The 288,358-nt window shown below is 44.0% G+C and overlaps 3 protein-coding genes across 3 annotated transcripts; 1 reads left to right on the forward strand and 2 right to left on the reverse strand.

Annotated features, from left to right (window-relative positions):
- The first annotated feature begins 29,138 nt into the window (after window positions 1–29,138).
- On the forward strand, window positions 29,139–173,162 carry ATXN1 (ataxin 1). The gene is made up of 4 exons (XM_060244249.1): window positions 29,139–29,203; window positions 69,771–69,867; window positions 154,404–156,434; window positions 171,108–173,162. The coding sequence occupies exons 3-4, from the start codon at window positions 154,560–154,562 to the stop codon at window positions 171,636–171,638; spliced, it is 2,406 nt and encodes an 801-aa protein (XP_060100232.1). The 5' UTR covers window positions 29,139–29,203; window positions 69,771–69,867; window positions 154,404–154,559; the 3' UTR covers window positions 171,639–173,162.
- Window positions 173,163–185,827: 12,665 nt separating this feature from the next.
- GMPR (guanosine monophosphate reductase) lies at window positions 185,828–212,900 on the reverse strand. The gene is made up of 9 exons (XM_060244250.1): window positions 212,767–212,900; window positions 208,100–208,219; window positions 206,166–206,249; window positions 200,977–201,150; window positions 197,657–197,738; window positions 194,442–194,548; window positions 191,978–192,020; window positions 189,571–189,730; window positions 185,828–186,614 (listed from the first exon to the last, which is right to left on the reverse strand). Exons 1-9 carry the CDS (start codon window positions 212,851–212,853, stop codon window positions 186,434–186,436), a joined length of 1,038 nt encoding a protein of 345 aa, XP_060100233.1. The 5' UTR covers window positions 212,854–212,900; the 3' UTR covers window positions 185,828–186,433.
- A 48,113-nt stretch (window positions 212,901–261,013) lies between these two features.
- MYLIP (myosin regulatory light chain interacting protein) lies at window positions 261,014–274,756 on the reverse strand. Its single transcript, XM_060244251.1, has 7 exons — window positions 274,502–274,756; window positions 272,418–272,608; window positions 266,119–266,304; window positions 265,164–265,361; window positions 263,943–264,107; window positions 262,957–263,377; window positions 261,014–262,368 (listed from the first exon to the last, which is right to left on the reverse strand). The coding sequence occupies exons 1-7, from the start codon at window positions 274,586–274,588 to the stop codon at window positions 262,279–262,281; spliced, it is 1,338 nt and encodes a 445-aa protein (XP_060100234.1). The 5' UTR covers window positions 274,589–274,756; the 3' UTR covers window positions 261,014–262,278.
- Window positions 274,757–288,358: the final 13,602 nt, after the last annotated feature.

A 288,358-nucleotide genomic window follows, 5' to 3' on the forward strand; every position in this document is an offset into this window, starting at 1 on the left:
TGACCATCAAGGTTTCTGCAACTAGGAAACTTATTAAACATATCCCAGCCCACAATCATTGCATATTAGAAGGAGTCAACAGAGTACTCAAAGCCATGTCATTCACAGCAGATGCAAAATTAGATGCCTTAAATTTTTATCCCAGGCTATGGCATCTGTGGCAGCCACTAGCAGAACCTACTGGCTCCAAGCCTAGGAAACCGATATCTATGCCAAGTCTATGGCTTACCCATTTCAAGGAGACAAACTATCCAGGGATGCTCTTGACAAAATGTAACAAAAAGAGATCATTTGGGAACTACTCCTCCCATTCCCAGTGCATACTACGGAGATTCAACAAGGGCACAACAGTAGACCAAATTGGGGATCTTCTAGACCAGGGGTGTCAGACATGCGGCCCTGGGGCTCAATCAGGCCCCCAGAGGGCTCTTATCAGGCCCCTCTCTCTTGCTTCCATCTCAGCTTGCTTTGCAAGGCTTGCTCAGTCACACAGGAACTACAGAGCAAAACCTCTGTTTTCTCCATTGGCTGAGGTTCCTTCCCCTCCTGGTCCCCTAGGGAAGGAGGGAAAGAGCTAAAGCTTCCTTTGCCCAGTTCCCTGGATCCATGGGAGAAATACAAAGAAAGCACCTTTAAGACCCAAGAAGTGCTAATGTTTTAAGCATGATTTATTTAAAGTTTTTTAAAAAAAATCTTTAGTCATGTTTGTGTCCTTTAAAAAGTTTATATATCTGCTGCCTAATCTTAAATAGGTACACACGTGGCCCAGCCAAGCATGGGCCAGCAAGGTCTTGTTTATGTCAGATCCGGCCCTCATAACAAATGAGTTTGACACCCTTGTTCTAGAAAGAAGAGGCTCATTCTGCAGTCATTTCAGTAAACAATTCCCAAACAGATCTGAAAGACCAGCTCATGACAATAAATCAGCCAGTGCATGACTGCAGACCGGTTCCAGTGTGTGTGGGGGGGGACCTTCTACACTTTCAAGGCATTAAAGGACCAAGGCATTCACACACACCCCTATTTAGATGACTTGTGGATCAGGTCCAGCTCCGTGTCCAGGTAACAACAGACACAGAAACACTATCCGTAGTTTATAGTCTTACGAATTTCTGATCAACTTACAGAAAAGTTCTTTACGTTTCACACAGAAATTAGAGTATCTGGGCATCGTATTGGACACATCATGCACCTGTTTGTTTCTTATGGAAACAAAGGCAAGGAGAATGATGATGTCTCAAGCAATCACTTAGAGCGGCTCTACGTAAGCGATGACACTCTTAAAGCTGACGGGCTTACTGATTTTGAGCATCGACATCATCCAGTTAGGTTGACTACACATAGGACCCATAAACAGGGCTTTTTTGTAGCAGGAACTCCTTTGCATATTCAGCTACATACCCCTGTAAGCTCTTGGAGGATTGGCCACATCAGGTGGGTGTAGCCTAATATGCAGAGAAGTTCCTGCTACAAAGAAAGCCCTGTCCTTACCACAGTCTCTTTTTTCCAATCCCAAACCATGAACAAGAGGATCTCTCCGTCAAAGTTCTGTTGATAGTTAAAACCATTCTTATCTGGTGAACAAGAAATACTGTGTTCCAGAAGTGAATGTGTTTGGCTGTCCCACACTGGTGAGCTGATCAAACAGCTCCTGGTTAACAATTTCAACAGCTGCAGAATAGAAGCGACCTCTTAAATTTCTTGCTGAGCCTTTCAGAGACCTAGTGAGAACTGTGGAGGTGGAGATAAAAAGCTGACTCCCAGCTGATAGCAGCTGAACTTTTCTTGTCTGTTCTCTACTCAAACACCCAGGATCCCTGCAATCGGCTGAGAGTTGGCTGTTGATTCTCCAAATCCTCCCAAGCGGTGGTGGGAAAAATTCCTCAGTGGGAGATGAGAAGCTGATTCACGAACGATCCCTTATCAGCTGCAGTCAGGTTCTGACGGGTGCAAGTAGCGTGTTCCTGCAGGCAGATGGAAACAGATTGCAGACAGCTAAACCGTTTGTTGACCAGTTGGCTGCCTGATTGCTACTGGCGAACAGAGTGTGCTGTGAACCAGCAGGCATTCAAGCATCCCTAATGATCCATCTTAGCTTCCTTCATCCACCCTGGATGATGTTTCTTCAGTGAAGGCCCTGTAGCATACCTAATCTAAGGGTTTGTGACTGCTGCTTCTTGGCTCTGGCTCAGTTGTGTAGCAGCCACTTCAGAATCTAGCACACTTATCAAAGCTGGCCAACTAGACAGAGAGAGAACTATGGCCCTCTGGAAGGGGAAGAGGTGCTGACTCAAAAAAGTACTACAAAATGTTGTAAGAAAGTATAAACAGTCTTAGAAAGGTAGAACCATTTCACTACTCCCCCACCCAAGTCATAAATGAATGAGGGTTCAGTTCTATGCATTTTCTAATTTAGTATGTTCAGCAGTGGATGAAACAGCTTTAATTTTTAGCAACACTGTGGAACATTTTGCCAAAATACCCTAGTGTAGACAAGGCCATGCATATTTGCAATATGTACTGTTCACAGAAGACAGATTGATGTTAATTAGCCGTGGGTGGTATGCGAGTATAAAAATAAAATCCCATTCTATGGTGCTTTACTATTAGAAATAGAGTACATGATGTGTCTGGTGTGTATGTGTGAAGATCTGTGTGTGCCTTTTCATTTTATAAGGATATCAGTACTTCTGCTTATCTTTTAAAATATTGCAAATATGTAAAAATGTACAAACAAAACATCATATGGCAGTTGAATTCATATCGACATTTATATTATACATCTTATATTAGTCATATTTGTATTTTAATTTTATAATGGTAATTTTAAAAGTTATATGAATGTTCCTATCTTTTCTCTGAGATTAATATTCTCTGTCATTTTGTTAATTTCTGTGATCTTTCATCATTTAGCTATCTCGTAGCAGGGGTGGCCAAAGTTGCTTTGAGTGAGCCACAAGTAATCTAAGTGAGCCACAAGACGTGAATTTCAGTTGCTTGAGAGCTGCAAGGAAGGAAGGAAGGAAGGAAAAGAGATGGGAGGGAGAGGTGGAAAGAAAGCAACTTGGAGAAGTGATTTAAAGAGACAAATGCCTTCTCCAGGCTGGCCAATGGGGCAGTGGGGGCTTTGAGAGCCATGCAATATGTGTGAAAGAGCCACAGTTTGGCCACCCTGGTCCAGTTGATAGGGGAGGAGATTACTGCACCCAGTATTTTGGCTGCAATTAGCAAGTTCCAAATTATTTCTGTATTATCATTCTAGATATACAAGAAGAATGTTCCATTGCTGATTAGAAGAGAATAACCCAAGAGTTAACTGATTACATAAATAACCTTTAAACACAATTTTTGAATTATGGTATATTCCCAGCAAATGTGTATTTGGGGTTTGGAGGGGGAAAAAATGCCCAGTACCTTTAATAGAAGTTTAAATAGGATATTATTTAAAAGGTGATGATCTTTACCTTTGGGCCATGGAATGCTCCAATTACCTATTTCCCGGCATTAAGCCTCTATTAAAGGGACATGGCAATTTTTCTTCTGAACTTGTGGCAATTTTGTATGTATGAAACTTTCCTCATCTTTGGAATTTCTCCATAGTTTTTAACACATTATTATATTATTTACTTGTTAACTTGTTAGTTTGCAACAATAAAGGTAGTTACAATAAGATAACGAAAGCTCTTGAGAAGAATTTTTGACCATACAGTTTTAGATACAATAATTTTAAAACATATTTTCCCATATAGCATTAAAATTGGTACCCCAAAGATCCTCTTTTGTGCCAAAATTATTTTCTGTAATTTGGATGCATCCTTCCAATCTTTTAATTAGCATCTCAAATGGTCCCCTTCCTGTCTTCGTTTCCTACTTCTAAAGCAGACAATTATATAGCTGTTTAATAAGAAATATTGAAACCAATGTTGATCGCTGCCTAATTTATAGCCAGTACCCGTCCTAGTTAAACAATAGCCATTCTGAATTAAAACAGAACAGTTTATTCAAAATTCTGTTTGTTGAAGAAGCAGTTCTGTCTTTCGTTTGGAGCCAGATGTAAAAGAGGACTTTATGTTTAATAATATGTGTATAAAAATGCAAGATTTTTTAAACAGCTCACAATAGCAGATTTGTGGTTCATTTCTGTTAATTTGGAGCACAAACATTGTTTGGTTAAAAGAAACAATGATGTCAGGAATAGGGATGGGTACGAATCAAATTATGAACTGAATTTTGTGACGAAAAAGTCCGGGGTTGGTTGGATAATGAACCGTGATTTGGGCAATTGCATTGTGAACCACCAATGAACTGGCCTGGTTTTTGGTTCATTTGGTTCAGGTTTGTGGGCCAGACATGGCACCTATGGCAGTGGTGGGCTTTTCTGGTGAGCTCAGAAGGCATTTACTAAATGCCTTCTGAGTTCACTTGCGAGAGCCATGGTGACTTCCATTGTGTGTACGTGGGAGGGAATGGGGGTTTGATGCAGGGGGGAAGGGGGTACAGTGATTTGATGATAAGGGCAACTAGAATGAAAAAGGCAACTAGAATGCGTAAAGGATTGGAACACTTTCTGTATGAAGAAAGGTTAAAACGCTTGGGGCTCTTTAGCTTGGAGAAATGTCGACTGAGGGGTGACATGATAGAGGTTTACAAGATTATGCATGGGATGGAGAAAGTAGAGAAAGAAGTACTTTTCTCTCTTTCTCACAGTACGAGAACTCGCGGGCACTCAATGAAATTGTTGAGCAGTTGGGTTAGAATGAATAAAAGGAAGCACTTCTTCACCCAAAGGGTGATTAACGTGTGGAATTCACTGCCACAGGAAGTGGTGGCAGCTACAAGCATAGCCAGCTTCAAGAGGGGATTGGATAAACATATGGAGCAGAGGTCCATCAGTGGCTATTAGCCACAGCGTATTGTTAGAACACTCTGTCTGGTGTGGTGATGCTCTGTATTCTTGGTACTTGGAGGGGGCACAGTGGTAGGGCTTCTAGTGTCCTGCCTCCCCAGTGGACCTCCTGATGGCACCTGGGTTTTTTTGGCCACTGTGTGAAACAGAGTGTTGGACTGGATGGGCCATTGGCCTGATCCAACATGGCTTCTCTTATGTTCTTATGATGGTGGTTGTGGGGATCGTGCTGGTTGGTGGTAGAGGAAGACTTGGAGGTGGTAGAGGAAGACCAGGAGGTGCAAGCAATGAAAGAATGGGGTGCTTTCCCAGAACCATGGGAAAGTTCTTTTGCAGGGAGGAGAAGGCAAGGGGGGGGGCTTGTTCATGGCGGCAGTGAAGGGGGGGTGGGTTGGGAAGCAGACCCCTGCATATAGGAGAGAGTGCCCAGGAGCATCTTTTGGGTACTCAGTCAAAACTCCAGCGCCTGGAAAAGTACGGTTTGACACAGGGAAAGAAAACAAGAAAAGGAGGTACAGTGGATTTGATGGTGGTTGTGCCAGAGGCCAATCCTTGGAAGTGATAAAGGAAGGCCAGGAGAGTGCGAGCTAAAAGCAGTGCATTATGGCGATGCAAGTCGCAATAATGCAGGTAGGAAATGTCCAATGCATGGTTGTAGAATGGGGGAGACTTGTCTTAGCAGTAGTATGTGCGAAAAGGTTCTAGGGGTCTTAGCGGCTCATACGCTGAACATGAGTCAACAGTGTGATACAGTGGCTAAAATGGCAAATGCAATTTTGGGCTGTATCAACAGAAGTATAGTGTCCAGATCATGTGATGTGATGGTATTGCTTTACTCTGCTTTGGTAAGACCTCACCTAGAGTACTGTGTTCAGTTTTGGGCATCACATTTTAAGAAGGATATAGATAAGCTGGAACGGGTCCAGAGGAGGGCGACGAAGATGATGAGGAGTCTGGAGACCAAGTCCTATGAGGAAAGGTTGAAGGAGCTGGGGATATTTAGCCTGGAGAGAAAGCAGCTGAGAGGTGATATGATCACCATATTCAAGTACTTGAAGGGCTATCTTATAGACGATGGTGTGGAATTGTTTTCTGTGGCCCCAGAAGGTAGGGCCAGAACCAACGGGTTGAAATTAAATAAGAGTTTCCAGCTCAACATTAGGAAGAACTTCCTGACAGTTAGAGTGGTTCCTCAGTGAAACAGGCTTCCTCGGGAGATGGGGGCTCTCCTTCCTTGGAGGTTTTTAAACAGAGGCTGGATGGCCATCTGACAGCAATGAAGATCCTGTGAATTTAGGGGGAGGTGTTTGTGAGTTTCCTGCATTATGCAGGGGGTAGGATTAGATGACCCTGGAGGTCCCTTTCAGCTCTATGATTCTATGATTTTAAGTCATATCTGTTGATGAAATATATTTTGTGCTGGTAAAACTCACCGCCTGTAGCTGCACACAGAGGTGGGATACAACCCTGTACTCTACCAATTTCAGTCTTTCCTCTTTGTGTCTCCACATCGTTCTACAGATCACTTATGGCTGTATCTTATGCAGAGTTATATTGGTCTAAGCCTGCTACTTTCAGTTGACTTAGACTGGAACAATTCTGCAAAGGACCGTACTGTTTCTTTGCTGAGTTTTCACAGTAAAAATATTCCCTGTAAATTATTTTTTCCTCTAGAAAGAAAAAAAAAATATTGTTAGGAAATGGATTTGTTGTGGATTTTTTAAAAATTGAAATACTCCAGTGACCCGAAAGAGACTGATACACTTCAGTTTTATATTGCATCTGAAGATTAATACAACTACAACTAAGGAAGGTTTTAGTGTGGTGAGAGGGGATTGTTTTTCTTGGGATAATAAAACAGTAGTATATGCTGCATATGTTTGTTTTACAGTTCTTGGAACTAATATGGGCTGGCTATAACAAATGCCTTGAAATTTCTTTTGCCTATATCCTTTGCTTAGATGGCAAATGCTTTCTAAACTGATATAATACAAAATAATTGTATTTCCTTTGCTTTTGAATGATGCTTGGGGCAAAAAAATATATTCTACAGTTTATGCTGAAAAAATATGTATCCTAAAATTAATTGCTAAAACAAAACAAACAAACAAAAAAGAACTGATAAAACTGCAATTTTAAACTGGGTCAACCAGTTTTTAAATTGTGCAAAAACACTTCTGTTCTGGAAGCTGCTAGTAATTAATGCCTCACAGGACATAACTGTGCTGCAGACAAACTGGTTTAATACTCATTCCTTCACTCCACAAAAGCCCAGAAGCATAGATCTTCTTCGTGGTCTCTGTGCATCACACTGATGGGATATAGGCGCCCGCGCCGATCTCGATCGGTATTCTTGAAAGCTGCGGATTTCCGCGCCCCAGGCCCAGTGCGCATGCGCAGAAGCCCCACCGCGCATGCTCACAGGGACCGGAGCGGACATCCCGCCAGTTCTCTTCTGACCGCCGCTTGGATCAGTCGATCTCTCGCCACGGTCGGTGGAATCCTTTCTTGGAAGTTGCTTTTCTTGGATTTTGACAAAATTTGTTTTGGCTTGGACCACACAACAGTCTTTGTAAAGACTAGGGAGCGGGAAGACTAAATCTTTTCGGGACTTTCTCCTCAAATCTCTCTTCCCGCCCTTTCCCCCCCCCCCCGCATGGAACAACGGTGGGGGTTTTTCAAACGGTGCAAGAACTGCGGCAGCAAAATCGCTCCCACAGACGGGCACGTTCTTTGCCTTTTTTGCCTAGGAGAAGCACACATCCCTGACGCGTGTGCTCACTGCGCGAAGTTTTCCCGCCAGACGAAGAAAAACCGCGCGGGCCGTTTGGCGGCGGCACTGATGGAGAAGGCTCTGTCGCCTAAGAAAATGTCGGCGCCGTCGCACAAGCCGTCGACATCGGAATCGCTTGGCACCGACAAGAGTGCCCCCGACGCCGACCGCCCCACAAAAACGGGCTCGGCATCTAAGTCCGCCTCCTCCACTCCTGCAAAACGGCTAAGGGAGGAGAAGGGACTCCAGTCGGAAGCGAAGAAGAGGAAAAAGTCGGACAAACATCGATCGTCCGCAACTTCACTCCCGACATCGCCGTCGGAATCGGCAGCGAGAGTACCGCCGTTGAAGCTGTTCGCTTCCCCTCGCCGCCGTCCAAGCCCCCCGGCATTGGCATCGATGTCGACGCAAATCGCCATCTCTTCGGATTCGGACCGCGACTTCGATCTGTCGCAACGGTCGGGAGCGGAGGGCAGTCCACTAGAAATACATACTGTAGAGGACACTGCTCAGCCCCGAACACCGGCCCGAGACCCGTCGGTCAGCCCTGACGATCGGCGAACCCGAAGCCCCAAGAAGGATCGATCCGCCACGCCTAGGAAAGATCCCAGGCGCGACGACTCAAGCAGCCCTCGGCGTAGCCCTCGGGGCCGACATCGATCCCGAGATTCAGAGGAAAGCTCTCGCAACAGAGATCGCTCTCCTCGGAAACCACCACCCCCAATGTCGTGGGATCAAAGGCAATGGCAATACCTATATGGGTCCTGCCCCATGCCCTCCATGTCCCCCTGGTTCCCACCTAGACACCTAGATTGGGACCAGCAGTCCGAAGCCTCGGTCAGATCCCGGACATCTTACCGACCAAGACACACAGCGTCGGCGTCGGTGTCCAAACCACCTGACACACCGCCAAAGACACAGAAAACTTCCCCTCGACGGCGGAGTTCGGAGAGCCGGCAGACCCCTGAGTCGCCGAGAGCGTCGGAGACGCCCAAACACTCTTCGGAGCACTCGGAATCCATAGAAGGCTCCCCCGGATCGGAGGAAGGCTCCCCGCGGGAAAACCAAGACATTTCCTCCCCAGAGGAACCGGCACCATCGAGTAAGGTGGGCGAGGAGCTCCCCATATCCCCATCCGAGGACCTAAAATCGTATGGGGACCTAATTAGAAGGATGGCACACACCCTGTCGCTACCGACGGTCCAGCCGGAGCCGGTGGTCACCGACAACGTGTTCGATGTCGTCCAGCTAGACACCTCGACGGCAGTCGCTTTACCGCTTACAACGGTCATGCTCCACACCACAAAATCGTCGTGGGACAAACCAGCTTCAACACCGATAAGCTCCCGAAGGCTGGACCATATGTACCGAGTCCAGGAGTCCACAGCAGAGTTTTTATTTACACACCCGAAACCAAACTCGATAGTAGTAGCGTCATCCTCTAAGGCCAGAAAGACACACGCCGCTCCCCCAGACAAAGAGGGAAAAAAGCTAGACAACCTGGGCAGAAGGTTCTACACAGCAGGTTCGTTAGGAATAAAAGTTGCAAATTATGGAGCGTGTATGGGCCGTTACCAATACGCCCTATGGGACCAATTATCGGCTCTACCAGACCTGTCCGAACAAACTAAACAGGCAATGAAGAAGATACAAAGGGAAGGCATTGCATTAGCGAAACAACAAATCAATTCGGCAAAACACGCAGGTGACATTGCAGCAAAGACACTTACCTCAGCGATCACCTTAAGACGTCATTCTTGGCTGAGATCTACAGCGCTCCAGCCGGATACTCAATCCTGCATCGAAGATCTCCCATTCGATGGAAGTGGATTATTCAGCTCCACTACAGATGCCACACTACAGGAGATGGATAAAAGCATTAAAACATCTCGCAATTTGGGGGTTCCCATCTCATCTAGGACCCAAAGCAGACGTTCCTGGAACAAACCGTGGAGCAAGAAGCCGTTCTCCAAGCAACCCGCAGAACAACAATGGAGGCCCAAAGGCTCCACATCTTACTCCAAACCTCCGTACAACCCCAAGACGAAGTACTCACCTACTCCGTCACAGCAATCCAGACAAAAGGGGAATAGACCGTCTAAACAGGGTCTTTGACTGCCCTTCCCCCCCTTTTACCCCCTCCCCTTTGGACCCGTACCGTACCAGACTTTTCCCATATTACCAGGCATGGTCCACAATCACTACGGACAAATGGGTGTTGTCGATAATCCGGATGGGTTATCAAATAGAATTCAGAGAAAACCCGACAGTTCCCACAGTCATCCACACCAGGGTATCCCCCACACTAAGGACAGAGGTTCAATCCCTTCTCCAAAAAGATGCAATAGAACGGGTACCAACCAACCAGATTGGACAAGGCTTCTACTCCCGATATTTTACCATCCCCAAAAAGGATGGAGGCCTTCGACCCATTATGGACCTACGAGGCCTGAACCAGTTCATTCCAAACCAAAAGTTCAGAATGGTCTCTCTGCAAAACATCCTACCCCTCCTGAACCAAGGCGATTGGATGGCCACGCTAGACCTGCAAGACGCCTACTTTCATGTAACGATACATCAGGACTGCAGGAAGTTTCTCAGGTTTGCAATTGGAGACTCCCACTACCAATACAAAGCTTTGCCCTTTGGCCTCTCCACGGCACCGAGAGTGTTTACAAAAACCATGGTGGTGGTGGCAGCCCATCTACGTCTACAAGGAATCACTATCTTTCCTTACATAGACGATTGGCTACTGGTGGCGAGCTCAGAACCTCTATTACTACAGCATATAGAGGTCACCTTAACCCTTCTGCGAAACTTAGGCTTACAGGTCAACCTAAAGAAATCGGCTCTGCAGCCCTCTCAGAGGGTACGGTTCATAGGGGCCATTCTGGACTCACAAACCTGCAAGGCATTCCTCCCGACACAAAGGGCGGAGGACATCAGGTCTCTGATTCATGTATTTCTAACCAACCCTACAGTCACAGCGTTCCAAGTCCAACGCCTCCTGGGACTGATGGCAGCGACAACGGCAGTGTTGAAGTTCGCCAGGTTCCACATGCGATTACTACAGTTGTGGTTCCTGCGCGTGTTCAACTGTCAGACAGATCTCCCCTCGCGCCAACTGACTGTCCCTACGACGGTAGTCTGGACCCTATCCTGGTGGCAGGAGGAGCACAACCTCCTCCAAGGGGCCCCGTTCCACAGACAGACCCCTACGTTGACCATAACGACGGATGCATCCTTATGGGGCTGGGGAGCACACGCAGAAGGCATGTGTGTGGGGGGCAGATGGCCTCAGAATCTTCTGCACTGCCACATCAATTTCCTGGAGCTGCTGGCCATACATCATGCCATTCTCTCATTCAGACACCTGATTGTGGGGAAAACAGTAGCGATCTTGACAGACAACACTACAGCCCTATCTTACGTGAACAGGCAGGGCGGTACAGTCTCACGAAAGTTATGCCTTCTAGCACTAAAGATTTGGGAAATCTGCAGAGAATCGGACACTACCCTAGTAGCCACGCACTTACCGGGCAATCTGAATGCCTGTGCAGATTACCTCAGTCGAGGAGGGGCCTCACTCCACGAGTGGGAACTCAATTGGGAGTTCCTCCAACCGGTATTCCAGAAGTGGGGCACACCGGAAGTGGATGTCTTCGCCACACGCAACACCTCGAAATGCGCCAAATTTTGCTGCAGAGGGGGTGCGGACCCCCTATCGTTAGGAGACGGGTTACTGATCCCATGGGCTCGCTTACATGTGTACCTCTTCCCACCGATCCCACTAATCACAAGGGTGGTTCACAAGATTCAATTCGAACGCCCCAAGGGGATTCTCATCACACCATGGTGGCCCAGACAACAATGGTTCTCCCCGATACTGAAGCTGTCCTGCGGAACGTTCCACCACTTTCCAACGAACTCAGACCTTCTGCTATCACACGAGGGACGAGTGCTTCACCACGACGTGCCTCACTTGAAACTCACGGCGTGGAGACTGGTGTGACAAGGTTATCTGATAGAGCCCTGGATGTCATGCTAAACAGTAGAAAATCATCCACTAGGAAGTCGTATGGATATAAATGGGCGAGGTTTAGCCGATTTGTGGTCAGAACTAATAGGGAACCCAAGACTGCAGGTCTCCCACTAATACTAGACTTTCTACTCTCACTCCTCGACAAGGGACTGACAGTGTCATCTGTGAGAGTGTACTTAGCCGCCATATCGGCTAATCATGAGCAACTTGAAGGCCACTCGGTGTTCTCACACCCTGATACGAAACGGTTCTTAAAGGGCCTGGCAAGATTGTACCCCGCGGTACGAGCCCCTGCTCCCGCTTGGGACCTCCCAGCAGTGTTGCGGGCTTTAACAGGGAAACCCTTCGAGCCTATGGCGACGTGTTCCTTGCAATTACTATCCTGGAAGACAGCCTTCTTAGTGGCCGTTACCTCTGCTCGCAGGGTCGGTGAACTGGCAGCGTTGCGCTGCGACGACCCATACTTGAGATTCAGCGCGGAGGGAGTGGGGCTACGCCCTGATATAACTTTTCTCCCGAAAGTAACATCCGCCTTTCACCTGAACGCGGAAATTTACCTACCCACGTACTTTCCTAATCCAAGCACGGAATCGGAAAGGAGACTCCACACACTAGATGTGAAGAGGGCACTCTCGTTTTACTTGCATAGAGTAAGGCCTGAACGTAAGGACCCTAGACTCTTTGTCTCATATTCCACAACGTCGCAAGGCGTGAGAGTTTCGTCACAGCGGATCTCGAAGTGGATAACTGAGACTATAAAACTGTGCTACCTGTTGAACAAACAACCCCTGCCAAGACAGGTTAGAGCTCATTCCACTAGAGCCCTAGCGACCTCGGCAGCCTTTATGAGAGGAGTACCACTGAAAGACATTTGTGATGCTGCCACTTGGTCCTCCTCGCATACGTTTGTGAGCCATTATGCGTTGGACCTGGACTGGCGTAGACGTGTATCAGTGGGCCGTGCGGTGCTTCAAGAGGTTTCTCGCTGATGGACCGTTGCACCCTCCTCCAGGTAGGACTCTGGCTTGCTAATCTCCCATCAGTGTGATGCACAGAGACCACGAAGAAGATAAACAGGTTTCCTACCTGTAACTGATGATCTTCGAGTGGTCATCTGTGCAGTCACACTACCCGCCCTCCTTCCCCTCCGCTGCCGGTCCATCTCTAGGGCTTACGCAGCGGTCAGAAGGAACTGGCGGGATGTCCGCTCCGGTCCCTGTGAGCATGCGCGGTGGGGCTTCTGCGCATGCGCACTGGGCCTGGGGCGCGGAAATCCGCAGCTTTCAAGAATACCGATCGAGATCGGCGCGGGCGCCTATATCCCATCAGTGTGACTGCACAGATGACCACTCGAAGATCATCAGTTACAGGTAGGAAACCTGTTTTTCTGTAAAGGATCTCCCATTTTGCACCTTACTAAGCTATAATTTAGGAGCCCCGTGGCGCAGAATGGTAAAGCTGCAGTACTGCAGTCCGCGCTCTCTGTTCACGACCTGAATTCGATCCCGGCAGAAGCTGGGTTCAGGTAGCCAGCTCAAGGTTGACTCAGCCTTCCATCCTTCCGAGGTAGGTAAAATGAGTACCCAGCTTGCTGGGGCGGGGGGAAGTGTAGATGATTGGGGAAGGCAATGGCAAAGCACCCCGTAAAAAAGTCTGCCATGAAAATGTCACCCCAGAGTCAGAAATGACTGATGCTTGCACAGGGGGACCACCTTTACCTTTTCAAGCTATAACTTTAAGGATGCTTTTGGAGAAACAATGATGGAAAAACTGTTACAAACACATTATGGGTTGTATCCAACAAAACCATGAACAGAGTGTTATGAAGTTGATGGAAGAGCACTTTACAGCTCCTCCCTCTCCTGCTGTAGCCTTCTGACCCCTCCCCCCCCCCAGTTCTGTTCCTGGCATTACAGACATAATGGTGAATGAATGAATTGGGAGTCTGCAGTTGGTTCGTCTACGGGTCTAAAAGAGCAGTTGGGTACAATTCATTAAGTCTGCCGGGATACCACATGTATCATAGTTTGGCAACGGCATTCTGGCCCGTGCGCGTAACCCTGGTGCCTGTATGTCACAGTATTGCCGGGCAAGTATGTTTTTCTTCAGGGCAGAAGTGTTGTAGTATCTGATTACTCTTGTTGCAATAGGGAGGCAGTGGTTGCGATGGGGAGACGGTGGTTGCCATATTGAACTGAATCTCCCAGTATACTCCTATGCATCGGTCATGATCCTTAGACTGTTCTCAGAGCAGAGACTGCTTTGGTAGCCTTGGCTGATAATCTCTGTCAAGAACTAGACAAGGGGAACATGAACATACTAGAATCTGCTGAATCTCTCAGTGGCCTTCGATACTATTGACCAGGGCTTTTTTTTGTAGCACGGGCTCCTTTGCATATTAGGCCCTGTAAGCTCCAGGAGGATTGGCTGCATCAGGGTGTGTGGCCTAATATGCAAAGGAGTTCCTGCTACAGCAAAAGCTCTGCTGTTGACTACAGTATCCTACTAAGCTGCCTCTCAGCCCTTACACGTCTTGGGACCAGGGTATCTGAATGACTGTCTCCTCCTATAGGTTCCTGCCTGGGATTTAAGATTACAAGGAGAGGCCCTCAGACTGTTTCACGTATCAGTGAAGCTCAGAAGAGAGGGCCTTGACTGTGGAAGCCCCATGATTATGGAACAATCTCTCTCTTGGTATTAGCCCCACTGAACAATGAGCCTCCTGCTACAGTTGTCTTCTGGTGCTCTCACTTTCTGTGACTAAGCAACTGGCAGCTTGAGAGACAGCCTTCTCAGGCATTGCACCAAGATTATAGAATTCCGTCCCCAGGGACATTTGTCTGTTCCCTTGTATTGCTGTTTTACACAAGCTGGTAAAGACTTTTTTTTTTTGTTAGGCTTGGTGTTCCTCAATGACTCCTCCCCTGCCTTACATTGTAATTTTGTTATTCTGGGTTTTATATGTGTTATTTCAGCTCTGATTTTTTTTTTTGTATTTTATGTCTGCGCGTATTTGTGCGTAAGTGCATGTGCACCTGGAAGTCATGTCGACCTCTGGTGACTTACCCCTACTGGGGGCATGGAGGATATCCAAGAGAGGTGGCTGAATAAAGCCTGCCTCTGCCTCCTACCTCTGGTATTCCAAGGAGGTCTCCCATCCAAGTACTTGCCAGAGTCGACCCTGCTTAGCTTCTGAGATCTGACAAGATTGGGCTTGCCTAGGCTATCCAGGTCAGGGCTACAGCTCTGGTTTGAATTGTTTTTAGGATGTGTTTTTATTATGCTTCCTCTTAACTGTTAGCCACCTTGTTGTTCCTGATCAGGCAGAAATGTAGTGTTATAAATATTGAAAAATAAATAAACGCATCACAGTTTAAACTGACTCATCATTCTAAGGACTACCGTAATTGCTAAATAATTCCAAATATTGTTAACTGCATGTAAAAAGGGGAAGAAGGAACAGTGTGCTTTCCTAAACATAGTTTTTCTTCCTGTGATAGAACATGTACAGGTACCTACTTACCTTGTAAAATGCTGGCAGATGGGTAAGTGGAGCAAGGGAGAAAGACATATTTGCAAGGCTAATATATAACCTGTCGGTTTATAGGAAAGAACTGTTTAAACACACGTTTTTCGTAGCGCCGAAAGGCATCCAATTTCATGCTTTTTATTCCTCTTGTATCTATAATGTACTATTTTATTAGTGCAGAAAGCTATTTGATATGTACCTACATTCCATTCTTGCTAGTGATTGTTGTTTCCCCTACAGGGGATCCTTGGCGTAATTTATGAATCCTTTTTTTTTATTGCCAGGTTTTTTAATGAGAACTTGAACATCCTTGGGAAAGCTCTTGTAGTTACTTCCTCGTTGGCTTCCTCCCACTTTTATACATCAGGATAGCTTTTTGCCCTGTCTTCCTGAGCATTCATATACCAAGTTGGATCCCAGCAAACTCTCTGTAGTCTGGGGGGTGGCCAAATTTGCTTAATGTAAGAGCCACATAGAATAAACACCAGATGTTTGAGAGCTGTAAGACATGAACATCATATGTTTGAGAGCTGCAAGACAGGAAGGCAGGCATATAGATGGAGGAGGGAGAGGTGGAAAGAAAGCAACTTCAACTTTAACATTCTCCAAACTGCTGGCCGGCTTAGCTTGGAGAAGTGATTTAAAGAGAGAAATGCCTTCACCAAACCAGCCGATGGGGCAATGGAGGCTTCAAGAGCCACACAGCAGGTGTGAAAGAGCCACGTGGCTCCTGAACTGCAATTTGGCCACCTCTGCTCTAGTCCATCCTTATTCAGCACCTAATTCCTTCACATAATCAATCTGGTAGCTTAGGCTTCTGCTGAAGGCTGGCGATTTAATTAACTTATCCAAATGTAATTGTTTTGAACTAGCAGTTGAACTAGGAGCGTGGTTTGGCTTTACATTAAAACAGTTGGATCCAACTCCTATTCATAAAAATCAATCATCATTGTACTTTACTCAGTTCGTTCCAGGCTGGTAAAAATTTTCATTGTGTGCAAGTATCTCTACAGCTGTAATTGTTTTATTTAAATTGGATTGGGGCTGATCCCACCCGTCAGCTTCCATCTCTTTTAGTGTCATGACAATTCTTTCCCTCTTGTTGTCTCTGCTGTGCCAATAGGTCCCCCCCCACACTTTTTGTAGTCCCATTCCTGTTCCATGCTGGGTCCATGATATTCTTCTGTCCCCCCCCCCCCCCCTTAACCTCACAGGGTGTCCTCACTGACTTAGTCTGTCATAACCTGGTTTGTGAGGCTCTATGGGAAACTTAGAGCAGACAAGTCCTAACTTGATCTTATCACTGATACATTTAATGGAAACAGAGAAACATAGACCTGGAAGGGACTTTAAGGGTCGTCTAGTCCAACCCCACACACAAATGCAAGAAATTCACAGCTACTCCCTCCTCCATTCCCCCAGTGACCCCCCACTCTATGCCCAGAGGAAGGCTAAACACTTCCAGGGACTCTGGGCCAGTCTGACCTGGAGGAAAATTCCTTCCTCACCCCAAAGTGGCAATCAGCATTACCCTAGGCATATAAGAAAGGACCATGAGAACTGAGTGCTCATCCATTCCTACTTTTGCTCTTGCCATCTGCCTGAATTCACAGTCATCATTGCTGTCAGATAGTCACCTAGACTCTGCTCAGAAACCTCCAAAGAAGGAGGAAGCCTGTTCCACTGAGAAACAACTCTGCCATGACGTTTTTCCTAATGTTCAGCCAGATACTGTGTATGCTGCAGCACCAAAGCCACGCATCCCTTACTTTTTCACACACACACTGTTACATGTGACCCAAGTGGGAGCATGATTATGTCCATCTGATTTGTATGATTCTTCTCAAAATGCAGACGATCCAAGTGAATCTAGTATGTGCAGCTACCACCAGCATCTCAAGTTGTATGGTGAGAAATATGTCTGCGTGTAGAAAACTTGTGGTTAATGAATGTGTGTGCACAAGTCCCTTAGTGAAAGGCCTTTCAAATTATGTCTAGTTTAAGAAAAAGGTAAAGGTAGTCCTGTGTGCAAGCACCAGTCGTTTTTGACTCTGGGGTGACATTGCTTTCACAATGTTTTCTTGGCAGACTTTTTACGGGGTGGTTTGCCATTGCCTTCCCCAGTCATCTACACTTTCCCCGCAGCAAGCTGGGTACTCATTTTACTGACCTCGGAAGGATGGAAGGCTGAATCAACCTGGAGCCGGCTACCTGAACCAGCTTCCGCTGTGATCGAACTCAGGTCGTGAGCAGAGGGCTCCGACTGCAGTACTGCAGCTTTACCACTCTGCGCCACGGGGCTCTTCTAGTTTAAGAAATAGTTGTGCAAAAGATGTTGTGGTTGTCTTCTCATCAGTGGAGAAGTCAGCTGCTTTGTTTTACTCAAAATATATTCTTAGTACTCCTTCAGACAAAGAATTACCATAGTATAAATTAATCTGTAATTCCCCCTGAGCTTGATCCAGCACAAGGAACTTGCAACACCTGGGCAAGGACCCAGATATTCTTGATTCTTTTCTCCTCATGCAACCATTTCTGATGCCATAAAAATTTGTTCCTGGGTTGCAGGACCCATGTAAAATAATGATGGCTACACAGGTTGAGAGTGTGTGGTGGTGGTGGTGGTGCGATTGCTTTGCTCACACAAGAGGCAGAAGGGAGTGATTCCCACACTTTTTCTCTCCCCATTCCAGACTGCCTGACTGGCAAGACTGTTACTCCATGTGGACTAATGGTAAACTTTCCCAGGGCTGGAAATGACTGCTGGAACAAGGGGAGAGCTGGGGAAATCTGGGTTGTATTACAGGAGACAGCTCTCTCTCTTTGGTTAATATCATGTATTAAAGAACCGAAGTTATTTTATGAAATATATGGGTTTTTATTTTATGTGCAAAGGTGGAACTAAAGTACTTGTGCGGCTTTATTTGTACAGCTGTATTTGTACAACTTAAAAGAATGCTTCAATTTACCTTTTTTTTAGTATTTTAAAGTGTGTACATAGGTCTAATATAATTTCAGGTTGGTAAGGTAAAAATGAGAAGGCCTGGGAAATTTTTCTCCTTTTACAAATCATTACATATATGCTGTGGCGATAACTAATCCTCAATTAATAATTCGCAGATTGAGTACTATAAATTCTGAAAGTCTATTTGTAAAATCACAGCTAAGTTGAAGTAAATGCTGCATGAAGTGATTCTGACTAATGTTCCTGTTCTTTGCAAGAGAAAACATTTTGGATTTGCCGCTGGTGAAATGGAGTTTAATTTGTTTGCTGTGCAATCCTATGCAGAGTTACTCCAGTCTAAGCAGTTGATTTCATAGGGTATAGACTGGAGTAACTATGCATAGGAATGTTTTACTAGTGTCGTTTTGATTGTCTTTATGCTTACAGCTTGTTTGTGGGCAAATTATGTCACTTTATAATCCATGAGAATGTATTTGCCACAATGATGAGTTCCATAAAGGGGTGGGCGAAAATAAAGTCCTGCATGATTCTGTACATTAATATTTCTAGTAGGTTAATCTGAATTTCTGTAAGCCTGAATCCACTTGTTTTCATTTCAGGGATGAGTGCAGGAGAGATTGTTTTCATCTTCCAGTTTTAGGTCATAGCTAAAGCATGGCATACATGCAGTTCAACTTTTGCAAGTGCTCTTCATCATAGAAGCCTCAATTGGCCCTTAAAACACTGTTTTTAAAAAAGCAGATTGGGGATTTGAGTGAAAGCTGACTTGTAAGTCCTTTATCTGCCAAAACTAACTGTTTCTACAGTTTTGTTAAATGCTAGAGGGGCGCTTCAAAGTTGGGTATTTGCTTAAACTGTAATCAGTGCGTGGAGCTGTAGCTGCTGCTTGATATGATAGATAGCATGATATGCAAGTACGGGATCAAAGAATGTTCCAGGATTAGTAAACATGAAAGAAGTTGGAGAAAATAGTGAACTCAGCTGCTTAGAGTATGAAAAGAGAGCGCTTTCCTTGTTCCAGAAATTTTACCCTTAGGCAGTCTTTGTAGAATGGCACTGTCAAGACAAGAAAGGCACTGTACTCTTTCCCCAAAGGAGTTTAGAAATGATTGCTCATGGTGAGGTAGTGTTTGAACTGTACATGCCCAGAGACAGGGCTTTTGCATGTGTGTGTGTGTGTGTGCGTGTGCATGTGGTGCATGTGACAGCACTAAGTAAAAAGGTAAAGGTGGTCCCCTGTGCAAGCACCAGTCGTTTCCGTCTCTGGGGTGACGTCGCATCACGTTTTCTCAGCATACTTTTTTTACGGGGTGGTTTGCCATTGCCTTCCCCAGTCATCTACACTTTCCCCCCAGCAAGCTGGGTACTCATTTTACTGACCTTGGAAGGATGAAAGGCTGAGTCAACCTTGAGCTGGCTACCTGAACCCAGCTTCCACCGGGATTGAACTCAGATCATGAGCAGAGAGCTTGGACTGCAGTACTGCAGCTTTACCACTCTGTGCCATGGGGCTCCATTATGTTAAGTACCAGCTCCTATTTTCAGGGCTTGCCCAAGTCCAGATCTTCATGCATTGATCTGCCTAGTTCAGCAGAAAAAGATCCTCAGGAACAGTGTAGATGACATGTTCCAGAGCCCTGGAAACCACTCCAGGGCTATCTAAAATAACTTAGAACTATTGCTGATGTATGGGTGACTGCTGTATTTAAGGATCTGGAAGAAGGAGTCTTGGAGCACCTTACAGAATCACCTTGCCTTCCTCTCCCAACAGGCACCTTCTGAGTTAGGTGGGGCTGAGAGAATTCTGAGAAAGCTGTGACTGACCCAAGGTTACCCAGATGACTTAATGTGGAGGAGTAGGGAATTTAATTCTCCGGGTTAGAGGCTCCCACTCTTAACTACCAGGACAATCTTGCTCTGTAGCCCTGTTCACATGACATATTAGTGTGTAGAGCCAACAGATCAGAAGGGGAAAGTGACACCCCCCCCACACACGTTTGTTACATAACACAGCTGCTGCGTGTGTACGAATTTGTTGTCAAAAGGCTTTCACGGCCAGAGTTCATTAGTTGTTGTAGATTTTCTGGGCTGTATGGCCGTGGCCTTGGCCATACCTGATGTTTTGCCAGCTGCTGTGACTGGCATCCTCACAGGTATAACACAGAAGGCTCTGTGTCAAAGTGAGAAGAAGATGGTAGGCAGGTAATTTATATCTACTCAGGAAGGTGGGGTAGGACTGAGTCATTATCTTGTAGGAGTTTCCCAGGCTGTGACGTGCTAATGGAGGAGCTTTCCTGAGGAGGTTCTTTTGCATATGGATTGACTGTTGAAATTCTAATCTTATCTATCCTTGTCTGTGGCAGCAAGTTCTCTCTTGGTAGTATGGATTCTCTCATGTAAGAGAGCCTGTTCTAGACAGTCATAGATGTGGTTAGCCTGTGGAGTTTTGAAGATTCTTTTTGTTAGAAAAGATGGAACAGTTCTTGTGTCCCTGCAGCGTAGCAAAAAAGTTAAAGAGCAAAGTAGATGTGCTTAGTTGTTATAGATTTTTCAGGCTGTATGGCCATGGTCTTGGCATTGTAGAACATGATGTTTCACCAACAGCTGTGACTATGCAAGTGCAGAATATAGTGCAGGGGGGCCAAACTGCATCCCAGGTTCTTGAAGCCCCCATCACTGTTGGCCAGCTGGAAGAAAGCATTTGTCTCTTGAAATCATTTTTGCCAAGCCAAGCCAGCCTGCAGTTTGGAGAATGCATTTAAAGTTAAAGTTGTTTTCTTTCTACCATTCTCTCCCTCCCCATCTATTTTCCTTCCTTCCTTCCTTCCTTCCTTCCTTCCTTCCTTCCTTCCTTCCTTCCTTCCTTCCTTCCTTCCTTCCTTCCTTCCTTCCTTCCTTCCTTCCTTCCTTCCTTCCTTCCTTCCTTCCTTCCTTCCTTCCTCCCTCCCTCCCTCCCTCCCTCCCTTCCTTCCTTCCTTCCTTCCCTCCCTCCCTCCCTCCCTCCCCTCCCCTCCCCTTCCACATCTGGCATTCATATCTTGCAACTCTCAAACATCTGATGTTTATTTTATGTGGCTTTAAGTAAGTTTGATACAGTGTTTGCAGCATCCCATGTATTAGTTTTCTGGAGTCACTGTGCAACTACAATCCATTTTACCAGCAACTGATCTGCTTTGGAAATCTATATATGTGCTTTCAATTTTTTTCTGCATATACCTTTCTTGCACTGCTTTGAGAAGGAAGTGTTTTGGCATTGTCATCTGAAACCCTTCAGTAGAAACTCTGAGGCATATGTAGCAGGAAAAAAAACCCATAATTGTGCTTAAAATGCCCAATGTAATTCCATTTTTGTTTATTGTGGATGCATTGTATTGGTGGAGTTAATTTGCCTCTGACAATCTCAGAACTTCCTTCGCCCATTTGAATTAACACAGAAACTGATCTGGGTAGCAGGGATGCCTACATGATTTATTGTGCCTTTTAGTTCAGTTCAGTTCAGACCTTTATTGGCATAAAAGCAATCATGATTCACAATCAAAAGTAGGTACAAAGGCCTGAAGTATAGTAAGAATAATACATAAAGCAATCAATTAAAATGGCAGCCAATAATACTAATCAAAAGTAGACACCAAGCAATTAAAATACAGAAGTATGCCTAGATATAGAATCAAAGACTCCTAATTCACATGGACATAATCTATTTTGGAGAGGTATCTGCCTAAACTTACCAAAGAGAACTGTTGATGGGAAGGCATTTAAACGTGCCAGAGTAAAAGTCCGATGATGGAATGGGGAGTCCAAAGTAAAAAAATAATGGGGGTATCTTCCCATGTCTTTGGAGTATACCTAGGTTGGCTGCAGAGCAAACAGGGGGATGTGAGGGGAACACTTTTTGGTATTTGTGATCCATAAACCTTTTAATAAGTTTACACATAACACATTCATCACTCATTGAATGCAGTATGGAGTGATGGTTTGAACCACATCTCTAAGGGTTTCCGCACAAATCCTGACATAGAGCTAGAAAGAGAGAAATCCTATATATGCTGTCAACTATTTGGAGGATGTGTACTGATTTTATTGATTTTATTTGTTATTTATAATTAACAAATATTGATTAGTTATTTATGATTTAGTTTAACCTTGTATGTCTTGGAACATGAATCATACTACCCAGAACTCTTTGCAGGAGGGTGGTTTATAATGTTAATAAAATACGACTACTACTACTGCAATAATATAATCTGAGGCAACAATACATAGTTTTCATACTGTAAGAACTGAATTTTTTAAAGTATTCTTGAGATTGAGCAATTCCTTGAGAGACCTTAAAAGGATGGATATTGATTTTGAAACAATGGAAGTGGACATTTTTTACCGATTTAATAAAGGGAAATGGCAAGCAGGATTTAAAAGAACTTTGGCAACCATTTTGCAACTTGATGACATGAAATGATTTAATTCAGGATCAGATTGGAATATGAACTTGATACAGAAGATATAATATAGAAGATTTTTAGGTTAGAATTGTGAAACTGAGGCATGCAAATTTATGTGTAAGAATGTAAGTTAATGTAGTTCATAGAAATAAGATACGATGAAATAATGAAGTAGCTATGTATATATGGTATTACTTCTCCCTACCTTTCCCATTTCCCCTTCCCATATCCTTTCGAATTTAATAAAAATTGTTATTATCACAAAGGATGAATAATGATGAGCTAGGAAAAAGGCCAGAAATAAAGCCCTTTCCAAAGGAAGATAGCAACACTGCTACTGATTGTGAGAATAGCCCCCCTTCCCTTTTTGGCATGGAATAGCCAAAAAAATCTACTTTCTTCTTACTTTCAAATGACTGCCTGTCTTGCTTCATCCAAAATATTTTATCAGTTTATCTTTGATTTTGTTACAAGTTTGTTACAAGTTTTTTCCCTTTGTTTATCCTTTTGCTTAAAATGCAACTACACCTTGTAAGGCATGGCTTCTAGAGGATGATATCAATTTACTTTTACAAGGCAGGCACAATAAATTACTTCTCATCAGAGTTAAAATTTGCTACACTGACATGTTTCCTCCTCCACAGACTACTGCTGGGTTCGGAGGCAGTGAGAAAGAGCTAATAGTCATGAAATGGAGGTAGCACTTAACTTATTGAGAGTCATTTTGGTTGCTTTTGAGCAGACAGGTTATTTGTGGGCAAATTATGCTATTTTATAATCTGTGAGGAGTTTGCTTTTTACCTTGACATGTGCCACAAGGGAAAAAAACATATTGGGCAAAAAAGATAGTCATAAAAGATTCTTGGCACATTAATTTTTCTGTCATGGAAGTTATGCATTTCTAAAACTCTAAGTTCACTTGTAAACAAATTCGGAAGAAAATGTTCCATCTTTTTGGGGTTTGGTCACTTGAATTTTTGTGAGAGTTAAATCCATCACAGAAGTTCCAACCAGCTCTTAGAACACTGGAAACTGAAAAGGCAGTTTAGGGAACTTGTGTGAATTCCCCCACTCCATTAGTGTTTATTTTCATCAATACACTTGTTCTGTTTTACCAACTTTTAAAAAAACGTTATTGCGTTAACAAAAGTATACAGTCTGTTTTACAATTGGTGGCTAGCATGATCTTGGAAAAGGTGTGAGTGAATAAGTAGATAATCAGAACATTGGTCATGGCATCAGCAAGGTCTAATTTAATGTAATGTACAGAAATAGTGGTAAGCTGCATTACTGCAGTCCAAGCTCTGCTCACGACCTGAGTTCAATCCCGGCGGAAACTGGGTTCAGGTAGCCGGATCAAGGTTGACTCAGCCTTCTATCCTTCCGAGGTCGGTAAAATGAGTAGATGACTGGGGAAGGCAATGGCAAGGAAAGGAAAGGTCCCCTGTGCAAGCACCAGTCGTTTCTGACTCTGGGATGACGTTGCTTTCACAACGTTTTCACAGCAAACTTTGCAGTGGCAAATCACCCTGTAAAAAGTCTGCCGTGAAAATTTTGTGACGCGACATCACCCCAGGGTCGGAAACTACTGGTGCTTGCACAGGGGACTACCTTTTCTTCTTTTTTTCTTTTTACGGAAATAGCATGTAGGTACAATCTTCTCTGTACTCTGTACATCAAACTTCAGCAGAGCATCATATGTTTGAATGTTCATCCATTTAAAAGTTTTTTATATGTGGAAAACGATTATGTTGGGACAAGTGGTTTTATTATTATTATTATTATTATTAATTATTATTAGTAGTAATAGTTTATATTCCACCCATTCCCCTGTGGGGGGCTCAGGGCGGAGCACAACATAAATAAAATCACATTAAAATCACATATTAATAAAAGCAATTACAATTATTCCATAAACAAATAGCTTGGCAGAACAAGTTTGATGAGATGGTGCAGCTGGACAGTGCAGCAAGTCAGTGCAGTAGGATATTTAGTAGGGGAGGCCGACCATTCTAGTGGGCAGATGCTCGCCACCTCACCCAAAGACCTGGCAGAACAGCTCCGTTTTACGGGCCCTTCAAAAGGCTAATAAGCCATGTAGGGCCCAGATCTCTATAGGGAGCCAGGACCGAAAACCTGACCTTGCTCCTGACATGGAAAACTTTCATCTTTTATCAGGGGGAGATCACCAAAGCAACCACTTTGAGGCTGAGAGTCAGCAGTAAAATGTTTGCAGAAAGGACCCGATTCGGTCACCAGCACCTGCAGTTAAAAGAATAGAGTAGTAGGTGATATGAATGACGTCTCTACCTTAGACCCTAGAGAGCCACTGTCATCTAGAGCAGACAACACTGACCTTGATAGAGCAATAGTCTGACTCAGTATAGTTTCACATGTTTATGTGTTCGGTTCTGCTCTTGAAGTGACATAATCCAGGAAAAACTAGTGTATGCAAGTGCTGTCATGTGTCAGAGAGGATAAACGCATGAAACTGCCTTACACTGAGTTAGAACACCGGTCCATGAAAGTCATTGTTGTCTAAGGTCTACTTCGACTGGCAGCAGCTCTCCAAGGTCTCAGGCAAAAGTCTTTAACATCATGTATGCCCTGGTCCTCTTTTCTGGAGACGCCAGGGATTGAACCTGGTACCTTCTGCAACCAAAGCAGATACTCTAACACAGAGGTGGCCAAACTTGCTTAACGTAAGAGCCACATAGAAGAAGATGATGATGATGATATTGGATTTATATCCCACCCTCCACTCCAAAGAGTCTCAGAGCAGCTCACAATCTCCTTTACCTTCCTCCCCCACAACAGACACCCTGTGAGGTGGGTGGGGCTGGAGAGGGCTCTCACAGCAGCTTCCCTTTCAAGGACAACCTCTGCCAGAGCTGTGGTTGACCCAAGGCCATGCTAGCAGGTGAAAGTGGAGGAGTGGGGAATCAAACCCGGTTCCCCCAGATAAGAGTTCGCACACTTAACCACTACACCAAACTGGCTCTCAGATCAGATGTTTGAGAGAGGGAGGGAGGGAAGGAAGGAAGGAAGGAAGGAAGGAAGGAAGGAAGGAAGGAAGGAAGGAAGGAAGGAAGGAAGGAAGGAAGGAAGGAAGGAAGGAAGGAAGGAAAATAGATGGGGATGGAGGGTGGAGAGAGAGGTGGAAAGAAAGCAACTTTAACTTTAAATGCATTCTCCAGCTGCCAGCTGTGGCTTGGTTTGACAAAGTGATTTAAAAAGACAGATGCCTTCTCCAAGCCAGCCAATGGGGAAGTGGGAATTTCGAGAGCCACACAATATGTGTGAAAGCCACAGTTTGGCCACCCCTGCTCTAATACATTAGCAACTGTAAGGGGCGGGGGAAGTAGGTTTAAAGGAATCTTTGGTTGAGCTTTGGCAGCTGCAGGTTTTATTGTGGAATGTGAGAGAGACCTTCTGATATTTTCCTTGGATGCTTGAAGAGCCCGAGGCCAAACCTTTCTGTATAAGGTCAGTATATGGTCAATGAGAACACTGGCTGTGTTAAATAAAAGAGATATAAAACAATAACCCAAATTTTGGGGAACTAGAGCTTAACCCCCAAGGTCACAATTCTCAAGCTGTTTACTTCAAGCTGGAAACTGGGGCTACTAAGTGGCTTGAAATTGCTTCAGTGTCTGGTAAGGCACTGAACAACACTATTAAGAAGCCCAGTAATCAAGCCTGCTAATTTTGGATGTCCATCACAGTCATGGAAGGTGGATTTACACACCAACCCAGCATATGTACAATCAGTAGATGGGGACAAATTTCAAATGAACAGGGTGAGGCCAGTTTTGCACTTGAGCTTTAATCCTGGGGGCCCAGGGGTTGTTTGGTAGAAAAAATAGGTGGTGGAGCTCATTAGCATATGCCGCCCCCCACCAGCCAAAAGCAACCCGACAGAAGAAAGGAGAGCCCCAGTCCAAGCAGGCCTCACTCACCTGGGGCTCTCCTTGTCCACCCCTCCCCCACAGTCAAAAGGCCAGCAAGCCACCCACTGCCCAAAATCACATAAGAAGTGGGAAAAGGGTGGTGCGGGCTTCTCCAGGGGTTAATGAGGGCTGCTGGGGGTGTGGCAAGTCCCTGGTGGCTGGCTGGCTGCCTAATCCAGGGATTGTTATGCAGCTGCACCTACTATTCAATGGACAAGGTAGGTGGGGAGGAGAGGGAACCCTCAGAAAGGTTCAGGAGCTGTGCTCCTGTGAGCGCCTGCTGAATTTAAGACCTGCTCAGCCCTGTCCCCAAACTGACATTCTGCACTTGAATAACGGAATCACAGAAACCAACTCTTATGGGTTTATGATTCTGTGCTTCTAGTTTAGAAAATCAATGAGAGATTGTCACAGTTTTCTATAAACTTGTCAATGCAAGGCACTGATAAGAGGGGATGTGTGACTTCAGGTTGGTGGGATATCCACATCCACCTGAATAAATGTGATGTAAAGGTGGGGATGTTTGGTGTAGTGGTTAAGTGTGTGGACTCTTATCTGGGAGAACTGGGTTTGATTCCCAACTCCTCTACATGCTGATGTGACCTTGGGTTAGCCACAAGCTCTCTCAGAGCTGTTCTGCTCAAGAGCGCAGATGTGAGAGAGCTCTCTCAGCTCCATCTACCGCACAGGGTGTCTGTTGTGGGGAGGGGAAGGGAAAGGAGATTGTAAGCCGCTCTGAGACTCCTTCAGGTAGCAAAGGGCAGGGTATAAATCCAATCTCCTCCACCTCCTCCTCCTCCTCCTCTTCTTCTTCTTCTTCTTCTTCTTCTTCTTCTGCTTCTGCTTCTGCTTCTGCTTCTGCTTTTGCTTTCATTATCCCTGGAGTAATTTAAGTAAAGTCTTAGAGTAAATTTTAATCTCTTTTGTATGAATATCACACCTGCTAAGCTAAATCTTATCATGCAGTGAAATAAATCTATAAAAGAAAGAAAAAAAACATCTTCAGTTGTGAATCTCATGAGCTGCTTTTAGTGGATGATGTATTTGGCTTTTATACTGATGTTAATATATGAATATGCTAATAGTAAGCACAGACCACTATTATTGATCAATGATGTAATTGTCCTGCAAATGGGATAGAGGAGAATGATGTAATCCTTATCAAGTTACTGAAGACGTTGACCTTGAGATAGATCAGATGACTGAACATCATGGCTGATACCTAGGAACAAAACATTCTTTTTCAAAGCTAAAATTTCCTCAGAGTGATAACAAATAAGAATGAATGTGAGACAATGTGAACATCATTCCAAAGATATAGCATTTTCTAAACAAGAGAGCCCTTGGATTTTGAGAGAGATTTCCAGAACTGCCTTGTATTTCTGGCATTTTAATGTCTTTATTTTTATTTTCAACATCCCATGCCCCATGGATCATGAAGTTATTTATACAGAATTGTTACAAATGCCATAAGTACAAGTTTTGAATCCCTGTTCTACCCATAAATGTAGTCAAAGACTGTATATGAATGTGAGGGGTGGGGGAGAGATATAAAGAGATCTAGGATGGGATCTCCCTGCAGTATTTTAAGAAGGTAAAAGCAACTCTTGGGGGCCAGGAAGATCGGGGGGGGGGGGGTAGGAGGGAAGAGCTGAAGCATTTCTCCCTCAGCACAAATATCCTGCTTCAAATTGATACCAGTGGATGTTTTTACCCAGGGGTGGAATTCTAGCAAGAGCTCCTTTGCATATTATGCCGCACAACTTTGATGTAGCCAGTCCTCCAAGAGCTTACAAAACAGAGCCTTGTAAGCTCTTGGAGGATTGGCTACATCAGGGGTGTGTGGCTTAATATGCAAAGGAGTTCCTGCTAGAATTCCACCCCTGTTTTTAACCATCTTTTTTTGGGCCAAGTTGCAACCAGTTCCTTGTGATCCTGTAGGGTTTTGACGGCAAGAGATGTACAGAGGTGGTTTGCAATTGCCTACCTCTGCATCACAGCTCTTGCATTCCTTGGAGATCTCCCATACAAATACTAGCCAGAACCGATCCTGCTTAGCTTTTGAGATCTGATCAGATCAGGCTCCTCCTCCTTCTTGTTCTTCTTCTTCCTCTTCCTCCTCCTGTTGGACTTTTTCTACAGAAAAAAAGCCCTGGTTACAGTTATAGCTATCTCTTGTAGGAGTTGGCCACATATATGGTCCTGTCTGGGATTAGCAATACTGATAAAACAGTGTTATAATTAGTAGCACCTTAGAGACCAGTAAGAGTTTCAGGATTTAAAAACGGAAGAATCCCAATAAAAAAGATATTTCTGAGTTTGCTGTTCTGAAGAAATGGAAACAATCTCCCAGCACATCATAGTATTGCTGCTGAAGGAGTCAACAGCAGTGCTGGGGAATCACAAATGCCAAATTTGGTTGTGTATATAAAGACTACGAAAGTCTGTAAATGAAAGTGGACCACCACAATATTTATTTGTTCTTAAAATGTTCTTATAAAAATCCTGGAAAAAAATGGTTGCCTCTGTCCTGCAGGTTAGAAGACCAGATGTTGCACAGATATATTTGAAATCCAGGTAGAACATTCAGTCTGACATGGTGAGTAAATAGATATTTTTTTTTCTTAATGACAAGTGTGCAGACCTCTAAGAGAACTGTAGAAGATATTGGATTTATATCCTGCCCTATACTCTGACTCTCAGAGTCTCAGAGCAGCTCACAATCTCCTTTACCCTCCTCACCCACAACAGACACCCTGTGTGGTAGGTAGGTGGGGCTGAGAGAGCTCTCCCAGAAGCGGCCCTTTCAAGGACAAGTCCTACGAGAGCTGTGGCTGACCCAAGACCATCCCAGCAGCTGCTAGTGGAGGAGTGGGGAATCAAACCCTTTTCTCCAGATAAGAGTCCATACACTTAACCACTACACCACACTGGCTTTTTTTGCATGTTGGGCCACACCCTGGTTCTCCCAGATAAGAGTCCATACACTTAACCACTACACCAGACTTTTAAAAAAGTCACTGGACTGGTTTCAGAATGTCATCAGTGAGATTATAGGGATGCAGTATTTTGTATAATTTTTGTAAGAAAAGATCTATCCAGTGCATTGGAATAGCATGCACTGCTACTAGGAGAAAACTTACGTTTGTATTCAGCACATAATCTTTTAAAAGTTCTTTTCCCCCCATACTCTTTCCCCCTGTGCTATTTCTAAAGGGGGGAAAAAATAGCATTTTAACAACATTCCCCCATGTCATATTCTGAACAGGTTGACATGCAGATCTGAAAAAAGTGTCACAACCTATCAGTTTATTTCTTTGAGATCCATTAGCAATCATGTACTTTTTTTGTGAAGATGGGTAATGCCATTCAGCTGAAACAGAAAAAAAAATTAGTCATAGTTATAGTAATTTAGAAAAAGCTGCCAGACTGCTACAGTAGAACATTTTTGCCTCTAATTTCTCTGCATGGGTTTATTGTGGGGTGTATGCACATGCAAAGTTATGTGAATCAGTGATGTACTAGGGCTCCTATGTAGTGGTAAGCTGGCAATCATGAGGGTATGACTGGTTTACATAGTACATATCATCAATATGATTTTGTACTTTGAGGAGGTGCTTGCACTGGGGACAACCTTTACCTTTTTTATAGCAGTAAGTTTATCTTACAGAGCCCCATGGCACAGAGTGGTAAAGCTGCAGTACTGCAGTCGGAGCCCTCTGCTCATGACCTGAGTTCGATCCCAGTGGAACCTGGTTCAGGTAGCCGGCTCCAGGTTTACTCAGCCTTCCATCCTTCCGAGGTTGGTAAAATGAGTATCCAGCTTGCTGGGTGGGAAGTGTAGATGACTGGGGAAGGCAATGGCAAACCACCCCATAAAAAGACTGCCGTGAAAACGTTGTGAAAGCAACGTCACACCAGAGTCGGAAACGACTGGAGCTTGCACAGGGGACTACCTTTACCTTTTTTATAGCAGTAAGTTTATCTCATGCCTGAAAGTCTGTGCTGCATTCTCAGGAAATACGCCTGTGCTGTTCCCCAGCATCAGTAGGCCAAGGCTTTCATTGTCTACCGACCTCCTTGGTTGTTCTTTTCCCTCTTGTATATTTTTTTCTTAGTCTCTTGGATTCATGAGAGCAATTACAGAAACACAGTGTGTAGATTTTCATATATGGGCAAGAAACAACAGACACAAAATCTACCAATAAGGTTGCTTACCTTTCAGTCACATTTTTTTGCACCCTGAAAAATGGACCAAGGTAGCAGACAAAGAGAGATAACAAAGACAATCAAGCTTAGCCCATTCATGACTGAATTCCAAGATGGCTCAGCCGGAACTTAATTTGGACACTTCTTGTCGCCTTCTGTTTTCTTGGGGCCATTTATTGTTCCAAATGAGGTTATAACTGAAGCTTCACATATGCATTGCCTGTTAATCACGCCATCAGTTCACAGTTTTTAATATATTGTCCGCTGTGCTGCTGCTATAAGCCATTGGTGCAGACAAGGTCAAAGAGCATAATAACCTTGTTTGCTGCTTCTACCTACCGCTCTGCAAAATTATCAGCTTGCTGAGTTATATTGATCAAATAGACCAGAGCTTGCATTCAGGACCCTGATGGAAATCAGCCATCTGATCATAACATGATATGTTTATTTGTGTTTGCAGAAAGCAATCAACACGTCTTTTTCTTTTCTCCTTACATGAGGCATGATTGATTTTTCAACATACTCTTTATTTTCCGAATAATGTAATCGCTAAACAATTGATGTTTGTTCTGCATTAAAAAGTTCTGCCAGTGCTGTATTAATGGGTATAATTTTTACTGTCATGTTCTTGTCAGAATAATTTAAAACTGTGTGAGTCTTCATTTCTGTTAGGTATAGAATTTGTTTTATTTTGGAGTTATAAACATAAGAACAGGGCTTTTTTTTTTTAAACAGGAACACACAGGAATGCAGTTCTGGCTGGCTTGGCATCAGGGGGTGTAACCTAATATGCCAATGAGTTCCTGCTGAATCAGACTAAGAATATTAGTCTGATTCAGCAGAAGCCATGTTCTACCCCTAATTTTCTTACCAACATCCAACCAAAAGCCTCTGGAACACTTGACAACCAAACTTGTGGGTGAAATTAGAGAATTCATCAGCTGTCCTCTGCTGTTTGTTGTTTGTACACAATACTTGTTGTTGTGAGCAATGTTCCCTCTAAGCTGCAGAGTCTTGTGACTGCAGGGGTAGAATTATAGCAGGAACTCCTTTGCATATTAGGCTATACACCCCTGATGTAGCCAATCTTCCAAGAGCTTACAAGGCTCTTTTTTTGTAGGCTCTTGGAGGATTGGCAACATCAGGGGTGTGTGGCCTAAGATGCAAAGGAGCTCCTGCTAGAATTCCACCCCTGCTTGTGAGCAAAAAAATCTACTTTGTGTGCTATTGGCATTAAAGTTGCGAGCTACTTGCATTAAAGTTGTGAGCTGCTGCATAAATGAGTGTGCTCTGGGATCATCCTTCCTGAGCTAAGACAAAAATGTTTGAGCTGGAGGCTAAAAATCTTTGAGCTAGCTCATGCTAACTCAGTTTAGAGGGAATACTGGTTGTGAGGTATAGTGCTTCAACTAGGTGACTCCATTTATCCATCATGGCTTGCAGCATGGAATAATCTAAGATAGTGGCTATCGTCAGATCTGTGGCATTAAAGTCCACACGTTAATTAGGTATTGTGTAAAAAAAAAAGTGCCTCCCTTTGACTGTCCTGAACCTACTGCTAATGATCTTAATTGGATGACCCAAGCGTCTTGCATTTAGCACTTAATTACATGTATAGTACATATGCAGGAAAATATCTATGTATTTAATTTTCAGGGTACATTAAACATAAACCAAGAAGGACTATGTGTAGATAGAGATGTTTGCATAAATTTTGCATCTTGGTTTCGACTTTTTCATTAATAATCAAAGCTAAAGTGGCTAAATTGTATTCTCAGAAGGGACAGCATGACCAAATTTGCATATATCTGCTTTCCAAGATTGATTTATGATTTAGCAGCTGACTTGGCCATGATTTTAAAATAACATCTTCCCTCCATGTCAAAAACCTTCCATATTGTAAGAAGAAGACGACTGCAGATTTATACCCTGCCCTTCTTTCTGAATCAGAGTCTCAGAGTGGCTTATAATCTCCTTTATCTCCTTCCCCCGTGACAGATACCTTGTGAGGTGGGCGGGGCTGAGAGAGCTTTTACAGCAGCTGCCCTTTCAAGGACAATTCCTGTGAGAGCTCTGGCTGACCTGAGACCATTCCAGCAGCTGCAAGTGGGGGGGGGGGGGAATCAAACCCGGTTCTCCCAGATAAGAGTCTGGGATTGGCCCCTTTTAAGTGATTTTTATTTAGAGACATACAAACACATTATTTTACCTTCTTTGTCCACCCTCTCTTCGTTTGCATTCATTGTTTTGTGGTTGCCTCATTGCATGTTTTTTTTTTGCTTTTTTTTCTTTGCTGGTTCTCAGAGCTGATCTTGTATCAAAACAAAATTTTTATTTATATACTGGCCCCTATATGAGGAGAGAAAAATTGTGTCCTGGGTTTTTTTGGACTCTATTGCTACTGACATATTATCAGAGAACAAAAGGGAATATTAGTTTCTTGGACATATTTTGGGTTTTCTTACATCCCCTGTGATATACTCTTCCTGCACCCCTTCAGTCTTATAGTTATGATATAAGCTCTTGAGTTTTTGTGGTTTGTAACTGGTAGAGGGGTGCAGTGAGTCTTGATTGTTTACTTATCCTACAAGGGCAAAGTAAATGAAGTGGGTGAGATGGTTGTTTGTTCTTAAGAACAACTTTCTTTCCATTCATGAGTCATTTTCTCAGATGATAAGTTGTGTTCCCGATAGGAACAATAACTAGACGAGCCATTCTGGAATGCCTAGTTCATCACTTAAGTATTGGACATTAAGCTGTGCCTTGAGCTACTCAGTTCTGTACTGTTTGCTTAGTAAATCGTCGTTTCATTTATAAAATTCTTGCTTGATGCCTGGCTTTCTACATGCACCTATAAAAAAAACAGCGGAAGCTAGCTTGCTACTCAATTTTAAGTTCACTGTAATGTTGCCTCCTGTGATGGCAGTTAATTTGGTTTCTTGCTTGCATTTGGTTTATCTCCCTAAAACCCTTTCCCTCCTGTATTCACCTGCCAGGCATTGCTCCGTCCTCTCTGTCTCGCCTACCTTCCTATTGCCACAATAGGCTGATGTCATAGTGCCCATGTTGATGTGGAAATCAAAGTGCTTCTGGCACTACGTGAGGCTTTTGGAAGATCATTTTCAGATTGATGACACCCTGTGTTGGCTTTCACATTCATATCGTTAGTGATACCTGTCTCTATTTTTACTCTGAAAGTTCAGTAAGGTTTTTAAAATGGCTTTAAAAACCACGAACTAAAGATTTCGCTGACTAGTTAGCTAAGACTGGATTTAAAGAGCTAGTAAATGGCCACTTGGTCTTTCGTTATGGAAGCTTATGGAAACACTGAACGTGTACAAACCCCATTTATTTTCAGCACTGTAGTTACAAGTTAGATCTTTTAAAGCTGTCTGCCTGTAATAGACCTAGATCTTTGACAGATATTAGATTTTGTCGTGTACTTAAATCTAATGTCCAAATGGAAATGTGTTAAGTGCCACTGAGTAAGAAAGATGGGCATTAGTTTCGTTTGTAGGCATTTCCTGCATTTTTTTGTTTGTTTGTTTCTTACCAAGAAAAAATTCTAATTTGAGTTTATTTGACCTGCTAGGGAACCCTTCCAACAGCAGGCTAATAATTTCCATTTGGCTCAGCGTATGAAAAGAACAATTGAAGAATATATGCTCCAGAGAATCTATTTCAGGTCAGGAACAGGAACAGAGCCTAAGTGCATCAGGGTCCCTTTATACCTCCCCTCTACAACTGCAGATGGCAGGGACATACTCCTAGCTAGTCCTTCTAGTGTTGTGAGATTCAAGGAAGTATAGATAGGCAGTGGGGGTAACTATATCTCTACTGTTTGCTGAAGAGAAATAGTCTGAGGAACTGAGAAGTTCTGTTTGTCTTTCTATATCTAGCACTCTCTGCTTAATGAGTGATTTTGCCTGCTCTATGCCAAGGTTTAGGAGGGCTTGGGGGGAAAACCCCAACTTCCTGATGGCTGTTTGGACTGCTTGGAGTCAATTACATTAAAATTGGTCATGCAAGGTAAGAGGGATAGCCCCTTAGGATTCATGTTACCAGTGACCCATTTATATATAGAGAGAACACAGATTCTGGCCTGTTTCCAAGCAGATCTAGGAGTTTGATACACACTTGGGTACTTGGATTAACATACAGCCTGTTTTCTCCCTATTGCCTGTCAATCACATGGGAGAGATAAAAAGCCCAGCCTCCCTTGGTGAGGAAAGGAGGGGGAAGGAGAGTCCAAGAAGAGCACCTGTGTGCAATCAAAGCCTCCTAATGGCACCCTTAAAACCAACAAAGTTTTATTTGCGGTATAAGCTTTCTTGTCGTCTTTTCTACAGTTTCACTAAATGAGCCTCGTTCTCAATTTATTTTAATTATATGTAACACTGTACCCCATTTTATTGTCTGATGAAGTGTGCCATGCACACAAAAGCTTACATTCTGAACAAAACTTTGTTCATCTTAAAGGTGCTACTGGACTCCAACTTTGTTTAGCTGATCTCAACTTCCCTTAGGGAGAGGTGGAGATCTGTTGGGGTGGGGGATGGGGTTTAAAAGTTTTTTTTGTCCTAAAGTGATCAAGTTTGATGCTGCCTTTTGAGGGAGGCTTCTATTGTTAAAAGAGCCCCGTGGTGCAGAGTGGTAAAGCTGCAGTACTGCAGTCCTAAGCTCTGCTCATGACCTGAGTTCGATCCTGGTGGAAGCCGGCTTGAGGTTGACTCAGCCTTTCATCCTTCCGAGGTCAGCTTGCTGGGGAGAAGTCTAGATGACTGGGGAAGGCAATGCCAAACTACCCTGTTAAAAAGTCTGCTGTGAAAATGTTGTGAAAGCAATGTCACCCCAGAGTTGGAAACGACTGGTGCTTGCACAGGGGTTAAGTGTGTGGACTCTTATCTGGGAGAACCGGGTTTGATTCCCCACTCCTCCACTTGCACCTGCTGGAATGGCCTTGGGTTAGCCATAGCCCTGGCAGAGGTTGTCCTTGAAAGGGCAGCTGCTGTAAGAGCTCTCTTAGCCCCACCCACCTCACAGGGTGTTTGTTGTGGGGGAGGAAGGTAAAGGAGATTGTGAGCCGCTCTGAGACTCTTCGGAGTGGAGGGCGGGATATAAATCCAATATCATCATCATCACCTGTTGTTAAACCACCTCTCCCAAATCCTTCCTGATGCATTTTGCAAAAAGGGGAGGAGAGCTCTAAGTGAATGGGCTAGGAAGTTTTCAGCGGCTGTTCTTTATATTTTGTATTGGATCCAGGCTTGTTCCAGATTCTACAGTTGTCCTACCTTTCCATTCCTGTGTGTTTTTCTTGTTCTGTGTATGCACTCATTCAAATGATTTGCACCATTTTTCTTTTTTTCTGTTTGTCTTCTTTGAGGCATTTGAGTGCACCTGTGGATCACTGGCTCACTTCACTCCAGATACAAAAGCAAATTTTCCCTCTGTATTGTGCTAACCTGAGTGGGCTGGGTGAGGTGGGAGTGCGTATCCCCTTCTTGGGTCATATATTCAAAACACACAGGAATGGAAAGGTAGGATAACTGTAGAATCTGGAACAAGCCTGGATCCAAATCTTTTAAAAGTCCCTGGACCAAGAAAGGTTAGATTGAAAACAACGAGGGAGCAAGCCTTCTCAACAATGGCTCCCCAATGGTGGAATCAACTACCAGAGGAGGTGCGAGCCCTGCGAGGCCTAAATCAGTTTCGCAGGGCTTGCAAAATTGCCCTCTTTCAGCTCGCTTTAAGATGAAACCCGGGAAATGACACCCAGCCATCCTACACATAGTCTGAACTGTAGCACCGAAATGTATGACTTATAATGGTTTAACTGTCTATTTAATTTTAACTTAATTTATGAATGTAATTTTATCTATTTTAATTGTTTTATAGAAATGATTGTATTTTACTGTAATCATGGTGCATACCATGTCTTGTTAGCCGCCCTGAGCCTGCCTTTGGCGGGGGAGGGTGGGATATAAAAATAAATTTATTATTATTATTATTATTAAAGTAGTTGCTAATGTGTGCTCATGAGAATAAACACATTGTTTTAGTGTGCAAAACTGCATGTATGCATGCATAACTTGAAAATAAATACTGCATGCAAATAAATGGTTTCAAACTGCATAATTATAGAATGGGGAGACTCATCTTGACAGTAGTCTGCGTGAAAAGGATCTAGGGGGTCTTAGTAGACTGTACGCTGAACAGGAGTTAGCAGTGTGATGCAGTGGCTAAAAAGGCAAATTCAATTTTGGGCTGTATTAACAGAAGTATAGTGTCTATATCACGTGAAGTGTTGGTATCACTTTGCTCTGCTCTGGTTAGATCTTACCTAGAGTATTGTGTTCAGTTTTGGGTGCCACAATTTAGGAACGATACAGACAAGCTGGAACATGTCCAGAGAAGGGCAATGAAGATGATCAAGGGTCTGGAGACCCAAGTCCTACAAGGAAAGGTTGAAGGTGCTGAGTGTGTTTAACCTGGAGAGGAGACTATTGAGAGGTGATATGATCATCATCTTCAAGTACTTGAAAGGCTGTCATATAGACGATAGTACAGAATTTATTTTTTTTGCCCCAGAACCAACAGGTTAAAATTAAGTCAAAAGAGTTTCTGGCTAAACATCAGGAAGAACTTCCTGACAGTTAGAGTGGTTCTTTAGTGGAATAGGCTTCCTCGGGAGGTGGTAGGCTCTCCTTCTTTGGAGGTTTTTAAGCAGAGGCTAGGTGGCTCTCTGACAGCAATGCTGATTTTGTGAATTAGGCAGATCATGAGAAGGAGGGCAGGAAGGGCTGCATCAATGTTTAGTTATTGTGGCCCCTTCTTACACGCTCAGGGAAATGCTGATTGACACTTTGGTGTCAGTCAGCAGTTTTTCTCCAGGCCAGTTTGGCAAGGGATCCTTGAGGTTTTTTGCCATCTTCTAGGCATGGAGCAGAGGTCACTGGGAATGTATGTGTATGGGGGAGGTATTTGTGAAATTCCTGCATCGTGCAGGGGGTTAGACTAGATGGCCCTGGAGGTCTCTTCCAACTCTGTGATTCTATAATTCTATGTGCAAATCTCCAAGCTGGGTGACAGATACTGTGAATGGCGAATCTGTTAATGAATATTTAAGTCCCTTTTAGCAGTAGCATTTTCCCTTAGTGTTCCCATGCAACTATCTTGGTAACCATTAACAATTACCTTGTAAGGTAGGGCAGCAAAATTATCTACATGTTACAGATGCAATCCGAAAGATAATGGGGTTGCCTAGTGATTTAAAATGCAGTCCTAAACAGAGTTGCACCCTTCTGAGTCTATTGACTATGCTAGATTTAGAAAGGTTTAGGACTGCAGTGATTGTAGCTCAGGTAAGATTTTAACATGGTGTGCATGCCCCCCCTCCCCCAGTTTGCATTCTTAACCACAGAGCTGCAGTCAGATTTGTAAGAGCTGTTGGGGTTCTTAAAAGGTGACACTCAGATACAGAAACATGAGTGAGTTCTGGGAGGACCACTTTGTATCTTAATGAGAAGAAGCTGAAAAGAGCAGTACACAACAGTGAGAGTTGTGTGTGTGTGGGTCTCTGGGTGCATGCTGGGAAAGCAGCTAGTACAGTGAACATACTACAGCCAGGCTGTTTAGTGAGTCAGAGTCCAAAACACAACAAGGGTTTACTGAGTGCAGCTGTGATGACTCATTTTACTAATCTGCTGAATTGACTTAACAGAGCACAAACTCTGTTTCTTAAGAACTTTTCTAACATTTTTGCTCTGCTGAGAATGCAGTTGGAACTGGCTCTCTTGCGCACGTTGTTGGTCAGCCCCCCCCCCCCCCGAGCAAGAGTAGGAAAATTGTGAATGTTAAGTATTTTAATGTACAAGTAAAACTCACATTTAAAATTATAAAGAGTTTGCTATGTCAATATATCTTTGTGTTTATTATAGCAGTGGGGGAAATGAACTGCTCAGGGTAGTATTTACTTTGATACCTGGCCAATTGACTTTACTCTTGCACAAAGCCAGGTTACAGAGGATTTCTTGCTTGTTAACTCTTCAATACTTGCTACCAAGAATACCATGTGTTGGATGAGAATTGATAATGCAGACACTGGAAACCATTCCAGGAGTTGTTTTCCTTTAATTAGGGAGTCCTAAGTCAACTGGTTGTTAAAAGGCAAAATAAAAAAAGGTAAAGGTAGTCCCTTGTGCAAGCATCAGTTGTTTCCACTTCTGGGGTGACGTCAACAAGATACTTAAAGATGGCCTTTTTGTTTTAGAAAAGTATATGTTATCTTGCCCTTTAACATCCAGTTGACTTAGGACTTCTCAATTTGCGTCTCATTGTTATTTAGGATTACCATCAGATGTCCTCTTTTTGGAAGACATGTCCTCTTTTTTGTGTCTCTTAGGGGCTCTTTAAAAAAAAAAAACACTGATGAAAATGTCCTCTTGGGCTGGAAGGTCAGGAATATTTCTAGTTAGTAGCAGTTAGGTATTTGAAATGAGACTGGTCATAGTGATCAGTTGTCTGAAGTAGTCAGCCAGGAAATACGTCCTTCTCTTTGCTTTTGAAAACAGGGTAACCTTAACAACCTGGTGGGGGACTTACCAGGAGGCTGCAGAGGAGGGGAGGGAAGATGCGCAATTGAACTCTGAAGCAAGGTGGCCTTTTAAGGGATTGCATTTCTTTTAAATGCCTCCATTATTTCCAGTGGAGGATGGGGGCACCTTCTTTTGAAGCTCATAGAATTGGACCCCCTGGTCCAGTTTTTTAAAAACTTGGGCAGCTTTTTGAGGAGAGGCACTAGCACCTATGCTGACAATTTGGTGCATCTAACTCAAAACACAGCCCTCATAGAGCCCCAGATACAGATTGATTCTCCATTATACCCTATGGGGACTGGTCTCTATAGGGTATAATGGAGTGCCCAGCAGCCATTTCCTGCTGTCTGATAGTCCTGAAGAGATGGAGGGGCACCAATCCGGAGAAATCCCCCCACCCCTGACTGGGGATTGGCAACCCTAGGTAACCCTATGTTAGTGAAAGTATTATTTCTGTCTATCTGCTCTATTTTTATTATTTATTATTATTTGTTATCTATATTTCCATGGAGCCCAGTTAAGCATAAATGTTTAATGGGCCCTCATGGATATTTGGACCCAGGTCCCTACAGTCCTAATCCAGCTCTCTAATCATTGCAGCACATTGGCAAGTTCTCCTAAGCTGTGGCAGCCATCTTGAGTGCTCAACAAGTGCATCTTGGTGCAGTGGGATGGTATTCAGCAAAGCAGGTGGAAGTAGCAGCAGTTAGGAACTCCCAATACAGGCAGATGTCATTCTTCCCTTCTCTCTTTCTTTTCACCCCTTTCCCCTTATAGAAGAGACTGAGGAGACAAGTTGTAATGAGGCAGGCTGTCAACCTGGATGAGGTAAAAGGAGATAGCACAGATGATTCCAGGACAGCTCTCCTAGATGCTGTCATTTTTTGTGATTATGTTAGGGGTTAATCACAGAAGAGAAACAGGGACTTGTCCTGTAAGGGCAAGGCGTCCTTTGATCTTTAATTTTTTCCTGATGTCTCCTCCTCATTTTATACCAGTTTTTCAGTGTTACCAGGTCTTATTTTGGGCAGGAGCTCACAGGAATGGAGCTCCGGATCCTCTAAATTTTATTGTACTTTCTTTTTTATCCTTCCCCCCCAAAAAAAACTTGCTTCTGGGCTCCATTGTTTAAACCCCCTGTGAGAATTTTGCTGAACGCTAAGATTTGACAAACTTTCTAATATTTCCCCCCACAAAAAAATGGGGAAGTAACCAAAACATCTAAAGCAGACATCATGCCACTGGGGCCACATAGGAGAAAGTAATGGGAGTAAGGTTTTATTATAACAATTATAATTCAAGAAGCATTTTAAGGTAGATGCTGAGGTGATACAATTTAGTACACCTTTTGCTGATGCCAAGGGTGGGTGGAATATGCAAATGAGTTGTGCTAATGAGCTCTGACACCTCTTTTTCTACAAAATAACCTCTGGTTGTTACCTTTGACTTTTCTTTCTGTCTGCCTACCACAGTTTGTTTCTAAGCCTCTGTACAGTGTTTTGTACAGCACCTGGCACACCATTGGGTTTGCATAACTGTTAAACAGTAACACCAGATATTTCACAGCACTTGACCAAATTCTGTAGGAATATGGCCTCCTTAACAAACAGCAGAGCTGAAAACCTTTTTCTCTCACACTGTTTTCTTTTTTTATTGGGGGGGGGGGTTGTCACAAGTACCTCAGAACATGATGGGGCAAGTCATGAAACAGACAATCCTATTTTCTCAGCAGTCTGCATAATTAACAAGAATTCAGATGAATCACTCCAAGGAAAGGAAATATCATCATGTCTGAGACTTGCGGTAAAACCTATAACAAAGGTCATGGCAGTGTCCAACATAGTCTGGGAATATGCTGAATACCAGACTATGGGATAAAAGTGAGGTTCGGTTAAAAGCCGCACAGTTAGTGATCATTGATTTGTTTTCAATATTGCTTGTGGTTTGCTTTTAAATTAAATTATTAAATTGAAATAAAGGGCTACGATTTGTCGCTTACAAGAAAGGAAAACACATTTTCCCATAGCTGTCTGGTTATAAAGTAATTTGAACTAAATTTCTGCACAAATCATTGTCAGGAGCTTGTCAAGTATGAGAGAGAGAGAGAGCACACTTTTGCAAAGACCAAGGAGACTTTGTAGAGCTGAATTTTCTTTTCCCCCCAAGCTTGAAATGTGGCTGGGGATGTCAGTTTTGAAGCCTGCTTTTGAGAAGTAGTTAGCTTTTAAAGTGCACCAATTCACAGCACAGAGGATGATTTTGAAGCGTAGTCTTAAAAAGGAATTTGACAGATTCCCTTATTGCTAAGCAAGGCAAGCACCCCATGGCTTGACTCTTTCCTACAGAACACCTTTTGCGCAGCCTGGTGTTGGAAGAACGAAAGATATTGAAGAACTTTTGAATGGATTTACAGGGCAACTTAACGTAATTGCAAAGTACTGTATTGAGGAGGCATCGCTAGAAATGTGGTCAAAGTCTGCCTCTTTCAGGGTAGTCCTGAAAAGATTCATAGGAATCTTTAAAAGCTCCCCCCCCCCAAAAAAAGTGAGCTTTCTGTTTACCAAGAATGTTGCCTTTTTGCAGGAGGGAGGGAAATGTGGTTGTCTTTTTTCTCCCTTCTCACAAGGCCTGTTTTGTTAGGAAACCACTCCCTTCTGCCTGTGCTGTTCAGACTGACTGCTAATTGCCTCCCGGTTGATGACATTTTCCATGCATCGCCGCATTGAGCTGGGATTGTTACAACTCCACGCTGTTTATTGTTTGCAGAGCCTTGGCCTGCAGCTCATGCCAGCCGTGGCAGAATGGTAAGTGGAGAGCACACTCCACATTTAGAAAGGCCTTTATTGTTTGCTAATGAAAAATGGCCTGAAATCTCTGGATCTCTTTTTTTTTAACGTGGCTGGAAATTAATTTATATTTGCATATGATTCCTGATAGACTACCTTTTGTCAACTGTAAATTGATGTGGTTTTGAACATACACATTAGCATGGTAATTAAAACATCAAGGCCTGGAAAAGAGAGCAAGAGTCCAGTATTACTTTAAAGACCAACAGAATTTGTGGCAAGAGATGAGCTTTCATGAGTCTGTGTCAGAACGGGCCAGGCTGGCCTGCAGGTCCATTTCCACCCTGCCAATGTCAAGGTTTTCCCAACACCAAGAGAGGCTTTTCTTTCTCTTCAGTAGCCCACCGCACCATCTGACCTATGTATGGAATTGCCTGCTAAGAGGGTCAGGGCTCCCAGCTTCCCTTCCAGGTTCTGAGGCCTAGCCTCTGTATCTCCTGCTGCCTGGTTACCATGGGGTCCGTTTACTCCCTTGCCCGCCTTTGGAGGAATAGCACCTGGCCAACTGTCTGCCTTCCCCCAGTGGCGCTCCTGTTAAAATAGCATGTCTGAGACAGTGGAGATCTATGTGGTACAGAGAACCACTGTCAGCATCTTAAGTTACAAAGCATTTATTTTTTTTTGAAAAAAGTTCACAAGCATACTTTTAGCAAATCCTCTGTCCCACTCTCTATGCATGTCTTATCAGATGTTAAAATAGGACAGGCTTTTATCAGGAGAGCCAGTTTGGTGTAGAGGTATCTGGGAGAACTGGGTTTGATTCCCCATTCCTCTACTTGCACCTGCTGGAATGGCCTTGGGACAGCCATAGCTTTCCTAGGAGTTGTCCTTGAAAGGGCAGTTGCTGTAAGAGCTCTCTCAGCCTCACCTACTTCACAGGGTGTCTGTTGTGTGTGTGTGTGTATGCGGGGGGAGGGGGGAAAGGTAAAGGAGATTATGACCATTCTGAGATTCAGAGTATAGGGCAGGATATAAATCCAGTTTCTTCTTCTTCTTCCTCTTCTTTTTCTTGCAAAACTATGATTTTGAGCCCAAATTTACCATAGAATTTTGCCCAAAACCTACAGTGTGATGGCATCACTTCTGGGTGGCATTAAGATGCCACAGTTCAGGGCATTTGTGGAAGGAGCCCACAAAAGTGGAGGAGCCCCCACTTAGACCGGGATGGGTGGGGGCTAACAACCCTAGCCCAGAGGGGAAAATGCATTTCTTTGCAAAGTCACTGCTTGCTTCTTCAGATAAATTGTGGACTCTCCCATTTTTCTGCTGCTACAGACTAAGAGAGCTACTTATCTTGGATTTAAAACATGAAGTGTTCTTACCTCTCTCCATGGATTCATAGCCCCTCCTGAGTCTAGAAGATAATACTTGTGGAGGATTAAAAGCAGGGGAATGCTGCAGGGTGGATACAGTTGCCAACTCTGGCTTGGGAACGGTCTTGGCATTTCGTGGCAGTGCCTTGGGAAGGTAGAGGTTAGGGAGCAGAGGGAGAAAATGGAGTATTGCATGTCAGAACAGAGTTGGTGTCATGGGTCAGTCAGAGCTCTGTGAGGACTTCTTGGGAGAAGAGGAGCCAATTATAGCCAGCTTTGAGTCAGCAGAAGACAGCAAGCAGGAAGAGGGACTGCAGACATGTCAAGATTCACAGTCAACAGCTGGTGCAGAGCCACCAACAGGTTCCAGCCCTGAGTCAACGGGTGAAACTAAGTTAATCATTCCAGCCCTCCAGTATCACTCACACCCTGTGAGCGCTGTGGACAGAGGCTACGAGGAGAACTATGGGAGGGCAAAACTACAGGAGAGATGACAAAGTGCTCAACTCCTGGCCTGAAACCAGCTGCTTTAGTAATTGCAGAATTACTCCTGAGCAGCTGGCTGCAAGTTTGACCATTGGGCACCTGCTTATAAGCAGGGCTTTTTTTTTTTAGCAGGAACTTCTTTGCATATTAGGCCACATACCCCCTGATGCAGCCAATCCTCCAGGAGTTTACAGTGCTCTTAGTACAGGGCGTACTGTAAGCTCTTGGAGGATTGGCTATATCAGGGGTGTGTGGCCTAATATGCAAAGGAGTTCCTGCTAACAAAAAAGCCCTGCTTATAAAAACCAGCCAAGGGAAGCTGTTAGGCTTGAAAGCAACAAGTTTTTCTACCTCTGACTTTGTGACTACTGGACCCTGACTTGATTGTGTAACTCTGGACCAACTCCTGACCTTGTTTCTTGGACATTTCATTTAGAAATCCAACCTATAGGAACTGCATGTCAACTGAACATGAATCACATAACAGAATATCTCTTTAAAAGCCACCAGACCAGATGTATTTCAGCTCTGAGAACCTTTTTCAGTGGCCTAAAACCAAGCATATACTTAAAAACAAATTGTAAAAATTAAGGACCAGGCAGGTTTTTGTAGTATTTCTTGAAAATAACGAGAGGTAAATCATTATTACATTATCATTAATCAAAAAATTGAAAAGACTTAAAGGGAGTAATAATAATTTATAATATGAGGGTAGGCTCCAAGTGAAAATCGGGCCTGTATGTAATTCTGAGCCAACCACAGACAGGCTTGTATTTATAAATATAATTTTCTTTTATTTCCCCCTTAAATTAATTAAGATGAGACAAAATTGTTAAGGGGCATGAAAGATATTTCAGGCTACATGCTTTCTTTCCCACAGAATAATTGGGGAGAGGCATTGTTCTCTTCGTGGGTTCGCTCAGAATGTACTTGTATATGGAGAAAGCATTTAACCATTGGATCTTACATCAGGTTTGTGTGGGAGGCATGTTGTGAGGCTGCCAATTGTGCTTGAGCTCTTAGTTTTAGGTCTTGTGGTCTAAACTGTGAGCCCTGTAACCAACATCCCCTTTGTAGCTCTCTGCCAATCTATTGTATATCACTCTTTGTTCAACTAATATGATTACCTTTAAATTCTCTCATTCAGATCTGTTTCAGCACAATCTGGGTAGTTATGAGGAATTTGTAATATGTACTGAAGAGTGTAAGAAATGCAGATCAGTGTAATTAAATTGTGGCAACGTGCCAGTTTATGTACTTGCTGGCGGTTGCTTAGGAAATTAGCCAGCGTGATGTAGCGATGCAGTGACTGGATTTTGACCAGGGAGACCCAGATGCTTGTTGCACGCTATCATATTAGGGAAACCACTTCCCTGTCCCATTTTCCTGATTTAAAAAAAAAATGTGCCGGGACATCACTTTTTGCCTCATGGATTTGAATGTGATAACTGTCAGTGCAGGATTTCACATCAGAGCAAGATGGTATCTGAAGAATTGAGCAGTGACTCACGAGAGCTCCTACCCTGCCGCAGTTTTTTTTATTCTTTAAGGTGCTACTGGACTCTTCATTCTTTTCTACATCAAAGCAAACAGCATTCCTCTGATGCTATGTTAAATCTGGAAATCTAGAAATCTTTTCTTTTAATATGCTAAACTAATTTAATACCTGTAGTGTGTGAGAGAGAAACTTATAATCCGCCATCAGCATCAACTAGAAGAGCGTCAAGGATAGCGTTATAATATGTTTTAGTTAATTGTTTTAATCAGGTTTTTAAGGTTAATTAATGTTTAATTTAATGTTTCTAATGTAACTGTTTTATTGTTGGTGCACCATTGGTCACCGTATTGTTAGCCGCCCTGAGCCTGCTTCGGCAGGGGAGGGCGGGGTACAAATAAAATTTATTATTATATTATTATTATTATTATAATTGTGACTGAGCCCTCGTTGGACTTCCTTATTTAAGTTCACCGGTTTCACACTGGATTCAGTCACTATGAGTATAAAGTAACAGCTTGGAGCTACTCTACCAGCAGAGTACGCATGAACAGATGAAGCTGACTTACACTGAATCAAATAAGGATCAATTAAAGTCAGTATTGTCTACTCAGACAGGCTGAGGCTCTCCAGGGTCTCAGGCAGAGGTCTCTCATATCGCCTAATACCTGGTCATTTTAACTGGAGATGCCAAGGTTTGAACCTGGGACCTTCTGCATGTCAAACAAATGCTCTGCCACAGAGCCACAGCTCCTCCCAAGTACCTGGCCTTGTCTTCCTTTTCTCTGTGTATCATTTTTCTAGCTGCTCCAAACCTGGCAGCTTCTATAGGCCTTTTGGGAGTGCTCTTTGCATGTATGGTTACAAAACCCTGATAAATTCAGGGCAGAAGCATCAGAAGTGTCCAACATACGGCCTATGGGCTGGAAGTAGCCCATCCAGGGCTCTTATCCAGCCCATCGGCACTGGTCATTATCTTTATTGCCAGATGACAGAGGCTGTGCATTTCACACTGGATTCAGTCACCCTTTGAAGTTGTATTTATTTTATCTTTATTTATTATTGGATTTCTCACCCGCCCTTCTCTGCACACTCAAGGCTCAGAGAGGGGCACAAGTTAAAACAATATTATAATTATAAAAACAAATCAACATTATGAGAAGGGAAACTACCAAAATCTTTTTTTGAGTTGGTTAAACAAGAAAGTTTGGAAGGTATTTGGAGAAAATTTAACCCTGAAGTAAAAGACTATACCTTTTTTTCAGCAAGACATAATACTTTTTCTAGAATTGATATGTTATGGGGTTCTAAAAATTTGGGCCTCATAACTAGAAAAGTAGAGATTCTACCAAAGATATGTGCAGATCATAATCCAATATTTTGGGCCACAAAATTGCAAAGGAAAACAAGAAGATGGAGAATAAATGAGGATTTGTTACAAGATAAAGAAACTGACATTTATAGAAAAGGAAACCACAGCTTTTTTCCAAATAAATGATACTGATGATATAGAATTTCAGACAGTTTGGGATACTTACAAAGCGGTAATGAGAGGAATATTGATTACATTGAATAATAAAGATAAGAGGGCAAAAGAAAAACAGATGTTGGACATTCAAAATGAAATAAAGAAAAAAGAAGGGGAACTGAGAAAAAGACCAGGGAAAAAGAAAATAATAAGGGAAATTACTATATTACATACTCAAATGAGACATTTGTTGAATAAAGAATTGGAATGGAATTTAAAAATTTTGCAACAGAAATCGTTTGAAGGTGCGAACAAACCTGGAAAGTATTTAGCCTGGCAATTGAAGAGAAAGAAAGAAAATAAAATTATTAATAAAATTGTGGCTAATGGAAAAGAGATAGTAGACCAAGAAGGAATAAAAAGGGAATTTTTCAAATATTATGCAAATCTATTCAAAGGTGTGAAAATAAAAAAAGAAAAAATGGAGGAGTATTTACGAAATATTAAAATAGTACCCTTGACTGAATATATGAAAAAGATTTTGAATGATCCAATAGAAAAAATCGAAATTGAAGCAGCAATCAATGTAATGAAAGTGGGTAAGGCTCCTGGGCCAGATGGATATACAGCTAAATTTTATAAAACCTTTAAAGAAGAGATAATACCAAAATTGCAAAAATTGATGAATACGATAAAAACAAAAGGAAAAATTCCAAATACAGCTTGGAAAGAAGCTGTAATCTTGTTGATTCCTAAGGAAGATAGAGATGTCACAAATGTAAAGAATTACAGATCAATTTCACTATTAAACAATGACTATAAGATATATACAAGAATCTTGGCAGAACGACTCAAACAATATTTGATTAATTTTATAAAGGAAGATCAAGCTGGATTTCTCCCTAAAAGGCAAATAAGAGACAATATAAGAACAGTTGTAAATATTGTAGAATAATAATAATAATAATAATAATAATATAATAATAAATTTTATTTCTATCCCGCCCTCCCCACCTCAGCAGGCTCAGGGCGGCTAACAACATTTTATAAAAACATACAATAATAATAATAAAACCTTTAAATTTAACAATATAAAACATCAACAATAAACTTAATAACATTAAAACCAGTTCAATAAATAGAGTTATTCTGCGGTATAGTTCTTCAACCGCGTTGGCGGCTCCTTAATTTCTGATCTTCCTAACAGTCCGGGTGTGCAAATTTGAAGAGGACGGTCTTGCAGGCCCTGCGGAACTGCTCAAGGTTCCGCAGGGCCCGCACCTCCTCGGGGAGTCGGTTCCACAGAGTAGGAGCCGCAATCGAGAATGCCCGTGCTCTGGTGCTCTGATATTTTATCTCCTTCGGCCCGGGGATGGTCATTAGATTTTTCCCGACTGACCTCAGTGCTCTCTGGGGTTCGTATGGGGAAAGACGGTCCCTCAGGTAGGCAGGTCCTCGGCCATATAAGGCTTTAAAGGTAACGACCAACACTTTGTACTGGACTCGGTATACAATCGGCAGCCAGTGCAGTTCACGCAGCTCCGGCTGTATATGCTCCCGTTTTGGGAGTCCCAGCAACAGCCTGGCTGCCGCGTTCTGCACTAGCTGCAGTCTCCGAGTCCGGCACAGAGGTAGCCCCAAGTAGAGGGCATTACAGTAGTCTAATCTTGAGGTGACCGTTGCGTGGATCACTGTTGCGAGGTCCCGACGCTCGAGGAAAGGGGCCAACTGCCTTGCCCGCTTCAGATGGAAGAATGCTGACTTGGCAGTGGCTGCTATCTGGGCCTCCATTGATAGTGAAGGCTCCAGTAAAACACCCAGGCTCTTTACCTGGCGCGCTGCTTTCAATAGCGCACCATCGAAGGCCGGGAGAGCTATTTCCCTTCCAGAGCGCCGCGACCCACGCAAAGGACCTCTGTCTTCGCTGGGTTCAGTTTCAGCCCACTCAGCCTGAGCCATGTCGCAACAGCTGTAAAGCCCGGTCGAGATTCCCTGGTGCGGAGTCGGGCCAGCCGTCCATTAGTAGATAGAGCTGGGTGTCATCTGCATATTGATGGCAACCCAGCCCAAACCGCCGGGCAATCTGGGCGAGGGGGCGCATATAGATGTTGAACAACATCGGGGAGAGAACTGCTCCCTGAGGCACCCCGCAATCCCAGTGTGCGCCTCCGGGGACCGTTCCCCCCCAATAGCCACCCTCTGTCCCCGACCTAGGAGAAAGGAGGAAAGCCATTGCAAGGCCGACCCCTCAACCCCAATGTCGGCGAGGCGGCGCGTCAGTAGCCGATGGTCGACTGTATCGAATGCAGCCGAATACTATGAGAAACATCCAGAAAAAGAGGTGGCATTGTTTTTTGTGGATGCAGAGAAAGCCTTTGATAATTTGAACTGGGACTTTATGTTTGCAGTAATGGAAAAGATAAATCTTGGAGAACGTTTTATAAGAATGACAAAAGCAATATATATGGAACAACATGCAAAGTTGTGTATAAATACAGATCTTACAAATGATATCAAGGTGAGCAAAGGTACAACACAAGGATGTCCGCTTTCACCATTGTTGTTTATAATGACAATTGAAATTTTGCTAAGGCAAATACAAGATGATAAAGAAATAGAAGGACTGAAAATCAGAGGATTTTCTTTTAAATATAGAGCATTTGCAGATGACATTATGTTTATAACTGAAAATCCAATACAAGTGATACCTTTGTTGTTAGCTAAGATAAAAGAATATGGAGAAATGGCAGGACTACATAAATAAAGAAAAATTGAAATTTCTTTGTAAAAATATGCAACTAAATAAACAGAAAGAACTGCAGAGTCTGACGGGGTGCGAAGTTACCTCTAAAGTTAAATATTGGGGTTTAGAGATAACAATGAAGAATATTGATTTGTACAAAAACAATTATGAAAAGTTATGGCATAAGATGGATGAAGATATGGTGAAATGGAATAAACTTAATTTGTCTTTGTTGGGTAGGATTGCTGCAATTAAGATGAACATTTTGCCAAGAATAATGTATTTGTTTCAAATTATTCTGATTGTGAAAAACAGTAAACAATTTAATAAACGGCAAAGGAAGATTTCAGAATTTGTATGGGCTGGGAAAAAACCAAGGATCAAGATGAAAATTTTAACAGATGCTAAAGAGAGGGGAGGATTTCAGCTTCCAGATTTAAGATTATATCATGATGCAGTTTGTTTGGCATGGATAAAGGATTGGGTGATGTTGTTAAATAAAAAACGTTTAATGCTGGAAGCTCATGGAAACAAATTAGGCTGGCATGCTTATATGTACTATGGGGGAAAAAAGATGGATGGTTTTTTTTCTCACCATTATATCAGAAATAATTTGTTAAATACATGGATAAAGTACAAGAAATATGGTGATGAAAGAAAACCATTATGGATAGTACCAGCAGAAGTAATAAAAACGATTAAATCTGATGAAGAGGGAGGGTTGTCATATAATCCGTTACTAAAGATGCAAGGTGGCAAAAACGAACTGAAATCTGCTGAAGAGCTGAACAATAAGTATGATTGGTTTCAAATGCAACAAAAAGCTTGATGGAAAATGATATTAAATCTGAAGGAATTAGAAGCGAACAAACAGAACTGGAAAAGGTTCTGCTTGGAGATAATGAAAAATTAATAACAAAAATATTTAAATTATTGTTGAAATGGTCTATAGAAGAAGAAGTGGCAAAATTTCAAATGATTAAATGGGCAATTAATGTAAATAAGGAAATACAGATGGATATATGGGAATAATCGTCACCTCTGTCAGCTCCACCAATTGTTAATGCCTCGAACACTTTAAAAAATTTATTTAATTTTTAGCCTCCTAGCAATGGCTGCTGATGTTTTTCTATGATATTATAGTCCTAGAGTAGGCTGGCTGCTTCAGTGATTTCCCTTTTCCATCCGATACTTCCTGCTTTGCTTGCCACCAAATCCCATTTTCGCTGATAGAGAGATCTCGCAATGCATGACGTATCTCCTGTGTTGGCTGTGGGAGCTGCAAGTCTATGACGATGGGGCTTTTTCTCCAAAACAATAAATTCCTTTCCACTTTTTAGGACTGTCCTTTAAATTTACAAAGTCCAAATTTCGCCCCTTCTCCCCTTCTTCTTCCAAGCTTTTTAGATTTCAGTTTCCCACCTTCTGATTTTATTTTGTTTAACTTTAATTAGTCCCGGAATGAAAGATAGCAATCTGTACCTTTTCTGTAGTTATCCAGATCAACACCAGTCTTGTATAGCTTTAGATGTTTAACAGTATCAAAGAAGATTAGGATCCTGTTGAGCTTATGTCAAATAAATGACTCTGGAAACTTCTGCAGATGATGAAAATGCAACTCGTCTCTGGAGATCCCTCAAAGCCTCAAAGGAGCCCCCCCCCCCCCCAGGACTCCCTTTTAGCCAAGGTAAATCTCCTCAAAGTTTCCTGTGCATATCTTGGACTGATCTCTGACTGAGAAAAGTAGGCAGTAGGCATTAGATTGCCTTCCATTACCCCGAACAGAAGTTCCAGCCTGCTCCCCTCTGAGAAGCAGTTCGCTCAGCATTTTCCAACCCCGGAAGTCCGAAACCAAAAGTTTTTTGAAAGGGCTGTTTAATTTGTTTCCCCCAAAGTCCATGACCATCCCTAGACTGTCTGGCATTCTAGGCAAAGCTAAAATCTAGTTCCTCCCCCCCCCCCCGCAAGTCACATGGGGGACCCAATTTGATGCCCCAGAAGGCTGGCACCCTAGGAAATAACCTAGTTTGCCTAGTGGCAGAGTTGGCCCTGCCACAGTCACCTATCGTTCCGCAGTGATCTCTGTCAGCAGTAACTCTTCCAACACAAGTTAGCCCCATTTGAACCCTTAGGTTCTTGTAGGTTATGGCTCTTGTTGTTTCAAGTTGCATTTTTTGTGATCACATCAGCCAGGAGTCTGGGGGAGTTAGCCACCTTGAGGGCTGATTACCCATTTATTGAATTTCAAGCTAGTCATGTAGTTATGAGGCCCAGTTTACTTTTTTGCCTAAGGCTGCCTGCACAGAAGACACCTCAGTGAAAAACAGTTACAGGTAAGCACAATACTGTTCAATCTTAAACAGAGCTATTGCTATCTTAGCCCACTGACTTGAAGGCTATATCTTTTTAGGATTGCACCATATATCATCTTTTATGTCCACATACAGTGCTCTTTTTTCTTTTTTTTACTAGAGTAATGTGTGACACCACTGTGTTTAAATTTTGTTGCACATTAGTTTGTAAGAGAGAAGTATCATTGACTAGTATCTGCTGTACTGGTGAAACTGAATTTGCCTTCAGCGATGTTTCCAGTGGTTTGAACACTAAAAATTATGAATCAGGAACAGCACTTGGCAGTAAGTCTGAAGATTACCTGTAGAAGCACTTCAACAAACTCTTTTTGATGTGGGCAAGTGCAGAAGCCAGCTATGCAGTTAAGGCTTCCCCCTCCCTTGACTCTGGTGTTTAAACTTGAGACATTGACTGTTGGGTGGAGTATTTAGCAGGAAATATCCTTACACAAATAATCATAATTCTTCTCCTGTTGATGCATGTAATCAATCAGCCAACAGGTCTTTTAATTATAGTTTCCAGTTTGCTTTAAAACTTAGCTGAAACACTTGATTTTTATGTTTTGTTTTACAGTTCTGTATGCAAGCACCATTGTTCTTAATGCTGCATTCCAGATTTACATCCGCTGCTGCCGCCACCACCACTGTTGTTACTACTACTTCATCTCTTTCTCACACACATAGTGCAAAACCTGCCAAGCTATAAAATGGGATGACTGTTCTGTTTTAAGCTCAAAGGAAGGGGTGGTGCTGAGACTTGGCTCACTAGGGTTACACCAGGTCCCTTTAAGACCTCCTAACTCGCCTCTCAGCTGAGTGACAGCATGGGTGGGGGAGCCCTATCAAGTTAAACCTTCATAAGATTGAGGTTAGCTAGCTAACTAGCTATTCATTCATTCATTCATTTATTTTTGTGAATTTATATTCCGCCCTTTCCCATAATGGGCTCAGGGCAGATTCCAACATGTCAAACAATTAAAACCAACAATTACATTACAACAATCAATAAATAAACAGTAAAACAGTAAAACAATCAAACAATTAGGACATATTAAGAAGTTAAAACAGTTAAGGCGGTAGCTTGGATGTTGGTCAGTAAAGCTAACGTTCCAGAGGGCTTGTAAAATGGGGTGCCATGCAACTATAAGTATAAAGTAACAGCTTGGAGCTACTCTACCAGCAGAGTACACATGAACAGATGAAGCTGCCATATACTGAATCAAACAAGGATCCATTAAAGTCAGTATTGTCTACTCAGACAGGCGGAGGCTCTCTAGGGTCTCAGGCAGAGGTCTTTCATATCACCTAATACCTGGTCATTTTAACTAGAGATGCCAAGGATTGAACCTGGGACCTTATGTATGCCAAATAAATGCTCTACCACTGAGACACAGTTCCTCCCAAGTACCTGGCCTTGTCTTCCTTTTCTGTGTTTGTATCATTTTTCTAGCTGCTCCAAACTTGGCAGCTTCTATAGGCATTTTGGGAATGCTCTCTGCATGTGTGGTTATAAAGTCCTGATAAATTCATGGCAGAAGCATCAGGGGTGTCAAACATATGGCCTGCAGGATGGAAGTGGCCCATCCAGGGCTCTTACGCAGCCCACGGACAACAGGCCATTATCTTTATTGCCAGATGACAAAGGCTGTGCATTGTATCTTTGTATTCTGTGCCAGTGCTAATGAGCAAGGATGGAATTCTAACAGGAGCTCCTTTGCATATTAGGCCACACACCCCTGATGTAGCCAATCCTCGAGGAGCTTACAAAAAAGAGCCTTGTAAGTTCTCGGAGCTTTGGCTACACCAAGTGTGGGTGGCCTAATATGCAAAGGAGTTCCTGCTAGAATTCCACCCCTGCTAGTGAGTAATGGGTGGTAGAAGTGGGATGTACTGTAAGGGTGCGGTCACACACACTATATAATGCACTTTCAATCCACTTTCAATATATTTTCCAACTTTTTTTTGCAAGTTCACACAGTAGTAAAGATCTTTAAAGTGTATTGAAAGTGGACTTGAAAGTACTTTTTAGTGTTGGTGAGTGTCAGTATAAGATGTTTGTATCTTTGGTAATTTAATTCAGGTTTATAATCTACCAGGTTTACTATCGCAGTACAGACTTATTTTATGGCAACATGGCCTGGCTGACAAATGACATTTATGTCTGATCAGCCTTGCAACAAATGATTTCAGTACCTCTGGGCTAGATGCTACCTGTATGCCATCATTGGGTCATTGTCAAGTTCAGTGCAGTTCTCATTAACTCCACCTCTTTAACTCAAATAAAGCTTTTATTAAATGAGCATCATGTTCACAACAAAGACGTCTTTTGTTAGAACTGATCCATTCAGGTCAGGCAATACATTTATGCCTTACTGTGACTGTTAGCCACGCAAGCAATTGGGCGTGAAGAAAAAAGTCATGAGCATTTGGGCGCAGATTTAATTCAAGAATTATTCCCAGACAGGTATCCCCCCCCCCCCCCAGTTCAGAGTTGCTTTCTACAGAATTGAAAGTTAAAGTCTCTGACTAGAGAGATAACAGATCACCTTTACAGCTGCTCTGAGAAATGTGTCTCAGAGGGGCCTTTCTCTAGCCAGGGCAGAGTTTGTACTTATAACATTATTTCAAAGACATAAGAGTGCAATAGCAAAGTAATACAAACGCACGCATCATTGGCAAGAACCGATTCTTGACAGCCATCTCTGCTATCCAGAAAGCAATATGGCAATGTTACTGATTTCAGAACGGAGCGTGTGTTTTCCCTCCTCTTCTTTCTTTGAAGAATTTGCATTTAAAAGTTCATTTTTTGTTACATATTTACACAATGAGAGGTATTTTAAAAATTATATTGCTAAAACAGTGGAACACCCCTGGGAACAAATGTGCCCAAGTGACAATTCCTGTTATCTATTCCAGTAGATAGGGAGGGACGGTGGCTCAGTGGTAGAGCATCTGCTTGGGAAGCAGAAGGTCCCAGGTTCAATCCCTGGCATCTCCAAAAAAGGGTCCAGGCAAATAGGTGTGAAAAACCTCAGCTTGATACCCTAGAGAGCCACTGCCAGTCTGAGAAGACAATACTGACTTTGATGGACCAAGGGTCTGATTCAGTATAAGGCAGCTTCATATGTTCAACGTCTGTATTTATAAAAGGGTACTAAGTAGAGTGAGTAGGTACAAATGACCTATTTTTACTTTAGATTTTGGAATGCTTCTCACATGGGACTTCTGATAGTATAACAACAATTAATTTCTTCAACAAAACAGCTGGCCGGAGCACTCAAAAGAAGGAGAGAAAGGCTTAATTAAGCTGCAGTCCTGCATGGAACCTTTTATTACATCCCACAGATGTCAAAGGGAACGATCCAGTCACCTTTTCCAGCTTCCTGTTCTCTCATGCACGCAGTTCCATGTTCAGAAGAGTTTTACTGCTCACCCCATTTTTGCCCTGAGTAGAATAGCAACAAGTGTGCCTAAAGGACCGAATGAATGGGGAAGTACTTTGCCATAAAATTAAAAGCCTATAATCCAGGGGTGGCCAACGGTAGCTCTCCAGATGTTTTTTTGCCTGCAACTCCCATCAGCCCCAGCCATTGGCCATGCTGGCTGGGGCTGATGGGAGTTGTAGGCAAATAAAACATCTGGAGAGCTACCATTGGCCACCCTTGCTGTAACCTATATTAAAACATATGAGTTAGATCACTGTGTAATCAAATTGCGCCCCTGTTGCTGTGGTGCCCAAAGCAGCTGTTTATTTTGCTTGTGCAGAGAATCAGTCCCTGAGCTATCAAAAAAAAAAAAAAAGGCATAGCAAAGCTAGTGGTGATTTCCCTGGGGACACAAGAGGGATTTGGTGTGAACTCTCATTCCCTCCTCCCTTGCAAAATTATTGCCGTTTTAGGACTAATGCTTGTTTGTTGTTGAATCAAAATGAATGGGTTTTTTTAAAAAAAATAGTATAGTTTCTTAAAGGAAAAGTCAGGAAATTCCCTATTTCCGTTCCATCCTTCTATAAACCTGTTGAAAACTGTTTGAGGTGATACATAACAATATGCACATTCAGTAACTGAATGGCATGTACTTGGAAAAAGCCTGGCTTCATTTCGTCTTAGCCAAACATGAGTGAACCTGCTCAGGACTAGTTCATATGGCGGAGGAGAGGAAGTAAGCTACAGTAACTGTTGAAAGGGATGAAGGATTAGTGATGGAGTAGTATGACAAATGAAATGAGAACATTATTGCTGGCTTTTTTATTAGCATTTGTTGATCTGTGAATTAGCCCAGATGACGTACAGAGCAATTCACAACACAGTAAGAAGAGACGTTGTACAATACCAAGGCACTGAAGCAGTATTACGCACAAACAGCTTGACTTTTGGATCTGATGTAGGAGTGAGTTCCCGTCTTTGCAGGGAGCGTTGATTCTAAAGTATATTGCTTGCAAAATAGCTGCCGCCTTTTTAAAATGTATGTTCATCTGTCTTGTACTATATGTTCTGCTAGCTGTTGTTTATTCTTGATTAAAATAGAATTGCAGTCCCATTACTATTGTTGTTCCATTTGTAACCGTTAACAGTATGTCAAAATAGGGGAAAGTCGTCTCACTTCTAGCGACATTTTCTAAGAGGGCCAATTTGAGAAGTGAGTTTAGATGGGAAGGAGAGAGGAGGCAGGAAACAGAGCGAGGCTTTGGGGGCTTTCAGAGAACAAGGGGAGAGGAATTCACTTCACAAGTCCTTGTAGCTTCCTGCTTGTAAGTATCTAAAAGCATAGAGTAGGGCTATATGACTTACTAGGCTGTGATTGTCAGTGGTTCATGTGCAGAGTGCAAAACAGAGAACTACCACAAGGTTGACGCTAGGAAGTAAATTGAGCCTCACACCAGCACCTAGTATAAAAGTAGTGTATTTACAACTATATACAAAACAACTAGTGCGGTGAATAACATATATTAATGTAATGTACCAGTCTGAGAGACGCGAGTAGGGCAACATAGTTTATTGCATGGTACAAAACACGAGGTAAGAGAGAGAACACGCGGGCCGGGCCCCGCATATATACAACACCGGAACTATTCTTCCTGCTGGCCAGTCCAATGCTGGCCAGCCATATTTCCCGCCACTCGCTGTGATTGGCTGATGTTCCGCGCCCATCGCGGAGGCACCTGGCTGTCACAGTTGCCTCCGCGGCTTTCGCGGACTAACGCTCTTTCGATGGTGCGATATAACGAAATGGTTGTGAGCGCCATACATTACACCCCTCCCCCTTTAGTTAGTAACATAATCTTGGAGGTAGGTGGGAGGCCGGCGCTCTCGAGTTGAACGCCGTGGGGTGGCTTGCGGAGTCGTGGTAGCTTCGGCCCCCGGAGTCTCCTCGGGAGCCGGAACATCCGGGGGTTGCGGGTCGATGTGCCGGCGTAGGATCTGGCCACCCTCCGTGGATACTTCGTAGTGGCGGGAACCCACGACCCGTAGCACCCGCCCTGCCAACCACTCGGGTCCCGACGCATAGTTGCGGGCGAACACTGGGTCCCCGGCAAAGAACCCCCTAGCTGCCTCGCGGACCTCCGGGGACCCTCGCATGTCAGAGGCTCGGTCGGGGTGTAGCCTGTCCAGCCTTGTGGTGAGCTTGCGCCCCATGAGGAGTTCTGCTGGACTGACCCCCGTGACAGGGTTTGGAATGACCCTGTTGTCAAAGAGGAAGGCGGCTAGCCTATGGTCCCAATCGCCCTGCACGATCCTGCCCAGGGCCTCTTTGGTGGTGCGGACCATCCGCTCTGCCTGGCCGTTGGTGGCTGGGTGAAAGGGGGCCGACCTGATGTGCCTTATGAGGTACCTCTGGAGAAATGCCTGGAACTCTCCCGAGGTGAAGGCGGCCCCGTTGTCAGAGACCAGGGTGTCAGGGATGCCGTGGGTGCACGGGACCCGGCGCAGGGCTCGGATGGCGGCTGCTGAGGAGGTGGACGCCACAGGGAGGACCTCTAGCCATTTTGTGTAGGCGTCCACAATTATTAGGAATATCTGCCCCTGGAACGGCCCCGCGAAGTCTATGTGGAGCCTGGACCATGGTTTCCTTGTGGTTTCCCACCGTGTGGCCGGGGCGCTGGGTGGGTCTGGCCGCGATTCCTGGCACGCTCTGCACCTCCGGACCCAGTCCTCTATTTTCCCGTCCATTCCCGGCCACCACACATAGCTCCTGGCTAGGGCCTTCATCCTCACTATGCCCGGGTGTGTTTCATGTAGCAATTCCAGGACCCTTTTCTGAAGGGGGGAGGGACCACCACCCGGCTTCCCCATAGCAGGCACCCCTTGTGGGCCGCAAGTTCCTCCCGCCTCATTTTGTACGGCTTGAACTCTCCCCCCATGTCCCTTTCTGGCCACCCCCTCACCACCCAGTCGAGCACCCTTGCTAGGGTTTTGTCTTTCCCTGTGGCCTTTGCCACTTCGGCAGCATGGATGGGCTGGTCCGGGAGTGACTCTACTGACATCACCTGGTGTGCGGGGGCCGGGTCGGGTCCCGTGTCTGGGAGCGGTAAGCGACTGAGTGCATCAGCGTGGCCCATCGCCTTGCCCGCCCTGTGTACCAATGTGTAGGTGTATGAATTTAGGAATTGGTTCCATCTCAGCACCCTTTGGGACAAGATTTGGGGGGTTTGGCGGTCTGGGGCCAGCAGACCCAACAGCGGCTTGTGGTCGGTTGCTATAGTGAACTTGCGCCCGTACAAATAATCGTTAAATTTGTGAACCCCCGCTACAATCGCCAGGGCTTCCTTGTCAATTTGAGCGTAATTACGCTCCGCCGACGTTAGGGTGCGGGAATAGTAAGCGACCGGTACCTCCCGGCCGTCCGATAGTTGGTGCCCCAGGACAGCTCCCACCCCGTACGGCGATGCATCGCGTGCCAAGATGACCGGGAGGCGCTCGTCGAAGTGGTGGAGCACCGCGTTGGAGACCAGGACGTCCTTCACCGCCTGGAACGCAGCGGCTTGCTTCTTCCCCCACACCCAAGGAGCTTTTTTGTCCAGTAACCGGTGTAGGGGTTCCGCAATGGCCGCTTTGTGAGGTATGAAAGTGTGGTAAAAGTTGAGCACCCCCAAGAAGCTCTGTAGCTCCGCTTTACACGTGGGGGCCGGGGCTTGGACGATGGCCCTGGTTTTCTCCTCGGTCGGGTGGATTCCCTCTGCGTCCACGGCGAATCCTAGGAACTCCACCCGGGGCACCCCCAGCAAACACTTCTCCCTCTTCACCTTTAGTCCAGCGGTTTGAAAACGACGGAGCACCTCCCTGAGACGGTTGCTGAACTCCTCAGGGTCCGGGGCGGCGATTAAAACGTCGTCGAAAAATGGCTGGACTCCTGGGATCCCTTTGAGGAGAGCGTCCATTGTACTCTGGAAGATCCCCGGCGCCACGCTGACCCCAAACTGTAGCCGGTTCACCCTAAACGCCCCCCTATGGGTCACAATCGTCTGTGCCTCAGCTGTTTTGGTGTCCACTGGGAGCTGCTGGTAGGCTTGTGCCAAGTCCAGCTTCCCAAAAATCTTGGACCCCGCAAGAGCGGCCAGGACATGGCTGACTACCGGCACTGGGTAGGGGTTATCCTGGAGCGCCTTGTTGATTGTGCACTTGTAGTCGGCACATATCCGCACGTCCCCATTCGGTTTGACCGAAGTCACTATGGGGGTTTCCCACATGGCGTAATCGACCGGCTCTAGGACCCCTTGTGCTACCAGGCGGTCCAACTCAGCCTCGATTTTGGGTTTTAGGGCGAAGGGGACCCTCCTTGCCTTCAGCTGGATCGGTCTGACCGTTGGGTCCAGCGGTAGGGAGATGGCCGGGCCCTTGTAACTTCCCAGCGACCCGTCGAAAACCTCGGGGAACTCTCTGCACACCTCCCCGAACCCGCCGGCTGTGGCCGTTTGTGCCACCTCTACTCTGATTCCTAAGGGATCGAACCATGTGAGGCCCAACAGGGTGGCCAGCGGTCGCTTGACTACCAGAATATCTAGCGGGCCCTTGAAGGACCCTCGCTCCACATGTACCCTCGCCCACCCCGCGATTTGAACTGGGTTTTTCTGAAAGTCCCGCAGTACAAAATCGGCCGGCCGCAGCTGTCCCCTGTAGCCGGGGTATAACTTCCTCAGGGTCTCCTCCGCAATTATGGAGATGGAGGAGCCCGAGTCCACCTCCATGAGGCAGGGGGCCCCCTCTATGTGGACCGACACCTTAATCTTGTTGGGGGTGGCTAGGGGTAGGTTCAGTACCTGTAGCGTGGTGGAGGCCGTGGAGTGGGACTCGGCGGCCTCGTGGTGCGTGGTTGGCCGCGGGTGGTGGGACTTGGCTCGGCAAGCCCGCGCTATGTGACCGGTCTTCCCGCAGCTCCTGCAGTCCCAGGTCCTATACTGGCAGTCCCGACGGTCGTGGGGGTCGCCGCAACTGGCGCATTTCGCTCTTTCGTTGTTGCGTTGGTTCGATCTTTCATTCGTTCGGGGCCGCTGTGGGGCTCGGGAGGCTGGTCCTGAAGAGCGGTGCAGCTGGAGTGCTTCTCCCTCGTCCTGGTGGTGGGGGTCCAGCTCCTCGTGGTGGACGGCTTCCGACTTGGCCCTGGGGAACGTCCGGGTGGTGCGCTCGAAGGCCACGGCCTCGCTGAAGGCGCCCTGAAGGGTGAGCTCTTCCTTTGCGAAGAGCTTTTGCTGGAGCCTCTCGTCGCGGAGGCCCCAGGCGAACCGATCGGCCAGGGTCTCTTCCAAATTCGGGAAGTTGCAGCTTCCGGCGATCTGGCGCAGGGCGGCCAGGTAGTCCGCGGCTGATTCTCCCTGGGCCTGGTCCCTCTTGTGGAAGAGGAACCGGCGGGCCACCTGCGACGGCTGCGGCAGGAAGTGGCCCGTGAGGAGGCGGACGACCTCCGCGTACGTTTTCTCCGTGAGGCGAGCGGGTGCCGAGAGACCCTTTGCGATCTCGAAGGTGGCGGCCCCGCAGACGCTCAGGAGAACGTCCTGCTTCATGCTGTCCTCGGTTACTCGATTCGCCCTCAGGTAGCAATCGACTCTTTCCGAATAGGACTCCCATCCTTCGGGATTCGTGTGGTCGAAAGCTTCAATGTGACTGGTGTTCCCGCTGGGGCTGGCCATGGCGGCGGTCGTTGCGAAGTAGCGATTCAGCGATGAAGCGATGGGACGACGAGTTGCCCGTGAGTCTCCTTCGTAGCCCGTTTGTCCGAAGGGCTAGGATCCCATCCTCGTCGCCACTGTAATGTACCAGTCTGAGAGACGCGAGTAGGGCAACATAGTTTATTGCATGGTACAAAACACGAGGTAAGAGAGAGAACACGCGGGCCAGGCCCCGCATATATACAACACCGGAATTATTCTTCCTGCTGGCCAGTCCAATGCTGGCCAGCCATATTTCCCGCCACTCGCTGTGATTGGCTGATGTTCCGCGCCCATCGCGGAGGCACCTGGCTGTCACAGTTGCCTCCGCGGCTTTCGCGGACTAACGCTCTTTCGATGGTGCGATATAACGAAATGGTTGCGAGCGCCATACATTACAATTAAACTGAGTGACAAAGTGCTACACCAGGAGCCAACTCTCAACAGAGAGAAATGCTGTCTGGCACTGTAGACCATATATATACAGCTCAGCCAATCACGGCAGTCCACAGAATTGCTGACTCCAGCAGGTGCTTTCCCCTGGATACAGTCCAGCCTGAACCGGCTCTCCTTCAAGGTTGATCTGACCTGACCTGTCAGATGCTATCATTGTAGATGCACCTGCTGCTCCATGCTTCGTTCATGCTGTGGACGGAGGACTCACACACTGACATTGATGTTGTGGTCCAGAGAGGGCATCAACTAAAACTTGTATCAGATCTTCTCTGGTTCCTGATGAGAAGTTACTGACACTTTTTCATTTTTGTTCGTTCTGTCCTTGAGGATTTAAGACTCAAAGGAAGGGTGAAACATTTGCTTTAGAGGTCATAGTCATACTCCACGGAATAGTCATGTTGCTCTGACTTTTTTTTTTCTAGTTTTAATAGTATTTTTTGGTTTTGGTCAATAAAGGGGGAAAAGGGAAGGAAGGAAAGGTAAAGCGAGAAACATATTCAAAGTTTTACATAGTTCCACTATAACGTATTTTTCTCTTAGATTCTATTGTTTCCATTTCATTATAACTTTTCTGCAAGTCTGTTATCAATTCCACAATTGGGTTCTTCATGATCCGGCATCCTTGCCTCTCTCTTCCGGTAGAGAGGTTTGTTTTATATGTGCATACATACTTCTCTGATAAACACCTTCCCTCTCTGCTTTCTTCTGTGAAAGGAGCATCTCTCAGGATTTTCTCTGAGCTCTATCAATTATCTCTTTCTTTACCTGTGTAGTGAGAGATTCTTCTGTCAATTTTAGTTCATCTGGCCATTACTTTTTTTTTAATGGGATTTTGTTTGTTTGCGTGAGCCTCCTTTCTTACTATTTCCTGCTTTTACGACTACAGTATTATGGGTTATTTAAAAACTGTAGTTGTTGTGGAGATAAAGTTCCTGTATGCGATAGACACAATTGTTGCTGTATTTGCTTGGTGGAAGAATATAATATAGGTGGTTGTCCCGGCTGCTAGAAAAAAATCATGAAGCAAGTTTATAGGAATTACGTGTATTGCTTTGGGAACGAGCCTTGGCTGTTAACTTCCTCTGACTTCCTTCCAAGCTCTATGCTGGAGCAGTTTTCATGGCTTGTCCCCAACCTTTAAATCTGTCTCCAAATTGGCTGTTAAGCACTGTTAAGGTGGAAATATTGCATTTGCGAACAAGAGTCTTCCGATCTGGGGGACCAGCTTCTCTGCCAGACCAAAAAAGTATCACGGTGCAGAAGCCACAAATATCTTTTGATTTGATTTGACTCCTCTTTTTGGGATCTGCCACTTGCTCCAAGTGTAGCACTGACCCTGAATTCCACTTCTGAATCCTTCAGATCTTCATATTATCAGTCTACATAAGAACATAAGAGAAGCCATGTTGGATCAGGCCAATGGCCCATCCAGTCCAACACTCTGTGTCACACAGTGGCCAAAGAAAAAATTATACGCACACACACACACACTGTGGCTAATAGCCACTGATGGACCTCTGCTCCATATTTTTATCCAATCCCCTCTTGAAGCTGGCTATGCTTGTAGCCGCTGCCGCCACCTCCTGCGGCAGTGAATTCCACATGTTTATCACCTTTGGGTGAAGAAGTATTTCCTTTTATCCATTTTAACCTGACTGTTCAGCAATTTCATCGAATGCCCATGAGTTCTTGTATTGTGAGAAAGGGAGAAAAGTACTTCTTTCTTTACTTTCTCCATCCCATGCATTATCTTGTAAACCTCTATCATGTCACCCCGCAGACGACGTTTCTCCAAGCTAAAGAGCCCCAAGCGTTTCAACCTTTCTTCATAGGGAAAGTGTTCCAACCCTTTAATCATTCTAGTTGCCCTTTTCTGGACTTTCTCCAATGCTATAATATTCTTTTTGAGGTGCGGCGACCAGAACTGCACACAGTACTCCAAATGAGACCGCACCATCGATTTATACAGGGGCATTATGATACTGGCTGATTTGTTATCAGTTCCCTTCATAATAATTCCCAGCATGGTGTTGGCCTTCTTTATTGCAATCGCACACTGTCTTGACATTTTCAGTGAGTTATCTACCACGACCCCAAGATCTCTCTCTTGGTCAGTCTCTGCCAGTTCACACCCCATCAACTTGTATTTGTAGCTGGGATTCTTGGCCCCAATGTGCATTACTTTGCACTTGGCCACATTGAACCTCATCTGCCATGTTGACGCCCACTCACCCAGCCTCAACAGATCCCTTTGGAGTGCCTCACAATCCTCTCTGGTTCTCACCATCCTGAACAATTTAGTGTCATCTGCAAACTTGGCCACTTCACTGCTTACTCCCAACTCCAATAGTCTACTATTACACAAGTTTTTGGTTAGGTTATGGAAGATCTGACTCAAACTCAGCATGTGCTACAGTGAGTGGAAGACCTTATGTGTCTGTCTAATGATAGGTGATCCAGAATAGGTGTTACCTTAAATCCCAGGCCAGACCTTCTGTTTTAACATCAGTACTTCCATCTTTTGGGGACTAAGCTTCAGTTTGTTAGACTGCAAAACTGCCTCCAGACACCAGTTCAGGCTCCCTGGGTGTCTTCCTGTTATGTCTGTTCAGTAATGCCTCCAAGAGATCCCAAAATCAGTGTATTAAGGTCTCAGCCAAATAGCAGTTAAAACATATTCCTACAGTGCATTCACTCTTCTTGCAATAGTTGCGTTGTGATCCTTTTGGAGGACATTTAGGATAATTTCCAAGATGCTGTGTAGAACCACAATGAAAATACATTTCTGTTGATGTTCTGCTTCACTGGCTTGTAACTTTTCAGTATGTTCCTTTAATTCCTTTGCGGCATCTTGAGTCTGTACTGGAGCTTTCTGCAACAAGTTCACATTTTGTGCTCTAGCTCCAGTGCCCAAACTTATCATCTTAAGACTGATTCTACAGTAGCAGTTGCTCCACCCTGAGCTTCTGCTTTCCCTGGATCAACCAAACTATTCCCCATCGGTTGCTGCACAGCCGCATTTTGACCCACAGCGCCATCCAATTTCCCCAGCATCTTCCTGATCTTGTTTTTTAGAGATCAGGAATACGCGGGGGGAATTGGAGGGAATCATGGGTCAAAATGTGACCAACAACAACTGGTGGGGAATTGATTGCTTGAGCCAGGCAAAGCAACTGCTACTTTGGGATGAGTATTAGTTTCATTCAAAGCTGCCTCAGTTTGAATTGCTATTGCCATAGCTTTCTCCAAGAGAATCCTGGAATTAAAAGCAACTTATGCGAGGTATAGTTGTCTTTTCAACCAATTTGTCTCTAATCATCTCATCAGCCAATGCTCCAAACTTGCAGGGGCAAATTAAGTCTCTCAAAACAGAAATATATTGTAATGGTTATTTCCCCTGCTTCTGTTCACACTGATGAAATTTATGACAATTAGCTACCACATTAACTCTGGGCACAAAAAAATCCTCCAGTGCAGAAAGGACAGTCTCCTATTAACCATCAGCAAGAGGAAATATATAAAATGTATTAAAAAAAATACATCGGCCGTCTACTCCCAAAGAGTGAATAAGCAACACGTTTTCTCTCTTCAGACACATCTGTATCACTAACTGCAAGCAGGCAATTATCAGAAATATGAATTAATATGGAATTATTGGAGTGACATAAAAATCCCTTTAATACATAAGGAATTGATGTTCATCTGCACAGGCAGTTTTAGCATGCTCCTGGAAATCTGAAAATATACCTACCGTTGCAGAACGGCTGAAAAAAGACTTGTGACTTTTGTATTATGGACAAAATAGCTTCTGGTATTCATAAAAAATGAAACGGATTAATTGCTGAATTTTGAAATGGCCTTGAAAAGGGCTGGCTGCACTGCAGTCCATATTGAACATGGAATTCCATATATTTCTTTTAAAAAAATACAGATTATATGAATCCACTGAAATGTTTTTTATTTGAATCGAAGTATTTGTCAATCAAACTGAGTTCTACTTGAGACGAATTTATCTGCAGTACGTTGAGAGAGGGTTTTTAAATTATTACTGTTGGATCATGAAACTCTGATTAATCAGTAAAGCAGAAAAAATCCCCCAACAACTTGTCATTCTAAAAAGCGAGTGGCCCTAAAATGATTGCTAGGGCACTTTTGGAATTCTGCTACCAGAGTGCAGGTGTGTTTCATATAAAGAAGATAATATTGGATTTAAATCCTGCCCTTCACTCTGAGTCTCAGAGCGGTTTACAATCTCTTTTACCAGTATTTTTCATCTGTTGTCAGTTCCTTTTGCAACCAGGCAGAAGGCACTGAGCGGGAAGGTATTTATCTTGCCCTTAAGGTTTGTGCACCTAGAACAAATCTGTCTAGTCACAGGGAGGGTTAGCGGTTCCAGCTCCTTAAGTAGAGATTTGGGACAAAGCAGGAATCAAGTTGCACCTTTAAGACCAACAAACTTTTTTTTCAGAACGTAAGCTTTTGTGTGCATGCACACTTCTTCAGACGAGGAATGAGGTACAGTAAGCAGAGCTACATATAGCTTGTGGGGTTAGAATGCAAAGTGGTACAAAGTTAGAATCCAATAGCAGAATAGTAAAATTAACAAATTCAGAAAACCTTTGATCTCGGTTGCATTAGCGTGGGAAACCAATAAAACAGTAACCTGTCAGAATGTGAGAATGTCTGTTAATTACTGCTAATAAGCCTGGGTCAAAATGAGGGCATTTCTTTCCCAGAAGTTTTTCCTGTCCAACTAATTTACCTTTTAACATGTAACATAAATATATACATCATTCTAGTTTGCCATTAGAAAAAAAATACATTAAAACATAATGGAAGATTTGGGAAGCTTCACAGACTCCATGCACAGGACAAAACACCCAGTGTTGCAGAACTACAGAAATGGCTTCTTGAAGCATACCAATTAAGGATGTTTGTTTTTCTAGATAACTCTGCAGCTGATTTCGGTGGACTTAGATGTGTGTAACTCTATTTAGGATTGCATTATAATTGTTTCAAAAGCTACATGTTATGATATAACCATTGAAGGACAGCCTGATTGATCCTGCCTTGTGCACTTACATAGACAGTTCAAGTTTCCTTGAGTAGTTTTAATGCCTTTTGTAGTTTTGAAGAAACCATAGCTCATAATTTTTCATGTTGAGAACCCCAGGGCATTTCTTCTAGTTATAACCATTTTCAGGTAGAAGACTAGAGAAGACCTTTGCTTAAGGCTGTAGAAAGCCACTGCCAGTCGGCGTTGATGATACAAGAGTCAGTGCTGTCATTTGATGTAAATGTCATGGCTGTAAAGCTCTATGGAAAATAGACGCCTCTGATTTTAATTACAATTTTTGCTTACTGTGGAAATCATGGATCTGTGTCCAGATCATTAGCAAATACACTTCTTTCTTTTATACTTTTCTGCATGCTTGAATCATACCTACTGGGGTACGTGTGTGATGAAATTTGGTTTGACTGAACAGTCAGATGTTAGTTTGGTGTTTAGAACTGTATCGTTTTATATGTGCACATTCCTCAACGTCAGATTATGTGTCTCAGAGGTATTGGAGGCGACAACAAAGAGACATTGGCTGGTATATCTGTGCCTAATATCAACCTGTATACCAAATGACTGGAGAATGGCCCCTTTTACACCCATGTTTAAAAAACAATCCAAGGGGATCTGGGAAATTACAGGTTGGTGAGCTTGATGTCTGTTCCAACTAAATTGATGGAAAGTATTAAAGATAAAATTGTCAAGCATATAGAAGGGCAAGCCCTGCTTTGTAAAATATAACATGGCTTTTGCGGTGGTAAGTCCTGTCTCGCTAACTTTTAGCATTCTTTGAAAGTATCAATAAAAATGGGGACAGGGATGAGCTGGTTCACATTATTTATTCAGATTTCCACAAGGCTTTGAACAGTCCCTCACCAGACTTCAGAGTCATGGGAAAAGAGAACAGATCCTCTTATGGATTGGAAATTGTCTAAAAACAGGACGCAGAGAGAAAGAATAAATGGACGATTTTCACAATGGAGGGAGGTGAGCAGTGGAGTCCCTCAGAGATCTGTGTTGGGACTGGTGCTTTTCACGTTGTTCATAAAAAACCTGGAGTGAGTAGTGATATGAACAAGTTTTTGGATGACTCTAAGTTATATAGAGCAGCTTAACACAAAAATTGATCATGAAGAGCTCCAAAAGGATCTATTCACACTGGTGGAATGAATATTAAGAAGGCAAATGAGATTCAGAGTGAATCAGAGTAAAATGTTGTATATTGGAGCAACTAATCCAAACTTCACATATACAACTGAAAGCCAGTTTGGTGTAGTGGTTAAGTGTGCAGACTCTTACCTGGGAGAACCGGGTTTGATTCCCCACTCCTCCACTTATAGCTGCTGGAATGGCCTTGGGTTAGCCATAGCTATCGCAGGAGTTGTCCTTGAAAGGGCAGTTGTTATGAGAGCCCTCTCAGCCCCACCCACCTCACAGGGTGTCTGTTGTGAGGGGAGAAGATATAGGAGATTGTAAGCCACTCTGAGTCTATGATTCAGAGAGAAGGGTGGGGTATAAATCTGCAGTCGTCGTCTTCTACACTGAGGGGATCCGAGCTGGCAGCAGTGAACCACAAAAAGAGCTTGAAAAGGTGCAGAAAACAGCAACTGAAATAATCAGGGCCCTTGAGCGGCTGCCTTATGAGAATCACTTGCCACTCTTAGGACTGTTCAACTTAGGAAAAAAAAGGCAAGAAAAGGGAGACATGATAGAGGTCTGTACAATTCTGCACTGTGTGGAGAGAGCAGACAGGGAGACATTTTTCTCTCACCCCCATAACACTAGAACCCAGGATCGTCCGTTGAAGGTGAATGGTAGTAAGTTCAGAACAGACAAAAGAAAGTACTTCTTCGCACAATGCATAATCAAATTCTGGAACTTACTGTCAAAGGTTGTGGTGATGGCCGCCAACTTGAAAGGCTTTAAAAGGGGAGTGAACAGATTCATGGAGGACAGGGCTGTCAATGGCTACCAATCATGATGGATAGCTACTTCTTCCAGTACCATACACCTCTGTTGCAGGGGAGCACAGAGGGGAGGGTGCTGGTACAGTCGTCCTACTTGTGGGTTTCCTAGAGGCACCTGGGTGTCTACTGTATGAATAGATTTGTGGACTTGATGGGCCTTTGGTCGAATCCGGCACGGCTCTTCTAATGTTCTTAAAAGAAAAAATTTAAAAGGTCCTGGTATAGTTTAAAAGGTAAAAGTAGTCCCCTGTGCAAACTTTCACAACATTTTCATGGTAGACTTTTTACGGGGTGGTTTGCCATTGCCTTCCCCAGTCATCTACACTTCCCCCCCAGCAAGCTGGGTACTCATTTTACTGACCTGTCATCGTGTGTGTGTGTGTGTATAATAAATGCTCCTTACTAGGCATAGAAGCTGTTTATGAACATATTGAATCCTTCTTAACTGGTGTTGCACTTTATGCTGTGTATAAGTGTTTTCCTTAGTGGGTGGGTCTGGGTGATAGCCAAGTGGAAATTTTCACAGCATTGCAACATTGTACAATACACTTATTGCTGCAAATTGTACAGTACCATGTAGACTTGTGACGTATTTCATATAGCAGCTCTGACCATGCACAGGTTTATGTGTGGGTGGACCTTTAACCCCTATGTACTCAACAAAGAAGAAATTCAGCGCAGGTATAAAGCCTCGCCCTGTTGGGTCCCTGTGTTGTATCAGAGCCACGTGGCTTTACCAAGCAACTCCTTCCTTAATTGTGGTATCACAAAAAAAATGTAAAAGGTTCTTTTAAAAACTGCAAATTAGCATCCACTTTATTATTTGTACTTTTTTGAAACGAGATCTGCTATGCCACAGCCAGCAATTAAGTCGAAAAGCAGGGCTCAGTGAGCATTTTGAGGCAGGATTTTCAATGAGCTGTAGAAATATCTTGTCAGTTTGTTAAAATTAATGTACATATTCTCCCCCCCCCCTCACTATATCACTTGCTACTTTTAAAATATGTGTATGTATTTTAACTTTTGTTTAAAAGAGAGCTCCGCTGAGGGTCTGTGAGCAATCCAGCGACATCTGCAAATTCTTCATGGTGAAGGATAATCTGGAACTTCGAACAGAAGACAGTGAATGTTGTGAGTAAACTAAAAAAAATAATGATTATTAAAAAATTCCTTTTTGAATGTTCTTGGCATCGTGTAATTAGAGCTGGAAAGAGGGTTTATTTGGCAGAGCTACATTTCAGTAATACACAGTGCCAGTTGAAGTAAAGAACTGTGGTATCTCCTCTTCATACAAGGAAGCCTTTTCTCTTTCACTTCTCTTTTGGGGTTAAGTTTCTTTCCCCTCTCTCTTTTTCCTTCTCTCTGCTAATGCCATGACAGTTTTGCATGGAGAGCTAAACCTAACCCTTATCTCACCTTAAAGCCTCAAATGGTTTTTCAAAGGCGAACTCTTTGAACATTTAAGAGTCGTAGAATGGACGACTTTAAGTGGCTTTATACTTCAGACCATCAGACCAATTCACATGATCCCTTGAAAGACTGACAATAAGAAACAGAAATGGGATGTTGAGGTTGCCAACCTCCAGCTGGGGCCTGGAGCTCTCCTGCCATTGCAGCTGACCTCCAGATAACAGAGAACAGTTCCCTTGGAGAAAATGGCCACTTTAGAGGGTGGACTTTGGTGGCATCCATATCCTGATGAGGATCCTGTCCAAATCTCCAGTTATTTCCCAATGCAGAGCTGGCAACCCTAGATTTTGTTCAGATGCCATATGTCATGGTGCAATATGATGGGTACTACAAGAGTTTTTCCTCAGAGAGGAGAAAACTCCCACAAAGTAAATTGATGGTAACCTATTTAAGACATATTTTACTATTTGTCAACATTTTGGATAAATGTGATAACAATAATTTATTCCCAGTATTATCAATGAAAGGTAAAACTCAATGTAAAATGTGCATCTTTTTCTCATGGTATAAATTAACACTAACTTGTTTCAAAAGCAGACAGTTCTCATCCTCAAATCTCAAATCAGAGTACATCCACAAGAGAATAATAGCCAAGGGACGGGGGTAGGTGGTGGGTGGGATGTGTTTCACTGTCTAAAGTGGCATTTATCTATAGTTGTTTGAGTATAGGTTTGCAGCAAAAGGTCCTTATAACTTCAAGTGTTATAAGAAAATTAATGCCAAGATAATTAAGTTGCGTCTCTAAAATTAGGTAACTTTTTAACCAAACATGAGTTATTTTTGGCATTCCTAGGCACACTTACTCACTTTAGAGATATTGGATCAATTTTGGTTTGTTTGTTTTATAGTCTGTCTTCCTAAATGAGACTCAAGGGGGATTACAGTATATAAACAGTGCAATCAGACAGCATAAAACAACTAATGAACAGTGCAATGAGACCAATATTACCAAAGTAGAAAACAATGCAAATAACAAACTGGGAGGAAATAGACAAGGTCTTGGCAGCTATGAGATCCACCACTTGTCCCTTGACCTATGCCCATCTGCCCATCTTGGCTGGTCAAGGCTTGCAGAGATGGTGTGCAGGTACCCCTGGGAGATATTATCAGCCTATCCCTGTCTTCTGGGATATTCCCCAAGGGGCTTGAAGGAGGCAGTGGTGCATCCACTCCTGAAAAAAAGTCATCATTGGACCCTGAAGTCCTCAAACCTCTCATTTTTGGGCAAGGTAGTGGAGAGAGAGTGGCTGAGCAGCTCCAGGTCTTCTTGGATGAGGCTTCCATCCTGGTTCCTTTCCAGTCCAGCTTTCACCCCAGCCATGGGGCGGGGACTGCACTGGTCACCCTACCAGATGACCTCTGGAGATGCTTGGATCATGGTGGTTCATTGCTGCTGTTGCTTTTAGAACTGATGGCAGGATTTGACACAGTCAACTACAAGGCTCACCACCTTGCCGGCATAAGGATTCCAAGGGACTGCTTTACAGTAGTTTTTCTCCTTTCTCCATGTTTTAAAAATAACACTTATGAGCCAGTGCATGACTCTGGGGTTCTGTTTCCTAGCTTCCTTGTGCTTTTCAGTATCATAGCTGAAGGGGTTCAGTTTTATCAGTGCTATATAAAAGCACAACCTGATGGAATGTTATACTTGGGTAATTTAAAAAGGAAAAAGAAAATAGTGGGCTCAAGGAGTTCATTTTGGCATCCAAGTTTTTAACTTAGAAATATATATTATTATTATGCTTAATTTAGTTTTAGTCATCTCACAGTCTTTAAATGACCAAGAAAGAATAGATTTGATAGAAGGATGGATAATCACAGAAAATTCTTTGACCTTTCTTATATTTCAACATTTAACAAAGAGAAGCAATATACTTATTTTTACACTGAAGAAATTATGTAGATTTACAGTGCAGTCTCTCCTAACTGACTTCCTTTGACTATGAAATTCTGAGTCTCGTTCATGCGCGTGTATGCAATAATAGATGTCAGAAGAGAATATAAAATATTTCTCACCATTCTAAGGGAATCTGAAATAGATTTAAGAACTATCTTTGGGTCACTGAATGAAACATTCTGGGATTGTTTCCATCAGAAAGTGGTTTACTGAAAGGTAAAAATACTCTCTGCTTGACAGACTAGTTATTAAATACCAGAGTTCCTTAATGTGTTCATAATGTTTTAGAGCTCCCTGAGAATGAATAAGGTCCATTTGGAAACTGGATCTAATTAGGCATTTTAGATTTTAGCAACCCTTTTAAATTTGGAAACTGATATTCTGCCCTTCATTTCTTCTTTCTTCCAGTCTCAATAGCTCTGATTCCTTGTAGCTATGTACTATTTTTATGGTTGCAAATGTGTACATTGTAGACTTAAACTGGTTTAACAGTAATTGCCCCCTTCCCAGGGAACTGTAGGAATTGTTGGAAGGAGGATGGGGAAATAAGAATCTTTAGCAGAATCTCTAAGCACATCACTAATCTATACCTCTCAGAATTGTTTGGGGTAACCCATAATATTAAAATGGCATGGAATCAATGGAAGTTTGCAGTGAAGAAGAAGAAGAAGGTCTTGCCACTGGGCAGCTGCTTGTAGAACTCCTGTTATGCTGCTTTTTGGATTGGCTGGCAAAGTTCACACCAGTCCATGTACCCTCCTGTCTGTAGGAGTCTCTCCACTTCTTAATATACCCGCCATTTAATTAGTGCTGAATTTTCAGCAGCTGTACATTTCCCGTGAAGCATATGAGAAAACCTTTAATACAGCAGCAGGTCATGACAAGAATGTGTTAATTAGCATTTTACAGAGGCATTCTGCATGCTGGAAGCGCTTCTATCCTGGTCCTTCGAAGTGGCATGTCTCTGGGGAGATTGTCAACGCTTTGCAATGGCAAATGGACGAATGGGAAGTTTTGAGACAGTTTTAAAGTTCTGAATTCGTCCACTTCTGAATTAGTTTCTTGAATTAGCCTTCTTTTCAACTTGTTTGCATTTGTTTACAGTTCATTTCATGTCTTTTTAACAGAGAAAATGTAGGCTTGCTGAGAAAGAGAAGCATCCATATGTCTCTGTTCTTGTAAGCAAGTCTCTTGTGTGTGCCACCTCATATTTTTAGGAATAGGGCAGAAAGAGCAGGAATTGCAGTTATTTGAAAAACGCAGTCTCTGAAAAGGCGGTGATTTATTCCCAGGCACTAGTCTTGATTAAGAGCCACAGACAGCTGCTGCTTGCCTTTAAATAGGCATAGTTCTGTCGGCTGTACATCAGGGTTCAAGAGACTAATATATCTGTACCCAAATCGTCAACGTTTTAGCACCAAATGAATAATAATTCCGAATGTCTTATTTCCTGATTTCTGGCTTGTGTTATGTGCTTCCGCGGTTCAGTAGAGAGAGCAGACGTTCCCCAATGTTGACATACTGGGCCCCCTCACACTACCCATTTGCGCCTCACTAAATTATAGCTGAAGATATAACAAAGGTAACTTAATTCCCAGAAGTTTCTGCTCCCCCTCCTAGCTTAGGTCTTGATCAGAGGTGATAAGTGGAAAAGGGATGGATAGTGGCTTGCCTTCTTTGCTGTCTTAGTCCCAGCAACATCAGTCAGCATAACAGGGAAGGAAGGATGCAATTGTTCGTATTGTGTACATCTGTGATATGAATGACTGTACTCAGCCCCTTTGCTAAGACACAGTATTTGGATATTAAGTTAGGCAAGCAGGGAGCCTGCAAGAATTTGCGGTGGGCATCTCATTTAATCTTTCCCGACAGTTTTCTCTTTCCTTTCCCTGGCAGTCTCCATAGCCTCCTCCCTTTCTTCCTTCCTTCTCTCCTTAACTCCTGCCAGCCAACCCACTTTTTTCTTCCCCCTCTGTTTTCACCATTTCTTCTTGCTCCCTCCCCTTGTAAGCTCTGCCTGGGAAAACTATGACCCAGTGTTGACCACTGGGCCCTGTTGCCCAGTGGTGAAACCCAAAAGGTCTTGTAGCGGGCACCTCATTTCCCCCTGTATCCTCTTTTCCTCCTCCTGGCAACTTCATATCTTCACCTTTCACTGCTTCTTCTCTCCTTCACAACCACTCACCTACCGATTTTTTATCTGCCCCCTATCTTCAGAAGTATTTATTATTTATTTACCGCATTTATACCTTGCCTTTCTCAGCTCTGAGGACTCAAAGCAGCTCATGTTGTTTTCTTCTCCATTTTATCCCTATGGGCAACCCTGTGAGGTAAATTTGGTTGAGAATACATAACTGGCCCAAGGTCATCCGGTGAGCTTCCATGGCAGAGTGGGAATCTGAACGGTCTCCCAGAATCGAAACTCTAACCACTAGACTGTCCTGGCTTTCATAGGCTGGCTGCTGTTGAACAGTAGCAAACAGCCAGTTCTGAATGAGTCACAGAAGTCACACAGTAGTAAGTCACTTGATGGTTACTGTTGGGCCTGGCCCTGGTAGGTCCTCCCTCAGAGTTCTGAGCCACTTTGAGTCCCAACTGTGGGGAGAAAGGAAAGGAAAGGTCCCCTGTGCAAGCACCAGTCGTTTCCAACTCCGGGGTGACGTTGCTTTCACAACGTTTTCATGGCAGACTTTTTACGGGATGGTTTGCCATTGCCTTCCCCAGTCATCTACACTTTCCTCACAGCAAGCTGGGTACTCTTTTTACCGACCTCGGAAGGATGGAAGGCTGAGTCAACCTCGAGCCGGCTACCTGAAAACCCAGCTTCCGCCGGGGATTGAACTCAGGTCATGAGCAGAGCTTAGGACTGCAGTACTGCAGCTTTAACACTCTGCGCCACGGGGCAGTGTTTTGGGGAGAAAAGCAAGATATAAATCAATGTGTGCGTATTGGGTGATTAAAGCTTCTCTTAAAGAGTATTTCATTAATTCCTGAGGATAAACTGTTTGTCTAGGAATCTTATTTATTGTTCCCCAAAATTTCCAATTTTGAAAAAAAAGTCATTGTTGTAAAAACTAGATCCCCCCCCCCCATTGTAGGAGGTTTGTTATTAGATATTCCATCATTTAAAAATAGTGAGCTGGGGTGGAAGAAGATACAGATCACAGCTGTGGGGGGTGTTGACCCCTTTTCCTGTGCTGCTTTCCTGATTTAAATCTCCCAGCCATCCTACCTACTTCTTTCCGTGTGGAGAGAAGGACTGCAGCCAAGAACAATCATAGATATATAGCACCAACTCTGCAAATGATTATCCAGCCATATTGCCAGATGTTTTCCCCCCTGGGGGGGAATGTAGTGGAATGAAGTTCCAGAATCTTTTTGTGGAAACAAAATTCTCAAAAAATGTTTAAAAGTTCCTGGGAGCACCCATGTGTTTCTTCTTCATTTCCCTCTTGAGAGTTCTGGCACCTTTTTCCCCCAGAAAAAAACAAACTCTGTGTATAGCTCATCATAACATAAAAATTTCAAAACTTTCTTGCCTTAAAACAGATGTGTTTTTTTTTTAATGGTTTATTTTAAGGCAAGACAGTTTTGAAATTTTTGCGTTAAGGTTAGCTATACAGATGAATAATCATTTACAGCCATGGTCCCCAACCTTTTTGGCACCAGGGACTGGTTTTATGGAAGACAATTTTTCCACGGACCGGGGTGGAGGGTGGATGGTTTCAGGATGATTTAGTTGTGCACTTTATTTCTATTAGTTTGGTGTGGTGGTTAAGCGTGCAGACTCTTATCTGGGAGAACCGGGTTTGATTTCCCACTCCTCCACTTGCAGTTGCTGGAATGACCTTGGGTCAGCCATAGCTCTTGCAGAGTTGTCCTTGAAAAGGCAGCTTCTGTGAGAGCTCTCTCAGCCCCACCCACCTCAAAGGGTATCTGTTGTGGAGGAGGAAAATAAAGGAGATTGTTAACTGCTCTGAGACTCTGAAATTCGGAGTGGAAGGCAGGATATAAATCCAATGTATTATTATTATTACTACTACTATATTATAATATATAATGAAATAATTATACAACTCACTGCCTAGTTGCTAATATGCCACGGACTGATACCGATCCACCCCAGGGGTTATTTATTTTATTTTTTTAAATTTATTTTATTTTATTGGATTTATATCCCGCCCTCCCCGCCGAAGCAGGCTCAGGGCGGCTCACAACAGTAAAAACATGTACAGATATTAAACATTGACTAATTAAAACCTTAAACAATATAACAAAACATTTTAAAAACAATTTGGTGCTAATAATGCATTCCAATAATTTCAGTTTCAGTCTTCTTGAGTATCATATTCAAGGACCCCTGATTTACAGAGTTGGTGCCATATATCTGTGATTGTCTTGGCTTGTAAAATAGTGGTCATATTGGGAGCAGTGAAAGTTAACCCCATATCATTGTGGATTGCAGCCACGTATCTTTTAATAAAGACTACTAGTCTTAGGAGGCAGCAGGGCTGTCTTAGTCTTGCTGTATGAATCCTTTCCATTAAACTCTAGAGGCAAGTTAGTGTGAGCTAGCTCATAGTTTTTTTAGTCTCTGGCTTGCACATTTTTGTCTTTGCTCAGGAAAAATGGCCCCAGATTATACTAATTTATGCAGTGGCTCACAATTTTTATGCTCACAAAGTAGAATTTTTGCTCACAAGACTCCACAGCTCAGAGGGAGCATTGGATGAGACCCTAAAATCTACAAAGAAAGCTTATGATCAACCTGTGTCACAGCTAGAAGCTAACATGGAAGGAGCTTATTTATTTGATTTACCCCACTGTGTGGTTGCTAGAAAAGAACCTACTCTGTCAGGTAAAAATTGAAATGGACCGCAGTCTACTTCTGATTTATATATTAGAACTGAGGATCTCATCATCCTAATGAAACTCAGCCTAAATGGCTTTGGTAAGTTTAAATGGCTTTGGTAAGAAAATCTTCAGGTAGGAAGAACGCAATACCAGCCGAACACTCTCATTTCTCTGCTTCATGTACTGGGCTTTCGTCCAAAAAGAGGTTAATGTCACGGATGTGTTAGCGAAAAAGATTCATAGGCCACAAAGTCCTGCCAGTAGAAATACTAATCTGTTGAGAACAACGTGCTTGACTGCATCCATCCAGGTTTGTTTCCAGACTTTAAAACAAAACTGGCTGCAAGCTGTGCACATCAGGCTGGGATGTTAGATGATCCTGGGCGCACTAATGGTGTTGATGCTATCTATATTTCTCCGAATGAGGCTTATGTTTCTGGTTGTGTCAGGTATGGTGCTTGGAGTTACAGGTGCTGATAATGTTTCAGGGGGATCTAATGGCGCAGAGGTCATGAAGGAGGAGGAGGAGAAGGAAAACAGTTACCTTGATTGCTCTTGGCTTCTTTCTCCATTTGCAACAAAGAGGCAGGCTGAAGTAACCTAAGGAGTAGCCATTGTTTCTAGTGATCTCGAATGGATCCTTCAGGCCACATTTCAAGTAATAAAACAATCTCTCCTCCTTTTGCCAGTGAGGTGTACTGTAACCTGCTGCACTTTTCAAGTTCTAGGCAGATAAAACCATATTCTGCAAACGAGCCAGTGTAGCGTAATGGATACTGCCCGACCAGCATTTGTGAGACACAGATTCAAATCCCTATTCAGCCAGGAATCTTGCTGGGTGTGACCTTGGGCCAGTTAACACTTGTCAGATTAGCATATTCCATAAGGTTGTTTTTTAAAAAAATTGAATTTAGTTATGTAAATTGGTGTATTGTTGTTTTTATTATATTGTCTTGTTTTTAATTCGAATTGTTGATTTTAAAATGTTAGCTGCTCTGAACCCATGAGGGGAGGGTGGGATACAAATCTAATGAAATAAATAAAATAATAAATGTTAGATTTGGCAACATATTTGCAAAACAATGTTGGATGTATTACTAAAAGGAACCCTGTCACAATATGGAAAGTTGTCAGTCTGAAAAAGAGGTAAGAGAGAAAAATATCACACTTGAATCAAGCTATCTGTAATGATTTGAATTTATATATGTGTGTTCCTTTAGTTGCTGGTAAGTTGCAGTAGAGAAAGGGGGAATGTGTTACTGAGGTGATTGGTTGGTGAATGAGAGTGTGTGGGTGGAGCTAAAAAGTATGTGTTTGGAGGGGGGGAGAGAGAAGAAGAAGATATTGGATTTATATCCCGCCCTCCACTCCGAAGAGTCTCAGAGCGGCTCACAATCTCCTTTACCTTCCTCCCCCACAACAGACGCCCTGTGAGGTGGGTGGGGCTGGAGAGGGCCCTCACAGCAGCTGCCCTTTCAAGGACAACCTCTGCCAGAGCTATGGCTGACCCAAGGCCATTCCAGCAGGTGCAAGTAGAGGAGTGGGGAATCAAACCCGGTTCTCCCAGATAAGAGTCTGCACACTTAACCACTACACCAAACTGGCTCTCTCAGTCAGTCAGTCCGCAGTGAACTCTCAGCAAAGTGACAGCAGTTAACAGTCAGTCATGGTCAATAAGCCATCTGTGGAGTCTGAGAAGCAGTCTTCTGATTAGATGCCCATACTAGTGCTGTGAAAGGCATTAAGATTCTAGAGAAGAAAAGTAGAATACCTTAGAGGGCATATTGGGGCTAGATAGAGAGCCAAAACCTAATCTTGTTAGCTTATTACAAGGAGTGCGAGAGACAGAAGCTGTCCAAAAGTTGAGTTAGGGAGAGAAAGGAGGATTTGAGAGTGAGGAGTGTGTGAAGTGAAAGACTGACACCTCAGTCAGAAGTTATTATTATTCACTGAAGAATTAAGCTATAAACATCTTGAAACCAATGCGCTTATTGTACAAATAAAGTTTTGTTTTAAATTAACCTGGAGTCCTGTGATTTAATTTAACCTGTAGTCCTAAACTCTGCTCACAACCTGAGTTTGATCCCTGGCAGAAGCTGGGTTTTCAGGTAGCCGGCTTGAGGTTGACTCAGCCTTCCATTCTTCCGAGGTTGGTAAAATGAGTACCCAGCTTGCTGGGGGGAAAGTGTAGATGACTGGGGAAGGCAATGGCAAACCACCCCATAAAAAGTCTGCCGTGAAAACGTTGTGAAAGCAATGTCACCCCAGAGTCAGAAACGACTGGTGCTTGCACAGGGGCCCTTTCCTTTTCCTGTGATATTAAATTATAAGCATCACATCCTCAGGGCCATATAGTCCAACCAAGAAGCCTTAGAGCAGGGGTCCTCAACCTTTTTAAATAGGGGGCCAGTTCACTGTCCCTCAGACTGTTGGAGGGCCGGACTGCTGTTACTGTACAAGGCCGCGGGCCGTCAGTTCTCCGTCTTCTGCATCTCTCTCCCTTCCCCACACCACACACCCTGGCCTGGGAACTCACCTCACCTCGGTATCACCTCACACTCTGTCTCCGCCGCCTCAGCCCAGTGCCGGAAGTGTGCGTTGCTAACGCAAGTTTAGGTCAAACGTCACTTCCGGTCTGATTTTGCCATAACCCGGCGGGCCGCATAAACGTCCTCAGCGGGCCGCATCTGGCCCGCGGGCCGTAGGTTGAGGACCCCTGCCTTAGAGCTTGGGAGCAATTCAGTGGGGAACGTTAAATTAAGTGTTTGGAATTCTTGTAAGGCTATTAAAAATACTCATTCCCAGGGATTTTTTTGTAGCAGGAACTCCTTTGCATATTAGGCCACACACCCCTGATGTAGCCAGTCCTCCAAGAGCTTACAGGGCTCTTAGTACAAGGCCTACTGTAAGCTCCAGGAGGATTGGCTACATCAGGGGTGTGTGGCCTAATATGCAAAGGAGTTCCTGCTACAAAAAAGCCCTGCTCATTCCTTCATGAGGTTGTTAGGATAAAATGGAGGAGGGAAAAACCTCTGACACCTTCTTGAACTCCTTGGATAAGGGCAAACTAACAATGTAAAAAGATTTAACCCATTAACTGCTCTAATTTTTCTATTAAAAATAGGACTTTCCCTTCCTAAAAAGTTCACAATAGAGCAGCAGTGATTCCTAGCTGTTTAAATAATGATCTTTTTCCTGTTTCACAAACATAGGTAAATCTCACATTAAAATAGCAGGAATCTGCAATTATCTCTTGCTGTCAGTATGATGTTTGTTGTCATACTTTGGCTTCCAACATGCCAAAACGCAACTCAAAGCTTTGTCATTTTGTTGACTACTGCAACTTCCTCTCCTTTATCCTCCCACTCTCGGTCAGCTTCCAGTCAAGTTAAAATAAATTGATCCTTGATTCTTGCTTGCTTGACGTCATCTCCCCTCCCCCAGGTTATTACCATTGCTTGGGAGGGGATGAGGATATGGTGGGGAATTTCTGCATGTAGTGAAGGAGCTGTAGGGAGCTGCAGTTTTCCATAAGAAATACTCCTTTCAGAACTGCAGAATAATGTGCAATGTGAAAAGTCTGTGAAATATTTATGTATTTACTAGATCAAAAATGTCTACATCATCCTTGCCATAGCTCACCAACAACTTACAAAAACTAAAACCTACACTAAATAAAATCGGGGAGGCACAGTGGCTCAGTGGCAGAGCATCTGCTTGGTAAGCAGAAAGTCCCAGGTTCAATCTCTGGCATCTCCAACTAAAAAGGGTCTAGGCAAATAGGTGTGAAAAACCTCAGCTTGCAACCCTGGACAGCCGCTGCCAGTCTAAATAGACATATACTGGCTTTGATGGACCGAGGTCTGATTCAGTATAAGGCAGCCTCATATGTTCATATATTCATATGTAAGTCCAGCACACATACCTGATTTGCCATTTCATGAGGAACTAAATATACAAAAAGAAGCAGCCTACGAATATACATAACACCGAAAGGAATCGTTAGTCAAACTCTCTCTTCATTTACAAACTTCCCAAAGGCTCTTCAGTGAGTAATATTCAAGTGAGCCAACTGCAGTATGTGTAATTATCCAGAGGTGTTGCTGGACTGACTTGAACTTGACAAGTAGTTCTCATGATATTTGAGTCCTAGTGCCATGAACAGTTTAAAGGTAAGTACAAGCACCTTACACTGGAAGCCGGTTTGCAGCCAGTACTGCTTTTTCATTGGGCTTTTCCACATGATTGACTTACTCCTGATTGCCTTGGCAGTGGATCCACAAGCAATGGAATCAGTTTGGGCATGGGTCTTCCACACGTCCTGCCTGCTGTCTTCCTTTTCACAGTTGTGGAGTCAGGTCCATCCCCTCACCCCCACCCCCTGCACATACCTTAAATAATCAAGGCACCAGTGGCACTATCAGCAGCATCACAGAATACTCCCCTTTTTATTTATTTTTTGCTCATACTTATGTTGATATGGCAAAGTCATGGCTACATTTCTCCAAAAAAAGGCACTAAAATATTGATATGTACCATAGTAATGATAGGTTTAGCATGTTCTCTTAAGCAAGTCTCTAGCCTTCTCCCCTGTGGAGATATGAAGAAAAAGGCATATCTTCAGAATAGACAAGGCTAGAGACTTAAATTTCACACTAGACCTTTAATCCTGGTTTAGCCCGCCCCCAAGCTGACATCCTACATTAAAATCATAGAATCACTAACTTGGTTTCTCTGATTCTCTTATTCTAGTGTAGAATATCAGTTTTGGGACAGGGCTAAACTAGGATTAAAGGTCTAGTATGAAATTGGTCTTTTAAAAAAATGAAAACTGGTAGTTCAGAGAACCTGCTAAATCAATCTTCACAATGGTTTACTGATCTTTTAGTGCCGTTTTAAAAAAATTGAAAATTAACACTTGTCTTCAGGGTGGGAGAAGAGGGAGTGGTTTGCAGTGATTACAGTCCATATTTAAAAGTGGGCTGGAAATGGATGGGAAACATTATGCATGAGGGAAAAGTATACTTCCAGAAAAATATTGGGATAAAAGTGGTCTCAAAAGAACTGGGAAAAACCCCAGGGTGGGGGACAAACAAACAAAAGAAGCAAAAACTAAAGGCACAAAAATGCACGCAGAAATCAAGGCATAAATGGAAGCAGTGTGGGGCAAGATTTTTGTTTGGGGGGGGGGTACCATGTAGAAAAGGCTAGCTGTGGAATTATGTGGGCATGCAGGTTAGTCCCAGAACAAATGGGCTGTCATATTGGGCGTTTTCGCACTGACCTTAATTGGCAGCGACGCCCCTCTTCACCGCGCAGGATCTGTGCGGATTTCGCACTAATTGCCGCGGAGCACCCGGAAGAGCCGGAAAGTCCCGCGGCTTTTGCGGCGCAAATGGAAACTGGTTTTTGCCGGTTTCCGTTTGTGCCACAAAAGCCGCGGGGCTTTCCGGCTCTTCCGGTTGCTCCGCGGCAATTAGTGCGAAATCCGCGCAGATCCTGCGTGGTGAAGAGGGGCGTCGCTACCGCTTAAGGTCAGTGCGAAAACGCCCATTGTGTTACCAGTTGTCATTTCTGAAGCATTTCATCTTGGTATGTGGACTTGGTTAACCCTGTTAGCTATCTCTTTCACTCCATAAAGTGTCCAATATGGGTTCTCTCCCTTTTTATTCTCAGTCTTGTTTTAAGCATTATTGGAAAAATAACTCTTACTTTCTTTACCGGTGTCTAACATTCCTGCATTTCTGGCACACAGAGATTAGCCTTTCAATGGACACACTTTCTCTTCCTTACATCCCCATATTGTGAAGCATTCCAATTATAACAACCTCCCACAACTCTATTTCTGCATTGTATTGTTCCTGCACTGTGTGAGCCTGCTCCATTGTATCGTTAGCCTTGTGGTTCAGAATTAACTGGCTTGGCACAATCTTCCTGCTCTTTAGGGCTGCAACATAACGTTGACAACAGAACAATAACAGTGCTATTTGTGGCTATAGTATAATCTCAAGATTTGTAATAGATTTTCAGGAGCCCGTGTTAGTCTTGAAAGCTGTAACTAGTACTGTAAATCTGACAGAACAAAAAAAAAGAGCAATGTGATGAGTACTGAGTACTTTATTCACATGTAACTAATTAAAAAGTACTCATTCAAAGGACATGTAACAGCACAATTCTAAGCAAACGTTAGAGCAGGGGTGTCAAACATGCAGTTTGGGGGCCAAATCAGGCCCTCAGAGGGTTCCTATCATGCCCCCGAGCAACTGGCTGTCTTCTGCTTCCTTCTCCTTCTCTCTTGCTTCCTTCTTCATTACAGCTTGCTTTGCAAGGCTTGCTCAATTGCACAGGAGCTACAGAGCAAAACCTCTATTTTCTCCATGTGATGAGGCTCCTCCCTTGGGGAGAAAGGGAGGGAGAGCTTGCTTTGCTAGGCTGTCTCAATTGCACAGCAGAGCTACTGAGCCAAGCCTCTCTTCCTTCTATTGGCTGAGGCTCCCCCTCCCAGTCCCCTGGAAAGGAAGGAAAGAGCCAGAGCTTCCTTTGCCCAGTTCCCTGGATCCCATGGGAGAAATAAGAAGAAGGCATCTTTAACAAAATGACAGGCTGATGGAGACAATGCCACCTTGAGCCAAAAGGAAAGGCAGGGAGGGTATAAATATTTTCTACAAAGCTCCAATCTCTCAGGTTTATAGAAATATCTTCCCTTTCTGCACCTATCTTTATTGCGGTGATTTTGTGATCTGCAAATTGTGGCTAAATTCAGAGCTAGTTTCAAGATTTTTTTTTTGTTTCCAGGGTCTAGCTAAACCAGAAACTTTGTGCTTGTCTGCAGTGAGCTTTGGTATGCAAGGAGACTGAATCTCTCCTATGAATGCTTATCTTCATTTTTAAAAAATACACTTCTACCATTTACATTAACCAACCTGGACTTCATATGCAGATTTGGTATTACCAAATGTGAATTCAGAAGGGAACAGGGCCGGTAGTTAGCTGGCTTTAAAAGAGGGGAGGGGGTGTCTTTATTTTAGGGATACTCTTCAGATTCATTGTTGTTCATCCAGTCAGGACTTTTTTTGTAGCAGGAACTCCTTTGCATATTAGGCCACACCTCCCTGATGTAGCCAATACTCTGAGAGTTTACAGTAGGCCCTGTATTAAGAGCCCTGTAAGCTCTTGGAGGATTGGCTACATCAGGAGTGTGTGTCCTAATATGCAAAGGTGTTCCTGCTACAAAAAAAGCCCTGCGTCCAGTAGTTGGGAGTCCACAGCCAGTCTGAGAGAGGTTCATTTACTCTTTTTCCTGGAGGTTTTCATCTTTGCTCTGTGATGAAACATAACACGCCAATGACCAGGAAAACTGGGCTTTTAGTCCTTCTTGGCAATAACTCCTCACCCTTCTGCTGTGTGTGTGTTTATATGTGGGAAAGAAAGAGAATGTGTATCAAATGAATGTAACACTTCATGCATCTAGGGGGGAAAATGGGCTCTTTTTCAAGAGAGCTCACAGCACTGTACATTCATTAGTCTCTATGGTGCCATAAGGACTGCAGCATACTAATATGGCTTCCCCTCTAGGATTCAGTCAGAAAGGCTGTTGACTCTTGTATGACTGGTTCCTTGGGATTGCTTTTTAAAAGATGTTATTTATATGAAAGGAAACGTAATTCCCTGAAGTACAGTACAATGGCTCTATGATCTAACAATGAGGAATTGGTAAGATGTCAGAGCAGCACCAGAAACTGTAGATAACCATTTGATATTTATTTTTATTTCTATTTTTGCCCCCTATATATTGAAATAGTGCTTTAAGAATCTCATCATCTGAATTCCTTATATTGCCTTTGGTTTTGTTTCCACGTTCTTCTAGATCTAGTTCCCCATCACTTCTCTTTGGCATTCCTTAGAATTGTCAGGTTCCATAATGCCCCACCCTCTATCCTGAGTTATATTTCTTGTTGAGAATGAGCTCTAATCTCTGGCCTGGACATGTTAATCTTCCTGCTAATAAAATGATCAGCCATCTTGTCCCTGGAGGAATTCCAGTTTCTCAGAGCTCAGTCATTCTTCTTAAACACAGCCTTTACTTTCCGTCTGCACCTCACCCTTAGGCATACAGGATGTTTTGAGAACTGTGATGCCTGTTAATCATGTGAACGTTTAGCCTTTGGTTCCAAGTTGCATTTATACAAATGCATAAGTGTTGTCCTGATTCAAGACATCTCCCTCTTTTGGAATCTGTGCTGCCGCAATAATTATTTGTTCTCCAGCTTGAGGATGCTGCAAAATCTATCTTGAGTCTATCTCTGACTCTGTCTCTGTCTTTGCATTAGAGCAGGTGTCCCCAACCTTTTTGGCACCAGGGACGGGTTTTGTGGAAGGCAATTTTTCCACAGGAGGGATAGTTTCGGGATGATACAATTGTGTACTTTATTTTGGTGTGATGGTTAAGTGCACGGACTCTTATCTGGGAAAACTGGGTTTGATTCCCCACTCCTCCACTTGCAGCTGCTGGAATGGCCTTAGGTCAGCCACAGCTCTCGTAGGAGTTGTCCTTGAAAGGGCAGCTTCTGGGAGAGCTCTCTCAGCCCCACCTAACTCAAAGGGTGTCTGTTGTGGGGGAAGAAGATAAAGAAAATTGTGAGCTGCTCTAAGATTCGTAGTGGAGGGCAGGATATAAATCCAATGTCTTATTATTATTATTACTACTTTGTAATATATAATAAAATAATTATACAATTCAAGGCCCATTTTCTAACAGGCCACGAACTGGTACAGGTCCACAACCCTGGGGTTGGGAACCACTGCATTAGAGGATGCCCAAGATTCTACATCACTGAACCATTTTTTAAAAAAATCACTTTTCTAGACTGAGTGTACACACCCATTTTGGCAATGCATGATAGAGTTTAGAGATGCTGTTTGGCGCACAGTTATCCAGAGTGTATCTCCCTATAACCACTAGCAAAATCAGTGCCAGAAAAATGGAACATCCCCTCTGCAGAATTAAAACTGCAATAGGTCTTGTGCATTGTATTGAAGAAACAGTACTGATCTTTTAAACCTGCTGATAGATTTAATCCCAGGCAGTCAAGGGTGTAAACTTTGAGATCCCTTCCTGGAATCCTCCCTTTCATCGTTTTAAGGATTCTTGAGTATCTGTTACAACTTGCAAGTCATAAGTTATATGTACCAGCATTTAGTATCTCTGTCTGGTCTAGAAAGATCAAAGTTTAGGAAGATTGGCAGAAGAGAGACCTTTTGGCAGAGATCAGTTGGTAGATACCCAAGCCAAGTAAATCCCTATTTTTTTTGCATAGGATGGATGGTTTTAGACCAGACAGTGGAGTGGGGATGTCTGTAAAGATACAGCCAACAAGCCAGCGGACTGTTAATTGCTCTGGAAGATAAGACATCAGGGAGGTGTAATGTACCACTGCAGCTGTTCAGCTGCAAGCAGGCTCCAGAGGTGAAGGAAGATATCTCCAGGGTGGTAATGAAATAGAAGTAGAAGTAAAATCTGTTCCAAATGTAGTATCTCAAATGTGTGGGTTCTCGATATGAGATATATAATAGACTTTCTTTTGCACCTTTTGTTATGTTATTTAACTATTAAAGGTACTAACAAATATGTAGAAGTGGCCAAAATATGTTATATCGAATCCGTAGTAATGATGAAACTAATGTTGTAGTCAGATTAGTTATTAAGTCTGAAAGAATTGTATGCCAGCATAAATAAGAACAGTTGTATTTTTAGATAAAACTTATAATGAAGGGGATGTAAGGGAAATATTTTCTGTTTTATACATTTTGTATTACATGATTGTCTTTGACAAATGCAACTATGTTGTAAAACCCGTTTTCCACAGTATCCTCACAGTTTTTCTTAAATTAAATTAAGCTGTTGCTGTTATCATTATCATTATTATTTAAAAGATATCTCCAGTCTGATCCTAAGTACTTCTGAGTTCTAAGGTGATTCCACATGCTAGTAGTCTTGCCGCTTGCGATAACTGAGGTCTCTCCCCCAACTGATCCAAGTGGGTATCCTCCATCAGCAAAGGAACTTAAAAGGGTAACTCTAGGAGAAAAATGCTGAAATGTACTTTACTGTAGTTTGACTGTATTCATTGCGACCTAAATCAAGATGAAGGTTTTCTCGCCCACTTCAGGTATTAAATCAATGTATGAAAGCAAAAGAGACTGTAGTTATCATAATATTTAGCATATTTCAATGCTGCCTCTTTAAAGTCCCACTTGAGGTGGCTTGCACTTAAAAACAAAAACACCATAAGCTGTTTTTAAAAAAAAAAACCTTTGAAAATAAGCACCATAAAAGCTATCCATTTTAAGGCTGTTATGCTAAAATGTGCCACAGAGCAACGTGCCACAGAGCAAAAATGAGCCTCATAAACATAGGCCAGGCTCTAGTAGCACCCCTGAGCTATGAACCTGCTCCTTCAGGGGGAGTTCAACCCCTTCAGGACTGGCCTGGTTCTGCAGTCCCCAAGCAGCTTCTTCATTGACTAACAGCACCTCAGTCTTGTTAGGACTGAGCTTCAGTTTATTGACCTTCACCCATCCCGTTACTATCTTTGGGTATGGATAACACAGACTTAGCTGTTGAGGAGCAGGCAGGCATGCCCCAGTAGGCCAAGTAGGCAGCCACCTAGGGCATGCCGGCACCACAGGGGTGGGCGGTAGTCAGCAGACACTCCCTCCACTTCCCAGGGGAGGGGGGGAACCTGAGTAGGGACCCGCCAAGCGGATTTGCTGTTTGCCCAGTGCCCTGCTGTGGAGCTAGAGGGGCAGGAGGGCATTCTGGATTATCTCTGGGGTGTTCAGGACTCCGCTGAGGGAGGCAGGGAATACCAAGCCAGACTTCAGAGGTCAGGGGTGGGGTGGGTGGGTGCTTAGAGCTCCCAAAACCCTGGCGCCAGCCCTGTTGAGGAGGAACAGAGCTGGATATTGGTTGAATCATATTGGTTGCAACCAGTGTCCCTCTAAACTGAAGAACAAAGCACTCTTGCTTTGTCCTGCTGCTTCGAACCAACATGGCTGCCCACCTGGATCCCTCTAAGCTGAGTTAGTGTGAGCTAGCTCAGTTTTTTAGTCTCTGGAAACACATTTGTGTCTTAGCTTAGGAAAAATGGCCCCAGAGCAAACTAATCCATGCAGTAGCTCACAACTTTAATGCCAGAAGCTCACAAAGTAGAATTTTTGCTCACAAAGCTCCACAGCTTAGAGGGATTAGTGGTTGCAACTCACCCCTGGTACGTGGATGACCTCTGTCAGTGGTTTCATGCAGAAGTTAAATAGCATGAAGATGATGATGAAGAAGATATTGGATGTATATCCCGCTCTCCACTCCGAATCTCAGAGACTCAGAGTGGCTTACAATCTCCTTTATCTCCCTCCCCCACAACAGACACCCTGTGAGGTGGATGGGGCTGAGAGGGCTCTCACAGCAGCTGCCCTTTCAAGGACAATCTCTGCCAGACCTATGGCTGACCCAAGGTCATTCCAGCATCTGCAAGTGGAGGAGTGGGGAATCAAACCCAGTTTTCCCAGATAAGAGTCCATGCACTTAACCACTACACCAAACTAGCTCTCCTTCCAGATGAAGGAGAAGATGGGCCACTATGGGACACCCTCCACCCCCAGGTGAGCATCAGTCCCCTGTCACCACCTTCAGCAATGAGTTAGTCTGGTAAAAATGGAACCACTGAAGCATGCACCGTGCATCAAATTCCAGCCCAGGAAGCCTCTCCAGAAGGATACTGTGGTTGATGGTTTCAAAAGCTGCTGAGAGGTCCAGGGCAGTCACTAGGGATGCACTCCTCCTGTCATTATCCTGGCAAAAAATAACTTGTTAGGCCAACCAAAGTTTTTTCCATCCCAAAGGGAGTCCTGAATGCAAATTAAAATTATAAACTGTTTCCTTGAAAACTGCTTGAAGGTACATAGCCAGTGGTGGAATTCTAGCAGGAGCTCCTTTGCATATTAGGCCACACACCCCTGCTGTAGCCAATCCCCCAAGAGCTTACAAGGCTTTTTTTTTTTAACTCTTGGAGGATTGGCTACATCAGGTGTGTGATGCCTAATATGAAAAGGAGCTCCTGGTAGAATTCCACCCCTGTGTATAGCCACCACTTGCTTGAATCCCTTGCCAAGAATGGAATATGAGCCATTGGGTGGTCATTTGGGTGCCTTCGTCAGGGAGGAGGGGCTACCTTTTCTTTCCAAGCATTTCAAACTACACCCTTCTGCATTTCTCTATACATTTATATACACAAATCACAGCTTTTCATAGCGTTTTAACTGTTTACAGTTTTTCCCATCTGTATCTATGTATATGTACAACTACCAACTGTAGATGTACTTCATGTATTTGATCAAGAGGGCCCTGGTCCATAAAAGCTTATGCCAACATAGCTCTCTTGACATTTAAAGTGCCAAATGACGTATTTGTGTTCAAGTCTGTGTTAAAGAGCCCTGTGGTGCAGAGTGTAACAGCTGCAGTACTACAGTCCTAAGCTCTGCTCACGACCTGAGTTCGATCCCCGGCAGTAGCTGGGTTTTCAGGTAGCCGGCTCGAGGTTGACTCAGTCTTCCATCCTTCCGAGGTCGGTAAATTGAGTCCCCAGCTTGCTAGGGGGAAAGTGTAGATGACTGGGGAAGGCAAAAAGTCTGCCGTAAAAACGTTATGAAAGCAAAGTCACCCCAGAGTCAGAAATGACTGGTGCTTGCACAGGGGACCTTTCCTTTCCTTTCCTTTCCTTTCTGTGTTAAATGTGAGCCGCCTCATGGGTTGGTAATGACTCAGTGCTTGCACAGGGGACTGCCTTTACCTTTTTAATAGAGCTGTACTGTACAGAAAGATGCTTTAGTAAAGGGATGGAGACCGTGGGCCATACTACTGTGTATAGTATGTACACGGTGTTGCTGTAGATAGGCTCCTGCTATGTAATTTCTGCATTGTTTAACTTGCCAGGTTAATGCTTACGCTTTGTTTTAGCTCTGTTTCAGATTTCTGCCTGTTTTTAGATTTCTGCAATCCAGGCCTTGTTGCTCTGTTTATTAGCTGTACCATCCTGTCGATTCTGTTGACTTAAACTATATAATCTATCTTGAGTCCCAAAAGAGGAAGGTGAACTATACATATCTGCATGAGTGCAGTTGTTGCAATGTCTGAAGTTGTAAAGTTTTCATTTTTTAAAGAAAATGACCCAGTGTAGGCTATAGCTGAGTAATATTAAGTGCACACACAGATTACGATAAGCATTTGAGGCCATGCTAAATATTTATATTGCTATTCAGAACATCTTTATGGCAAAGTCCAATATTTGTTGTAAATGATGCAAACTGTAGAACAAAGTAGGAGTCAAGTTGAACCTTTAAGACCAATGATGTTTTTATTCAGAACTTTCCAGAGCATTCAGCGGGTGACCTCAAAGTAGCTGTTTTACCGCAAAGGAACTTCAAGAACAGAATGGAGGGAGAAATTGCTGAATTACAAATTATTATGAAACTTGGAACAAACACCTCCCCAGGACTGAACACGGATATTAGTTTTTGATCTCATTACAGATCCTAAACCCCCTCTCACTGAGTATAGCTATACATCCACAGTCATTCCCATGTATTTCTCTTTTAGAATAGTGTATCAGAATAATGTTTTTTGTATTGACATACTCAAATAAGGGACATCGGCTTTTTATCTCATCGTGTATACTAACCCATCTTCCACTATATTTTAATGTATTCTTTTTTTTTTTCTAATGGCAAACTAGAATGATGTTTATATGTGTGTTACAAGTTTAAATTATAAAACCTCTTGAGGAACTAATGCCCTGACATCAGAACAGACTCTTATTTATGGCACTTCACATAGACATCAGTCTGCTATTCTGACTTTTATTGCCCCCTTGTTGATGCAGCCCAGTTAACATAAACGAACAACCACCAGACCCCAAATTGTGCTTCTCTTAATCTGATAACAAACATTTCCATGATTTTGTATGCTAAATCACTGCCCGCTCTCTACATTTAGGACTGTTTGCCATTCCAGCCTATTGTCTGATGAAGTGTGCCTCTAGCACACGAAAGCTTATGTTCTGAATAAAAACGTTGTTGGTCTTAAAGGTGCAACTTGACTCCTACTTTGTTCTGTTGCTTCAGACCAACACGGCTGCCCACTTGGATCTATCTAAATGCAAAATGTAGGCCAAGTTTGTAGACTGAATGCTGCTGCCAAAATATTTGGTTGAAGATATCTGACGCTTACAGTTCTCATGGGAAAACTGTTTACTATCGCAAAGTCTGACTTGCTGGTTCTAATTAGGTGCTATCCGTAGCATTTTGATAATGCTTTCTTTAGGGAAGACTGGAGTCAGATGCCAGGAGAAACCATCCCTGTTTGTTCTCTTCTGCTAGACCCAAATGCCTGTCTTTTCCGAAGTTCTGACTACTGTGCAGAGACACCTAGTGACCAATTTATATTCCTGCAAGTATATCATAACAATACTTCAAAGTCTGCAATACTACCAGATGTGTGGACTTTAAGCAAATACATGGCAGTAAAGGATCCAGGTCTTAACAGATGTCCCTACCTACTCTAGAAAAGGAGCAGGAGTCCAGTAGCACCTTAAAGACTAACAAAATTTGTGGCACAGGGTGGTAAGCTGTAGTACTGCAGTCCAAGCTCTGCTCACAACCTGAGTTCGATCTCTGCAGAAGCTGAGTTCAAGGTTGACTAAGCCTTCCATCCTTTCGAGGTCGGTAAAACGAGTACCCAGCTTGCTTGGGGGGTGGGAAGTGTAGATGGCTGGGGAAGGCAATGGCCAAAAAAAAAAAGATAGTCCCCTGTGCAAGCACCAGTCGTTTCCAACTCTGCGGTGACAAACCACCCCTTTAAAAAAAGGTCTGCCAAGAAAATGTCCTCATGTGACATCACCCCATAGGACAGTAATGACTTGGTGCTTGCACAGGGGACTGCCTTTACCTTTTATACACTTTTGAGGAAAAGCGAGCAGTGATTCACGAAAGCTCATGCCCTGCTGCAAATTTTGTTAGTCTTTAAGGAGCTACTGGACTCTTGCTCTTTTCCACTGCTACAGACAGACTAACACAGCAACCCCACGTAGACCTACTCTAATCATGGGGCTGGATCGTGACTAAAATTTCCAAAGGAACTTTCCTGCCTCCCCCTCCCACTGCGGCCCCTCCGATCTCCATGAAATGCTGCTCTGGGAAGATAGGGGACCCCGAGAAATAACAGGAGGAGGGAATTGTTGAAAATTGCCCGTGTAGTCTGGACCAACCCATGATGGCATTACAGACTCTGTGCGTTAGGATCTATGCATAGACCGTGTCAGGGCCAGCCTTGCCAATAGACAAACTAGGCAATTGCCTAGGGCGCCAGTCTTCTGGGAGGGTACCGGATTGTGTGCCCCCCCCACGTGACTCAGTGATGTTATCAGTGCGGGAGGGGGGTTTCCAGAATTTAGCCTTGCCTAGGGTGCTAGACAGTCTAAGGCTGACCCTGGACCTTGTACATAAAGTACTGTTGATGCATGATCATATGCAGAGAAAGCAGGGAAGCTACAAAGATGATAATTTCCTCCCCATGAGTTCATTGAAATCTGAACTTGGATGTATGTGAAGGTTAAATGGAGAATAAAATATACTACTACTTGAATAATACTGGGATCAAATAGAAGGACAATGAGATGTCTGTATTTGTTATTTAGGCACATATTCTTAAAATACAGTGGCTTGTTATGTAAACTTCTGCTCTTGCATATAACATATTCTTTGCTTGGCAAAATGGGAAAGACTGAAAATACTCAGTAGCTAGAGTAAATATTGCTTGAATCGTCTTGATCAGGAGAAAAATAGATTATATGTATTTTAGATAAACAAATATGTTCATATAAAATGTGATCTAATAGCGGTTTTTACCAGATAAAATAATCTGATCAGGGAGAAATTGCAATTTTTCTAGCATGTGAGTAACCCATAATATCCATTTTTTGTGCATCAGTTGGAATTATTAATTCTGATTCCCAGGTACTCTTAAAAGGCCTTGTAAAATTTTCCTTCAGTGCAAATATCAGCATTAAGAGGTTGACAAGGAAGTAGCAGTAAAAGAGCATCAGCTTGTTCTATCTCTCTTGCTCTGTGGGATTAAGCCAGTAACTGTGGTTTATATTGAGATGTACACTGATAGCAGTATTGCTATTCTCCTTCTATGTGCGATTTGATATTATCCTTAAATAACAATCAGCGTTCTTACATAGGATTTTTTTTTTTTTATCGCTTCCAGAACATGAGTCTGTCTTGGTTAGCATCTACTTTGATCTATTATAGAAGGAGTCTACAAGAACACAGGGTATCAGTATAGGACATATTTCCATGTTGTTCCCTCTAAACCTACAGCCAGGGCTTTTTTGGTAGAAAAAGTCCAACAGGAACTCATTTGCATATTAGGCCACACCCCTGATGTCACCTTTGCTTCACATAGGGTTTTTTTTGGTAGAAAAGCCCAGCAGGAATTCATTTACATATTAGGCCACACCCCCTGACACCAAGCCAGCCGGAACTGTCTTTCTTTTTTAAGAAGATGCTGATTTTGGCACGACTGCTTAGTAATTTACTCAATGGCCCAGTTTAGACAATGCAAAGCAACGTTTTAGTAAAACTGAAGTCTAGTTAAATGGTTGTGTGACTGACTGCAGGGAACCGCACTGACTATGGGCAGTTCAGGTCCCTCAGACCAAGAACTGAAGCCAGGATACACAGTTATTAACTAGAGCAGTTATTAACCAGAGCAGTTATTAACAATGGTTCCTTTTATGAGCATGATATCCTGGTTATTAAACCAGAATACCATAGTGAAGTTTTGTCTCAATGGGACGTAGTAATGTAGGATGGGACAGCAGCTGTATTGTTTTTCTTAAAAAGACAACACCCCCCCCCAACCATAAGAATGCTCTCTGATTAGCATCTGTTGGAGCAAGCTAGGGTTGAGGGTCCTCTGTGAACTAAATCCTTGTTTCACCGAATAATCATAGTTAAAATAAACTATTGTTTTGCATTGTGCATGAACTGAACTGCTGCATAGAACCAGGGCTATTTTTGTATATTAGGCCACACACCCCTGATGTAGCCAATCTTCTAATACAGAGGTTTCAAACTTATTTGTTATGAGGGCTGAATCTGACAGGCCAGGCCATGTGCTTACCTATTCAAGATTAGATAGCAGAGATATAAACTTTATAATGGACTCAGACAAACACAATTAACGATTTAAAAAACAAAACAAAACTTAAAACATGCTTAAAACAGTAGCACTAGTTGGTCTTAAAAGTGCTTTCTTTTTGTTTCTCCCATGGGATCTGGGGAACTGGGCAAAGGAAACTCTGGCTCTTTTCCTCCTTTCCCAGGGGATCTGGAGGGGGAGGATCCTCAATGGAGAAAAAAGGAATTTTGTTCTGTAGCTGCTGTGTGATTGAGCAAGCCTGGCAAAGCAAGCTGTGATGCAGAAGGAAGCAAGAGAGAGGGAGAAGGAAGCAGATGACAGCCAGTTGCTCAGGGGCCTGATAGGAGCCCTCCGGGGGCCTAATTTGGCCCCCAGACACGCCTGCTGTAAGCGCTTACCTAGTACACGGCCTACTATAAATTCCAGGAGGATTGGCTACATCAGGGTTGTGTAACCTAATATGCTACAAAAACCCTTCATAGAACTAGCAAGTTAGCCAGAAACATAGCCCCTTCCTTTAACCATTCGAAACAGCTTCTATAACTTTTCCCCAGCCTGCTAACTTTGAGTTGAATCTGGCTTATGATTGGGTAGCCAACCACTATCCCATACTAGAGACATATATTAACTTTTACAAGGCATTTTAAACATTAGGAGTGGCCTGTGAGAGTTCTTCTGTGTTTTAAAATAAGAATGTGGAAAGTACTGCTGAGTTCTTAGAGAATAATGTCTGAGCTGTTATAACTGCATGAAGAATTTAGAAGCATGCCTTTTCATATACCAAGAGGGAGGCCCCACCTATTCATTTATTCTTTTACATCCCTTTTAAACGTGTTGTTTGTTGGAAACTCCTCTTGACAGAAGAGAGGCTTTCTCTAGGGGTTTCCCTCTCCTTGCCCTGGTTTCCAGACTGTCTGCCATGCATAAGCAACAGAATTCCCAGACTTCTCTAGCTACATCTTCTGTTGAGGCCCCTTCAGTGACTTCCTAGTAAGGGACGTCATCGTGTTAAACTTGTCCCTTTATACAACTGCTGAAAGTTCAGAAGGAATAACAGAAACAGCTGCATTAACTCATTCTTTTCTAGCAGGTTCCCCCCCCCCCCCCGTAGCATTCTGTACTGGATGCCTGCCATGATGAATTCAGAAGCAATAGAAGTGTTCCTGTGTAATTACAGTAGATAAGAAAAATATCAAATGACTTTAATCCAGACCTTTTAAAAATCTTGTACTTCTTCTAAGAAACAGGGGGTGATTTGTGTATAATTGTGTCCAAGGGTGGAATTCTAGCAGGAGCTCCTTTGCATATTAGGCTACACACCCCTGATGTAGCCAATCCTCCAAGAGCTTAGAAAAAAGAGCCTTGTAAGCTCTTGGAGGATTGGCTACATCAGGGGCGTGTGGCCTAACATGCAAAGGAGCTCCTGCTAGAATTCCACCCCTGATTGTATCTCATTCTGATGGTGGTTTAGATGAGTTAGGCTGAGAGTATCCTACCCCAGATCTCCCCATCTAACATACACGAATACACACAGGGACTCCTCTGTGTGTATCAGGAACTCCTTTGCATATTAGGCCACATACCCCTGATGCAGCCAATCCTCCAAGAGCTTACAGTCGGTCCTGTAAGAAGACAGGGGTGTGTGGCCTAATTTGCAAAGGAGTTCCTGCTATAAAAAAAGCCCTGCACATGAAGTTGCCTCATACTGAATCAGACTTTTGGTGTCCATCAAGGTCAGTATTGCCTACTGAGGCTGGCAGCAGCTCTCCAGGGTCTCAGGCAGAGGTCTTTCACATCACCTCCTACCTGACTCTTTTAAGTAGAGATGCTGGGGATTAAACCCGGGACCTTCTGCATTCAAAGCAGAGGCTGTTCCACTGAGCCACTACCATGGAAACTTGTTATTAATTATAGAATCATAGGGTTGGAAGGTACCTCCAGGGACATCTAGTCCAACCCCCTGCACAATGCAGGAAATTCACAAATACCTTCCCCCCACACACACACACAAACATCCCTAGTGACCCCTGTTCCATGCCCAGAAGATGGCAAAAACCTCCAGGATCCGTTGCCAATCTGGCCTGGAGAAAAATTGCTTTCTGCCCCCAAAGTTGTGATCAGCATTTCCCTGGGTATATAAGAAAGGACCTCGAGAGCTAAGCACTGATGCAACCAGACCTCAGATTCAGCAGGAGCTCACCTGAACCTTTCTGAGGGTTCCCCCTCTTCCTCCCCACCTACCTTGTCCATTGAATAGTAGGTGCAGCTGCATAACAATCCCTGGATTAGGAAAGCAGGCAGCCGGGCAGCCACCGGAGCTTTGCCATGCCCGCAGCAATCCTCATTAACCCCTGGAGAAGCCCATGCCACCCTTTCTCCACTTCTTATGTGATTTTGGGTGACGGGTGGCTTGCTGGCCTTTTGACTAGGGGGCCTTTTGACTGGGGCCTTTTGACTGGATCACTAGCCAGTCCAGGTCTCGCTCGTCCAGGACTCTCCTTTCTTGCACCGGGTTGCTCTTGGCTGGGGGGGCTGTCATATGTGAATGAGTTATGCTACTGTGCTCCACCACCTATTATTCTACAAACGACCCCTGGATGCAACCCTTCCCGCTGTTACGTGTTGGCCATTCACACACTCTCAACCCAACTTACTTCACAGGATAAGTCTCTCCAGTTTTAGCTGAGCTGCATACTGTGTGGCTATTCTGGAACAATTTCCAAGAGTTTCTTAAAAGTCTGGCTCTTTTAGGGGCTTTGGTGTTGCTTTATTTGCCATTTTACACGAAGTATGTTTCAGATTAAAGAGTTCACTTTATCCAATACACGGCCAGCATTTAAGTTCCACTTGCAGCTGTTCAGGCCATTGTAAACTCTTCAGCAACTTTTGCAATGTAAACTTAAAAACTATAAACTGAATAGTTGTGGTTAGTACATGCTAAGGCAGTGAAGGCATGGGGGAAAATGTTGTTCTTCTCCAGATGACTGTCCAAGGTTAATTCTAGACCACATTTTCAGTGCCAGCAAAAATTGCGAGAACCGAATTTGAAAATAACCGAATGTTGGTTTAAAATATTTAAGCAAAGGGAAATAGTTTCAACGTGAAAAATGAATGTAATGCAAGCTAAATCTTATTCTTAATCCCGTCCTATTATTAATCCTATACAAAATTATTATTATTCTGATAATTCATATTTATAGCATTGAAGATACAAATAGATCACAAGTCTAAGATAACATCAGGACTGAAATAAAGAGAAAAAGTGGTTGGAATAGGGAGACGTTACGATGTTTTCTCTGCTCATGACCTGAGTTCGATCCTGGCAGAAGCTGGGTTCAGGTAGCTGGCTCAAGGTTGACTCAGCCTTCCATCCTTCTGAGGTCGGTAAAATGAGCACCCAGCTTGCGAGGGTGGGGGGGAAGTGTAGATGACTGGGGAAGGCAATGACAAACAACCCCGTTAAAAGTCTGTCATGAAAACGTCATGATGCAACGTCACCCCAGAGTCGGAAATGACTGGTGCTTGCACAGGGGACTACCTTTTACCTTTACCAGCTCTTTCAAGTGGCAGGCTGCAACATTCCACACCAGTGAATATACTTGCCAATAAATGTGCCAGCCTAACATTGCCCTGGCAATCTTGGCTATTCTGGCATGCACATAATTTTGCTGTTGCTGCTGCTCTTTAAAAGCACCCACAAAGACCAACACTTAAAAGAACATAAGAGCATAAGAGAAGCCATGTTGGATCAGTCCAATGGCCCATCCTGTCCAACACAATGTGTCACACAGTGGCCAAACCCCAGGTGCCATCAAGAGGTCTACCAGCAGGGCCAGGATTCCAGAAACCCTCCCAATGTGCCCCCCCCCCAAGCACCAAGAATACAGAGCATCACCGCCTCAGCTAATAGCCACTGATGGTCTTCAAGTAATTGGGGGGGGGTGTGTGACTTTGCTCTATTGATAAAGAGCTGAATCATGCAAACTGTGTGTTAGACATTAATTCTCAAAGGTTTAAGAGGCAGCACTTTTCTAAATAGAAATGGAAAAAAGTCCAGTGACAGGGCTTTATTGCTATCTTCACTTGATCAAAAAAAGGTAAAGGTAGTCCCCTGTGTAATCACCAGTCGTTTCTGACTCTGGGATGACATTGCTTTCATACTTGACCAGGAGTTATATCAGTTGATCAGGAGTTATAAAACTATTTGTGAGATGAGATGGAGGAAGCCATGAGATGCAATGTGAATATATGACGGACAGACAGGCATTACTGCAGAATTTGCCATCAACCCTTCCTACCATCAACCCTGTAGTCAAGCGATGGACCTAGTGTCATCCATGGCGACACTGGGACTCTCCCAATTTGTTACATCGCCCACTCACCAGGCAGGGCAGATGTTAGACCTGATCTTTGCAGCCGGGGTTATGGTGGACGATATAACTGCGGAGGCGGTGCCATGGTCGGACCACTTTGCCCTTAAGGCTCATGTGGATGCTCCACTCCAAACCCGTTTGGGCGGCGAGCTTATTTTGGCTCGCCCGCAGTCTGGTGGACCCTGAGCGGTTCCAAATGGCTCTACGGGATCCCTACCCCCCCCTGGTGATTCTCTCGATGATCTGGTTGACTCCTGGCATGGCCGGCTCTCCAGAGTCATTGATGAGATCGAGCCTCGACACCCTCTGCACCCCCGCATTAAGCTGGCCCTGTGGTATACCCCGGAGCTGCGACAGCTGAAATGAGGACTCAACGGTTAGAGAGGCAATGGCAGTGTACTCGAGACGAAGTGACTAGAACTTCTTATAGAGAGTTTATGAGGTCCTATGAGATGGCAGTCAAAGCCACAAAGAAGACTTACTTTGCAGCCAAGATTGCGTCTGCAAATTCACGCCCGGCATAATTGTTTAGGATGATTTGGAATCTTACAACACTGCCGCAAGGCAGGCCAAATGCTAAGGAATTAGAGATAGGCTGTGAGGCTTTTGCGAAAATTTTTGCAGACATCACATCACTCTGCCACGACCTCCCCACCACATTGGATATAGTATGTGAACTCGAGGCCCCATGCTTGTCTTCTGGTTCAATCCTGAATTGCTTCAACACACTCAGCTTGGAGGAAGTTGACAGAATCCTCTCTACTGTATGCCCAACAACTTGTGATCTGGATCCGTGCCCCTCCTGGCTAATTAAAGCTTGCCAGAGGGAGCTTAGGTGTCCTATACGAGACATCGTAAATAGATCCCTCTTGGAGGGTCTCTTTCCAATGCCTCTTAAAGAGGCTGTGGTCCGTTCCCTCATGAGAAAGGTTACATCAGATCCAACCGAATTGGCACATTACTGGCCGATCTCAAATTTGCCCTTTTGGGGCAAAATTATTGAGAGGGCAGTGGCGTTACAATTGCAGAGTTTTCTGGATGATGCTTCCATCCTAGATCCCCACCAGTCCGGCTTCTGCCTGGGCCATGGGATGGAGACAGTGCTGGTCACCCTGGTGGATGATCTCCAGTGGCATCTGGTTCGAGGTGGTTCGGCAGTGCTGTTGTGCAAGCCATGGCAGGTTGGTTCAGGCTGAGTAGGTTGAAATTGAATTCAGCGAATACAGAGGCCCTTTGCCTGAGCCATGGCGGTCTAGGAAGGGAAATCCCCCTACCAGTTTTTGATGGTGCGCCATTGGAAACGGCGCGCAAGGTCAAAAGCCTGGGGGTTCTACTGGAGCCTTCCTTGTCAATGGAGGCCCAGATAGCAGCCACTGCTAAATCCTCCTTTTTTCATCTTAGGCGGGCGAGGCAGTTGGCTCCCTTCCTGGAGCGTGATGACCTGGCAACAGTGATCCATGTAACGGTTACCTCGAGGTTAGACTACTGTAATGCCCTCTACATGAGGCTGCCCCTGTGCCAAACCTAGAAACTGCAGCTAGTGCAGAACGCGGCAGCCAGACTGTTATTGGGACTCCCTAAGTGGGAGCACATATAGCCCAGGCTTCAGGAACTGCACTGGCTTCCAATTGTATACCGGATTCATTACAAGGTGCTGGTTATTACCTTTAAAGCTCTATATGGCCGAGGACCTGCCTACCTTAGGGACCGTCTCTCCCCATATGTTCCCCAGAGGGTACTGTGATCTAGCCTGCAAAATCTACTGACAATCCGTGGGCCAAAGGAGGCCAAACTAAAAGTTACGAGAGAAAGCGCCTTCTCGATTACAGCTCCCCACTGGTGGAACCAATTACCAGAAGAGGTACGGGCCTTGCGGAGCCTTAACTAGTTCCGCCGGGCCTGCAAGACCACCCTCTTCCAGCTGGCCTTTTCTTAATGTGGAATTGTTTTACCGTCGTCATGTAAAACTGTGTCATGATGAGTAACATCAAGATTGTAGCACCGAATTAATTTGTTGGTTTTAAATTTGATCGTTTTAATTGATGGTTTTAATGTAATGGTATATTTAATTGAGAAGTGTAATTGTTATGTAATTAGTGTTATTTTTGTATTATTGTAATGCCTGTATTTTATGCCATGTAAGCCGCCCTGATCCTGCTTCGGCAGGGAGGGCGGGATACAAATTAAAAATTATTATTATTACTGCTGGCTCACTGTACTCTGATATACCCAATGTACTCTTTGCGACATTAATCATTACTGAATCTCCTGAGCAAAATGGTAACATGGTTTTTAAATGATATTGCAATCTCTGGAAGTTAAATAAATTTGACAAGCTGGTTTGGTACTCCTGTCCCCCCCCCCTCCTCCATCCCCAGAAGGAGACCTATAAAATTTCATCTTGTGTTAATTATCAGAACTCACTTCAAGGCAAACTGTAAATTTATTATACAGACCTCCTATAGAGATATCACTTCAAGGAGAAGCCAAACCTTCATTTTAATTCTTTATACGATGTTTAGTTATATAGAAAATCATTTTAAATAGTCCAGTTACATCTGCTCCATACATGCAGTCTGAAGGCATACCTAAATGTTGCTATTCTGTGTAGAATGTGAGGTTGATAAGTGTTGTATAAAAGCATTGTGAAAATTACTGCAGTGATTTTACGGCAGAACTTAAAGTAGCTTTCTGTATACTGCCATAAACCACATATGTTTTCTGTGTCAGCAAGTGGGCAAATTATACACACGGCATCAAACTTCTTTTAATTATGCTGTCAGAGATGAAGTATTCGGGGACATTGGGACTGTAAGGAGCTTTCGGCTTGGATTAAAATTGATTAATTTTACTAGCCTATATGCTGCGGACTGAGAGATTAATGTGAGAGGTGTAGTGGTGTTCTACACACACAGACACACACACAAAATCATGGAATCAGGTTCTGTGATACAGTGTTTTCGATAGTGTGTAGAAATGTAAATTGCTTTAACTCCTTTATGAAAGCATATCCTGCTTTGATTTGTTGTAAGTGGAAGCTGGAAAAATTAGTTGCTAGAAAAAACATGCAAACACTTAACTAAATGTTAACTCTGCACATAAAACCACAATTCAGTTTAAAAAAAATACTATAACTTACATAATTATATATGCTATATATCGGGGGTGGCCAGATTATGGCACTGGAGCCACATGTGGCTCTTTCACACATATTGTGTGGCTCTCAAAGTCCCCATTGCCCAGCTGGCTGGCTTGGAGAAGGCATTTGTCTCTTTAAATCCATCCTCCAAGCCAAGCCAGCTGGCAGCTTGGGAAATGCATTTAAAGTTAAAATTGCTTTCTTTCCACATTTCCCTCCCTCCCCCATCTATTTGCCCACCTGCCTGCCTTCCAGCTCTCAAACTCTGGCATTCATGTCTTGCAGCTCTCAAACATCTGACGTTTCTTCTGTGTGGCTCTTACGTTAAGCAAGTTTGGGCACCCCTGGTGTAGATGTAAATGCATATTTATGCCTTGAATAAGAGCTTGCAGAGAAGGTACCTGGGCTGTCTTACAAGTCATATTGAGAAGGAATGTCATGTTGTTTTTTTCCTAGTGAACTCAGAAGCGAAAGAACTCGGCAGTCAGCATGTTTGAATGCCAGCCAAGACACTAAACTGGCAGCCTTCCACACTGCTTTCGATGTGTGTAAAATGAGTACTCACGGACTTGATTCAGGGCATATAGTTTTTACAAGCAAATGCTTCTGCTTTTTCGAGTTATATGGATACCGGGAAAAGCACTTTGTGATGTAGCCTAGGAAACCAGAACCATTCTACGTGTTTAGTCCCCTCAAACCGTTTGAGGTCCCACACTTACAATCAGCAGTCATTTTGTAGAAAAATAAGTGGTGGAGCTCATCCAGGGATTGTTATGCAGCTGCACATATTATTCAATGGACAAGGAGGTGGAACCCTCAGAAGAAGGAGTTGGAACTCTCAGAAAGGTTCAGGAGCTGCGCTCCTGTGAGCTCCCACTGAATCCGAGGCCTGCTTACAATACTGTTTTGATGTTATTTTCCAGAGATTGTTTCATTGCATCATCTTTTTAACTTTCAAATCTGCAACTTCTGCAAGTATTAAAGGCAGGAGGAAAGTAGAGCTGTGCCCAACCAGCAAAAACTGTGCAAGATATGTCTAGAGACACTAGCCTCCAGGTGGAACCTGGGAGCCCCAGAATTACAGCTCATCTCCAGATTATGAAGATCAATAATTGGATGGTGGATTCTGTGGCATTGTACCTCACTGAGGTCCCTGTCCTTCAACCCCAAATACAGGGAGCTTCCCAATCTGGAGCTGACAACCTTACTCCCCTCTCCCTGCCAGTGCCAACCCTAGATATGGCACAACTAAAAGATGTTATAACTAAGTGTGCACTTCCTTGTGGGTTTAGTGCTAATATCCGGTGTATGGATGTTGGCAGACTTGCCTGTTTGTCCAATGCATTTACTAATAAGTTAAACCAAGGCTTTTTTTTGTAGAAAAAGCCCAGCAGGAACTCATTAGCACATTAGGCTACACCCCCTGACATCACCATTGTTTTGCACAGGACTTTTTTGTAGAAAAAGCCCAGAAGGAACTCATTTGCATATTAGGCCACACACCCCTGACACCAAGCCAGCCAGAACTGCGTTCCTGCTCAAAAAAGAAAGAAAAAGTCCTGAGTTTAACAAATATGATTTTTCCACAGAGATCCTGCAAATTAACCAGTGACATATCAACAGAAACATTGATTTTTAAAGTAAATACCTTCAGTAACTAGCATTTTACATATCTTTTGTGTTACTAGAGTAAGTTGAATGGTTTTGTTTAGTACTGTTTGGTATTCCAAAATAAACATCTGCTAAGAAAGGACAAATCTGATGTAGAGCATGGAATATGGTCCATATAGATAGAAATCCAAACCTTTACTGGCATAAAATATTGATATCTATCATTGTTTGGATCCTGCCTACGTTTTAATTTACAGTTTTAAAATAGAATAATTATTACTATTACAACCTGTTGACAAATACATCTCCTAGGCAGTGTTCCCTCTAAGCTTACTTAGTGTGAGTTAGCTCACAATCTTGTAGCCTCACACATTTTTGTCTCAGCTCAGGAAAAATGGCCCTAGAGCAAACTAATTTATGCAGTAGCTCACAACTTTAATGCCAGTAGCTCACAAAGTAAAACTTTTGCTCGCAAGTTTCCACAGCTTAGACGGAACATTACTCATGGGTGATGTTTCTATTTGTTTTGTTCTGATCATTTCTGTTTTCTAAATGGAAATAAATAGGACTGGGTAGCTGCTTTCTGATTTGTCCTCCTCCCTAACTCTTTAAAAGTTAAGAAATGTAACTATAGTCTCTTGGGAAAACTTTTACAAATTGATTTAGGTGCTGGGTTCAATCAGGATTGTGATGCCTTGGCTGCTGTGTTAACAGTCCTCATATAAACCAGAAGTGTTTTCAAATACCATTGCCCCCCCCCCCCCAAAAGTGTAAAACTCATTTGTTACAAGGACCAGATCTGACATAAATATCAGGCTGGGCTATGTGTGTCATAAAACGTAATGCCAAGTACCAAAGGTATAAACTTAATAAAAGACACAGGTGAACGCAATTAAGGATATTATTTTTTTACTCAAAATTCAAAGATACTTTAAACATAAGAGCATAAGCCAGAGCCCTGCTGGATCAGACAGTGGCACATCTAGTCACCATCCTGTCTCACACAGTGGCCAATCAGTTCCTCTGAGTCTACGAAGTATTCCAAATGAGGCCACCCCTCAGATCTGTACAGGGGTGTTACAATAACAACTGTTTCATTCTCAATCCGTTTCCTAATCACCCCTAATTTAAGAGTTTGCCTTTTCTCGCTGCTGCAGTACACTGGGTTAGAACATGAGAGAAGCCATGTTGGATCAGGCCAGTGGCCCATCCAGTCCAACACTCTGTGTCACACAATGGCCAAAGCCCACGTTACCCTCAGAAGGTCCACTAGCAAGGCCAGAACTGCAGAAGCCCTCCCACTATTGCTCTCCAAGTCCCAACAATACAGAATATGACCCTGGATGAAATGGCTACTTTGGAAAGCAGACTCCCCTGCATTAGACCCCCCCCCCCCCCAAAAAAAAAAAAAATCTCCAGTAAGTTCCCAGTTTGGTGTAGTTGTTAAGTGTGTGGACTCTTATCTGGGAGAACCGGGTTTGATTCCCCACTCCTCCACTTGCAGCTGCTGGAATGGCCTTGGGTCAGCCATAGCTCTGGCAGAGGTTGTCCTTGAAAGGGCAGCTTCTGTGAGAACTCTCTCAGCCCCACCCACCTCACAGGGTGTCTGTTGTGGGGGGGGGGAGATAAAGGAGATTGTGAGCCATTCTGAGACTCTGAGATTTGGAGTGGAGGATGGGATATCATCATCATCTTCTCACTGGAACTGGCATCTCTAGTTAGTTGGAGCATCCATAAAAGAACTGGGGGTGGGGGGAGAGTGCTTTAGTTTGGGACAGGTGCAAGATCCAACCCTGGAGAAGCCTCCTGGGGCATCCATGGGGCAGCCAGCCTCTCTCCCTCCCTCCTGTGGCGGAGGACTAGCTGGGCCAGACGAGGGAGGTGTGTCTGGTGTGGCTCAGTTCAGTCGGGACTTCACCAGAGCCATCTTTCCCCTGGGTTGGGAGGCAGATGAGCGACCTCCTCTTTCTCTCCAGCGGGAGTGATGGCGAGGCGTGTGTTTGCACCTCCAGCCAATGCGGTAACAGGCTGCGGGGCAAGCAGATGGGAGGCTGCACGTTCACCTCATGAGGGGGGTGGCCACACAGCTCGCTTCCTCTCCCTGGAAAATAAAACTGTGGCTCCTGCCTCTTGTTTACCAGCCGCTTCCGTCTCTCCAACTCCCGAACGTTTCTAAGCAAGTGGAAGGCCCTCAGCATTCAGCTGGCCCCACTGGTGGGCCTCCTGAGGGCACTTGGTTTTTTTTGGCCACTGTGTGACACAGAGTGTTGGACTAGATGGGCCATTGGCCTGATCCAACATGGCTTCTCTTATGTTCTTATGTTTGGCACTGCCGCATCAAGGCTCCCAGCAGGGAGAAGGACCAGGGGGTTTGTAGGTGTGGCTTGAAGGGGCCGGGCAGCTCCCCCCACAACAGCCTGGTATTTCCTTAACGTCTCTCCCTGATGTCCACCCTCCCATTTCCACCACCTATTACTCCTTAGCACTGGGGCAATGTACATAATGCATAACCTCTGTTATCTGCCAATAAAGGTTATGGCCTGTTGCTTGTGGGACAGATAAGAGACCTGGATGGGCCAGATCCATCCTGCGGGGGCCGTATCTTTGACACCTCTGGTCTACACTATATTGACTTTTGCAGCTAGTTACATAAATGGTACATACCTGTATTTCATGTTTCTTTGATTGAATCAATCCTCGAGGATTGGATGTTGAACCGTCAGATTTAATTAACATTGGTTAGTGGTGGCAGAATGCATTTGCTTTTGGCTAGATTATGGGTTTTGGATACAAGTGCCACAGGTTTAAGTGAAAATCTGCAGCATTCATCTTGAAGGCAAAACTATGGTCTTAAATTGACTGGATCACTGAGTAAGAAATTAGGAATGTTTTCTTGCTGCAGTTAACCACATAGAAAATCACAGCATTCTTGAAATGAATACTACATTGCATTATCTGTCAAGCAGTCTTGCGAGTAACAAGTTGATTAGTTAAACATGGCATAAGGCAAAACCCTTGTTCCAGAAATCTTGTTTCAGGAGGGTATGCTTTTATGTGTTTACAAATTCAGTTTGTTTTATTTGTACCCAATTCTTTCTAGTTTCATGTTCAAAGGGATTGGTAAAATAATACACTATTACAACCAACTAGTGTTCTCAAATCACAGTGCATCATGCGAGCTCTCTAGTTACAAAGAACAATTCCTCAGACATGATATTCAATAAAAAAAATTTAAAGAATGGGAGATATAATAGGTTTTTGAGTGAAGGCATGGTATTTTGCCTAAAGATGGAGTTGCAAAACCCTTCTAGTACTAACAACTGGTTTGTTTTTAATTGACTTTATTTTGGTTACTGTTATTTTTCAACAAGCGGCTAGAGTTGTGTAGGGGTTTATGAGTCAGCACTTGAGACAGTGTAGTTGGTAGAGCAGCATCATAACAGTGTCTGTGTGCAGAAATGCATTTTTTTTCGTTTGGAATGAGCAAAACTTCCACTCTGAGTTTTAAAAGTTTTTCTTCTCTCTCTCTGGGCAGAGAACAGGCTGGGAGGGGAGGAGTCAATTCAGTTGCTTTCCAGACTTAGCCCACCTTCATAGCAAATGCTAATAGTTCTAAACATTCTTCCTCCTCCCCCATTCAAAACAAGTAGTATTCAGGGTAAATTTAATTTAGGCTGAGACAGCATCCAATGTGGTGGCTGATTGGGTAACTGTGGTTTGCGCATGCCCACAGTTCTCTACCATGTTTGGATTGCATATACCATAGGGTGATCGTAGGCAAATGGTGCATAATTTGAAATTGTCTGTGCAAACATTTGCAATCTGATTCAAGCATCTGAGGCAAACACACAAAGCTTTCAATATTTGTGATACGGCACATCTATTTAGATAGATCCAAGTGGGCAGCTGTGTTGGTCTGAAGCAGTAGAACAAAGTAGGAGTCATGTAGCACCTTTAAGACCAAGACTTGACTCCTACTTTGTTCTGCACATCTACTTGTTTTGTTAGTACTTTTAACTTAGTTTAGTTTAGTTTATTTGTATCCCGCCCTCCCCACCAAAGCAGGCTCAAGGCGTCTCGCAATACATAATAGGGTAATAAGAAAAACAGTTAAATTAAACATTTGATTAAAACAATTTAAAACAATTCGGTGCTAATTTCCATACAGTTTAAGGATGGCATTCAGTGTTCTTAAATGTCCATTTAGATCTAATATCTTGGTGATCGTCGTCATTCAGTTAAAACCTTACTGAAGTAATAACTTCTTAATCAGTACCACAGACAATATTTTAGCTGTGTCCTGGACTTGCTGAGGTGTTTCCTAGGGTATAAATCAGGGAAGCTGGACATAGGGGTAGACTCTCTCTTATCACACTGTTTTGGCTTCACCTACCTGGAAGCATTGTGGAGAGGCCAAAGGATTGCTCTCGGGGATGCCAGCCTCCAGGTGGGACCTGGGGTTCCCCTGGAATTACAATTCATCTCCAGACTGCAGAGATCTGTTCCCCTGGAGAAAATGGATGCTTCAGAGAATAGATTCTATACTACGGGTGGCCAAGCTGTGTGCTCGGAAGCCACGTGTGGCTCTTTCATACATATTCTGTGGCTCTCAAAGCCCCCGTTGCGCTGTTGACCAGCTTGGAGAAGGTAATTCACTTCTCCAAGTCAAGCCAGCTGGCAGCTTGGAGAATGCATTTAAAGTTAAAGTTGCTTTCTTTCCACCCTCTCTCCCTCCCCTATCGATTTGCTTTCTTTCTACCTTTCTTCCCTCCCTCCTTTCTTTCCTGTCTTGCAGCTCTCAAACATGTGACATTTATTCTATATGGCTCCTACATAAGCAAATTTGGTCACCCCTACTCTATAGCATTATACTCCACGGAGCTCCTTGTCCTCCCTTATCTCCACCATCAGATCTCCAGGAGTTTTCCAACATGGTTCTGGCAAGCCTCTTCTCCCCTCCACCTTCTGAAAGTGGCCAGGGGGAATATGGCAACCCTAATTGATCTGGGTAATCTGGCAGAAGGGCAGGATGCACCTTTAACACATAACATCCCGAAAACTGGAAGAAGAGCATAGTCAAGGGAAAGGCCAGATTCAGGCATGATGGTTTTTAGGAGTATTTGAATAATAACTTGAGCGTTAGTGGTACATAGAGCAAAACTGCTGCAGAGCTCTGTTGCAAAAGCTTGTTCCATGTTTTCACAGGAGGGGCTGCCTTCATTTCTTCCTGCTATTGTGTCTGCTTACTGTTTGCTTTGTTAGGAATGTCAGAAGGAAAATAAACAGATTAATCACTGCTGACCAGACTCCTTCCCCGCAAAAGTCTCACGAAAACCAAAGTGATATGTTGTTCTACTGAGGGATAAGTAACAGAGTAGTGCTTATCATTTCCTGGTCATGACTGCTCTTACAGCAGTGAAATCTTTAACTGTCTAGCAAGCTGAGAGAGAGAGAGAGGAAAAATGCTAACATGCTAGAAAGGCAGCTGTTGTTCCTGGGTGTCTTTTGGAGAAATAATTTTCATTGATCCAGAGACTGCATCAGAAAAAGCTGTTACTTCAAGGTCAAACTGGAGCCTGAGAATGATCTTCTATTTTACACAGCCATTCAGAAAGAGTCAGTGAAGCAAGAGTGGGTTTAATTTTCCCCCTTCTTTGTCTCTTTTAAGATTAAGATTGCCAACTCTGGGTTGGGAAATTCCTGGAAGTTTGGGGGTGGATTCTGAGGACAGCAGGATTTGGGGAGGAACCTCAAAAGAACATAATGCCAAAGAGCTCACCCTCCAAAGTAGTCGCATTATTAAAATGTATACCGTATTAAAGTATATACATTATTTTGTACATGTGTACTATGTGCATAGTTTTCCTTTGTTCACCTTTCTCATGCAGGGTTGTGTTTTTCTCCCTTTCTTTTGTTGTATTCATCTTCTTTTGGGGGAACATAAATTTACAGGAGATCATGTCATATAAAAACATTATTTAGGGAAACTTGCCAAGAGACAGAGGTCGGGGAAATCTAGAATGGGACACAAACAGAAAAATTTAAGAACCTACTAGTAGTCTTTCAAACATTAACTTCTCTGAAACAGAACCATCACTTTTGAGGAAAGGTTTTCTTTTGTCCCTACCCCCTGTTATGATCCTTTCAGATTGATGTCTGAAATGCAATAAAATAAAATAAAATAAAATCATGGTGTTTCAGGTTGATGTCTAGAATACAAAAAATCGTAGAGTAATTGGTGTTTCAGGAACTTGTAGAGGAAGAAATTAAAGGTTGCCTCTTTGAGTTAATTTAAACAGACTGGAACAGAGGCTGGAGTCTAGCGATTGCTTTTATTTCTGGGAAATCTCCAGGAGGTTGGCAACCTTATTTAAGGTTTTAGTTCTGGATTAGGAAAAGGACAGGTCTTCCCTACCCAGAGAGCTAGTAGCAACTTAGGAGAGGCTTTTTGAATTGTGGAAGAGGCCTGGAAAGAAAAGGTTAAACATGCTCTTCTTCAGCAACTGATCTTCAAGGCTCCTGCCCAGGACTGCGTATAATCTTTTTTTGAGAAATGCAGACAGTTCCAGCCTGGAATTTCTCTTTTTTCATCTACTTTGACCCTTGGTTATTGAAATGGTGCCCAAAACAATATCAGCCCAGAAACAGAAACTTTTCTGTTGGTACGTTAAAAGTGTAACGAGTGATTTAGGAGATGTGTACTCCACTACTCCATTTTTTTCTGTCAGCCTTCCAAGTGAACATTGTGCCTTTTACAACACCAAATCGTGTAATACAAACTGTTCATAGCTGTATTTGAACCCCTATTCAAAATAATGAAGTAGAACTGCAAAAAGTTGTGCTTTGAAGGGGAAAAACACACATTTTGAAAGATATCTTTTAGGAGAAGGGCTGTTGGGTAGGGAATGCAGAGACAAATCCTTTCATGCAGACCAGGGGTGTGCAAAAAAATTGGGGTTTTCCCTGATTCGCATCTATTGGACCAAAAAAAAAATCAGTATTTCCATATATTTCCAAATCCTAGTATTGGTATTGTATTGAGATTTCGGTAAATATTTGGGAAACCCAAATTTATTTGGCTCAACTAAGTTTGGAAGGCGTTTAAACAACTAAGTGAGTTCAGAAGGCATTTAAAGAGACTGCTGTCTTTTAAAATGCCTTCTAGCTGTGCCCAAATATAAGCCAAATAAGGCTTTTATTCAGGTGCAGCTATTTCAGTAGCTGAATCAAAATTTTATTTATTTATTTATTTGTCTCATATGCCAAGTGCACACCACTAGTGCAGACAGGTTAAACAACATGCATTAATCTATTTGGTCTCAAATTGTTTGAGGTAAGCAACTATTTTTATCAGCGCTCTCAGATGAAGGATTTCTATAAGCAAATATAGAAGGAAAATGTGTTGTATTGTTGAAGTATTCTATTTGTAGGGAAATGGGATTTGCCCTAATGAAAACAGCTGGCAGAAAGTCTGGAGCACTTGGACATTTTCTTGAAATGATACAAACTGATGAAATTCAGATCTGGTGGCATTCTTTGGATCTTTCAAAGACACTTGTTTATTTTCCTACAATTTCTTAGTGTGATGACATTGGCCATTTCCCTCATTTTGAACTTCAGTGTGGCTTTAGCAGAGTATAGTTGCAGTCCTGTCATGGGCTAGGAACATAAGAATGTAAGAGAAGCCATGTTGGATCAGGCCAATGGCCCATCCAGTCCAACACTCTGTGTCACACAGTGGCCAATATATGTGTGTGTGTACATACATTTACACACACACACATATATATACATACACACACACTGTGGCTAATAGCCACTGATGGATCTCTGCTCCATATTTTTATCCAATCCCCTCTTAAAGCTGGCTATGCTTGTAGCCACCACCACCTCCTGTGGCAGTGAATTCCACTTGTTAATCACCCTTTGGCTGAAGAAGTACTTCCTTTTATCCATTTTAACCTGATTGATAAGCAATTTCATTGAATGCCCACGAGTTCTTGTATTATGAGAAAGGGAGAAAAGGACTTATTTCTCTATTTTCTCCATCCCATGCATAACCTTGTAAACAATCTCATATGATTTCAGTACATATCCATTGGAGATAATTCTGTTCTTCTACCTGTGACATTTCCCAACATAGACTTATCTTTCTCGTGAAAGGTCTTCACCATGATGATGCTTGTTTGCCATGTTGTCTAAGCCAGGGGTGTTGAACTCATTTGTTATGAGGGCCAGATCTGACATAAATGAGACCTTGTCAGGCTGGGCCATGTCAGGCCAGGCCACCTGTGTACCTATTTAAGATTAGGTAGCAGAGATATAAATTTTATAAAGGACACAAACACACTTTAATTTAAAAAAAAAAAAAACTTAAAACATTAGCACTCATTTGTCTTTCGTTGTATTTCTCCCATGGAATCCAGGGAACTGGGCAAAGGAATCCCTGGCTCTTTCCTTCCTTCCCCAGGGGACCAAGAAGAGGAGGAGCCTCAGGGAATGGAGAAAATAGAGGCTATGTTCTGTAGCTCTTGTGCAATTGAGCAAGCCTGGCAAAGCAAGCTGTGATGAAGAAGGAAGCAAGAGAGAGGGGGGAAAGAAGCAGATGACAGCCAGTTGCTCGGGGGGGGGGGGGCTGATAGGAGCCCTTCAGGGGCCTGATTTGGCCCCCAGGCCACATGTTTGACACCCCTGGTCTAAGCACTAAGTGTATGGGAACAGCCTCACAGCAACTGGTTGCAGGTGGATTTTGCTATTCCTATACAGTAAAAATCCAGTTGCAAAGCACATTATTTAGTATGTGTGAATGCACCATATGTAGTATTGCTATTGCAAAAGCCAAGCCCACCCTGTGTTGCTTGTACTGTATGCAAATGGTAGTTATGGGCATATTACACAGCTCTGAAGCTAAATAGAAATTGTCTTTTTAAAATAGTGATAAACACACTTCCAAAATTTTTCCCTCTAAGTTTTAGAATACCAAAATGAAAGGACTAAAATGGCAACTGTTCCATTATCCAATATAACTTTGCAATGTTGCCAATTCATATTCTGTTCCGGATCACTTTTTATTCCATTGGTGTGGCAACAGAGAATATAAAGCCATCTTACAGCTCCTGACACCTGCTTTCATACTTCTTAATAATTACTTCACTTTGGATCTGACAGCAGGAGCTTGCCAGAGTGCATACAAATCTTGACTTGCTTTAGGGGTAATAAATAATTTCTTAATAGCTTTACTGTAACGTTCAGGATGTGTGTGGTACAATGGTAGGAGATTAATATTGTAGGGGGGGAAGTGTGTAGAGGTGGGCTGCATTGAAATATTCAAAGTGCAGATTAATATATGTTGTATTAGTGTAATATCATTTAGTAATAATGTCATAAGAAGTTGATGCTCAGGAACCGTGTGGTACTACGATAATAGATTAAGTTTCATGAAAAAGCATTCGCTGCACACCGTTTCCGTATTAAAGCAAGTAATGATTTGTCTGAAATTTATTTCTGATCCTTCACTTCTGGGGAGGGTTTCAAGGAACACCCAAATCAACAGGACAAATAGTTCATCAAGGGCTGCCGCCACAAAGTGGAAAAAAATACTATGAGAGAAGTCGCTAGGACAATGACCGACCGCCCATGGCACATGGGAGGCTAACAGTGCCTGGGAGTTAAGAGCAATGCATTGGCAAATAGAAGGGAAAGATATGGAAGTAGTGACAGACTTCACATTTCTGGGATCCAAGATCACTGCAGATGGTGACTGCAGCCATGAAATTAAAAGACGTTTGCTCCTTGGGAGGACAGCTATGGAGAACCTGGGCAGTATAATAAAAAGTAGAGACCTCAGCCTGCCAACAAAAGTCCGTATAGTCAAAGCGATGGTATTTCCAGTAGCACTGTATGGCTGAAGCTCAAATACTTTAGCCACCAAATGAGAAGGGAGCACTCCCTGGAGAAGAAGCTGATGCTGGGAAAGAAAGAAGGCAAAAGAAGAAGGGGAAGGCAAAAGATGAGATGGCTGGACAGTGTTACTGATGTAACAAACACAAATTGGAGCAGACTTTGGAGGATGGTGGAAGACAGGAGGGCCTGGCATGACTTTGTCCATGGGGTCGCAAAGATTCGGATTCGACTGTGCGACTGAACAACGATAAAATGCAATGCAGCTTTTCTAACTAGGCATTAAAAACTGTGCTGTTTGGCATAAGGATGAAGTTTTAAAATTTAAAATATTGAAGGAGGAAGAGTGTGAGGTTGCCTTCCATTGGAATGTTGTAAATCTTGTGGGAGTTGTCTCCGTTGAAAAAAGAATGTAGAGTGCACCTTTGCTGGAAGAAAACTTCGAAGCAGGATATTTAGTCGGCCTTCTGTACATTAGAACTCTACTTGTTTGTGAATTTTATGTAACACAGAGAAAGTAATTGATTTATATAAAGAAGTAATTTCCCTATATAGAATTTAGTAATTTTGTCACTGTAACCTTCTTTAGGTTATTTTTGCCACAAAGTGGAAGGCAGGTACCTCTAATAACATTTGTTCTTTCCGGGGCTTTACAACTCTCTTTCCCTTCTTTTGGTGTTTTGCATGTGCTCTATGGAAGATAGGCCAGGTGACTGGGTAGTTGTGTTATCTGTCAGATCAAGTACATGACAGGACACTTGTATAAATAGCCATAGCAGGAACCTTCACTCACATTCCTGTGTGGTTGAATGGTTCACTTGAGAAGGCTGACCAAGTGTCATGTAAAATGGACTTTAGGGTCCAGGTGACATAAACACCGCTATCTTTAACCTTGCAGAAAAGGACTTTGCTCTGCAAAATCAGAATCATTGTGTTGTAAAACACTGCTGGAAGGCAAAGATGCCAAATTGCCTCTGTATGGAAATATCAACCCATCTTCTGTTGCCCTGCATTATACTCTTTCTTTGGGTACCTTTGCTTGAGGGCTGCATACACCCAGGGCTTTTTTTATAGCAGGGTCTCCTTTGCATATTAGGCTACACACCCCAGATGTAGCCAATCCTTCAAGAGCTTACAGTAAGCCCTGTACGAAGAGCCCTGTAAGCTCTTGAAGGATTGGCTACATCAGGGGGTGTGGCCTAGTATGCGAAGCAGTTCCTGCTACAAAAAGAGCCCTGCATACACCCATGTAAGGTCCTGTGACCAAATCCATTTCAGCCTACTGAAAACAGCATCCTTGTCAATATTCAAATTCAAGTCTTTACTTTGGTTTATATTTTAATAAGTGTGCAAAGCAATGCGAAACCTACATTGGCTCTCTAAAATATGCCCTATTTTCCTTCTACACTCTTCTGGACAATATTTACACTTAGTGCAAATAGAATTTGGTGCTAACGAGTCATTTTCATCCACCTATACCTCTAAATAGAATTTCAAAGGTACTTTCTCTGCCACAGGTGAAAATGTTTTTAAGATTTAACAGGATTACAAAGGGTGTTGTTTTTTTAAGCAGGAACGCAGCTCCAGCTGGCTCAGCAATAGGGGGTGTGGCCTAATGTGCAAATGAGTTCCTACTGGGTTTTTTCTACAAAAAAAGGGCCCTGATTACAAAGTTCCAGTTTTAAAGATGTTGTTTTCCTGGTCACAAGCTATTAGACAAGTTGGAGGAATGGTAGGTCATTTCTGTGTAGAAAAAAGGAGAGAAATCTTGTAAGGCTCGCTGAGAGACAGACTAGTTCTAAAGATGTCTTGACTTTTTCCCTGGTAGTATATGACTATTCTGGGAATTTGCAGCTTCCATATTAGCTTCCTTAACAGCAAGAATAGCAGCACTATTAAATATACTTCTCTTTACGGACCAGCTATGCAGCAATAGGGAACATTGCAGGAATAGTTTCGCAGCTCTCCAGATGGGTGAATTTGTGGGGCCTTCTTTTGAGGGGTGTTTCTAATTACCTGATGCCCTCTTCTGGGCTCTTTAAAAAAAAAAACTGATGCAAATAGCCTCTTTTTAGTTTGGGAAGCTGAGACCGTTTTGCCTTATAGTTCCCCCAGTGGAGGCAAGCTTCTGTTTAAATAGTAGGGATATTTAATATATGAAAACATATGAACACATGAAGCTGCGTTATACTGAATCAGACCCTCTTTGGTCCATCAAAGTTAGTCTTGTCTACTCAGACTGGCAGCAGCTCTCCAGGGTCTCAGGCTGAGGTTTTTCATGCCTACTTGCCTGGACCCTTTTTAGTTGGAGATGCAGAGGATTGAACCTGGGACCTTCTGCTTACCAAGCAGATGCTCTACCACTGAGCCACTCTGTCATAGAGATAAGCAGTGTTCCCTCTCAACTGTGCATGTGAGTGGCCCCGCCAGGCAGCAGTCGGGTGCCAAACAGGGTCTTGCACTTCCCGTTGCCCATTTTAAGGTTGCAGCAGTTATATTCTGCTCAGAATGTGAATTGCGGTGCTCAGTAGGGGTGGGGGGGAATTAGAAGGAACACTGGTGATCAGTTGTTTGAAGTAGTCAGTTGGGAAATATGTCCCATTTTTTGCTTTTCATATTATGGTAACTGTACTAATGCCTCTCAGAGTGTCTTTGTCTGTCTATCTACCCCCTCTCACTCTCTTACCATTTTCACACACAGCTAACCTTGCAGTCACAAGCCTGTACCCTCCGCAGCGTCCAGTCAGATTTCGCACCATCTGCACCGGAGTTACAGGAAGTGCTGCGGCTTTTGCGTAGCAAACGTAAACCGCTAAAACCCAGTTTATGTTTGCTACGCAAAAGCTGCAGCACTTCCTGTAGCTCCGGCGCAGATGGTGGGAAATCTGACTGGACGCTCCGGAGGGAACAGGATTGTGACCGCAAGGTAAGCTGTGTGCGAAAACGGTAAGATACACATGTACTCTCACACATGTACTTAACAAAGTTTGGATCCAATGGCACCTTTATGACCAACAAAGTTTTATTCAAGGTATAAGCTTTTGTGTGCATGCACACTTCTTCAGATACACATGAGCGTTTTAGAAAGCATCTGTTGTGTTCCTTTATGTTTAAATTATAGCCCATGCTTATCTGTTTTTTCTCTTTCGCCACCTTCAGCATTGTATAAGTTCATAAATAACATTTGGGAACTGATCTTCCACTTCAGTTACATTGTACTTCAAAGCACAGTCCATTGACTCCAGCAGAATCTCTTACTAAATGCCAATTAACATTATGGCCTTAATTAGTACTAGTGTTTAGAGTATAGTTTAGTTAAAACCTGTCTTTGGTTTCGTTAATCTAGCCACAGCCTCTGTGCAATAACCGTGCTACTATGAAAAGTCATTACATGGGCGTTTACAACCTGATAGAGGGGAGAGCCCTGTGTTACAAGCGAATATGTTCAACAATGAACTTTCTGACTTTAAAAAAAAATGTACTAACAGTTTTTCATGCTTTTGCTAGGAAGGGTAATTGCTTTTAAACACAATCGTAACTGCTGTGTTACTGTTTTGTCAGATTTCTCAGTTTCATGTGTTTGCTTTTTACTCCTCGGAGGCTAGCATGTCTTAATTTTTGAGTTCCTGTAGGAATTCAGTGATAATGTTCTTAGTGCAGCTGGTGGTAGATAAAGCTGGTACTACCTTCTCCCCCTTTGTTTTCAATCATGGGTTCTAGTTTTCATTTCTAGGACTTTAGCGCAAAGGTGAAAACCACATGCCCTTGTTAAAGCACATACATTTCCACCTGGAAATCTTCTCCCTGGTTTCATCTGACTTGTGTTGCCTTGGTTCAGAAGTGACGCTTGCGCACAGTCATGTGAGTCTAGACCAGGGGTGGCCAAACTACAGTTCAGGAGCCACATGTGACTCTTTCACACATATTGTGTGGCTCTCAAAGCCTCCACCACTTCATCAGCTGACTTGGAGAAGGCATTTCTCTCTTTAAATCACTTACTCCAAGCCAAGTCAGACAGCAGCTTGGGGAATGCATTTAAAGTTGCTTTATTTCCACTTCTCCATCCTCCCCTATTTTTCTCCCTCCCTCCCTCCCTCCCTCCCTCCCTCCTTCCTTCCTTCCTTCCTTCCTTCCTTCCTTCCTTCCTTCCTTCCTTCCTTCCTTCCTTCCTTCCTTCCTCCCTCCCTCCCTTCCTGTCTTGCAGCTGTTAAACATCTGGCATTCATTTTGTGTGGCTCTTATGTTATGGTAAAGCTGCAGTACTGCGGTCTGAACTCTCTGCTCACAACCTGAGTTCGATTCTGGTGGAAGCTGGATTCAGATAGCCGGCTCAGGGGTGACTCAGCCTTCCATCCTTCCGAGGTCGGTAAAATGAGTACCCAGCTTGCTGGGAGGAAAGTGTAGATGACTGGGGAAGGCAATGGCAAAACACCCTGTAAAAAGTCTGCCGTGAAAACGTCATGATGCGACTTCACCCCAGAGTCGGAAACGACTGGTGCTTGCACAGGGGACCTTTCCTTTTCCTTATGTTAGGCAAGTTTGGCCGCTTCTGGTCTAGACTGCTGTGATTCTTTCATATTACACCCTCCTTTTGTCCCCACCTGTATGTCAACCTCAGAAAGGCAAAGGCATACATTCTTGTCAATATGACTTCTAAACACCCTTGAATATTTTTCTTGTTAAAAAATAAAAGTCTGCGTCGGTGCTGGTGCATATCTAGTCAGAAACAAGTACATGGAGACTTGGGGATGTGGAGAAATAAGGGTAGAATTACTCAGCTGTTGACACAGAAGGGAACAAGGTGACTATTGCATATGTATAACATTCCCTGGGGGACGGTGTGTATAGGTGTGTGGATAATGTCACTAAGAAGTCAGAGCCAGTGCCTGAGGAACATGGCAGCTGTGTTTCTTTTGTTGAAGGAGGGGGGGGGCAATTTTTTACTTGCTTTCTCCAAAACAAGACAGAGATTATTTCAAAGCCAGGTTTCTGCTGTAACAAGTTGAAAAGCATACATGTTGAAAAGCATGAGGGACAAAATGGAACCTTGGGGGAGCCTAGGGGCAGAGAAACAGTCCCCTAGCAGTCGCACCCTGAAACCTACTTTTGAGTAGAAACAAAACCACTGCAGAACAGTGCCTCCCAGTTCCAATCCCGAAAGGTGGTCCAGAATTATACCATGATCAGTGTTATCAGAAGCTGCCAAGAATTAAGAAGGACCAGTTTCACACTAGGGCTTGTTCCAGGTGGAGGGCCCTTTTGCCTCCATTGCTTCTCTCCATTTTCGCACAAGTTGCCACAGAGCTACAAGTTGGCGCACCACTTTCCCACAGCAAGCAAGATCCTCTTACAAGTGGTTTCTGCTTACTGCAGGAAAGCTGCACAACAGCTTATGCGAAAACAAAGAGAAGCGCCGCCGGGAGCCAAAGGGCTCTCCACCTGGAACAAGTCCTAGTGCAAATTTGGTCAAGGTCTCACTCCCCTGCCTGTCTCCTGGCACAGGTCATCCACCAGGTCAACCAGAGTTGTTTCCATCCTATAACCCAGTCTGAAACTAAATTGAAACAGAGCATCTGCTTCATAGAGGAATCCCTGAAGCTGCCTAGCGGCTACTTGTTTAATTATTTTGCTCAAGGAAACTTCCAAGAATCCTGTCTATCTCCTCGGGCTGGACAAGATGAAAGGCATCCCATGCAGCTGGACAAACTAGCACTCAGGGACTCATCCAGTCCTGTCACTGCTAATGGAGAGTCCAAGTTGAAATGGGTACAAAAGATTTTATCTACAATGTGTTTAGAAATTTGATTCTCTTCTTCTCAGTACCTAAATGTTACTTATGCAAATATTAATTCTTGGTATTTCAGTAGGAAAGAAAAATGAGCATAATTCTGACCTATTTATAGTGTTCCAGAAATTATTTGGCTGCCTGGCCATGGTGTCAGAAGTAAAATTTGGTTTGTGGTTCTTCAGTTCCAGAATAGGGATATTTATTCAGCAGGTTCTTCCATGACTCAAGACGGAATTGAATGAAGTTTATTGTAGCTGGTTAATTCAGTGATGCTGACTTTCAAATTTTCAAATACAGAACTCCATGAATAGTAATGTGATTTTAAGTTTACATTTCCAAAACATAGGTACATACTTGAGAGTCAGTCAGAGGGCTTCTTTCCAAGAAAACAAGTGTAGGCTGGGGAATCAAACATCATGTAAAATCATATCACCCACACAGATACCAAGAAAGAATGGGAACAGCACCCTATTGTCGCAAATAGCACTCAACTTTCTCTTGGTTGTAAGCTGTTCACACCCTTCCACCACCACAGTTATCATGTGGTGTAAGAATTCTCAAACAGGTTTCAACCACAAACGTGTTAACAAGGTAGCTGAATGCATTTTGTGGTTTTGTTCTCATTTAATAGATTCCATTGATAGTCAGAACATCTTAATATCAGCTTCAGATGTAATTGCAAGATAGCTTTCATAAAATACAGTAATGTTGGATCCAGTATAACCCCTAGACCAAGGATGGCGAAACTTGCTTACAATAAGAGCCACATCGAACAAACGTCAGATGTTTGAGAGCCAAAGGACATGCATGTCAAATGTTTGAGAGCCACAAGATGGATGGATGGATGGAAGGAAGGAAGGAAGGAAGGAAGGAAGGAAGGAAGGAAGGAAGGAAGGAAGGAAGGAAGGAAGGAAGGAGACGTGGAAAAAAAGCAGCTTTAACTTTAAATGCATTCTTCAAGCCAGTGGCTGGCTTGGCATGGAGAAGTGATTTGAAGAGACAAACACCTTCTCAAAGCCATATTGTGTGGCTTCTTTGTGTGAAAGAGCCACAGTTTGGCCACCCTTGCCCTAAACTCTTAACTGTGTCAGCAAGGGGGTCAGATGAACCCCCATCAACAGTGCAGAGCACAGCAGGTTCTGCCTTTCCAAACCAGCATTACCTCTGTCTTTCCAAGATGTAGTTTGCGTTCGTTCACTCTTAGCTGTTTTGCTACAGCAGATGAACCATGATCCAGGAAGTTTGGATAAGGAGATATAGAGCTGAGTACCATTAGTATACTGATAACAGCCAATTCCAAAACTATAGATGATATTATCCTAAGGTCTTACGTAGGGATCAGAAAGCATGAAGGATAGGATTGTGCTCTGTGGCACCCCACAGGGTAGGTTGCACACTGATAACTGGTCTTCAGCTCCCACTCTTTTAAGGAATTGTTTTGACTGGAAGGAGAATAAGACATTGGATTTGCATCCCACCCTCCACTCTGAACCTCAGAGTCTCAGAGTGGCTCACAATCACCTTTACCTTCCTCCCACACAACAGACACCTTGTGAGGTAAGTGGAGCTGAGAGAGCTCTCACAGAAGCTGCCCTTTCAAGGACAACTCCTGTGAGAGCTATGGCTGACCCAGGGCCATTCCAGCAGCTGCAAGTGGAGGAGCGGGGAGTCAAACCCTGTTCTCCCAGATAAGAGTCCGTACACTTAACCACTACACCAAACTGGCTCTCCAGCTGATCAGCTGGCAAGCAGAAACTGATTTTTAGAGAGTCTTGTTTGCTGCGCGAAAGAGGTGGAGCGAGTTGCAGCCTCAGGGCAGCTGATGCGAAATCCGACAGAAGCCCCGCTGAGAAGAGGAGAGTGAGAGCGAGGTAAGGGAAATTGCTGGGAAATTGGGAAATTTAACTTTAAATTTGGGAAATTGGTGTGAGGCTATTATACTTTGCTCACATTAGGAGAAGACATGAGTCACTGGAAAAGACGGTAGTGCTAAGAAAAGCTGAAGGCAGCAAGAAAAGAGGAAGACTCAACATGAGATGGATTAACTCAGTCAAGAAGCCATGACAAGACCTGAACATGGCTGTTAACAATAGGACATTTGGAAAGTCATTAACTCACAGGGTCACCATAAGTTGGAAGTGACTTGATGACACCTAACACACACAACATGCACAGTGAAATGAATGCAGAATACGGGTAATATGCAGGGCCTTTTTTGTAGCAGGAACTCCTTTGTATATTAGGCCACACCTCCCTGATGTAGCCAATCCTCTAAGAGCTTACAGTGCTCTTTTTGCAGGGCCTACTGTAAGCTCTTGGAGGATTGGCTATATCAGGGGGGTGTAGCCTAATATGCAAAGGAGTTCCTGCTACAAAAAAAGCCCTGGTAATATATATGTGATCCATCAAACTCCTATTGATCAGGCCACAGGCATAGACAGCTTTAAAGGGGAAGTAGATTTCATGGAGGCTAGGTCTAGTGGCTACTAGCCATAGTGACTGAAGGGACCCTCCACATTCAGAGATAGTCAACCGCTGAATCACAGCACTGAGAGGCCACATCAAGCCTCAGCCTCTAGGCTCTGTCGTTGATCCTTGAGAACTGGTTGGCTACTGTGTGAGACAGGATGCTGGACGAGATGGACCACTGCTTTGATCCAGAGGGCTGTTCTTATGTTCTTAATAACTGGGCTGTGGCATTCTGAACCAACTGGAGTCTCTCAGTTGACTGTGAGGTGACATCTATGTAAAGTGTGTTATAGCAGTCTTGTCTTGATGTAGTGAAATGTTGAAGAGATAAGTACCATGAACTGCGCTAATACATTTAGTATGTGCTGTCTGTGTGCAGTTACCACTGTGCAGTTTCTGGATCGTGTAACATGTCTTGTGGATGCTTATGCTTTGTTTCAGCTTTCTGCAGCCTAATTCTTGTTGTATTATTTATTGGGTTCACACACACTCCATACACCCCTTGTGCTCCATTAGTTGAGTTACTTCTTGCTTTACAGCAACGCCAGATTTAACGCCCACATTTGCAAATCATAGTTTGTGCTGGCCCCGCCCAGTGGGGTTTCAAATGAGGAACAAACCACAGGTAGCACTCTTGATTTGAGGGGCAAGCACAAACCATGTTTACGGGAAAAGGCAGCATATAAGCCTACTAAATAAATAAATAGTGTTTTGCCTCCAAAAAGCCAGGAAGCAATGTATATGTATATAGAATAGTTGTAGGTCTTAGCTTCTTTCCCTGAGGCTGCAGACATCCAGGCCAGAAGGCTAAACGAAGAATTAACTTTTATTTCTAATTTGAACATTGGAGAAAATGAGGTAGGGGTTTCAAAGTTTCTCTTCAGTTGAACTTTTGAACTATTTCCCTATTCAGTCATTTGGAATTCTTCATAACAAATTGACCCCTTTTCCAGTCAGAATTAAGCTGCTCTCCTGCCACAGCTTCACTCACCTAGAGTCACTTTCCACTTAGTTAATGGCTGTTTTCAACTGTCCCTCTCAATGAACTCCCATTTGTCACTCTTAGGGAGAGGCAAAACCTAGCCTGTCCGTCACAGAGTTATATACAGGGTGTGTGTGTAGAGGCATGGAAGATCTAATAGCAGGAATGAGTACAGAAGTCTTATTTTGATTTTTTAAAAGCATTTGCTCCATTTGCCTATCAGCGTTTTCTTTTAAAAATACTCAAAAGAGCTGTTTTAACGAAGCATTAAAACTGATACTTCCTTGCCAGCAGGGATCTTTCTAAGTCCTCATATTATTAAAGACTTCATGAAATCTGCAAGAGTATCTTCTTGAATCATTTACAATTTTTTTTTTTGCCTTTTTACAAGGTTATGTAACCATGCAGAAAATCTAATAATAAGGGTGCTATTAGTATATAGTGTGGTGCCTTTGCGCAGGCTGAGGTGTCATGTTATTACAAATTACAGTGCAGAAATGCTACTCATAGAGTTTCAGCACATTACTTATTGGAGTAACCTTTGTCTAAAGATCTTAGCCTAATTGAACCATCTTTCTCCCCTGTTGTTTCCTTCTGTTTCACAGCTGCTCAATGGAATAACGTTACCAACTGACTTCCTTTATTATGTGATCTAGGAGTGGCCTTGAGGTACAGAATCTGCATTCACTGGTGCAAGTGCTGCAGAACCCTACACACACACAAGTGCAGAGAAACTGAGGCACAGGGTGCATGTGTGCAGGCACACACACACACACACACACACACACACTTCCTTATCCACTGTGGTGCTAGTGTGGTGTAGTGGAGTAAAAAGGTAAAGGTGCAAGCACCATTTGTTTTCAACTCTGGGGTGACGTTGCTTTCACAACGTTTTCACGGCAGACTTTTTACGGGGTGGTTTGCCATTGCCTTCCCCAGTCATCTACACTTCCCCTGCTCTACATACTGTAGAGCTGAATGATTTCTTGTCTAGTTCGACCAGCAGTAGCGAAGTAAGATCTGCCATTTCCACAAGTGTTGTGAAATAAGATCTGCCATCCTGACAATGTATCATGAGCCTCGTCGTACCCTCGAAACTGGGTTGCAGCATTAGAATGAAGGCATGCCCAGTGTGGAAGAAGTGTCTGCTTGCACCAAACATAACACGGCTAGAAGCTAGTTGATTTGTTTGTTTGGAAGCATAAAAGCTGTGTACACCACACTGGAAAACATACTAATTGGGTTGGGTCCCATAGAAAATTTATGATAATGGGAAAGTGGTGATTTTTGCTAATTCTTCCCTCCTCCCCCCCTTTAGGCCTTCAGCATCTCCTTCAGGCTAATAAGAACATAATAGAAGCCATGTTGGATCAGGCCAGTGGCCCATCCAGTCCAGCACTCTGTGTCACACAGTGGCCAAAAAAATTATATATATACATATATATACACACTGTGGCTAATAGCCACTGATGGACCTCTGCTCCATATTTTTATCTAACCCCCTCTTGAAGCTGGCTATGCTTGTAGCCGCCGCCACCTCCTGTGGCAGTGAATTCCACAATGTTAATCACCCTTTGGGTGAAGAATTACCTCCTTTTATCCGTTCTAATCTGACTGCTCAGCAATTTCATCGAATGCCCACGAGTTCTTGTATTGTGAGAAAGGGATTTTGGGGTCCTCCCTTGAACAGTGTTTCAGTGAACATTTGGGATGCTGCAATGAGATGGTGGAGGACAGGGAGTCCCACTCTGCAGATGGAATCCTATCAATGAAGATCAACTGAGTGATCCACTCAGAAGGTAGAGGAAGAAGTACTTTTCTTCCTTTCTCACAATACAAGAACTCATGGACATTCAGTGAAATTGCTAAACAGTTGGGTTAGAACTGATAACAGGAAGTACTTCTTCACCCGAAGGGTGATTAAAGGGAAAAAGCAGGGTCAGTACCTGTGTTTCCTCTAGCCCAGGGGTGGCCAACGGTAGTTCTCCAGATGTTTTTTGCCTACAACTCCCACCAGCCCCAGCCAGCATGGCCAATGGCTGGGGCTGATGGGAGTTGTAGGCAAAAAACATCTGGAGAGCTACCGTTGGCCACCCCTGCTCTAGCCAGTTTGGTGTAGTGGTTAAGTGTGCAGACTCTTATCTGGGAGAACTGGGTTTGATTCCCCACTCCTCCACTTGCAGCTGCTGGAATGGCCTTGGGTCAGCCACAGCTCTGGTAGAGGCTGTTCTTGAAAGGATAGCTGCTGGGAGAGTCCTCTCAGCCCCACCCACCTCACAGGGTGTCTTTTGTGTGTGTGGGGGGGAAGGTAAAGGAGATTGTGAACTGCTCTGAGACTCTACAGAGTGGAGGGCGGGATATAAATCCAATATCCTCTTCTTCTTCTAGCTGGAGTTAGCATGAGCTAGCTCACAGATTTTTAGCCTCCAGCTCACAGATTTTTGTCTTAGTTTAGGAAGAATGACCCCAGAGCACACTAATTTATGTAGTAGCTCACAACTTTAATGCCAGTAGCTCACAAAGTAGAATTTTTGCTCACAAGACTCTGCAGTTTAGAGGGAACATTGGTCAGCACCTGGAAGAGAGACCACCAAGGAAGACTCCGCTGAGGAAGGCCATGGCAAACCACCTCTGCTTTTTACCTGCCTTGAAAATTCCTTGGTGAGGTCACCATAAGTCATCTGTGACGTGCCAGCCCTTTACACATAGAGATGACAGCGCTTTACATATGGAAATGTACTGTATACTTTATTATGGAGCAGTTAATAACCGTAAACATACAGAAAACTATGAATGCCAAATCAATAGATAGGTTTCCAGTTTCACAGAGACCAGAAGCTTCAAGTCAGCCAGGGTCTTGCTGACTACCGGGCTTATCTGAATTACCAGTGAGCTTCTCCTCAGGCTACAAGGCATTTGCCATGTGGAAGCCGCCCCCACCAACTGTAACACTTGCTAAGGAACAAACTTTGCTAAAAATGGTCCCAAATGGTCTTCAGCACAACTTCAAAAGCATAATGGGTTTCCTTTATACCATAGCATCTTGGTTGCAGGACAGAAACAGGTCTCCTTTCTTTCCTTAAATAGACCTAGTCACAAAGTCTTATTTTCATAGGCTTCCCATCCCCAGGTCCCAGTGGGGGATCCCCCGGTTTTACAGGTTTCTCCCCCCTCTGCCAGCTGGCCGGTGGGGAAGCCCCTCTCCCACAGCCACCATGTACCTCTAGATCTCTGGCAGGACCTGCAGACAGGTCCGGTTTTAAAATGCGTGTGTGAGGCAGAAGCACCAAATTTTCAGTATAGCATCTAGTGCCTCTCCCCAAAATATCCCCCAAGTTTCAAAACGATTGGACCAGGGGGTCCAATTCTATGAGCCCCAAAAGAAAGTGCCCCTATCCTTCATTATTTCCTATGGAAGGAAGGCATTTACTAATGGAATGGTTTATTTTAGTATATTGATGTGCAGCTATTTAAGTGATGCCATTAGTTCTTTCTTAGGATTTCTTGCTGCCCAAATGCTTGGACTGCCTAATCAGAATCAAACTCCTCTTGAGACCACATTGCTTCTAAAGAAATGGACTTTATTCCATGAAAGTTTATGCTGGATTAAATCTTGTTCCTCTTTAACATGCCTGTAATTGTTGCTATTAAATATTATCTCTGTGAATTAATGTGGGGTTTGGAGGTATGCTTGCTGTGGTTTAAAAATGCAGGCCTCTGGGGTGAGAAAGAGGTGAGTGGTTATGATAGCTGTATCCTAGATTTGTGTGTAAAGAAAGCAGAGAAGGGAGCTGAAGGAGAGATTGAGTGACGTATTGTAGACTAAAAGAACTCTGTGCCCTTTGTGCAGAAGTGATTAGCCTAAGTGGCAAGTGAAGAAAACAGGCAAGTGGTGAAAATATAGAGTTGCCAAGTGCAATTCAAGAAATATCTGGGGACTTTGGGGGTGGAGCCAGGAGCAAGGGTGTGACAAAGAAAACTTACTTTGCGGCAGAGATTGCGTCCGCAACTTCGCGCCCGGCACAACTGTTCAATATAATTCGGACCCTTACAACGCTGCCACAGGGCAGACCAAATATTAATGAATTGGAAATTGGCTGTGAGGCTTTTGCGGATTATTTTGCGGATAAAATCGCATCGCTCCGTTCCGACTTCCCTGCCACATTGGATACAGTTAGTGGACCTGAGGCTCCGTGCCTGTCTTCGGATTGTGTTTTGGACAGCTTCGGCGCCCTCAGCCTGGAAGAAGTTGACAGGATCCTCCTATCTGCACGCCCAACAACTTGTAAATTGGACCCATGCCCCTCCTGGCTTATTAAGACCTGCCAGAGGGAGCTAAGATATCCTATACGGGATATCATAAATAGATCCCTACTGGAGGGACATTTTCCATCAGCGCTCAAAGAGGCGGTGGTCCGTCCCCTCTTGAAGAAAACAACGTTAGATCCGACCGAATTGGCACACTATCGGCCGGTATCGAATTTGCCCTTTTTGGGCAAACTTATAGAGAGGGCAGCGGCGTTGCAGCTACAGAGTTTCCTGGAGGATGCTTCTGTCCTTGACCCCTACCAGTCTGGCTTCCGCCCGGGCCACGGGACGGAGACGGTGCTGGTCGCTCTGGTGGATGACCTTCGGCGACATCTGGATCAAGGCGGCTCGGCGGTGCTGATGTTGTTGGACCTGTCGGCAGCGTTCGACATGGTCGACCATCGGCTTCTGGCGTGCCGCCTTGCCGACGCAGGGATTCAGGGGTTGGCCTTGCAATGGCTTTCCTCTTTCCTTGACGGTCGGGGACAAAGGGTGGCGATTGGGGAGGAACTGTCCCGGAGACACACGCTTGACTGCGGGGTGCCTCAAGGGGCGGTCCTCTCCCCGATGTTATTTAACATCTATATGCGCCCCCTTGCCCAGATGGCCCGGGGGTATGGGTTGGGTTGCCATCAATATGCTGATGACACCCAGCTCTATCTGCTTATGGACGGCCGACCCGCCTGCGCCCCAGAAAACTTGGACCGGGCGTTACAGGCAGTGGCTAGGTGGCTTAGGCTGAGCGGGCTGAAGCTGAACCCGGCGAAGACAGAGGTCCTTTGCTTGGGTCGCTGCGGCCCAGGAAGGGAAATCCCCCTGCCAGCTTTTGACGGCGCTTCGCTAACAGCGTCGGGCAGGGTCAAGAGCCTAGGGGTGCTGTTGGAGCCTTCGTTGACGATGGAGGCTCAGATAGCAGCCACTGCCAAGTCCGCGTTTTTTCATCTTAGGCGGGCGAGGCAGTTGGCCCCCTTCCTGGAACGTGACGACCTGGCAACAGTGATCCATGCTACGGTCACCTCGAGGCTGGACTACTGTAATGCCCTCTACATGGGGCTACCCTTGTGCCGGACCCGGAAGCTGCAGTTGGTGCAGAACGCTGCTGCCCGGCTATTATTAGGGCTCCCTAGATGGGAGCACATTCGGCCAGGGCTCCAGAGTCTGCACTGGCTGCCAGTAATATTCCGAGTCCGGTACAAGGTGTTGGTCATCACCTTTAAAGCCCTATATGGCCTAGGACCTGCCTACCTTAGGGACCGTCTCTCCCCACACGTTCCCCAGAGAGTACTACGCTCAGGCTCACAAAACCTGTTGGTAGTCCCCGGGCCAAAGGAGGCCCGTCTAAAATCCACCAGGGACCGGGCCTTCTCAACAACGGCACCTTACTGGTGGAACCAGCTGCCGGAAGAGGTACGGGCCCTGCGGGATCTAGGGCAATTCCGCAGGGCCTGTAAGACAGTCCTCTTCCGGCAGGCCTATGACATTAACTGACAATGAAAACATCCTGGATGGAACAAAATGTATTTATAGGCCGCCGGTTTTAATTATCCTATTTTATCCTGCTTTTTATTAACCTATAGTTTAATTGTATTTTAAATGTTTCAATCTGAAGTTGTCTAATTTATCATGTTGTAAGCCGCCCTGAGACACTTAGGTGAGAAGGGCGGGGTATAAATCTTAATATAAATTAATATTAATATAAATTAATATTAATATAAATAAATAAATAAAATAAGCATAATTGAACTCCAAGGGAGTTCTGGCCATCACATTTAAAGGGACAGCTATACCAAGGAAAGCATTTAAAAAGGTAGCTAGCCTTACCATCAGATTACCCCAACCAGCAACAATTCTTCCCAGGGGTCGTTTGATAAAAAAAAAAAAAAATAGCTACTGGAATGCCCATTCCCGCCCCTCCCAGCTGAAAAACACACAGATCCCTTCTTTGCCGCCTCCCAGGAAATCTCCCCAAAAGAACATACTGCAAGGCACATGAAAGCTCATACCATGAAGAACACTTCATGGGTCTAAAGTACCAGTGGACTCCAGCTTTTCTCTTAAACACTGGGAGGGGGGGAGAAGGAAGGAGAAGCAGCCCAGCTCCTCTCTGCACAACACAGAGATGGGGGAAGGAAGCCAAACAGAGCTCAGGCTTTGCAGCCTGTGTCAGTCTTCAAGGCTAGCTTTTCTCTGCACAGCACAGAGACGGTGGAAGGAAGGAAGCCAAATGGAGCTCAGGCTTTGCAGCCTGTGTCAGTCTTCAAGGCTAGCTTTTCTTTGCACAATGGAGAGATGGTGGAAGGAAGGAAGTAGAGCAGAGATCTTGCTTTGATGGGTGCGGGGCTAGCTTTGGCTTTTCTTGTGACCCGGTAGTGAGGCTTCTGTGGCCCAGTACTGGGTCCCAACCCTGCAAATGGGAAACAGTGGGCTATACCATGCTGCTGTCCTTCCCTTTGGTCAACAATACTTAAGAAATTTTCTTTTGTGAACTATCCTTTATGCAATCTCTAGATTTGACTACTGTAACACACTCTACGTGAGGCTATACTGTGCCTCCTTCCCTCCCATACAATACATTTATTATGTAAAAAATCCATGGAATCATGGCTTTTTTTGTAGAAGAAGCCCAGCAGGAACTCATTTGCATACTAGGCCGCACCCCCTGATACCACCATTGTTTCACACAAGTCTTTTTGGTAGAAAAAGCCCAGCAGGAATTCATTTGCATATTAGGCCACACACCCTAACACCACCATTGTTTCACACGGCTTTTTTGTGGGGAAAGCTCAGCAAGAATTCATTTGCATATTAGATCACACCCCCTGACACCATTGTTTAACACAGGGCTTTTTTGTAGAAAAAGCCCAGCAGGAACATATTTGCATACTAGGCCGCACCCCCTGACACCACCATTGTTTCACATGGGTTTTTGTGGGAAAAGCCCAGCAGGAATTCATTTGCATATTAGGCCACACCCCCTGATGCCAAGCCAGCCAGAATTGCATGGAATGAAATAGTACTGACAACATTTGGGGGACTCAGAGGCTCTGTCTTGGCCTCTGTTCAGCTTATTCCTTCAGAGTTGACTATGCATATATAAAAATTACCAGCCATAATGAAAATGTGGCATTTTCATTCCAAAAACCTCCCAGCCTCTGTTTATGCATAAATGACTTGTGCAGCTATAGCATTCCCTTTTCTTTTAAGAATTCTTTTTTTTGTGTGCTTAATATTTCTACAAAATCTGTGAAGCAGATGATAAGTAGTTGCACTTTTTGCATTGCTTGTGCATGTTTGTCAATGGGTGCAGGGGTGTAGACAGGCCAGGAAATGGGGTTTTCTTTCATCATACTGTTACCTACAGTGCACGGCCTGCAGATGAGTAACAGAAAAAGTGGTGAAATAGCCGCAGTTCATTAATTAGCTTCTTGAAATCTTTCTGAGAGTTCCTGTTAGTTTGAGAGGACAGTTTTTGATGCACTCAACTTATCTGACTCTGTGAAGAAGAAGAAGAAGAAGAAGAAGATATTGGATTTATATCCCGCCCTCCACTCCGAAGAGTCTCAGAGCAGCTCACAATCTCCTTTACCTTCCTCCCCCACAACAGACACCCTGTGAGGTGGGTGGGGCTGGAGAGGGCTCTCACAGCAGCTGCCCTTTCAAGCTCTCTCCTTACAGCCTAACAAAATTCATAATTGCATGTTATGCGTATAGCAGGACTGTAGTGCCTTATTCTGTCGTTTAACTTTTTCACTACCCACTGCTTTGCTTCTGCGTATTCTCCCAGCTGTTCCCCCCTTCCACCCTTCCAGCAGGAGTCCCAGACACTCATGCACCTTGGCAACTTGCTTCTGTAGTCCAAGGGTGGGGGGAAGCAAACTGGATGGGAAAGGGGTGAAACACACTCTTTTTCTGCCCTGCTGAATGCTGCTTTTTTCTGATGTTTCTTTTCGAAGAAGAAATGAACCACTGGGGTTTTCTTTGAGTTGCCAGCTCTGGATTTTGAAATACCTTGAGATTTTGGGGGTGGAGCGTGGGAAGGATGAAGTTTGGGTAGGGACCTCAGCAGGGTAATGTCATAGAGTCCACCTTACATAGCAGCCTTTTTAGCCAGGGGAACTGATTTCTGTTGTCTGGAAATAACATATAGCTTAGAATATGTTGGCTTGGACAGTTCACAAAGTGAAAAGACTACACCAGGGGGGCCAAACTTGCTTAATGTAAGAGCCACATAGAATAAATGTCAGATGTTTGAGAGCTACAAGATAGGAAGGGAGGGAGAGGCGGGGAAGAGGGGGGAGGGAGGGAGAGTTGGAAATAAAGCAACTTTATCAAAGAATTCAGGTTTTCACGGCTGATAACATCATTAGGGTTTGTAGAATCTTTCGGGATCAAGTGCCGTGTTCTACTGGAGAAAGTTTTCCTTCCAGACGTTTCGTTCTCAGCTGTGGAGAACATCCTCAGTGACGTTGCAGCCGGAGCAGCGCCTGCTCCGGCTGCAACGTCACTGAGGATGTTCTCTGCAGCTGAGAACGAAACGTCTGGAAGGAAAACTTTCTCCAGTAGAACACGGCACTTGATCCCGAAAGATTCTACAAACCCTAAAGCAACTTTAACTTTAAATGCAGTTTCCAGGCTGCCAGCTGGCTTGGCTTGGAGAAGTGATTACAATAGAGAAATGCCTTCTCCAACTTGGCCCACAGCGCAGTGAGGGTTTGGAGACACGCACCATATGTGTGAAAGAGCCACATGCGGCTCTGGAGCTGCAATTTGGCCACCTGTGAGATGGGGAGAGAGGGAGGGAGGAGAGGTGGAAAGAAAACAACTTTAACTTTCAGTGCCTTCTCCAAGCCAGCCAACGGGGCAGGGAGGGCTTGAGAAGCCACGCAATGTGTGTGAAAGAGCTGCATATCACTCCCAAGCTGCAGTTTGGCCACCCCTGGGGTAAACCAGGGTCTAGGTCTCTGTCCTTAAGAAGAATTGGTTTTTATGCCCTGCTTTTTTCTACCCTAAGGAGTCTCAAAGCAGCTTACAAACACCTTCCCTTCCCCTCCTCACAATCACCTTGTGTGGTAGGTGGGGCTGAGAGAGTTTTGAGAGAATTGTGACTAGCCCAAGGTCAGGCTTCATACAGAGGGTGGGGAAAGCAAGCCCAGTTCTCCATATTACAGCCAGCTGCTTTTAACCACTAGACACCACATATTTGTCAGTTATTCCACTGGTTTATCCAGTCCTCCCTTTCTTGTCCTTCACAAGTCTTTCCTTCGATTTCTGACTTGTTAAACGGTGGTATATATTTTATTATGCATTACAGATGCACTTCACATCTTCTGCACCATCAAAGTTCTTACGTAACCAGTCATTATAAAGCTGTGAATAAGAGATGTGAAGTGTGTTATCAGGGGATTTGCAAAGAATTGTAAATTGTTTGCCACAGATCGGTGTTGTTAATCAAGTATATGAGCTGAAGAAGAGAGAGCTAGGTGAGTGATTTCTGGATATGAGTGGAATGGTGCTGTTCTCAGTTTTGAAAAACAGTAAGCAAGTTAACATTTAAGAGAGCTTTGCAAGCGAATCTCCAAGTCTCAGATTTCCTCAGAGATTCTTTAGTGAAAGTTTTGTGGGCACAAGTTTCCTCCAACTCATCTTATTCTCAGTGCTCAGTATGATTCTCTTTCTCCCCTCCAGTTGTACTGGAATGCCCATTCAGAGTCCTTGAAGCAGAAGAATTTGAAGGCCTTACTCTCTTGTTCCACACTTTAGATATCGAAAAGTAGGGGGAGGAAAACAACTTGCTTTATTGTATTTCTTTGTTGTGAGGTGTTGTAAAGAGCAGAAGTAGGAGGGAGAGCTCTCTCAACTATTTTTGGTCTGTTATTGTCTTCCCAGACCCAAAATACCCTTAGCAACCTGTGCTGAATTATATCTGAATACACAGCACTTCATTTCAGATTCTGAAATCTATGTGTCATTCTAGCGTTTTGTTTTTTAGTTATGTCTAGAAGTGTTTTTAAAGAGTTCCTAAATTTAGCAATTGAAATCTCAGAAATGTGTATGTTTTTGTATCTTAAGAAAGAACGGCATCATCTCATACTGAATAGTATATAGATCAAAAATTACAGGCAGTATGTTCCTTACCTAACGTTCAAATTCAAAATGTGGTTCTTCAAAAAAATATTGTGTTTTCTTTCACTGCTCGTGTTATCCAAAGTCTCTTTGCTTGCGAACACTTCGGTTTCTTTGTGCAATGATAGAGTAGGAGAGTAGTTTCTATTGGACAGTCTCACTTTCATTCCTGCATCTTCCTCCTTATCTCAATATGCTTCCTGCATACCCGACTTGTTTTACTAGACAAAAGTGAATGCTTATCGGTCCAGTTCGTAAGGCCACCTCTCCACTTTGATCTTTCAGTAAGGCTATTTATAAATCACCTCGTGGAGGGAAAAAGACAGAAGCTAGAAGACTAATAGAATTGATTCTAATGTAAGCTTTTACGAGTCAGAGGTCGCTTCTTTGGGTGTATGGGAGTGTAATTCCGTCAGTCACAACAGATAGTAGTGTGTGTGTGCAGGCACAAAGAGAGGGTCAGTTCCAGAGCTTTTTTTGTAGCAGGATCTCCTTTGCATATTAGGCCACACACCCCTGATGTAGCTAATCCTCCAAGAGCTTACAGGACTCTTCGTACAGGGCCTACTGTAAGCTCCAGGAGGATTAGCTACATCTGGGGTGTGTGGTCTAATATGCAAAGGAGTTCCTGCTACAAAAAAAGCCCTAAAACAAGATACAATCCAAATATGACTTGCGTTCACTCCGCAAGTCATATTTGAGACACCCCCTACTGTAGTTATGTGACACCCCCTACTGTTGTTAGATAAAATGTAAAACCTAATGCAGAATGAAATTATAAGTTTAACACGGGAACTCACAGAATCTAGAATCTGAGTAGAATATTAAATGAGAACTATTCAAGAACTGTGGTCTATTTAAAGCCTTATTTTGCATGCATTAACTCTGCTTCCATTTGCTCGGATAGATGGAGCTCAGTTTGCTGATATGTGTGTCACACAGCTATGCAGAGAGGGTTGGTAGTTTTGAGAGTTTGACGCAGGGCTTTTTTTTTTAGCAGGAACGCAGTTCTGGCTGACAAGGCATCAGAGGGTGTGGCTTAATATGCAAATTAACTCCTGCTGGGCTTTTTCTACAAAAACCCCTATGTGAAACAGTTGTGACATCATGGGGTATGACCTAAGATACAAATGAGTTCCTGCTGGGCTTTTACTACCAAAAAAGCCCTGGTTTGACATGATTCTTCTTTCTTTCGGATGTGTGGAGATGTAATGTTGAAACTAGGGTTGAGAGACCAACTGTTTCTCGCGCATCCTCAAAAATCGCAACACAGATTATGGTTGTCCAGATTGATTTCTACATTCTCCCAGCTGTTGTTTGAACACTTCTGACATTTTATTTAGCAGAAATCTAATAATTTTATCTGTAGGAAAATGCCAGGGTTGTAAGCCAAGATAGCAAATGACTGATTTTTACGTTTATAGCCCATCTTCCTTCAGCAAGCAAATATAAAGCATCCAATACTCCCTCTAAGCTATAGAGTCTTGTGAGCAAAAATTCTACTTTGTGAGCTGCTGCATTAAAGTTGTGAGCTACTGCATAAAATAGTTTGCTCTGGGGCCATTTTTCCTGAGATAAGACACAAATGTGTGAGCTGGAGGCAAAAAAACTTGAACTAGCTCACACTAACTCAGCTTAGAGGGAACACTGAAAGCAGGGGTGAAATTCTAGCACGAGCTTCTTTGGCTATTAGGCCATACACCCCTGATGTAGCCAATCTCCAAGAGTTTACAAGGCTCTTTTTTGTAAGCTCTTGGAGGATTGGCTACATCAGGGGGTGTGGGCCAATATACAAAGGAGCTCCTGCTAGGATTCCACGCCTGACTGAAAGCATCCTATGTGCACAGAGCAATTTTTGCCTCATGACCTTGCAAGGTAAATTATCCCAGGAGACAGTGTTGTTCCCAAGGCTACAACGAGTTTGAAGCTAAGCAAAAAAAATGAACTTGCATTTCCCTAGGCAGAACTGAACACTGAGTATAGCCTTCTAGAAGCAACCTCCCTTGTTGTGCCTTTATCATACCAGTACCCTTTTGTCCCAGAGTTTCCATATCCTTTGCATATAACATATATTTGTTTGTCCTTTGACAAAGATGCCTGTTCTTCCAGAGCGTTTTGTGATAGCTGCAAGGGGTGATTGCCGCAAAGCTCATAAACTCTCTAATTTGTGCTCCTTGCTAACAAAATGCTCTCTCACACATACATACACATGCTGTTCACACTTACACTTATTAATAGAGAAAGGGAAGAATGTGTTCTCCGCAAGAGTAATCCACCTGTCAAGGTTGTTTAAGGTTAGCAAACTGCTGATAATTGTTTTGTGATTCTACTGTTTGTTAGTCCGGCATGATATTTTCCAGAGCAAACAAGGCTAAAGCTTTACAAAAACAAAACAAATAATAAAAATATCTTTGGTTTTAAATAATAAAACTGGAGACACATAAAACTAATGTATGTGTTTTCTTCTGTATAATATCACTGTTGAATTTCAAAGGGTACAACTTATTTAGAGTTTAGGGGCTTATTTCTTTTTTGTCAAGTTGATTTAATTTACAGCTGAATCCTATGCATATGCATTCTGAAGTTCTGATCTGAATTCATGGTGTGGGAGGTGGGGTTGTGTGGGAGCTGACTAGCAGCTACACTGGTGCATCCTAGGGGTGTGTGTTCAGCTCTATCTGAGCAACACACACAAAAAGCCAGAAAATACCTTATCAGTATTTCTCTGGTATTCCTTCATCTGGTGTATGTGTGTGTGTGTATGTTTTCAGCTATTGAGCATAACCAATACTGAATAATCCGCCCCAAATTAGGGATTATCCTGGAAAACAAATAGCCACAGTTAAATGGTGTTTAAAGGAAATGCGGTCCCTTTAAACATCATTTTGAGTGAAGCTGCAGCTTCATAAATGCATTTAAAGGAACCGCAAGACCTTTAAATGTCTTTGGATCCCTTATAGCAGGGGTAAACATGCAGCCTGGGGATCAACCGAGGTCCCCGTAAGTCTCCTATCAGGCCTGTGAGCAACTCACTGTCGTCTGCTTCGTTCTCCCTCTCTTGCTTCCTTCTGTATCACTTGCTTTGCCAGGCTTGCTCAGTCACACAGGAGCTACAGAGCAAAGCTCCTTCCTTGGGGAGGAAGTGGGGGAAGGAGAGCTAGCTTTGGCAGGCTTTCTCAGTTGCACAGCAGAGCTACTGAGCCAAGCCTCTCTTCCTTCTGTTGGCTGAGACTCAACAAGCCAGTGAGGTGGATTAGGCTGAGTGCAGGTGTGTGTGTCTTTTATGAAGTTTTTATATCCCCTACCTGGCATTACCTTTTATGACACACATGACCTGGCCCGACAAGGTCTCAGATCTGGCCCTCATAACAGATGAGTTTGACGTCCCTATCTTGTAGCCTATGAGGACCATTATAATCAATGATCCCCATATGCTATAGTAGGCAATCTATCCAGGCATATGTAGGGGTCTTGGGGGGCTGTGTTTGCAGTAGAGGCACCAAATTTTCAGTGTAGCTTCCGGTGCTTCAATTTAAAAGAATTCATGGGCTGTGCATCTGCAAAGATGAATGCAATTAGTATGTATGCCTCTTTGAAAGCAGTCAAGAAGCCATGTGTACACTCAGTAATCTGTGCTTTGTATCACCTATATAATCACAACTGAAGTAACGATATTCGTGCAAAGTGGTCCTGAGTGAGTAATGTTGGTAGTGTTTGCTAGAAGAAACCCACCGTTCTATTCCCAGAAGGTTTGCCAGTATATATCAAGCAGGCCTTTAGCTGTTTCCCAGGAAACAGTTAGATCATCTTGCTTTTATACTAATGTAAAGCGCTCATTATAGCTTGGGACTAGCTCTCTGCTAATACATCAGTCTTCCATCTTCTGATGGCACGTTGAAAGAGCAGAGTATTTCATCAAATTACCTCTGGCAGGAGATGATGTGAGCTCCTAAAAATATTCACAGTCCATCTTGAAAAGTCTTGTTCTAATCAGTGTGTACAATACAGCATGGTTGCCAGCCACTCCAGGAATAGAGCCGGTGGGGACTGCCACTCTCCATTTGCAAAAAAATCTAAACTTGTAGCTTGCCCACCATTGAGCTAAGCTTTTTAAGAAGCTACTGAGTTGGCAAAAATTCAAAACAGCTTACACTCTCATCAGACAACAGTCTTAGTATGCCTGCATTTACATTTCAGTTTTCATGGAATGGATGTATTTTCAGAGGATGTCCAATGAGACTGAAATATGTACTAGGTTCAGGTGAGCAGCTGTGTTGGTCTGAACATGTTTGAGCCTGGTGTCCTGTCTTAGACCGACAAAGTTTAATTCTGAGTATAATAGGATTGCCAGATCCAACTCAGAAAATACCTGGGGACTTTGAGGGTGGAGCCTGGAGACTTTCCCATTCCCTAAAATAAATAAATAAAAATACAGCTGTACAGTTCCCCTGAATACAGCCTTCATTTCCTTGTTCCCCCGCTTCTGCACTTCCAGTAAATGAAAGTGAACACACACACACACACACACAAAGCAGTCAAAATAAACACAGTTTGCAACCATATACTTTTGTGATCTCACTGGGGCAGTTTACTCACGGGAGTTGCTGCATGTAACCATCTGCTGTATTTCCACCAACTTCTTCAAACTGACACAGGAAACAAAAGGTTCTAGTTCACTCTTTACTAAGCACATGACGTCTGAAAGAAATGTAAAACAAATGGAGGGACTGTGCTGGCTTCTCTGCCTTTCTCGCAGCTTCATAAGTTTCCAACTTCTTCTAAGCCTTCTGAGGTGGAAAGGCACATCATAACTGCTGGAGCAGGGCTTCCCCCTGCCGGCCAGCTGACTGGGACAGGAAGGAGCCTACAAAACTGTTATAACCCACTGAGATCTGGGGACTGACATGCCTAGGGTATAAGCCTTTGTGCACCCAGAATTAAACGTTGTTGGTCTTAAAGCTGACAGCTGGACTCAAACTTTGAAATATTTACTGTTTGTTTATATTTTTAACAGAAGTTAATACACTTTTTGAAGTTCTCTTTGTAACAAAAAAAGAGACCCATTTGTTGATATCAATTGCATTGGTCCATCAAAGCATTCATTCATATGTGTTAAATCAAGTTCTTTAATAACAATAAGACAACGCATAGATTTAACCTAAAAGGTTAAATGAATCCAAATCAAAGGACCCGATATTTAAATAAATGAATATAGAATATAAGCATGCATTCATTATACAAAAATACATGTATTTATTACAAAATATCTAAAAAAAACCAATTGCAGGCCCTAATATAGCCTCAGTTTAGATTAAAATCATACAATATACTCAAAGCCCTTATGCAACCCTGGCCAAACGCATTTTGGCATTATGGCCTTCTTCAGTGGTCAAGCATAATAATTAATTACACAGTGTCTCCAAACACTGCAAAAAAATTAAAATAATTAATCAATATAGGACAAGTTGGAATTGTGTTTTAATCAGTATCTGTGACTTTAGGCAGAGATATGCTTTAGGAGGCCTCATTTGAAAGCACCTTCTGCCCAAGTCAGGTACACGTGTGGTACACTGAATGGTATACTGGAACAGGTACACTGAGGCTATGATCACACACACTAAATAATGCACTTTCAATCCACTTCAGTACACTTTCCAACTGGATTTTGCCAGTTCACACAGTAAAATCTAGCTATAAAGCGCATCGAAAGTGCATTATTTATTGTGTGTGATCGCAGCTTCAATGCTAGTTCACTTGTGTACCTTCCTGATCTAGAGCAAGGAAATCAGTTCTAAGTGCAGTATGGAACCCATGTGGCATAGTAATGGATACTGCACGTGAACATTACTATGCCACACGTGTTCCATGCAATTCATGTATTTTTGTATAATTGATATATACTTATATCCGGTATTCATTTATTAAAATATTGGACTCTTTGCTTTGGATTCATTTAACCTTCTAGGTTCTTAATGCATCTTTTTTTAAAAAAAGTTTTTTCCTTCCCCTCTTTTTGTTCTTTTGATCTGAGGTTGCAGCGCTAGAATTTTATTACTGTGAGGCTATGAATAGTAGTGTATTGACTGACTTTTCTGTGACATCTGATAATGAAGCATGCGGAAACCTAGCAACACACACTTGCTTGCTCTATAAAAATGCTTCTCCTTCCCCTTATATATTTGCTGCCTCTGCATGCATGTACAGAAGAAGCTAGATTTTAATTCGGCGTTCATTACTTGTTAGCCGTAGAACTGATCTCCAGTGTTTTTGACTGTTGTTTTTGTTGTCATCTCAACAGCCCACATAAAAATAATGTTATACTGGAAATGTCTGCTGAGGGCGAAGAGAAGGCTTGAAATATGCAGAGCTCCTTTTCTGCATATGAATTTTGAACTTGATTGTGTAAAGATAACATTAATAAGGGGGGCGGGGGAGACCCAAGTGTCATGAAAACTTCTCTTCTGATTTAGCTGCAGCTTCCCGGCAATAATTTCCTTGAACGTGGCTGCTCTTCTCCGTAATATTGTGCTGTTTAGAATTGCCTGTGGGAATGTGCAGCTGTATATGAAACTGTGTAGGAGCACACATCTCTGCTCAGTTGTATCCCTGTAGAAATGTGCAGCCGTACTGCACACAACGAGATCTGGCCCACAGACTCTGTCTGTAACCTTGGCAACTACCTACAGGCCACGAGGTTTAAAGAATGTTATGCAACTTCTTTTGCAAGATCTGCAGGTATGCTGTTTCTGAAGCTTTAACCTTATGATAGCTCCATGATTCTGAATCCATGTATGTGCAGAATAATAATACTTGCATTCAGGGATGAAATTCTAGCAGGAGCTCCTTTGCATATTAGGCCACACACCCCTGATGTAGCCAATCCTCCAAGGCTTACAAGGCTCTTTTTTGTAGGAGGATTGGCTACATCAGGGGTGTGTCACCTAATATGCAAAGGAGCTCCCGCTAGAATTCCACCCCTGCTTGCATCATAACTATATGATCTGTAGGTAATAACTTCTTCTTCTGACATGGTTGCCAGCTCCAGTCTGGGAAATACCTGGAGATTTAGGAAGAGGAGCCTTAGAAGACCAGGGTTTGGAGAGGGGAAGGACTTCACTGGGGTATAATGTCATAGAGTCCACCTTCCAAAGGAGCTATTTTCTCGCTGTCACCTAGAGATCAGTTGTAATAGCCAGAGATCTCCAGCTGCCAGCTGGAGGCTGGAAACCCTATCCTTTGTGAGCAGACATATTTGGCAACTGTGGCATGGCAACTTGCCATGGTTTGCCAGGCAAAGAACTGTACAGTCAGCATTCTGCAGAGGAATACATGTCCAAACACTTGCATCAGAATTCAAAACCTGCATAGATTTTGCTGGAAATATTTCTTGAGCAGAAAAAGGGATTCCTGAATACTGCTGTTCAGAGATCCCCCCCCCCTCAGTTTTCATTCCTCCCTGGACTTTCTTCAGGGGAAGAAAAAACGTTATGTTGCAGCTGACTTGCAGTTTATTCATGGGGGAGGGACGGTGGCTCAGGGGGAGGGACGGTGGCTCAGTGGTAGAGCATCTGCTTGGGAAGCAGAAGGTCCCAGGTTCAATCCCTGGCATCTCCAAAAAAGGGTCCAGACAAATAGGTGTGAAAAACCTCAGCTTGAGACCCTGGAGAGCCGCTGCCAGTCTGAGTAGACAATACTGACTTTGATGGACCAAAGGTCTGATTCAGTATAAGGCAGCTTCATATGTTCATATGTTCATGTGATTGAAAACTTAGCTAACTTAGTGCTATTACTGTTAAAGAACCTGATGCACTCTTTAAACATAGTTGACCCTGTATTGGCTTTGTTCACATGGTTAAGGAAGAGGAGAGCAGTTGAGCTGCTGTGGTCTGGTCCTTCGTGGGTCCACTGCTGTGCCAGATGGAACTGGATGACAAAATTAAGAATTACTTGAACATAGACAGATGGCTTTATCAAGCCAGTTTGCCACATGCTGCGAGGTATGACTCTAGAGCACAGTATAGTAGATTGGGGAGTGGGGGGGGGGGAGTTGCTATGTTTCTGAAGATGGAGTGGAGGAATCACAGCAGGCTTTCAGAAAAGTTAAATTAGAAGAAGAAGATACTGGATTTATATCCTGCCCTTCACTCGGGAGTCTCAGAGCAGCTCACAATCTCCTTCCCCTTCCCCTCCCCATAACAGACACCCTGTGAGGTAGGTGAGTGGGGCCGAGAGGGCTCAGAGAAAACTGCTCTTGAGAGGACAGCTCAGAGAGAGTTATGACAGGGCATTTTTTTTAAGCAGGAAAGCATAGAAATGCAGTTCCGGCTGGCTTGGAGTCAGGGGTGTGCCCTAATATGCAAATGAGTTCCTGCTAGGCCTTTTCTTTAAAAAAAAGCCCTATGTGAAACAATGGTGATGTCAGGGGGTGTGGCATAATATGCATTTGAACATCTGCTGGGCTTTTTAAAAAAAGCCCCTGTGTGAAACAATGGTAATGCCAAAGGATGTGGCCTAATATGCAACAGAGCTCCTGCTGGGCCTTTTCTTTTTAAAAAAGCCCCGTGTGACAAAACGGTGATGCCAGGGGGTGTGGCCTAATATGCAAATGAGTTCCTGCTGGGCCTTTTCTTTTAAAAAGCCCTGTGTGAAACAATGGTGATGTCAAGGGGTGTGGCCTGATATGCAAATGAGTTCCTTCTGGGCTTTTTCTACAAAAAAGCTCTGGATATGACTGATCCAAAGTTACACCAGCTGGTGCAGGTGGTGGAGTGGGGGATCAAACCCGGTTCTCCCAGGTTAGAGTCTCCGCACTTAACCAGCACCCCAAAGTGTAGCCCCAAGAAATAGTTTCTATGCACCATTATAAGTGTATCTGTGGATAACCAGGAAAATCGAGTATACTAATCAAGCTATTCCGTCCCAAGGAATTCCTACGTATCCCTGGTGAGTGGCTAATTGCAAATGCAACTATTTTCTTTCTCCCTGACTGCAGAGATGTTTCTCACTCCCCCCTTTCCTTCTAGAACAGTGTCACAGGATGGAAAAGAAGGAAAGATGACATTCGTCGGTTTGAATTTACTTCATGCGTTACCCTCTTCTACTGGCGGGAATACAAATATGATCTACTACCCTGCTTTCATAGCCAGAAGGAGAATGTGTGCAGTAAAATCAAAAGCAGGGATGGAGGGAGATACTCAAGGATTATTTCACAGAGTTAAAATTCACCGGGAGTTGTTACCCTGGACATTTTCCCTTCTCTCTTCTGGTACAATTCAAGTACTACTGCCCTCCAGTGGTGGTTGCCCAAAAGCGCTATTGTCTGACAAGAATAATGTTTAAAAGCCGCTTACCACATTCATCGTCTGACAATGGGGCAGTGCTGTGTGTTTCTCGTGTCTGTAGCACTTTGCAAACAGATGTTGCACACATGGGGGAAAACATGCATTACACAAAGAGTTTAAATACTACGTCTGCTGAACTGTTCGATTTCAGTCCAGTAGCATCTTCGAGACTAACAAGAAGTTCATATGTGGAGTGGTCTGCCACCCTGGGAAAAGGCTTCTCACTGGCATCCATGTTGTGTGTGGGGGGAAGGGGGTGAGGCATACTGATTTCATGAAAGAGAGCCAGTTTGGTGTAGTGGTTAAGTGTGTGGGACTCTTATCTGGGAGAACCGGTTTTGATTCCCCACTCCTCCACTTGCACCTGCTGGAATGGCCTTGGGTTAGCCATAGCCCTGGCAGAGGTTGTCCTTGAAAGGGCAGCTGCTGTAAGAGCTCTCTTAGCCCCACCCACCTCACAGGGTGTCTGTTGTGGGGGAGGAAGGTAAAGGAGATTGTGAGCCGCTCTGAGACTCTTCAGAGTGGAGGGCGGGATATAAATCCAATATTATCTTCTTCTTCTTCTCTTGTTAATCTTCATCTGTTTCTTCTCTTACAAAAACAAACAAAATAAACAAGGCATTCTAAAGGCTAAATTTTATTTCAGCATAAGCTCTTATGAATTAGAGTACCAGGGGTGTCAAACTCATTTGTTATGAGGGCCCGATCTGACATACAATGAGACCTTGTCGGGCCGGGTCACATGTGTTGTGAAATGTAATGCCAGGACACAGACAAACACACAGATTTTTTAAAAAAAAACTTAAAATAAAACATGCTTAAAGCATTAGCACTCTTGCAGTGTTTTGTTTATTTAACAGTCTCTGATAACTGACACCTCTTGTTCTGAATTAATACATCAAAAACTGGAGGCAATGTCTGTGCTGTAGCAGTCCTGATATGCTGTTCAGGTGTTGTTCAGGTAACTTGCAAACCTACTTTTGATTTGCTCATGGGCTCAATAGGACCCCTCCGGGCTGCATGTTTGACACCTCTGAATTAGACCCCATTTTGGAATTATATACATTTCTTTATTCCTACCTCTACTAGCCTGTTGAAGAACAACTCATGAGTAAACTGCTACTGTGAAAGAGAAGGGAGGGGAGGCTCCTTTTGTTTCCCCCCAGTCAGTATCCTTGGAAACCTGGTTGGGCCTGGTCCTTACTGTATTCTTTTGGTAGCATCTCAAGTGCACAACTGAGTTGGAGTAGGGTTGCCAATCTCCAGGTGGCACCTGGAGACCTCCTGTTATTACAGTTGATCTCCCTTGGAGAAAATGGCTGCTTTGAAGGGTAGGCCCTATGGCATTATATCCTACTGAGGTCCCTCCCCTCCCCAAACCCCACCCTCCTGGGCTCCACCCTTCCAAATTTCTAGGTATTTTCTAACTCAGAGCAGGCAGCCCTAGGTTGGAGCTGAGATAGATGGGGGTCAAATTAATGTAAGCCATCAGAAATCACAATGAATTAGATTTCCAAAGGAAATTAGCCTTTATATGTGTGTGCGTTTGTGCCATAATAAGCCAGAGACCAAGAAAAGGGCATTATCTGGTCTGTAGTTCTGTTGCTTGGCTTAAAATAGCCTTTCACTAGCAAAAAAAAGTGATAATTTTAATTTATTATGTAATATAAATAACAAGGGCATACACAAAACATTCTCATTTTTTAAAAATCCGACTGCATACAACATCAAACAGTGTTAGGAAGATTGGATGTTTAATCAGAGCAAGAAGGTATTTTGAATTATTCTCCTCTCTCTTGCCAAAAGTTAGACAAGGCATCAAAGTTTATATTTGTCTCAGTCCTTCCATATCCTCAAGCAAACCAACTGCTTGGCCTTTCCAGTGCAGTAAATGAATCAGCTGTAACACGAGACTTACATAGTTGTTTTATCTACTCGGGTTGTAGAGTAATGAGTAAAACACATGTGTCCTATATTAGTTGTGTTACACCAAGCAAATTAGTTCCCTCACTTTTCTATGAAAACAGTGTATGCACAGATTGTATATAAAATATATATATGCAAAAAGTGAGTTTTGTCATTTCCTCAAATGGCTAAAAATCTACCAACTAGAACAGGGGTGTCGAACTCATTTGTTATGAGGGCTGAATCTGAGATAAATGTGACCTTGTTAGGCCGAGCCATGTTGGGTAGGGCCAGGCCATGTATGTACCTATTTATGACTAGGTAGCAGAGATATAAACTTTTTAAAGGACACAGACAAACACAAAGATTAAAAAAAAAACTTTAAAACATGCTTCAAGCATTAGTGCTTGTTGGTCTTTAAGGTGCTTTCTTTGTATTTCTCTGATGGGATCCAGGGTACTGGGCAAAGGAAGCTGTGGCTCTTTCCTTCCTTCCCCAGGGGACCAGGATGGGGAGGAGCCTCAGCCAGTAGAAGGAAGAGGGGCTTGGCTCAGTAGGTCTGCTGTGCGATTGAGAAAGCCTGGCAAGCTATCCCTCCCCCCCTTCCTCCCCAGTGGAGGAGCAACGGTCAATGGAGAAAATAGAGGCTTTGCTCTGTAGCTCCTGTGCGACTGAGCAAGCCTGGCAAAGCAAGCTGTGATAATAGAAGGAAGCAAGAGAGAGGGAGAAGGAAGGAGATGACGGCCAGATGATAGGAGTCCTCCAGCGGCCTGATTCAGCCCCTGGGCCACATGTTTGACACCCCTGAACTAGAACAACCCAGCAGACAGGCTTTAAGGGCGGTAGTGGGAGAAATTGATAGACATTATATTTGAATGAAAAACTAGAGCAAATATCAGAACTTGATCATCACTGTTGCCTGCTCGCTTGCTTGCTCACTAATCCCTCTCTAGGGCAGGCATTGGCATTTTTCCCAGTCACTTGTGCCCCCCACCTGCTTATTTCCCTGCCAGGCAGCATCTCCTTCCCTGACTACCAGCAAGTAGTGTTGGCATCACCGTCTCCTTGCTGTCCCTTTCTAATCACTCACATGGTTCAACATCCTTCTAGGCAGGAGGTTGATTGTCATCCAATAGGATTCACTGGGCTAGTCAACTCAGTTCCCTCCCCTGGACAATAGCTCCTGGCTACTGTCCAGGTTGGTGTAGTGGTTTTCTGTTCCGTTTGGGGAACCAGTTTGATATAGTGGTTAAGTGTGCAGACTCTAATCTGGGAGAACTGGGTTTGATTCCCCACTCCCCCCACATGCAGCCAGTTAGGTGAACCTTGGGTCATTCAAAGTTCCCTCAGAGCTGTTCTTTCAAGAGCAGTTCTCTCAGAGCTCTCTCAGCCCCACCTACCTCACTGGGTTTATGTCGTGGGAAGAGGAAGGGAATGAGATTGGAAGTGCCCCTCTGAGACTCTGAGTGAAGGGTGAGGTATAACAACAACAAAAATAACAATAATAACAACACGACCACTGCCTTGATATTAGATCCAATTGGACGTCCAAGAACACTGAATGCCATCCTGAATCATACGGAATTAACACCAAGTTGTTTAAACTGTTTTAAATAGTTTATTTTAATGTTTAATTTGACTGTTTTTATTGTTGTTCTGTTATGTTTGTGAGCTGCCCTGAGCCTGCTTCGGCAGGGAGGGCGGGATATAAATCAAATAAACTAAACTGATGAGGATGATGATGATTTCACTATCTAGTGGCATCAGGGGCTGATTGCATAGACTTTCAACCCAGGCATGAGAGAAGGGTGGGTCACCGAGGGGGGGAGGGGAGCTGAGTGTTCCTCATCGCTGGAACCAGCCATGAACCCACAATTTAAATGGAGCTTATAGCCCTGTGGTCCTGTCTGATAAATGTTGACTCCAAATTAAGACCTTGAGTTAAATGTGGCTCACTGCCAAGTGTGCATGCAGATTTAGAAAGAGCCAGTTGTGTCTAGTTCCAGCCCTATTTAGAATGCTAATTGTTTATTCACCAGTAAGTAAAAATTCAGCAGTGGCCACAATTAAGGCTGTAATGAAATGACCGTTATCACTTCTTTATTTGATTTCTGCCCCCTCCTGCGCTTATTTGTTTGCCTTAAAGGGATACACCAGAGTGTCACTGGAACGATTAGAAAATATCCACATAGTGGACTTAGAGTTCAGTGTGGAAAGTTCGACTAGGGTTTTTATCCTTCCATTTCTTTAGGAAGGGATTCTTCATATGATTCAGAAATATCCTTGAAAACTACTAAGAAAAACAGTTTTGTTTTATTCTCCATCCCTATCAGTCAGATATAAAACAAAGTTAAGAGTCCATTGGCTCCTTTAAGACCAACAAAGTTGGCATACTCCTTGCTTGTGTGAGATCGAATTGATTGCATAAATAGTTGAATAATTGAATTGAATAAATAATAATTGTGCTAGAGTGGTGTATTCTTTGCTTGTGCATTTCACTGGCTAACAGGCAAGTACTGGCATATAAAAAAAAAGGTTGGTCTGAAACATGCCACTTGACTCTGTTCTGTTGCTTCAGAGGGACAGGTCTGCTCACCTAGTCAGATATCAAGTTTCAAGTTCAAGAACCTTTAATGGCATCAAAGGATGAAATAAAAAGTACAGACAGAATTAGAATGAAGTCCGGTGAGGGTTATGGAGTACAAAAAAAGGTTAAAAGAATATCATAAAATTCTTAGGAGTAATGAATGCCATTGGAAATTAAATGACATTAGCACCAAATTGTTTAAATTGTTGAATTGTTTAAATGTTTAATTCATGTTTGATTGAACTGAACTATTTTACAGTATTGTATTGCTTTAATTGTTTGTGAGCCGCCCTGAGCTTGCTTCGGCGGGAAGGGTGGGATATAAATCCAATCAATCCAATCCAATCAAAAACAGTGCATAAAAGCAAAATTGATCAAATGTTCATGTTCTATGCCTAGGAATATAATAGCCCTTGTGTAGTACAGTGACAGAACTCAGCTACTAGTTCCGTCAATCTGGGATAATCAGATATAAAATTTCAGTATTTCGTCAACTGCTTGGGTGCTCACTCCAACTGCCCCCAATTTTTCCTTTTGTGTATTGCTTCTTTGCATCCACATGGTGGTGGTGGGCTTTCAGATCAACTAGAGCCTCCTTTAAAGCTAAATATGAATGCTACTGCTGTGTTTAAGTTGTTAGCCTGCTGCGGCGTGCACACTGGGTAGCACGGATCTCCTCTCCACTGATTGCCTCAGTGTGAAAGGAGCAGCCTCTTTTCTGTCATCCTGGAGAGCCAGTTTGGTGTAGTGGTTAAGTGTGTGGACTCTTATCTGGGAGAACCGGGTTTGATTCCCCACTCCTCCACTTGCACCTGCTGGAATGGCCTTGGGTCAGCCATAGCTCTGGCAGAGGTTGTCCTTGAAAGGGCAGCTGCTGTGAGAGCCCTCTCAGCCCCACCCACCTCACAAGGTGTCTGTTGTGGGGGAGGAAAGTAAAGGAGATTGTGAGCCGCTCTGAGTCTCTGATTCAGAGAGAAGGGCGGGGCATAAATCTGCAATTCTTCTTATTCTTCTTTTGTTTCCAGTGCCGAACCTTAACAGGCTACGATGAGGAGGAGACATTAAAACAAACCCCTTTGTCAAACCGGTCCTGCTAAAAGGCTTCTGAATTTATACTGCCCGGCTTCATCTTTTGGCGTTCATTTGGGGTATGTTAGATTGGCGTACTCCTCACTTGTGCATTTCTCTGGCTAACAGCCAAGTTACTGGTATAAAAAAAGTCTCTCTCTTTATTTTATTTTTTTTCAATGACTGACTGACTGAATGAACACCTGATTAACTTAATGAAGCACAAGCAATGGTGGGAGGAATGACTTGGCTGCTGAGTGCTCCAGGAGATCCGGCAACAGATGAGACTTGCCTAATGCTCTGCAAATCCATGCTGCGCTTCTTATGAGCCGTAGGAGACGGCTGTAGTAATTATTCTGCTATTCAGCTCAAAATAGCTGCAAGTAGATAGACGTTCCTTTGTCCCTTGTACTGGTGTCTAAAAGTAACTCTCAAACGCTTTATTACACCAAGAAAGAGAAACTTACTGTGCTGCTCTCTTTGAAAGCATTATACGTTTTAGCTTATATTGTTATTTTCCTTGGAATTATTCCTTTGCACAATAAATACATTTAATTTTTAAAGTAGTGGCATGATATTAGCGTCATAATAGCATTGTGATATTACCATCTCCTCCCATCCTATCCAGCTTTGCCAGTTAAGATCAACCTCTCAAGCACTGCTCTCTGTGCCTCCACCTTCAGGGATGATGTGGGTGGGGACTAGGGTTGCCAACTTCCAGGTTTGAACTGGAGCTCTCTTGCTATTACACGTGATGTCCAGATAAGACAGAGGATGCCCATGGTACATAGAGTCTGACTTCCCTTGCTGCAGTATTCTATCTTCTATCTGGCCTATCAAGGTATCATTGGTTCCAGCTTTGTTCGTATTATGACCTGATTAATTTGTCTACCTCCTGAAATGGGGTAATTTTAATTGTTTCATTGTTTTAACTGTTTATATTTGTTGTTAATGAGAACCAGTTTGGTATAGTAGTTAAGTGCCTGGACTCTTATCTGGGAGAACTGGGTTTGATTCCCCGTTCCTACACTTGCACCTGCTGGAACGGCCTTGGGTTAGCCGTAGCTCTCGTAAGAGTTGTCCTTGAAAGGGCAGCTTCTGGGGGAGCTCTCTTAGCCCCACCCACCACAGGGTATCTGTTGTGGAGCAGGGAGGTAAAGGAGATTGTGACTGCTCTGAGACTCTGAGTTTCAGAGTATAGGGTGGGATATAAATCCAATATCCTCCTCCTCCTCCTGTTTTATTGTTACTTGTTCAGATTTGTTGTAATACATCCTGAGCCCATCCGCAGGATAGGGTGGAATAGAAATGAGAAAAAATAAGAAAGAAATATCAGAGGTCAGTTCCCTTGATTTGGAGGGAGAACTCTTTGGTTTTAAACCCTGCTAAGGTTCTTCTTCCTCTTCCCAAATCCTGCCCTCTTCAGCTCCACCCCTAAAATCTCCAGGCATTCCCCAACTCGACTTTTTGTGGTAGTACCTTGCCTTTGGAATGACCTTCCCAAAATTTGATATTAAACTTAAAACTTTCGCTCATATTGATCATATATAAATTCTGCTATAGATTTGCTATGTTGTTCACTAGTCCCACTGCAAGAGCTCACAGCAAGATCCTTTTAACATTTTTACTTCACAACAATTATGTGAGGTATATTAAACTAAGAGCTAATATATATATTCTATTTCTTTTATTTGCTGTCTTCACTTTTTTTTTTTAATCCGGAGTCATAAACAGCAAACTCTTGTCCCACAATAAACTTAAATCCGCAGGAAAATGGGGGCGAATTTAAAGGTTGCTACTGTGATTTTGACAAGAGCTGCTAGAAATTTCGCTACACGCAGGGTAGTTTGTTTGTCTTCATCTCTAAGTACCCAGGATGGTTTTGCTTCTGGAGAGAGGAAGTCCTCCTGATTAAATAAAGGGGGGATCAGTTCGTCTCTCAGAGCTGGAAATTTGAGGCAGTCAAGCGGAATATGATTCAGAGAGTTGATTTTATTGCTGCCACAATTTCAGAGTTGATCTGAGTATGAAATTTCATTAAATTATCCTATCCCAGTTGAAGGTAGGGCATTCATTCAGGTATGCTAGCAGCACTGTTCCCTCTAAGCTGAGTTAACATGAGCTAGCTCACAGATTTTTAGCCTCCAGCTCACACCTTTTTCTCTTAGCTCAGGAAAAATGGCCCCAAAGCACAATAATTCATGCAGTAGCTCACAACTTTAATGCCAGTAGCTCACAAAGTAGAATTTTTGCTCACAAGACTCTGCAGCTTAGAGGGAACATTGGCTAGCAGAGCGTCTTCTTTGCATGCACAAGGTCCCAGGTACAATCCCTGGCATCTCCAGTTCAAAGGATCAGGTAACAGGTGATGTGAATGACTCTGGAAAAACACTGCCAGTCTGAGTAGGCAATACTGACCATGATAGAATGATGATCTGGGTTCAGTATAAGGCAACTTCATGTGTTCTACTGGTCTGCCTGTACTCATTCACTGTTTGGGGAGGGAGAGCATCTGTTTGGCAGGCAGAAGGTCCCAGGTTCAATCCCTGGCATCTCCAGTGTAAGGATCTGGCAGTAGATGATGTGAAAGACCTCTGTTTGAGACCCTGGAGAGCCTCCGAGTAGACAGTAGTGGCAATGATGGACCAAGCGTCTGATTCAGTATAAGACAGATTCTTGTGTTCATATCCGCCCCCCCCCCCCCCGGAAAAGCTCTTTTTCTGCTTTTTCCTCTGTCCGCTGTGAAGAGGGTAATAATATTAATAACAACAACTGTAATAACAACGATGATAGGCAGGGGTGGAATTCTAGCAGGAGCTCCTTTGCATATTAGGCCAAACACTCCTAATGTAGCCAATCCTCCCAGAGCTTTTACAGGACTGTTTTTTTGCAAGCTCTGGGAGGATTGGCTACAATCAAGGGGGTGTGGCCTAATATGCAAAGGAGCTCCCGCTAGAATTCCACCCCTGATAATAGGTCTTATAATTTTGCAGTCAGCCTTCCTAGGAATTTTAGCAGAAAACAACAATGTCCTCGTAGAGCTGGACTATAATCTATGAAATACAGTGGCTGGTATTTAACAAATCTGCCTTAATGTGTTTTATGAGGAGTCTTTGCTGTTAAGATGTAAATGTTATGATCATATCTGATAAACCACTTATGACTGATGAAAAAGTTTGTTATACCTATCATCTGGCTTGAGTCCCAGTCAGAAAGGTTGAGTATAAGCAGGGGTCATTTTGTAGAAAAAGCGGTGCAGGAGCTCATTAGCATAACTCATTTGCATATGCAAATGAATTATGCTAATGAGAGAATCAAAGAAAGGGAGAGAACAGGTAGATGGGGAGGGAGGTGGAGAACAAAGGAAAGAAGAGAGAAGAAGAAGACGATTACATTGGATTTATATCCCGCCCTCCACTCCGAATCTCAGAGTGGCTCACAATCTCCTTTATCTTCCTCTCCCACAACAAACACCCTGTGAGGTGGGTGGTGCTGATTGGGCTCTCACAGTACCTGCCCTTTCAAGGACAACCTCTGCCAGAGCTATGGCTGACTCAAGGTCATTCCAGCAGCTGAAAGTGGAGGAGTGGGGAACCAAACCCGGTTCTCTCAGATAAGAGTCTGCACACTTAACCACTACACCAAACTGGCTCTAGAGGCGGGGGGGGGGGCAGAAGGGGAAACAGAAAGAAACAAAGAAAGCAAATAGAGGGGGAGAGGGACGAAGAGAGGGTCCTGCAAGAGAATCTGGGGCTAGGATCTCCGTACAGTGGGGAGGTCTTTCCACACTGCACGGAGACCCTGCTAACACGCTTCTCTTGCCATGCAGTTGAAGCTGCCCGTGAAGAGAAGCCAGCCCCGGGATCTGCGTGCAGTAGAGAGGTACTAAGAGCCCTGTAAGCTCTCAGAGGATTGGCTACATCAGGGGTGTGTGGCCTAATATGCAAAGGAGTTCCTGCTACAAAAAAAGCTTTGCTAGAGAGGAATAGGCAGTGTCTTGAATTTTATCTCCTGTGACTTGTTGCTTTGTTTGTTTGTTTTGGCTTTGGGATTACATGATATTGTATTGCCATCTTCAGTTCGATTTATTTACTTTAAACCATTGCAAAATGTATGTTATTGGTCTTTGTATTATACGGATGGTTTTATATTGTTCAAGTTTTATTTAAACCACTGCGAACATTTATTTAACAAACAAGCTGGAGTATAGCTAGATGTTTCAAATAAACCGGCAGACATCAAATTTGCATGTTCCATGTACCCAGGGCTTTATTTGTAGCAGGAACTCCTTTGCATATTAGGCCACACACCCCTGATGTAGCCAATCCTCCAAGAGCTTACAGTAGGCCCTGTAATAAATGCCTTCTAAGCTCTTGGAGGATTGGCTCCAGGGGTATGTGGCCTAAAATGCAAAGGAGTTCCTGCTACAAAAAAAACCCTGCAAGTACCTAACCTTCATTCCACACATACCACACTTCCAGTATCCTCTGCTAGAATCATTCTCCTGATAAAAGGTATGAAAGTGATTGAGCCAGACTAGAAAACGAAGATATCAGTGACCCTCGTGCTCTCTAAAAGGTATCCTGAAGACTCATTCTAAATTAAAAAGAAGGCCTTATCGAAAATCCTTGACCAACTTTACAGTGCTCCCAAGGGAGATATTTTCCATGAAAGAGCCATTAAGGTACTATAGCATGTTTTGGAGCTCTGATCCCCTGTGTTACAGCTTATCTATATCTGCACAAATCACAAAAAAAAGGTAGTCATACCAACACACACAAACATGCAGGAAGTCTTGTTCTGGCATCCTGCACTTGAAATCTGCCATCATGTCGAAGCACAGCTATCCTGTGAAGAGCAGGTGCCAGGGCAACTGTGGACGTGTTCTGATCTGAAATTGGCAGCTCTTTGGGACCAATGAAGCTGTAACTTATAAAATAATTTCTCCCCTGAAATATAGCAAGCCTCATTCCCTGATTAGCCAGCTTGGTGTAGTGGTTAAGTGTGCAGACTCTTATCTGGGAGAACCGGGTTTGATTCCCCACTCCTCCACTTGCAGCTGCTGGAATGGTCTTGAGTCAGCCATAGCTCTGGCAGAGGTTGTCCTTGAAAGGGCAGCTGCTGTGAGAACCCTCTCCAGCCCCACCCACCTCACAGGATGTCTGTTGTGGGGGGGGGGAGGTAAAAGAGATTGTGAGCCTCTCGGAGACTCTTCGGAGTGGAGGGCGGGATATAAATCCAATATCATCTTCTTCTGATTACAGAGTTCCTGCCAGTCATTTGTAAATGCTGCTTCTCCCTCACAGAGAGAAATCATGCAGCAGCTGCAGCTCACAGTTCATTGGTTACTAAGGAACGAGGGAACGTGATATGATTGGAGCTGCATATGGGGGGTTATTATCATGGTCTGTAATTTAACCATGCAGGTAGAGTTTAACCTGTGCACCAGATATAGGTTGCAGGGATCAGAAGGTAACATTCTATATGGGCACTTCTCCAGGGAGCAGGGCAAAATGGCTGAGGAGGGGCGGGGAGGAAAAATATCACCTCCTCTAACAGCATTAGATATCCTGATTGACAGACAACCACGAACGACATTGGGCTGCTGGCCTTGATGACATTTGCAAACTGATAAGGTCCCCTATTTTGTTAAAGTCCCATATTGTATTGCTTCTTGCCTGGTTTGGAATTTTCTAAATTCATTTCAGAAATGGGACATGCATAGGTTGCTGTAAGTTTCAGTAGGGGTTTTTTATACCTTACAAGTTGCCAAGGCGCAGGAACATATATTTGCACCAAATGTCAGACAAAACAGTTGCTCCAGTAGTCCCTTTAGTCGCTGCATATGTGGTCTGTGCAATGATAAGCAAAAAGGCCAGAAGGACAAAAAGGACATGAGAGAAAAGCTGAAGTGAATATTGCATACATAACAGAGTTTGGAAACAGAACAGCAGATAGCTGAAAGTTGTGATAATATAGAGCCCCTATTACAAAAAGTAGTGATAACATAGAGCCCCTATTACAACCCCTTTTCCTTCCCTTTCTCTCCCGCTGAGGCAAGATTTCCCCTCAATTTTTCTTTCCTTTTCTGACTGAGCAGCTCTAGTGGTCTGTTTTCTTCTTTCCTAAAGAACTTTGGCTGTCCCACCCTGTGTCAGTATGATATTTTACTGCTGCCTCAGCCTAGGAACCTGAAGGAAGAGTTGGGATCGCCTTTTGACTTAAACCACTGAAAATGGCACTTGAGATGTTTTAACATTCAAAATTAACAATGTTCCCCAGAAGTACCTGATGTAGTATGTGAATCATACAGTGATACAATGGGAGTAAATGCACATGATATTGCAGCCTCAGAGATATCTTTCTGGAATGGGTGGAGTATAAATATTTTAAAAATAAATATTTCCTTTTGAGAAGTTATGGAGGTCAAAGTAATTTTATTTAAAATGGTGTGTGTGGGTTTTACACACTACCTATAGATCTAATAGTCTGAAACTCTGAACAAAAGAAATGCCATTACAGCGATTAACTTTTTCTTTGATTTTAATTACTTTCTTTCTCCCCCCACCCCTCCTTTTCCCTTTCATTCCAGAGCAGTTTGCGGAGGATTGTGTTCACAGGGAGATGATTCCTCATGAAGTTTCTGGATCCCCTTCAGAAATCCAATGTGACTTTCTGCTTAGCAGACTGAAATCAGAACCAGCCAGGCAGTGAAGCCACAGAAGTGGAGGGCAGGGGACTGTGAAAAATGAAATCCAACCAGGAGAGAAGCAATGAATGCCTGCCACCTAAGAAGCGAGAAATCCCCCCCACTAGCCTGCCTTCTGAGGTGAAGCCGTTAGTCCTGGCCACTGAAAACCACCGTGCAGATAATCTAACATGGCTCTCGAGCACAACCAGCAGCCAGAGCAGCACGAGTGGACGAAACAGGCCTGGAGGGAGTTCGGTGGAGGCTGGTTCACAGCAGGGAATAGGTTTACACAAATCACTGTCTACGGGGATAGATTATTCCCCACCTAATGCTCCTCGGTCTGTTCCAGCCACCACGACACTTCCCACAGTGTACCCGCCTGCGCTCACACAGGCAGGGACGCCTGTATCCCCGGTGCAGTACACACACTTGCAACACACTTTCCAGTTCGTTGGGCCCCCGTATAGCGGACCATACGCCGGATTCATCCCGTCCCCATTGATTTCCCCTACAGCCAATTCTGCGCCTGGCACGGCAACCTCTGCCACTGCCGTCGCGACCACTCCGTCCCAGCGTTCCCAGCTGGAGGCTTATTCCACTTTGCTGGCCAGCATGAGCCAACAAGGGCACAAAGTTGAGCAGCATCTAGTAAGGACCCCTGGATTGATCACAGCAGGGTCTCCGCCACCGACCCAGCAAAACCAGTATGTCCACATTTCCAGCTCTCCTCAGAGTGCCATCAGAAATGTTTCTCCTCCGGCCATCCCAGTCCATTTGCATCCCCACCAGGCAGTGATCCCTCACACATTCACCCTCGGCCCCTCCTCCCAGGTGGTGGTGCAATACGCAGACTCCGGCGGCCATTTTGTCACTAGGGAGTCCGCCAAGAAGTCTGAGAGCAGCAGGCTGCAGGCGATGCAAGTGAAAGAAATACTCAATGGGGAAATGGAGAAGAGTAGGCGATACGGCATCTCACCGTCCTCAGACATGACTCTCGTCAAATCAGGCAATAAACCATCTCATCATTATGAGGCCAGGCATGTGGTGGTCCACTCGGGTCCTGCCGATTACGTCTCACGGGATTCCTCCAATGTCCGGTCCTCTGTTATGGTCATCCCCAACAGCAGCACACCGACTGCAGATATGGAGGTCCAGCAAGCTACCAACAGAGAAACACCTCCTTCAGCTCTCAACGAAAAGGGAAGTTTGCATTTAGGAAAAACAGCCCACCGATCCTATGCTTTATCTCCACAGCAGACTATGGGCCAGGACGGAGTGAAAGCAGTTGCCACTCTGTCCCCCCACACCGTCATCCAGACCACACACAGCGCCTCAGAGCAGCTCCCGGTCGGACTGCCTACTGCGGCATTCTACACTGGGACTCAGCCACCGGTAATTGGCTATCTGAGCAGTCAACAGCAAGCGTTCGGCTACCCTGGAAACCTGCCACAACACCTGGTAATCCCCGGCACCCAGCCCCTGTTAATACCGGTAGGCAGCGCAGACATCGACTCTTCAGGGGTACCACCCGCTATAGCCACTTCATCCCCCCAGCTGGCAGCAGTGCCTCACACATTCGTCACAACCGCCATTCCGAAAAACGAGAATTTCAGCGCTGAGTCACTAGCGAACCAGCCAGCTTACCAGGCAGCCGTCGTGCAGGCTCAGATCCACCTCCCCCTGGTCCAGTCCTTACCTTCGTCCGCAGCCGCTCCTCCTACACTGCCTCCTTACTTCATGAAAGGGTCAATTATTCAGTTGGCCAATGGAGAGCTGAAGAAGGTAGAAGATTTGAAAACCGAAGACTTTATACAAAGTGCAGAAATTAGCGGGGATCTGAAAATAGACTCCAGCACCGTAGAAAGGATTGACGACAGCCATAATCCAGGCATCGCCATGATACAGTTTGCGGTTGGAGAGCACCGAGCACAGGTGATAAATGGTGGGATTGGTGAAGGGTGAGGGGAAAGGGAAACAGTGCTTGCACTATTTAGCTTTTAAGGAACAGAGGAGAAATAATGGGTATGGAGAAGGAGGCCGAAGGGGCTTGACTACAGTTTCCCAAATAGCAACACAAGGTTTTGGTGAGACCGTTTCTCTGTCATAACCCCCCCAGCTCCATGTTACAAGCCTGAAAAGGGCTAAAATTCAAAGCAGTTTAGAAATTTAAGTTTCTCTGATTAAAAATATGCTATTTAACATATAGCTGTGAGAGGACCATTTCCTAATACAATATATTTCAACAGGGCTTTTTTTGTGTAGCAGGAACTCCTAGTAGATTTTGTGATCCTGATCTAAATACCCTCTGGGAAACATGTGGGGACAGACGGTCCCTAAGATAGGCAGGTCCTAGACCATATAGGGCTTTAAAGGTAACATTCTCATTTTCTAAACTTGTAAATTCCTGTTTCTTCCAGAGAAGGGTCAGGTTTCTGTTCTGTTCTTAATTTGCTCCCTCTAGTAGTTGATTTGATATTGCACTGGCTTATGTCCCACATGAAAACCTACAGTTTAAATCTGCAGGGAGATATGCCGGACATAAACTGGTGCCATATCGAAGTGACCACTAGAAGGTGCAAAACACATAGAACAGACAACTCCCCCCCCCCCCCCCAAGAAGCGGAAACTTGGGTACAAGGGAAAAAAATGAGAATGTGGAAGAGCCCTTAGACTCTAAACTTCTATTTCCTAAGGCACAGCACGTATTTTCCCCCTACTCTCAGATGTGGGGAGGGGTCATTTCCTACAATCCCTGATGAATGTGTGGGCAGAGTCACTTCCTGCTAAGTGGGGATCATTGAAGAACTAACTACAATCATTACAAAAAAATAGGTAGTCCCCTGTGTAAGCACCAGTCGTTTTCAACTCTGAGGTGACATTGCTCTCACAACGTTTTCACAGCAGACTTTTTACGGGGTGGTTTGCCATTGCCTTCCCCAGTCATCTACACTTTCCCCCCAGCAAGCTGGGTACTTATTTTACCGACCTCGGAAGGATGGAAGGCTGAGTCAACCCTGAACCGGCTACTTGAACCCAGCTTCTGCCAGGATCGAACTCAGGTTGTGAGCAGAGGGCTCCGACTGCAGTACTGCAGCTTTACCACTCTGCGCCACGGGGCTCAATTATTAGGAAACACTATATTCATGAGCGGCCCTAGGGCACCTTGCTGCCCCATCACCCGCACTCCCCTCGCTGTTCTTACAACTGCCCCCACCACCCCACGCGGTCAAAGGCAGAGGGCAGGGAGGGTGTGCACTGTGGCACATTGCTCCGGCTTCCAAAAGCGGAAGCCGGAGTGATACAATAGTGTGCACACCTCCCAGCCTTCTGCCTTTGCCTATGTGGGGCCATAAGAAGGTGGCAGGCTGGGCCGGGTGCCATGGAGGAGGCTGGGCAGCACACAACCTATTTCATACTCCCTGGGGCCTCTCCTCCAGGGTGATATGAATGGCTCTGGAGGCAAGGGCAGGTGGGAGAGCCCAATCCGGCGCCTTTCCCCGGCCTGTGCCCTAGGCAGTTGCCTAGGCCTGCCCCGACTATATTATTTAATTAGTTATTTGTATCCCCACCTTTTGTGTTTAAAAAGGACACCTAAGGTAGCTAATGAAGAAGAAGAAGATGAAGAAGAAGATATTGGATTTATATCCCGTCCTCCACTCCGAAGAGTCTCAAAGCGGCTCACAATCTCCTTTACCTTCCTCCCCCACAACAGACACCCTGTGAGGTGGGTGGGGCTGAGAGGGCTCTCACAGCAGCTGCCCTTTCAAAGACAACCTCTGCCAGAGCTATGGCTGACCCAAGGCCATTCCAGCAGGTGCAAGTGGAGGAGTGGGGAATCAAACCCGGTTCTCCCAGATAAGAGTCCGCACACTTAACCACTACACCAAACTGGCTCTCCAGTTTAATGAATAGAAAACATCACAATAAAATAATATAGACTTCAGGTTGCCAATGAGCTTGTACCTCCTTTGGGCTACTTCAGCAGCTGGGGAGGGGGAGGGGAGGCAGGCACTGAGTGGAAGATCTGAATCCTTGATGGAGTTAAAAGAGTTCTCTTGGGCAGAAGGAAGTACCATTCTGCTCCTGATTCCCTACCCCAGCCATTTTACGCCAAGCCCATTGGTGTTATTCACACAGCCTGTTCATGGCTACAGTGTCAGCAGGTCTCAGTAAAGAGGTTCTAACGTCCCATAATTGATTTAAACACAGTTCCTCTTTGATAATCATTCTTCCTTTTCCTCCTCCATTATATGGAGCCTTTTATCCCTTTTGAATTGCTGAATTTGTACCGTTGCTCCTGTTCATTATAGACCCAGTGCTAATTTGCCCGGCAGGTTTCTTTCAGCAGAAGGTAAAACCTATCTACTTTATGATCTTGTCTACTGGATGCCTTGTGATCTTTTCTCAAAATCTCTCTCCGCTCTTCAAGCCGGGTTGTTGAATCAAACTTATTAGAAGTTTTATATGGGTTCAGTTTCACAGTACTGATTTAAAATCTCTGTTGCGCAGCTCTGAAGTCCGTATGTAGGTAAAAGCACACGGAGGGACCAAATCCTGAAACTGCATGAGACAAAACTGATAGGAAATAAAAATGTGACATGAAACGCTGTCCCAAATGTACCCAAAAAATGCTTCTACTCAAATGCACTTCACGTTTGTTTCAACTTTCCAAAAAAGACCACACTGCTGGCATGTGCATTCCAAAGAACATTAGGGAGAATCAGCCCTGTGTTTGAACTAACTCCCCCTTTTTTTACTTTATTATCCACACCCTTCTTTTTAATCTTGTAGTGGTTTTGGTTCTAGATAATGTCACAGGGTCCTGTTTCTGAAGATGTTTTTCATGACTGGCACGTCAAATACGTGCATTGTAAACTCCAGTGAAACACAGCAGATGCCTGTTTCATCCTTGCCTTGCAAATACTCGCATTACTTATGTATGGGATTATGGTGGATGTAGCAACCACGTGTTGCTGATGCTTGCTGTAGTTACTGTGCAGTATCTTTTTATCCTATTTCGGACAGAGCGTTCTTTTTTTCATTCTTAATAGGCAGAACCCTTTGTATGAGTTAATCTTGTTTATGGAGTAATCGGCATGTGCACTAATATATTAAACATCCAGGGGACTGGCGAGGAAGGGCTTAGAGAGAGATCTTCCAGCAGTTTTCATATAATCAGATGGATAGGCTGCTTGTGTCCAGTGTTCACTTTAAGCTGAGTTAGCATGAGCTAGCTCACAGATTTTTAGCCTCCAGCTCACACATTTTTGTTTTAGCTCAGGAAGGATGAGACCTGAGCATACTAATTTGTGCAGTAGCTCACAACTTGAATGCCAGTAGCTCACAAAGTAGAATTTTTGCTCACAAGCTTAGAGGGAACCTTGCGTCCCCTGTATTTCTGTCTCTGAGGTTCAGGTCGCTCTGTTTATGAGTGTGATGTTGTCCCCTGGCCAGCACTGAAACTTGTCCTTTTGCCATCATATGGACATCAGTCTCCAAGCTTTCCCAGGCCTCAGAATGGGGGAAGAAGGGGTTGGCCCACTTAGTTTCTCTCTCTCCCCCCCTCCGCTCGGATTCCTGTTCTCACAAGCCTGGAGCAGGATCTACTTTTTTTCCTCCCTGGCTTCTTGCAAGATTTGCTTAATATGGGCTGGGTTCGGCCCTTCTTTTTCACCAGAGCCCCTGCCTTCTGAAAGGCCTAACGTATCAGAGCACGGTTGAGCAGTTCCTTCCTCCCTGCCCTCCCTCTGATATCTTCCCCTCCCCTCCGCCTGCCCCGGGGCTGCCTGCTGGACCCTGACTGGCTGACCCAGGAAGTTTGCCAGAGTAGAAATTCATAAGAATATAAGAGAAGCCATATTGAATCAGGCCAATGGCTTGTCCAGTCCAACACTGTCATATAGTGACTGAAAAAAACCCAGGTGCTATCAGGAGGTCCACCAGTGGGGCCAGGACACTAGAAGCCCTCCCACTTGGACCCCCCCCCTCAAAAAAGCACCAAGAATACAGAGCATCACTGCCCCACACAGAGAGTTCCATCAATACCCTGTGGCTAATAGCCACTAATGAACCTCTGCTCCAGATGTTTATCTAATCTCCTCCTGAAGCTGTTTGCTTGTAGCCGCTGCCACCTCCTGTGGCAGTGAATTCCATGTGTTCATCACCCTTTGGGTGGAGAAGTACTTGTTTTTATACATTCTAACCTGATTGCTCAGCAATTTCATTGAGTGTCCATGAGTTCTCGTATTGTGAGAAATGGAGAAAAGTACTTCTTTCTCTACCTTCTCTATCCCATGCATAATCTTGTAAACCTCATCTTGTAAATTCCCACCATCTTTCTACAGGCCCACCCATTCCCGATGACCAGGGCTTTTTTTGTAGCAGGAGCTCCTTTGCATATTAGGCCACACACCCCTGATGTAGCCAATCTTTCAAGAGCTTACAGGGCTCTTAGTAAAGGGCCTACTATAAGCTGCAGGAGGATTGGCTTCATCAGGGATGTGTGGCCTAATATGCAAAGGAGTTCCTGCTACAAAAAAAGCCCTGCCAGGGACTACCCAAGCTGCTGCTGCTTCTGGTGAGGCAGTGCTGCCCGTCCCATCACCCCTGCTGCTGGGTCATGCCTCTCGGGCCTCTACTTGAACCCGTCAGCTGCTGTCAGTCACCTTCCCCTTGGGTGTGGTTCCAGGGGATTGGGGATGGACCAGGGGTAAGGCTGGAGCCAGGCCTGTTGTCCCTGGATGGTGTTGAAATTCAGAGATCTCTGTGAAGCAGTTCCATTTTACAAGGATTGCTTGTAGACTTTGGAATCAGTGCTCCACTGTTTTCTGTGCCCCTGTGTACTAGTCAGGTCAAGCCTTCTGGGATATTATGGTAGTCAAGCCAGTGGTAGGGAGATGGAATCTCTCACAGACACACCCCGCTAGAGACTCACTATGATAACTGTTGTAGAACACATAATCTGAGGGATGGAGAAGGCTTGCATGTTCTAACTAAAGCTACTGTTTGGGCTGCATATGGAATTTTTCTACATTATTTCCCTCCAAATGCTACAACTGGTGCTCCTTACAAGGTAGAAAGGGGTTCCATGTCCTTCTTGGAGCAGGAAACCCTCCAAACCTCCCTGTACTCATTCCTCTAAAGGTCAGTGACAGTTCAGAACGTGCGATGGTTTGAACCGTTATTTGTGATTTTTATCATTTTTTTTCCTTTTATGTTTGCTGGTGTTTTAACTGCTGTTTTAAAATTCTTGTTTAATTTCTGTTGTTAGCTGCCATAGGAGCTTAGACTGAAACATAGGATAGACATTCATTTAAAAAAAAAAAGCTTGTAGTGCTACAAGATTCTTGAGTATTTGAATGTTGAAAGTTCACCGAAGTAGGAAAGCCTCAAAGAGAACAAGCAGCAAGACAAGTATCTTTAAAATGCTTCTAACTTTTCTACTAGCTCTACACTGAAGATACTGAGCAGGTTCTAAGGCAGGGTTGGCCAAACTGTGGCTCAGGAGCCAAATGTGGCTCTTTCACAAATATTGGGTGGCTCTTAAAGCCCCCACTGCCATGTTGGCCAGCTTGGAGAAACCATTTGGCTCATTTTTCCAATCCAAGCCAGCCAGTGACTTGGAGAATGCATTTAAAATTAAAGTTGCTTTCTTTCTACTTCTCCCTCTCCAGTTATTTTCCTCCTTCCCTCCCTCCCTCAAGCATTTGATGTCTTTCAGCTCTCAAACATATGATGTTTATTCTGTATGGCTCTTACACTAAGCAAGTTTGGCCACCCGTGTTCTAAGGCTTGGCTAGTCTGGTGACTATTACACCTTTACACAGGGAGACAGTACAGCAATTTGGGGAAGGGGCATTACTCAGTCGTAGAGCATCTGCTTGGCATGCAGAAAGTTCCAGATTCAATCCCTGGCATCTTCGGTTAAAAGTGAAAGGCAGTAAGTGAAAGATCTCCACCTGAGACCCTGGAGAGCCACTCCTAGCCGGATTAGACAGTAATGACCTCAAGGGACCAATGGTCTGATTCAGTATAAGGCAAATTCATGTGCTCAACTATGCAAATAAATAAATAGACCCTAATTAAACATAAAAAATGTCAGCATTCAGAATCTTGTGGCAGAATATTTCAGGCTAGTATACATTTTTCAGTTGACCTAAAAGTTGCCATCCTTACACAATAAAATCCCAGAGGGAGTATCAGAGAAGAAATGGGTGAATCTAAAAAAAAAAAAAAATCAGTACATTTAATTGATTTGGGGTGGTGGGTGGCTTGCTGGCCTTTTGATTGGCCCAGGAGAGCCCCAGACAAGCGAGGCCTGCTTGGGCTGGCTGGACCTCTAGCCAACCCAAGCAGGCTTTTCTCACGCAGGGCTCTCCTTTATTGCATCGGGTTACTTTTGGCTGGTGGGGCAGTGGCATATGCTAATGAGCTCCACCACCTGTTTTTCTACAAAACAATCCCCGGGTACAAGATAAAATAAGATCTGGAATATCTAGAAGCAGAGTGTGTTTTGTTACACAGCCAGAAGTTACAAGAAGGGAAAGGAAAGATGCATTCCTTCATAATTCACCTACCAGAAGAAAACTCTCACCACAAAAGGCAGATGGGGACTGGCTTTGCTGTTCCTCCTACTTCAGAGCATTTGATTAAAAGTGTGTTCTTAGTGGCAGAAATCTTTTAGAAACTGAAATCCTATTTGCTTTGTCTCTATAATATGGTTCCTTTTTGAGATCCCCTAGGGATAACCACTGTTATAACATTGCCTTCTCTGCCCTAGCAGCCAGGTAGGAAAGCAGATGCTTGTGGTGTTTTCTCTTGCTTCACAGATGCCCAGTGCAGCTAAAGCTGGCACAGTCGGAAAGCTTCTCTTGGAGAGGCGGAGAGTGCCATCGTCTGGTAGAAAAGCATGCAGAGCCCTCCGTGGAAACTGTTTGTAGAAGCCTATCAAAATCTAGCTGACATCATCATGCTTAAAATACTCCACCAGCTGCATTTCTCACAAGGGACATTTCCAGAATTCAGAGAAAGTCATGCAGAGATGTGGATTTAATTTAGATTTTCTGTATATTCCAATAACTTGGGCTTTTCCCCAAATCTACCAGATTCCCTCTCCAGTAGCAACTATTTTGCTGATGAGGATTCTTTTGTTTTTATTTGTCCAGATGTGTGTTTTGCGTTTACTTTATCTGTCGTCTGCTGAGACCCACAACGAGCCATGTATGTTGGCAATAGACACTTCTCTATTTAACATTACGCCAAGAAGTAAGACAGTAAATCAGGAAGTCCTTGGTCCAGATACCAGCTTAGGTGGTCTTAGGGAAGTCACTTATTGTCTTAACCTACTCCTTGCTGTCTGCTTTAGTGTAGTGGTTAAGTGCGCAGACTCTTATCTGGGAGAACCGGGTTTGATTCTCCACTCCTCCACTCGCAGCTGCTGGAATGGCCTTGGGTCAGCCATAGCTCTGGCAGAGTTGTCCTTGAAAGGGCGGCTTCTGGGAGAGCTCTCTCAGCCCCACCCGCCTCACAGGGTGTCTGTTGTGGGGGAAGAAGATAAAGGCGATTGTGAGCCGCTCTGAGAATCTAAGATCCAGTTTTTAAAAACTTCTGTCTTGAGTCAGATGAGAGTGTTTTTTAAAAAGGGAGGTTTTGTTGAAAAGTCACCAGTCTCTGCTTTGTAAAAGCAAGTTTAGCTTGGTTGATGTTTGACTTATTTATTAGATTATTTCTCAAATGCATCTCATGGGCCCCAAGGGGGGGGGGGGGCAGAACTTATATCCTGCTGTCCCCACAAGCGGGCTCAGGGTGGGTTACAACAAGAGTCGACTTCCATTAAAACAAGTACAAATAAGTTGGCATTCAGTTAAAACAATCCAATAATGACATTTAAAAAAAAATGAACATTATATCCCAGGAGTGGCCAAATTGTGGCTCGGGAGCCACATGTGGCTCTTTCACACATATTGTGTGGCTCTCGAAGCCCTCACTGTCCTGTCAGCCAGCTTGGAGAAGGCATTGCTCTCTTTAAATCACTTTCTTGAAGTCAAGCCAGCCGGAGGCTTGGAAAATGCATTTAAAGTTAAAGTTGGTTTCTTTCCATCTCTCCCTCCCTCTTCCCTTTCTTCCCATCTATTTGCTTTCCTCCCTCCCTCCTTCCCGTACTCCATGTCTTGCAGCTCTCAAACAGCTGATGTTTATTTTCTGTAACTCTTATATTAAGCAGGTTTGGCCACTCCCGGTCTAAGGGTAAACTTCCTTCTTATTCCTTCCTTCTTATTTGGTCTTTGGTTAGACCAAAGTCATGTAGGACCTTTATGCTTTCACCATTCAGCTACCTCTTTTCAGTAGTATTACTGAGTCACCTGCCAAGAATGCCTTTTTCAGATCAGTTAGGTCAGGGGTGGCCAACGGTAGCTCTCCAGATGTTTTTTGCCTACAGCTCCCATCATCCCCAGCCATTGGCCATATGTTCTTCATATGTTCAATACAAAAACATTTCAGTCTTACATAAGGGATCTAAAAAAGCTATAAAGGAGCAGGGTCTGCATTTGAGATTTTAAGGACCTTTCTTTTAAATAAAAGCAGTAATAATTTCAAAACGCGTACTGTTCATAGATTTATCGTAATTTGAGAGGCAGGGAGCGTTTATTACTGTGACGCTAAGTGGACACCGATAAGTGTTCTGCAGTGAATGTCCTATTTCTGAAGTAAAAGGAAGCATCAAGGTTTAGTCTTCATGGATTTCAACAAAGTACAAGGAGGCTCTGATGGAAAAGCACTTTCAGGTTATCCACCTGCCCTTAATCTGTTTGGCATTATTCCCTCCAGCATTTTATCTCATCTGGTTTTCAGTCTTTTTCTCAGCATACCAGTGTCTTGCCCTTTTCTCTGGCTTAGCTTTTTATTCTTGTAACTTGGTTCTTCAGTCAGAAAGTAGTGGTGGGGGGGGGGAATCACTTGCCACAGATGCAGAGTGAACTCTTCTTTGTTCTTCTTTGGCCTATTTGGAAGCTGCACCTATGGTCAAAGAAGGACATTGAACCTAAGAACATAAGAGAAGCCATGTCGGATCAAGCCAATGGCCCATCCAGTCCAACCTTCTGTGTCACACAGTGACCAAAAAACCCAGGTGCCATCAGGAGGTCCACCAGTGGGGCCGGGACGCTAGAAGCCCTCCCACTGTTGCCCACCCCCCTCCAAGCACCAAGAATACAGAGCATCACTTGCCCCAGACAGAGAGTTCCATCAATACACTGTAGCTAATGGCCACTGATGGACCTCTGCTCCATGTGTTTATCCAATCCCCTCTTGAAGCTGCCTATGCTTTTGCAGCCGCCGCCGCCTCCTGTGGCAGTGAATTCCATTTGTTCATCACCCTTTGGGTGAAGAAGTACTTCCTTTTATCCATTCTAACCTGACTGCTCAGCAATTTCATTGAGTGCCCACGAGTTCTCGTATTGTGAAAAAGGGAGGAAAGTACTTCTTTCTCTGCCTTCTCGATCCCATGCATAATTTTGTAAACCTCTATCATGTCACCCCTCAGTCAATGTTACTCCAAGCTATCAAGTGGATGATGCCATAACTTAATCAACTTTAAAGTTATTGGGCAAATTCAATGTTATGAGTATTCTGATCAGAAATAATGGTTTGGATCCTGCTGAATATTTCCACTGGTACAACAATCGTTTTTGGTTGTTGTTGTTATTATATATCGCCTCTCACCACCAAGCAATCTCGGGGCAGCTAACAACACCTAAAATATTTTAAAAGGTAAAGGTAGTCCCTTGTTCAAGCACCAGTTGTTTTCCATTCTTGGGTGATGTCGCATCACGATGTTTTCACAGCAGACTTTTTACAGGATGGTTTGCCATTGCCTTCCCCAGTCATCTACACTTTCCCCGCAGCAAGCTCATTTTACTGATCTCAGAAGGATGGAAGGCTGAGTCAACCTTGAGCCAGCTATCTGAACCCTGCTTCCGCTGGGATCAAACTCAGGTCGTAAGCAGAGCTTGGACTGCAATACTGCAGCTTACCACTCTGCGCCATGGGGCTTTTAAAATATTAACAGACATAAATTAAAAACATAATGTAAATAAAACAAAAAGCCCACATAACTGATGGAAAGCTAAATGGAAGAGCTCTGCTTTGCAGGTTCTGTGAAATTATATAAGCCATTAAGGGCCTGTGTACCATCTGGCAGCTAGTTCCACCATAATAGGGCCACCACAAAGAAGGCCTTCTTCCTGGTAGATGCCAGGCAAACATCCTGGGAGCCAGGTACCACAAGCAGGTTGCAGAATGCAGTTTTTTGGGGGGAGGGACATATTGGAAGAGGCGGTCTGCAGAGTGTATCTCCTCTGTTTCCCCTCTCTTGCTGCAGCCCCCAATGTCCCCCAAATGCTGGGTGACCCAAGGACCTGGAGAAGCAGCTTGTGTTAGGAAGGGTTGGAGGTTGGCCACAGGATACCCCCCCCCTAGTGGGCAGAAATGATGGGTGGCATCCTGCCCACTAGCCCTGCCTCAGTTTTGTTTCAAATCAGATCATAGACTCGCTGGATGACAGGATGAATTGTAATCTTGACATTCCTGACTCACTGTTTCAGAAAATACGCTGCTATGTGACCTCGGTGAGTTTCCGTTATGCTTTTATGGTTGCTCCATTTCGATGAATGGAGGCTGCACTGCTGTAGTCCTTGCTGCATTAACTTCAGTATCAGGGATTAATTGTTAATGAATTAACAAGCAGGAGCCAACCAAGTAGTGTGGTGATCTGAAGTGCTAAAAATAACAAAAAAAATCCACGAATAGAAGTGAATGAGATATTAGTATGCCATTAATATATACCCACTGTTTTTATATTCCATTAAGGAACATACTGATTTCATGATGTGGGTGTGGCTTTTTGTAGCAGAAACTCCTTTGCATATTAGGCCACACCCTCAGATGTAGCCAGTCCTCCTGGAGCTTACAGTAAGCCTTGTATTAAGAGCCCTGTAAGCTCTTGGAGGACTGGCTACATCAGGGGTGTGTGGTCTAATATGCAGAGGAGTTCCTGCTACAAAAAAAGACCTCTGTGTGTGTGCGTGTGTATATGCGTGTGTGTGTAGAGAGAGAGAGACTGACTCACTTTTTTGCCATTTCCTTTACAAGCCCCATGAGTAGAACGCATTGTCACTCAACACATCTGTGACAGAACACCTTTGTTTCACATTCACCGATGATGAAAATTTTCCCAGCCACCTGCGACTTTGATATTTTGCTTTTGAGTCAGCTGCCATTCTTGTGCTATATTCTGTGTATTCTTTTTATATCCAAGTGTGACTTGTAGCGTGTTTGACTCATCATTGATGCTTTTTACAAGAGGGATCCTTCCCCTGGCTCGTACCTGGGCGAATACCCTTATGAGTAAGAAGTTACAGTTTACACGAGTGAATGCGTGGGCTCGAAGCAGTAGGAGGGCTGGCAATCCGACAGGGTGTGCATCAGGCTAGGCTGCAGGAGCTCCTAAACGTCGCTGCTTCTGTTCCAGTTCTGTAATAGACCAGAGTGGGGGTTGTACACTGATTCACTTGGCTTTCAAACAGCTGTTCCGCAGGGATGCTGCTTCCTCAGTATTGCAGAGCACAAGCACTTTATACCAGCATTTAGTAAGTACTGAACAAAGAAAACAAGTGCCAAGCTGTAAAATCTATGAATGTTAACTTTGGTTTGGCATGAAAGGCTGGCGGGCACTTTAAAGGGGGGGAAGGAGTTTGCTTTCCCTCTGTCCAGCTCCCCACACCTTTCTCAGTGCAAAAAGGCAGTTTGTTTATTTATTTAGTAGGCTTGTATTCCGCCCTTTCCCATAACATGCTCAGGGCGGATCACAACATAAATTGAACAATAAAAAAACCTACCATTCAGATTTAAAACAATACAATAAAAACCAAAACAACAAAACAATGGAATGAAATAAGGTGCATCACAGGCAGGAAGGGCACATTTCACAAAATACAGCAGGTTTTGGCCCAAGAAGAAGTGATGGTGTTAGGAATAAGATTCAGCACCACGACAAAGCTGTAAAGCATGTTTTCTCAGTTTAATAAATGTGACTCAGTGCTTGGAGCCGAGGCATTTAAGACCGCTAAGGTTCCATTTCTGTTGCCTTTTCCCTTTAGGAAAGGAGTTTCCTGGGGGAGTGGAGACAATGGCAGAGAGCGGGAGTCTGTTGCAAGGCAGAATCGGAACTGAGACTAGCAAGTCATTTGGGCTTTGCTCTTGCCAGCTGAATCTGTAGGGCAGGGCAACTCTGGAGCATACAGCAGGAAGCCAGACAGGATTCATGTAGAATATTGGTTTTACACATAACACAACGTCATAGTTAAGACTAAGTGCCTGATCAACCAGTTCTAACTATACTGGTTTCCAGGGCTTTTTTTGTAGAAAAAGCCCAGCGGGGACTCATTTGCATATTAGGCCACACCCTCTGATAGCACCATTGTTTCACACAGAGCTTTTATGTAGAAAAGGCCCAGCAGGAACTCGTTTGCATATTAGGACACCCCCCCTAATGCCAAGCTAGCCAGAGCTGTGTTCCTGTGCGTTCCTGCTCAAAAAAAAAAAGAACCCAGGTGGTTTTAACTATAGTGTGGTTTTGCACGATCCGCTAACTATTATTAGTTTAATTAAGACATCATTTTACATTGCATTAGCACTTTAAAGACCAACAGACTAACATGAGTACCCCCAGGGCTTTTTTTGAGCAGGAACGCAGCTCCAGCTCGCTTAGCATCAGGGGTGTGTGGCCTAATATGCAAATGCGTTCCTGCTGGGTTTTTTCTGCAAAACCCTGTGTGAAACAATGGTTAATAAGCAAATGAGTTCCTGCTGGGCTTTTTCTACAAACAAAGCCCTAGGAACCCCTCTGAAACTAAACATGGTTACCCCTCTGAAACTGTCTTTAAAGTAAGATTATATATGAACACAGGAGCTTTGGGCTTCCTTTACAAATCTCTCTACCTCTAACGTTTATTAATTAAACTGCAGGAAAATTTCCTTGGGATTAATCGCCATGAAGCCGAAGAGGCTTATGAAATTGCTCTTTCCCTGGTTCTTAATAAATGCTAACATGGACAGTAACTTCTGAAACCATACCCTGTGGAGGAGGCAGTAATTGCCAAAAGATAGGGCATTTTCTGGCCCAGTGGGTGAAGCATGTGGGATATTTTGGCCTTATGTTACCTTAGATGTAATAATATACCCCAAAAAAGTGGGGAAATGAGGAAGAGAGAAATTTAAGTACTTTAAAAGCCCAAGGGCTTTCTTTTGAGCAGGAACGCACAGGAATGCAGTTCCGGCTGGCTTGGCATCGTGGGGTGTGGCCTAATATGCAAATGAATTCCTGCTGGGCTTTTTCTACCAAAGGCCCGACATGAAACAATGGTGGCATCATGAGGTGTGGCCTAAAATGCAAATGAGTTCCTGCTGGGCTTTTTCTACCAAAAAAGCCCTGAAGTGCCCCCATGAAGGCCCCACATGAAATCATGAGAACAAAGAGGCAACTCCATTGCCAGCTTCTATGTCCACGTCCAGTGGCACACATCTTCCCACCCGTCAAGAAAAAGTTGTCCTTCCACCTGGCTGAGAGTGACTCTAGGGGTATCAAAGCAGCCATGGGAAAGATGAAACTTGCACGATGTGCATGCACATTTGGAGTTTTCGTATACCTTTCCCCATGCAAGTTACTTTAACTTTTGTTGAGTCAAAAGTGTATGGAGAGAGATTTGCTTTTGCTACCTGTCCTACTTTCTTAGATTGTCGAAAGCCAGTTCAGGTCTCAGAGCAACACTAGAGTAGAGAGGAGGTACAGTGCCGGATTAAACCCTGTGAAGCCCCTAGTCAGTCAAAATCTTGGAAGGCCCCTTGCAAATTATCTCAGAATTGGAGCACCCGCCCCACTGCCTACAGCCTCCACTGCAGCCTGCAGGCACTCTCCCAAAAGCCTCTTTGACAAAACTGCAGGGGAGATGTAGAGGCAAACTTGGTGATGCCACGAGCAGCAGCTGCACTAGGCAAGTTGGGCAAAGAGTGACTCAGTTGCTGGCTGCATGTGCAGGCTGGGAGGGCTGCAAGCAGGGGGGAAACTGGGGTGGGGGGCAGCCTGGGGCCTCTAAAGGCTTGGGGGCCCATAGGCCACCGCCTACTTGGCCTAATTGCTAATCTGGCCTTATGAACGTATGAAGCTGCCTTATACCGAATCAGACCCTGGGTCCATCAATGTCAGTATTGTCTACTCAGACTGGCAGCGGCTCTCCAGAGTCTCAAGCTGAGGTTTTTCATGCCTACTTGCCTGGACCCTTTTTAGTTGGAGATGCCAGGGATTGAACCTGGGACCTTCTGCTTACCAAGCAGATGATCTACCACGGAGCCACCATCCCTCCCCTATGAGCAGGTACAAGCTCACACCTCTTATAACAGCTGTCTTTGAGAGCAGTGGGGTGTCAGCTTCTGCTGAAGAGCTGACCTTCTTTGGAATCGGGTTTTGACATTCAGCTTTTACAGACCAGCAAATGCAACTTATCAAATCTCTGTCTTCCTTCCTTTCCCTCATTTTCCTGTCTCTTGCAGGTCAGCGTTGAAGTCTTGGTAGAATATCCCTTTTTTGTATTTGGGCAAGGTTGGTCGTCCTGCTGTCCCGAGAGAACAAGCCAGCTCTTCGATTTGTCATGTTCCAAACTCTCCGTCGGGGACGTCTGCGTATCGCTTACGCTCAAGAATCTGAAGAACGGCTCCATTAAAAAGGGCCAGCCCATGGATTCCGCTAGCATCTTGCTGAAGCACTCTAAGAACGACAGTCTAACTGGCGGGAGACATAGGTATGGAGAGCAGGAAAATGGGATTGATCAGGGAAGCGCCAAGATGTCGTCGGAGAACGGTGAACTGAAGTTTCCAGACAAAATAGGATTGCCTGCATCATCTCTGATCACCAAAGCCGAACCCAGCAAGCCCGCAACAACTAGGAAGAGGAGGTGGTCAGCCCCTGAAACACGGAAACTAGAGAAGTCTGAAGAGGAGCCACCGTTGACTCTTCCCAAACCTTCTTTTATTCCTCAGGAGGTTAAGATTTGCATCGAAGGGCGATCTAATGTAGGCAAGTGAAGTCTGTTTAGGGAATGGAAATTTAGGCTATCCCTTTGTCATTTTTATCCAGATTACTGTACTGTAGGCTAAAAAAAAAAAAAAAAACCCAGTATTTACATGTTATCTTATTTTAGGTTTATGTTAATAACCTTATTGTTATAGTTGCAGCTTAATATTATGCAGGAGATTGGTGCATACTCTCCCCCCCCTCAGAAAAACTGTTCGTTGGTGACCATTTTTATCGAGAGATACAGAAAGGGGCAGTGTCCACTTAATCCCCCACCCTTTGTGGAAGCAAATGTGGTTGACAGGGCTTCTGTGTCCCCACACTTCAAACAGGAAAAGCCTGAGATTTCCCTGGCAGAGCAAAGGGGGGGGTGAACTGTAGCGGAGACGTGCGCTGTCTCATGGTTGCCGTGGCGGGGGTGCACTGGTGGCTCCATAGCTATGTAGTTCGGTGGTTCTCTCAACGAATCGCAGCTGGGAGTCCAACCCAGAGACCATAACAGAGGATCAAAGAGACCTCCGAAGCTTTACACAATGAAACCACCTTTTTTTTAGTTTTTGAAAAAATTGCCACATATTGTTCCACTTCCCCACTCCCTTCCTCGCGATGGGGACTCGACTGCACTATTTTTGTTGTTGTTGTTGTTATTATTATTACTCAGACTTCCACACAGAGATTCCTTTCAGCTTGTTAGTGTAGTGACGTAGCACAGGTGTAGCATCCAATTCTTGCTTTGCTGACTCTGGGAATTTCAATAAAGTAGGAGATGGTTGTTGTAGGCCTACAGGGGGACTTGAGAGGGTGGGGACCTTTCCTGTCCTTGCCGGCGCTCCGTAGCCCTCGCATTCAACATCAGAGAGTTTTGATGGAGTTTTGCCACATTTGCTTCCACAGGGTAAAAACACGCTGCCCCTTTGGGAGAGCAAACAAAAGTTGTCTGCATTTAGGTTGCAAATCTTTGTCTTTAACTCTAGTACTGTTTTTAGTTTCTCATCATGGACAATTAGTGCCACTTTCCTTTTTTTTTCCCCCTCCAAATTTCAGTGTGACACAAAAGAAGTGGATGTTGAAGATGAACATAGAATGTCTTTAAGCACTTAAAATGCTGTTCACACTTCTGTTGCCGAGCGTACCTGGCCCAACACTCAGCAAGTACTGTATCTCACTTTTAATCTCTTTGATGAGAGAGAGGAAAAAGAGAAAAAAAAAAAAGAAAATCGATCTTTTCAACACTGTTAACTACATGCAAACTAGAGTTTTTTCACAAGCAAGATGTTGAAAGTTTTTCATGTGGTTTCAAAGGGATGAATGTGAATTATGAACTGGTATGTGACAGTCATTGTCCACAAAGGACTACTTAATAGGAGGCACTTTTAAAACTTTAATGCTTGAGAAAGAGTTAAAGGCATATGCGAGCTGACAGAGTAATAAAAAAAAGAATAAGAGAGAGGAAAAAGGAAAGAGAAGAAAAAAAAATCATTATTGTCCAGTGTTTTTTGAAAAAAGATGGACTTTAAAGAACCTTGCAATTTGCACATCTTGAGTTTATCATTTGTGTGGTATTCCTGCAGTTTTTACCTAATAATTTTGGGGGAAGGGAAGGGGACTGAAAAAAAAAAAAGCTTAAACAAATGTAGCAATTACTTAACTAACCCTGCCTGAACTCTAGGCCATTTTGATAGGGTTAGGTTTCCTTTCAATCTTTTAAAAAAAAAATTTCTTTCCACCATATCTGTCACCCTGAACCAGGACAGTTTCTGATCATTTCTTTTCAGATTTGCTGAGTTTTCCATAAGAGACATTTTGACACAGAAGCAAGTTCTGGGATTTGTTTTTTGTTCTGTTTAAATACATTGCTATTTTATTATTGTGAATAGTACTCTTTGTTACTTTGAATAGTAATACAATCTAGATGTCAGACTGGTACAAAACAGGACAATGGGTAGAAGATTTACCCAGTTGAGCTTTTCGATGTTGTATTGTTGATGTTACTGTTCCCAGAAATCTGAAACAAATTTAAAAGTGGATCCAGAGATCCTAACTCCTGCTGATTCTGCGGATTCTATCTCGCAACCTTCCCCCCAAAAGTAGAAATTTTAAGGTCCTTGTAACTACTCACAGCTGAGTAGTTTAGGGATGCTTATCAGCCTGTGAAAAATCAACAATAATAAATATGTATCCTGGTTACATCTCACTTAATGGAAGTAACTGCAGTCATCTCTTGGGCTTTCAGATTAGGAACTCTGGCTGAAAATATTGTGGACATTTTCACACTTGAAGCTTACATGACCTTCTTGAATTGATCTGTAACATGGATTTAAAAATATATGTTGACATGTTCTGTCCCACATTAACAAAGTTTACACATGGTACAAATATTGTGAGATGCTCAAATATGCTTTTTGTGTGAAAATGGTATAAGGCTTGTATGATAGAGATGATCCGCCCTCTTCCTCTGCGTTTGCAGTAACTGGGATGTAATCTGGAGGCAGGCAAGGAAGACAGTAGGGTGTGTAGTCTGTGTAGTAAATAGCAGCTGCCTACCGTACTTTCTTGTCCCAAGATCACTCTGCTTGCCTTACCATATCCACTGTCCACACAGTGGTTTTGTCTAAGGAGCGGGCTTGAGTAGCAACCTGCGATTATTGTGAAAGAAAGGCCCTAGTCCGGGTTCAACCAGGCCAGGAGACTTTTACAACAGGAGCTGGTATTTCTGGATCAGTACTTTGACTCTGAATGTGGTTTTCTGTCAGCTGCTTTGGGACTCTACAAATACGATGCCCTTTCAGATTGAGAAACTCAAAAATTAAAAATCAGAACAGGACTCAAAGAGAACAGATTCCTTCAGATATTCCTTTTTTCTCTTCACTTGCTTAGCTTCAATTTTTTTTTTAAGAAGAAAAATAACTCTCGCCTGCCCCCCCAAACTGTTTATGTCTCTTTGTTGTTACTTGAACCTTAGCTCACACCAGAACTAATCATTTTTGTACCATTTTCTGGGGTGCACCAAAAATGTTTTTAAGTTTTAAAAAATAGCTTGAAATCTCCCTTGAATTTTTTTTTTTAATTATAACCTCTCAGTAAATTACCAAATAGCTGGGCAGGTTTCTCCACACAATCACACTGCTTATATAGTGCTGTAAGGTTTTTTGTGTCCCCCCCCCCCTCGACATTTCTGCTCAGAGAACTTGCTTAATCTTCCATAAACTCTGCTCAGGGCACTTTCAATTTATTGTTTATTGGAGTTTTATTTTGGCTTTTTTTTTCCATTTTAACTTTTAATGGCAAGAGGAATAGAAAGACATGGGACAGAAATACCTGTTTCATTCCCATTAGTACCACTATACTTATTATACATGCGCATACTAAGAGAGCATCATGCATATAAGAAAACAGGGATTATTAAACTGACCGCATCTATAAAACTAACACTAACAAGTTAATAATAATATTAATGAATTAATAATAATAAAGGTTGGAGCAATAGGAATGTATTTGTTCTCTGCTTTGCATTGCAGACTTAGGATCCTGAAGTTGTGGCTTCCTTCCAAGCATTATTCCTTTGTGTTGTGCTTTTTTCTTTTTAGCATGTGCAATATTTTATGTGCCAATTTAGAGTCACCCATGTGGTGATAACTAGACCTTTGGCTTTCCCCTCCCAACTGTTTTTTTAAAAAATCTACAGCCTTATCTATCTCACTTGGTCGATGGAGGGGGGCAGTGCCTCTCTGGATGCCAACAGGTGGGGTGTACAAGGCAAAGGCTTGGCAGAGGTCCTTTGGCACCCAACAAAAAAAACCAACCCAGGGTATAGAAAAAATATTATTAATGTTCCTTCCTGAAAAGATTTTAAGAATGGGCCAGATGTCTAGGGGGAAAGGGGATTCCATGAATACAAAATCAATAGCATGCACTATGGTATGCAGGGGTAGAATTCTAGCAGGAGCTCCTTTGCATATTAGGCCACACACCCCAGATGTAGCCAATCCTCCAAGAGCTTACAAGGCTCTTTTTTCTAAGCTCTTGGAGGATTGGCAACATTGGGTGTGTGGCCTAATATGCAAAGGAGCTCCTGCTAGAATTCCACCCCTGATGGTATGAATGCAGACAGTCCCCGCTGGCATTACAAGCATCAAACAGGATCAGGGTTCTTTTTGTAGCGAGAATGCCTTTGCATATTAGGCCACACACCCTTGATGTAGCCAATCCTCCATGAGCTTACAGGGCTCTTAGTACAGGGCCTCCTGTAAGCTCCAGGAGAATTGGCTACATCAGGGGTGTGTGACTTAATATGCAAAGGAGCTCCTGCTACAAAAAAAGCCCTGGTTTTTATCCATTTAACTGTTATTAGACTTCAGCATTCTTAGGTGAAATTCCACTCTCTTCAAAGAAACACAATATACACACCCCTGTGTCCCTTCGGCTGCCTGTGAGCGTTCCTTTCAAGAGAGGTGAATATACTGCCAATGGGGAAAATGTAGATCACTGACAGTGCAGTCCTAAGCAGAATTCCACCATTCTGGATCCATTGAAGTCAATGAGCTTAGAAAAGCTTAATTCCACTTTGCATTGCAGCGTAAATTAAGGCAAATTCCCTGCTAGAGTAATATTATTTTACCCAGAAGTATCTTGAGCGGTGCGTTTGGGGTTGTAGTAATAATGCGACCGTTTGGGGCCATTTCCGAGTCTTGTTTGACACCTCACATTTCCAAAATGACTCAAGATAAATTTGTCCTCATCAGTTGGATTATGATTTAGGCCTTGGGCGTCTAAGTGCCTTTGTTTCTGTAGGAAAAGGCACCCAATTTCAAGTAAAATGTGCTAACTCTCTTCATGTTCCTGGGACTGCTGTGTAAACTCTGGCTTACAGAATCGCTCACTCCTTCTGTCCCTCTCATTGATTAACAAGCAATTACAGGCAGAAATTAACTCAGTTGTAAGGCCTCTGTCCGATGTCCACATGGTAATATTAACTGACAGCAGTCATTTCTTTTCCCTTTGTTATTGTACCAGACCTGTTTAGTTTACAATGAAACTCATACAATCACCAATAAAATTAGTCAGGGCAAAGAAAAAGAAAACCAGAACCTCTTTATAGGAATTTCTAAATAAATATATCTATATATCTATATGTAAAATGACTGTTCCTCACAGTGTTTAACTTAGGCGTGATTTCAATTTGTCTGGGCCACATCATGGGGGTTTCAGAGCGTGATGTCACTTCCTTTGTATTCTGTAGGTTCTGGACAATATTACATTAAACTTAACAAAAAAAAATCCTCTTCCAGACCTCTTCCTTCCTCTTCTCCATTTCTGGAAAAATGCATGTCCGTTCTTCGAGTGTCATTGTTAAATTTGTAGGAGGGATGTTTCAAATTTGGAAGTGACATCACTACTCATGTTTCCCCTAAATTAAGGAACGTTTAGAAACCTTTCACACCTCTTACTCAGGGATGGGGCTGGCTTATGTGTGGTACACTGATGTGACCAGAAGGAGCACTTTTATGGCTCTGGAGTAGGGATGTTCAATTCAGACGTTTGGATTTCCTGCATGGTCATGGATTACCTTCCCCGATTTATCGCATAGATTGCAATACGAAGCAGCAGATCCAGCGCGAACTGTAGCTTTTGGTTGTGGTGAAATTTCACTCTGTGCACAGTGGCTTGTTTTACTTTCGTATGTTGCCAAGCAATTTGGGGTGGGTGGGGGTGGGATCATTGTTTGAGTAGGAAACAAGAATGCTGTTTTTAATGATCATGTGTTGGTGTTTCTTCTTATTTTCAGATATATGTTGTTAAAGATGCCATATACATCCAGGCTGCAGTGTTGCAAATCCTGACCTGTCAAGGGAGTAGTCATTATTCTCCCCATTCTCCCTGTAAACAGCATTGACTATCCTTTTTGAAATGATGTGGTCTATGCTTAAGCAGGGATACTTTACAGAATCAGAGCTCTGTTGACTAGTTCCTTTGAAAACCGTGCTTATCTTAAACCCACTGAAGGCCTGCTTTCCTGTATTACTTTTTGCAGCATTGGGGTTTTTAATCACTTAGGGTGCTTTCACAAATCTGCTGTTTAAGGTGTTGTCGCACATTTATGCCATTGGTGTTGGATGTTTGGAGTGTCTTGATGCGTCTGACATTCCTACGGACATCCTGTTTAAGGAAACACCCTGAATAGCATCATTACCCTTTTTTGCTTCAGAACGTATCAAAAGAAGGTGCTGAGCACGTGAGCATGTATTCACAGGCATTCCCCAGGGGTTGTGCAAATGCAATAAGAGCCAACAGATTCATGAAGCAAAAGCACGTTCATATGACTCCAGCTGCAACAATAGCAGAAGAGTGAAAGCATTCTTAGGATAAGATGCTACATTAGAGCATCCATCTGAATTCATGCCGTCGCAGCAGATTCACATTGTTCTGTGGAGTTGGAATCCAAAGAAGCCCTTTCCACATGCGGAAGGTGGCCTCTGTTCATGGAAGGGCTGTCTGAACAGCTGTGATGCAATCAGAAACATGAGGACAGCAGTAGAGCTTGTCTTTGTGTTCTGAAAACCCTTCCATTAGCACTTCTGTGCTTAGGGAACATTGCTGGTAACAGTAGAAAAGAGTAAGAGAGCAGTAGCACCATAAAGACAAACAAAATTTGTGGTAGGGCATGAATCTTTGAGTTACTGTTCACTTTTTAAGTTACTGCTTGAGGAAGTGAGCAGTGACTCACAAAAGCTCATGTAGTTGTTGTTCAGTCACACAGTCGAATCCGGCTCTTTGCAACGCCATGGATAAAAGCTCATAACCTTACCACAAACTTTTGTTAGTCTTAAAAGGTGCTACTGGACTCTCACTCTTTTCTACTGCTACAAACAGCCTCAACACAGCTACCCATCTTGATCTAATGCTGGTGATAGTTTCCCTTCTGCTCACAGTTCTTGGAACCTTCTGGTTTTTGACTGTTTTTAAACTAAGCTAAGAAAGCAGGCCCTTTTTGCAGCACGACTTCTATTCAATGAAATCTGTTAACGGCAATATGTGACTTGCATTCTCTCCCTCCGCCCTTTCGCCATAGGGAATAATGTTGTCCAGCCTATGGACAGACGTGGTGGTGGTGGTGATACAAAAACAGAGGGCAGTGGTTTTGTCTATTTATTAAAGCAGAATGTGGTCGAATGCTTCTTCTTTGTGTTTATAACCCTAAAGATTCCTGGAAAATAAGAGAAATGGATAGCGTCCCAAATTTGCGACCGTTCTTTTTGAGAACACAGGAATACGTGTTGATTTCCTTTGTAGTTTCCAAAAGCAGTATTGTGGATTTTTTTTTTTTTAATTTTTGGTTCATAGGGAAATTCCAAACAAATTGCACACTCCTACTCCAGAGTTCAATTTGTTTTACTTAGCTGACCTCGCTTCAGACGTGTTACCTTACTGATAGGATCTTTACTTGTAGCACTATAACTTGTGGGAATATTTTTTTATGTGAACCTGATTTGATGAGAAGCTTAAAAAGAAAAACTTTTCTGAAGCACTCACACTGAGAGGAGTACAGGTAATGTTTTTTTTTTAAAAAAAATTGCACAAAAGAAACATGAATGTTGGAATGATTCATTCAGTGTTTGAAAAGAGATGGATATGTTGAAACCATGTGTTGTTTGTAAAAAAAAAATTGAAATAAAGTACAAAAGCCAAGAAAGGGTGAAAGTTACATGTTTTTTGTATATAGAAAACTTATCACATACAGATGATATGATTTGTATTGGCTCTGGCTGGAAAGAATTAACAGGTTTTTCCATGGACAGCAATGCTTACTTTTGTATCGTGGTACATGAATACCGTTGGGGGCAGGGGAGAATGATTCCTCGTTGATACTACTGTTTGTTCCCGATCAATTTAGTTGTAGGTCTTTACTCTTATTAGGAATGATGATCTACATTTTCTGCACTTCTTGTTCTCTGAAAAAAAAAATCCAAAGAATTTAATATTGAGCACGAAGTGATTGTTACAAGGGATCCTAGTGACCAATAAAGAAGTAGCGAAAAATAAATAAATAAATTGTTTCCTATAGTTCTCCACCTCCCCCTGTCCAGGACACACACCAAAACCATCTCAGTTGCTTTTAGCAGCAATTCTGATAATTTGATAGAGATACTTTTCATTTCGTTTGGAACTGTGTATTACTGGTACATTAAAAATGAAGGGAATTTGGGGATACCAATATTTCTGAGAAAGGGGCCAATTAGGAAATTCGGGAACCTTCAAAGCAGGGCTCTGGAGGGGAGGTTGCGGCTCACCGGTGTCTGAATCCTTCTCCCCTTCCCTGTTGTAGCCTGTAAACAATAGTTCAAGTTTCAGTTCTGCCATTTAAGAATCATGTATGGAGGGAATACATCTCTGTGTACAAATGGACCGCTTCAGGTGCAAAGATATGGCCTCTCATGTAATAAAATGTAGTGCATTTGGACAATGGGTAGCATTTCTATATAGGGATTGCAACAACTCTTTGGTTTTTCTCATCAATACCAGAAAAGGACTCGAGTCTTCCACTGAGAATTAATCAGAGGCTTTATCCAGGGTTGCTTTTTTTTTTTTTTTTTTTTGTTCATTTTCTTGCGCTTTATTTAAGCTCTTGTTCCCTCTTCCTCAGCCATACCATAGGAGGCCATTGGAGGTGTCATTTGCAATAGATGATAATTCACTGGTGCTGGAACTGCTGTCTGGTGGGAATATTGCAAGTCAGTTTATCTTGACACCCGTCATCAGTTACACTGTAGAGGTCTATAGAGGACCACTGTCAAATCTGCCACTTGCCAACAACACGACATGGGCAGTGGTCAATGAATTGTAGAGCCATTATACGTTCGGCACAGGGAAAACTCAGCAGATTCAGCCTTGAACACCAGACTATATAAGAACTAACAGAGATAACCTTTTACACTAACGGAAGATCCGGCCACCAAGAGAGTTCTTTGGCCATTTAGCATACATACGTGCAGCTCCTGAATGATATCTCTGTAATGAAGGGAACAGTTACATTTCTAAATGGCTGCCTATGGATTGCTACTAACCAAAACTAAAAGGAGAAGCAGAATCCATGCAGATATTTTATTGCCCAGGCAAATGACACAATTTCAACACTAGAGGCTGTATGTTTGGCAGTAAACGATTCACATTTGAATTGATTGCTCAGCAATTGTTTTGACATGTATGCTGTTAAATTTACTTATCGGATGTAATTTGGATTCAAGTGAGATGTTTTACTATTTAAGTTTGTATCCAAAAGGAAGTCCTTATGTCATCTGGAAGGCCAATCCTAAAGGAAAAGGTAGGGTACTAATATTTTACATTAATATTTGCTTGAAATGTGATTGTTTGCTTGGCAAATAATATCTGCATATACCTAGCTTGGACAGTTTTCCATTTGTATTTCAGAAAGCTGCTTCTCAGGTTCTTGAACTCTGTTAAGATCTAAAGCTTAATTTGGGATTGTCCATTGGTTAGTGCTGAAAGTGGTCTGTTTTTAAATAATAGATTAGCATCACACAAGGCGCTGTTCTTTCGGCGGCAGACAAGGAACTTCCAGAGTCTCCAATTAAGACTGGTGCTAATTTTGCCAACATGTTAAGCATAAAGCACAGTCTCGAGGAAAGAAGTTTCACAAAATCAATAGAAGGCTTATGCTGGGTTTTCCTCCCTTTCAAATAGTTGGAAGTCACACTTTCAATGTCTTACCTGGTGTTGGCGTAGGAAAAGGGGTATCATAGCTTTACGCTGAGGTCATATTGGGCTGACATGGCCAGTACAAAGGAGAAACAAGGAGGGAATAATGTTTTGCACCTTATAGAAAAAGATGAGAAAATTTTAAGTGCATACAGACATAGCTAAGAGCTTTTATTGTGACAGGAGAACTTTTTTTTCCATATGCGTGCATACTCTCTGTAATTCCAGTGTAAAATATTGTACTTGCACTAGCTTTTTTAAAACAAATATAAAAAAATGGAAGAATTCATATTCTATTTTCTAATCGTGGTGTGTCTATTTGTAGGATACACTCGCGTCTGTTTATTGAATTTTATGGTCCCTTTCTTTGATGGTGCTTGCAGGTTTTCTAGGTAGAAATTATTTCATTATTATAATAAAACAATGTTTGATTCAAAATTTGAACAAAATTGTTTTAAAGAAATTGTCTGTATACAAGTACAAGTTTATTGTTTCAGTATACTCGTACTAATAAAATAACAGTGCCAATTGGAAATCCGCTCGTTGTCATTGTGTATGAATTAAGCAAAGTGGGGGGGTGAGGGAGAGACAGTTTCTCTGTGGAAGAGGAAATCATGTGATGCATTCATGCCTGTAATTTGTAGTATTACCCATTGCGTTGTTAGTGGAAAATCATTGGGCTTTTTTTGTAGAAAAAGTCCAGCAGGAACTGACACCAAGCCAGCTTGATCTGCGTTCCTGTGCGTTCCTGCTCAAAAAAAAAAAGCCTTGGCTAAAATTAAGTGTTAATTCATTCTCATAACCTTTGTGTGGTGTTTCTCCAACATTACAAAAAATTCAAAACAATTTGCAGTGAAGTAGAAAACTTGTCCACTTGGATCCAGTTGTGTGTGACATCAGTTGCTAAAAACAAGGAAGATTAGACATCAGCACGAGAATGAGGCAGGAGTCCAAAAATCAGGGTGCATTGCTGGTGGCTTGTAAAATGTGGATAGCAACGTTCCTTAGTACTGGTAATGTCACGCCATGAGCTGCACATCTATACCCAGTCTTTCGGGCACAGGAAAAGAAAGGAGGCATGACAGCATCCCCCCCCCCAAAAAAAAACCCCAGATGATATTCAAATAGGAAAGAGTTGCATCATTTGCTCCACCTGCACATTTTTCTCCACATATTATAGTCAGGGGTGGAATTCTAGCAGGAGCTCCTTTGCATATTAGGCCACACACCCCTGATGTAGCCAATCCTCCAAGAGCTTACAAAAAAGAGCCTCTTGGAGGACTGGCTATATCAGGGGTATGTGGCCTTATATGCAAAGGAGCTCTTGCTAGAATTCCACCACTGGTTATAGTTATCCTCACATGGTTCCTAGGCTGGTGTTCTCCATGGAACTACAATTCCCCAGCTGGTACACAGGGCCTTCAATATTCAAGAACAACTTCTCCTGTCCTGTTTTCTCCTGGAACTGGAAAGAGAATGGAGGAGGAAAGATTTCAAAAGTATTTCATTGCACATCCTAGCCTGCAGACTGCTAAATACACCTTCCAAGCAGTGTGGCAAACATTATTATGCATCTGCCTGGTGGGACATGATCCCAAGCGAGACCAGGGCCCTGCAGGACTTAGTGCAATTCCGTAGGGCCTGCAAAACGGAGCTGCTCCGCCAGGTCTTTGGTGGAGGCGACAGGTGTCTGGTTATATTGGCTTTCCCCGGTCTAACTTGCCTATGCTGTATGTGGCACCAACTAAACAACAGGCAACTGATACCTGGGCCTTTAGTGTACATTTGTAGTACACCTATGAGACTTTGTTGACTGCAGGTTTTTAGCTCGCCATCCTTGTTAGTTCATTTCTTAGTTTTAGTTTTTGATTTTATGTAGAACTGTTTTTTATCTATCTTGTTGGCTACTGTAACCTGCCTTGAGCCCACTTGTGAAGAAGCGCAGGACAGAAATCTCAAGTAATAAATAATATGTGACAGCCAGACACTGGGTATTTATTCACAGGTTGTGAAGCTACCAGAAGCATAAACCCTCCCTGTGTATCAACAGCCATTCTAGGGCTTCCTGAGTTTTTATACTTAGGTTTAGCATCTTTTCTCTTTGCACCTCTCTTTCTTTCTACTTAAAAGCACACAGACACAGGGGTGCTGAACTCATTAGTTACGAGGGGACGGATCTGACATAAATGTGACCCTGTCGGGCCGGGCCATGTGTCATAAAATGTAATGCCGGGTAGCGGAGATATAAACTTTATAAAGGACACAGACAAACACAACGATTTTTAAAAACTTAAAACATGTTTAAACCATTAGCACTCGTTTGTCTTAAAGGTGCTTTTTTTGTATCTCTACCGTGTGATCCAGGAAACTGGGCAAAGTTTTCCTTCTTTCCCCGGGGGAGGGGGGGGGGTCTCAGCCATAGAAAGAAGAGAGTCCTGGCTCAGTAGCTCTGATGTACAATTAAAAGAGCCTGGCAAAGCAAGCTATTCTTCCTCCCCAAGGGAGGAGCCTCAGCCAATGGAGAAAACAGAGACTTTGCTCTGTAGCTCCTGTACAATTGAGCAAGTCTGGCAAAACAAGCTGTGATGCAGCAGGAAGCAAGAGAGATGAAGGAGGAAACAGATGACAGCCAATTGCTTGGGGCCCTGATAGGAGCCCTCTGGGGGCCTGAGTTGGCCCCCGGGCCGCATATTTTACATCTGTTTTAAGGCTTAGAAGAAAAATGCTGGAGAGCAGGATTATTACTGGCAAAGCTTAGTACCAGTCCCTCAAAAGGAAAAGGTTAAGTCACTATTACTTCACTGTTGTTGGCAACAGTGCCCTTCCATTGTGGCAGGGCAATATATCTCCCATCCATCCAAGGAAAAGTCAATTTGATCGTGTTTTTACTGTGGTCTTGCTCCACCCCACAACGAGGGGAGAGAACACGGTGTGTCTGTTTTGGAACCTCACTGGGTAGCCCATCTATATGAATCAGCACGACTGGGATGGCATGGCATTTGTTGCTTAGTATCATTAATTCCACTCATTCTTCTGTATCAAATCTTTCCTGGCACTTTTTTTTTTCTTTAGCAAAGGTTAAAATTTGGCCTTTCAAAGGACATTTATAGAGACGCAAGCAAGTTTCTGGTCAGATTTGCTAGTGAGATTCATGACGACTGGAAGGGAGGAAAAGCCTATGGATTGCAAAAGCATATAGAGGAAGGGGTGCAACATATCTTTGTACCTCCCCCCCCCCCCCATCTACAGAGCAGGTCTGGATCTACATATTTTTGACGGGGTGAAATTAAAAAATGATGCCCCCTTATGGGCCCATATGATAGAATGGACTCCATACCTACTATGGCCCCCCCCCTCCAGCAGCACCTGGGGCAGGTGCCCCCTCTGCTCCTCCCTAGATCTGGCTCTGCTCTGGTTTTGCCCTCTCGTCCAATCTTCTTCGATAACAAGCCCCAAATTTTTCTTTCCATAGAATTCTGTACTTCGGAGGGATGAAGCTACTTCCCCATGAGAGACATGGTGCCATTCTTTTATTTAGCAATAAATAAAAATGAAATAAAGGAAACTGGATTTGCATTCAGTCTAGCACTGTTTTTAATATTTCTCATAATTAACTTATTTAGCGTTCCCCTGGCTGTACTTCCACTTCTCCTTAAAGAATGATGGCATCGGAATGTTTCAGTTCTGCCTGGGCAGCGAAGTTGAGAGTGGGGAGAAGGAGGAGGAAAGTTTTAACAGGCGGAATTATGGGGGGGTCTTCCGCATTCTCAGGGCTTTTTTTGTAGCAGGAACTCCTTTGCATATTAGGCCACACACCCTTGATGCAGCCAGTCCTGGAGCTTACAGTAGGCCCTGTACGAAGAGCCCTGTAAGCTCCAGGAGGATTGGCTACATCATGGGTGTGTGGCCTAATATGCAAAGGAGTTCCTGCTACAAAAAAAGCCCAGCACATTATCATTTTCATTACTTGGGCATCCCTATTGCTCTTCTTTTCCGTTTTTCTACATGTGTTGTGCTCTCTTTTAGTGGTCAATTCAACATCTCACTATATGTCTGGCGTAAAAACCTGCAGTTTAAATATACAGGGAGACACAGTGGACATAGAGCGCTATAATATTGAATCAGCCACTAGAGGGAGCAAAACATGCAGAACAGGAGAAAAAAGCCCAAAAGCTATAGGGACACACAAATGACAGAATGCAGAAATGGCCACGGACTGTGAATCATGCAGCCACCAACATGAAACGCCCTGGCTGCTTGACATGTGGCTTTTCTGAACATATTCTGTAGTTTGCAAAACTTCGTTTGTTTTCAACTGTTTGGCGTCATTGGATGATCTTGGTCGTTACCCAAAAGGGAGTTGAGAAGTATAGCACCCATGAGCGTTCCTCCCTTTAAGATATCTGTATGAAAATGAAGAAGCCACAATCACTTTGCCATGCTGTGGTGTCTTCCCAGGCAAAAGGTATAAAGAAAAATATAACGATTTAATCAACAATTTTCAGAACGTTTATGTATCAGTGCACATTAAAAATCCAGTACTCGATGTCACAGTGAAAATAAAGCAGCAGATTCAAGTTCTAGAGCCGCATAGCTGACATGCTGGAGCGCCAGTCATGCAAGCGCCTTCTAGTTTGGAAAGTCCACCCTCCAGTTCTTCTGACTTCTATACCACATTGCAAGAGCAGCAATTAAATGGTTGTTTGGCCATAAAAGCTTCGGTTGAGTTTACTTGACACTGGTTAACAGGAATCATTCCAACAAGACTGATACAATACGAATTTGCAATCTAGGCGAATCTCCTTAGATTACCATTCAAAGATTAAACGAGATTTCTCTTTTAAATAGACAAGGCTATAAAAAGATAGTACTCTTTGAACAAAAATAAAAAATAATCATGGGCACTGCTGCACTTTATGGCTTGTCCTCCGTAGGCTTAACCTTTTCTGCTACGACAGACTCTAGTAGCGATCAACCTGCTTTTCTTTCCTAGCTTGGAGTAGGGCCGCAGGAAGCTGTATTGCAAATCAAAGGAAATGGAAGAGCCGGCGGTTTTGGCAGATCCCAGGTCTTTCAGCTTTCTCTTTCGTGGCTACGAAAAGACTGCGCTGTGCTGCTGAGTTACCCGAATGAACGTTGTTCTTCGACTCAACTCCTTGAGTTTGGCGGCTCCCACGTAAGTGCAGGTAGATCGCAGCCCTCCAAGGATATCACGGATGGTGTCTTCCACATCCCCTTTGTAAGGCACTTCTACCGTTTTACCCTCTGAAGCTCTGCAAATGAAAATGAGTTTATTTGTGTTAAGAAATGAAGTACATGAATACAGTAACACCTCGAAGAAGAGATGGGCCTTATACCTGCCTTTTCTCTACCCTACGGAGTCTCAAAGCAGCTTACAATTGCCTTCCCTTCCTCTCCCCCACAACAGTCACCTTTTGAGGTAGGTGAGGCCGAAAGAGTTCTGAAAGGACTGACTGACCCAAGGTCACCCAGCAGGCTTCATGCGGAGGAGTAGGGGGAATGAAACCCAGTTCATCTTGGAACGTGGGTCACTCACTGTTTGAAAGGCAGGTTTTGATAGAAATACAGATGGGGCTTGTCATGATCCTGGGCCTAGTGAGGCCTATAGGCTCCAGAGAAGCCTGCCTAGGAGTTACTAAAGATAGCCTACATTTCCCAGGATCCCCTCTGTCCCTCTGATTGGGTGGCAAGGTTTCGGAGGGAAAACTGGCCCAGAGAGCGGTGAGACCTGGGAGGAGAGCATAAAAAGGCCAAGCACAGACAGGGTGTGTTCTCTCTGGAAAAGGCTGCAGGAGAGAAGGCAGCAGGAGAGATCCCTTATCCAAGGTGGTGAGTTTTAGTATTAGAGGAAGGGAATGGCTAGGTAAACACATCAGGGCTTCTGTTTATTTGCAACCACCTTTACTATATATATATATATATATATATATATATATTTGACTGTTTTTTAAATTTATTTTATTGTATTTTTATTTATTTTTGTTCTTATTATCTGAGCACTGTAAATAAACCGCTGGAGTTGTTATACTGCTTGGGTCCTCACATCTCCTTGGTCACAATTAAGAGGCATTTACTAATAAGGAAGACAGGGTGGTTGGGTGTTCCAGGCCCTCCCATGCAGACCCTTATCAGCAGGCCTGTAGCCAGAAAATTCAGTTGGGGGGGCCCACGGAAAATGTTTTGGATGGAGGGGCCTCCTCTCTGGTGGCCCCACCCCTCTCTGTGTGGCACCCCCCACACACACACTCACCAACTGGGCAAAAGAGTAAAGAGCGGGCTCCTGGGGCTCTTGCAAGGCGGCCCCCCGCCAATTACGTGACCGGCGGGAAAAGCCACGCTGAAGCCGACGGCGTCTTGCTGATTGTGCCGGAAAGCCAGCGTAGGAACCGCTGGCTTCAGTGCTCACGTGATCAGCAGGGGGGCGCCTTGCAAGAGCCTCAGGAGCCCACTCTTTACTCTTTTGCCCAGTTGGTAAGTGGGTGGGTGGGAGGGACGGGAAATGCCATGTGGAGGACGGGGTCGCCAGAGCCGCGGGGGGAAAAGTGAGGGCGGAGATAGCGGGGGCTGGGGAAAGGAGGGGCCGTAAAGGTCCAAGGGGGGTTTGGGTGGGGAGGCTGTGCATGGCTATGGGCCTGCTTACCAGAATGGTGGCAACCAGTAGAAGGCCCTTCCTGGTCCCCTGCTGTGTGACAGGGCTGATGGACTCAACATCCAAGTGTTAGTTATTAATGCCCTGGCTTTTCTGTGCCATCTCATGGAAACCAAAGGAAGCTGCCTGGTGTTAAGAGAACTGTTTCTAATTGACTGTATGCATTCCTTAGTGAGTACCTTCTCATTTTACATCAGAAACTGGGTTCACAATTCTGAAGGCTTCAGAGGAGGGGGTAAGCAAACCCTGGCAATGTGCTAACAGTGGTGCCCAAGACATTTTGATTGGCACACAGGGCCAGATGGCTGCCCAAACAACGAAGGCCCTTGCAGCACTACGGGGGGCCAGTGGTGCAGGAAAAGTCAACCAGGCATGGCTTATATCCAATACTCCCTCAAAGCTGTGGCTGTCTTATGAGCAAAAATTCTACTTCGTGAGCTACTGGCATTAAAGTTGTGAGCTGCTGCATCAATTAGTTTGCTCTGGGGCCAATTTTCCTGAGCTAGGACAAAAATGCATGAGCTGGAGGCTAAAAAACTGAGCTAGCTCACGCTAACTCAGCTTAGAGGGTAACACTGCTTATTTCTATCATCACCTCTCAGACCAGCACAGGCACCAACTGAGCCCAAGGTGAACCCATCAGATCTTGCCCAAGCCTGGCACTTGGCTTGCTCCAAGCTTGTCTGGCCGCATACCAGCATCTTCAAAGGTAGATGCTGCATGGGGTGGGGGGTACCTTAGCCCCAAAAAGTAACCTACCCCTGCTTTAGAACCAGCGCACCTGTGATTTTCTCAAAGATGACCGGGGTGGAATTCTAGCATATTGGGACACACACCCCTGATGTAGCCAATCCTCCAAGAGCTTACAAGGCTCTTTTTGGTAAGCTCTTGAAGGACTGGCAACATCAGGAGGGTGTGGCCTAATATGCAAATAGGCTCCTGCTAGAATTCCACCCCTGTAAGATGACCAGACTACCATTAATGCTGCTTTTACATCTAGCGCAGTGGAGAAATATTCCCATGGAAAAGAGAAAAATAGCTGTCACAAGCAAGCCAGAAACCATCCCCCACAAGCTTAGGCACACAAGTCCACGGAAATTAATAGCTCAACTATGCCTAATCCTGTTCTTGAACTGCAACCGGTGTACATAGCTCATATTTCCTGAACTCCTGGTTACGAGCCAGGGCAGGTGGTCTGTGAGGGAAGGACACGACGATTTGTGACACACAGGGGACAAGCAAAAACAGGTCGCATTCAATGTTCCCTCTAAGCTGCAGAGTCTTGTGAGCAAAAAATCTACTTCGTGAGCTATTGGCATTAAAGTTGTGAGCTACTGCATAAAACATCGTGCTCCGGGGTCATCCTTCCTGAGCTAAGACAAAAATGTGTGAGCCGAAGGCAAAAAATCTGTGAGCTAGCTCACGGTAACTCAGCTTAGAGGGAACACTGGTTGCATTCAGAGCTGTCCCCCTTTTCTGCCAGTGACAAGATTCCCAAATGAAGTGCCTGGAGCTGCGGACCTGGGTTCCTGGTGAAGACGGAGTAGAAGAACCTGTACCTGTACTCGGCGACGCCTCCTGCGTGCTTCTTCATGGCTGTGTCGGAGCTCATCCCATAGAAAAGCTTCACTTTCTTGCCATTTTTCTCTATGATTTCTCCGGCACACTGGTCATGTCCGGCAAACATTCCTCCGAGCATCACAAAATCAGCTCCGGCTCCTGTAAGTAGCAAGCAGAAAAAAGAGTTCTAGAATGCAGCAGAGGAACAATCCCAGAAGAGCACAGAGGTAAAGGAATTATTATTGCCAATACAAGGTCCATCAATAACTTTTCCTGCAACTGCACAAAGAAAAAAATCAAAGGATACCTTTAAAGGTCAAGGTAGTCCCCTGTGCAAGCACCAGTCGTTTCCAACTCTGGGGTGATGTCGCATCATGACGTTTTCATGGCAGACTTTTTGTTACAGGATGGTTTTGCCATTGCCTTCCCCAGTCATCTACACTCCCCCCCCCTCCCCAGCAATCTGGGTACTCATTTTACCGACCTCGGAAGGGTGGAAGGCTGAGTCAACCTTGAGCCAGCTACCTGAACCCAGCTTCCGCCGGGATCGAACTCAGATCATGAGCAGAGAGCTCAGACTGCAGTACTGCAGCTTTACCACTCTGCACCCACGGGGCTTCTGTAGGATACCTTTAAGACCTACATAAGTTTTCTTGAGTCAGAGCTCACTTCATCAAATATATGGCATGAAAAATCTGTTTATGGGTTTCTTAAACCATGGCGGAGTGGGGGGGGAGGAAAGAATGCATAACTGATAAAATCTGCCAACAGATGTGAGGACAATCTTGCTGACAATAATAACAGTCATTATTATTAAAGCCATATGTCTTAGATAAGTTTCTAATATAAAACACTGTTACTTATTTTTAAAAACCATATAAACTAAACATTTGCAGATTTAAGATGTACTGAGCTGCATTCATTTTTTCAGAAACTATACGAAATGAAAAGGTCTGTACAGTGTAATCAAGCTAATATAAATGAAATGACCCTAAACACATTACAATAAACAGTGGTTCATCTTTACTTGATGAATAATGTAATTACACTGCTATTAAATTGCCATAATAGGTCCGTGACTTGATCGTCGTTAGCGGGCACAATCCATCTCTTAAGAATGAGTGCCTGGCTGCAAAGGAAAGAAATCACGCTGCAAAGGTATTTTAATAATTTATTTATTTTATTAAAACATTTTTATCCTGCCTTTCCCAATCACTCAACGCAACTTACAATTTAAAAACATCAAATAATAATAAAATGCTGCTTCCCCTCAATAAAAAAATTTGCCACTTAATCACCATTAAAAGTTCTGATAAATATAATAGCCTTACATGAGCCTTCTAAAAGCAAATCTATTCCATAAAGTGGGGGAGTGCAGGCCGTGACTGATACCTAGAATCATAGAGTTGGAAGGGACCTCCAGGGTCATCTAGTCCAACCCCCTACACAATGCATGAAACCCCTAAACTCACAGGATCTTCATTGCTGTCAGATGGCCATCTAGCCTCTGTTTAAAAACCTCCAAGGAAGGAGAGCCCACCACCTCCCAAGGAAGCCTGTTCCACTGAGGAATCGCTCTAACGGTCACAGGATGTTCTTTCTAATGTTGAGCCGGAAACTCTTTTGATTTAATTTCAACCCATTGGTTCTGGTCCTACCTTCTGGGGCCACAGAAAACAATTCCACACCGTCCTCTATATGACAGCCCTTCAAGTACTTGAAGATGGTGACGAGCAATCGCTTTTAGTGAAGGGACACCCAGAAGGTGACAAGCAAGTAGGATGTATTTGGAGAATGGATCAGAAACTAGGTTTAAATCATTTGAGGGAGGGACGGTGGCTCAGTGGTAGAGCATCTGCTTGGTAAGCAGAAAGTCCCAGGTTCAACCCCCGGCATCTCCAACTAAAAAGGGTCCAGGCAAGTAGGCGTGAAAAACATCAGCTTGAGACGCTGGAGAGCCGCTGCCAGTCTGAGTAGACAGTACTAACTTTGATGAACCTCTCATTCAGTATAAGGCAGCTTCATATGTTCTGATTTGACATCCATTCACCCTGCCCCAGATATTTACAAAAATCTAAGGCCTATACAACTGTTCTAAGAGGGTTTATGTGCAAGGAATGGGGGCTCCCAACTGCAATAAATTCTTTCCTCCCAACCCACCCCCCCTCACCACCTGAGGGAGGCACTAAGTGAGCGTTAGAAGCAGTCAAATCCCACCAAGGAAAGATATATTTAAAGGAAAGATCTTTAAGAACTAAGCACACATTCTACAGGTGCCAAGACACAAGTTTTATCAGAACACAGCTAAAGAGGTTGCCGATTATACTATAGTTATATTTGAAGAGCGAATATTCCATGACAAAGATGGCTCACGTTCCTCAGAGCCAAGCAGCAGGTGGTACTCACCAAAAGCTTTGGCAACATCTCCAGGGCAGCTGCAACCCCCATCCTAGAAAAAAGAGGAAGGAATTAAGTTCACACTTAGTGTGGCCCGAAACGGCATCCAGAAACTGCATAAAGCAATTCAAAATCAATACAACTTATCAATTTGTCATGCAGAAAATGTCAACTGTTGTGGACCATGCCCAATCTTGCTCTGGCAGGCCCTATAATAAATTTGTTTACACATGGGCTCCTGTTTTGGACTTTATGTCACAACATGATCTCCCATTGAAAAAGGCATACCACTCCTGGATACAGAAAAACATAAATATATATTTTTAAAAAAACTTAAAAACATGCTTAAAACATTAGCACTTATTGGTCTTAAAGGTGGTTTCTTTGTATTTCTCCCATGGGATCCAGGGAATTGGGCAAAGGCAGCTCTGGCTCTTTCCTTCCTTCCCCAGGGGACTGGGGGAGGGGGAGGAGCCTCAGCCAAAAGAAGGAAGAGAGGCTTGGCTCAGTAGCTCTGCTGTGTGATTGAGAGAACCTGGAAAAACAAGCTCCGCCTCCCCCTCTTCCTCCCCAAGGGAGAAAATAGTGTTTTTGTTCTGTAGCTCCTGTGCAATTGAGCAAGCCTCGCAAAGCAAGCTGTGATGCAGAAGGGAGCAAGAGAGAAGGGAGAAGGAAGCAGATGACAGCCAGTTGCTCGGGGGCCTGATAGGAGCCCTCCAAGGGCCTGATTCGGCCCCCAAATTGCATCGTTTGGCACCCCTGTGTTAGAAAGTTTAACTACATAGTTGCTGCATAAAGGATCTTTTTTCCAAAAACACGTTAATTAGTAATCACATTTCCTCAGAAGAGAGAAAAAACATATCCTCCAACATTTTGACTCTAGTCAAAATACAGTAATTTATATTCCACACCGTACAGCTGAGAGGTAATCTTAAGGAGACAAAAATCTTGTAGTCTCTTTATCTGAATAAACACTGCAGGATTTGCTTTATTAAGTTTTGTCAGGTGAGAGAAACTTCACTTACCTCACTTCTTTCCTAAACAGAAAGAACTGCAAGTATGTCTTTGGATCACAATCTATGGTACTACACAATGTTTTGTTCATGACAGGAACTCTCTCTTGCTCAAAGACAGGTCTCTAAATCTGGCTCTTCTGAAAATACTATTGTATTGTATCCCACTTTGGGGGATTTAGTATTCCTACCCAGGAGCTAAGGCCGACATTTTCAAAAAAGCCCCAACAGCAGCTGTATCCAATCAGCAGTGATATGTTTATATGCGAGCCAGGGCGCTCAGGAAATCATGGGATAAGAGAACAATTTGGAATCCCACCGCATGGGCGAGAACTCTTCCTCCAAGATTCTGGTATGTGAAGAAGTAAGCAGTGGCTCACAGAAGTTACTAATCTGCCTCAAATTTTGTCAGTCTTGAAGGTGGTCCTGGACTCTTGCTCTTTTCTGCTGCTACTGACGGACTAGCTTGGCTACCCATTTTGTTCTGTCTCCAGGATTCTGTAAGCTGTTAAAGTTCCTCTGCCTATTGTGCAGGCATGGGCAAACTTAAGCTTAACGTAAGAGCCCCACAGAATAAATGTCAGAAATTTGAGAGCCGCAAGGCCTGCAAGATGTGAACATCAGATGTTTGACGGAAGGCAGGCAGGCAGGAAGGAAAATAGATGGGGAAGGGGGAGGTGGAAAGAAAGCAACTTTAAATGCATTCTCCATGCTGCCAGCTGCCTTGGCTTGGAGAACTGATTTAAAGCAAGGGAGGGGAACCTTTTTTCTGCCAAGGGCCATATGGATATCTATAACGTAATTCGCGGGCCATAAAAATTATCAAAAAACAGTGCTCTGCCAAGGGAGAATGATTCAGGCCAGCAAAATTAATGCAAATAATTGTTTTTCTATTTGAAGTCATGTGGGAAGAGCCTAATCTGGCACGCACACACACCCGGCCTGCCGCACTACGCAAATGCAAAGGCCCAGGGCTTTTTTGTAGAAAAAGCCCAGCAGGAACTCAATAGCATATTAGACCATATCCCTTAATATTAGCATATTAGGCCACACCATCTGGGATAATCAAGTGCAAATGGAACTGTGACAGTAACTTTTCCAGGCCCTGCAGCAATTCTGGCCGGCCAGCCAGGCCCCAGGGAGGCTGCCACACAGTACATCGGGCCCTGGGGAGTCTGCTGCACAATGCAGCTGGGCCCCACGATCCTCGCTGGCCAGCCAGGCCTCAGGGAGGCTGCCACATGGCTCGGTTCGGTCCAGCAATCCCCGAGGGCCACACCAAGTGACCTTGAGGGCTGTATATGGCCCTCGGGATGGAGGTCCCCCCCCCTCGATGTAAAGCTGGCCAATGGGCTGGTGGGGGCTTTGAGAGCCACACCATTTGTGTGAAAGAGGCACACGTGGCTCCCAAGCCACAGTTTGGCCACCCCTGGTGCAAAGTTATCTGGGGCCATACTTACAGAAATGATGTGCCCGTTCAGTCCATGAGCGGAATCTGCACACTCGATCACTGCACTCAGCTGTGGGTAGCCCACCCCAGTTTTAATCCGAGTCGTGCACACAGAGCCTAGTCATTAAAAACAAACGGAAAGACGGATGAAATGAGAGCAACACCGTTGGTAAACTGAACAGGTCTCATTGTGGGCTCTTTGCAGACACCCACACAGGAAACCTTTCTCCCCCCTGGCTGAGGCTGCGCAGGAACAACACTAGGCCTCTCCGGTGCAATCATCACCCCATTATTTCTATTATGAGAAAAGCACTCAGCACAATATACAGTTCCCAAATACTGTCTAACTAGATTAACAAGAATGGGAAAAGAAGATCTGATGATACTTACAATAGTTTGTTCCACTTCTCCGTTATCACTTGCTTTTAAATTCTGTTCAGTACCCATTTCTCATCTGTCTCATGCACCCTCTTGAACAAGGGTGACCAAACTGTGGCTCTGGAGCCACATGTGGCTCTTTCACACAAATTGTGTGGCTCTTGAAGCCCCCACCACTCCATTGGCTGGCTTGGAGAAGGCATTTCTTTCTTTAAATTACTTCTCCAAGCCATGCCAGCCAACTCATCCACATGCTTCCACAGAAAGAGCCAGCCAGTGGCTTGGAGAATGCATTTAAAGTTAAAAGTTCTTTTCTTCTTTCCTCTCCCTCCCTCCCACCTGCTTCCTTCCGGCTCTCAAACACCTGACGTTCATGTCTTGCTGCTCTCAAACATCTAATGCTTATTCTTTGTGGCTCTCACATTAAGCAAGTTTGACCACCCCTGCTCTCGACAATAGTTCTGTGCAAGAGGTAACACTTCCCATCGTGCCCTCCTAAGCAGAAGTACCCCATTCTGACTTCAGTGGACTCAGAAGGTTGTAACACAGCTTAGGATGATATTGTCAATCGCTTAACCATGTTTAGCAGTCTCTTCACTCTCCTGTCCTACAGTTAGCCTTAGTGCTGATGCCACGCATATCTGTGTCAACCCCTCTTAATCAGAAGTTGAGACTGGGAACCACACCATTAAAACCAGTGCTGTTACAACATTTAAGTGCAGTTAAAAATCATAAGGGAATTTACTTGGAAGAGGAAGAATACCCTCTGGAGACCTGTTCCTGATCTCTTAACCATGTTAAACTCACACCGACCAACAGCATGCCTAGCTTACAAAGACTTCATGTTTGTTTCTGGACTCAAGAAGTCAGGAGAGCCAAATTCTTCTCCAGGCAGGTAAGGAAACATGAGAACAGAAGTCCTCAACACAGTGCCTATCAGAACCATGGTGCCTGCCAACACCTTTTTTTGACAACCACCATGTGTTTTAAGAAAGTGGGTGGAGCAAGGGAGGGGCTCTTGCCCAGCATAGCTTCTTGGAGAGCCAGTTTGGTGTAGTGGTTAAGTGCGTGGACTCTTATCTGGGAGAACCGGGTTTGATTCCCCACTCCTCCACTTGCACCTGCTGAATGGTCCTGGGTCAGCCAGAGCTCTGGCAGAGGTTGTCCTTGAAAGGGCAGCTGCTGTGAGAGCCCTCTCCAGCCCCACCCACCTCACAGGGTGTCTGTTGTGAGGGAGGAAGGTAAAGGAGATTGTGAGCCGCTCTGAGACTCTTCGGAGTGGAGGGCGGGATATAAATCCAATATCTTCATCTACCTCACAGGGTGTCTGTTGTGGGGGAGGAAGGGAAAGGAGATTGTGAGCCGCTCTGAGACTCTTCGGAGTGGAGGGTGGGATATAAATCCAATATCTTCATCTACCTCACAGGGTGTCTGTTGTGGGGGAGGAAGGTAAAGGAGATTGTGAGCCGCTCTGAGACTCTTCGGAGTGGAGGGCGGGATATAAATCCAATATCTTCTTCTACCTCACAGGGTGTCTGTTGTGGGGGAGGAAGGGAAAGGAGATTGTGAGCCGCTCTGAGACTCTTTGGAGTGGAGGACGGGATATAAATCCAATATCTTCATCTACCTCACAGGGTGTCTGTTGTGCGGAAGGAAGGGAAAGGAGATTGTGAGCCGCTCTGAGACTCTTCGGAGTGGAGGGCGGGATATAAATCCAATATCTTCATCTACCTCACAGGGTGTCTGTTGTGGGGGAGGAAGGGAAAGGAGATTGTGAGCCGCTCTGAGACTCTTCGGAGTGGAGGGCGGGATATAAATCCAATATCTTCTTCTACCTCACAGGGTGTCTGTTGTGGGGGAGGAAGGGAAAGGAGATTGTGAGCCGCTCTGAGACTCTTTGGAGTGGAGGACGGGATATAAATCCAATATCTTCATCTACCTCACAGGGTGTCTGTTGTGGGGAAGGAAGGGAAAGGAGATTGTGAGCCGCTCTGAGACTCTTCGGAGTGGAGGGCGGGATATAAATCCAATATCTTCATCTACCTCACAGGGTGTCTGTTGTGGGGGAGGAAGGGAAAGGAGATTGTGAGCCGCTCTGAGACTCTTCGGAGTGGAGGACGGGATATAAATCCAATATCTTCATCTACCTCACAGGGTGTCTGTTGTGGGGGAGGAAGGGAAAGGAGATTGTGAGCCGCTCTGAGACTCTTCGGAGTGGAGGGCGGGATATAAATCCAATATCTTCATCTACCTCACAGGGTGTCTGTTGTGGGGGAGGAAGGTAAAGGAGATTGTGAGCCGCTCTGAGACTCTTCGGAGTGGAGGGCAGGATATAAATCCAATATCTTCTTCTCATTTGCCACTGAAGATATGACCGGCTATGCCGATTTAAAGAACATTTAAAGGACATTGTTCCAGGGGCAGCAGCCACCACAGGAGTTTGTTTTAACCTCTCCCACCTCTTCCCCATTGCAATTTTTAAGTACCCCTCCTTGGCACCTGGGCTTCCTCTGAGGGCGTGGCTCCACCTCCTTTTGTGGTGGTGCCCACCACCCTGTGTCAGAATTCCAAATGTGCCCACAGACTCCTAAACTGTAAACTGGTTTGGGAGCCAATGTGCCTGAAACATAAGTAATAAATGTAAACAATTAAATAAAACTTTATAAGGACTTGTATTCAGCCCTCAGGAGCCATAAGCTACCCCCAGTGTCTCTGACAGTTTTTGTCCTGTACCAAACTTTTAAACTGTAAGAGATGAAAGGGTTGCTCCAATAGTATTCCAAGAACACGAGCAAGCAGCTGCTGCATGTAAATACCGCCCCTTACAATTCACCCAAATCAGCTTACCTGGTCCAATTCCCACTTTAATAATATCTGCTCCAGCCAGAATAAGTTCTTCTACCATCTCTCCTGTCACTACATTACCTGCCTGAAAACAGAAAATAACATCATAATGACTGCAGGGAGTATGAAAAGAAAACATTAGATCAGGGATGGTTAAACTGTGGCTCGGGAGCCACATGTGCCTCTTCCGCACATATTGCGTGGTTCTTGAAGCCTCCACCTGCCCCATTGGCCAGAAGCTTGGAGAATGCATTTATAGTTGCTTTCTTTCCATTTCTCCCTCCCTCTGAGGCTCTCTCCATCTATTTCCTTTCCTTCCACCTTCCTTCCTTCCTATTTTGCAGCTCTCAAACATCTGACATTCATGTCTTGCAGCTCTCAGACATCTGACATTTATTCTATGTTAAGCAAGTTTGCCCACTCCTGCACTGGTTGGTGATTTTTCTCTTAATCTATTTCTAAAGCCTCAATTGCTTATGCATTTTCTCACAGCAGTCTTCACTACTGGAACATTCTGATGTGCGTTTCTTAAACTCCAGAACTTTGAACCAGGTCTTTTGATTTGGGGCCTATGTGCTGTACATGAACTGTGTATGGACTTCTTTACTAAGGGCCAGAAAGGCACCATGCTTCAGAGGAGACAGACATCTGCCCATCAACCTCAAATTTTAACATATTTATTTCCTTCACAATGCCCTCCCCCCAAATTAAACCCAAACGAATATAACCCAAACCATATAAACTAAGCTTGTTATTCTTGCTTGGTCCTTGAATCTGTTATAACATCTTCATTGTGTTGCATGCTAATTTACTGCTCACCTTCTACCTCTGTGTATGGACTGGTAACTTCTATTTTATTGTATCTGAAAAAGTATGTGCACACAAAAAAATCATTAAACCCAGGAATCTTAAGACTCTGGAAATAAGGCGAGCTTGTCTCTCAGGGTTTTTCCCTCAGTCACCTCACAAGTCACTAGCAATCTCTAAAGTAACTTGTCTATTAAAAGGTAAAGGTAGTTCCCTGTGCAAGCACCAGTCATTTCCAACTCTGGGGTGACGTTGCTTTCACAACGTTTTCACCGCAGACTTTTTATGGGGTGGTTTGTAACTGAAAAAGTGCCCCGTGGCGCAGAGTGTTAAAGCGGCAGTACTGCAGTCCTAAGCTCTGCTCATGACCTGAGTTCGATCCCAGCGGAAGCTGGTTCAGGTAGCAAGCTCCAGGTTGACTCAGCCTTCCATCCTTCCAAGGTCGGTAAAATGAGTACCCAGCTTGCTGGGGAGAAAGTATAGATGACTGGGGAAGGCGATGGCAAACCACCCCATAAAAAGTCTGCCGTGAAAAAGTTGTGAAAGCAACGGCACCCCAGAGTCGGAAACGACTGGTGCTTGCACAGGGGACCTTTCCTTTTCCTTTCCTTGCCATTGCCTTCGCCAGTCATCTACACTTTTCCCCCAGCAAGCTGGATACTCATTATACAGACCTCAGAAGGATGGAAGGCTGAGTCAACCTCGAGCCGGCTACCTGAAACTCAGCTTCCGCAGGGATTGAACTCAGGTCGTGAGCAGAGCTTAGGACTGCAGTACTGCAGCTTTACCACTCTGCACCACGGGGCTCTTAACTTGTCTATTACAGGATGCCTAACCTAATCTCGCCTCTCCAGGTACTTGATCCCTGACTACCTAGCTATACTCATAAATGTTCCTCTCCACGGAAATCCTTAGTAAAAAGTGAAAGATTTATGCAATCTGAAACTAGCTCATTTGATGTCTGATCCCTATCTGTCTAGCTCTGTCAGTATCTGAGCCTTATCGAAGTACTTTTTCTATTATTGCCTGTTTTTCCACTCACTTCCCCTCTCTCTGACAAATCCATGGTCTCTTGTTAGCTGAAAACTCTAGAGATCTGCATGGATAATGGATAATCAGACAGGCTGTGAGGCATGGAGGGAAAAGCTGGAAGCTGTCACAAAGGACATTTCCTGAGAAACTTTCAGGTCTATGTTTTCCAGATCGAAATAACACTGTTACCCAACTTGAGTCACTTTATAGAGAAGCTAGGCGAAAAGTGCCATCTCAACCATGGGATCTGTCATGATCCTAGGCCCAGTGCGGCCTACAGGCTCCAGGGAAGCCTGTGTTAGAGTAACAACCTGGCCTACTTTTCCCAGGATCCCTTCTGTCTTTTTGATTGGGTGGGCAGTAGTTTTGGAGGGAAAAGTTGCCCAGAGGGGTGGGACCTGGAAGGAAGGAAATAAAAGACCCAGCTAGAGAAGCAGGGCTGTTTTCACTGGAAAAGGCTGGGCTGGAGGAAGGCTCAGTCATGAGAGAGCCCTCATCCAAAAAATTGGTGAGTCAGTTGGGATTAGTGGATAGGAATGTATAGGTAGTTGCATCAAGGTTTTTTATTTTGCTTTGTAGCACCTTTACTGTTTCCATGTTCACTATTGCACCAAATGTTACAACCCACTTAAGCACTTTCAATAAACTTATTGTTGTACTGCCTGGGTCTGCACACCTCTTCAGTCACAGATAAAAGGTGATTGATGAAAAGCTTGGGGGCTCTGGGCCCTCCTAGACAGGCCCTTACCAGAGTGGTGGCAGCCAGTAGAAGGGCCGCCCTGGTCCCTCGCTTGTGACAGGATCACCGGGTGATCTTTGTGAAGGATTTAATTTTGGAGTCTGCTAAGTTTGAAATATCTGAGCAAGGCGGTTAATAATAGGACATTTTGGAAGACATTAATTCATAGGGCTACAGTAAATCAGAAACAACTTAATGGCACTTAACAAACACATGCCATTTCCCCTGCCAACTTCCGAAACTTCTTTGAAACTCTGTGTGTGTGTATGCATGCGTGTGTTTTTTAAAAAGCTTTGCAATTCAACAAGAGAAGGCTGTTGAAGAGTAACGAGATTTCCTCTGTATCTGTAACAACAAATATAAGGAAGTCAGTGATTGAGATATAATGGAACACGATTGGTGTTCCCTCTAAGCTGAGTGAGCGTGAGCTAGCACACAGTTTTTTAGCCTCCAGCTCACACATTTTTGTCTTAGCTCAGGAAGAATGACCCCAGAGCACAATAATTTATGCAGTGGCTTACAACTTTAATGCCAGTAGCTCACAACTTTAATGCCAGTAGCTCACAACTTTAATGCCAGTAGCTCACAACTTTAATGCCAGTAACTTACAAAGTAGAATTTTTGCTCACAAGACTCTGCAGCTTAGAGGGAACATTGAACACAATCACTGGAATCAACAAAATCTATCCCCAAATTGCAAGCCCATCCATTCCTCCCCTTCCCCAATTTCTCTTCTCATACCTACCATGATGGTGTGATTTGGGTATTTGGCATGGACAGATTTCACAAACTCCACAAAATGTTCTGAATAACCATTGGCCACATCCAAGCAAATGTACTTAATAAGTGGAATAGCCTCTATGACCTTTGTCAGTTTTTCAAAGTCAGCCACTCCACTGCCTGAGCTCACAGCTACATGCTGTAAAGAAAGAACGATCAGTAACTGTTGTCAAAGATGTTTAAGATTGACCGTTTTCGCAAACAGCTCACCTCGCAGTCACAATCCTGTTCCCTCCGCAGCATCTGGTCGGATTTCCCACCATCTGTGCCGAAGTTACAAGAAGTGCCGCAGCTTTTGCTAAAACCCAGTTTACGTCTGCTACGCAAAAGCCGTAGCACTTCCTGTAACTCCGGCGCAGATGGTGGGAAATCCGACACGCTGCGGAGGGTACAGGATTGTGACTGCGAGGTAAGCTGTGTGCGAAAACTGTCAGTATTTGCAGAAGAAATATATTCAGGCTATCTAATACAAACATCAAACAGTGGAATCTTTTTTTTAAAAAAAAGACATGGGGCTTTTCTGTGTTCTCATTTTTCTCACTTGTAACTTCTTGTTTTTTCGGGGAGGGGAGTGGTCCTGTTCCACAATGTTTTGCTTGCTCCACTGGTTGATTTGATATGACATAGTTTGATGCCAGGTATCTATCCCTGTAGATTTAAACTGCAGATTTTTATTCCGGACATAAACCAATGTAATATCAAATTGGCCACTAGGGGAAGCAAAACATGTGCGGAAGAGGGGGGGAAAACCCTGAAGAAACAGAAACTTACAACAAGAAAACTGAGAAGGTGGAAAAGCCCAGGAAAAGATCGGTTATTTTTGGAAAATAATATAATAGCAGAGAAATCAAGACACAAAAACTCAGGGCAACTCTTGGAACTGTGGATTTAAAATAATTCCCACCTATACTGTGACAGACAGTGCATGAATCATTATTTCCTCTGGAGCAGTCAGAATTAATAGATCTATATAACATTTTCTGCAAAAATTATCATTTCTTTGCCATTTAGGATAATTTCAATTAAAAAAAACCTTGTTGCTTCAATAATACCTGTAAATAAGAAACTCCTTGTAGTTTCTGTTATACCTGCAAAGTCTTTCTTAATTATATGTTCTTTTTGCTACTTCCTAACATTATTTGGATACTGCACCTTATTTTCTGTTTATCTTTCAAGCATTTCAGTGTCTATGACAGGGGTGACCAAACTGTGGCTTAGGGGTGGCCAAACTGTGCTCTTTCAAACATATTGTGTGGCTCAAAGCCTCCACCACCCCACCAGCCAGCTTGGAGAATGCATTTAAAGTTAAAGTTGCTTTCTTTCCACCTCTCCTCCCTGCCTTGTGGCTCTCGTGCATCTGACGTTCATGTCTTGTGGCTCTCAAACATCTGACATTTATTCTATGTGGCTCTTACATTAAGTAAGTTTGGCCAGCCCTGGTCTATGAGATGTTTTGGTATCCTGTCTGTAGAAAAGAAAGCTATTATCTTTCCAATTTATGTCATTGCCAGTTACCTCCACAGTAACACTTTTTGCTGGATTGACTAGATGTTACTGACACTTCAATTATTATTTTTATTTTCTAAAAAAATTTATAAAATCTACAGAGCATAGCATGCCTAATTCAGGCTTTTAATCTGTGCATCTTTAATACTGTAACTTAAAAGTGAGTGAGGTCCGGGTTCAATGAAATTACTAGGCTTAGGGTGGAGTAATTCTGGCCTGGGACTGCAAAGTCAGCGTGTCCTGGCAACTGAGGCCAAGGCCTTGGTAAGTGCCCCCCCCCCCATCAGATACCTGTCAACCTTATCATGTATGCCTGTGTTCCCTTGGGAAAAGGTGGGATAAAACTATAAATTCTAAAAGCTAAAAGCTATCATTCAGCACAATTTATCCTGGGATGTCAAACTCATTAGTTGTGAGGGCAAGAACTGGCATAAATGAGAGCTTGTCGGGCTGGGACGTGTGTGTCATGAGATGTAATGCCCGGCAGCAGACATATAAACTTTATAAAGGACGCAAACACTATTAAAGATTTTAAAATAAAGCATGATTAATAAATTAGCACCTCTTGGTCTTAATGATGCTTTCTTTATATCTCTCCCATGTGATCCAGGGAACTGGGCAAAGGAAGCTCTGGCTTTTTCTTTCCTTCCTCAGGGGATCAGGAGGGGGAGGAGCCTCAACCAATAGAAGGAAGAGGGGCTTGGCTCAGTAGCTCACCTGTGTGATTGAGAGAGCCTGGCAAAGCAAACTCTCCCTCCTCCCCAAGGGAGGAGCCTCAGCCAATAGAGAAAGTGGAGGTTTTGCTCTGTACTGTCTGTGCAATTGAGCAAGCATGGCGAAGCAAGCTGTGATGCAGAGGGAAGCAAGAGCGAGGGAGAAGGAAGTAGGTGACAGCCAGTTGCTCAGGGGCCTGATTTGGCCCCCGGGGCGCATGTTTGACATCCCTGCTTTATACATTCCTGCAAGATTCTTCTAAAAGATCAGTACTTGCTTACTTAAGTGCTGATTCCTGATCTTAAAATAAAGCTCAGAACCTCTCTGGTGAAACTATCCCGTTGAAGAATCAGCTCATTATTTCCTGGGAGAAGAAATCCAAGCTGAAAGGGGGTTGAACATCTAGCCCGCATGGAGATAAAGTGGTCAGGCTGCAAGATTAGTCTAGTGGCACCTTAAAGGCTAATAACATTGATTCCGGCATGAGCAAGGCTTTTTTTGTAGCAGGAACTCCTTTGCATATTAGGCCACTCACCCCTGATGTAGCCAATCCTCCAAGAGCTTACAGTAGGCCCTGTAAGAAGAGCCCTGTAAGATTCTGGAGGATTGGCTACATCAGGGGTGTGTGGCCTAATATGCAAAGGAGTTCCTGCTACAAGAAAAGCCCTGAGCATGAGCTTTCATGATTCAGGGTCTGTTTTTTCTGATGCTATGGAGAGGCAATTATTTTGGAGACAGGAACTAGAACAGTCAGGAACTAGAACAGATTTGATCTTTACACATAATGGAGGTTGAGGAGGTCACTTCCTGGAAAGGGGTATGAAAAAGGCTGTGGGTTTTTGCAAGACAGCAGGGAATAGCCAACCCCAGATTAACTACAAGGAAGAACAGACATGCCTGGAGTCATTTGAGCCTTCAAAAGTTACAATAAATACTGTTCTCCATTTTCTGTCTTAGACATTCAGAAATATTTTTGCTTTCCTCTGTTCCGGAGAGACTTCCATACACTGTCACAAAGATATATGAGCTTATTACAAATCCTGAATCAAACATTTGTTCACCGAACTTGTATTGACTTAACATATTCGTGTATTGATCCACTATTGAATTTTCTGATCCCAGTCTCCCAAGTCCCTGAAATGCAACCATCCCTATTAATTTCACTGGCAACATTCTGTTCAAAATCTCCCCACCTTTTTTTCTCAATAAATTCATGTTCCATGAAAGCCAGTCAAACTTAGTTTATTAGCAGCAGCTTTGTTAATGTTTTTTTCTTCCCTACTCTTCTCTGCATTTGCTAGTTAAACTCCCACACTTGCTTTTACAATATACGGTATTTTTCGCACCATAAGACACACTTTCCCCCCCCAAAAAAGTGGGGGGGAAAGTGTGTGCGTCTTATGGAGCGAAGGTACCATATGCACCTTCCGGGGGGGGGGGGGTGTGTGTGATCCGCTGCCTCCGTCCCGGCGATTCCCCGCGTCTGCCTGCCTGGCTCCAGCTCTGACGCTTACGGCAAGCGCCAGAATCGCTCCCTCCGCCCTCCTATCCCAGCACTTGCTTTAAGCATCAGTGCTGAAGCCATGCAAACAGGCAGGGAGAAAGCACGCCGCCCCCTCCACAGCCGGCGCTTGCGAAGCGCTGGGTTTGCGGAGGGGGGGGATGCTTCCTCTGTGCCTGCCTGCCTGGCTTCAGCTGCTGCTTATAGCAAGGGCTGGGATCGGAGGCAGCCAAGCCTCCGATCCCAGCCCTTGCTATAAGCAGCAGCTGAAGCCAGGCACAGAGGAAGCACCCCCCCCCCTCCGCAAACCCAGCGCTTTTTCCGTGCCTGCGTGCCTGGCTGGGAGACAAGCGGCGAGATTGCTCCCTCCGCCCCCACCGCAAACCCAGCACTTCGCAGGGAGCGATCTCGCTGCTTGTCTCCCAGCCAGGCACGCAGGCGCGGGGGAAGCACGCCAGCACCTGCGTGCCTGGCTGGGAGACAAGCGGCGAGATCGCTCCCTGCGAAGTGCTGGGTTTGTGGTGGGGGCGGAGGGAGTGATCTCGCCCTTGTCTGCCAGCCAGGCACCTGCGTCTTATGGTCCGGAGCGTCCAATGGACCGAAAAATACGGTATATATATATTCGTAAGCTGCCTTCCACTACCCAGATGAGCCCAAAGCACTTCAGAAAATATAATTAAGTACCTGCATACTATATATCAGGGGTGGCCAAACTGTGGCTTGGGAGCCACATGTGGCTCTTTCACACTTATTGTGTGGCTCTCAAAGCCCCCACCGCCTCATCAGCCAACTTGGAAAAGGCATTTCTTTAAAACACTTCTCCAAGCCAAGTCAGCCGGCAGCTTGGAAAATGCATTTAAAGTTGCTTTTTTCCACCTTTCTCTCCCTCTTTCCTTCCCCATCTATTTTCCTTCCTTCTTGGTGTAGTGGTTAAGTGTGTGGACTCTTATCTGGGAGAACCAGGTTTGATTCCCCACTCCTCCACTTGCACCTGCTGGAATGGCCTTGGGTCAGCCATAGCTCTGGCAGAGGTTGTCCTTGAAAGGGCAGCTGCTGTGAGAGCCCTCTCCAGCCCCACCCACCTCACAGGGTGTCTGTTGTGGGGGAGGAAGGTAAAGGAGATTGTGAGCTGCTCTGAGACTCTTCGGAGTGGAGGGCGGGATATAAATCCAATTTCTTCTTCTTCTTTTCTTCCTTCAGCTCTTAAACGTCTGCCGTTCATGTCTTGTGGCTCTCAAACATCTGATGTCTACTCTGTGTAGCTCTTACGTTAAGCAAGTTTGGCCACCCCTGCTATCTACCAAGCACTGAATGATTTTTTTGACCAGAAAGCTTGTCCCCTTACTTGCAACCAATACAGTTTCCCTAAACTACAAGGAATGCACAGATGAAACACCACCAGCACTTAATAATTAACTATATGACAATTATACCTCAAGGCATTCTGGGTGATTGCTTGCAAACAGCTTCCACTCTTCCAAAGAGTAATGCTTGTGGATGGCGGTAAACATCGTGTACTAAAAATAAACAAGCAAACCAATATGATTATCATGCTATGTACTGTCTCAATAACCCAGCTAAGCACCCAGTGCAGAAAAGGGCCTGGCAGCACATCACAGGGCTCTCAGCCCAGTACCAAGTTGCTGTAAGCCTCTCCTAGGCAACTGCGACCCAGGAACCAAAAGTACAGTCAAGGCCAACAACCAGCCCCTGCAGTCTGATCTATGCTACCGCTGGCCAAATACTCACGACACCTGTTTTCTCGCAGCATGAGAGAGTGCCATGGGACAAACTCAGAAGAAAGTTCCAGCATACTTCCAGTGCAACCCCACCCTCACAAGGGCTGGCTCAGTAGTTACTTTCAGGGCTTTTTTGTAGAAAAAGCCCAGCAGGAACTTATTTGCCTATTAGGCCACACCCCTTGGCTCACCATTGTTTCGCCCAGGGCTTTTTTTCCTAGAAAAAGCCCAGCAGGAATTCAGTTACATATTAGGCCACACCCCCTGACACCAAGCCAGCGTTCCTGTGCGTTCCTGCTAAAAAAAAAAGCCCTGTTTGCTTTCTCACTGATGCTGAGAAACTAGTTTTTGTGCTATCCGATGTGAATCCTTCTGCAGCAGCACTTTTTGCCTTGGCTGCTGGGAAAAATCAGAGCAAAAGTGGTTTCCAAGAAGATATCCAAGATAACTGAATTGTGATTTTGAGCTTGATTGAGAACTGAGGAATTTTAAAGAGGCTGTCGTTTTAGCAAGCTGAAAAATTGGGCTGTAAATACATTCTAATTTGTAAAGGCCAATGGACACACGCAATAAACTTACCAACCTACCTACCTACCTATGGTAACCACCCACCAGAAGGGGCAGCCTGAACCTACCCTGTGGGAACCCCCAAGGTCGAGGAGGCAGCTACAAACCCTGCCACAGCACCACGTGTAGACCTTGATAGCCCACTTGCTCTTTGTTGTTGCTGCAGGACATTATGGGTCACTGCCCTCGTGTCTCTTTGGACTCTCTGGAGACTGCCATCCAGGGCTTTTTCTGTAGCAGGAACTCCTTTGCATATTAGGCCACATACCCCTGATGTAGCCAATCATCCAGGAGCTTACAGGGCTCTTCGTACAGGGCCTACTGTAAACTCCAGGAGGATTGGCTACATCAGGGGGGTGGCCTAATATGCAAAGGCATTCCTGCTACAGAAAAGGCCCTGCCACCATCCAAAGGTCAAGATGGACTCCATTTGCAGTACAAGACCCCACCAAGGGCTGCAATGGGTGACAAGTGTGTTTTTGGCTGCCCTGCTGTTGGGTTGCTCGCTCTCTTGTTCTAGCTGAGCTCCTGCTCTGACTGCCTGTCATGGCAGCATCCTGTTCTGTGATTGGTGCTTTGCAGTGGGCTTGCTATGGTCTCTGGTGTACTGGCTTCTGTGATACATTCTCCCTCTGCAGAATGGACACAGGATACCAACCAGCAGTGCCTCTGCCCCACCACTGTTGGTGATGTGCCAGCATTGGGGGGGGGGTGTCTTAAAGGTAAAGGTAGTCCCCTGTGCAAGCACCAGTCATTTCCAACTCTGGGGTGACGTTGCATCATGACGTTTTCATGGCAGACTTTTTATGGGGTGGTTTGCCATTGCCTTCCCCAGTCATCTACACTTTCCCCCTGGCAAACTGGGTACTCATTTTACCGATCTCTGAAGGATGGAAGGCTGAGTCAGCCTTCCACCAGGATCAAACTCAGGTCATGAGCAGAGTTTAGGACTGCAGTACTGCAGCTTTACCATGCAGGGCTGGGCTATTCTGAGTGAGTGGATTACATTTTAAATCCCGCAGGTGATATTTTTCATGCAGAAGAGAATATAAAGTACTCACCTTAGTCATAACCTGTGCCATTTCAAAAGTGCCCACAGAATCCATGTTTGCCACGATAATAGGAATCCCCGTGTAAGTCTGCTTGGAGTTCCGGAATGTGAAGGTACGCGTAAGATCTACCTGTAAAAAAAGGGTAGATTTCAACCAGTGTTCTGAACTATATTCAACAACGAAACCAAGCGTCATACATATACGCTTAAGTTACAAGGCTAGAAAAATGTTAAACAGTAAAGTTAAGCAATGAAAAACTGAACAACCAACTGACAAATGGAAATCTAATTCTGGACATCCTTTGTTATAAGAAGGACTGGAATCCAATGTCTTCTTGTGTCTGCCCCATTTTTTACTCCATAAATCTAGCCTCACCCTTCCAACTCAGGAGCCAAAAGAAAGATAGAAGCAACAAAGAGGAACACAATCAGCAAAGTAGGGTTTGTACGGTATTTGCTCAACAAATTGTAGTTGCCAACCGAACTCAAACTGTGGTTTGCAAAATCACAGTTTACAGAGAAAGCACAAACTACAGTTTACCAATTTGGATGAAATGGCAAACCACAAGTTGAAGAAGAAGAGCAGATTTTTATACCCTGCTCTTCTCTACCCTAAGGTGTCACAAAGCAGTTACAATTACCTTCCCTTCCTCTCCCCACAACAGGCACCTTACGAAGCATCGTGGGGCTGAGAGAGTCCTAAGAGAACTGTGACTGGCCCAAGATCACCCAGCAAGCTTCATGTGGAGGAGGAGTGGGGAAATCAAACCTGTTTCTCCAGATTAGAGTCTGCCATTCTTAATCACTACACCGCACTGCGAAGAAACAGGCTTCTCCCATAGAAGAAGCATACTCACTAAAGGTAAGGCACTTAATTGATCTATGCTAAATTGTCCTGTTCCTTTTTCCTTGAACTCACTAGCCAAATGAGCCAGTTTGGTGTAGTGGTTAAGTGCGTGAACTCTTATCTGGGAGAACTGGGTTTGATTCCCCACTCCTCCACTTGCAGCTGCTGGAATGGACTTGGGTTAGCCAAGTCCATTCCAGAGGCTGTCCTTGAAAGGGCAGCTGCTGTAAGAGCCCTCTCAGCCTCACTCACCTCACGGAATGTCTGTTGTGGGGGGAGAAGATATAGGAGATTGTAAGCCGCTCTGAGTCTCTGATTCAGAGAGAAGGGTGGGGTATAAATCTGCAATTCTTCTTCTTCAAATTCCTACACTCCTTTTAGCTTCCTAGCATCATGGTTGAAATTTGCTGTCGGTACAGTATATGCTCTACTGCAGTTATACTGAAAGTAGGCAAATGTTAGAGACAAATTTCATGTTTTAAAGAGTGATTCTCCTGTGACACTAAGTTGTCTATTCTATAGAATGCTACTAACCAGAATACTAAATTCCCTGTTTATTTCATATACAGCAGTCATGTTTTTAAAATAAGGGTCATTCTTTTTTTTTTTAATTAGTGTCCCCTTAAAATAAATGGTGACTCATAAAATGTGGCAGGACGGTTAACTTTTATTCAATTTCACACTTAAAATAACCTTAAATTCTACTTATACTGTCTACTATGAATAGTCAAAGGTATCTGCATTTATAAATATGATTGCCCCCCCCACCAAAAAAAAGCTGAAAAATTATCAGGCTTCTTTTCCAACAATTATTTTTAATTATTTGGGGATTAACGTTTAAATGCTTGCCATGGCCAATTTTTTACACAAATTAACCCAGACAAATCATCAATATATGGCATTAGTTTTCTCCCATAGAAGAAGCACACTCGCTAAAGGTAAGGCACTTAACTCATCTATGCTAAATTGTCCTATTTCATTTTACTTGAACTCGCTAGCCAAATTCCTACACTCCTCTCAGCTTCCTAGCATCATGGCTGAAAAAGCAACTCCACTAAACCACAGAGAATAAATGGACAACTAGAGAAGCAGCTAACCCTCAATTCAAATATTCAGCTTTATTTCACAACTAAATACAACTGGAGGGGGGAGGAGTTAATGTCAGTCCTAAACCAAACAAAAAAAGAGAGCCAGTTTGGTGTAGGGGGTAAGTGTGCGGACTCGTATCTGGGAGAACTGGGTTTGATTCCCCACGCCTCCACTTGCAGCTGCTGGAATGGCCTTGGATTAGCCATAGCTATCGCAAGAGTTGTCCTTGAAATGGCAGCTGCTATGAGAGCCCTCTCAGCCCCACCCACCTCACAAGGTGTCTGTTGTGGGGGGAGAAGATATAGGCAATTGTAAGCTGCTCTGAGTCTCTGATTCAGAGAGAAGGGCGAGGTATAAATTTGCAGTCTTCTTCTAAACAAAACATGCAGTCAAATCAGGGTTGCCAAGTCCCCCACGGCTTCCTATTGTACCATAAAGTTTTCTCTCCCAAATTGCTAGAGCACCCGAAAAAAACATAAAGTCTTTCCAGAAACGCTTAGAGCAGCCAGGGCATGGCATCACCAGCACGATGACATCACTTCCGGGTGATCTCATCGCACTGGCGATGTAAGGGGAGGTTCCCCCCACCAGCCCAATGTGGGCTGGCGGGTTGGGAACCTCCAGGGTGGCGGAAACCCAAAGTTGACTCATACTAATTTATTTTATCCATTTTGTACCCCACCACTCCCTCAACAAGTGAGGCTTGGGCTGGCTTACAAGTAGAGTACAAGTGAATATACAATATTAAAACCAAAAAGAATATATAACACAATTTAAAATCAACAATATGAAAACTCCTACATAAAAACATTAGCAGCATCCAACAGCCCAAAAGTAAAATGATTCAATGGAACCAAGACTTGTAAGACATAGACAATAACTAATTAAAAGCCTGCTGCTAGATTTCCATGGCACAGATTCCCAAGTTCATAGGACTGCAGTTCTACCTGTATGTAATTGCCATTTCATCCATTCAAGTATTTGCCATTATTAGTGAGAGCAGCAGAGTGTCCTGGCTACCCCTGGCTTCTACTGTTAAAATGTGCACGTTTCAAATATAGCATGTATTGTATTTTAGGTTTATATGTTTTATGAATATGCTTTAAAAAATACATTTCAGCCTCAAATTCTGATGAAAGCCAAGGTGTCTTAGCAGCGTCAAGCTTTCATTTAAAGCAAGCTTTACAATAAAGGGTTTCAGCACAAATGGTTTAGCCTTTAAGAGAAGGCTCCATGCAATTCTATGCTGTTCCTAATGCTTTTGAGTGCTGTTCCCAAGGTGACATGCAAGCCATAAGTCAAAGTAAGCCTGTTGGGTTAATGGGTGTTATAAAAAGGCTTTCAGTTACAGGAAGAAAGAATCCCGTAGTGCTTATTTGAGAATAATTCAAGAGTAATAATGGCTGCCAGCCAACCAGGGAATACATATCTGCACTTTAACATACGGGCAACCAAACTTTAATTTTGTGGCTAGCAGAAGGTGTATACCAAACTTGCACAACATTAAGAGCCACACAGAATAAATGTTAGATGCTTGAACATCAGATGTTTGAGAGCAGTAAGGAAGGAAGGCAAATGGAGGAGAGAGAAAGAAAGCAACTTTAAATGCATTCTCCATGCTGCCAGCTGGCTTGGCAAAGTGATTTAAAGAGACAAATGCCTTCTCCAAGCAGGCCGATGGGGTAGTGGGGTCTTCGAGGGCCACACAATTTGTGTGAAAGAGCCACATGCGGCTCCCAAGCCAGTTTGGCCACCCCTGGTGTATACACTTATCGCATGCACAACCTCTCAAACTTCCCAAACTAATGACTTTATAGAAAGCTTCAGCGCTACCAAGCCATCATAAAGCAGCCCCTACTAACAGCAACCACAACAACAACAAAGGAGGTTTTCTTATTTGACTGCCATTTCACAAAACAGCAGCTGTTTCATCCACCCCACCCCCTGCGTTCTGTTTGGTGTCTGCCTACCCCACTTGGCCTTGTCTTGTCCTCACAAAACCGGATCTCTCTCCTGTTCCCCTTCCCTGCCTTCCTCAGGAAGATCTCAGGCCCTGGTTTGTAATTTCACCCACCAACACACACACCAATCTGTGCATGACCCAAAAGCCATGTTGGTTTACTGGCACCCCTACTAATAATCCTAAACTCTGCTGTTTTGGCTACAGGCCATAGGGCTCCATTCCTTCCCGGCTGCTTGCAAAAACAACAGCGGTGCTCCTGCAGGAGAGGCACCTGCCTATAGGCCAAAAGGAAGCAAGCCCAATGCGTCTTTATACAGAGAATTATGCCCAAAACGCACAAATGCGGTGAGGCTTTAGCAGGTGCCAGCCTCCAGGGGGGACCTGGGGATCTCGTCTCCGGACTACAGAAAGCAGTTCCCCCTGGGAAGAAAATGGATGCTTGGGAGGGTGGACTCTGTGGTATCAGACCCCACTGAGTTCCCTGTTTTCCCCAGGCTCCATCCTCAAATCTCCAGGAGTTTCCCTACCCGGATCTGGCAGGCTACAGCCCACCAATCACCCACCCCCTGGTGACAACAGTAGGAGTTAATAAATGGAAAGATCTGGATGGTTGTCTTAATTTGAGGTTAAGATTGAAAAGGCCAAAGGCCGGAATGATTAAACGAGGAGAAAAGGAGGTTATACAGCGCAGTTAGATCCAAGTATTAAGCACGAAAGAAGGGCAGGGGGGGGGGGGGAGAGAATAATAAAAGCATGCTGGTTTGGCAATCGCCCCCACCTCTGCTCGGCTTTTAAGGCTGCTGCGTTTAGGTCTAAGCAAGACATCTTTAAAGTCCAGCTTGAGGTCTGCATCTACTCGGGGCATCTTGCCGGGTTTTGGCGAGGTCGGAGCCGGGCTGCTTCTCGCCGCTCCTCCGCGGGCTTCCCTGCTGCCGCCGCTGCGTGCTTTTGGTTGGGGCTGGGGGGGTGGGGAGCTGGCTTTTGCCGGCTGCAAGTCCGTCTGGGGCAGAAGCCGCCAAAGGTTGCTCTCTGCGCAGGGCGAGTATTTATAGGGCGGGAGGCAGCGGCGGGACGGCGCGTCCGAGGAGCCGCTATGGCTTTATTGGGAAGGGACTTCTTTTAGCAAAGGCGCCGGGGCCCGGTCAGCCTCTTGGGGGGCCGGCTGGCTGCTTCCTTCTCCCCCCCCCCGCCACGAGCTTTGCAAAAAAGGGAAAAGGGGGCAGGCGGCAGGAGGGGAGGGGAGCTGCCTGCGCGCCACTACAGCATTGCAGCTCCGCAGGGGCGAGCCGGCGCCACTGCAGCAGGAGGAGAGCAGCCCAGCGGCCGAGGAGCGCAAGGGCCGGCCCCGCCCGGGTAAGCAAAGAGCCGGGAGGTGGGGATTGGGCTCCGGGGGCTGGTGCAAGAGAAGCCCGGCCGCCGCTGGATCGGGGAGAAGAAGAAGTAGTAAGGGCGCGCTAAGGGCAGAGAGGCTGGAGGGAGCGACCATGTTGTGACACCGCGGCGCGCGTAGACAGGCGCCCCCAGCTCCAGATTCAGGCTCTCACGTGCAAAAGCCGCCGACGCTCTCTCGTGGGCAAGCCTGGAAATCTCTTGGAGATTGAGGGGCAGCCATGGGATCTGCGGTGCACCATAGAGTTTGCCCTCTGAAGGTGCCATGTTCCTATACAAGTTCCGTATGTACACTGAGGATCGGTTGCAGTTCAGATAGTACGGCCGACTCCACCTGGAGGTTGGCAACAGTAGCGCTTGCTCCCCCAATTTTATCTCCCCCCCCCCGTCTCCATTTTTTAAAAGTCGATTTTGCGTATTAGCTCCTCTGGAGGGCTCCCTCCCCGCACCTGCTATAGGGTTGCTAACCTCCATGTGACACCTGCAGATTTCCCACTGTTGCATTTAATCTCCAGGCGACCATTTAAGCTTACATTTAAGCTCCCTTGGCGAAAACGGTTGCTTTGCAGGGTGGGCTCTATGGCACTATATCCTCCCTAGCCTGGCCCTCCTCCACCCCCCAAATCTCTAGGTATTTCCCTGCCTCGAACTGCTCCACCCCCCCTAAAAAAAATCTCTATGTCAGGGGTGGCCAAACTGTGACTCGGAAGCCACATGTGGCCCTTTCACACGTATTGTGTGACTCTTGAAACCCCCAGTGGCCTGTTGAGAAGGCATTTGTCTCTTTAAATCACTTAGCCAAGCCAGCCAGCAGGTTGGAGAATGCATTTAAAGTTAAAGTTGCTTTCTTTCTACCTCTCTCTCCTTCTGTTTTCCTTCCCTCCCTCCCTCAATCATATGACTTTCATGTTTGCAGCTCTCAAACACCTGACATTTATTCTGTGTGGCTCTTAAGTGAAGCAAGTTTAGCCAGCCTGCTCTAGGTATTTCCCTGCCCAGAATTGGAAGCTTCTTGCAAGCTCCAGGTCAGGAAGCTCTTGGAGATTTGAGGGTGGAATCTGGGGAGGAAAGGGACCTCAGTGGGGTACAAGTCCATAAGAGGCCACCCTCCAAAGCATCCATTTTCTCCCCGGGGGACTTTCTATGGTATGACTAATTCTAGGTGAGCCCCAGGTCCCACCTGGAGATTGGCATCCCTAAGTCCTGGACCAAAGTTACTTTGCTAATTTCTTCTGGCAAAACCCTCCCCTGGTACAGTAAAGAATTCCCCCTGCCCAGGCGGGCAGCTTGTCATACCAAGGGTGATACACAAACATGAAATTGCCTTATACTGAATCAGACCATGGGTCCATTAATGTCGGTGTTGCCTACTCAGACTGGGAGTGGCTCTTCAGGGCCTTGGGTAGGGGTCTTTCACATTACCTGGTCCTTTTAACTGGAGATAATACTGGGGACTGAACCTTGGACCCATCTGCATGCAAAGCAGAGGCTTTTCCATGGAGCCACAGTGCCAAATAATTAGTAATGTGTATTTCATTTACTTATTTTAAAAGGTTTAGAAACTCGCCTTTCTCCCAGATAACTGGGGCTCAAGGTGGATAGCAGCAATAGAATCAGCACACTAAAAATCAATAAAATCTAAAAACAAATAATTTACAAGCAGAAAATGGGTATTGAATCGTTACAGAACAACAGTCTTGAAGTAATATTGTCTGGACTGCAAGACACTATGAATCAGACTAATGTTTTTTGTTCAGGGTTAACAACTTGACCTTGGGGGTTTGATCGAGAGATGACAGGAGATGAAGAAATGCATATGCTTTCAGGTGAGTCAATCCCTTCTGCATTTATTTCATTTATACCCCCTGACTTTTCCTCTACAAAGTGGCTTAGCTCATTCTCCTCTCCTCCATTTTATCCACACAGCCACCTCGTAAGGTAGGTTACAGTGAGAGTCTGTGACTGGCCCAAGGTCACCCAGCAAGCTTCCAAGTCGTTTAGTTACTTTCCATGGTTCTTTCTGCAAAACTTAAGAGCTCGGATAAGTAGACCACTCATGTGAAGAGGGCAAAACTGAGGTTGGTTTGTACATACACAGTTATACCTGGAAAACCACAACATCTAGGGATGACTTATGTGTGAAAGTTAGATCTCACATTACCTCAGTGGAGCCACTTCACACATTCTTACACAATCAAGCTTAGTCGCTATTCAAATGGCTTATATACATGTGTGAACAAGACTTTGGAGGTGAGGACTCCTGAAGTGAACTCCCAGTTGGCTCCCAGATTGTTTCTGGGCCCAGTAAGTGGCTTGAATGAAGGGTGCCTTCAGCTGTACAAACTGGTCAGAATTATGAGCCTGCCTCATTGGGAAAGGTTTCTTGCATAGATGCTTTCTGTCCAAGGTTCATTCTTTATCTTCTTTAGAGGCCTTCTAGAGAAATAAAAAAAATTTGTTCCAGAAGATCTGCAAAATTATTTCAAATATTTGACTTTATCCAGGCCTCAGATTCAGCAGGAGCTCACAGGAGCACAGCTCCTGAACCTTTCTGAGGGTTCCCACTCCTCCTCCCCACCTACTTTGTCCATTGAATAGTAGGTGCAGCTGCATAACAATCCCTGGATTAGGAGAGAGGGCAGCCAGCAGCCACCCATCATGGCCTTTGCCACACCCCCAGCAGCCCTCATTAACCCCTGGAGAAGCCTGCATCACCCTTTCTTCACTTATGCGATTTTGGGCAGTGGGTGGCTTGGTGGCCTTTGACTGGGGGTGTGTGGCCCAGGAGAGCCCCAGATGAACAAGCCCTGCTTGGGTTGGCTGGATCTCTAGCCAACCCAAGCAAGCCTCTCTCGCCCAGGGCTCTCCTTTTTTGAATCTGGTTGCTTTGGGCTGGGAGGGGCAGCATATGTGAATGAGTTATGCTAAGAGCCCCGTGGCACAGAGTGTTAAAGCTGCAGTACTGCAGTGCTAAGCTCTGCTCATGACCTGAGTTTGATCCCTGGCAGTAGCTGGCAGTAGCCTTCCATCCATCCTGGGTAAAATGAGTACCCAGCTTGCTGGGGGGGAAGTGTAGATGACTGGGGAAAGCAATGGCAAACCACCCCGTAAAAAGTCTGCCGTGAAAACGTCGTAAAAGCAATGTCGCCCCAGAGTCAGAAACGACTTGTGCTTGCACAGGGGACCTTTCCTTTCTTTCCTGTGCTAATGAGCTCCGCCACCTATTTTTCTACAAAACGACCCCTGACTTTATCTAAAGGTGCCCTTGGGTTTTTAATATGAACTACAGTTTTAGAATTGGTTTTAACTCTCATATTTTTAGACTGATTCCTCATTAGCTGTCGCTCCATCCCATGGCTTCTGCTTTCCTCAGAGCAAGCAATAGATTCCCACTAATCGCTGCACGGCTGCATTTTGAGTTGCGGCTCCCTTCAACTTCCCTCACAGCTTCTGGATCTCCAAAAAAACAGAGCAGGAAGTGGAGGGAGCCACGGATCAAAATGTGCCTGGTGGGGAATCGATCGCTGGCTCCGAGGAAAGCAGAAACCCCGCGGGGAGAAGCGGCTGCTAGTGAGGAATCCGTCACAATCTTTATCGTAAGCCACTTTGAATATACCTTTACGTGGAAATACAAGATACAGATCTTCCAAAATAAAAAAGAGCTCTCCTGTTCTCCCTTGGACATTACACTGTTCTTTGTTGCAAGAGTTTCCATTCTCAAAAACCAGGCCGTATATTGTTGCTGTTCTAAATGCAGCTTCAGAAATGGCCTTTAACCCCTAAAATGGATCTCTCTTTCACTGAGATCTGGGAGACCAACAAGAGCTTGCAGATCATCCATATGCTGGTTTTATGACTTTAGAATGTTGTGAGTTGCACTGTCCAGATTTCTGGAGAGAGGCGCTGAATACATTTCCTAAATGAATACATTTAAATGTGATTGTAATTTATGAGCCCTAATTCAATTGCTGCTTTAATTGCAAAGGATCAAAAGGTGAGAAGCATTTATATTCTTCCGGCCATACAACCTTTGGCCATGCCCTCTTGCAGACTCTCCTGAGGTATTCACGGTCACACCGTGTTTCTCCATTAAATTTAGGTTTGTCAGTTCTGGGTTGAGAAATACTTGAAGATTTTTGGGGTGGAGCCTGGGCAGGGTGGGGTTTGGTGAGGGGCCTTGGCAGGGTATAATGCCATAAAGCCCAGCCTCCAAAGCAGCCATTTTCTGATCTCGGTCGCCCAGAGATCATAGCAGGAGATCTCTAGGTGGCAATCCTAGTTGGGACAACAGCCATCATAGACAATGTTCCCTCTAAGCTGCATAATCTTGTGTGCAAAAATTCTACTTTGCGAGCTACTAGCATTAGAGTTGTGAGCTACTGCATAAATTATTATGCTGTGGGGCCATTTTTCCTGAACTAAGACAAAAAGGGGGTGAGGTGGAGGCTAAAAATCTGTGAGCTAGCTCATGCTAACTCAGCTTAGAAGGAACGCTGGTCATAGAGGCAACAGTGCTATTGGCTTACATGTCTAACTTTCATTCTTTACTTTCCAATAAGTGTACCTTGATGCATAGCCAAGTTCTAACCTAATACAGCGTAGAACTTTCTTTGTTATCCTCTTATGAAATATTCTGCAAACTTGAGGTGTAACACCATGACCTCATTGTCATCCACCATTTCCCTCCTTTAAACACGTTTATTGTAACATCCACTGAAAGTATTGTTTTCAGATCTTGTGAGTGGTGCGTACCCAGTCTTCGTCTTGTTGACTTTGAGCCAGCTTCAAATTCTGATTTACCCCTTGAACTTATAAACAAACCAGAAGCTGAAGGGAATTCAGGGAAGGTTGTTATCCCTCAAGAGAAGTGGCCCAAATGAATGTATCTCCATTAAGTCTTGTCTTCCCCAGAGAGTACCCCTCACCCCTCATCAAACCTCTTGCACGTAAACCCCACTGGCCTTCCATACCTTTTTTAGTGCCAGTTGTTTAGCGGGGATTACTTCATTCCTTCAGCTTTGTTTTATTTGGGCAGCTATAAAGAAAAAAAAACCCAATTTGAAGTAAAGAGACAGTAGACAGGACAACAACAGGCCATGTCTGTGAGGCAGAACCTGCCATTTTAGTCTATTGTCATTCTGCAGTTTTAGATGTTATATATTTAAATTGGTCTTTTATTGTTTTTATTGTTGATTGTTTTTATGATGTAACCTGCCCTGAGCCTGTCCTACAGGAAGGGCGGGCTAAAAATAGAATTAAATAAATGAACAACTCACCAATAACTGCTCACAAGGGACACAACTCTCATTGTCGGTGATAACTTTTGGTGTTAACTGGCCTTATTAAAAGAGAAACGAGGCCAAACAACGAGAAGCTTTTTGTCTGCTTCAGAGGCAGTGCGAGTGATGCCCGTTGGTTTTAAAAACAGAGGATTAGTATTATAAATAGAAAGCAGAACACTTTTGTTTCTTTGCTGCCCCAAAGCAGATAATAGACTCCCGTTTTTCTGTACTCCTTCCCGAACGTTTTTATTATCTTCACTTGGCATTCATGCGGTATCTTAGACTTAGAGACCACCCTATTTTGGAAGCAATTCATGCTCTGTGATAAGTGGAATGACTTTTCGTTGGACAAGGTGCCGTATTCTAGCTAGGGGTTTTATAAAGTTGTAAGAAGAGGTGTTCACGTGTCAGTCTAATGCAGGGGTGACTGAACTTGCTTAATGTAAGCACCACATAAAATAAAAGTCAGATGTTTTGAAAGCCGCAGGACATGAATGTCAAATGTTTGAGAGGCGCAAGGAAGGAAGATGGGGAGGGAGAGGTGGAAAGAAAGCAACTTCAACTTTAAATGCATTCTCCAAGCTGCCAGCCAAGTGATGCCTGTTGGTTTTAAAAACAGGATTAGTATTATAAAAAGAAAGCAGAGCACTTTTGTTTCTTTGCTGCCCCAAAGCAGATAATAGACTCCAGTTTTTCTGTACTCCTTCCAGAACGTTTTTATTATCTTCACTTGACATTCATGCGTTATCTTAGACTTAGAGACCACCCTGTTTTGGAAGCGATTCATGGCCTGTGATGATAAGTGGAATGACTTTTCGTTGGACAAGGTGCCATACTCTAGCTATGGGTTTTATAAAGTTGTAGGAAGAGGTGTTCATGTGTCAGTCTAATGCAGGGGTGACCGAACTTGCTTAATGTAAGTGCCACATAGAATAAATGTCAGATGTTTTGAGAGCCGCAGCACATGAATGTCAAATGTTTGAGAGGCGCAAGGTAGGAAGATGGGGAGGGAGAGGTGGAAAGAAAGCAACTTCAACTTTAAATGCATTCTCCAAGCTGCCAGCCGGCTTAGCTTGGAGAAGTGATTTAAAGAGAGAAAATGCTTTCTCCAGGATGTAGCAGCGGGGGCTTCAAGAGCCTCACAATATGTGTCAAAGAGCCACATGTGGCTCCCACGTTGCAGTTTGGCCACCCCTGGCCTAATGTGTAGCTGTCTTCATTTTGTTTATTCTGATGCAGCATTTTCACCAGTTACCCCAGAAGGGTAGCTGTTTTAGTCTGTATCTGCAAAATTAAACAGTCCAATAGCACCTTCCTTAATTTAAAAAAAAATCCAACATAAGTTTTCATAGGTCAGAGTTTCTTTTCTCACCAATAATCATATTCATTGCTGTAAAAATAAACAAGAATCTTATGGCAACTTAAATGCTAACAAAATTTTATTCCTGTGTGAGTTTTCAGAGGCCTAGAGCTAAACGTTTTCAGAGATTATGAAATGAATTCTCATTTTGTTTGCATTCATTTATATAGGATGTTTGGAACAACAAAACCAGAAGGGCTGAGGGAAACATGAAATCTAAGAAGTACAGAATGAGATGTAATTGTGTAAAATTCAAAACAAATCAGGAAGAAATACTAGTTTGACTGAACTATTTAAGACCTGCAAATGTTTGTTAAAATGAGATAAGAATTCTAAATCTTGGGTTTATCCAGGGGAGGAGAAAAATCTTTGAATAAATCCCCATCAACTCTAGATTTTTCATTTGGAGTTTATTTTATTAAAGAACTTTGACTCTGAAGTAAAAAGCAAAGCATACCAGTAATAGCAATTTCCTCCCCCCCACACTGGTTTCTGAATGATGTTATTTCTTTGCCTCGTCATAGAATTATTATGTGCAGGAGTCATGTGTAGAAAAATAGGTGGCGGAGCTCATTAGCATATGCCACCACCACCCCACCAAAAGCAACCTAATGCAAGAAAGGAGAGCCCTCGGCAAGCGAGGCATGCTTGGGCTGGCTAGAGACACAGCCAGCCCAAGCAGGCCTTGCTCTCCTGGGCCGCCCCCTCCCCAGTCAAAAGGCCAGCAAGCCACCCGCCACCCAAAAGCACATAAAAAGTGGAGAAAGGGTGGTATGGGCTTCTCTAGGGATTAATGAGGACTGCTGGGAGCGTAGCAAAGCCCCTGGTGGCTGGCTGGCTGCCTGCTCTCCTAATCCAGGGATTGTTATGCAGCTGCACATACTAGTCAGTGGACAAGGTAGATGGGGAGGAAGAGGGAGAACCCTCAGAAAGGTTCAGGAGCTGTGATCCTGTGAGCTCCTGCTGAATCCAAGGCCTGATTATGTGGCATATTTGTATATATTTTATGTAGCTGTAATTTCAGTAGGAAAACAAACTATTCATTGGTCAGAAAGTATTTAATATAAGAAAAGTCCCAGAACAGTTTTAAACGGAGTTTTGAGAGAAAACTGACAAAACATGGAGTTGGAAGTATCTGGTTTGGGAATCTTTTGCATCAATGACGTAAATGGTTTAGGTCTTCAGAGTGCACTCGTAACCAGAGACACTCCTTTCTAAGTCATTGGACTTAATGGACTTAAAAGGGCATACCTCTGTCCAGGATGAAACTGTCAGAGTGGAGATAGTGAAGAACTTGGCAACAAGCATATAGAAACTAATGACAGTTGTTTCAAGAGACCAAAGAGCCATAGGAAAAATTACACACCAAAAGGGCATTTGGAGAGAGAAAGAATGGACAGATGTTTATATCCTAATGCCAAGTTTCAAGATGAAGGTGGAGGCATTGTAATTGTTGATACTAAAAAAAATAACATCGATATAATGAGCATGGTTGGTTCCATCCTCTCATCCAATCTGGAATTACAAGGATTTGTTCATGTGGTTTTCATGGAGGATTTTTGTTGTTGTTGTTCCTGTCTTTTTTCCGGCATGATTTGTGGTGATCCCTCCCCCCACAACACTTAAAACACAATATAACAGCTTCCCCCATAAACATAGTGATCATTAATGCCCTCTTGAGGAATCCTGGAGCTACCTGAGGGAGGGGGGGCTACTAATTGCTCCTTTTTCTTTGTAGTCATAAATGCGGTTGTCTGTTAATTTTTAATTTTATTTTACTATCAATAATCATAAAATTATGCTCTTACGCTCGAGGGAAAAAAGCAGGCTTTGCAGCCATGAGAAAAGTACTCATTAGAGCCTCTCTGTTTCTCCCCTTCCCTAAAATGGAGTGATTATTAATTCATTTTGATATCTCCGGGCGTGGACTTCTCCAGGGGTTATTGAGGGTTTATGGGGTCGTGTCAAAGCCCCTGGTGGTTGGCTGGGTGCCCACTCTCCTAATCCAGGGTTTGTTATGCAGCTGCACCTACTATTCAATGGATAAAGTAGGTGGGGAGGAGGAGGGGGAACCCTCAGAAAGGTTCAGGAGCTGTGCTTCTGTAAGCTCCTGCTGAATCTGAGGCCTGGGCCATGCCCCCCTGATGTAGCCAATCCTCCTGAGCTTACAGTAGGCCCTGTTCTAAGAGCCCTGTAAGCTCCAGGGGGACTGGCTACATCAGGAGTGTGTGGCCTAATATGCAAAGGGGTTCCTGCTACAAAAAAGCCCTGGTCTCCAGTGTCTGTAAACATCTGGACTTCCTCTTATTTGCATGCAGAATCTCTAGTACTGTACAAAGATGATTTAAAAGCGAGGAGAGACACAGCAACTATAAAGCAGCACAAACAATCGATCAAGCTAGCGACCTTTACCTCACCTCACCCAGCATCTAGTTAAAGACCCATTGTTTCGCTATATTATTGAGGGATATCTGCTTAAACTATGAGCTCTCAATCTCCGGATGAGCTTGGAGTCTGCATACAGCTTTTACAGCTAAAGACTGATCCCGCAAACCTGCAATATTATGAATCCCCCTCCCCTAGGAATTTAGGGATGCACAGAAGACTTGACGGATTTTTGCACCTCCTGTTGACGTGATCTGGTTGCAGACACCTGGCAAAGAATGTAACACTTCATTGTTGTTGTGTGTTGCAATTCGATCCCGGAACTCACAACACAGCGCGTGCGCACGCGCAGAGGTGACCAGTGGGAGACTGCAGGTCACCGGATGTAAGGACGTAAATACCCTCCGCCTATCAAGATCTGTGGCGGGAAGTTTAACTCGCCAATTAAGCATGTTGACTTCTACAAGTCTGGTAACTCAGTACATTACAATTGTACTTTTAAAACCAGTCCAGATTCATCTGATGTGGCCTGATAGTACTGACAAGACTAAGTGTTAGTCACCTGAGTGCCTAATAGCACCATCTAGTGGCATGAATAATCACAAATATAATTATCATTAATTGCATTCCTGTGTTTTGTGTGAGCAGTATATCCATGCATAGCAGTTGACCTCATAGTTGCGATATGAGAGAGAGAGAGATGGGGAGCACTTCACCTGTAAGGGTACAGCAACATTGATTTTACTTATTATTGTAAAAATTGAAGATGAATATTTGAATGACTTGAGTTGGTACCGTAGAATGAATGAATGAGTAGACAGCAAGACCAGCCAAATGATTCTTTGGCCTCTTTTGAACTGAGCAATGCTGACCTGGATCACCTGGGCTAGCCCAATTTTGTCAGCTCTCTGAAACTAAACAGGGTCGACTGGTTAGTATTTGGGAGACCAGCAAAGAATCCCAGCATTGCTATGCAGAGACAGGCAATGGCAAACCACCTCTAAATGTGTCTTGCCTTGAAAACCGTTTTGTACAGTGCAGAAAAGTCCACTGGAATAGTTCTCTTTGGTATACTTTGCAGAAGGCCAGGAGAGTGGGAGCTTTCCCAATAGCAATGTGGTAACCTAGCCCAATTGCCTTTATAAAAAAAAAAAAGCCCCCTGAACAATTCTGCCTTACATAGTATGCAGAATGACAGGAGCAGGGGAGCCTCCATCAGTCCCTCAGGCAGGCCATTTCACAAGATGGAGGCCACAACAGGAAGTGCACATGTATATGTTGATCTTGCCCACATGGAGAGTGGCCCCCAAAAAGGCCCTGCTCAGCTGTCATAGTAGGACACGGCAGGAGAGAGGGTTCTGTAGATGTGAGGGTCCAAGGCCAGGGCTTTTTTGAGCAGGAATGCACAGGAATGCAGTTCCGGCTGGCTTGGTATCAGGGGTGTGGCTTCATATGCAAATGGGTTCCTGCTGGGCTTTTTCTACCCAAAAAAGCCCTGGTAGTCTCCCATCCAAATACTAACCAGGACTGGCCCTGCTTCGTTTCTGAGAGCTGATGAGATCAGGCTAGCCTGGTGTATCCAGGTCAGGGCATACAGCTGAGTAAATGGCAGCTTTCAGTGCAAACGATGACTATTATGGTCCACACTGTTGTGTGAAACAGTGGTGACCTCGGGGTGTGTGTGTGTGGCCTAATATGCAAATGAGTTCCTACTGGGCTTTTCCTACCAAAAAAGCCCTGTCCAAGACCATGAAGGGTTTATATGCAATAGCCACTGTCTTGAACTAAAGCTGGCAACTGATGGCCAACCAGTGGAATGACTGCAGAAGGAGTAGAATATAGATGCTCTTCGCCAGTAGCTGACACTAGCTGAGCTGTGGCATTCTGTAGCAATTGTTCTAAGCAATAATACGTAGTAGCCAAGAGCTGGCCCACAGGTAGATTTTTTTTTTTAAATCCACACAATAAGTTTTCTGTAAATCCAGGACAAACCCTCAGGTTTATTTGGAAACACGTGCGCACAAATGGAATAAAAACCCTCTGAATGATGTCTGCACATTCCCTTATGAAAGAATCATCAAAGTCCACACGATGTTTTGGGGATTGCCATAGAAACCTTTGACATTGTGGTAGAGATGATGGCTGCAACTTAAGGTTGCCACCTTTGGGTTGAGAAATACATGGAGATTTTGGGGGGGGGGGGTGGAATCTAAGGAAGGCAGGGTTTGGGGAGGGGAGGGCCCTCAATATGGTAGAACACCATATAGCCCACCTTACAGCTGCTGGAATGGCCTTGGGTCAGCCGTAGCTATCGCAGAAGTTGTCCTTGAAAGGGCAGCTGCTGTGAGAGCCCTCTCAGCCTCACCCACCTCACAGGGTGTCTGTTGTGGGGGAGGAAGGTAAAGGAGATTGTAGGTCGTTCTGAGACTCTGTCCTTGAAAGGGCAGCTGCTGTGAGAGCCCTCTCAGCCCCACCCACCTCACAGAGTGTCTGTTGTGGGGGGAGATGATATAGGAGATTTTAAGCCTCTCTGAATCTCTGATTCAGAGAGAAGGGCGGGGTATAAATCTGCAGTCGTCTTCTTACAAAATGGCCATTTTCTCCTGGGAAGCTGATGTCTATCGTTTGGAGATGAATTGTAATGGCAGGAGATCTCCAGGTGCTACCTGAGGGTCGGTTACCATACAGCAACTAGAAGGAGATGAATAGGAGGGAGGAGAGCCGGAATCGGGAAGCGAAGGGGGAGTAGGAAAGCATGCAGGGGCCTACAAGGTGGCGGAAGTGCCGGAGCTCATGGGAGTGAAGCTCCAGGACCTCTAAATTTTATTGTGCTGTTTCTTTCTAAACCACACACACACACACACCACCGATACTTGCTTCTGGGCTCCATTGTTCAAACCCCCTGTGAGAATTTTGCTGAACTCTTAAGATTTGACAAACTTTCTCAGAGTTTCCCCCACAAACAAAATGGGAAAATAACCAAAACATCTAAAGCAGAAAGATGGAAATCTTCCTTATGCCATTATGGCCATGTAGGGTAAAGTAATTTTTAAAGTATGATGGGAGTGAGGTTTTATGATGACAATGATCACTGAAAAAGCATTTTAAGGTAGATGCTGAGCTGATATAATTTAGTACACCTTCGGGTGATGTCAGGTGTGTGGCATAAGCAAATGAGTTGTGCTGCTGAGCTCCGGCACATCTTTTTCTACAAAATAACCCCTGGGAGTGAGGAACAATGTTCAAGAATGGGAGGGGGAGAAATAGAGTAGTTTGGACATCCAGCCGTTGTTTATTGATGGTGTTATGGTAGAACAGGTGACAGAATGGAAGTTTCTGGGAATTACCATGAAACAGAAACATGGGGGGCAAATACTTTAGCTCTAGAGAAAAAGGCCCAGCAACGACTATACTACTTAAGACTCTTAAGATCACTACAACTGTCAGGGAGTCTGCTGGTTGCCTTTTATCGTAGTTCCATTGAGAGCATTTTATCTTATTGCCTCTGCGCGTGGTTTGGGAGCTGCACGGAAGCAGAGAGAAGGGTGCTCCAAAGAGTGACGAGAAGAGCACAAAAGATTTGTGGATGTTCTCTCCCCTCATTGGTGGATCTGTATAATATGGGATGTAAAAGGAAGATACAAATGATCCTAAGGGACCCTTCACATCTGGGCCATTTGCTATTTGAGATCTTACCGTCAGGTAGACGATATAGAGTGTTGAAGGCTAGGACAAACAGATTTAAGGACAGTTTCTATCCAAGTGCTGTGGTTAGGTTAAATGCAGGGTTATGAATGATTATTTGTTTTAGATGTATTTAAATGGTTTAAATGGTTTTATGAATGATTATCTGTTTTAGATGTATTTAAATGGTTTAAATGGTTTTAGATGTATTTAAATAGTTTATGAATATGTGTGTTTGATGTGTTGGTATGTTTGTGGAAGAGCACCTCATTTCGTTGCTCTCTTTTTGTTGAGAACAATGACAATAAATTTATCTATCTATCTAGAGGCAGGACAGACATGGAGAGAGGGAGAGATGGAAGATCCAAAGGAATGTAGGGGGAAGAGAAGCCAACACTGAGGGGAGTAGCAAGGGTGAGATAATGGAGGTGTCCCTTGTGCTATTCTAACATTAAATCATTTCCATATCACACCCCACATATGGCCGCATTTAAGCAAAGTCTAAGGTGCTGTTTGCAAACTGTACAGAAAAATTATTTGGGTCTCTTAGGGATGAGAATTCTGATAGCAGTCAAAGCTATAATTCATTTGCTTTTCTGACACAGCCCACGCAGTACTAATAAGCTCTGCTTTCATCTTTTGTTTGCCAGATTAGATTGTCAAAAAATCTCAGTAACAAAATGAACCTTTGCTCCAGGCAGGCCAGTAATTGTTGCTATATTGGTCCAATTTTTTAAAGTGAAATGGCTGTTCTCAGCAGTACAGTATTACTCAAATGCCTTCTTGTTTTCATAGCAGCTTTGACAAATGCTTCCCTTGTGTTTCTTTTGTTGCACTTTATAGTCAGACACAGGAAACAGGTTCCTGAAAAATGGGTACTAGCTAGGCATGCTTTTCATCTAGTACTTTTTTTAGCTCTGGACTGGCCCAGTTACAGCCTTCTTCACTGAACAAAAGACAATAGAAATTGTGACTTTTGCTGCGACTGCAACAGTTCAGCACTGAGTGATTGTTGTTCATTCCATGATGAACATCTTACCACAACTAGCTACAAACACTGGGAAAGCATTATTTAATACTGAGAGAAGGCTTTCGTTAAGGGAGAGCAACTTGCCAACAACTTGCCTAAAACTTGTCTCAGTGGATCTTTACAACAGAAGGACCCTCTCACCAAAGGACCGCAATGATGTTTGGTCCCAGGGCTTTTTTTTTGTAGCAGGAACTCCTTTGCATATTAGGCCACACCTCCCTGATGTAGCCAACCCTCCAAGAGCTTACAGGGCTCTTAGCTGTAAGCTCCAGGAGGATTAGCTACATTAGGGATGTGTGGCCTAAAATGCAAAGGAGTTCCTGCTACAAAAAAAGCCCTGTTTGGTCCCAACTGATATCGTAGGGGTGAAGAGATACATAGATTACAGGATTTTTGATCTTATTCTGTGTGATTGTTTTAACGGCTTTGAGAGAAATTGTGGATTCAGCTAAAGCAGCCCAGAAACTGGTATGTTGACTGGGATATCCACTTTGCCGACGGACCTAAGATAAGCAGCTGCTGAAAGGCCAAGATAAGGTTGCCGGGTCCAGTTCGGATTAAGATATCTTTCCAGCCTCTGTAAATTGGAACATGCATGCACGTGTTCTTATCTATGTGTCAAGCCCCAACATTCCCAATAATGAAGTCCCTTGTTTCGTTTCAAATAGACTGGCTTATTTAGGAATTCAAAGGTGCCCCAAGGAACATGGTCCTTGGAAATACTGAGATACCAGAGGTTACATGGTTACTATATGGGGTATCAGAAACCGTTACAAAAGGCGCTCCATTCAAATCTAAGGGTACAGCAGCCACTATCATTTTCACTACAAAAAGCATTCTCACACTACATTGCAAACTGATAAGGAGCCTGTGAAATTTAGGGAGTACATCCTTTAGACACAGCAGTAACGTAAACATTCTTCTGCCAGATGGTGAGGCGTATGTGGTTGCTAGGTTGTAAATAATGGGGAAGGACCAGATTATTATAATGGGGAAGGACCAGATTATTAACCTGACATTTGTTCAGCCATCTTATGCTAAAAGAACCGGGCTTGCTGGGTGCAAGTCTCCATATACTGCTGCTGTCTTGCTTGCTGACGAGAGGAGGAAGGAGAGGTTTTCTGTTCTTTTCATGGGAACTGCTCTGCAAAGACTCTTCTGGAAGTTCTGTGAGCAAGCTCCCAAACAAGTTCTGTGAAGTTTGGAAGTTCTGTGAGCGAGCTCCCTTTCTCACAATACAAGAACTCGTGGGCATTCGATGAAATTGCTGAGCAGACAGGTTAAAACGAATAAAAGGAAGTACTTCTTCACCCAAAGGGTGATTAACATGTGGAATTCACTGCCACAGGAGGTGGTGGCAGCTACAAGCATAGCCAGCTTCAAGAGGCGGTTAGATAAAAATATGGAGCAGAGGTCCATCAGTGGCTATTAGCCACAGTGTGTGTGTATGTATTTATATATATATTTGGCCGCTGTGTGACACAGAATGTTGGACTGGATGGGCCATTGGCCTGATCTAACATGGCTTCTCTTATGTTCTTATGTTCTGCTAAAAGCAAATATATGTTGACCCCTGTTCACATGAAAACTGTAGAAGATTTAAGTATTCTCTCTACATCATTTTCCTGACTCGGGGGGGGGGGGGACCCTGCAAGATCCAGTGAGGCAAACAGCAGTTACAATGGGGCAGTTTTGGGGCAGGAAAAAGGGCACAGTTGCAATCCAAACTGGGGGCTTGTGCACTTCCATAAAGCAAAGGAAAGGGCAATCAAGAGCTGAACATTATGTTTGGTATATTAGAATGAGCATTTCAGGGTGAATAGGACTTCATATAAAGAAGACAAGAATGTAAGTACTAGACAAAGAAGAGAAGGGGGTTTTTACCCTGATTTTCTCTACACTAAAGCGTCTCAAAGTGGCTTACAATTGCCTTCCCCTCCTCTGCCACCAACAGAAGGGTTGCTGAACCCTCAGCATGCAGTCCTGCTTCACAGTTCCTTAGAACAAGAAATCTGGTGAATACTTCAAAGGTGCCAGCAGAGGGCAGTTTTACATCTGCTATTGAATTAACTGAGCTGATCACGATGACTTTTAAGAAAGTAAATTATAACTGAGCAACATATGTAGAATATTTCCAGTCTGGGAATCAAAGGTATTTTTGTGTGTTCTCATGGACCCAAAGATAACCTGTTTCCAGTCTACATAGATGTTTTCAGTTGCCAAATAAGCATAACAACACTGGAGAAAGTCTTTACAGTAATTTTGGATTATTCGGAACAGAGAGGAACAGTTATTTATTTATTGGGTCCATTTATACCCTGCCTTTCATCCCAATGGGGACCCAAAACAATTTATACCATTCTCCTGTCCTCCATTTTATCCTCACAACCACCCTATGAGGTAGGCTAGGATGAGCGGCTGGCCTTTAGCTTCCAGGACAAGTGGGGATTCTCAACCAGTGCTTCCTGTACTATCAGTGGGACACAGCGCTTTTTATAATAATTACTAAGAATTTGATATCCCTCAAGCGGCTCCAACCTGCAATCTCCTACTACCCCCATTTGCCACAGAGGATCCATCAGTGCCCTTTTGATGTGCTGGTAGTAACTTTGAAGGCTACTCCATTTCTCCTGATCACAAGGGGTCTTTGAGGCTGACCCAGGGCTTTTTTTTAAAAAGCAGAAACGCGGTTCCGGCTGGCTTGGTGGCAAGGGATGTGGCCTAATATGTAAATGAGTTCCTGTTGGGCTTTTTTGTAGAAAAAGCCCAGCAGGAGCTCATTTGCATATTAGACCACACCCTCTGACATCATTGTTTCACGCAGGGCTTTTTTGTAGAAAAAGCCCTGTGTGAAACAATGGTGATGTCAGAGGGTGTGGTCTAATACGCAAATGAGGTCCTGCTGGGTTTTTTCTACAAAAAAAGCCCTGGACTGACCCTACCCGGCAGAAATTATCCATGAAAGCCACAGCAATAAAATTTATTCCCTATATACGGCTGGATTTTCTATGTCCTTTAAAATTACTTGCACAACTAATATAATAACGATGTCTGGAACCATCTCGGTGTCCTTCTCAGAAAAGACAGAAGTTTTGCTTCTGCCATGTTGGACCCAGGTGCTTTCACAGAGTGACCTTTTGTAATATACAAAAGGTTAAAAATCAGTACTCTAGGATAGTGGCTCCCAATCTTTTCAGTATGGTGGTTACCCAGTGTGGGCTGGCCCAAGGTTTTTGGGGGGCCCAGGCAAACTATGACCTTGTTATCCATCAGTTCCACCATTCCATTTCCTAGTGCCCAACCAAATGTTTTTGAGAAACCAGCGAACATCACATAAAGAGGACAGCTGCCCCCACAGTGAAGCCAAGTAAGTGGCATACACAGCCTTTGAATGTGGAGGTTACATTCCAGTGTTTCACCACCTGTTCCTCGGTGCTGTGCCGTTCCTCAGTGGAACAGGCTTCCTCGGGAGGTGGTGAGCTCTCCTTCTTTGGAGGTTTTTAAACACAGGCTAGATGGCCATCTGACAGTGATGAAGATACTGTGAATTTAGACCATGAAAAGGAGGGCAGGAAAGGTTGCATCAGTGCTTCGTTCTCTTGGCTCTTTTTTACATGACCAGGGAAATGCTGACCACTACTTGGGGTCAGGAAGCAATTTTTCCCAGACCATTTTTGACAAGAGGGTTTTTTTGCCATCTTCTGGGCACCGAACATGGATCATGGGGGATGTAAGGGGGGAGGTACTTGTGAATTTCCTGTATTGTGCAGGGAGTTGGACTAGATGACCCTGGAGGTCCCTTCCAACTCAATGATTCACCTCTCCGTTTCATATGATGCACCAGCTGTGCCTCTGCTGGCCCTCACCTTGTCCGGCAAGAACGGACAGTGCAGTTAAGAAAAATGCAATTCGAGGACAGATTCTCAAGGATGTTCGCCTGTTATGAATGCCCTCACTTAAGAGCCCCCCCCCTCCAAGAAATACAGACCACAGTTGGATCTAGATCAAAATGGATAGCCATCCATGCTCTGTCTAAACTGTGAAGTCTTGTGAGCAAACATTCTACTTGGTGGGCTACCGGCATTAAAGTTGTGAGCAAATGATTTGGCTGCCGCATAAATTAGTGTGCTCTGCAGCCATCTTTCCTTAGCTAAGACAAAAATGTGTGAGCTGGAGGCCAACCCCCCCCTCCCCAACTGTGAGCTAACTCACACTGACGCAGCTTATAGGGTACAGGGCTTTTTTTTGTAGCAAGAACTCCTTTGCATGTTAGGCCACGCACCCCTGATGTAGCCAATTCTTCTGGAGCTTACAGTAGGCCCTGTACGAAGAGCCCTGTTAGCTTTTGGAGGATTGGCTAAATCAGGGGAATGTGGCCTAATATGCAAAGGAGTTCCTGTTACAAAAAAAAGCCCTTCTGGTAGCCATGTTAGAAGAAGAAGATATTGGATTTATATCCCGCCCTCCACTCCGAAGAGCCTCAGAGCGGCTCACAATCTCCTTTACCTTCCTCCCCCACAACAGACACCCTGTGAGGTGGGTGGGGCTGGAGAGGGCTCTCACAGCAGCTGCCCTTTCAGGGACAACCTCTGCCAAAGCTATGGCTGACCCAAGGCCATGCTAGCAGGTGCAAGTGGAGGAGTGGGGAATCAAACCCGGTTCTCCCAGATAAGAGTCCGCACACTTAACCACTACACCAAACTGGCTCTCCAGTCTGTCCATAGCAGTTAGTCTGTCCATAGCAGACAAGAAGTGATCAGTGACTCATGAAATCTGCCACAAATTTTGCTAGTCTTTAAGGTGCAGAGTGGTAAAGCTGCAGTACTGCAGTCGGAGCCCTCTGCTCACAACCTGAGTTTGATCCCAGCGGAAGCTGGTTCAGGTAGCCAGCTCCAAGTTGACTCAGCCTTCCATCCTTCCGAGGTCGGTAAAATGAGCACCCAGCTTGCTGGGGGGAAAGTGTAGATGACTGGGGAAGGCAATGGCAAACCTCCCCGTAAAAAGTCTGCTGTGAAAACGTTGTGAAAGCAACATTACCCCAGAGTCGGAAACGACTGGTGCTTGCACAGGGGACTACCTTTACCTTTTTAAAGGTGCTACTGGACTCTTTTATTCCCCCCTACCGCTACAATTGGATCCAGAGTACCACCACTGGAGTTAAGCTTCCTCCTTCCTGCTACAGTCAACTGAATAGCTCAGAAATCCTGCTTGAGGAGGGGGGGGGGGGGTCAAGGGACCCACAGCGTGGAGGGGAAGGGGGAGTCTGGAGTGAAACTGGGGGTTGCCTTCCGCCAGTTTGGTGCATTGGTTAAGTGTGCAGACTCTTATCTGGAAGAACCGGGTTTGATTCCCCACTCCTCCACTTGCAGCTGCTGGAATGGCCTTGGGTTAGGCATAGCTATCGCAGGAGCTGTGGGAGCCCTCTCAGCCCCACCCACCTCACAGGGTGTCTGCTGTGGGGGGAGAAGATATAGGAGATTGTAAGCTGCTCTGAGTCTCTGATGCAGAGAGAAGGGCAGGGTATAAATCTGCAGTCGTCGTCTTCTTCTTTAGCCAGCAAGATGCCAGCAGAACAACTGCTGAACCTAACCCACAGTTCAAGAATCTCTGAAATTTAGGGAAAACCATGCAGCTGTGCAGCCACCTAGGGGGAAAAAATCTGCGGCATCCACAATTAAAACACAGTTAGAAGGGAACTATCATGAGAAACAACAGAAAAGCTAAACAATACTACGTTCTTCACATGTCTGGATATAAACTGACTGAAATGGGGCATAAAAACTTGTGTATACAGAATTCCTCAAAAAGCACGATCTGGCCACAGCGATCCATCCACTGATCAAGTTAGATTACTGCAGTGTGCTCTATGCCGAACTTGGGAAATTCAGTTGATTCCTAATTCAGCCACCAAGCTATTCGCAGGGGTTGGTTACAAGATTCATGTCACCCCGTGTCGAAAGACCTACACTAGCTACCCGTCTGTTTCTGGGCACAATTCAAAGTGCTCGTTCCTATCTTTAAGGCCCAAATGGCTTGGAGGCAGGGTACTAAGGGTTGCCTCTTCCATTCTTCAAAGGTGAGGCGGGTGGCAACTACACAAAGGACATTTTCTGTGGCGGCACCTCACCTGTGGAATGCCCTCCCCTTTGAAGTTCACCTGGCACCTACTTTCTTTTAGGCACCAGGCCAGTTTGGTATAGTAGTATGGCATAGTAGTGGTGTAGTAGTGCGGACTCTTATCTGGAAGAACCCACTCCTCCACATGCAACTTCTGGAGTGACCTTGGGTCAGTCATAACTCTCTCAGAGCTGTTCTCTGAAGAGCAGTTGCTGTCAGAACTCTCTCAGCCCCACCTACCTCACAGGGTGTCTGAAGGGGAGGGGAAGGGAAAGGAGATTGTAAACCTCTCTAGGACTCCTTCGGGTAGTGAAGGGCAGGATATAAATCCAATCTCTTCCCTCCTCTTCTCTTCAAAAGCTATCTTTAAAAAAACAGTGCTTTTGTCTTACCAGCTTTTTAATTGTCTGCTCTGCTTCTGTTTTATGGGTATGGGCAGGGCTTTTTTTGTAGAAAAAGCCCAGCAGGAACTCATTTGGATATTAGGCCACGCCCTCTGACATCACCGTTGTTACACATGGGGCTATTTGCAGAAACAGCCCAATAGGAATTTATTTGCATATTAGGCCACACCCTCTGACACCAAGCCTGTGCGTTCCTGCTCAAAAAGCCCTGGGTATGGGTAGTTTTTATGCTGTTTATGTCCAATAGCTTGCTTTTAATGACTTGTTTATAATATTCTGATGTTGTCTCAGTCAGGGCTCTAAGGAGGGCAGCATAGAAATATCTTAAATTATAAATACATTTTAGAAACAGGCTGCAGAAATTGGCTATAGATCAGGGGTGACCAACGGTAGCTCTCCTGATGTTTTTTGCCTACAACTCCCATCCAGCATGGCCAATGGTTGGGGCTGATGGGAGTTGTAGGCAAAAAACATCTGGAGAGCTACCGTTGGCCACCCCTGCTATAGAATGTGTGCATGTTAGCACAGTCAATACAACCCTGATATTCTACAGTCTATTTAGAACAGCTCCTCTATTTTATTTTATTCAGAAGATCAATCTCGATAATGTACCAGCACATGAGGTTTTCCAGGAAAAGTGCAGACTGGCAAATATATATCAAGTGTCCTGTATGTGAGAGTTTCACACACAAAAAAAACCCAATAGAAAAGCTTAAATCTGAAACTGAGTTAAATAAAAATACTCAGAGCTTATCTGTATTCAATACGCAACCCTTAAATATCAGTTGCCTAAAGAGAGAATACTTGATAACAGATGCTAAGAAGGGTAAGAGACTATTCATAACATGCCAAAGCTGGGAAATAAACCATGGCTAATGAGCCTTGTGGACAAGGTCCAATACGCAACACAATAGGTTGAAGTGTTCCATTGAGAAAACTTCTTGAAACTTAAACTGAATGATCTTGAGAATGAGAGCCACAGAACGCCTTCAGTGAGCCAAAAAAGAGTACAGTTTCAGTCCCCTTTGGCATACTGGAGCAGTGCAATTCCAGCAAACAAAATGAATGGGAAAGGGAAGAAACCGAAGGATTCCTGGAGACAACCTTAGGAATGAACAAAAATGTTGAGAGCTCTACGCGCTCAGCCCAGCTGCAGACAGCAAGCTTGGGGGCCTTCAATCTCGTTGCTGAATTTTTCTGAATTTTAATTGGAGATTTAGGGCATAACAGTAAAGAAAGCAGCTAGTTGTCATTAACAATATAATCGCCTAATTTCTGATATGGTGAGGCTTGTTTCCGAACCAGTGTGCTTAGGAACAGTACTGCAAAAGGATGTAGAGTTGCCAGGTCCAATTCAAGAAATATCTGGGGTCTTTGGGGGTGGAGCCAGGAGACATTGGGGGTGGAGCCAGGAGAAAGGTTGTGACAAGCATAATTGAGCTCCAAAGGGAGTTCTGGCCGTCACAAATAAAGGGACTGCACGCCTTTTAAATACCTGCCCTTCATTGGAAATAATGGGGTACCTTCTTCAGGGGCTCATAGAATTGGGTCCCCTGGTCCAATATTTTTGAAACTTAGAGGGTGTTTTGAGGAGAGACATTGGATGCTATGCTGCAAATTAGGTGTCTCTACCTCAAGAAACAGCCTCCCTCCCAGAGCCCCAGATACCCGCAGATCAATTCACCATTATACTCTATGGGAATCGGTCTCCATAGGGAATAATGGAGTGCCCAGCAGACATCCCCTTCTTTTCTTATGACCCTGAAGTGGCAGGGAAGGGCCTCCAAACTGGAGGATCCCCTGCCCCCACCTGGGGATTTGCAGCCTTAAAAGGATGGTACAATGAAAATGGCCTGTTAAAACTAGATTTCAAAAACCTGGTCCCTATAAACTTTACTTTTGTCTCACCACCACCACCACTTCCAATAAACGTTTGGCTGGTATATGTGTTCCCATCTGCTGCAGCAAGTCAAGAACAAGGTTTCAGCTTTTCATTCAAACAAACCTTTCCAAAAGAGAAGATGGATTTCGTCTATATTACTTTATTGGGCTTCCTCCCTTGTCATTGGAAACTGTTTCTAGGTTTACTGTAGATATTATCCAGTTCATGTTTTCTGACTGTCTTTTAATAAGCCTTTCTTTTTACAGCCGCTTGTGTACTGTTTGATCCCAGAGGAACAGGCCTTCCCCCTACAGGAAAGAAAATAGGTCTCAGTAAAAGCAGATTTTCCCCAATGATTTTTTTTTTGTCAGTTCGGCCTCATCCTACTTTGGTTTATCCCCTGATTTCTGCATGCAGTTTTGTGCCTTTAGTTTTCACATCATGTTTTGTCCCCCCACCCCTGGGTTTTCCAACTCTTTTGAAACTACTTTTACCCCCAATGTTATCCTGGCAGCAAATCATTGAGCAATAGCCTGAAGATAGGTGGGAGTGGGCAGGACAAAGAAAACCAACAGCAACATTTTTGTTGTTCAGTCGCACAGTCGAATCTGACCCTTTGTGACCCCATGGACAAAGTCACGCCAGGCCCTCCTGTCTTCCACCATCCTCCGAAGTCTGCTCAAATTTGTGTTTGTTACATCAGTAATGCTGTCCAGTCATCTCATCTTTTGCCGTCCTCTTCTTCTTTTGCCTTCTGTTTTTCCCAGCATCAGGATTTCTGCAGTGAGTGTGCTCCCTTCTCATTTGGTGGCCAAAGTATTTGAACTTCAGCTTCAGCATCTGACCTTCCAGGGAACAGTCAGGGTTGATTTCCCTTAGGACTGTCTGATTTGATCTTCTTGCAGTCCAAGGGACTCTCAAGATTCTTCTCCAGCACCACATCTCAAAAGCATCTATTCTTCTGCACTTGGCCTTTCTTATGGTCCAGCTCTCACAGCCATACATTATGCAGAAGGAAAAATCAGCTTCCAGAAAAACATCAAGACAAAAGTTGTCCCAAAAGAACAAAGAGAAAAATGAGATGGGGTAGGGGACTGAAGTGAAAACTAAAGGCACAAAAACGTGTGTGGAAATCGGGATAAACTGAAGCAGTACAGGGCCAAAACCTACCAAAAAAAATCGCATGCGGAAAAACTCACTGTTTTATATTCAAAGATCATTTTCCTACAAAAGGGGAGCACACCCAAAATTTCAAAGGAGTCTTAAGAGTTTAATGCATGTATCCGTTGCATCACTGTATGGGTTCCATCAAAATATGTATGTTTGTGAATTTCCTGCATTGTGCAGGTTGGACTAGATGACCCTGGAGGGTCCCTTCCGACTCTGTGATTCTATGAAATCATACCAGTGTGTCCTGGTCTGAGATTGGCTGAGGAAAAGTTATGATCAACTGATAATGTATCCTGTGCATGTTTCCCCTGAAATGAATAGGCGCCAACAGGAATACAGTTGCTTCTTTCATTTCAAAGAGGCTCTTGCAGGAAAAAAATTTGTGTCTGTGAATATAGTAGCTAAAGACCCTCTATGATTTTTTTTGAAATTTATGCTTGACACAGAAGCAAAATAGGCTGTCATGGTTTGCCAATTCCATGCTGAAATGGATTCCTCACAGCAAGGGGCACACTATAACTCTACCCTGTCACTAAGCTTGGAGCCAAGTACGTATATGTGCTGTTAAAATGCTAAAAAGCTGTAGAATACAGCATCCTACTCATCTTAGCTTTCGTTTCTTGTTTAAAAGCGAGTTTCTAGTCCATTTGGACATGAAAACATGCTTTAAAATATAAGTAAAGGCAGGGCTTTTTTTGTAGCAGGAACTCCTTTGCATATTAGGCCACACACCCCTGATGTAGCCAATCCTTCAGGAGTTTACAGCAGGCCCTATAAGAAAAGCCCTGTAAGCTCTTGGAGGATTGGCTGCATCAGGGTGTGTGGCCTAATATGCAAAGGAGTTCCTGCTACAAAAAAAGCTCTGAGTAAAGGTAGGCCTCATTTTTGGCAGGAGCTCATAGGAGCGGTGCTCCATATCCTCTAAATTTTCATTGTGCTCTTTCTTTCTTACCCACTCCCTCCAAATACTTGCTTCTGGGCTCCATTGTTCAACCCCCCGTGAGAATTTTGTTGAACTCTAAGGTTTGACAAACTAATATTTTCCCCCACACAAAATGGGAAAATAACCAATACGTATCAAGCAGACAGATGGGAAATCTTCCTCATGCCACTGTGGCCGCATAGGAGAAAGTAATTTTAGAAGTATGATGGGAGTAAGGTTTTATTATGCCAATTCTAATTCAAGAAGCATTTTAAGGTAGATGCTGAGCTGATATAATTTAGTACATGATGATGGCAGGGTGTGTGTGGCATATGGAAATAAGCTGTGCTAGTGAGCTCTGACACCTCTTTTTCTACAAAATGACCCCTTAGCAAAGCAGGATTTAATTTTCTAGCCACAGATTTCTTAAATTGCACATAGCCCTATTTGTTGCTCTCCATATTAAATTGTATTTCCAGAGATACAGTAAAAGAAAGGGTTTTCAGGGCCAGAAAAGCCATCCAAGCAACTGCGCAGAGCACCACCTCATGAACCCATGCTGTTACCAGGGTCATACTCAGCAGGCAGTGGGGCAGGAGAAAGCGATGCACAGACCTTGTTTGGGCTGACTAAATATCTTAAACGTGCGCTGGTCCTTCCCTTTTCCTCCATATCAAGCTCCCGTCAGTGCCGGATTAAACCCTGTGGAGGCACCTAGGCAGTCAAAATCTTGGGGGGCCCTTGCAAATTATCTCAGAGATGGTGCCCACCCACGGCCCCAGTTGCAGCTTGCAGGCACCTTTTCAGACGTCTCTTTGACAAAGCTGCAGGGGAGAGGCAGAGAGAGGCAAAACTGGCAATGACGCCAGCAGCAGCCGCACCAGGCAAGTCGGGCAAAGAGCGGCTCAGTTGCTGGCTGTGTGTGCAGGCTGGGAGGGCTGCAAGCAGTGGGGAAACCAGGGAGAAAGCTGGCCCAGGGCCCCTAAAGGTGTGGGGGCCCATAGGCCAATGCCTAGTTGGCCTAATTGTTAATCCAGCTCTGGCTCCCATGCTCTGAGCTCTGAAAAACTCTGGCCTTGAATGATTTTTAATGGCTAACGCTCTGAATAAGATGCTACAGTTTCTCAACATGTGCTCATTCGTTTTGGACAAATAAGCTCTCCTCTAGCAAGTTCTTGGAGCCACCCTGGGTGATTCAGCCATGCTGAATCACTCAGACTGATTGCACCAACTGAACTGTCAGAGACAATTTAATTAAAAACAGCCACAACAACCCTGATTCCCCTTCCAACGCTTGTGATTTGTTTCCTTGAAAACTCTCCGCTTCGGTGCCCATCCCCAATGTTGTATGAAAATGCACCTTTGATGTGCAAACCCATGTTTGGCAATAATCAGTTGGACGGCTGTCTTTTGGGTGGGGCTCAGATTGCTGGAATTACACCTGATCCCTTGGAGGGCAGATTCTGTGGCATTCTGTGCCCCTAATCTTGAGGAATTTCCCAATTGGCAGCTCTAATAACGGTAAAGGTAGTCCCCTGTGCAAGCACCAGTCGTTTCCGACTCCAGGGTGATGTCGTGTCACGTTTTCACGGCAGACTTTTTTTTTACGGGGTGATTTGCCATTGCCTTTCCCAGTCATCTGTACTTTACCCCCCAGCAAGCTGGGTACTCATTTTACCGACCTCAGAAGGATGGAAGGCTGAGTCAGCCTCCACTAAAATGCCATGACAGGTAAGACAGGAACTTATTAGCGCTCAAGAGCGCTACCTAGAACACTGGGGAGCTTGAACTCCTGGGGTTTACATACTGTTAATAGCTTGTCCTGCTCTGCTTATCTCTTACCATCCTGAGAGTAGTCCTCATCCACTCTAAGTGGTAGAGTTGCCAGCTTCCAGGTGGGGCCTGGAGATCTCCTGCTTTTACAGCTAATCTCCAGCTGGTAGAGATCAGCTCCCCTAGAGAAATGCTTTGAAGGGTGCCTTAAAGGGTGGGCTGCATAGCATTGTCCCATGCTGAGGCCTCTCCCCTCCCCAAGCCCCGCCCTCTCCCAGATCCTACCCCAAAGTCTCCAGGTATTTTCCACCTGGCAACCCTACCAAGTGGACTGATTTCTCTTTAGTTATTGTCATAAACTGGCCCGTCTTTGTAGCACCTCCCCACTCAATGCCATTCCATTGGTTGTAACTGCTGTCAACATACACTTCAGGCATATGAAGAAGTGAGCTCTGACTCGTGGAAGTTTATGCTGGAATAAATCTTGTTCATCTTGAAGATACCACAAGACTCAGGGCCGGTTCTTCCACTAGGCAAACTAGGCGCTGCCTAGGGCGCTGTGTGACTTGATGATGATATCAGTGTGACTTGGTGATGAACATATATGAACATAGGAAGCTGCCTTATACTGAATCAGACCCTCGGTCCATCAAAGTCAGTATTGTCTACTTAGACTGGCAGCAGCTCTCCAGGCATCTCAAGCTGAGGGTTTTCATGCCTACTTCCCTGGACCTTTTTTAGTTGGAGATGCCAGGGATTGAACTTGGGACCTGCTCTACCACTGAGCCATCGTCCCTCCCCAATGATATCAGTGCACCAAGGCTGCATTTAAACCCAGGGTCTGGATAGTGTCCAGGTTAACGTCAAGAGCCAGCAGTGTCTCAAAGACAGTCTTAAACCACACTGACCGAAAAGAGCCTTCTTTCAGGAGTGCCAGGTAGTCCTTGCTGCTCACATATGACTTGATGAACATTCTAAATGTTTGTAACCAAGCCCTTGCCTCAAGGGAAGGTTGGCCAAGTTCTGAATGGAGAGCCACATGGGCCACACAGCAAGGAATGTTTAATGATTTTCTCAGGGTGTCAAACATGTGGCCCAGGGGCCAAATCAGGCCCCCAGAGGGCTTCTATCAGGCCCCTGAGCAACTGGCTGTCGTCTGCTTCCTTCTCCCTCTGTCTTGTTTCCCTCTGCATCACAGCTTCCTTTGCCAAGGCTTCCTCAATTGCACAGGAGCTACAGAGCAAAACCTCTATCTTCTCCATTGAGAGGAGGGGAGGCAGAACTTGTTTTTCCAGGCTCTCACAATCACACAGCAGAGCTACTGAGCCAAGCCTCTCTTCCTTCTATTGGCTGAGGCTCCTTCCCATCCTGGCCCCCTGGGGAAGGAAGGAAAGAGCCAGAGCTTCCTTTAGTTCCCTGGATCCCATGGGAGAAATACAAAAAAAGCACCTTTAAAACTAACGAGTGCTAACGTTTTAGGCATGTTTTAAGGTTTTTTTAATTAATTGTGTTTGTATCCTTTATAAAGTTTGGAATTCTAGCAGGAGCTCCTTTGTATATTAGGCCACACACCCCTGATGTAGCCAATCCTCCAAGAGCTTACAAAAAAAGAGTCTTGTGCAAAGGAGCTCCTGCTAGAATTCCACCCTTGCAGTGATCACATAAGTTAAGTTACTGAATCACTAGCAAGCAGAAGCAGATGGATTAGAAGCCAAGTAGTTCATTTATAATTAAGTCAGATAATAGCCCAGCATAGTTGTTAATTAGCATGACCAGCACAAAACTGGTTGACTGATTTGATGAGTAATAATTTTAAAACTTAAAATTGAAAGCATGGAGCACACAGTTCACATGAAATACAAAAAAAAAGCCTTAAAAATGAACAAATACCCTCTCCTCACATATAAAACAGCAAATATGTGCATAAGCTCAACGGGCACTCAAAGCTCAAAAACACTTCGCTCACAGCCAAAACAGCACTATTAGTTCCTCAAACGAGGAAAATGGTAGAGAAGCAAGAGTGTGAGAGAGATAAAAGTAAAGGTAGTCCCCTGTGCAAGCACCAGTCGTTTCCAACTCTGGGGTGACGTTACATCACGACGTTTTCACTGCAGACTTTTTTAACCGGGTGGTTTGCCATTGCCTTCCCCAGTCACGTACATTTCCCCTCCAGCAAGCTGGGTACTCATTTTACTGACCTCAGAAGGATGGAAGGCTGAGTCAACCCTGAGCTGGCTACCTGAACCCAGCTTCCTCAGGGATCGAACTCAGGTCGTGAGCAGAGAGCTCAGACTGCAGTACTGCAGCTTTACCGCTCTGCGCCACAAGGAGAGAGATAAGGAATAATAAAAGAAGAAAAAGGAGAGCAGTCAATGCGGGAAGCCCTTTGAGCTGTTTTTACACCCGCTCCTACCACACCTACCATGCAGGGAGACTTCATCACTGAACCTAGAAAACAATGATGAAAGGAAAAAGCAAGCCAGAATAAAATTCCTTCCAAGAAACAACAAGGAGGCGATTCTTTCCAAGGAACCGCAGGGGTAGTTCCAGGGCTGCCTCGCACCTATTGTTGGCTCAAGACACAGTATGTACCCTGCTACAGATGAAGACACAGACTGATGTGTGTAGTAATAGTGTGCCAAACCTCCTCAGGATACAAATTTCAGCATGAAGAAGAAGACTGCAGATTTATACCCCACCCTTCTCTCTGAATCAGAGGCCGTTTTCCCACTTACCTTACCCCGGAGCGACGTCCCTCTTCACCGCGCTGCGTCTGCGCGGATTTCGCACAAACTGAAATCCGCGCAGCGTGGTGAAGAGGGACGTCGCTCCGGGGTAAGGTAAGTGGGAAAACGGCCAGAGTCTCAGAGCGGCTTACAATCTCCTTTATCTTCCCCCCCCACAACAGACACCCTGTGAGGTGGGTAGGGCTGAGAGGGTCCTCACAGCAGCTGCCCTTTCAAGGACAACTCCTGTGATAGCTATGGCTAACCCAAGGCCATTCCAACAGGTGCAAGGGAAGGAATGGGGAATCAAACCCGGTTCTCCCAGATAAGAGTCCGCACACTTAACCACTACATCAAACTGGCTCTTCACCAAAGCAGGTCTTCATGGGCTGTGTGTTCTGCAACACTGGATGGTGGGAATCAGGTATTCAACAGGGGGGGGGGAGTGAGAAATAGCCATGTGAAGAATGTAAATCCTAGCCTATGTTATTTCTCAGAGCTCCAGGATTCTTTATTATTCCGGGAAATGAATATGGCTCTAAGGCTTTGAGAGTTCCTGAGAAATCGTATGGCTATGCAGGGGTTTTTTTTCCTTAGAGAAAATCTTGAACATGGAACTGCATAATTGTTTCTTGTGGCAGAATTTCCTTGATATTTGAATCGGGGCTTTGGAGGCACAACACAGATAGACAGAAAGGGAAATGTTTCCCTTTCTCACAAGCCCTTTTGAGACATCCGTTTGTTTGTGCTGTCACAAATCTAAGCACAAAGAGAGAATTATAACCTGTAAAACTATAGAGTACGGCAGCCTGCACTGATTCTGAAACAGTGAGAACAGATGAGTCAGTCTCTGGGACGTCTGCAGATGGAAAAATGGGTCAAAAGAGCTAACCAAAACATCCAAGTGCAAAGCAACAAGCAGGGTACTACTGAATCACACACACTGCAAAATATATCATCATCATAAGCAAATCCATGCAAAAAATATTTCAGGTTCTCAGGAATCAACATGCCAAAGCATCTTACCATTGCTCAATGGATTTCCAGCAGCAGCTGTTCCGTTTTGAGAAAAAATTGCTCAATGTACGTCATATTCCGTATACCCATAGAAGAAAAATCCACTCCTATAAAGTTTGATGTCCTCCGTTTGTCTGTAAATGCCATATTGATCTTTTTAAAACCTTCACTTCCAAATATTCATATTAGTAGTGCCGCCCTGCCACGAGGCAAAGTAGGTGATTGCCTAGGGTGCCAGCTTCTGGGGGCAACAAGTTGGGCATCTCCCCCCATGTGACTCTGTGATGTGATCAGTGCAGAGGAGGAGTGCCAGAAGTTAGCTTTGCCTAGGGTGCCAGACGGTCTAGGGCCAGCCCTGCGTATCAGCACAGTCTTAATTCAGCAAACGTAGAGGCTTGACCATCCCAAAGTGAGAGGATACAGGAACACATTCTGCTGCTTTTTTTCATCCCCAACTCCAAACAAAACGGAAACTATTATTTTTTTCCCCCATTTGAGTGTAATAGTGGACAACTCTTTACTATTTCTCCAAATATAACAACCCATCCAAAGGAACTGTGGCACTGATCCAAATGTAGTGTCCTCACCATGTCCCCCAATACTGGAATTCATGCTTTCACAACAACAGCAAGTTTGGGTACAAGAGGAGCAACTGAAACATGTCTGAGCCCACATTATTTATAGGAGTGTGCATTTAGCTTCCCTGAGCTGGAACACCCCCCGAATAAATGCCTTATTGGTATTTATTCTGTATTCCTAAACCAAATACAAATTCAGGGAACTTTTTGGATAAAGAATAGAGTTTCCTGAATTTCTTTGGCTTTTCCTCCCAACTTTTCAAGTATTGCCAACTTTCCTTCCTTCCCCCGAGCGCTGGCTGGGAGGAAAGGCATTTAAATCTAACAGCTGACCTGTAGAGGGGAGTGAAACCAAGGGTGGAATTCTAGCAGGAGCTCCTTTACATATTAGGCCACACACCCCTGCTGTAGCCAATCCCCCAAGAGCTTACAAAAAAAGAACCTTGTAAGCTCCTGGAGGATTGGTTACATCGGGGTGTGGCCTAATATGCAAAGCAGCGCCTGCTAGAATTCTACTCAGTTTCACTCTCCTGTGCCTGTCAGCTGTTAGATTTAAATGCCTTCCCCCTCCCCATTGGTGGCTGGGGGAGGGAGGGGGAAGGCATTTAAACATGACCTCTGTATCCCTTACCTCCCTCATCTACCCTGCCATGGGGGGATGACGGGGAAAGGCAAGGGACAGAGGGACAGCGGGACAGCATGTTTACATGCCTTGCCTTCCCTCCCCGAACCAGCCCATTGTGGTGTTTTAACTGGGGAAGTGAAGGAAAGGCGTTTTGATTTCCTTCCCCTTTCTTTCTTGGGTTCCACAGCCTCCCGCCTTGGCAGGCAGCTGGGGAAGCAAAGGGGAGGAATTTAAAATGCCTCTCCCTTGGGTTCTTCCCCACCCACCTCAGTGAGCAGCTTGGGAAGTGAAGACATTTCAAATGCCTCCCTCTTTCTCTCTTCGGAAGGGAAAGGAGAGCAAGAAATCATGTTTAAATGCCTTCCCTCCCCAAGCCACCTAGCTGGATATACTGGTTAGTTTCACTCCCTTCTGCCTGGGAGCTGTTAGGGTTTAAATGGCCTAAACCCAGGCCTCAGATTCAGTGGGAGCTCACAGGAGCACAGCTCCTGAACCTGAAAGTTCCACCTGCCATCGATGACTTTGCCCCCCGGCGCACTCTTCACTGCCACACCAAGGCAGCTTCTTGGTATTCCTTGGACCTGCTAAGGATTAAACGACAGCTTAGACAGTTAGAGCAAGTGTGGTGGCGTGCCCGTGATGAAGAGTCCAGAACTTTTTATAGAACTCTTATGAATATCTATGAGAAGGCTGTGAAGTCCACTAAGAAGAATTTCTATGCAGCCTCCATAGAGTCTGCAAAGTCGCGTCCAGCGCAGTTGTCTAGAGTGATTCGGTCTCTGAGTACTTTGCCGTCAAGCAATCAAAAAGATAGGGAATTGGATATTGGTCCTGAGGCTTTTGCGACATATTTCGCAGATAAAATCTTGACTCTCCACCAGGACCTCTTGGTCACGGTTGATGCAGTACATGAACTGGAAGCCCCTTGGCCATCACAGGTGTCAGACATTGGAGTTCAAAGTAAACAGACCTCCGTTTGTTGCAAAAGTTAAGGCGTTTATTTGATATCTCAAAGTTCTGTATAGGCAGTTATTGGAACTGATACATTCAACTAGTCAGCACAGGGTTTTAAGGCCTTACATCAAAGCAATTCTAAACAATATGGCATTCTCACACTTCTAGGCTACAAGTAACACTTTCCCTCCAGCTTATCGCTTGTGGTTCTTCTTCCCACGGAGGAGCCCTGCTGGCTCTCCTTGAGGCTTGTTATCTTCAAAGAACTGTTGCTTTTGTTAGTGCTATGCAAAGTAATTCACAGTGGGGGTTAGTAACATTCCTAAAGCTGTTTGATATGCAAGGTCTTTGCTTCATGGTTAGTAACTAAGATTCAAAATGGAGTTAGTCATGTCAAGAGGCAGGTGACAGATTACATTCAGCATAATATAATAGTATTCTCCAATGTCTGACAACAGGGTGAAGTCTACTACCTGCCTCCTGGACCCCTGCCCATCCTGGCTTGTGAAGTCTTGCCAGGATGATGTCAGGGTTTCTCTAGGTGACATTGTCAACTTGTCTCTGACAAGGGGGGGCATTCCCAGAGAAGTTAAAGGAGGCGGAAATTCAGCCACTTTTGAAAAAACCCTCGCTGGATCCTATGGTTCTAGCAAGCTACCGCCCAGTTTCGAATGTATCGTTTCTGGGAAAGGTAGTTGAGAAAGCAGTGGTGGAGCAGCTACAGGTTTCCTGGATGAAACATCCGCCCCGGACCCATTCCAATCCGGTTTCCGCCTAGGCCATGCGACTGAGACGATATTAGTCGCCCTCACAGATGTCCTAAGAAGACATCTGGACCAAGGCGGGTCGGCACTGCTGATTCTTCTTGACCTTTCAGCAGTGTTTGACACGGTTGACTATGATCTATTGACCCACAGCCTCGCCGTCACCGGAATACAAGGGACAGCCTTGCAGTGGTTCTCCTTTCTCCAGGGATGGGGACAAAGGGTGAGGCTGGGAGAGCAAACCTCCATGCGGCACCCACTTATATGTGCAGTGCTGCAGGGAGCTATTCTCTTGCCCATATTATTTAACATCTGTATGCGCCCCCTTGCCCAGATTGCCCGAGGTTTCGGGCTGGGTTGTCACCAGTATGCTGATGACATCCAGCTCTATCTGTTGATGTATGGCAGACCATCTTCTGCCCCTGAACACCTGTCTGAGGCATTAGGAGCCGTAGCGGGATGGCTACAGCAGAGCTGACTAAAGTTAAATCCAGCTAAGATGGAGATCCTATCCCTGAGTCAAGGGGGAGGGGGTTTGTGTACCCAGCTCCCACCCTTGGATGGCGCAGTTTTAGTGCCAATTCAACAGGTGAAGAGCTTGGGAGTGAGCCTGGATGCCGCACTCTCCATGGAGGCCCAGGTTGCGGCAGCTGCCAGGTCTGCCTTCCACCATCTACAGCAGATCAGGCAACCAGCACCATATCTCTCCCCTCAAGACTTGGCCACAGTGACCCATGCAATGGTCACTTTCAGATTAGATTACTGTAACTCGCTCTACGCTGGCTTGCCCTTGAAGCTGATCTGGAAACTGCAGCGGGTGCAGAACGTTGCAGCCCGCCTGCTGACTGCATCACCTATATGGGTGAGCATGCAGCCGGTGCTCCGTGGCCTGCATTGGCTGCCTATAGAGTACTGGATCCACTCCAAGGTGTTAGTTCTGATTTTCAAAGCCTTACGCAGCCTGGGACCAGCAAACCGACGGGACCGTCTCTTCCTGTATATGCCCCAGAGGTCGCTTTGTTCAGCCTCCTAGGATAGGCTGACTGTCCCCAGCCCAAGAGATGCCCGTCTTGCCTCTACCGGGGCCAGGTCCTTCTCGGTCCTGGCCCCAGCCTGGTGGAATCAGCTCCCTATAGAGATCCGGGCCCTACCTGGCTTACTAGCCTTTTGTAGGCCCTGTAAAACAGAGCTGTTCCGCCAGGTCTTTGGGTGAGGCAGCAGGCATCTGCCCATTAGATCAGTTGGCCTCCCCTACGGTTATATCCTACTGCGCGGATTCACTGCACTGTCCAGCTGCACCATCTCCTCATAATTGTTCTGCCAAGCTATTTTGTTTATGGAATAATTATAATTGCTTTTATTAATATATGATTTTATTGTGATTTTTATTTATGTTGTGCTCTGCCCTGGGCCCCTACAGGGGAATGGGCGGAATATAAACAAACTATTAATAATGATAATAATAATAATAATAATAATAATAATAATAATAATAATAATAATAATAATAATAATAATAATAATAATAATAATAATAATATACTGGTATTGGTACTTGGGAAATTTGGTATTTACGGATATTTTCTAATGCTGATATACTCGAAACAGAAATATACCAGTGTTTTTTCTTGCACATCCTTAAGTATTTATTTAAAATATTTATCTGCTGATTTCCAAGCTTGCCTTCTAAGCAGCTTACATCACTATAGCTGGTTCCACCCTTGTATGGTTTTCAGCAGTAGTCAGGTTGCTAGCATAGCAGAGTATGAGATCGCACTTGCAACAGCTATTCTAGATGGCAGAGTGTAATCCATTTTTGCTCCATTCTTAGCTGTGGTTTCCCTTTCACACGCAATGTGCATTGAAGCCCCCATCACTGGGTTCTAATGTGAACTTCAGGGTTCTCCAGTCACACTGCTTCATTTTTGAGGTTGTTCTGAGGTGCTATCTGCTACCTTCCCTTTCCTTCCCACATCCAAAGGTCTATCTCTCCATGGGCATGACTAATTCTGTGTAGGAATAATGCAATACATTTTAAAACTTAAAAAAAAAAAACCCACCTCCATGTAGGGTTGCCAGGTCCAATTCAAGAAATATCTGGGGACTTTGGGGTTGGAGCCAGGATACTTTGGGGGTGGAGCCAGGAGACATTGGGGTGGAGCCAGGAGCAAGGTTGTGACAAGCATAATCAGACTCCAAAGGGAGTTCTGGCCATCACATTTAAAAGGGCCGCACACCTTTTAAAAGGTTCCTTCCCTCCATTGGAAATAATGAAGGATAGGGGCACCTTCTTTGGGGGCTCATTGAATTAGACCCCCTGGTCCAATCTTTTTGAAACTTGGAGGGTGTTTTGAGGAGAGGAACCGGATGCTATGTTGCAAATTTGGTGCCTCTACCTCAAAAAACACACCGTTAGGAATCTGCAGAATATTTGAGCTATATGCTTTGTATGAATGATTTTAAGGTTTCTGGAAGCTTGTAAAAGCCTTGTGTGAAAGGCTGCCGTTCGCCCTTACACTGGCTACTGCTGAAAGCAATTTTGGAGGATCTTCACAGCTTCTTGATCCCCTTGGACCACCACCTTTAAGAATCATGAACATTGATTATAAATGAAAGGACTTTGGTCTTGGGTGGGACTTATACTGCACTTTGGTTTAAGTTCTTTATTATATGTATAAATTCTTAAAACTGTTTCATATTTGAGGGTGGTTTATCGTAGATGCTTTTTGCTTCTCACCTGCTTCCCACCTGGGGATTGACAGCCCTGCCTCCATGAGGCATCTCTGGACATCCCTTCCCCCATGTTTAAAAGGCAGGCAATTCTTTTAAGTTGTGCTTATTGTTGCAAGGGACTGGCCCCTAGAGTTCATTAACAAATGAAAAGAGTAATAAGAAGTAGTTCGCCCTTCAGACATAAGAAACTGCTCATGCCAATAGTGTCCTGATAAGGAAACAACCCCCCCCACCACCACCTTTTACAGGTTTTAAATAAAGCAGGTTTTTGTGTGCTGAAGGAATGGGTTGTGAATGGTTTGTGCGCAGAGGATGACTTCATGTGAAATCCTTGGTGTTAAAGCAGCCAACAAAGACCCCCCCAAAAAAACCCCAAACCCAACCCCCCTGCAACAATTTAAAAATAATAAAATAACTACAAAATGTTTAATTGGATTCCTGAGCAGGATTTGCAAGGGAAATGGCTACAGTTCACTGAGCTGTTTACAGACAGCCAGTCCCCATTCATAAGGGGGAAGTTACTCTTGTTTACTACCCTGTTTTACCAAGGGCTGTTGGCTCGTTTTTATGCACCCCCTAGCAGACAAGCTGTAACCTGGACAGCCCAGGCTAGGCCGGTCTTGTCAGATCCCAGAAGCTAAGCAGAGTCAGCCCAGGTTAGTATTCGGATGGTAGACCACCAAGGAACACCAGGGTCACTATGCAGAAAGAAAGGAAAGGTCCCGTGTGCAAGCACCAATCGTTTCCGACTCTGGGGTGATGTTGCTTTTACAACGTTTTCACGGCAGACTTTTTATGGGATGGTTTGCCATTGCCTTCCCCAGTCATCTACACTTTTCCCCCAGCAAGCTGGGTACTAATTTTGCTGGAAGGCCTCGGAAGGATGAAAGGCTGAGTCAACCTAGAGCCGGCTTCCTGAAAACCCAGCTTCCACCGGGGATCGAACTCAGATCGTGAGCAGAACTTTGGACTGCAGTACTGCAGCTTTAACACCGCATCACGAGGCAGAGGGAGGCAGTAGTAAACTACTTCTCTCGCCTGGGAAACCCTACAGGGTTGCCATAAGCTGGCTGTAACTTGGCAGGAGTTTCCACCACCACACAGGGCTGGCGCGTGGGAGTAGTCCAAGTAGGTGGCCGCTTAGGGCGCCACTTGACCTAGGAGCGCCATGAGGCACCCCCTCTCCCCACGCTGCTGCCGTCCTGACTTTGCCAAGGTCTCCCGAGGCTCAGGATGCCTCAGCAAATTCGGGGGGCGTGGCAGCGAGTGCGCTCTAAGCGTGCCCACTGCCCTTCCGGAGTTTGCCAGGGTCTCCCGAGGCTCAGGAGGCCTTGGCAAAGTCGAGGGGGGGGGAGAGTGACAGTGATGTCATTGTGGAAATAACAATGGGAGGGGTGGAGAAGTGGGATTCAGCCTAGGGGCACAGGCACCCCTAGCCCCGAGTCTGCCATCACGACCAGGCAAAGGGGGAGTCCTAAAGAAATCACCACAAGGCCTATCTAAAATGGCTGCCTCTGAACCTAAACCAGAGAGTACTGCAACTATCCTGGTCCTTTGGAAAGAGTAAACACAGAAGTGGGCGGCATCTCTACACAATTAGCCACAGCTTTTTTTGTAGCACGAACTCCTTTGCATATTAGGCCACACCTCCCAATGTAGCCAACCCCCCTGGAACTTACAGTAGGCCTTGTACTAAGAGCCCTGTAAGCTCTTGGAGGATTGGCTGCATCAGGGAGGTGTGGCCTAATATGCAAAGGAGTTTCTGCTTCAAAAAAAGCCTTGCAATCAGCCATGTGTTGCCACGATCTGCAGATAGCTAAATCTGTGGGTTGGGACTGCATGGAGGCAAAGGACTCCCCAGGTGTGCAGAAAAATCTGAAATAAAAATCAAAAGGATGTTTAAATCCCTCGCAAATACTTTGTGCTGTCTATGCATGTGTAGACTTCGCCCTTCCTGGATGAGGAGCTAAAGGGCACCGGCAGCAGGGCCTGGCTGCAGAAGTGGATGCCAGAAGCCACACCAGGTCCAGCCATGGAGGATGCTGGCAGCTGTGGCAGTGAATTATGCCAGCAGCCACACTGGCCTCAGCAGAGGCCATGGAGAATGCTGGCAGCCGTGCTGGTGAAGCCTGGGAGCTGTTGGTAGGCCTGGCCATGGTGGTGGTGGTAGGGCTGAAGAGTCTCTCCAAGCCTGGCCGTCATGGCGGAGCCCAGCAGCTATTCTGAAACCAGCCGCAGCAGCAGTGACTGGCCCAAGGTCACACTGTAAGATTCCATGGTGGTGTTACCTGTCCCCAGGGCTTTTTTTGTACCAGGGGCTCCTTTGCATATTAGGCCACCCTCTTCCTGACGTAGCCAATCCTCCAAGAGCTTACAGGGCTCTTAGTACAGGGAGGATGTGGCCTAATATGCAAAGGAGTTCCTGCTACAAAAAAAGCCCAAGATTTACCCAGAGAAGCTGTGAATCAGAGGCAAGGCTTTCACTATAATTACTAGCCAGACAGAATAGAATGAGGCCCAGACTAAGAAGATCTAGAGACCAATGGCCAGCTGGAAATCTTTTGTACATGGACAAATTGTGCACAGAACAAATAGTTTTAAACTGTGCTGTTTAAAATGGTTTTAATGGTTTATTAGGGTTGCCAGCCTCCAGGTGGGACCTGGAGATCTCCCACTTTTACGACTGATCTCCAGGTGGCAGAGTTCAGCTCCCCTGGAGAAAACGGCTGCTTTGAAGGGTGGACTGTGTGGCATTGTGCCATGCTGAGACCCCTCCCCTCCCCAAACCCCGCCGTCTCCCAGCTCCACCTCCAAAGTCTTCAGGTATTTTCCAACACAGAGTTGGTGACAACCCTAACCATTTGGCATTTTATGTTCTGAAATTTTGGATATATTTAGACTGTTTTTTTTGTGATCCACCCTGAGCCCGCCTTTGAGGTGTGCGGAATATAAATTAAAACAAACAAAAATCTTGATTACTATTTCAAATATCCAGTTGACATCAACCAAGGGAGTTCAGAACTCCAAATGCCACAGATGAATATTTGATGCTGTCTTGCCATTCCCTGTGGAATCGGCACAGTGCAGATAAAAACATTATATCCATTTCATACAGAATGGATTTTTCCTCTTTCAATACTGTGTAGGATTACTGAATCTAATAGGTTGCCTTGCACAGTTAACAAGCGGCTTTTTAGCAGTACTGCATTTCCCCCAGAGATGTACAGAATATACATTTTGTCCCCCAGAGATGTACAGAACTTTGCATCATTCTCTTTTGCCTCACCTTGACAGGAAAAAAATGCATAAATCCCACCCCCCACACACACACAAGATCTTAATTGTTCTGCTAGTTCACTAATAACATACCCGTGCCAGCTCACTTTGAGGCCTAAATTTTACCACTGTTTTGTTTAGGAGTAGTTTATTAGAACTGGAATTCGATGTCATTAACTACCTACGGTGAATTAACAAAAACTTCTGAATGTTAAAAGCACTGAGAAATATTATTAGTATTATGTATTGCTTTTTTAATTGCTTTAAATCCAAAGAATTATACCTTCACTGTATGCAATATGCATTTGCTCTATCCTATATGATTGGGCCTACTGCGCCATAAATCGTTGGCGATGTTAGCACCTGGAGGGATATTATTATGCAAGTTACCAATTTGATTGTTATGCCATTCTGGTGAGAGGTGGAGAAGCAGATTAACTTTATCCCAGACTTGGTTTGCATTGCTTAGCTATTAATTATTTATTTTATTGGATTTATATCCCGCCCTCCCCACCGAAGCAGGCTCAGGGCGGCTCGCAACAGTAAAAGCATTTACAGGTTAAACATTAACTAATTAAAATCTTACAATAAAACAAAACATTTAAAAAACATTCTGGAGCTAATAATAATAATACATTCCGGTAATTTCAGTCTTCTTGAGTATCCTCATATGTGGCTATCCATTAAAAGCAAGTTGAAATAAAGCTGTCTTGAAAGCCTTGCGGAACTGAACAAGGTCCCGCAAGGCTCTTGTTTCTTCTGGCAGTTGGTTCCACCAATAGGGGGCCACTATAGAGAAGGCTCTCTCCCGAGTCTTGCCTCACTCGGCCCAGGGATCGATAACAGGTTCCATGTTAACCTACCCTTAGGACATGTGAACTGTCACTGGACTAGACTTTCATTTTCAAGGACTGCTGTTATTGCCAAATGCTTTATTCTGCAACAATGGAAAGCTGTAACTCCCACTTCCTATAGAAATCTGGGACATAAGCATCATTGGATTTTAGGAATGCCAGCCTCCAGATGGGACCTGGGGAATCCCCCAGAATTACAGGTCATCACCAGACTACAGGGATCAGTTCCCCTGGAGAAAATGGATGCTTTGGAGGGTGGACTCTATGTTTTCCACAGGCTCCACCACCAAATCACCATGAGTTTTCCCCAACATGGAACTGGCAACCTTACCCCTCCCCACACTATCTGCCTTGGGCTCCTAGCATTTAACGGACAGGATGCAGGAATCAAATTCAGCGACAGTTGGCTGGATTTTTAGAACTTTATGTGACTTCATATTAGTTTGTAACTGCTTGAAGAAGTCAAGTTGCACCTTTAAGACCAACAACGTTTTTATAAAATAAATTGAATAAAACTTTGTTGGCCTTAAAGGTGCAACTTGACTCCTGGTTTGTTCTGCTGCTTCAGACCAACATGGCCACCCACCTGGATCTCTCTGCTTGAAGAAGTTTGTTGTCCCACCCTTAACTCTTGCTGACTTTATTCTCTTTCCTTTTTTACTTTTTAACTTTTCCTTCCTCAGTTCTTCTCTTTGGTTTTGGGAGAGCCAGTTTGGTGTAGTGGTTAAGTGTGTGGACTCTTATCTGGGAGAACTGGGTTTGATTCCCCACTCCTCCACTTGCAGCTGCTGGAATGGCCTTGGGTCAGCCATAGTTATCGCAGGAGTTGTCCTTGAAAGGGCAGCTTCTGAGAGAGCCCTCTCAGCCCCTCCCACCTCACAGGGTGTTTGTTGTGGGGGAGGAAGGTAAAGGAGATTGTGAGCTGCTCTGAGACTCTTGAGTGGAGGACGGAATATAAATCCAGTGTTGTCGTGGTCTTTTTCATCTTCTCCTGTTTAGAAGGGGAAGTGATAGGAGGGAAGGGCTGAGTTGCAGGTGTAGAACAAGAATCTGAATTTTAAAAATACTTACAAGGATGGAGAAAGAAATTTGCTGTGTGGAGGGAAAAAACCCTTTAGAAAGTGCAAAAGCTTCCCAATTCTGTTCCCAGCATAAGCTCTTCGGGGAGCTAACCCTGCCCATGTTTCTGCCATTAATTACCTCGAGAGATCAAAACAGCGTTTGATGTGCTGTCATAAGCAGTGTGTTTTTCTTTCTCAGCTTTACCAAATATGTGCATATGAAATGCATGGTGGCAGATGACTGCATGCAGAATAAACCCCAGGCGATGCATTTGTTTGTTTCTGAGACAAATGCTCTAAGTCGGGGTGGCCAAACTGTGGCTCGGGAGCCACATGTGGCTCTTTCACACATATTGTGTGGCTCTTGAAGCCCTGTCAGCTGGCTTGGAGAAGGTATTTGTCTCTTTAAATCACTTCTCCAAGCCAAGCCAGCCAGCAGTTGCTTTCTTTCCATCCCTTCCCTCCTTCCTTCCGGCTCTAAAGCATGTGATGTTTATTCTATGTGGCTCTTGCATGAAGCAAGTTTAGCCACCCGTGCTCTAAGTCCATGTGTTGGCTTGCTTATGAATTGGAATGTGTAAATGGTCAGGGTCCATTGAAAACATCAATTCAGGGTGCAGAGTCTGTGATCGAGATTTCATCTAGAACACTGCCTCACAGACCTGGAGCTGCCAACCCCCCAGACGACAGAGATCAGTTGGAGAAGATGGCTGCTTTGGAGGGTGCTCTGTATGGTGTTATACCCAAATGGGGTCGCTTTCCTCCTGAAACCTGCCCTCCCTACACTCTGCCCCCCCCACCACCACCCTACATGAACCTCCTGCACATAGAAAACGCTAAAGTAGGGGAAAACACTAAATTAGATCTCCTCTGGCTGGCACACTAAAAGGTAAAGGTAGTCCCCTGTGCAAGCACCAGTCGTTTCTGACTCTGAGGTGACATTGCTTTCACAACGTTTTCATGGGAGACTTTTTATGGGGTGGTTTGCCATCGCCTTCTCCAGTCATCTACACTTTCCCCCCAGCAAGCTGGGTACTCATTTTACCGATCATGGAAGGCTGAGTCAACCTTGAGCCAGCTACCTGAAAACCCAGCTTCCGCCAGGGATTGAACTCAGGTCTTGAGCAGAGCTTGGGACTGCAGTACTGTAGCTTTAACACTCTGCGCCACAGGGCTCTTTTCCACAAAAGGGTAGGCTTTTTATTTGTTTTTAACACAAGGGCATTCAACCATAGACATATTACTGGAATTCTATAGTGGTACCACACCATGAAGACTGATGATGATATTGAATTCATATCCCACCCTATACTCTGAATCTCAGAGCGGTCACAATCTCCTTTACCTCCCCCCCGCCCCCGCACACACACAACAGACACCCTGTGAGGTGGGTGGGGCTGAGAGGACTCTCACAGCAGCTGCCGTTTCAAGGACAACTCCTACGAGAGCTATGGCTGACCCAAGGCCATTCCAGCAGCTGCAAGTGGAGGAGTGGGGGAATCAAACCCAGTTCTCCCAGATAAGAGTCTGCGCACTTAACCACTACACCAAACTGGCTCTCCAAACTGACTGTCCTACATACCTTGTTTGAATGTATACAGATCCTCCCAATTCCCAAGGAATTTCTGTCCAGATGTTCAGAACAGAACGGCATTTTTTTAAGCACAGAAGGATGTGATCCATGCGTGCAACTACAATATAGTTGGCAAAAACAAGGGGACGTTTGTACCACTAGCTGGCCATGCTTCAGCTTCATGCGGGTGCCCTGCTACCCCGATCACCCCATTGTTTTGGTGCCTTGAGCTGGAAAAATCAAAGGAGCAGACTGCTGCAAATGTGGGAATGACCTTCCTCTCAACATTTCCATGGAGCAGGAGTGATCTCAGCTCTAAGGGGCATCTTGCATGACTTCATAAAATGTCTTCCTGTTTTTTGAGTTGCAAAGCCAGGAAGGAGCCTGCTGCATATTCTCCTCTCAGCTGCATGTAATTTCCTGGCCTTTATTAAAATTGTTGGTCCCTTGTTAAGGTGCCCTCCTCCGCTACATGGAAAGCCAAGAACTGGAATGCATTTTTATTCATCACAAGCTGCCAACCGACAGCAGCCTCATAAGGATTGCTCTGAAGGATCGGGGACTGAAACAGATCTCTGAAGTTCTTTTTCAAATGAAGCACTCTGCTGACCTGCAAGCTCTTTCTGGGTAAATGCCTCAAAAATCGGGCAGCTTATTATAATGGCAACATACGCCCACTCTTTTTATAAGACCGAAAGTATGCACCGCACCCCCAGATGCTATCTGAGTGCAAGACAATCTGCTTGTGCCCGGGGGCAGGCGGGGAGGTGATATTAGGTTATTGAACTTTCAGCTGGAAGTTTGGCAGTACACCAGCTCTCACCTGGTTCTTTTCAAAATATTCACAAGATGCTAAACTGCTGGCTACTAGGCGAACAATTCAAGTAAATGCACTTGACGACAGAAAACAGGGAACTGAAAAAAATTAAGAAACATCTTGAGTCTCTGCAGTGCGTGCAACGGCTTTTGCCAGTTTGGTGTAGTGGTTAAGTGTGCGGACTCCTATCTGGGAGAATCGGGTTTGGTTCCCCCACTCCTCCACTTGCAGCTGCTGGAATGGCCTTGGGTCAGTCATAGCTATCGCAGGAGTTGTCCTTGAAAGGGCCGCTGCTGTGAGAGCCCTCTCAGCCCCACCCACCTCACAGGGTGTCTGTTGTGGTGGTGGGGGAGAAGATATAGGAGATTGTAAGCCACTCTTGAGTCTCTGATTCAGAAAGAAGGGTAGGGTATAAATCTGCAGTCTTCTTCCTATGAAGAATGAAATGTATATATAGCTGCACTCAGAATCATGTGTGTAAAATGTGTGTATTGTTCTCAAAAATACAGAAGCTGGGTGGACAGAAGATAAGGCTCAGCATTTCATAGAAACTAAATAACCCTCCGTGACTTCATTTGTGCCCTGCCTTTCTCTAGGACCCAAAGCTGTATACACGGTTCTCCTCTTTTCCATTTTACAAAGCATATGAGCTGTACTCGCCTCTCTTCTTTAGAAAGATGGGCCAGGTCCTCCTTTGCACAAGACGCTGAAAGCGCAGAAAACAAGTGAGTCATTTTTGCTTCTGCGCCATATGCCTGTCATCAAAATTTTAGGGACTTCCAACTTGCCACCCAGTTCAAAACACAAACAAACTTACGCTAATAACACAGAATTGGTAAAGGAGGGGGCATCGTTGAACCGTGCTCAACTTGGAAACAACTAAGTGGGTACAACAAAAACAGCTAATCTTAGATCTTGGCAGCCTAAGCTCCACAGATGGCTCCCCCACCAACACATACTGGTTAGTTATGCAATAGATTGGCACTAGTGATGCTGGGCCTGCGCTTTCCACTCACTGTTCTTTCATTCCCGTTGCCTCTTTTATTGGGATCTGTAGATCGATGAGATAGCTGGAAATAGGGTTGCCAGGTCTGTGTTGGAAAATACCTGGAGACTTTGAGGGTGGAGCTGTGAGAGGGCCTCAGCAAGGTACAACGCCATAAGAGTCCCCCCCCTTCCATACAGCCATTTTCTCCAGGGGAGCTGGTCTCTGCCAGCTGGAGATCAGTTGTAAACACAGGAGATCTCCAGGCCCCATCTGGAGGCTAAAGACAGCACAACCGAAGTTAGAGAGACCGAATAACGAAGAATGTGTTGAAGCAAAATCATACAAATGAGTTCAATAGAAGGCTAAATAGCAGTAACAATTCCCCAAAAGTTTCACAGTTCCATCGAAGGAGCCCCAATGAACAGGTCAACTTCATTATTCCTGCTTCAAATCCTCTTCTAGCATAGGGGGCTCCAAACACATCTCTCAACCAAAGGCAAAAGCTCAGAAAAAAAATATCAAAGTGTTTCTGATGCATCAGTAAGTTGCAAAAAGCTGTAAAATCCACAAGATTCTTTTTTCAAAGACTGCACATAGAATTCCCAGTGGACCAATGGGACAGAAAGTCTCCAGTAAGACTTCAAAATGGAACAAAACTCCAAAAGGCTCAAGACTGGAAGGAGTAGGAGGAATATACATAGACAGCACAGCAGACTATGCAGCTCTTCTGCCCACATCATTAGTTGCCAACCTGTACTTTCTTATGCAAACAGCATATAACAAGATAATTATTGCATAACATAATAAAGTTTGGCAAATTCAAAGGTTCAAAGCTGAAGTTCTCCAAATAATGGAATTATCAGACTGGTACTATCTTGGAAAAAGGAAAGGTCCCCTGTGCAAGCACCAGTCATTTCCGACTCTGGGGTGACGTTGCTTTCACGACAGACTTTTTAAGGGGTGGTTTGCCATTGCCTTCCCCAGTCATCTCCACTTTTCCCCCAGCAAGCTGGGTACTCATTTTACCGACCTCAGATGGAAGGCTGAGTCAACCTCAAACCAGCTACCTGAAAACCCAGCTTCCACCGGGGGTCGAACTCAGGTCGTGAGCAGAGCTTAGGACTGCAGTACTCCAGCTTTACCACTCTGCGCCACATCTTACATGTACATTTATACCCTCCCCACACACATCTTGAAACTGTATCCAGGCAGCGGGAAAAACCAAGAGGAGAGCCACCCCCATTCCTCGAACTGTAGCTGGCAGCATTCAAGTGGGGAGGGACGGTGGCTCAGCCTGAGACTCTGGAGAGCCGCGGCCAGTCTGAGTAGACAATATTGACTTGGATGAACCAAAGGTCTGATTCAGTATGAGGCAGCTTCATAGGTTCATATGTTAAGTGGAATGGGATGTTGATCCCACCAAGTCAGACTCTCCGGACTAACCATCTGCACATTTAACACCCCTGCTTTTTGTGCAAGATGAGTCCTTTATGACCACCATAAAGATCAACAGGATTTTAAAGGTATTCTCGCTCATCTGTTTTTTCAAGATGCTACTGTATTCTAATTGTGCTCTTCTATGGCAGACCAACTCGGCTATCCATCTGAAATTATTGTGCAATATTGTAACTGATGCCTGGCAATACTGCATCTTTCTTTGTGACAGTGTCCACTAATTATGCTGTTAATGTCCACAAACCAGCTTCAGCATCACCACACACACTGCAGATGTTTTCCACGTTTATTACCATTGGAAAAAAGTCGACACCGGACATCCCAGAAATCATTTCAAACCTCACAAAACTTTTTAAAATACATGCCATCCACAAAATGTGTATGTTGGAAAAAAAACCTTAAGGTACCACTAGTCTATGAGAGCCAGCAAGGGAACAGTCAAAATCCCCACTCTGCCCTGGAAGCTCACTGGGTGACCTTGAGCCAGTCAATCAGCCAAACCTAACAGAGATCGTGGAAAGGACAGAATACGGAAGTGGAGACTTTAGGTAACCATTGGTTAGCAAAAAAGGGCATAATAAACTTGTAGACTGGCCCTGTCTTGGACAGCTCCGGCAAGCCCAATCTCATCAGATCTCTGAAGTTTTAAGCAGGGTCAACTCTCACAAATACTTGGATGGGAGACCTTCTTGGAAGGCCAGCTGGGATGATAGGGGCAGGTTTTATTCAGCTACCTCTGTGAATTTTCTCCAGGGCCCCAGTGGTCATTATGACTTCCAAGTGCACACAAGCACATAAAAATACAAAAAAATAATATTTGAAAATTAAACATTGATTTTTCAGGAAAAAGTTTGTATACCTTCAACTAAAGTGAATAAATTTCATGCAATATAATCATATTTAATACAATTTCTTTGCAACTAAGATTCAGTTGAGTAGCCATCTTGGTTTGAAGCAGCAAAGCAGTCTGAGTCCAGTGTTACCTTAAAGACCAAGGCCGTTTTCCCACTGAGCTTACCTCGGAGCGACGTCCCTCTTCACCGCACAGCGTCTGCGCGGATTTCCCACCAACTGCTCCGAGGAACCAGGAAATTCCTGACCTTTTGTGTCGCAAATGGAAACCGCTAAAAACCAGTTTACATTAGCGATGCAAAAGCTGCGACTCTACTTGGTTACTCGGAGCAGTTGGTGGGAAATCCGCGCAGACTCTGCGCGGTGAAGAGAGACGTCGCTCCGAGGTAAGCTCAGTGGGAAAACCGCTCAAGTTTTTCTTCCTGTGTCTGGTTTTATAGGTACCACTGGACTCAAACTTTGTTCTAAAATTCAGGGCAGCTTGAAGAATTAAGATAATCTTCCATATTAAATTGGAACTAAACATACCAGTTTTCTAAGAAATTCTCATGCCTTATAGAGGGTAAAACACTAAAAATCAGTCACATGAGACTGGAGTTCACATAGTTGCAATACAATGTAACCTTTGATTCAAATCCTTCTGTATGGGGCTGACAGAAACATACCTAGCAGCCAGTAGTTTGCTCAACTTTTTCGGACTTCGACCGATACAATCACTGTAGTTACGAGAGGGCAAAATCACCATCCATGAAGTTTTGTGTAATTTATAATCAGTAGGAAAAGACATAGGTTGTAAACAGCAGCACCACAACATGGTTAAAAGGGAAATCAACGTGTGCTTCCTTCTGCTTTCGGCTGCATCAGGAATGGTGTACCCTCAAAGGGATTTTTGAGTGATATTTGGATCTAGCTGGGCTTCATTTTGACACGACTTGAGATGTACCTCCATTGTTCACTTTGTCACTGAATACAAGTACTGGATGGAGTTTGACGCCACCAGCCACTAACCAAGTTTGTGTCCCTGTCAGCATCTACCACCATTAGAGCTGGCACTAGGGTTTGCCTTAGCTGTTTTGTTTTTGTAACATCTGCCTGACTAAGGTGTTAGGTGGACTTGAAAGCTTGCACATCATTTGGTGTTGCTTTGATTAGTCCCAATAATTTTTTTTTGTCATCAATGCAGATGTGCCTGTCTGGAGATGACTGTAAGGTTGCATTTCTAACACAGGGAATAAAGAAAGCTTGATTTCCAGAGCGAATGTTTCCCCAATTTATCACTTCAGCCTCAGGCCTTTAACACAAGGAACTGAAACTATACTTACACATTAACATGCAAATAAAGAAATGTTGCCAGTTTCTATTGGAAGTCCTTTATTAACCTGAATATAAAAAAAGACAAACATTGTCTACCATATAGGACAGATCTTGCTTCATGTGGAAACAATTTTTTTTACAAAGTGAAAAAATAAATACCTCTTGAAGTAAGGTTTATACGCTAATGTGCCATAAAAAAGTAGAGCTTTAATATTTTGACAAAATGTCTGTGCAAAGAAACAAATGCATACACACATTACTGCTACATTAAGGCAATATGAAAGTATATTTAGGAAGTCTCAGTAAAGTGACTTGTCTAGCCTTTATTTGAGCTAGTATTGCACCCACATATGGTCATCTAGTTTTCAATGTTCTGGAGTATTCACTAGTTGACCAAAGTCCAAAATGCCCATGGAGAGGGTATATGGCAGAAGGTAAGACGGCTTTTAGAAAGAATAATTTAAACACAACTGCATTATAGAAAACCCTATTAAGATTATACTGTTTTAGGATTAAAGTTTCTCCCAAGAAAAAGGGCATACAATGGGGGGGGGGGGAGCACAAGTGGACTCTTGCAAGTGAAAATTTTATACAGACATTAAATGCTCCACTTTTTCAAATGTACATATACTGTCCTTCAACAGTCTCTCAAAAGATGTCCACCAGGCTGCCAAGCTTACTCAAAATTCAATGGTAAACTCAAAAATCGATGGTAATTTTGGGAGTTATCTAGTCTTTACTTTTGATGAAACAAATATAACCATTTGCTTAAAGCTTTGCAATCTTAGGTTCTTAGTTCACTGATCTGAAAATAAAATGGTTCCTTATTTTGGTAACACTAACAGCAGAACCTAAACGATATAAAGCAAATGTAGTTATTAAAACTAGTTTCACTAAAAGATAAATGGAGTGATCATGCAAAGTGAAGTTAACTTTAAAACAATCTTTATAAAAAGAATAAAACAAACTGAATGGCCCTTGATGGATACTACTGAGTCACTTGTCCACCTCTCATTCTCAAGTTTTCTTTTAAAAAATCGCCATCTTCTGTAAAAAATATATCTGGGTGACATGAGGTTGGCTATACATCATTCACAGTATGTCCTAAACATGTTCTCTAACACTCTGAACATTCTCCCCTCCACCTACTCCAATCAAAAACAGTTTTGTAGCGGCCATTCTGACTGCTATTGCTGGCAGATTCTCTCCTTTCCTCATCAATGGCTGGAGTGAACATAGTATTTTGGAAGTACAAGATGACTTAGAAGCTTATATGGTATTTATCCTTCAGTGATGACACAAAGATCATATTACCGTCAGATTAAGCAGACTGGTATGGGTGGGCAGATAGACGTGCTGAACATGTTCTACTTGAGATCTGCAAACTGGGCATGACTAGAGAGAAAACAGAAATTGGAACATTCAATTGTGTCTAGTATAGAGTCAATAGTTCATATATGTCAAAGATTTTAATAATCAGTTTGTTATCAGAAATACAATAATTGGTACTGAGTACCAGTGCTCAGAAATAGAGCTTCATTTTTAAATACTAATTACATAAATAAGCCCTACTTGCTTTATAAAAATACATTTTCATTTCTAAACAAATAAGCACTTCCACTGGCATCTTTTAAAATACAAGCTGGGGTTCACTTGATCTCTGTGTAGGCAGAAGTATCCATTTGGGATTTTCCTTAATTTAGGCATGTAACAAAACAAAATCTTGTTTTTCAGGGCAATTAAAGCAAAAAAAAGTTCCACAGAATCTCAAGGCTAAGTAAAATATTCCAGCAATTTCACTTAAAACTTTGTTGTCATAACTAGGTATGATCCAGCTAGTGTTACCAGAAACAATGGTCAGCAGCCTGCTGGAACACAAAATTTTTATTACACATTCCTGGTGCTACTCTATTATTCTGCCAGTGGTTTTTGAAAGCTAGTAATGTAAACATGCTATGTTTTTACAAGCGGCTTTATAGTTACCTGTAACTGTGCTGCGCACGACTCACAGCATACAGTGTGGCCACACGGACAAAAAGTAGAATTTATTTCTTCTTCACAACACACCATGCACAACAAGGATTCTTTAAGCTTCCGTAACTTCTCCTGAAGAGCCTTTGTCTGTTGACAGCTGAGACCTTCGCAGGTGTCACAGTTCATACTGCTTTCTGAAGTCTTAAGGGGGGAACTGGGTGGACTCTGGTCACTTCTTGAAACAAGATCCACAATGCCAGCATTGTAAAGAGCTCGTCGTGCATGGTCATAAGCCTCCTTTGATGTTCGCTTAATATCAAACACGTATTTTTTGCCAAGGTTAATGTTTTCGTTCAGGAACAAGGATGCTAAGTGGCCTTTTAAGTCTCGACTATACTGCATCATGACAGCACTGGTAACGGTGTCACACCTATAGAGCGAAAAGTGCATGCAGGCTCAGTTAATATGGAACACCCAATGAAGTAAGTTAGTTCTGTTTAGTCGCAGGATAGCCAAAAATGATAATTTCAATTAGTTGAAGACCATTCCAAAAAACCCAAAAATGGTATGCTTAGCTTGAATACTCTGTCAAAAAGTAATTCTTCCAAATTGATGTTTGTTAGCAATTCAATTTCGCTTTCATAGTTTTTATATTTCTGTACAAGTTCAGCAATTGTTCCAGTTTTGTATCAAAAAATGACATGAATGCTAGTTCAGGTAGTGTTAACTTAAAGTTTTGCGCAAAACAAGGGTGGCATCAAGGGGTGTGGCCTAATATGAAAATGAGTTCCTGCTAGGCCTTTTCTACAAAAAAAGTCATGTGAATATCTATGGTGAGAGCCTCTGAAAAGAATAAAACTTGTGTCTACTTAGCAATACCTCATTAGTGTTTGTATAGAGGTGACACTGGATGCATTGCAAACTTCTAAATCCTATGTATGAAAATAAAGAATATTTGATACTTAAATCATCAGCTTAAATTTAGTAAAACAAACCTGTAAAATGCATGTGTTTCAGTTATTGCTCTGTACAGTCCACTAGCTGCTCTGGTGCTGATCATCTTGAAAAGGTGAACTATACTATTGCCAGACTCCTTTGTAACAGTCAAGTACACATTCTTTCCAGACTGTGTTGCCATCTGAACAACTGGATATGCAATCCTAGAAGAAAAGGAAGATCTTAAGCAGACAGGATCTGTAGAGGTGGTCTGCTAAACCCACTAGTGATTTAAAAAATGCATTGCAAAATAGAAACTAATATGAAAATTGTGAAGGCTACAAAATCTATATCTGTCCTTCGTTGCATAATGCAACTCAAGGAGCCCAGGAAATCTCCCATGCAGGCACTGACCCAAACTGAGCCAGTTTGGTGTACTGGTTAAGTGTGCAGACTCTCATCTGGCAGAACAAGGTTTGATTCCCCACTCCTCCACTTGCAGCTGCTGGAACGGCCTTGGGTCAGCGTAGCTGTCACAGAGGTTGTCCTTGAAAGGGCAGCTGCTGTGAGAGCCCTCTCCAGCCCCACCCACCTCACAGGGTGTCTGTTGTGGGGGAGGAAGGTAAAGGAGATTGTGAGCCACTCTGGGACTCTTCGGAGTGGAGAGCGGGATATAAATCCAGTATCTTCTTCATCTTCTATTCAGAACAAACTGATTCTATCAAAGGATGATTGGCTTGAGTGTCCTCAGTTCCATATGGCAGCTGTTTTGCAACTGATCCTAACCCCCATTTAACTGCATCCTTGTTCTCAAAATTCCAAAAGTGCTGAAAGAATCGACAAGATTAGGTATGCCTGTGTAACCTGTGCCTACTGCCCCTGTCCTGGGACCTATGCAATACTGGGAAAAGTCAATGAGGTAAAATAAATTTGGTTTTCTGTACTCATTTTGTCTTTTTATGGTCAAAGGGGGGGGGGGGTCAAAACACCAAGCAACTGCTTTTTTTAGTCACAGAACTTAATCCAAGTTCAAATGGTGGGGGGGAGGGGGGGAAGGAAAAAAAATACACCCTGAAATCTCCAAGTCCCAAGTGACACTCCATATAACTGCAGCTATTTAATGACTTTGCTTTTTCTTTTTTAAAAATTCACATCTGAATGCTATCTGAATGTTCCACAATACAGTCACTGTAGAAACTAAAAACAGGTGAGTACTCTCATGACACCTTTTAATGACATTTTACATGAATGCTTTTCAGAAAAAATTCTGTAGTTCTTACCTGTTAATAGGAATGAAGTCATCTTTACATATGGAAATGCCCTCAGGACCAACACCAATAAAAAGTTTTTGCCCTTCACTGTCTCTTACAGAATGCCACTCTACTCCATAGTTTTCCAATGTTGATACAATCTGTAAAACTTGATATTCTGCTGAAGCCTGGCTCAGACCTTCAAGTTCTTTATGTTTTGCTGTAATGCTATGGACAGTAAGAGATAGAGAGGTTAGTCATTTAGACTTATGAGCCAAGATGCACTTTGGTCTTAAAAGTTAAGCTGACTTACAATTTACTTTATGCTCATATTTTATTAATTTGAGCTTTTAAAAATAAGTAGTACATAGATCAATAAATCCTTGTCCTAATTTTAATGCATATAATTCAAAAGCTGTATGTAATTTTAAGATTTAAAAATAGATATCATAGGCTGCCAAACCAATTAAATATTCAATTTTTTTAAAAGCTGATTTTATCAACATCAGAATAGATTATGAATGTAACTTATAGAGCTGTAAAGTGACCTTTCACTTCCTTATGGTATTGAAATAATATATTCTCTATCACAGTAATGTGTAAAAACCAGTTTCAATAGAAAGATGCCTCAGTTGGTAATATTGAAGATGCATGTCAACACATCCTTAATATCAGCGCTATTTTTGTAGCAAGAACTCCGTAGCCTATTAGGCCACACCCCAATGATGTAGCCCATCCTCCTGGAGCTTACAGTAGGCCCTGTACTAAGGGGCCCTGTAAACTCTTGGAGGACTGGCTACATCAGGGGTATGTGGCCTAATATGCAAAGGAGTTCCTGCAAAAAAAAAAAAGCCCTGCTTAATATTAAAGATACTGTATTCACATCATGTGTCAGAGTCCGCAAATGTGAAAGGCTGATTTTCAGTTGCAGTGTCAGCCATTGAAATACTGGAGCAAATGTTTCATGCTCAGCAAGCCCTCTTACCTTTCCAAAACAGCAATAGTAAGCTCCTTTGAACAGAACTCTTCATAGTAATATTTGGCAGTATTTTGATTATAGTCCCCAAATTTCAACTGGGCAAGTAGTGCACTAAGTTCAATTGCATGCTCACAGGAACACTGAAGATTGCCAGCCAAAAGATCCTCCACTATATGCAAATAAAACATGTGCCTAGAAGGAAATCAAGTGAAAACTTAAGTTTTGCATGCTTAGTTTTTTGTTTTTAGTTTTTTGTTATTACTTCCGCACAAGATCATTCTGATTTCCCCAACCTACCTAAAAAAAATGGGAAAGTTACCTACAGAATACTTACAGAATACCTAAACGAAGTGTAAAAGTAATTCATTTGGAGCAGTTAAGATACTAACAGTGCAATCCTAAGGAAAGTTACTCCAGTCTAAGCCTATTCATTTCAATGGACTTAGAACAGAGTAACTCTCCTTAGGATTGCACTGTAACTGTATTACAGTAGTACACTGAAAAACAATATTTGGCTTCTTTAGCTTAAGATTTAAAAAAAAGATTCGGGAAAATGGGGGGAAGGGTATGCCTAGCCGAATCTACCTCAATCATTTCACAGAGTAGCTTCAGTTTCTCCCCCAGGCTATCTACAGTGATGGTGCTATAGAAACAACATGGCATTTGTCTTACCCTGCTCAACAGTCTGTGTCTCTGTCCCGTTCTAGCAGAGCCTTATTACTGTGTAATAGAAACAAGCTGGAAAACTGGCTTTGGAGACAACAGGTCCTTTGCACCATCCCAAAACCAGTTCCTAGAATGACTCAGCCCTAAATGGTGAATAAAACAGTATTCACTATCTCTTTTCCCACTCCCTTCCAGACCACACTACATCTGTAGCACTGGATGGGAATAGGGATCTGGAAGCAGGGGTGGCGAAGAAGCTGGACCACAGAGGAGGAGGAGAACAGAATGAAAGATAACAAGAGGGAGGCAAGGGGCAAGACTGGTGAATACAGTGGTAAAGAACACTCCCTTTTCCTTCTCCAAATGTTACAGATGATTGCCTAGTAATAACCGTTCTCTGTTCAACCAGCTCAACAAAAAGATTAAAGTCAGTGCATGCTCTTCTTTCTAAGGCTTGTTTATAAGACAGAAGCAGGCACTTCTATGGTGGATATTTAAGAATTACTGTACTTCTGTTGTCTTCATACACAAACTGCTGCACCCATAATTGTAGGGTGCGGGTGACGGAATAAAAGGCACAGTCAACCCCATAATCAGCTGATACAGGGCCCCTCCCCTGTAAATCAATGCCTCGAGAAAGGTATGAAACCAAAGGAAGATTTAAATCAAAAACAGACCAAGATTTTACTTGCCCACCCTTCACTCTGCACCTTTGGTTCAACATTTGTACGACTAAAACATTAGAGCAGTTAGCCAACAACTGAACAATCCTTCTCAACAACGCTGCCCATCACATACCAAGTACAGGAAGAAATCCAGCATAAGTGAAACATCTGGGTAGGACAAAGTGTGCTCTCACATATGATACTAAAAGCCTCCTTATGTTTGTGCGCATCATAAATGGGTAATACAAAAGGTGAGATTTTTATAATACAATATAGATTACACTCACAGGAATATATAAAAATATCTCAATCAGTGAGTCTATGAGGAAAAAGTCTCAGAGAAAGGTCAATGCTCATTTCACAGGCCTGTCTTCATTTCCCAAGAAAGTTTAACACAGAGACTGCCATATAAAGTGCTGTATGCAAAACACCATATGAGCTCTTGGAGCTAACCTTAGAATCTCCAGTGTACCTGTAATGGATCAATATCTAGTCCTAGAAGGCATTTACTGAACCAGCTGAAACTGAAGATCTGGATTCATCCCCAAGAAATTAAGATACTATTTTAATTTACTATTTGGACCTGTACCTCTTCATGCAAATTTGATGTTTCAAGGACAAAGCTATTAAATATTTCAACAGCTTCTTTAAAATTAAAGTGACAAATAAGAATGCATGGACATTTAAGAGTGCATTGATACACAGTGCATCATTCTTACCATCTTTCACCCACAGGAGCCCACAGATCATTCTAAAAAACTGCTGTAGGGTTCCTCTAGATCAATGCCCCCCTCCAATCTACTATGTATTCTCTTCAGTTTTATATGTATTTGAACTCTAGGAGATATACTGTACTTCATAGCAATTCATGTTTTCTTATAGCCAAAGCTTATGGCACATTTGTGCTAACTGACAAAGAACCTCATACAGCTCAAAATACTAGTGTAACTTGAAATAGACTAACTACCTGAAAATATATCTACCATTTTAAACTACATGAGATTTTGTTAGTACCAGAACTGTAAAAATATTCAGTTGAGCCTCTGTCCAACTTTAACAACTGTCCAGCTTTAACAAGTCACACCTCTTTTGAGGCACTGATCTAACAAAGACACTGATATTTGTAGCAGCACACTACATAGAAATGACAAATATAGGAAAACGCTACACATGTGAAACAATCCCAATTTCTCGATTTCTCAGAACCCAGGATCTTTAGCAGCTGACAGGAAAATAAAATTGCAGGATATAAAGCTCTACCCATATTAGGTTTCCAGTTTACTGCACTGATTAACAAGGTGAAAGGTTACTATTGGCTGTTCAACTCCACTGAATGTTGTCAGATGTATTCAATACCTGCCACTGAATTTTATTGCACTTTGATGTCTACTTTAATGTCAACACATTAAAACTTAATTTACAACTTACAACTTTGTACTATTGTGTATTACTGTGTTAAATGTTTAATAATAAAAGGTAATTTGGAAAAAACAAACAAACTTAATTTACAGTTGACAAATCTCCCATGTATGCAAATGTCTAAGAAAGTGAACGAGCTGTTCAAATCCATGTCATATCTAAATGGTCCACTAGCCATTCTGACTTTATCACCTCAAATTTAGGGATACGAGGCAATATAGTAACTATACACTTCTAATGTAAAATTGTGCCAAGTATATAATCATATTAAAATATCACTTTATTTCAGCTGCAAAACTAACTTTACAAGCTTTAATGCTACGCTCAGGATATTTAATGTAAGGGTTTGATTTTTTTTTACTCAACTATCAGCATAACTTACGATTTCAGAAGCAGAGTTTTTTATTCTTGTTAACTTGTTTCAGGAGAAGCCTCAACCACAAAAGCAGAACTCTCTGCCTAAAACAACAGCTGCAGACCAATCAGGAGTCAAGTTTCCATGTGCTCCGTCTTCTTCCAGCACAGCAGTTGCTGATTTGGTAGCAGCTATTAGCAAGGGTTACTTTCAGTCAATGACCTATAGTTACATTGTTGTTGCTTCCTTCCCCAGAATAGCAGCCACAGACTTCGCTGCACCACAGAAACGTCAGCCACACCTCTGAGGCCTAATTTCACATCAACACACTTCTGGACCTTGGGAGCAGTATATTTTGACTGAATCCCAGGAGTGATCTTAAATACATGAGAAACCCCATGCAAGCTGCCTTAAACTTCTTGGAGGAAAGACTATATTCCAGTGTCAGATAACCTCCCTCCCCCACCTTCAGTGCCATAGGCAGAAAACACATTGACATCAGGTTTGAAATGACAAAAGGCAGAATCATCAAGCTACTAAGTATACCTTTTGCATCCCTCTTCAATGGGTATTCAACCTCACAACATATTGAATATGTAAAGTACTCCAAATGAAGAAACACTGAACCTTGGATAATGTTCTGAAATGTGTTTAATACATTAAAGATTGTGAAATTACAGTTGCCAGTGTTTCTTCCCTACGTGCATCACTGTAGAAGAACACTGTGGAACAGGCAAATGTAACCGATCACTGTGGAAAGCTGATTTGAAAAACCACACACCTATCCAATTGAGCATGAAGCTGTGTTGATTTAATTTTACCTTCTGACCCATATTAAGAACGGGCCAAAACAAATCAAAGCAGTCAATTTCACTTTCAAACGCTAATGAATTCAGAGTGATATAATCTATGTTTGAACCTTGCATTTTATACTAAAAAGCGAAACAACTCCTGACATGCCAGCCACTCTTTGAACCCTTAGCACACCATTATACCCATCTTCTCAATACCATAAACTGCCTCTATTGCTGACAATGCAAGTACTGAAAATGATTGAATCTCAGATCACTGGATGCATACGCAAGCAACCATCAATGCAAGGGCATTTCTTCTTCCAGCAAGGGTGATTATGTAGTGCTCTAAGTGTTCCCTGTTCTTTAGCCAAGACTCCAAACAGGAAAAGAGATATGAATGCTAAAAATCTGAAGCCTGAAAGGACAAATGGCAAACAGGATTTTTCCTGTGTTTGTAGTTAAAGAAAGAAGAAGCAGGAGTCCAGTAGCACCTTAAAGACGAACAAAATTTGTGGCAGGGTATGAGCTTTCATGAGTCACTGCTCACTTCTTCAGACTTATGAAAGCTCCTATGCTGCCACAAATTTTGTTAGTCTTTAAGGCGCTACTGGACTCTTGCTCTTTTGTACCGCTACAGACTACCAAGGCCACCCATCAACATATGAACATATGAAGCTGCCTTATACTGAATCAGACCCTTGGTCCATCAAAGTCAGTATTGTCTACTCAGACTGGCAGCGGCTCTCCAGGGTCTCAAACTGAGGTTTTTCACTCCTACTTGCCTGGACCCTTTTTAGTTGGAGATGCCAGGGGTTGAACCTGGGACCTTCTGCTTACCAAGCAGATGCTCTACCACTGAGCTACCATCCCTCCCCTAAGGGATCTTGATCTATCTCCACAGAAGTGTTCACATACTTGCTATCTCATTGTTTGGAGCTAGCTAGCAATCATGACCTTTCCAAGCAGGCTATAAGATTTGATTTATCAATAAATATGACAGAATATACCTCCTAGTCATCACAGTGCAAGTGTAGATAGGAGAACCAAAAATTAAATCATTCACTAACACAAAATGAACACTTTCAGCCTACTGCAAGTCAAGCATTATGCAGTTTAGCAGAACAAACATCACTCAAGTCCTACCCCATACTGTATTCTTATGAACAAAATCCTGAATGTAATAAATATGCTTTCATCAGATATATTAACACATTAACTTCCTTAACAAGAACTGCACAGCTGAACAAAGGGGGGAAAATCTACAGAGGAGACTTATATGATTATTTTAAAATATGCCCAAACACATCTCCAACAGGAGCCTAATAGGAAATAAAATCTAACTCATAAATGTAATACTTCAGTGAACCACGCTGATCATAGATCTAGGTGGGTAGCCAGTGTTGGTTGGAAGCAACAGAACAAAGTTTGAGTCCAGTGGCACCTTTAAGACCAACAAAGTTTAATTCTGAGTGCCACTGCACTCATTTTGTTCACACTGATCATGTTAATATTTCAAACACCCATTTCAAATTAAATACAGCATCAGATACAGTGCAATCATAAGTAGAACATATGATGGTTTTCAAGGTGTCCTTTCACAGAGCACCGCAACAACTTGCCTCACAAATAATCCCACTGCAAGGCTGAGGTATTGACTGACAACAGTACCTACCGAACAGCAAGTGAACTAATGCTTCACAAAATACTTTGCAACCACTGTGATTTGCAATGTCTTTTTAGGATAAATGTAAGGTAAATGTGTCACAATATAGAAGCAAACATTTCTGTACAAAATGGCATGTTTCTGTTTCCTCACCATACCTTTACACTACATTTCGAACAATTGACAGCTAGTGCAAAATGTTATCACAACTACCCACCCAGTCATTGCCACACAGAAATGTTATGTTCTGCAAACACATTTTAAATGTTTATAGACTGTTTTGTGTAAATAGTTCAATTCATGCTTAAAGAACAGAATAACATATTAAATGTATTTCTCAGTGCTGAAAAAACACAGCTGTTTTCCCTTTGTGGTTTGAAAGAGGGCTTCAGTTGCTGCTTGAACCAGTAGTGTAATATGAGAGCAGATTAAAAGGAGTTCAGTAAAGTTGAAACACTGGGAGAACAGTTTCCTGTTAGAAACATTATAGAATGACCTACAGTAACATTCTTAGGAGGTTACCATCGGGCAACAGAGCCAATACTCTTTACAGTCTTTTTTTCTAACTCCCCACTTTGAATGCTGTTACAGGGATTTTTATTTACCATAGTAAATTCAACTTTACAAGACAAGAACATTATATTCAACTCCAAACATACTGATGACCAAAACTAAAACTGTACATACAGTTCACATGCTACGCGGTTAGAAACAACTTTCACTGGGGAGCCATTCTCCCTTACCTTGTCTGTTCTTGCAAGATAAGATGGGGCTCCACAAAGAACTTGACCCGTAATTTCAGTCTGTAAGGAGGCAGGCCATCCATCTGCTGGGATATTCTGTTTCTCAAATTCAGCCATAAGTTCTCTCCTTTGCTGCCTGTGAACTGGAGTCCAAAGTAATCAACTTCTATGATCCCCAAACGCCTGCAAACCTATAAATAAAAATATACTAAAGTTAGTATAAAGGAGAGAAAAAGCAATATGCGGTTTAAATAGGAAATCTACCAATCATTAAAATTCCACTTGATACTGGAGGAGATGCAACTGAACTAAGGCAGAAACATTATGTTCTCCTCCCCACAAAAAAATCCAAAAAGGCTCTCTCAGGTTGTTCTTATCTCCCAGCCAACCAGGCACAATAGATCAAATGCGTTCTGTTAACCCTCCAAACCTAAACCCCTCAAAAGCCCAATCCAGTTGCTCAAAAACCTCCTGCATCATCCCAGTACCAAAGCCATGCCTAAGCTAACCAGCAAGGATAATTCCAGTTCCTCAACAACACTCAGCATCTTCTAGGCACCTAAACACTGAGACTTCCCTCAACCCATCCAAGACAGATCAAGACAGAGGAACAGAGCAAGAGTCCAGCAGCACCTGAAACACTAACAAAATTTGTGGCAGAGTAGGAGCTTTCATGAGTTGTGCATATCTGAAGAAGTGAGCACAAAAGCTCCTACCCCACCACATATTTGGTTAGTCTTTTGGGCATTATTGGATCCCTGCTCTTCTTTACCATCCAAGACACAAACGCTAGCGACCAATGCAGAGTTATTAAGTACAAACCAGGGATGTAGCAGGACCAGCTTTTGAGCAACTAGACTGCGCTTCCTGAGGGGTTTAGGAGTAGAGCATTTAGATGCGGAGGGATTTATGTGCAGAGAGAACACATTTGATCCGTTGTGCTTGGTGGGCTGGGGGATAAGAACAAAACAGACCACCCAGACCTCTTCATGTCCACATTAGGAGTGCAGTGTCCCATGGTCACACAGGTCCATTGCATGCCACAGAGTGGCCATCTAACTGAGCATTCACTAGTGGTTCATGCAGTCCCGGGGGGGGGGCTTGTGGACAGTGTCCCCTCTAAGCTGAGTTAGCATGAGCTAGCTCACAGATTTTTAGCCTCCAGCTCACACATTTTTGTCCTAAGCTCAGGAGGGATGACCCCAGCGCACACTCCTTTATGCAGCAGCTCACAACATTAACGCCAGCAGCTCACAACCGTAATGCCAAGCGGGCAGCCGTGTTGGTCTGAAGCAGCTGAACAAAGCAGGAGTCAAATTGCACCTTTAAGACCAACCATTTTTTATTTAGAAGCACACTTCATCAGACGAGGAATCCGGCACAGCGAGCGAAACCATACATAGTTGAGCAGAGCCATACATAGCTGGTGGGCAGTGGCCCAGAATGCAACATGGTACAGATTCCTCGTCTGATGAAGTGTGCTTAAGAGCACACGAAAGCTTACGTTCTAAATAAAAAACCGGTTGGTCTTAAAGGTGCCACTTGACTCCTGCTTTGTTCTACTGTAACGCCAGTAGCCTCGCAAAGCAGAATTTTTGCTCGCAAGGCTCTGCAGCTTAGAGGGAACATTGGTTGTGGGGGGCGAGGGGAAGCAGCAGTCAGCTCCGGCTGCCGTCGCCCCTGCAACGTGCCACGTGGCTCAACGCTCCTAAGACGGGGATTCGAAGGCATTTTCGCGGTGGATCCCGTTCAGGCAACTGCGTGTGGGAGGCAGTCGAAGCCACGGCGGCGGCGATGCTGCAGGCTCCGCACCGAGGAGGCCGTCGCAATCCTTCCTCCGCCCCTCCCGACGAATAAGAATAACTAATAATAATATAATCGTAAAATATAGAGCCGGCTCGGCTCCCCCCTTCCCCGCCTCCCCTGCAGCCCTCGAGGGTTTCTGAATGAGCGCGAGGAGGAAGGGGGGGCGGGAGTCTGGTTTGATTGGCAGCTCGAGCCGGCGAGAACGCGGGAGTCGGAGCAGTTGACGGTTTAACGGCCACCCCCCCCCCTTAACGGCCATTCAGAGCGAAGCTCTTCACCTGGTTGAGGCAGTCTTCGCCGTTGGCTTTGGCCTCGACCTCCACCTCCATCACCACCGCGTCCGGCCTGGTCACATAGCACAGCATGGCCGCTGCCTTGTCCTTCGGTCGCACACACCGAGAGGGGAAGAAAAAAAAAACCACCCAAACTCAGCCTGTGCCCGTCTGCGCCACCTGCGCCTCTCCCGCTCGCTCCTCCGGCTCTGAAGGCGAACGCCAGTTGCGGCTCCTCTATCTCCTCAGCGCGTTCTCCCCTCAGCCCGTAGGCCCCGCCCACGGGTAAAACTCCACCAATGGGCGCGCGCCGCTCTGTTTACATGCAGCCGTCAGAGCCAACCGAGAGCGCCGTTCGCGTGAGGGCTCGGAAAAGGGAGGAGAGCGGTAGGAAAGGGACGGGGGCGGGTTGTTATGATGATTAAGAGGCTGCGGTCTGCGTTCGCTTAATTAGAGACTTCTGGTTCCCGAGCGAAGGGAGTTTGCATCTCCCATGTGCGGGGCAGGCGGGAATGGAAGTAGATAGAGAGCGATGGGGGGGGGAAGGACACAAGAGCAGGGTTTCCACAAAGTTGCTGTGTTTGTTTTAGGCATCCTGAACGGGAAGAATGTAAGAGATGGGAATTCGATGTTCGGAAATGTTCCTGCTCTTTACGCGAACTGTGGCGTCTAGCAAGCAAAATACTTGCAAGCCAAGCGCCCATTTGTACCAGTGTTTCTGTCAGTATTCGCTAATTAAAATCGCCTGTCTGGCTTGCAGTCAGAAAAGCAATGCTTGTTTTTGCTAGACGTCCTGTGCCTCCCTAAGGTTCCCATGAGAAGCAGAATGTTAAAGACGTCAGTATTTCCCCAGTCAAAACCTCATACTCTCTCGGCTGTAATGCCAAATCATATCCAAATAACTCTCAGGGGATTTCTGCGTCTCTTTAAAAAAAACAAACCTCAGGTTTTGTTGGGGGAATGCAACATCAATCAATCAAAAGCCTTTATTGGCATATATCAGATTATAAGTAAATAACAAAAACAGTCAAATGCAGCTATACATTGGACAATCTATCCTTGATTACCAGACTCGAGAATAAAGCAACCTTTTCAGTTATGCCAGATGACAAATCATTCAGAAGACGGCAAACCTTTCCAGCGTCTGAGCAGCCTGTCAGAATTGGATCTAAACAGAATTGGATCTAAAAACCTAAGGCGCGTATAGTATCATACAGGGGACAATAAAGAAGAATATGGGGATGCAACATGCTTAAAAGATCAAAGGACAACAATGTAATGTATTTTATTATGATCAACCAAAGTTCCTGGCTTCGGGTTGGAAATATCTAAAGATTTTGGAGGTGGAACCAAAGAGGAGGTGGTTTGGGGATGGGAGGGACTTCCATGGTGTAAAATGCCCAGAGCAGGGGTGGCCAAACTGCAATTCAGGAGCCACATGTGGTTCCTTCACACATATTGTGTGGCTCTTGAAGCTCTTACCGCCCTGTCAGCTGGCTTGGAGAAGGCATTTAAAGTTGTTTTCTTTTCCCCTCCCTCTCCAGCTATTTCCTTCCTTCCTTCCTGTCTTGCGGCTCTCAAACATCTGACATTCATGTCTTATGGCTCTCAAACATCTAATGTTCATGTCTCATGGCTATCAAACATCTGGTGTTTATTCTATGAAGCTCTTTCATTAAGCAAGTTTGGCCACCCCTGCCATAGAGTCAAGAGGCTGATGTTCATTTATTATTTCCAGTTTCTTATCCATTCCTTATTTATTCATGAATTAAACCAAAAACACTGAGAAGACTTTTGGGTTTAATTTGTGAAAAAGGAATGAAAAAGGAAGTGGGAATAATGAATCAACTTCAGCCTCCTCATGGAGTCCACCCTCCAAAGTGGCCATTTTTATCCAGATGAACTGATCCCCATTGCCAGGCAATTAGCTGTAATCCCAGGCTATCTCCAGCCACCGCCTGGAGGTTGAAAACCCAAAGAGAAACCGTGACAAAATAATGAACACAATTGTTAATTCATGTACAATTATTTTAGTATGAAACTTCAAAGCACTGATTTTTATAATCCAATTCAGCAATTAATATATCAAGGTAAGTACATGTAAATCATTTCCAAAACGCATCTAGGCACACACTTAATTAGAACAAATTGCTTAGTGTTACTGCCTTAGGAATGATACTGCATGCTTGTATTAACTTTAGTCTTTGCTAATAGTGCCATTGCGAAATACATCAATTTGGATATCCCTCTTTGATAAAGACAGTGGAAATGGTGCTACAAGCGTTCCAGGCTCCGTCAGAGGGACATCGGGGAATCTTTGGATTCATTCGTTTTGGCACTTTGACCTACAAGCACTTTATAGTACTAAGCACTTTAAGCAATTTGTTCTAATGAAGTGTGTGGTTAGATGTGTTTTGAAAATGATTTACATGTATTTACCTTGGTATATTAATTGTTGAATTGGGTTATAATTATCAGTGCTTTGAAGTTTCATACTTAAATAATTGTAAATGAATTAACAATTGTGTTTGTTATTTTGTCACGGTTTCTCTTTGGGTTTTCATTCTCTCCGTGATTCTCTCTATTGTAATTCTTACCACCTGGAGGTTGGCAACCCTAAAATCTGCATCTGTACTCTATGTCCTTCATTTAACAAAAAGCAGATAAAGGTGCAAGTTGATGATGAGAAGGGCTGTTTAAAAATGCTGTAAAGGAATAACCAACTACAGGGTAGGATGGGGAAAGCAGGTCATGTTGCAGACTTAAGAGTGTGGTGAACCCAAGAGAGATCTTCAGTTGCACTAAAGGCTGCTCCGCAGTAGAGCAAGAAGTGGCTTCTTTCATTTCTAAAAATGTGACAACCTGCTGCACTTTGGCTCTCTCTTCAGTACTAATTGGAACACACAGGACTTTGGCAAGGCAGAGAGCAGGAGAAAAACGTAGTCTCAAAGCTGGAGATTCATACCCCACTAGGTTAAGAGTCGATAGAAGCCAAATTGGATGATGTAATACTGAAGAGTCCCATCAGCAAAGTCCCTTTGCTGGACACCGGAATATTTTCTCTCTCTTGCAGAATCCCTCTTGGACAAAGCAAACAAGAACTGCAGGATCTATTGTTTGTCCAACAGAAAACCAAATATATTTATACCAGTCCAAAGTTCACAAAGCATTGAACAAGCTTTCAATGTCCCCCCAGAAGTCTTTCTGAGACAGGATATTTACTGGCTGCCAACCTTCAGATAGTACACAACACAATGAGAGAAGTCACAAAGACTTAATGACAAACGCTGACCAAAAGGTTCTTTGTTGTTGTTCAGAACTTCAGTTGCACAGTCGAGTTCGATTTTTTGCGACCCAAGGACCAAGTCAAGCCAGGCCGTCCTGTCTTACACCATCCTCTGAAGTCCATTCAAATTCATGTTAATTACATCAGTAACGCTGTCCAGCCATTTCATATTTTGCTGTCCCGTTCTTTTGCGTTCTGTCTTTCCCAGCATCAGGGTCTTCTCCAGGGAGTGCTCCCTTCTCATTTGGTGGCCAAAGTATTTCAGCTTCAGCATCTGACCTTTCAGGGAACAGTCAGGGTTGATTTCCCTTAGGACTGACTGATTTGATCTTCTTGCTGTCCAAGGGACTCTCAAGAGTTTTCTCCAGCACCACAGCTCAAAAGGATCTATTCCTCTGTGCTCGGCCTTCATTACTGTCCAACTTTCACAGCCATACATGGCTACTGGGAATACCATCACTTTGTCTGTATGGACTTTTGTTGGCAGGGTGATGTTTCTACTTTTTATTATACTGCCTAGGTTTGCCATAGCTGTCCTCCCAAGGAGTAAGCATCTTTTAATTTCATGGCTACAGTCACCATCTGCAGTGATCTTGGATCCCAGGAATTGTGAAATCTGTCACTACTTCCATGTCTTCCCCTTCTATTTGCCAAGGAGTGATGGGGCCGGATGCCATGATTTTAGGGTTTTTTTATGTTGAGTTTCAAGCCTACTTTTGCGCTCCCCTCTTTCACCCTCAAAAAGAGGTTCTTTAGGTCCTCCTCACTTTCTGCCATTAGAGTGGTACTATCTGCATATCTGAGGTTGTTGATGTTTTTCCTGCAATCTTATTTCCGGTTTATACTTCATCCAGGCCAGTATTCCACATGATGTACTCTAAATTAAATAAGTAGGGTGACAATATACATCCTTGTCAAACTCCTTTTCCTATTCTAAACCAATCAGTTGTTCCATATCCTGTTCTGACAGGTTACTATGAATTACAATTTTTCACAAAAAAACCCTCTAAACAAAACAAATTTAATAGCACTAGATCATACAGGTATACATTTAGAAATCCACAGTAGTCGATACTTAATGTAGAACTTCAACAATGAAGTCCAAAATCAAAATTCATAGTACGTAGTCCACTTCTATTAATCTCATGAAATTATAATATGTGACAGGAACATAGACTTTCACTTTCTGTTTCAATTATCTCCTCAAGCACAAAATTATTTAAAAAGTCCAAAAGTCAATGAAGACACAAATTTACAACAGCTCCCATGGGACAAAGAGTCTTCACAAATCTCTCAAGCAGGCTTGGTTGAAATACAGCAGATTGTTATATTCAGCAACTCCAGTGAGTAAATATATCTATACCATTGCCCCAGGGAGATCACAAAAGTGTGGGCATGCAAACTGTTTACTTTGGCTGCTTTGTGAGTATGTGTGTGCTCACTTTCATTTAGTGGAAGTGCTGCAGCTGGGGCACAAGGAAATGAAGACTTTATTCAAAGGAACTGCACTGCTGTATTTATTTATTTATTTGGAATGGGGAAGTCTCCTGACTCTTTCGCCAAAGTCCCCGGGTATTTCCTGAGTTGGACCTGGCAACCCTACTGGGCAGTGAAGATAGCTGGCAGCACAGTAGAGTACTAGCAAATAACTGAGTGTGGAGGTCGACTGTAGTGGGGCCTGCCAGAACCCAGCTTTACCTCAGAGGATGCTGACACCAGCTCTGGGAGGTTAAATTGCTCAGCCTCAAAGGGTATTATTTCAGATGGGAGAATGCACAGCTCTATGAAAACCAGTCACTTTACCTACTGTGGAAGCAGCAGACTTGTTTTGATGCGGCAGGGGTACGCAACCCAAATCACACAGAGAGCGGCTTTTACATTTTTTACAAACTCAAAAGTAGAGAGCAGACACCAAAAAAACACAACAAGGCAGCAGGGCCAACCAAGTTTCATAGATTTGCTATATAGTCATTAGACTATATGGAATTCACTGCCACAGGAGGTGGTGGCAGTTACATGCATAGATGGCATCAAAAGGGGATTGGATAAACATATGGAGCAGAGGTCCATCAGTGGCTATTAGCCAAAGGGTATTTAGAGTCCCTTGGACTGCAAGAAGATCAAATCAGTCAGTCCTAAGGGAAATCAACCCAGACTGTTCCCTGGAAGGTCAGATGCTGAAGCTGAAGCTCAAATACTTTGGCCACCAAATGAGAAGGGAGCACTCCCTGGAGAAGATCCTGATGCTAGGAAAAACAGAAGGCAAAAGAAGAAGAGGACAGCAAAAGATGAGATGGCTGGACAGCGTTACTAATGTAACAACCATGAATTTGAGCAGACTTCGGAGGATGGTGGAAGACAGGAGGGCCTGGCGTGACTTTGTCCATGGGGTCGCAAAGAGTTGGACTCGACTGTGCGACTGAACAACAAAAAATGATGGAATTCTCTGTCTGGGGCAGTGATTCTCTGTATTCTTCGTGCTTGGGGGGCAACTGTGGGAGGACTTCTAGTGTCCTGGCCCCATTAGTGGACCTCCTGATGGCACCTGTTTTTTTGGCCACTGTGTGACACAGAGTGTTGGACTGGATGGGCCATTGGCCTGATCCAACATGGCTTCTCTTATGTTCTTAGAACAAATCGGCCACCAACTGCAACATTTCAATGTCCAGACAATAAAAAAAATGTGTATAAATTATCCAGTAGCCCCCTAATTTGATAATGACCAAGTCACTTCATTGTAGGAATGTCAACCTCCAGGTGAGACTTGGGGATCCCCTGGAATTACACCTCATCTGCAGACTACATAGATCATTTTCCCTGGAGGAACAATTATGCTTTTGAAGGTCAACTCTGAGGCCTTGTACCCTGCTGAGGTCCCTGTCCTCCCCAGATCTCTAGGAGTTTCCCAACCTTGAGATGGTAACCCTACCTGCCACCAGTGGCCAGGGGGGAACTGACAACCCTACTTAATTTGATTGTGCTATTGCTTCAGACCCACGCAGCCCCCCACCCGGATCTGCGCTAGCTCACTTCAGTTCCATTCCATTCATCATAAATCAAGTGACATTCTGTCTTCATCGCACATCAAGTGAAGTTATTTTTAAACTACAATGCAACCAGTGAATGTGAATCTTTTGATAGTATCCTGTTTATGTCAGAAATCTACACTTGACAGGTCTCTTTCCTCATCAGTGCATTTCTAGTTACTGTGGGGTTTTTCCACAGGGGGGCAGGGGTGTGCAGTTCCCACAGGGCTGCTGGAATTGTCAATACAGCACCGCAGCAATAGGGCTTTCATATGGAAGGTTTCCCCACATTTTCCATGTCCCAGTCCCCTGCCAATGGCCACGTCACTATTTCCCAGGATACCATAACTTTTAAGGGCTTCCCACCCCTCCAAATCTGCAAATGAATATACTTATCCAAGGCTTTTTTTGTAGCAGAAACTCCTTTGCATATCAGGCCACACATGTAGCCAATCCACCAAGAGCTTACAGGGCTTTTGTTACAGAGCCTACTACTGTAAGCTCTTGGAGGATTGGCTACATCAGCGGTGTGTGGCCTAATATGCAAAGGAGTTCCTGTTACAAAAAAAGCCTTGTAAAGTTATATACGTAATTAAGCTTGATGGTTTTCCTGGAGGGAGGTCAAAGTATTGAGCAGAGCTTGATGGCTCTCCCAGGAATAGGGTAGGAGTGTTAACATTAATTGATGACCCTCGTTGCACACTTCCAAGTGTTATGGATACGCTAACAAAGGCAAATGTGCAAAAGGAGAAAGAAGGATCAGGAATGAAAAGTGGTTAATTCAAAGTGGGACGCTCTTGTAAATTATGCATTACTTTAGGGTGGCAGAGAGTTGCTTGCAAGTCAGCCTCTTGATTCACTTCCAGATAAGTTACCAGGCTGGTCTTCTGACTGGCGTCCCCTTTGGGGTCATTGCTAGGGTTGCCAGGTCTTGCCTGGAGGGGGGGGACTTCCCTCGCGTGCACTTTGCACTTGTGGCACAATGACATCACCTAGAAATTACATAATTGCACTCGGCATGTGGTGCAGGGATGCTCTAGTATTTTGGTTAAAAACTCTATGGTACCATAGAGTTTTTTTGTTATCAAAATACTAGAGTCTCCCCACGTGACATGCCTGGAACAATTATATCATCACTCCAGGGGCTGATGGAGGTCTTTGGGGGTGGCGGCAGGTTGGAGGCCTTGAAATCGGGGGGGAATCCCACCCCCAGTGGGAGGTTGGGAGCCCTAATCATTTCTGGGCCAGGTAGTGTGTTGTACTTATGATATCTAGAGTGATGTTATATGAAGGGTGTTTGGGCTTCTTTTCTCTCTGGCTGCCCATCCGTGCAGACCCATCCGTGGAAGGGGTCTGAATGCTAGCAGTTCTGTGTATCAGGTCTAATAAATGTCCAGCTTTCATTAAAACGACCACAACAACAACACCTTTTTTGTTGTGGAGATATGTTTTCCCCCTTATAGTACAATGCGAAGGGCAAGAGGTTTAGAGAGCAATCCTAAGCAGATCTACTCTGAATTTTGCTACAGTCTATTCAATGGGGCTTACTCCCAGGAAAGTATCCTTAGGATTGCTCTGTTAGTGTTTTTTAAACCATGACAGTTAGGCATTCACAGAGCCAGATACAGAGTGTTATAAAATCGTTTCAGTGTAACTATATTCAGTTGCTAATTTTTAACAGGAACAAAAACCTAGTCGCAGAAGGGGAAATAGATGCCATGGGACTGGGAAAATCTTTCTCACCCACACAGCAGTCACCCAAGCTTTGCTATGATCCCTTCATGACAAAGCAGTTTTAGAAAAGATGGGAGAAAAGTCTGGGAAAGAGTGGCAGATGCACATGTGCTTCCCAACAGCATTGAATCCAGGGCAAACAACCATTGGGAATGGCCTCCGTTCGTCTGGTGAAACTTGACACTTTGGCTTAACATTGCTGTTAACGTCTAAATGGTTTCCTCTTGCACTTTCCCTGAAGGTTACTTACGCTGATGGGCTATTTTAATCAAAATCACACATCATCACGCCAAAGTAACTCTTAATAGCCACGCTTCACTGCAGAATGTTTCCTTGCTTCTCTCCAAGTCAAATTGGCACCAGAAAGGAAAGGGGATTTCTCTCCAAAACACGTGAGCTCTCACAATAATGTATTGTGCAGGATGGAAAGGAGTGCAAAGCAAACCAATGGAAGCAAAATGAGATACTGCCCATGTTAAACAGTAACTGGAATTTATTTCATACATAAACCTGTAATTCAAATAGCGCTGCGATATTTTGTTATGATATCATTCCAGTGAAATCTTAGTGCTAATGAGTTCTGCATCCGTGAGTGCCAGAACAAGCTCTTGCCAGAGGAAAAACACCTGTGTTACAGGAGTCTTTTAAATGTGTTTTGTCAGAGGTACAAACGTTTATGAGGAATCAAAAGACCTCTGGCTACTTTGTGCCATAAATATGATCATCCAAAGGGTTTGCTGTGCCAACCCTTTCATAGAACAAAGTAAGAATCAAGTGCACCTTAAAGACCAACAGAGTTTTATTCAGAATGTAAGCTTTCGTGTGCTCCAAGCACACTTCGTTAGACGAGGATTCAGGTACACTGAGCAGGGCTATATATAGCTGGCAGGCAGTGGTTTAGAATGCAAAATGGTACAAATTTAAGATTCCATGACAGAACAGTAAAATTAACAAATTGAGCAAACCTTTGATCTGGGTAGCATGAGCATGCAAAAGCAATAAAACAGTAATATGTCAAAATGTGAGAATGTCTGTCAGTCACTCTATTATATAACCCTTTCATAGATGGTGAAGGAGGAGAGGATCCATGCTCTGAAGTCTTTTGAAGGGCACAATCAAAACGGGGCTGGCAGAAATACCAGAGGGTTTACTAATAGCTATGCTGATGTAATGTGACAAGGCACGGACATGAGTGCGGCAGCAGAAGAAGCTTGCAGTACATAGAACTATAACAGCGCAAAATATTCTAGGATGCGATGAAGCATCACAAAGTAGAAGTGCAGGTACCAGAAGAGATGATAGCCGCACACAAACGGAATTCTGAGAGTTCGTGGAGAATATAGTGCAAGGATACGATGGTCAACTCTGTGGTCCGAGTTTTTTTTAATTCTCAGAGGGTAAGGAAAATCGAGGGTCTATGTCAGCGATGCCCAAACCCTTAGTTTTACAGGTCCTTGTAGATGCTTACTTAACCCAACCAGAGACGGCCCTGCCACTAAGCAAACTAGGAGAAGCCAAATTGGGCACCTCCCATGTCACTTGGTGATGTTAATAGTTTGGGGGGGGGGGGCTCCAGAAGCTAGCCTTTCACACGTGAACACTGTTTGAGTAATGGGGATGGGGGCAGGTTAGCGGGTTTGTTGGTTAGGCAAGGAGCCCATTAAGGCCATACGGGCCCTGCGGAACCTCTCTCAATTCCGTAGGGCCTGCAAAACCGAGTTATTCCGACAGGCCCTTGGCACTTAAACCGGGAGAGGACTGCCACCTACACTACTGAGATATTGGAACTACTACAGGTTTAACTGCTAGTAAAGGACAATCCCACCTAGGTAGTTATTTAACAGCACCGTAAAAAGGTTTTAATAGCGTTTATTGTTTGAAGTTTGATTGTAAAATTGTATTTATTGTCTGAAATTTTGAACTGATTGTTAGCCGCCCTGAGTCCACTTGCGGAGAGGGTGGGGTATAAATTAAAGGTAATAATAATAATAATTAAGGGTTTGAGGTATTTTGAAAATGGATAGAGTTTGGGTGCTGCTCTTGTCAAAGCAGTTTTAAAAAGTGGGAGCCTATCTGCTTTCTTATAAAGGTTAATGTTCCCTCTAAGCTGTGGAGTCTTGTAGGAAAAAATGCTACTTTGTGAGCTACTGGCATTAAAGTTGTGAGCTACTGCATAAATCGGTATGCTCACGGACCATCCTTCCTGAGCAGGCTGAGCTAAGACAAAAATGTGTGAGCCAGAGGCTTAGAAACTGTGAGCTAGCTCACATGAACTCAGCTTGGAATGAACACTGTGTGCTCAATTGCATGGTTGCCCCAAGGGATTACATCTAACCATGGGGTGAGCACAGGGTAAAGGTGGTGTGCTAAGTCAAAACTCTCTGGAACAATTTGTTCCAGGGAAATTAGAGGCACACTCAGACTGTGCCAAGCCTCCCGTCTGATTACAGTCAGAGCATATAAACAATGAATATGTTTCTCTATTAGAAGATTATCATCTTGTCAACATATTTGTTTCTAGTATTGTTTTATCGATAAGCTAATAAATAGCAAAAAAAACCCCACATTTACTATATTTTTTCTTTTTCTGTTGCAATCATGGCTTCGTTTTATTATCAGAATAAGCCTGGCTTTATTTAGATATTTATATCCTGTTTCTCTCTCCAAAGTCTCTTGCAAATACTGTTCTTCTCTTCCCATTTTTTTTTTCACAGAAAAAAATGTTATGGGATACATTAGGCTGAGAAAGAATGGTCACCAACAGAGCTTTCATGACAGAGCAGGAATTCAAATCTGGCTCTTCCAGATAGTGGCCTGAGACCGATTTCTCAGTAGCAGCTGCTCTGACTCTGGGCTTCTGCTTTCCCCAGCTCAAGCGATCAGTTCCCCACCAGTTGCTGCATGGATGCATTTTGACCTGCGGCTCCCTCCAGTTTTCCCTGTGGCTTCATGATCTTGTTTTCTTAGAGATCAGGAAGCCATGGGGGAGACTGGAGGGAGCCACAGGTCAAAATGTGCCCACGCAGCAACTGGTGGGTAATTAATTGCTTGAATCAGGGAAAACAGAAGCATGGGGGCAGAACAACTGCTACTGAGGAATCGGTCTGATACATTAACTGCTGCACCACATCGTAATGCTTTATAGTGACCTGAAGAGGTTTCCATATCTTGCAACCACAGGAACAAATGTGGATTTGACAAGCCTCCAAAAGCAGAGCTAATTGTTAAGTTACATTGTTTGTAATATTGTGATAATGAATTAAATAATATTGGCTCCTTGCCTTTAGATAGCTTAACACGCATATTAAACAATGCACAGGTCATAGGTCTGGGCAGCTATTAGGGTTGCCAGCCTGCAGGTAGGGCCTGGAGATCTCCTGCTTTTACAACTGATCTCCAGCTGGCAGAGATCAGTTCCCCTGGAGAAAATGGCTGGTTTGAAGGGTGGACTCTATAGTGTTGTACCATACTGAGGCCCCTCCCCAAACCCCACCCTCTTCCAGCATCATCCCCAAAGTTTCCAGGTATTTTCCAACACAGACCTGGCAGAAACCCTAGTAGCTATTCACATAGGGCTGCCAAGCTCCTGGGCAGGGTGGGGGTTCTCCTGCTCTGGAGGTCTCCAACCCGCTGCCTCGCATTGGGCTGGCAGGGGGATCCCCTCCCGATGTCACCAGTGCAATGATGTCACTCGCAAGTTACGTCATTGCACTGGTGACGTTGTGTGCCAGCTGCTCTATAAGCTTCTGGGAAAACTCTATGATTTTCCTGGATGCTCTAGCAATTTGGGAGGGAAACTCTATGGTACCATAGAATTTCCCTCCCAAATTGCTAGAGCTTCTGGGGAAACCATAGAGTTTTCCCGGAAGCTCCTAGAGTGGCCAGCACACAATGTCACCAGTGCGATGACGTCATTTGCACCAGAGGCCACAGGGGACCTGGGAACCCTATATTCACATAATTTCCTCTAGCATCATACCCCCTACTTGTGTTTATTTCAGGGGGTGCACACATGTGGTAGAGAGCCGACTGTTGAACTCACACACATCAGAATAGGACTGGCCTGAACAATGTAGGACTCACTCAGAGGCACCTACCAGCCATACATAGCAGCTCAGTAGGAGCTTAGCTATTCTCCTGTTTTTGTGGCCTGCCAAGGATTGGGGTGGGGGGGACAACGGGGAGTTACAATATGTCTTGCAGTCAACACGAAACCAGTCATGGCTGACAACTGTGTTCAGTTTGATGGGATCACAGGTTCTACAGGTCCCATCAAAAAGGAATCCAGGAACAGAGCTCATAGGAAAAACCTGGAACTCTCCCATATGGAAAATTAGGTTTACTGTAATAGGAGCTAAATACTGGCATAGCACAGGTGTGGCATAGCACAATACCCACATCAATTCCTCTGACTGCTGAAAAGCATACAAGAAAGAGGCTACAGTACGTCCTTCCAGCTATTGTTGTTGTTGTTAATTCAGCTTATTAATCACCTCGTTCCAGCTAATGCCAGGCTCTGGGCGATGTACATTAGTACATCATACATTTTGTGTTGCCATAATATATTTAAATGTGGCAGACCTCACCATTAATAAACAGACAATTATATAGTACTCTAGACACTGGTACAGTACAACTCCTATTAACTTACGTAAATGAAGTTTGTAATAAAGTGGGAAATTAGTGAATTGCATACCCTTGCATTTAGTACTGTGCATAACCACCATCCTCGGACCATATTGTCTTCCCCATTCCCTATTGACAAAACATTTTCAAGGAAACTGGTCTATCACTGGGTTTCTTCAAAGAATATTTCTCCAACCTTATTTCAGCCTATTGTATTAAAAATTGCATTACATATTTATTGGATAGTCTCTCTACCAAAAACTGAAACTGAATTAATACTGACAATTCCACCCATTTCCTGTCCTTCCCACTTCTGGCTCCTTATCCCACCCCTTGTACAGTTACATGAATTTATTTATGTTATTTATACTCAAGAGGAGGGAGTTGTATAAAAAGCCTAACCAGGGCTTTTTTCTGTAGCAGGAACTCATTTGCATATTAGGCCACACCCCTGACAGAAAGCCAACTGGAACTGCATTCCTGCTCAAAAAAAGTCCTGCTTATAGTTAAGGTCAGAGCTTTTTTTGTAGCAGGAACTCCTTTGCATATTAGGCCACATCCCCTGATGCAGCCAATCCACCAAGAACTTACAGAGCTCTTAGTACAGGGCCTACTGTAAGCTCTTGGAGGATTGGCTACATTGGGGTGTGTGGTCTAATATGCAAATGAGTTCCTGCTACAAAAAAAGCCCTGGTTAGGGTTGCCAGGTCCCCCCTGGCCAGTGGCAGCAGATGAGAGGGTAGAGTTGTCAGATTCTGGCTGGGAAACTCCTGGAGACTTGGGGCTGGAGCCTGGGGACAGGGACACCAGGGCGCCACAGTGGAGAAGACCCGTATATGGACAGTGGTTGATTTTGAGCTTCAGCTTCAGTATCTGACCTTCCAGGAAACACTCAGGGTTGATTTCCTTTTTTGAATGATTTGATCTCCTTACTGTCCAAGGGACTCTCAAGAGTCTTCTCCAGCCCGACAGTGTAAACATACACAAAAAAATCTGCAAGAAAAGGTGCTTGGATTTGTTGTTGATGATGACAGTAATAAAGGAAAGGAATTCACCTCCTAAATTTATTTACATATTTTGAATGTAACCATTTCTCTTTCTTACTGTATGCAGACAGCGACAAAATATTCTACAGAAAAGGCTTCACTCTGCTTCCCAATTAATTAAGTCACGGGGTACTGATTCTTGTTC

Source organism: Heteronotia binoei, chromosome 7 (assembly GCF_032191835.1).
Source record: "Heteronotia binoei isolate CCM8104 ecotype False Entrance Well chromosome 7, APGP_CSIRO_Hbin_v1, whole genome shotgun sequence".
NCBI lineage: Eukaryota > Metazoa > Chordata > Lepidosauria > Squamata > Gekkonidae > Heteronotia > Heteronotia binoei.

Excerpts from the sequence above, each read along its gene's own strand:
- MYLIP (XM_060244251.1), bottom strand. The coding sequence starts at position 274,588 with ATGCTGTGCTATGTGACCAGGCCGGACGCGGTGGTGATGGAGGTGGAG. Across the intron at positions 272,609-274,501 it reads GCGAAGACTGCCTCAACCAG|GTTTGCAGGCGTTTGGGGAT; the intron begins GTGAAGAGCTTC and ends TTTTATTTATAG. Across the intron at positions 262,369-262,956 it reads CGTGCGCAGCACAGTTACAG|TCATGCCCAGTTTGCAGATC; the intron begins GTAACTATAAAG and ends TTTTCTCTCTAG.
- ATXN1 (XM_060244249.1), top strand. The coding sequence starts at position 154,560 with ATGAAATCCAACCAGGAGAGAAGCAATGAATGCCTGCCACCTAAGAAG. Across the intron at positions 156,435-171,107 it reads TTGGAGAGCACCGAGCACAG|GTCAGCGTTGAAGTCTTGGT; the intron begins GTGATAAATGGT and ends TGTCTCTTGCAG.
- GMPR (XM_060244250.1), bottom strand. The coding sequence starts at position 212,853 with ATGCCCCGAGTAGATGCAGACCTCAAGCTGGACTTTAAAGATGTCTTG. Across the intron at positions 208,220-212,766 it reads GCCTTAAAAGCCGAGCAGAG|GTAGATCTTACGCGTACCTT; the intron begins GTGGGGGCGATT and ends CTTTTTTTACAG. Across the intron at positions 206,250-208,099 it reads TGGCACAGGTTATGACTAAG|TACACGATGTTTACCGCCAT; the intron begins GTGAGTACTTTA and ends GTTTATTTTTAG.